This window comes from Muntiacus reevesi, chromosome 18, assembly GCF_963930625.1.
Source record: "Muntiacus reevesi chromosome 18, mMunRee1.1, whole genome shotgun sequence".
NCBI classification, from domain to species: domain Eukaryota; kingdom Metazoa; phylum Chordata; class Mammalia; order Artiodactyla; family Cervidae; genus Muntiacus; species Muntiacus reevesi.
In genome coordinates this window covers 46,850,952-47,117,866 of record NC_089266.1, presented here as the reverse complement: position 1 = coordinate 47,117,866, position 266,915 = coordinate 46,850,952, and the positions used below count along the sequence as shown (strand labels likewise).

The following is a 266,915-nucleotide window of genomic DNA, read 5'->3' as shown; positions in this document are numbered from 1 at the left end:
ATAAAAGCTATCTAAGCGTTAGTGAATTATCTTTCTGACCCTCTGCCTCTTTTTCTGTGTGTCAGAGAGCCGTGCAGTACCAGACTTTACCTGGCCCACCAAAAACATGTAAAGCATTATGTCTATTGGCATCACTATTATCTCCCCTTCCCTTTCTGTTCAATCCCCATCCTTCCTCATCCCTGCTCCCCACCCCACCCACCTTCAGCTCATTGCCTTAGCCCCAAGGAGCAGAGGACATGGTGTCAAGTTATGGCAAACAGGGCTCAGGTAAGAGCCAGGTGTAGCTTCTGGATGTTCGGTATGTATGTGAGAGCTGGGGCTCAGGAAAAGAATAAAATCGTAGAAACTTGGGGAAACGCCTTTGTTGCCTGGCCTGACAGTGGGGTGTTTTGCCAGAGTCAGTGGTATTCAGAGGGGCAGAGGATGCAAACCCAGGTCTGGAGAGCCTCCGTCTGATGTGAGTTGCTGGAGTCAAGGAGATCCCAGTCTGTTAGGGGAACATGACATGGTGCTCCATCCAGGTCTGAAGTGGGGGCATGCGTCTCTTCCTTCAGGCATCTCCCAGTTTAGTGGAGGCAGTTTGGTGGGATGTGGAACAAACAGGGCAGACAAGCCTCCAAGAATCTCGTGGGGGTGACACTGAAGAACTGTAAAGAATCTAAAATTTTAGCCTACGTGCAAGCTAGTAAGTTAGCCTGCTGTGTTTTCCTGGGTGCTGCCAGAACACAGAAGACTCTTGGGTTAGAGATAAAAGACCTCATTACTGATGGCGCAGCAGCATCGGCATACCTGTGCCATCTCCTCTTGGCCCACTGCCCCGTGGGTGCTAGGCAGTACCTGCATATGCAGTGTATGCAATGCATATTGCATTGTAAGAGGAACCCTGAGCTTAGGGAACCCTAATTTTTTTATACCGGGTAGTAACCAAACCTGTTTTTTGCTCCAGAAAAAGACACTGTATCTTCCAGTGTTTTTCACTATATAAACACCCTTGAAATACCTCTGCTTGTAAGACATGCAAAAAATAGAAAAGACCCATGGAGTACGGTCTCCTCCCCAAACCTGGATATCCTTACATTTACTAAAGGAGCTTATAGCCACCTTGGTTCTCTTTTTAAAATTTATTATTTATGGCTGTGCTGGGTCTTCGTGGCTACGCCCAGCCTTTCTTTAGTTGCAGCGAGTGGGGGCCTACTCTTTTTAGCAGTGCAGGAGCTTCTCATTGCAGTGACTTCTCTTGTTGCAGAGCACAGGCTCTAGGAAGCACAGGCTTCGGTGGTTTGAGATGCTGGCTTAGCTGCCCCGCAGCATGGAGGATCTTAGTTCACAAACCAGGGATTGAACTTATGTCCTCTGCATTGGCATTGGCAGAAAGATTCCCAACCACTAGACCGCCAGGGAAGCCCCTAGCCACTTTGGTTCTTGATTGGAAAGTTCAGAAGCTTACACTGTCTAATTTAAAGAGCAGTGAGTACTCACAGAATGGCTGGAAGACTTGACAGGTTCTCTCTTTGGGACTGGGCCCATCTTCCCAAACTTCAAGAAAACTCTACCCATTAATAATACCTAAACAAAAGAGGGTCCTATTAGCAAGAAAGGAAAAGAAACAGCTCCTCTGTCTTGGGGGTAATCAGCCTCTAAAATGGCTCCCAATGACCCTTGTCATCTGGTATTCACACTGATGTAGCCCCATCCCATATGAAATAAGGCCGACCTGGGTCATTGGTAAGATGTTGTGGGAGTTGACAGAGTGTGACTTTAAAGGCTATGTAATGAAAGACCCTGTGGCTTCTGTCTTGCTCTGTGTCTCTGGAGAAAGCCCACTGCCAGGCCATGAGGACACTCAGTCAAGCCCATGGAAAGGTCGATCCATATCCTGAGGAACTCAGGCCTCCTGTCAGCCTCAGTTCTCCTGTTTCCTCATCCATGAAATGGGTACAACAATCATTATCTTGATGCCTTTAGAAGGCAACTGAAAGAAAATTACTTTCCAAAAGGTAAAGCAAAGACCCACCATAGAGACCCCATTTCCCCTCTTCCTCATATTCTACCTGTCGTTGCAATTCCTGGGATATGCCAAGTATCCCCCTGCCTGGAGTTTTTTTGGGTGGTTTGTTTGTCACAGCACAAGGCTTCAGGATCTTAGTTCCCCAGGCAGGGGTTGAACCCTGGGCCCCCGCAGAGAAAGTGTTGAGTTTTAACCACTGGACCACCAGGGAATTCCCCCACCTGGAGCGTTTGCCCTGGCTGTTCCTTCTGCCGGGGTACCCTTCCAGCAGACATCTGCAGGGCTTGCTTCCTCGATTCCCGCAGGTCCCTGCTCAGATATCACCATATCAGTGAAATCTTTCCTAGCCACCTTACAGAAAATCCCCCAGCCCCAGCCCATCTCCCTTAGTCCTTCTGTTTTCTCCCTGGTATTTCTCACCATCCGACTCACTACAGATTCATATGTCTATCTATCATCCATCACCCACCATCATGGAAGCAGCCTCCGTGAAGACAGGTCTTCATTTACGGCTACATGAAAAGTGAAAGTGTGAGTGGCTCAGTCTGACTCTTTGAAAAGACCCCACGGACTATAGCCCACCAGGCTCCTCAGTCCACATAATTCCCCAGACAAGAATACTGGAATACTGGAAGCCATTCCCTTCTCCAGGGGCTCTTCCCGAGCCAGGGACCAAACCCAGGTCTCCTGCATTGCAGGCAGATTCTTTACCGTTTGAGCCACAAGGGAAGCCCCTACAGCTACATCCTCATGAGCTATAATAGCGCATGGCACACAGTAGGTCTGCAGGAAATAGTTGTTGAATGCATGCATCCCTGTGGCCATGGAGGAGAAACTATGACTGACAGCCCGCTCTGGAGGAATCATGTGGGTAGAGTGGGGGATGGAGCGGGTTCTCCAGAGAAGGCGGGGATCATGGCACACAGCCAGAGCTGCTGGGAAAATCAGTGAAGCTGGGATCCCTCAGTCCTGACAGTCGGAGACTTCCCACATCCACGAATCCTCTCTTCCTCACAGCACCCCAGAAAGGGAGATATTATTATTCCCATTTTACAGTTGAGGCAAACGAAGGCACAGAGGAGACAGATAGTATGTGAAGATCACAGGGGGATTCAGGAAAGAGTCCAAGGCCAGACTCGTGGCTCTGGACTCTATGGCTGCGTCTATTTCACCCCTAAATGACAGTGTTCACTGAACTCCGAGGGGCATGGCACCCGCTGGCCCTGCTCCCCTCCTCCCATTTCCTTAAAGCCTCTACCGGTGTTGACCAAGTGAGCGATAAGCCAGCCTCAGCCTCTTCTTGGCTCCTAGGGCCCCAGGGCAGCAGATGCCAGGAAGGGTTAACAAGGAATGTTTGTAGCAGCAGCTGGTCTCCAAGGAGAGGAAAGCAAAGTGGAGAGGCTGACAGACAGCCAGACTCCAGGCCGGCTGGTGGGGGTTGGGAGGCGGCTAGGTGGCCTGTCCAGCCCTGGGGGGAAGAGAGGAGTGTCTTCCCCTCCATCTGTCCGGAGCCGGCCATCTCTGAGCAGACTGGGCAGCTGGGGCGTGAGACCTCTGCAGGGCTAGCAAGTAGGAAAGTTCTGGCAGGGACTGAAGAATGTGGGGGGGGGGGGGGCCCAGCCTGGCTCAGCCCACTGGCCACGGTGGTGGTGGCCAAAGGCAGAGGTGAGTAGCAGAGCCGTCCCAGGCTCTCAGAGGGTGGAAGGGGACCCCTGAGTCGGGGGAACCTGCCAAGACCCCACAGGTGGCAGGAGCGAAGACGCAGCTGCGGCACAGTGGAGGCGCCCGGCCCGGCCATGTCCCAGCCCCGGGCTGGCAGGAGGAGACCTGGGACCCCAGGGCCTCGGGTGCGCAGCATCCAGCCCTTTAAGTCCAGCGAGCAGTACCTAGAAGCCATGAAGGAGGACCTGGCTGAGTGGCTTCAGGAGCTCTACGGACTGGACATCAGCGCAGCCAACTTCCTGCAAGTGCTGGAGACAGGCCTGGTCCTGTGCCAGCATGCCAACGCCATCACCGAGGCCGCCCTGGCCTTCCTGGCTGAGACACCTGCCCAAGCCCAAAGGCTTCACCTGCCCCGGGCCGGGGTCTCCTGTAACGAGGCCGCCCAGCCTCGCACTTTCCAGGCCCGGGATAACATCTCCAACTTCATCCAGTGGTGTCGCAAGGAGATGGGCATCCAAGGTAATCGTCCTGGGTTCCCCCACCTCCCCCGCCAAGACCCTTCTCCTGCCAGACATCCATCTCCTCTCTGAGGCTTAGGCTGCCTCAGGGTCAGGGGTCCTCCTTCCGGATTTGCTTTGGGCCAGCTCATTCCTTTTTATGCTTCAGTTTCCCCATCTCGTAGTAAATCCCCAATAAGTCAATGCGTTGAATGAATGATTCCAGCACCTGTCTCTTTGGGGTCACGCACAGGGCTGGGCAGTGAGTGCTGAGAGGACTGAGAACCAGAGCTAAAAGAAGTTGTGGCCCGAGAGAGACAGCTGAGAAGATGTGTAAATTACAGCCCAACTGAAAGAAACTCAAGTAGAGCTTCTGTGCTGGGGAGATGGGAGGAAGCAGCCACCCGATGAGGCCTAGAAAGTCCCAGTAGAGGACAGAGATTTGAGCTGAGTCTCCGGGAAGTTTGGGGGGCAGGGAGTTCTAGGCAGAGGGGGCCCTGAGAAGGCGTGTGTTTGGGCTGCAGTGGAGTGGGGAGGAGGCAAGTAGAGGAGGTAAGTGGACCCCAGCCAGTCTTGCTGGGGTTTGCGGGACTCAGGCAGTGACATATTAGCCTCCCTCATCACCTTGGCTCTGAACCCAGTGGCAGGGATGAACCTGAACACTCACCAGGCAGTGGGGATGGGGCAGAGGGAGGGGTCAGGCCCCGCCCACCAGCTGGTGGCCATAACAGTATGGAGCAGGCTTGCAGCCTTGATAAAGGCTAGTGTTTTATCGAGCACTTACCACAGGCCAGACATTGCCTGCAGACATATAGCTATCCCCAACACAACCCCATGAAACAGACTGCATTCCCATTTTACAGAAGCGGAGACTGAGGCTGGGACTAGCCCAGGGTCATACAGCCGGTGGGTGGGAGCATCAGGATTCCAAGCTGGCAGCCCGACTCCGGAGGCTGTACTCCACCCTGCCAGGTTATGCATGGGCTGGGGGTTGAGTCTGGGGTGCCTGGTGGTTACCGGAAGTGAGAGGCCTGGGTGCTTCTTCCTGCTGAACCCATCCTGGCATATAGAGCAGAGAAGCGTAGGTAGAACCGGGTTCTTGCTCTTGGCTGCGGCCCCTCTTCCCGCCCCCACCTCTCCTATTAGGCGGCCACCTGCTCTGCACTCAGTACCCGCGCAATTCTGCCCCGACCCCTCCGAGGGGCTGGCCTGACGCCAAGATCCTGAGACGCTAACCCCCATCCCATCCATGCCTGCTTCTCCCACCCGGCCCCCGCCCGGATTCAGAGTGGCCCCAGGGCTCTCCCACGCGCTGCGATCTCTCCAGGGAGGTCGGCAGGGGGCTCAGGCTGCCTACCCTCCTCTCGCCCCGGGCCAGAGGTGCTGATGTTCGAGACGGAGGACCTCGTGTTGCGCAAGAACGTGAAGAACGTGGTGCTGTGCCTGCTGGAGCTGGGCCGCCGGGCCTGGCGCTTCGGCGTCGCGGCGCCCACCCTGGTGCGGCTGGAGGAAGAGATCGAAGAGGAGCTGCGGCTGGAGCGGGCCCTGCCCCCGCCCGACCCCCTGCCACCGGAGACCCCCGCGCGCAGGCCCTGCCACTTCCGCGACCTGGACCAGCTGGTGAGGACTCGGACACGCCCCCGGCCCCGCCTCCCTCTCCCCGCCCCCAGCCCACCCCCCAGCCAGCCACCCCCCAGCCAGCCAGCCACCCCGCAGCCAGCCACCCGCTTCTTGAGCTCCAGGCCCCACCCCGACACTCCCCCACTTCTTGGTTAAGTCGTGTCCACTCTGAGCCACCACCCTCATCGTTTTCATTAGGAATCCAGCACCCTACACCTCTCTCGTGTAAACCCCGTGGGCCGGTGGTTACAAAGGCAGACGCCAGCACCCTCTCTGACAGCTTCAAGTCTTAGTCACTGCTCTGCGGCTGTGTGACCTCTGGGCAGATTATTGGCCCTCTCTGTGGCTCGGTTCCCTTTTCTGAACCGTGGGGATGTACCTTTCCCATGCCTACCTTCCATGACCGCCGTGGGTCTTAGATGAGCCAGGGCACGTGAAGCGCTCGGCCTGTGTGTCCGGCACAGCGGGTCCCGGGGTGGGAGTGAACTGGGAGCGACTACCCAGTTCCACCACCAAGGCCTCCAGCTCCAGGAGGTTTCTTCACCAGCCCAAGGTCTATAGTGCGGGGGAGGCGGTCAGATCCCAAGGTCCGCCTTAAACATCACACCCCACGGCCCCTGTCGGCGGAGGGGGCTCAAGGGCGCTGAGCCCTAAGTCTCCACTGAAGGTCTTGTTCTCGCTGGGTCATTGAACGCCTTCTCTGCTTGCTTGTCAGCCCCCCGTCCTGACTCTGCAGAAGCCTTGGGGTTGGAGTCCAGGGGCAGGCGGGCGGCCCAATGGGCTTGACCCAGAGTGCAAGGGGCGCTTGGTCCCTGGGCAGAGGGGAGGGCTGAACGCAGGGCCCACTGCCCGCAGGTTCAGAGCCTGGTGAGCCGCTGCACGTGCCCGGTTCAGTTCTCCATGGTCAAGGTGTCCGAGGGGAAGTATCGCGTGGGAGATTCCAACACCCTTATCTTCATCCGGGTAAGTTTTGGGAGGTGGGGGTTGGAGGGTGCCCAGGGGGCCAGCAGGATCCAGCGTCCTGCGGTGGGACTTTACCTAGGCCTGAAGGTGAGGAAAGGAGATCACCATCCACCCCTAGTTATCCATCAGATAACTATCCACCAGTTATCCATCCCTCTCTCCCTCTGCGAATTCCAGAAGATTCCTGGCAGAGTTGGCAAGCATGTCCCCCGCTCCCATTAGGGCAGTTAGAAACAGCCCGCACCCCCATCTACCTCTGCCTCAGCCTAGTTCGCGGGGCGTCTTCAGGCAGAAGTGGGGGTGGAGGGTACGCTGACTTTTCCACCCAGAGGCTTGGTCACAGCAAGGGGCCTGAGACTCGCCCCCCAAGTCTGCGCTCCCTGTATGGCCCCGCCACGGGCCACCGCTCACTTGCAGCTTCTGAGCACGGGATTCTGATGCTAGTACGGGTCTCCCCGTACTAGCCCCCCATGCCTGGCCTCCTCACCGGTAAGAGCCTCTGTCCGGGGGCGCGGCCAGCAGCTCAGGGGCGCGGCTAAGACTTCTCCCTGGGCCAGGCCGCCCCTGCGGCAGAGCCAGCTCCCCGGCCCTCGCCCCGCAGCCTGAGCCAAGAGCCCTGTGAAGCAGGTGGGGAAGGACTGCGGTGGCTTGTTTCCTCTGAGGAAGTGGAGGCCTGAAGAGACTACGTGACCAGCAGTGGAGTGAGGCCAGGACTCCCGCGAACTCTTTAAACACACCACAGCGCAAAGCCAGGGCCCCGTTTCTGATACAAACGGGTGCAGGTGTGAACCCCTTCACGGTGAAGACAGAGACGAGAGCCCGGGCCCAGACGACCCAGTGCTCGTGAGGTCCTGTGTCTCTCTGTGGGGCAACCTGCCGTTCGTCAGCTTGGCCTCCACCCCTGACAACAGGTGTGATTCGATGCCAGTCATAGAAGGGTCTCCGGCTGCAACCACACACACACACGTGTGTGTGTACATGGATGCAAGCAAGGGCTGAAGGCCTGCAGGCTGCTCCAGGGAGAGAGGACAAACTCACCCTGCCCTCCACCTCACCCTTGCCCCCTGCAGGTCCTCCGGAACCACGTGATGGTGCGTGTGGGGGGCGGCTGGGACACACTCGGTCACTATCTGGACAAACATGATCCCTGCCGGTGCACGTCCCTCTGTGAGTCCCCTGACAGCCCCTTCCCTGTGATTCTGGGTTGGGAAGCCAGAAGCAGAGGTGGGAGGTAGGTCTGATCTGCAGGGGCAAGAGGTGTGCGAGGCGATGGAGAAAGATACCGTAGAAGCTGCTGGTGTGGGTGGCATCTAGGGGGAAACCCTGGCAGCCATAGTGTAGTACCAGGTTATACCACACGATGGCGCCAAAGCCAAACACGCAGAATCAGCATTTGGTCACTGGTGCATGTCGGCTGGGTGCAGGTTTGGCTCTGATGGGGGCACCAAACATGACTTGGAAGGGTCTTTAGTCTTCTCTTAATCTCCATCAGCACCTCAAGACGTCCCAAATAAGCATGCAATCTAAGTAAAGGACGTGAACTTGCAATACAAATGCAGCTTTAAACAAGTCCCCCAGCTGGGCCTTCCAACCAGATTTCATCCCCTAAACTCCTCCTCTGAGGAAATTCTGGTGTTATCACTGTCCCAGTGGGTCCCAGTGTCTCTAATGTGGGATTCAGGGTGGGAGGCAGCTGGGGGAGGGAACTGTGGACCCCACCCGCAGGAGTTTAACCCTTTCCTCCTCTCCTCTCTCTGGGGGGCTATGTTGGTAGCACACAAGACAGGCAGCTTCCTGCAGCCCCCTGCCCACCCTGTGCAGCATGAAGTGAGGGTGGAGGATGGGCCCTCGCAGCCCCAGCCTACGATGACCATCAGCCGCTCCCAGAGCCCACTGCCCCCCGTGGACTGGAAGACATACACCTCTTCAGGTCGAAAGCTGAGGCCCCCTGCTGCTTCCTCTCCCAGACCCCGCCGTGAAGAGAGAGCTGGGCCAGGGGTCCTCAGAGAGACAGCACCGTTGCTGAGGTACTGGGGAGGGACAGGGCAGGGCCCTTTCCTGATTTGGAGTCCACATCCCCAGAGGCCACCCCAACCCAAGATAAGGGGAGCAGGTCTCCCAGCAGTGCGCCATCCCAGCAGGACCTCAGGTGTTCAGAACCAAAAAAAAGCACCCAGTACCTTTAGGATCATCTAGTTATGTCATACATCATCCCATTTCACACATGAGGAGGCTGAGGCCCATAAAGGGAAGAGACTTACCCAAGGCCTGTCTGTCCATTTCATGGTTCAGCAGAAATGAAGACACTCTCCACCCAAGACTGCTGACCTATAGTCATGGGATCTGAAGTAACCTGGGGCCCAGACCAGGCTGCTTTCTATCTGCTCCACAAGGAATGGGATGGGGGGAACAGGCTTAAACAGCATCTGCTCTAAGGAAGCATCTTTGGCAGTCATGGGGGAAGGAAGTGTCTACTTCATTCAACATGAAGCCTGGCCCCCTGGGAGTTCTGGCAGGGGGAAGGCCATCCCTTCCCAGAGTCAGGGGACTGGATTACATGACCCTGCAGTTAATGATTCATCCTTTCAGGTGCCAGGAGAAGTCGCTCACCCCATCTCAGAGGCAGCTGCCAGCTGGGGACAACCCGCCCAGCCCCCAGTCCTCACCTACTCCCAGGGGCCAAGATCCACCGTGTACCTGCTCGGGGAAGACGGAGGGGAGACATTCCCCTGAACCCCCCTGGGGGAGGACTCCCACATCTTCGGTTCATGAGACGACAGACAGCCGGGGAACGCATGCCAGGACCCCTACCCCCCAGAGACTCCAAGCCCCCGAGGCCACCACCACAGGGACCCCAGCAAGAGGACTGTCTCCCCTGCCGCATTCTCCCAGCCCCGCCAAGCCCGGGGGCCCCAGGCAGCCACCCTGCAGTGAGGCTGACAGTGCTTCCTCGCAACTCAGGGGGCCATCCCCTGTCAAAGGGTCCACCAAGATCCCCGTCTGGCTGCCCCCAGCTCGCCCCCCTACTCCAGGAAGAGGCTTTGCAGGAACTGCAAGTGGAGGTACCAGCACAGAACTGGAGAGAGGCCCCCTTCCACTAAGGGCCATCACTGGAGACCTGTCTGGGTCCAGACATGAGCACTGTTCTGTGGAAGAGAGGCAGGAGGACCTGAAGCTGGGCGTCCAGGTGACAGCAGAGGCTGGAGGGCCCCGGGGCCTGGGCCCACGGCACTGGGAGGGGAGGGGCACCCCCTTGCCATCAGGCGAAACGAAGAAACAAGGCATCCATCATGGCCTTGAGAAGGAGCCTTCAACCAACACGAAGCTGCTAGGAGTGGCGGGTGCCCGCCCCCAGGGCGCTGGGTCTGCAGTCATCCCTCGCAGTGGCGTCTACGTGCCCAGTCTGGGGGGGTGGTGGCCTGACCCTGGCGGCCTTTATGACAAAGTCATCCAAGAGCTGATTCAGGGCCCCCCACCCCTCCTTAAAGTGGACCTGGGAGCCTGGAAGGCAGCCCCTCCAGGCTCCCCTACGCCAGCTGTAACTGCAAGCCCAGGAAGCCTCAAAGGGAAACTGAGAGCCCAAGAGAGTGGGCTGAGGACAGCAGCAAACCCAAGTGCCAAGGGCATCAGGACAGAGGTCCAAGGGGGACAGGCCTGCTCAGCCCCTATGGTGTCTGCCAGCCCGGAGCCCCCCACACCTTCACCCTCTGACCCCGGTTCCGAGAGGGCCCAGGCATGTCCAGGCAAGGGGAAGAGGACACTCCGGAAGCCCCAGAGAATCCCATCCATCTACAAGCTGAAGCTGAGGCCCAGGATCCGGCCCCGGAGAGATCACAGGCCTGAGAAGCGGCCTTCACGGATCCCCAAGCCGGTGACCTACCACAGCCTGGGTCCATTCAGGGCACCCCCCAAGGGCAGGCTGGTGAGAGCAGCACTGGGCAGCAAGGGAGGGGAGGCAACCCTGCTGGATGGAGCCTCGGCTGGGGAGGAGGAGGACGGAGAGGAGAGGAAGGAGCCAGCCGCCCCCCTGGAGAGTGACTTCCCGCCTTTGGAGGGCCAGGGACCCTGGCGGCTCGATCCAGTCCCCCTCTCACCTGAGGAGGAGTCCTGGGTCTGAGAAGATGCTTTCCTCCCTGACCCCGAGGAGGGAAGTGAAAAGATGCCCATGCATTCCCAACTGCAGGAACAGAAGGGAAGGTCCCTCCCCCCAATACAAGGGCCTTGGCCAGGACAGGTTAGAAAACAAATAGAGACTCAAATCTGCTCAGCTGAGCAGAAAGGCAATCCATGAGTCTCAATCCAACTCCAGGATGGTGGGGCTACCCTCTCCCAAAACAGCTCCCCCAATTCCTGCACCCTCTTCTCTGGCCAGGCCTACTTCCACAACTCTTATGTTATTAAACATGAGAGGGTCTGCCCGTGAACCCTCAGCTCTTGAGTCCACTCTATATGACTTGTGGTGATGCAGAAAGGTGTAGCAACATTTTCCCACTTGGGGGGCAGGGGGGGAGGGACAAGGACGAGAGAGCTAGGGGGTCAGAGACGCTTCCCCTTTGGAGGTTCAGTCAACCTTGCCAGACAGCCCTTCTCTCCCAGAAGCAGCTGTTCTGTCAGCACCATGGACAGGGACAGGTTGCCCCATACAGGCTTAGCGCTAGAGGTAAAGAACCCACCAGCCAATGCAGGAGACTGAGCAACCCAGGTTCAATCCCTGGGTTGGGAAGACCCCTTGGAGGAGGGAATGGCAACCCACTCCAGTATCCTTGCCTGGAGAATCCTATGGACAGAAGAACCTGGCAGGCTACGGTCCATAGGGTCAGAGTCCAACATGACAGAAGCAACTTAGCACTTAGCATGTGTGGCTTCAAAACTCTACCCTGGGGGTTGGGAGCGGAGATCATGGAGTCAAGAGCAGTGGCTGAGAGCATTCTTTGACACATCTACATCCCTGGAGTTAGCACCTCAGCCCTGAGTGCGAGGAAGACACAAAACCAGAAGCTGGGCCTGAGTCCACTTAGGAAAGTTTTCCCAAGGTGGCAGAGAGAGATGTTATCCCCTGGATGGTTTTGATCAGTTGGAGGGTTCCGAGGCAGGGTAGATGGAGAGAGATGAGTCCCAAGTCTCCCTTTCCCTTTGTTCTCCTGGTTGACCCGGGCTTTAGGACTGAGGCCCCCTCATCACCTGGAGCTCAGAAGGCAGACTCCGTAGGGAGCCCCTCTGTCCCCACGGCAGGAACTGAGCCGACACCTCAGTACAGAAACGAGGGAAAACACTCCCTGATTTTTAATCTGACTTCCGATCACAGCGCAATGGGCGTCACACACACTTCCAGACCCTGTGGTGGGAAACCCTGGGGAGGGAGGGGGCAGGGAGGAGGACAGAGACTCAGAATGGGAGCAGAAGGAATCAAAATCAAAGATCTGGGGTGTAGTGGCGGGTGGGAGGGTGGGTGAGGGGGGCCGGCCAGGCGGTACATTCCAACGGCTCCAATGGGGGCCAGCCAGAGGCCTGGGTCCCTCACCCTCACTTCAGGTGCCCCAGAGCTGGGAGTAACGGCGACAGGGCAGGTGAGATGCTGCCCTCCCTCACCCATGCCCCTGGTGAGTCAGAGGGCAAGGATGTAGGGGAGAAAGGGGGCAGCCCCTCTTCTTTACCCTCCCGGCCACTCCAAGGTGTGGTGGAGGGGAGCCACCTCCTCTGCTTCAGAGGGAGGCTCAGAGAGGGCGGGTCACTTGCCCAAAGTCACGCAGCACAGCAGGGACTGGAACCCTGATATGGGACCGCCCAGGGCGAGGGCAGTCACGGTGGGGCTGCGTTAACCCAGCGAGCGGAGGGGGCATCACCTGGGGAAGTGGAAGAAAGAATCAACGCTTCCCTCTCACACTGGATCTGGATAGTAAGTTCACCACCCATGACCCCGTTCCCGGACTCCTCTCCATCACCACGCTGGGCTACCTGATCCACAGCTTGGCTAACTCGGGGCTAGCTTGTTCTGTCTCCTAACAAGGGGCCTCGTTATCCTCCCACCAGAGCAGGGCTGACGGCTCAGCCTCAAGACCTTGGCCCAGAGTCAGGGGGGCTCGCACCATTTCTCCCACCCTCCAAGTCCCCCAGTAATCTCCTCAGGCCACTCCTAATGTCTTCATTTCCTTTGTTATTTCTAAGTCGGTACAAAACTGACAGTGATCACCTCTGGTGACGAGAGGTAGAAACTGGCCAGGCAGCTGGAGAAAGTGGGGTGGAGTGGGTCAGGGGATAATGCCACCAGGTGTTGGGACAAGGGGGCATCAGATCCCGAGGGCCTCCATTTGGGGGTAGGGATGCCGGCATTATCACCCCCAAGCATGGGAGCAAGGGGGTGCATAATTCTTTTTGTGGCTCTGCCCCTTCCCAGATTAATCAGGGTAGTCTGAGATTCAAGGCAGGCAGGGTCTGGGGCAGTCAGCTTGGGGTCAGATGGGGAAATAAACAAGAGTCTTCGCTGAAATAACCTGACTGCCCCCCCAACCCCGCCCAACCCCAGCCCCTCCCCCCACACCCCCCATCTGGCAGACCACCCAACCCAGAAGGGAACAGAGGGCTGGAAGCTGGCATCATGGAAATAAATCTATCATTTGGGGCACTCCCTCTCCACATTCTGTCAAGAAGAAAAAAAATAATTTTTAACCCAGGGGGTGAGCTGGCTTTAGGGTCAGGAAGGGGGTGAGGGGCACCCGGCAGGGACGGACCATCGTGTTAAGGCTGGAAGGTAGGTTGTTGTGTCTCTGGGGGGGCTGCTGGGCGGGGAGGTCTCCCTGGAAGGGGGAGAGCTCAGCCTTCTCCCCCTGACGGACCTTGGGACCTCAACCCTCGGACCCCGGTTGTGGTCCGTGGGCCACCCGCATCTCTCTGCCCTGTGCCGGCGATGCTGACGGTCAGAAGGCTGGCCTCACCAAGAAGCTGCCAGGATCCGCGACAAGGGGATGGACGAAACGAGAGCCCTGTGAACGAAGCTGGAAGGTGGAGAGGGTGGGGAACCAACAGACGCGTGGGCAGACGGACAGACAGACACCGGGAAAGAAGAGGCGGAGCGATGACAAGACACACACACACTCTCTGGAGAAGACGGGTGTGTGTGGGGGGTGGGGGGGTCCGGCCAAGGCAGCACCACCCCACCCCACCCTGGGTGTCCCGCGCGTGCACCCCGATCCCGGAGGGCGGGGCGCCCCTGGGGCCGGGCCGGGAACCGCAGGAACTACAGCACTAGAGGCGGCCGTCCTGGGGCGGAGAGGCGCGGGAGTGAGGACCGGGCGGTGGCGGGGACGCCCCCTCTCCCCTCGGGGTAGGTGCGTGGCTGCGGGGGCGTGGCAGACCCCACGCTCCGCCGTCGGAGTTCTCCGCCCGCCCCGTGCCCCCGCAGCGTCACATGACGGCGCAGCGGTTGCGGCGCAGCGCGCCCTGGAAGCGCAGGGCGGCGTGCACGTGCTTGCAGCGCGCGCAGCCCACGCTCTTGAGCAGTTCGCTGAAGAGCAGCAGGATGTGCCAGTTGTACTTGGCCGAGCACTCCACGTAGCCGCACTTCCAGGTCTTGCGCACCAGGTGGGACACATTCCAGCGCGGGATCACGCGTCCGCGCTGCAGGTCCCGCTTGTTGCCCACGATGATGATGGGCGTCTCGGAGGTGCCAATCACCCTGCGGGCCGAGGTGGGAAGTCCGCTCAGCACCCCACCATCTCGCGTCTCACAACCCCCGGACCTAAGGTAGGGTGGGCTGGGCCTGATCCCTGTTACTGCTACCATCCCTCTGTTCCAGGCGCGACGCTATGACTGGCATAAAAGAGGTAGGTTATTAATGTTCTCCCCGGGACTTCCCTGGTGGCCCAGAGGTTAAGACTCCCGCTCCCAATGCAGGGGGCATGGATTCGATCCCTGGTGGGGGAACTTACATCCAGCATGCTGCAGAGCATTCGTAATAATAATGTTCTCCCCATTGTACAGAGGAGGAAACAGGCTGGCTTAGTTATGCAGCCCTGGAAGTCTCCTTCCTGGAGCCTCTGATCTTAACTACTGCACTAGACTAGCCAGCCCGTGGTAAGGGTCCCAAAAGGGGTTAACAGAAACAGGGACAGCAAAATGGCGTGTGTGCGTAACTATATGTGTGGGAACCAGAGGTACTTGACCTGCCCCCCTCCCTGCACCCTTTTCACAGGAAGTGGCCGGCACGGGGGGTGGGGGGGTGGGGGTGGGGGGGGGCATCCACTTAAGTGGCAGTGGAGTGTATCTCAGCCCCTCACCTTGTCTCTAGGATCTGCTGGCGGATGGTCTTGACGTACTCAAAGCTGTCAAAGCAGCAGATGTCGTAGACCAGGATGTAGGCGTGGACACTCCGGAGTCCCCTGCAGCAGGTGTCTGCCCATTCCTGCAACACCCCCAACACCACCAAGGTCAGAGCAGCCACGAGGGCTCCCCGTGCCCCCTGCCACCTCCAGCGATATGCAGCACTCTCAGCGGCCACTGCACCCTAAGCCTCCTGTCTCCAGGAGGCCAGGCCCAGGCAGAATGTAAGTGCCCAGTGCTACACCTTCCCCACCTCCAGGCCAGGATAGGTCAGCTCACACTGTCTGACTTCCAGGGCCACTGTCTGTCCTGTGCACGCCTGAAGCTGAGTTCTGTCTGGTCCCATTTTGTGCCCCAATTGGTCCATCCAGTCCTTTGTTCGATTAAATTTATGAAATGCCTCTAAGAGCCCAGCCTTGAGCTAGCTGTTGGACCTGTTGAAATCCTGTCTCCCCAGGCCTCAGGACAGATGCCTCCTCCTCCTCCAAAAACCTTTCCTGCAAGTAAGGGACTCTTCTTTTCATCTCCTATGTTCTTAGAACAGCTGCATGATACCTTGGTCAGAGCAACAGCTCTGTACCTTCTCCATCCCCAGGTCCCCCATTCTGTTGTGAGCTCCTGAGAGAACCAGAACCCAGCCTTCCTCATTTTTACACACCTCCTCCCCCTTCCCATCGGTGCCTCACACCTGTAGGCTCTTAGCGGGCTCTTGGATGGCACGGCCTAGGCTGGAGAACTCTCCGTGGTCCTGAACCCCACCTGGACCCAATTCCTGCCTGTAACGCTGCCCTTACATTGCTGCCTGGGGTGCCCCTTCTGCTTGCATCTCTCTGCCTTCAAGGTTGAGAAGAAGCAGCCCTGCAGAGAGAAAGGTTGAGACCAGATGCCTACTGGGGGCTGATTTAGACCACGGCCCCAGGGCAGCTCCAGGGAGATGGAACTTCCTGAAACACCAGTGGCAAATTCTCCTGGAAAGGGCTGCAGCTCAAGTTGAACAGGCCCCTGGCAAAGCTGAGTGCACTAAAGGGAAGATTCCTTAAGAGATTAATTAGCCAATTAACCTGCCAGCAGATGAGAACTGCAAGGGCAGCAGAAGGCAGCCAATGTGTGGAAAGGAGGGGGCTCCTGGAAGCTTGGCGAGGCAGAGACCTCCCAGGACACGGAGGATGAGGGTTTTCTCTAGGAACCAGAGCCCAGGAAAAGACTAGAGGGAGGCGCAGGCCCGTCTCAGGCACCAGCTTATGAGCTGAACTGGGGTAGAGACCATACTTGGAGGACTGCAGCAGGCTCTAACACTGCAGAGAAGGATGAAAAGGGGAGAGGCTTGGGCGACAGTGGGGGAGAGTGAAGTCTGACTCCAGACAAGTGCTTCCCAACTCAAAGGCTTAGAAGCTGCTGCAGTGGATTTCTCCAGGGGGATGATGTGGCATCTTTTGTTTGTGCTGAGTTTTAACTTTGGTGCGGGGGGGCGGAGGGAGGGAGATACTGAGGATAAATCCGAAACCACAGGAAACCAGGAACTGGCTTCTCAGGGCAGAGTAGACTGTAGTCCACTGAACATGGGGACCTCTGGGGAGCTTGGGACCCCCGCATGTTCGCCGTTCCTCCCCCATCCCACTGCAAGGAGTAGCGATCAGTAAGAAGTGGGAGGGGTGGGGAAACAGGCAGAGAGGGAACAGCTCTCTGCTGGGGAGAGGGAACAGCTGCCAGCCTTAGAGGGTGACAGTCTCACTGCTCCCCCAACCTGCTCCCTCCTCAAGGGGGCCCTCCAGGCTGCCTCCCACCCATTCCTCTCTGGGGGTCCGAAGAAGCTGAGGAAGAAGGCTCCTGATTGGCTGGGTTGTCCCTTCACCCCTGATTGAAGGGAGCAAGCACGAAAACTCAGCCTGCCTTCCAGCGAGCACCACGTTGTGTTCCAGATGGTAGAGGGCCATCTTGGGGCTGGGTCAAGGCAGAGAAGGAGCTGTGGAAACTGAGTCCAGCTCCAAGGACATGGGAGCTGAGGGAGCCACCTGGGTGCCAGCCATGCATTTCCTGCTCACTCCTTTGGTGGGTGGCACACACCCTCTAACCTCCACTCCCTTCCCTGATAGGAGGAGAGGGACGGCAAAAGCTACAGCTGAGGCTCAGACCCTAGAAACGCTGCCCTCCTAGGCTGGTTCTCTTCTGGCATTGGGGAAGAATGTGTTCTTACTTTCAGACAGTAGCCACTGGGATTTCTACTATTTGTTCCTTGGGGCATGCCGGATCCTGTCTCAGCATTTCTTGGCACCATGTCCCTTTCTCGTATTCCAGGGGTGAAGTCTTGGACATCCTCGGAGAGTCCAAAACTCAGGGTCCACCAGGAAGAAAAAGGCCAATGATCCAACAGAAAGATGGGTGAAGGCATTGACAGTTTTCAGAAAAAGGAAAGCAAAGGCCCTTAAACATATGAAGAGATGCTCAACTTCGCTCATAATCAGAAATGTAAATAAAAAGTACACTGAGACTATCCTAGCTCATTTTTCAGACTATCAAAAACACAAAAATTTGACAATACACTCTGGTGGCTTTAGGGAAACAAGCGCTCATGTAACGTCTCTCAAAGGAGCACAAAATATGCACCTTTATATTAGGTTGGTCAAAAAGTTTGTTTGGGTTTTTCCGCAATACCTTAGGGTTAGGGTTATCTGTTTACTTTAATAAGGGAAAACATGGGCAAACTTTGGCTAACCCAACAGAAGGGGAGGGGAACGTGGCACCTTTCAAACTCCAGCTGCATTTATTATTTGACTGAGCAATGCCATTCCTAGAAATTGATCCTACACACATACCTCCCTATGTACAACATAGGGGTTTCCCTGGTGGCTCAGACGGTAAAGAATCTGCCTGCAATGCAGGAGACCTGGGTTCGATCCTTGGATCAGGAAGATCCCCTGGAGAAGGAAATGGCAACCCACACCAGTATTCTTGCCTGCAGAATTTCATGGACAGAGGGGCCTGGTGGGCTACAGTCTGCATTTGCAAAGAGTCAGATACAACTGAGTGACTAACACATACATGAACAACATGACTATTACAAGCCTATTCACTGTGGCATTGTTTTGAAGTAACAATTTGGAAACAGCCCACCTGTCCAGCAAGAAGGGATTCCACATATATTTCTCCAATGGAATACAGTGTAGCCATGAAAAAAAGAATGAAGAAGAAAAAACCACTACAATATTGTAAAGGAATTAGCCTCCAATTAAAATAAATTAATAAAAAAATAACACACAACATGAAAAAGTACAGCTAAAAACACTATGACAGTGAAAATAAATACTTAAAAAATTTTTTTTAATTAAAAAAGAAAAGAATGAAGAAGAGAGCTCTTAAGTACGGATGTGGAAAGACCTCCAGGTTAATGCAAGATGCGGAGTGGAATAAGAATACATTTTCTTATTTGCATAAAGAAATCCTGGAAGTATGAATTAAAAAACCAGTGAGAATGGCTCTAGAGAGTGGAGCAAGAATCAGGGTGGAGAGGGCGGCAATGGGCTGAGATTTCTGAGTGTGCTTTTTTTTCTTTTTTTCAACATAAAGTTTGGGCTTTTAAATTGGATCTTCTCAATGCCGAAATTGAGATGAAATGAAAACACACAACAAAATGTGAAAAAATAAACCCGGCTCAATGCATAGGACCAGAGCAGAAGCTGAGCTTTCACTCGGGCTACTGTTAGCCTCCTTTGGAGGAGAACGAGAACATCTGACCTTGAAGCCACTGCCCTGACCTCAGTGTTCCCAGGGGTGAGGCGTGGACACCCCTGGACCTGGGAGAGATAGGTGTCCCTGAGGTTGGACCAAAGCCGTCCTGCCTGGAGTTGCTGAGACAATGCCAGGTATGAGCCCCGCCCCATCCCAGCCCCATCCGAGAAATCACCGTATTTGCACAGTGACAACTGGCCAAGCTATAGCCCCTGGCTCCGGGGCCTCCTCTATGTTTGTCTTTCCTGGAGAAACTCTGCATTCTGCTCAGGGGCTTTTTCAGTGAGCCAACCTGACCCCCTCTCAAGCCAGATCAAGAGAGAGGGAAGGAGGACCCGGGTATGCAGGCGGGACCCTGTGAGCCGGGGCCCGGGGGCATCTGAATCCAACCCCAGCAGGAAAGGCTGCCCCGGGGGCCAGTTCTGAGGTCAGGGAACAGAGCATCACTTAAGAGAACAGGCCCTTGAGCAAGAGACCTGGTCGGGGTCTCCAGCCTTTGAGTACACACGTCTCCCAGTCCCAGCCTTTTCTTCTGCCGTTCCTTCTATAGATGATGTGGGTCTGAGGCCATGGGAGGCAGAGCTCAGAATATTAATAGGCGTCTGGTGCTCTATGTCTTTCTCCCCACTGCCCCTCACCTGCCCAGATCCCACCCAGTTGAGACATCACCTCCCGTGACCCCCTCTGACACATGTGGTGGGATGGATGCCCCCATAAGGGTTGTCTTGGTTCCCTGTGTTCCCTCCACTCATGACAGTCATCAATATAATTACCTGTTTGTCTTCTCACCAGACTGAGTTCCTTGAGGGCAAAATGCTCTCTGCTTTGAGCACCATTCCACCCCAGTGCCTACCACAGGGCCGAGCACACATTGAAAGTGAAAGGGCTAGTCGCTCAGTCGTGGCCGACTCTTTGCGACTCCACTGTAGCCGGTCAGGTTCCTCCATCCATGGAACTCTCCGGGCAAGAATAACTGGAGTGGGTTGCCATTCCCTTCTCCAGGGGATCTTCCCGACCCAGGGACAGAACCTGGATCTTCTGCGTTGCCGGCAGATTCTTACCACCTGAGCCACATTCCTCAAATATTTGTTGGATGAACCGGTGCACAAATGAATGGGATCCCGGCAAAGCTCTTAGCAGAGTGGCGGGTGGTGCAGCGGAGCTCTCCAAGCTGGCAGCAGGGTCAGTGCCCAGCCCCGCCTCCACCCCGGCCCCGCACCACGCCCCCCTACCTGCAGCGTGTTGACCGGGAAGGCGCTGATGGGCGGGAAGTCGAGGATCTGGAGGTCGTGCACGTGGCCGTTCATGACGACAGCAGGCAGGTAGAGGCGGCGGGCGGTGGTGGGCACGCAGACCTCGCTGAACTCGTTGTACAGGAACTGGCGCACGATGGCACTCTTGCCCACGCCTCGCGCCCCCAGCACGGCCACCCGGTAGGTGGAGACCATGCCTCCCGCCCGGCTCCGCCACCGCGTCCTCGCCGCTGCCTGGGGCTCCCCCGGGCTGCATATTCCAGGGGCTGGGGGCTCAGCCACCGTCAGGACCCATCACCGCTGCCCCCTGCTTGCCCAGGGCCCTCTGCGGACTCCACCTGGCCTGTGGGGACGAGAGGCAGGCTTTGGTGGGCTGGCTTCTCCTGGGACGGATATCCTGCACTTTTCCACCTTGGGGACTGTGCTGGAGCTGTTCCTGCCACTTGGGACGTCTCATCCTACTTTTTCCAGAGCTCCTATCCCATATATCCAGAACCTCTCCTTCCTCCCTTTTCCATTCTCTCTGCCCTCCATCCCATTACTGGGAATCAGCTTTCTTGACTTGTGTTATGACCTGACTTTTGGGCAGTCTGACTCCCAAACCCAAGGCAAGGCTGCAGAGGGGAGTGGACAGAGCACTAGCCTTGTTTCAAGCCCCAGCTTTCCCGCGGAGCCCAGAAGACGACACCTTGCAGCCTCCTGGTCCTCAGTGGAGGTGCTCCTGGCATTTTCGTGGAGAGAGAATTCTTTACTGAGCAGGATATTTTAGGTGCCTGGCTGCCAGGAGGTACTTGCCAGCAGCAGCCTCTCGGGACTATGATGACCCAAAGTGTGTTCCCCACCACCTGCCATCTTCAACCCCTGCTGAGAACCCCTGGACTAGAGGATGGCTCTGGCTCTGGTGCGTGACACGTGTTGAGCGGTTACTCTAGGTCAGCCCGCCCATGTGGTTATCTTTGCTGTTGTTCAGTGGCTAAGTCATGGCCGACTCTGCAACCCCATGGACTGCAGCACGCCAGGCTTCCCTGTCCTCTACTATCTCCTGGAGTTTACTCAAATTCATGTCCATTGGGTCAGTGATGCTGTCTAACCATCTCATCCTCTGTCACTCCCTTCTCCTTTTGCCTTCAGTCCTTCCCAGCATCCGGGTCTTTTCCAGTGTTATCCATAGTCAATACAACATTCCCAGGTGGTAGTTATTCCCACTTTGGAGAGAAGGCTCAGAGGGAGGAAGAAATGAGCCCAAGGCACACAGCTGGGAAAGGCTTTCTACAATGTACTCCTTTCTACAATGTCGGAGTACTCCCAGTTTCCAAATTTAATGATTCTAGTTGGCGAAGGCCACAGGCCAAGGGCTGGGTCTGATTCCCTGGCAACCTTTGAGCTCAGCGGGCCTGGCACACAGCAGGTGCCCAGGAATGGGCTGCTATGGGGTGGAACCTTGACATGGCTTCATTAGCTCCTTGCTTGCTCAGTTTCCAGTGAGTTCAGTGTGGGAATCAATCCCAGCTCTGATGTTTCCTAGCTGCGGGTCAGGGGGCAGATGGCCTGTCCAATCTGAGCCATGTTCTGCACACATATAAAGTAGGGTCATGAGCCCCTACTTCTGAAATAATTCAAGTAAACCTCTTAGCCAGGTGCCTTCTCGTTCTGTGGAGGATGGTGACCAGGGAAACAGGTACATGTGCCCGAGACTTCCCGTCTGCTAAACGGGTCTGGGACAGATGGGTGTGCGGGGCGCTGATAGGGCCACAGCCTCCAGCACGCGTGCACACTTTCTCTGTCAGTGCGTGCCCTTTCCCATGTGGGCAGCTCACAGCTGAACGTCCCTCAGCCTGGCTTGGCTCAGAGGACCCCATTCATTGGGCATGGATGTGCGCACACAGCCGAGTAAACCACGGGCAGGATTTGGGGTGAGACCCACCAGCTTTGGACCCCTTGCTCTGCCCCTCACCTACAGTGTGATCTTGGGCAAGAAGCTTCACAGGGTGTTACGAGGTTGAGCATGCAGGGTGCCTGCACTGAGGAGGTGGTCAGGAAACAGGGGCGAGGGGCCCTTCATTCATCAAAGGCTTTCCACGATCCCGGGGGGACCTCCTAGCCATCCCTGATGGGTCACTATGCACTGCTGCTCACATATATCTAGTGTGTGTGTGCAATCCTGCCCCATTTTATTGCAGGTGAAAACAAACAAACAAAAATTCAGGAACGTGAAGACCGTGTAGCCCGTTGAGCTGTCAGCTAAGCTTAGGACCCTCATCTCTTTCCTGCCCCATGCATTGCCATTTTCCCAACAAGAGCATCTCTACTTCTGTGCGCTCCCAATGTGGGGAAGTCCCAGCCCCTCCTCCCCCTAAACCCCTCCTGGGCCCTGGGCCCCTCAGGCATCCCTGGACCCTGTCAGCTTGGCAGAGAGCCTCAGCTGGGTTAATTACATAACCAGCACACGCTGGGGAGGGGGGCATCTTAGAAGAGAGGGCAAAGGATGCAGAAGACTTCCGGTCTCCCCCTGGGTGTGGCAACTTAAGAGGTCTCTAGGCTGTACCCTACCTGCAGATTCTCCTGGACAACATACTCCCTTGCCCTGAAATCAACCCTTCCTGGGGGAAGAGCTGGGGAATAAAAGCGGGACCACAGTGCTGGAGCCAAGGAGCAGGGCGCAGCGAGCGGCCCCCGGGTTGGGGACAGCCTCCCGGAGCCCAGCAGGCCCGAGTGTGGTCCCGTCCCTGACTCAGAGGTGACCGTGGCCCCCTCCTGCTTCCCAGGCAGGGGTCCTGGGTCTGGGTGTGTATTAATCCAACATCCCCAGCTGCGGGGGGTGGGGTGGTGGTGGAAGAGGACTGTCCAGAGAAGCAGGGCCCAGGCACCCCTCAGCCTCCCTCCCCAAGGCCTGTGCTCTGCGGTGAGTCTGCAGACGGCGCCCGGGGACAGACACTGGGGCCAAAGCCTGCTTCTGGTTCCCCTGCCGGAGGCCCGGACACCTGAGTCCCAGCCTCAAGCTGAGGGCGTGGGAGGGGGGCGGTTTGCAAGTCCCGTGGACCGAGGCACCACGTCGACCCGCTGTTGGTCCCCGCCACATTCATGTGGGAGTGGGTGGGGGGTGGGTGCGTGGGGGCGTCGGAGGATGCTGGGTTCCCTACGACCTGATTGGTAGGAGTGGAGGGGCGGGGGGAGGCCGGAGCCCTGCCGGCTCTCCGCCTCCAGCACCTTGCAGGCACCCCCCACCCCCCGCACCAGCGCTCACGTGGCCGCCCCGCGCCGCTTCCCTGCCAGCCTGCCGGCCCCCTCCTCCCTCCGCGTCCCTCGCCCCGTCGGCCCGGCCGGCCCCCCTCCACACCCCCACCGACCCAGCCCGGCCCTGGCCCGCCCGCCTCCCGCCGCTTACCCGGGGCCGTCCTAGCTGCCCCCAGCCCGGGCGGGCCGGCCGGCCGGCGGGGCCGCGCTCCCCCCGGGCTCCGGCGCTGCCCCCTGGCTTGCTCCCCGGCCCGGGGGGAGAAAGGTGCTGGCGCCCCCGGATGCCCAGTCCGGGCGGGCGCGGGGCGGGCGCGGGGCGGCGCGGGGCAGGTGCTGGCCGCCGAGGGGGTAGCAAACCTCCTCCGGCCCCGCTCTCCCTCCGGAGCGCGCCGCCCGCTCGCGCCGGGAGGAGGAGGCGGTGGCGGGCGCGGAGCGGGGGGCGGGGGGGCGTGCCCGGCCGGCCTTCCGCTGGGTCCCTGAGCCCGCCGCCTGCACTGGGGCGGCGCGGGACCAATTCTTCCATCCCGAGCCTCGACCTTCACCCCTTCTGACTCTCCCTGCGATGTGTTTAACTCCAACCTGGAGGGGCGGAAGAAAGGGACCGGAGAAGCCCTAAAGACTCTTGCTTCCTCTTGCTTCTCTCCATATCCCACCCCACCCCACCGTCCCACCCCCACCACACACCCCAGGTTTAGGTCTGCTCTGACCCTTCCCCGTTCAGTTCTGGATGGGCGCCCACTGCGTGCTAGAGGGCATCGAGCCTCCTCTCCTCCACCCCGCAGTATGGTCACCGCCAAGGGTGGTCACTTTCACCCTTCACTGCCTCAGTGAGAGAAAAACAGAGAGGCCAGCAAAGCAAAGCTCATCCGCAGCCAATGCATGACCTCCATGCCCTGAAACGACTGCTCCCCTCTCCTCTCCAGACGGGGAGATGCCAGCGCTTGCCCGCGTCCAGGACAGAATCGCCCGTGAGTTTATTCTAAAGAAATCGTGGTCAGGGTCACTGATCATAGGTAGCTGACAATTAAGATCGGGTACTATGTGCCAGGCAGTGGGCTCCCAGCTTTGCCTACGTCTTCGAAGTCAACCCTACCAATACCATGAGGTAGATTCTGTTTCCTCCGTTTTACAGGTGAGATAGTTGAGGCCAAGAGAGGCTGAGTGACTGGTCTTACTGAAGCATAAAATGCAGAATCAAAGGCTGGGAGTCTGTAGCAGGGCAGCTGCTGAGGTGCTTGGCGGATGCTGTTTAACCTGGAGGCCAGAAGCAGACACAAGCGGCTCATGTGTGCCCTGTGTGCAAGGCCAAGGTCCGGAGGGCAGGGCAGAGGGAACCTGCCGAGTATTTAGAAGAGTCAGTGGAGGCTTCAAGGGAGGCGACTTTCAAGGAAAGAGCCTTGAAAGAAGTAGGATTGGGGTGCCAGGGCGGGGAGGGCATGGACGAGGAAGGCTTCAGATCAGAGAAGCTGGGGACCATTTCAGGGCTTTGAGAAGGGAGTACAGGAACCAGACACAGCGGGCTGGAAATACAAGAGGAGGCTGAGAGGCTGGTTGATGTGAAGTCCCAAAGGCCTTGGTTGCCTGGTAAGGAGTTTGGATCTAGACCTGTCTGACTGGCATGCATGGAACGGTTTTGAAGCAGGCCAGCAACCTGGTCAGCGTTGCAGGTGCAGGGAGGAGGAGGAGGAAGCTGGGAGAAATCTCTCAAGTGTTTTTACCCTGGGACCCAACATCCCCCACTGTGTAACTTTCTATACTTTCTGGCATGCACATGGGCCCCAGCTTCCGCAAAGAACTGCCTTCCTCCTCCCTGAGGGCTGAGCGCCCTCCCTGTTGCTGCCTTTCCCCTCCTGTCCGTGCACAGTGGTTACAAGCCTGGGCTTCAGATCAAGCAGATCTGGATTTAGATCCTGGCCCTACCACTTACTCTGTGACTGAAGGCAAATTACTTGACCTCTCCGAACTCTATGCCTTATTTATAAAGTGGAGTTGTCCCCAGTAAGCCTGCGGTGTGCGGAGTCCACAACCCAGTGCCGGACGAGCAGTCTCACTGTGTGACCTTTTGTTTTTCTTTTGTTTTACAGACACAGCCATTCAAAGGGGAGGCTGAACAATCTCCCGGGAAAGCATTTCTATTTATGCTAGGATGGCTCCCAGGTGCTGGGGTAGGGTTTTGAGAGCAGTCAGGGCAGCAGCTAGAAGCAAATTCAGGGGCAAGAAGAGCAGGGACCCCCCCTCCCCCAGTGCCACTTTTTTTCTGGTGACATGGGGTTTACTGGCACTATGGGATTGCAACGGGATCAACCAATAGACTCTTAATTTGATTAAATCGTCCAGGGCACTACCAGTCCCCCCACCATTTCTGAAAATAGTTCATTCTTACCTCTGCCCAAGGATCTCAGAATTTGTCTAAGCCCCCAGGTATATTCCAGTTCTGTTTCAGCCCAAGGAAACCTAGAAACAAAATCATGCAATGCTCACACACACTTTCCAGCCAGGCTTCTCAGAATTCTCAACTTAACTCCACTGGGGGAACACAGAGCCACAGGTTCATTATAGGGCCTCACACTGGCTTGTAGTGATAAGTAATTTAAAACAATATATAGATTGCTTTATATGGAAGCTGGAATCAAGATTTCCAGGAGAAATATCAATAACCTCAGATATGCAGATGACACCACCCTATGGCAGAAAGTGAAGAAAAACTAGAGCCTCTTGATGAAAGTGAAGGAGGGTGAAAAACTTAAAGCTCAACATTCAGAAAAAAAATATCAGGGCATCCGGTCTCATCACTTCATGGCAAATAGATGGAGAAACAGTGGAAACAGTGGCAGACTATTTCTTTGGGCTCCAAAATCACTGCAGATGGTGACTGCAGCCATGAAATTAAAAGAAACTTACTCCTTGGAAGAAAAGTTATGACCAACCTAGACAGCAATATTAAAAACCAGAGACATTACTTTACCAACAAAGGTCCATCTAGTTAAGGCCATGGTTTTTTCAGTAGTCATGTATGGATGTGACAGTTAGACTATAAAGAAAGCTGAGTGCCGAAGAATTGATGCTTTTGAACTGTGGTGTTGGAGAAGACTCTTGAGAGTCCCTTGGACTGCAAGGAGAACAAACCAGTCAATCCTAAAGAAAATTAATCCTGAATATTCATTAGAAGGACTGATGCTGAAGCTGAAGCTCCAAAACTTTGGCCACCTGATGCAAAGAGATAACTCACTGGAAAAGACCCTGATGCTGGGAAAGACTGAAGGCAGGAGTAGAAGGGGACGATAGAGGACGAGATGGTTGGATGGCATTGGCGACTAGATGCACAAGTTTGAGCAAGCTCCGGGAGTTGGTGATGGACAGGGAAGCCTGGCATGCTACAGTCCATGGGGTCACAGAGTCAGACATGACTGAGCAACTAAGCAACATATATATATATATATATATATAGAGAGAGAGAGAGAGAGAGAGAGAGAGAGAGTTTAATTTTTTTTTTTTTACCACACAGCAAGCAAGATCTTAGTTCCCTGTCTAGGAATTGAACGCATGCCCCATGCAGTGTGAGCAAGGAGTCTTAATCTGGATGGCCAGAGAAGTCCCTGAAGCATTATATCTGAAATCCCAACCCATTCAATTAATATAAAACACAAAATGTGCCTGAATTGAAGATTTGGTTGGTTAAGTCATTTTGGTTCGCTGAGTCACTTTGGGCTAAGGATTGTACACTCCTAGGAGCCTGTTCACTCTTCTCTATGGTTAGGATTACCTTGGTGAAAAAAACCCGAGAGGCTCTGTCCATAGTCTGTGGCTCCGGTTCAGCTGAAGACGCCTGAGGTGCAAACTAAAGTCTCCAAGGGATGGGACACGTGAGCCGACCTACAGCATCTGAAGCCCAGAGGACAAAGACCTGAACCTGGAACTCGGCCCTTGCTCCCTCGGAGCCGAGGATGCCACTGGCTCTCAGAGGCTGTCTGGTCAGATCCTGGGGCCTTTAACTATAAGTGGAGAGTGAATGAAACAAGGGAGGGAAAGCCAGAGGCTAGACTTGAACACTCTCCTCTAACACCTACCCCGCGGGAGAAGGTGGGGAGTGGAGTTCTCTCAGCCCCAGAGTGTTGGGGCAGTCCTGTCTCAAGGATACTTCTGGAAATTAAGTCCATCTGGGTCTAAACAATCACTAAATTAGCCTTCCCCTTGTTGGCAGCATCAACAACGGCAGGGCGAAAGCTAAATGAGAAACTGAGATAACAAGTTTGGAGCCAACTCGGAAACTTTTCAAGAAACATCCTTGTTGCTAATAACATGTCTGGGGGCTGGTGGGGATTCTAGGATTAGTGTTCAGGAGATAGAAATGGGTAACAACGGGGGAGGTGTGATCTTTCCTAAGTGCCACACCAGGTATTAAAATAAACAGGCTCTCTTGCCTCCTGGAGCTGGGGGTGGCAGGGAAAAGAAATCTGGGTCCAAGCAAAACCAGAAAAAGCATCAATGCCTGGGGTGGGAGTAGGAAGGCTCCAGCCCAGAGTCCTCAGCTCTTCCTGTGGTCTCAGGAGCAATACACCTGAGGTATCAGTGTTTCCTAATGTCGCATTCGGTGGGAGGAGGATCTCAGGCGATCTCAGGAGGAGGTCTCTGGCCATTGTGCCCTGCTTCTGGAGACTGAACTGCATTGGGATGTAGGGGCTTAGCAAGGCTGGCCCTTGGCCTGGTGGCTCAGAGGAGTGGGATGAAAAGCAGCAATCAAGACAGAGGGTCAGATGATGTGGCTTTACCTCCTCTCACCTGAAAAATGGGGATAATACTCTCAATTCACGGGACAGGCAGGCAGGCATCTTGTGCATGAGTGCTTTGCCATTTTTCAGCTGCCAAAAGAGTGCCGTTACTCCAGGAGAGGCAGTAGGCAAACGGTGTCTTTCTCTGGCAGGAAGTCTCAACCCTGTCCTTTCAGAAACACCTGGGGAATTTTTTGAAATGCAGGTTGTCCCAGGCCCTACCCAACTGGCTAAGAATTGTCAGCCTTTCATGAGAGCTCTAGGATGTGATCAATGTGCACCCAAGAGTTAAGAGCTTCTGCCCTAAGGATTTTCTTGGCCAAAACTGACATTCTTAGTTGGTGAATCCAGTCAGATCTCAGTAAGGCCTATCCCTCTTCATATCTCTGACTCTGAACCTCCACAAAGCCCACCCTGACCCCACTTCCCTGCCAGTTATTCCAGTTAGAACTCGAGCCAACTGTAGCCAGCATGTGGCGACAGCCCAAGAGTTCCTAGCTGCGATAAAGTTTTCATGGTGTTTGAACATCCACGTAAGAGAAGCGGTTACTGTGAGGAGCCCTGTGCATCTTCCCTACACTGGTGACTGAGGGATCCTATCTAGGCACAGGACCCCTCAGCCTCGCTCCCCCATGCCAGGCTGTAGGAGACTTCAGAGTCCAGTCATCAGAACCAGGGCCAGCGCCTCCCGCCTGACCACACCTGGCTCGCGTGTCCCCAGCCACACAAATGCAGGTGATTATATCTGAACACCTTGGGAAGCTTGATTGAAAGCAGCATTAATTCTATCCACTTGGGAACATGCAGGCCCCCAGTGCAGATCAGAGAGGCTTCTTATGAATGGGTCAATGAAATGTCCGGGCTGAGAGGACACTGATGGGAAGCTCTGCTGGGCTCCTCCTGCCCCTGTGCCTGGCTGGCTGCCCGCCCCTGGCCCATCCGCTTGGGCCCTGGAGGGGACCTGCCAGGGAAGATGGACTGGCTCCTCCGAGCACTGCCTGCAGCAAGATGCCTGAGTGGTGACGGTGGTGGTGGTGACGGCAGCGGGGGCTGGGGAGACAGGAGCCTCTGAGGCGTGTGATGCTTCCTCAGGCCCATCTCCACATTTCATCTGGCTAAACCCCCGGGAGGGCCGGGCAGCCAAAAGGCAAGTTCTAATAGCATGGTTATTAATACCCCATCCTTCCCCTGGCCCGCTGTGTTCTGTCCTCTAGTTTCAGTTCTGGGAACAAAGTACGCAGCACAAACTTCATTTTGTGTAAATGAGAGTTTATTGACGAAGACAAAGTCAAGCTTCCCCTGCCCCCCACCCTCCCCCAGAACAGATCCCAACAACAAAAGAATGGTAAGTTTTCTCAGGGCAACACTCACCCCCCTCCCCCTTCTCTCCAGTCCCAAGGTTCGCAACGCAGACACAGGAAACAGGCTCGGGCGAGGGCAGACACTCAGGGAATCTCTGACCAGCAAGAGTCCCGGGTGTGCGCGCGCTTGCCGTGCCCTTTGTGCGGTGCCCGCTGATGTTACAGAGACAGGCTGCAGTGGCGGACAGGGAGCTGCAGGGCAACCTCCGCTCATCCGCTTCGGCCAAGCTCGAAACGGGCCCCGAGGGACACTGCGGTGGAGGGACAGGCTCTGCCTCTTCAGGAGAGGGGTCCTAATCGTGAAGCAGAATCCCTCTCCAGCAGCTCAGGGGCAAACCAGGAGGCAGCCTCTCGAAGGAGCGGAGGGCTGGCAGACCGGCCGGCTCAGCTGAGAAGTCTAGCTGTGGCCCATGACTGCCGGGGAGGCTGAGGAGCCGGGTTTCAGGGGCGGAGGGACACGTCTCGGTACCACACTGGCCCGTCTGCTCACCCTGCCACAAGCTCTGCCGCCTGGGACTGCAGTCTGCTTCGAGGTGAGAACACAGCGTTTGGAGTGGGGACCTTCTTCACTGCTTGCATCGCACTGACTCCACGAGCAATCTCCCAACCACAGAGCTTCACCCACCCCCGCCCAGCATCCTGGGCCACTTCCTGTTCTTCACGTGCCTGCGTGGTTCCTGTCCCTCACCCCAAGAATTCTCCTCGTGGAGAGTGTCAAGGCCTAAGAAACTGTTTTGAGGGACCTGCTCCCGTAGCTCTCCAAGTGGCACGAGTCAGGGTCATTTCACTTGCAACATGGGTGCAGGGTACTTTCTGCTGTTTTCTAGGGTTCTGCCTCTTGGACGCACTTTTAGGTCCAAGTCCCACATGAGGTCTTGGACCCAGGCGCCTCTGATGAGAGCAGGGGCATCTGAGCAGCAGTCTCAGTCATGGACTCTGAATCCCCGGTGCCAGGCAGCAGCAGTGCCCACAGGTGAAACAGAGAAGCCTGCTGGACAGACTGGTGTTCCAGGCACAGAGCATGCTTTGACAGCCACACCCAATGTGTCTAGGGGGGCAGGGGTTCTCACGTTTCCCGATCTTTTGAGAGATGACAAGGATGGCTTGGCCCTCTGAGGTGATCTCAACTGCCTGGGAGCCTAAGCCACACAAGTGCCGAGCGGATCAGAGAGCCAAGGGATGACTGTGGGCACCAGCAGCTCACTTCCTCCCCACATCCATCCTGCTGGCCTCCGGCACCGAGGGGCCTCCATTCTGGCATCAGGGTTTACCTTCAAGTCCCTGGACAGAGACTGCTGCCACCGGATGCCAATGAATGGAGCGCCAGCACCTGCGTGGAGTGTGGGAGCCATGAGGAAGCAGGCACCGGAAAGGTAAGAGAAAGGCATTGAGGAAAGAAAGTCAACGAGAGGGTCCCGTGGTGAGAACAACTCTGATGGGGATTCAGAGACCCAGCCCCCACCTCTGCTACCGAACAGTCAGCAGTCCTCAGGCCATAACATCCTGTTTGTCTTTTATCTTTTTTCTTTTTAGAAAAACAAGGTTGGATGAGTTGTTATTTTAAGTAAGTCTGTTTCAACTCTAAAACCAAGATTTTAGATGTGAACTGGACCTGAGATTAAATTAAATCCAGAGCAGGAGATGGGGGGAGGGCATTTTGATTTTTGAAATTCTTTCATCAGTTTATTCACGGATTCGACCTCGGAAAAGGACTGTAGTAAGTTCTCCTTCTCAGCCTCGGTGCCATCAGGTCCCATTTCCTACACCCTCCAGCACCATTCAAGGAAGACCACTATTTCTGGCTGCAGCGCATCAAACAAGATGAAAATACAGGGCAGGAGGAATCACAGGAAAAGGAGTTTGGAGAGAAAAGAAAGTGATCAGGAACAAGGCTGCCACAGGGTGGCAAGAAACTGCGTCTCTTCCCTCCAGGACTGTGCGGTCGTCTTAACACTTCTCTCAGCTACACACTATTCCCTCTATTTCTCACATGTACAAAAATATAAAACAATAAAGTGCAGTTCACGTTTCAGTGACACTTTTCCTTGCTTTAATATTTTTTTGTTGTCTTTTTCTGCTTTTGAAACGAGCTCTCGATTACAAAATATCAAACTACACTCAAAACTGCAGCCACTGTAAGGAGCATGGAGAAGCCCACAGTAAGGACGGACAGCAGCGGGTGGCACGAGGTGGGGACTGACGGAAGCAGTGGTTACAGACGGTCACAGGAAGCTAACACTATCCAACAGGCGGCGCCCTAACATTAGCACAGGTTAAACTAGTCACTACCTTGGCGGACAGCCTCAGTGTGTTCAGGTTCAGATTCTACATGGCGATAACAGTTTCTTCCAGTTAAAGAGCTCTTGGCCTGCACCGGTCACAGGGTGGCTGGAGGGCACCGGGCCAGTCTATTAGTTTTTCAAGATGCTGTCGTAGACCTGATAGATGTACTGGGAGACCTCGGGAGCTCTACACTTCAGCGACAGCTGTGCGGAGGAAAGGAGAAGGAAGATTATTAGCACGGAGGCTGGCATTCACTCAGAAAGTATCCAAGTATTCAGTTCAAGGAAAGCTCTTTCTGATACAAGGGGAGAAGGGCTCCTATCCTTGAGCAGCCAAATAGAGAGACCCTGCGGATAAGGGGTTCTGCGGGTTTTAGAATTTCAGTTAATCAGTGTCAGGCTGTGCTGTGCTTCCACCTCCATCCTACGTGGGTCTGCAAAGTCAGGAAGTAATTCACAGGGAACACCGTAGGGGACAGATGCCTTCCTGCTTTGCTAGGAGTCACAGGGACTATAACCAAGTGAAAGGGGACGGGCTAAAACCCTGAACTTGGTGGTCATTTCATCTCTCGATTCCAGTTTCTGTCTTCACAAGGATGGTTATTTCAGTCCCAATTCAGGAGGATGGATAACGAAATAAAATAAAAGCAGGAGCTAGATAGCTCCAAGTAACTAGTCTTCACTGTATTATATGGAAAAGAGCATACACTGCTAGGGAATGAAGATAAGAAGCAACATGGGCTTCCCTTGTGGCTCAGATGGTAAAGAATCTGCCTGCAATGCAGGAGACCTGGGTTGGATTCCTGGGTTGGGAAGATCCCCTGGAGAAGGAAATGGACAACCCACTCCAGTATACTTTGCCTGGAAATCCCATGGACAGAGGAGTCTGGTGGGCTGCAGTCCATGGGGTTGCAAAGAGTCAGGTACGACTGAGCAACTAACACTAACTAACACTAAAGAGACATTTACCGAGTGTAACTGTACCGTTTATGACAACAGTGTTATCTTTATATATATATAAAGATATATATATATAATAAGAGCTTCTGCCTCTTATTCAGGCTGGTTAGATACTTCTCATACCACTCTACTTGTTTATTACCACCTCTTTGTCTCATCTAACAATTACCAAATTAAAATATTAAAAATATTTCAATGCTGAACACTGAGATTTTCACTCTGTGGGTCAACAAGTGCAAAATTTAAACCTAGATTTGGACTCCTGAATTGTACCAGATTAGGCAAATTCACCAGCTTCACAATAACATTAACAAAAGAAGCATATAAATTGCATTTAGAACCAGAAATTTTAATCCCTGTTTTTTGTATTACTGACATCATTGCTTGTTTATTAAAGGATGAACAAAAGTTGTCTTTAATGATGTATCACCATAAGATTTTACATTATCTTACCTCTTTATTGTCTTATAAGAGACTAACGATTTAACCAAGTTCAAAGAGGTGAGAATACTTTTGGCAAAAATGTCAGGAAGATGATTGGTCAACCCCAATCTTTCTTCTTGAGAAAACTCACATCCTCAGAACTGACTGAGATTTTAAAAATGCAAAACCAAGCCAAACAAAAAGAACATCAAAAGAGGCTCTATTTAAAATTTATAGCTTTAATATGCATTCTCTAAGGCATTTCCAGAACTGCTGCTTGACATCCATCAGGAAAGACAATTCTGATACACGTAAAACAAAATGTATAACTAATTTTAGAATATAAATATAAATAGAAAATTGCTCCCTACTTTGGTCCAAGTTGCAGCTCTAGGCCTTTCCCTGACTTTCTGCTCCTCCTCCAGCCTTTCCACTGTCAGCGTTGTAGACAGTTCTCGTGGGAAAGTACGTGGGTTCAGAAGAGGAGGAGGAGAGGAAGCTAAAAAGAGTAAGAACAGCCTAAGGGAATTAACTCCCAGACTAAAGAGGGGGTAGTTCCTCCTCCCCCAAATACAGTTCTGTATTTTTTCACATCTTTGTAGCAGTATTGGAACTTCCAACCAGTTGGAGATCCACTTTTGGTTCACTAGTGATAAGAGAATGTTGTCTTCCTCAATAAAAGCCCAAATGGGCACTGGCAGGAGTCTAGAAGCAGACAGTGTGAGCTGCTCTTTGGAGGTGGGAGGAGAGGGAGGGGAGGAGAGTGGGAGAGGGAGGATAAGAAGAGGAGGAAGAATCTCTTTCTCTGGACTGTTCTATCACCTCCCTCCCCCAGACACCCCAGCCTTTAACAATGGGTTAAGTTTAGGGTTAAATCCATTCCCTGCTTTTCAACAAGTACAGTTAAGACAAGCTGAATACATTAAAAAAAAAAAAAAAAAAGACAAGCTGCAACACATTAAAAAAAATTTTTTTTTTTTTGCTAATTCCTAAAGAAAGCAAGAAGGAAATGTACATAAAAAAAGAAGCTAAAAAAAAATCTGATTTAGGATTCTGGTCTCATTTTATATGGGAAAAGACATCTTTCCAGGATTTTAACTTTCGAAGCACTAACCTACTTATGTGTCACATCTTTCACACCAACCACTGAGGAAGGCCACCCACCTAGATTCACCTCCCCTGCCTAGGTAATAAGCCAGGGACTTAAACATCTACTTCAGGTTTATGGCCTGGAACACATACTTCTTCACCTGGGACAAGTAATCTTTCCAGGTGAGACAGAGCTACTTAGAGATCAAGAGGGCTCTGCCCCCTGGGATAAACAAACCTTCTTAATGACATACAGTAAGGGGGTGAAGGAAGTGATTTATCATGTAGTGTACTACTACTCAGAGAAGGCACTGGCACCCCACTCCAGTCCTCTTGCCTGGAGAATCCCATGGACGGAGGAGCCTGGCAGGCTGCAGTCCATGGGGTCGCTAGGAGTCGGACACAACCGAGTGACTTCGCTTTCACTTTTCACTTTCATGCATTGGAGAAGGAAATGGCAACCCACTCCAGCGTTCTTGCCTGGAGAATACCAGGGACGGGGAAGCCTGGTGAGCTGCCGTCTGTGGGGTCGCACAGAGTTGGACACGACTGAAGTGACTTAGCAGCAGCAGCAGCAGTACTACTCAGTCATCAAAAACAAACACACACCAAATTATTAATACATGCAATGACTTAAGACAGATGTCAAGGACATTATGCTAAGTGGGAAAAAAGTCTGAAAGGATAGGAACTGAACTTACAGAACCCTCTCAAAATGACAAAATTATAGTAATGGGAAACAAACATATCAGTGATTCCCAAGGGTTAGGCGTGGGGTGAGTCTGTAACTATAAAGAGATAGCAAGAAGGGAGTTTTTTCGTGGTGACGGAACAGTTCTGTTCCTGATCGTGGTGATTATCACAAATGTGATAAGATTTCATAGTACTGTACACTCCTTAACCAAATAAAATAAAATAAAAATAATTATGTAAAAACTGGTGAATTTGGGTGTAAGATGTTCTCAATGAGGAACACTCAGTGGAAGATATATGGGAACTCTATGTATCATTTTTTAAATTTTATGTGAGTCTTAATTAAATTAGTTCCAAATAAGAAGCTTTTAAACATTTTAAATCAACTATGCAACTACTAAGAGGTCTTTCTCAAAATTCTCACAATCCTTAATGAATACAAAGAATACAGTTAGGAAGTGTTTAGATATATGAATTCTTAGCACAACTTACCTACCAACAACTTCTGTGATCTTGAACAAGTTATTAATCATTCTGAACCATGGTTTCCTTATCTGGAATCTAGGGGTAATCATGCTACTCTATTTTTTTTTTCCATTTATTTTTATTAGTTGGAGGCTACCTACTTTACAATTCATGCTACTCTAATCTAGCTGAGATGGAATACTGCAGACAATAAAATAATGAATAATAAAAAAACAAAACACACACACACAAATACACATACTTTGAGAAAATTTCTAGGGAAGTAAATGGAGCTATTTTATAAGACCTGATTTTACAGTAAAAACCTGTCCCTCCAGAAGAGCAGACAGGACTTTCCCTTTCTTGGGGAACTCAAGGAAAATGACAGGATGGTTTCTTACAAAAAAAGACAAAAGACTGGCAGCGGAGGAGGTGGGTGGGAGGAGTGTACAGTTTATGGGAGAAGTCTCAAGTTTCTCAGCTGACAAACGCTTGGGCAAAAAAATATAGTTAGATGGGATGTAGTATCACTCATACACACACACTTGTCCAGCTTACTTCAACGGAAACCAAGAATTTTCAGTTCAGGGTGGTACTACTTCCTTGATGTATGCTAACGAACACATGCTTGCCTTAAAATTAAGGAATGGAGTCAGTCTTTTTTCGGCTAAATGGCTAAAAAGCTCACTTAATCTACTGAATATAAAGCTTTATCAGTTAATCAATTTTTGAACGTTTTCTCATCACTTTCCTTTCCCCTCATTCAAAACAGTGTAAAAAAGCCTTGAACATGAAGCCAGAAGAATATATTTCCCCTATCCCAAGGGTTTTCTTATACTTTACAAAGTGCAGATGACAAGCAGCATCTTACTCGGAGACAGTATTTTACAACAGTAAACAAATGGCCAGTGCCTAGGGTATTATGGCTGTGCTGATTAACAAAGCAGCTGGCTCCGCCCCTGAAAATAAGGCCAGGGTTTCAATTTTAGTCCAGCATGGCAGTGAGGAAGTTTCCTAAAGTTCCCTTTCAGGCTATAAAAAGTGTGTCCCATTTTGCCTTAATTTTTCAACCAGCATTTAGGACATACAATATCACTAAAGAGGCTCATATGTTCAGGGATTTTGACATCCTTACGTCCAAAAGCACGAATGGGCTTGAAATGAGCTACGAAAACAATCCTCTTAGCAGCCTGTTACAGTACCACATGCACGGATACGCTAAATGAGCATTAACCAGTACTGATGAAGCTGCAGGTTCTGTGAGCAGCTCTGTGTATACCTGGAGGAGTCAGGTACTCCGGCTGCCAGAGGCCCCTTCCTGGTGAACGGGGGCAGAACAAGGTCTTCTAAGAATGCAACTGGGGACTTTTCTGACTGCTTGTTTTGGATATCTGGGGAGTGAAGGAACTCCACCAGGTCTTTCCTGGCAAATTAAAAAATGCTAAGAAAAAAATGAAGGGCTCTTACCTCCCTCCGTGAACCCATCTCACCCATTCTGAAAAAGGCCTTACCGTGTAATTGGGGTTTCCTGGTTGGATACGTAGCTCGGCCAAAATCCAAATGCCGTTAGTGAGCTTCAGGGATTGGTACAGCATGTCCTGCCCTTCCACATTCCTCTTGGCAATAGTATAAACATTGTTGTTTTGCAACTTGCTGGAAACAGTGTCTAGAAACACAGATTCAAAATGCAACACCTTCAGCTAAAATATCCAACAAGGATGTTGTGAGCCATGCGTGCTCAATTAGCCCCTGATAAGCACCGTCACATGCATATGTGCACATTTCAGAAAGCCCTTCTCCCACAAGAGCAAAATGTGAGGAAGCTCTTCAAGTGCCTATGCACCACATTCCAGGCCAGAAAATGGAATAAGGTGTGACTAAACATCAGTGTTTAAGAACTACCTGTGGAGATTATGGTGGGTCTAAGCCATTGGTACCCTCAAACTACTACTAGGAGCTAGACTGGTAATGCACTGAAGTGGACAGAGACAGAAATGGGTGAATGGGTGACTGCCATGTTGGGATTCACTTCTGGAACATTGGTCCCAGATCCATAGGGATGCAAAGACTGACAACTGAATCTCCAAGAATACTTCCCAAGTCACTACTACTCCACCATGAGTCACATGGCCTTACGTGCCAGATCAGAAAAGCACCCAGTTGCAGAAATCCTGCAAATCAAATTTGTTAACCTTGACGTTAAGGTGTTTGTTTTCCGTTTGTTTGTTTTTTTAAAGCAGGCAAATGATTTCTTAAACCTCTGGGGAATATCATACCCCAAATTAAAATTGAAACAAACTGCCTCAACAAAAGTTCTTTAGAAAGACTGAAGTTGTACAAAGATGATTATTCCAAGGCCTGTAACCTCGACTGCCATTTCTGGTTAGAACAAAGGCCTTTGTAGTCATCAATGCAGGGTAAGAACAAGTTGGTGTTTGGGGTCTTCCTTGTGACTACATATAGCACCAAAGACATGACATTCTAGAATTAAAGGTCATTTCTCTCTCCTTGTTCTCTGACTGCTAACATGAGATGCTGCAGCACCAGAGAAACTTTAAGAACAGAGATGATAAACACCATTTCTTTGTTGATAGTTTATTACATTTGCTTCTAATAAGAATTAAATTACTCAGGAACTAAATTCTCCCCACATAAAAACCAATCATACTCTATGGGAGAAGGCTGCTGTGATGGACAGTCTTTCTATTCTCCTAGACGGTAAACTCTCTGAGCACAGGGATCCTAGGGTTTTTCATCACTGTGCTTCTCACAGTATCTGGGACACAATGAGTACCTGCCATCAATACCTGTGAATAAGCCTCTGACTCAGGTGTTGGAGATGCAGATATGTGCATAATGCCATAGGCATTAAAAAACATTATTTAAGACATTTCCCCAAAGAAATACAAATGGCCGACAGACATATGAAAAGATGCTCAACATCCCTAACAGATAGTGATAATAGATAAATGCAAACCAAAACTAGAATGAGGCACCACCTCACACTAGCCAGAATGGCCATTATTTAAAACTCTACAAATAACAAATGCTGGAGAGGATGTGGAGAAAAGAAAACTCTCCTACGCTGTTGGTGGGAATGTAAATTGGTGTAGCCACTATGGAAAACAACATGGAAGTTCCTCAAAAAACGAAAAACAGAATTACCATATGATCCAGCAATCCCACTTCTGGACAAATATCCAGACAAAATTATAATTAAAGAAGACACATGCATTCCTATGCCCACAACAGCACCATCCACAATAGCCGAGATGGGCCAACAACCTAAATGTCCATCTGTAGGTGAATGGACGAAGCAGATGTGGTACACATCTACAAGGGAATCTACTCAGCCATGAAAAAGAGCAAAACAATGCTATCTGCCACAACACAGATGGAGCTAGAGATCATCATACTATGTGAAGTCAGTCAAAAAGATAAATGCCATATTATATCATATGTGACATATCTGTGGAATCTAAAATATAACACAAATGGACTTATCTATGAAACAGAAACAGATTCACAGACATAGAGAAAAGACCTGTGGTTGCCATGGGCGAGGTAGGCAGGGGAAGGAATGGAATGGGAGGTTTGGGTTAGCAGATGGCAAACTACTGAATACAGAATGGGTGAACAACAAGGGCCTACTGTATAGTACAGGGAGCTATATTCAATATCCTGTGATAAACCATGGTGGAAAAAAATGCAAAAACATGTGTGTGTGTGTGTGTATGTATATACATACACAACTGAATCACTTTGCTATGTAGCAGAAATACACACAATATTTATATCAATTACACTTCAATTAAAACAAACAAACAAACAAAGCCAACTTTCTCTGGGGAGTTCTTGGGTGGTCTAGTGGTTAGGATTTGGAGATTTCACTGCTGTGGCCCAGGTTCAATCCCTGGTCAGGAAACTGAGATCCCATAAGCTGTCAGGCTGCCAAAAAAAAAAAAAAAATCTGCCAGAAAAACTTCACATCTTTTGTTTAGTTATTTGAAGTACAGCTGATTTACAAAACTGTGTTTCAGGTGTTCAGCAAAATGATTCAGACACATACAAATATGTATGTGTGTGTGTGTGTGTGTGTGTGTGTGTGTGTGTGTGTACATATATATATACACTTTTTCTAATATTCTTTTCCATGATAGGTTATTATAAGATATTGAATACATTAAATCCTTTTTATCTGTTTTATATATAGTAGTACATATCACATGTATGGATGTGAGAGTTGGACTATAAAGAAAGCTGAGCACCAAAGCATTGATGCTTTTGAACTGTGGTGTTGGAGAAGACTCTTGAGAGTCCCTTGGACTGCAAGGAGATCCAACCAGTCCATCCTAAAGGAAATCAGTCCTGAATATTCACTGGAAGAGCTGAAGCTGAAGTTGAAACTCCAATACTGTGGCCACCTAATTGAAAGAGTTGACTCATTTGAAAACACCCTGATGCTGGCAAAGATTGAAGGCAGGAGGAAAAAGACGACGACAGAGGATGAGAAGGTTGGATGGCATCACTGACTCGATGGACATGAGTTTGAGCAAGCTCCGGGAGTTGGTGATGGACAGGAAGCCTGGCGTGCTGCAGTCCATGGGGTCACAAAGAGTCGGATACGACTGAGTGACTGAACTGAATTGAACTGATGTATCTGTTAGTCCCATATTCCTAATTTATCTCTCCTCCTTCCCCCTTTTCCCCTTTGGTAACCATAATTTTGCTTTCTATGTTTACGAATGTAAAAACCATCTATTTAGATGTGGTCTAATTTTGCAGGTAATTCTTGCCCTGATGTCTTTCTTCCACATTCAACCCAGCGAGCGCTCAGGGCAGGAGGTGCTGAAGCCCATTCATTAAACAACTGCATCACACTTAGTTATGGCTTAATTTCCCTCCTTTTAGTTCCAGTTTCCACTAACACCAAGCAGAGTAGTTATAACTCAAGAATGGGTTCTCTTTGTTTATCTCAAGGTCGTTATGCACAAGACTGAGGGAGGAGGGAGCCTCAATATACTTTTTCATCACCTTCTGGGGGGTCAGGCAGTTCTGGCTGTATCTTGGTTCCTACTATGAAGGGCTCTTGCAGCTCAGATTGAGTTGCTAGGCAACATCACCAGCTGGAGTTTGGCTTACACCTTTTGACAGGACCGTCTTTAACATGAGGAGGATTGCTTTAAGTTGTAAAAGCCATTCCCAAGTTTCAAGGCTCTTGCCCATTTCCAAGGAAACAGAAAATACACACAACAGGATCTTCTGTTGAAGTTCTACCATGTTGCACAGGCACATGTTCTAGACAACATATAGAGCAAGGTCCAGATGCCTACAGATATGTCATGGTTTTAAGTAAGAGGTGACAGGCTAAGTAAGTGGTGATAGGCTAAAAAAGAGATGATAGGCTAAGAAATGGAAGCACCCAAACACACATACACACTCACCCACTCCAGAATTAAAAAACGTGGCCAAAAGCCAGACAGAATAAGCCAGTTGAATGGATGTAACTTTAATGTGTTTGGAAGCATTCTGGTTAGGAACCTGGGTCTGCTCCTACTGAATGGCTGTAATTGTGATTTCTATCAGAATACTGCATGGAGGGAAGAGGGGTCTATAACATAAGTATGTGTGAGTCAATTCTTCTGGTTGCACCACAGAGCCTGTGAGATCTTAGTTCCCTGATCAGCGATTGAACCCATACCCCTGCACTGGAAGCGTGGAGTCTTAACCACTGGATGGCCAGAGAAGTCTCTGTGAGTCAATTTTTATAAACCTTAGACTGTAAGTTTGAGCTAGAGGGCTTGAAGGTGGTAGGATGACCAGACTCTGCTAAGTGAACTTATTAAGAACGGCAATGGGACTTCCCTGGTGGCAGAGTGGATAGGAATCTGCTTGCCAACGCAGGGAACATGGGTTCGATCTCTGGTCTGGAAGGATTCTACCAAGACCATGCTCTAGAACCTGTGAGCCACAACTACGGAGCCCAGGAGCAACAACTACTGAAGCCCATGCACGCCCTAGAGTCTGTGCTCCACAAGAGAAGCCACCGCAAGCAGCAGCCCATGCGATGCAATGAAGAGTATTTCCTGCTTGCCACAATCAGAGAAACCCTACACAAAGCAATGAAGATGCCGCGCAGCCAACTTAGAAAAAAAACAAAACAAAAAGAATGGCAATGGGAGCCAATGTAAAGAAGCTTCCCAGCCAGACTGGGATACACTTCTTGACAAAATGTCACAGTTCTTTGTGTTTGTTTGTTTCTTAAACACATCCAAACTCCTGGGGAAATATGACGGAATCTTATAGCTGTGACTTGGAGAATGAGAATGTAATGTAAAGACACTGAGATCTGCCCTACAGGACAAGAGCTTTTATTAAAAGACAGTCAAATACGGTTACACATGCATTAAGATGTAATTTCTTTGGGTTCATTTGTCTCCTACCTCGTATCTGACTTTGGGTCTGAGGCCTAAAATCTTAGAAGATGGCAATGTGATCTTCCCTCCTTCATCTTCCTACCTTAGCTAAGGTCGCACCTCTTCCAGCAGCCGTAAGAGTGAAGAAGGTACTCGGAGGGTGGGAAGAGGGACCTGCACATGGGACCCAGCTGTGGGACACCGTCATTAGCAAGCTGCAAACCACTGTGCCTGCTGAAAAGAACACCTCTCTTTTTTCATTCGTTTGAACGACCAAATTGCATTTAAGTGCTGACTGGCAATATGCACCTATAGTTATGAAATGGGGAGAACCGTGACCAAACAAAGAAACAGAACTCACCCTCACCTAGTCCCTGTGCCTGAGGAAGTTTATCTGTCCCTTATTAGAGAGCCTAACTAGAAAATACAGATGCAACATGTCTCTGAGTTTCTCAAAGCAAAACAAGCACTTAATTTAAAAAACAGATTTGTAGACCACTTGCCCGAAAGATTCTTTTCTGGATATGGCTGGAGATGCAGCTATTTCTTATGTAAGATAGTGGTCCCAGATATGACCAGTGCTAGGAAGCAAGGAGACCCATACAACTGGGTGCCTTTTCTGAACCAATATTTTCCAGTATTTACACCACTAGTGACACATCATAAGCACACTATCATATACACTTTTCTATTAAGAACTGATAAATTATTAAGGCTTAGTAAGAGGGTTTCTTTTCTTCTTTCTTCTCTAGAAGAAATGGAAGAGCAGAAGTAAAAGCTCAATGCTAGGCTGGTCAGTACTTTAAGCCTGAGACTTCCTGTAGCCCTCAGAGTGTTAGCTCCATCTGTCAAATGTCTACTCTGGCACAGAAAAGCTATTTAAAGGGTTGGTGCTATTGTGATTAGGAGAGATCAGCTGGAAAGAAGGTATTTTTAGCTCTCAACCCAGGGTGTTGAATCAGAAGGCACTAAACCTGAAAACATTCACGTTAATTGAGCCCTCAGACTGGAAGGAAAAGTAAAGGTTGGGGTAGGTACTCCAGACCTTGGGGAGGAGGGAGAGGAAAAGCTAGAAAGGATTAGCTGCAGAAGTGGTCTTGTAAGACACGAGCAGGGATTCAGTGTGGGAAATGCTGGACGGCCTCAGGCTCCCAGAGAAGAGGAAGCGGCTGGGAACATTCCCTGGGCTCCATGTGCTATACCACCGCAGAGCAGGGTGTCACTGGAGAACTGATTCGCTGGTATCTGGAGCACACAAGGCAGGCAGGAACTGGCACGGGGCCACGGCCGAACTGTTCAAAAAACCTGAATTTGTTCTGGGAAACTGTTTTTTTTTTTTTTTTTTTAATTTATTTAACTTTTTTAACTGCACAGGGTCTTAGTTGCGGCACATGAAATCTTTTAGCTGTGGCATGTGGGATCTTATTCCCTGACCAGGGATCGAACCTGGGCCTCCTGCATTGAGAGCTCATAGTCTTAACCACTGGACCAGCAGGGAAGTCCCTGGGAAACTGTTTTTGTTTACATCAGAAGACATAGCTCCACTGGGAGAAAGGCCAGACACCTTTTCTTTGGCAAGATCACAAATGTATACCAAGGTTCGGAGCCCCCATCTGGAAGCAGGGGGATTTTATTAATCTGACAGGCCAGACTAAAACCCTTAATCATCCAAACTTCTATTTTCTTTTTTGAAAAATCATGTCCCCTTTACATCAGACCTCTGAGACCAAATCTGCTTTCCCAGGACTCTGGCCTTTCTTTGCTCTCTGTAGGCCAGAGTTTTCCTGATCATGTATGTTGAAGGAACACTGGTTCTCCGTAAGACGTTAGTAATAAGCATTTTGTGATTTTAAATCCCATAGGGAAAACATTCAGTTGATACTGAGTTAGTGGTTTCCTCAGTGCAGGAGGCCTCAGCTTCTAGTGCGCTCACATGCAATGGCAACTCCTAAGACGGGCACATCATATGCTGTACTTCCCAATCTTATGACCACAGAACGCTTTTCTAAGGGACAAGTGTTCTCAGGAGTATAATATATGAAATGACCTGGGACTGACCACACAAGGGTGACTATAATCCTAGCCATTAGCCACTGTGGGTTCTGCAGCTGAAGTTTCCTGAAAAAGAGGTTAAAAAAATGGAAAACTGTCCAACCTCCCAACTCATCAAATGAGGCTTGTGGTAACTAACCAGTGAGCCTGGGAGAGACAGCAAACACTGTCACCTACCTAGAACATGGCATAAAAAGCAGCTCAATTTAAATATGAATAAAAAAACCCACAACTCGGCAAAAATCTGGTTTTGTCTAATAGCTACATAACCAGTCAGGCTGAGAAACCTAGAGGGCATGTGGTATTTGTGAAGAGAATCAACAAACTGTCGTGACAGTGGACATTACAGAAGACTGTCTTCCTCAAACACCTCTCCAAGGGCTAGGAGAAGCCCTGTAAGAAAAAAATCTGTCTGGAACACAGAGGATGGACATGTCACAGAGCATACCCACTCCCTGCAAACAAGTTTTAAAGAACAAGTCGAAATGTTTAGCCAGTGAGTAGTTGTTTTTCTTTCTGCCTGCCTCTTTCTCCCAGGGCAACACTCTAGCCACAGTGGGAGGGCAGCATGCCGGAAGGAGGAAGTGACGGGGAATGAAGAGAGGCGGCACTGACCAGCATCAGGGGCCACCCTCATTCAAACTCATCAAGTCTTATACTAACCTCAAGGAGAGACCGGGACAAAGGCAAGACCCTGAACCGCTTAGGGCTCCCTCCAGGCCTGAGGACGCCTCAGCGAAACAAGGCCCAGGCACTGCCAGCGCGTATTGTTTTTCCTCCCCGGTTCCCAGTCTGAAGTTCTAGTGTAATAATACAACTACTAAGGGGGCTGTAACTTTTTAATGGTGATTAAGGAGGTCGTATCTTCATATGACAGTTGACACAAGGAAAGAAAGAAAAAGGCCACCAATTAGGCTTTAATCAACTATGACGTAGTCTTATTTAATAATAAACAGAGGATTCCAAAGAAGGATCTCAGACAGAGTCACTACTGAAGGCTGATGTAAGAGGACAAACAGTCCTTTTAATTCTTGGGACAGCACATATCTTCAAGTGCCACTCAGTTACCTGATGCTTAGAATGTGCAAGTAACATGACTGATCCATGTTCAACTACTAGACAATCAGGCATGTGGATCCATTCTAGTTCTTAAATCTCAGCTTGTAGCTAATCTAGTGCCTACATCAAATCATCCCAAGTTTTTAATGAGAAGTCTGCAAAGTAATATACCCTTTACTCACTAGAAATAGGCAGCTGTGAAAAAAAGAGATAGGTAAAGAGAAGACAGAATTTTCAACCATCTAACTGAATATACTAAGATGAAAATGAAATTTAGAGTTATCACTCACCAGCATTTAAATGACATTCCTTAATCTGAAACTGAAGTTCATTTTCATTGGGAATATCCTTCCATGTTGCAAGGAAGACCTGGCGCTCTGTTTGGGGGAAGCAGAGATAAGGCTGGATGTGCACAGTCTGGCAAAAGTTTGACATTTAAGCCTTTGCACCGTTTCTCCTGTGGACTGCTGGCCCCAGCAGGACACCCAGCGGCAGCCTGCGACTGGAGCCAACGCTCAGCTCTGCACAAGTGCCGCCTTCCAGGCCAGTTAATCCCTCCTGAGTACTGAGATACACTGGGAAAGACTTTACATCTAGGGTTGTTTTGGCTCCATAGTTTTCCTATTTAGGTGACTTTGCGTAAGTCTTGTGAACTTTCTGATCCTTAATTTCATCATATATTATACCTGCCACACTACCCAAAGACTTATTGTAAGAATCAAACCAATAAAATGCCAATACAACTTAATATATATCAATATAAGCTAGTTTTATTAGCTGGTGGTTTCCTAAATAATGGAAAAGAGAAATATCAACCACCACATGGGGAGTACTAACAATTTATTATAAATTACTGATTTCGTATCTTGAGACAGCAAGAATTCAGGACAGGGCTAAGTGCTAAAACCTGCACGTATTATCTCAAGTCATTACAAAAAAAATATTTCTGCTTTGTAAACATGGAAACTGAAACTCAAAAAAATTAAGCATCTCGCTACAGTCACAAAGCTAACAAACAGCCAAGCTGAGATTCCAATCCATATCTACTTGTCACCAAGCCACTTACTCTCTGCTGTGGTGACTGGCTTATTCAGACAGTGGGCATTGTGATTTAAAGACCAACAGCACAGCAAGATCAACTGTGACTCAGGCGAATACATAATTAGCAGTTATCAGAGCTTTAGAATAGCCATCCCCCATTTTTTTAAACCTCAAAATAAATTGAACTTCTGGGGATATGCTCTACCTGATGTTCAGAGGAAGGGCAAAGGTATATTGGGCAGGACAGGAGGACATACTTACCCATTTTGCCATCTTCTACAAAAAGCACGTTGAGTGGGATGAGGCAGCTGAAGTAGAAGACATCAATATTGTTTTTCACAGCCACCTGCCAGGAAAGTAGGAAGGGAAAATTAGGACATCATAAGAAGGCAGGTAGGAGGGAAAGAACGGTTACTGTCTAGAAATATACTATCCAATTTCCTTATCAAGACACACCACCCCATATACTACAAAGCATGTCCCTACTTATTCCACTGTCAGAGCACCATCAACAACCTGCAACTCTGCCTCACTCCAGGAGGGATGAATTCAAGGCATAAATTCTATGTCTGTAATAATCTACTCGGTTATTTTAGTAGTAGCTGCTGCTATCACTTACTAAGTACCTGTACTAACAGGTATTTCTAGTCTTCATTATAACTCATTATATCCTCATTATAACTATCCCAAACAAAGTAATAACTGGTACTCCCCTCTCATTTTCCTGATGAAGAACTGAAAGATTAAGTAACATTCAGGGCCACATTGTAAGCACACAGAAAAACAGGATTCAAATGCAAATTTGACTCTACACTTTGACTTTTCTCTCTCCACAATAACTGGTGTCATAACGCCCTTACCTTTTTTCTGACGTGAGTTTTAAAGTGTTTTCTTTTATACACTCTTACTTCCTAAGTCATATGGCTAGAAAAGTTTGGGTCAAACACTTGTAAATCTGATGACTATAAGAAGGAAAAGCCTTTGAGTGAATGGAGAAATGAGTTTCATTCTCACAACACAAACTTCTGGATGTGCACAGGCTGTGATTCTACCGTGGCCTGCTCAATCCAGAGGAAGCAGTTTATATATTTTTTAAAAAGCTACAATAAGTATAATACTTGTGTTTAGGGGCAATTATTGTTGGTGTCTCCATTCAGAAACAGACTATGCTGAGGCAGATTATAAGAAGCAAATATGTATGAGGGGAGACATAGGAGAAAAACTGCTTGAAACCACGCTACCCACTGGTTTCTGTCACTTGTGACTTTCCTATCTATGCTCTTGGTGCCACAGAAAAATATTTCTCTGGGTGAGTTTTACAATCAGTAACCATGACTATTTCTCTTTTTAAAAATAAAGGTAAAAAGTGCTTATCTAGCCCCACCATTCTCCTCCCACCTTCTTGGGGGCAAATGTCTACACTTATCAACTCATCTTCCCCACCTTAAACAGTAACTTTATTTCATCCTCCATAATTTGGTTTGGGTGTATCTACTTGATATCTTTCTACTCCTTCCCAGAAGAATTTATAAAGTTACTTTCCTTGACACTTGGGCATTGAAGCTTTCAGTTACCAACCCCCAGGAGTTTCTAATGTCTATCACATAATCTGATGCCCAAAATGCTGAGACAGCAGGAGTCCCCCAAAGCTTGAGTCCAGTGAATGCAAGCAGAGTAACTAACCTCAGGAAAGAGGGACCTTAGACATTCTTTAAGATGTACTACAGCATCACTTCAAAAGATCATACCAGCTGCAGGTCTCCAGGAAGGAGGTATTTTCTAATTCATCTGGCACTCAGCAGTTAAGAGAAGGGGAACTCTTTATTTCAAATAAGGGCACCAAGAAGACCTTGAGGGAGTGCCTGGCTCTGAAAAGGGCATTCAGAAGTACAAACTGGAGGAGGTGCAAGTGGGCTCATGTGGGTTATATGTCCTCCAGGAGATAATAGTAATGGCTCTTAACCAAAGACTTATATTAGAATCATCTAGAGAGATTTTTCAAAACAGAATCTGACTCCATCCTGTATTTAAAAAACAAACAAATAAACCAACGCCTAAATCTGGGACCTGGCACACCTATTTTTTGAAAAAGTTTCTAAGAAGATCAACTAGACAAGTAATTAATTTAGAACAATGTTACCTAGGAAGTACGCTTGGGCTTATAAATAGCCTGTGCTTCTCACGGAATTCGTAAACCAACTGGAGCCCTTTAACCATGGAAAAGATGTGAAAAGCTCTTCTAGGTCAGCAGTGCTAAACCATGCTGCCCTGAGGACTCTTTTGACAAACACATGAAAGTCAGGGACCTTCTTTTTGCAAACTGTACATGCAATGTTCCCACCAAAACTTCAGGGGTTTCAGGAGACCCTAAAACCTATTCCTGGGTTTCTGCTTTAGATAAGTTCTCTGAGAAGCTGGCACACCCAAATTGGCAGCAGCAGACACAGTGGTTCTGAACATGGACTCAGGGACCAGACCAGACCACCTGACCAACAGAGTCAAACTCGGACTCTGTTCCTTACTAGCTGTGTGACGTGAGGCAGGAGTAATCAGCTCAGTCTCTTGCCTAAAGAATGGAGATAACCACAACACTAAACGCATGGGGTTGTAATGAGGCAAGTTAATATTTGCAAAGCACTTAGAATGGTGACTGACTTCAGTTAAGTACTGTTAACAAAGGTTTCCTAAAGAAAAGTTCCCTCTTCTTTCACCATTTTCTGCTGTACACTTATTCAAGAATTTTTCATAATTAAGGATAACCATATTAGACGTATCTGAAATCTTACAGATGCTCAAATGTAGTATTACAACTATGCTGGTGAGAGACATCAGGAGAGATTTTTTAAGAAAGGCTTACTGGGAAACTGTTAGTTTAATGATTCCTCCTGCGACTGTGCTCCTGGTCAAACATCATCTCCTTATAGGATCAACTGCACACAGCACTCCTTGGAAGAAGTGGTTCACCTCTATTACATTAGCTCTTCAAAATCTGCATTTTGCTGCTCTCAAACTTTTACTCTTTTGTAGAGTAAAACGTAGCCTGTAAAATGCAGGCTAGAACTGCATTTATTTCAAATGTATATGGTTCCCTTGGACGTGGTCCCTGTCTATCTCTCTAGTCCATTTCCTTAACATCAAGCCTATCAAAGCAGATTCCTGCTCTCCAAACATTAATGTTGTTCTTTCTGCATAGTATGTTCTTTTCCTAAAGCTTCATCTGTCTGGAAAATATCTATGTAATCTGAAGATTTAGTTCAAACTTGACAAGGATTTCTCAGGAAGGTTCTAACTCCTCTCCATTGCACCCACACCATGCACTTCCACCATAGCATAAACAGGCATTTATCTCTGCCTCCCCCACAACACAACGGTCTCTCGCCCATGCAGGGGCTCTCATCTTCACTCACATCCCAGTGACTCAATAAGAAAGGGAAGAAGCTGAGCAAATGGAATGAAACATTGGTTTCTCAACCTTTTTTTTCTCCCTAAACCTCCCTATCACTCATAGGCAAAACATAATTTCACCACTAACACAGCTCATTAGGCATATGGATACATGACAGGGCAGGGATGGGGCAACAGGATGACATGTGGGTTCACCTGGTTTCAAATCACTGAGCTAGATGTGGAGGAAGAATAAAATAGGTAGTAGATCACAACCCAAAGAATACGAGAATCTCTAAGAATATGCCAATAACTCTTCGGGAGTCCAGGCCAAAAAAAGAATCAAGGAAAACACAGTATGAAGCCAGTTCAATTTTAGCCAGGCGGCTACTCTGAAATAGAACTGAGTAAACCTTATAGTATGATATTGATTGCTTCAGATGGAGAAAGGGGAGTTCTTTGTTTTCTTATTTTGAAATTCACTATCCTAAGAGGTACAGAGCAGAAAGACATAACCCACACCAGTTGGAGAAGCACCTTCTAAGAGCTTTCACAGTGGTATTTAGCCTGCCTGTAGCAAATCAATTACCACATACATATCCAACTGCCTACTTAGTATCTTCACCTGGAATAACAAATGGATACCTCAAAACGAACATGTCCAAAACCAAATTCTTGATCTCCTCCTCTCCCCATCCCTAAATGGAACCTCCTGCTGACTTTCCAAACCCAGTAAACGAAATACTGCAAAGCTCTCTATGGTGTCTCTGCTTCTGCACTCGTCTTTTCCACCTCTAACACCTAACTTCTCAGCCTCCTGTCAACATAGCATCAGAGTGATCTTAAAATGTATCAGTTCATAGATATCTCCGTGCTTGAGCCTCCAATGATTTCCCAAAGTTATAACTGACTCCGGTCAGATGCCTGTTAGCTCTCTGCTGTCATATGCTGGAGCCAGCTGCTGTGCCTTGCACACACCAGGCGTGCCCCTGTCTCATAACCTTTTGCTGTTTCCTCTGTCCAAAATCCTCTTCCACCAGAAATCTGCAAGGTTTATTCTGGCCTCCGTTAGGTCTTTGCTTTAATCAAGCATTATCTTCTCATGTAGGTCTTCCATGACCAACGTATTTATGAAATCATACCGCCCAATCTCTATCTCCAGGACTCCCGAGCTCGGGCTCTGCTTTTTCTCCCATTGCTCTTATCTGACACACATTTTCCTGATTGGTTGGTGCACTGCCTGAACCTGTGCCACATAATGCACCTCCAGGAAAAGGCAAGCTCCACACGGTCGGGGATTTTTGTCTGTTGTTTACTACTCGATCCTCAGTTTCTGAAACAGTGACTGGCACAGAGTAGGCTCAGTAAGAATAATGACTGTAAAATATATGACTCTAAGTTCCTGACAGCCACTGGGCTTAGATAAGACATGAACTTGGAATAAGTTTCCAAAAGGACAGTACTTCTCAAGGTTTTCCCAGTGTACTTCCTTTAACAGAGGAAGAAAGAATGGACATATACACTGGGGTGGAGGTAGGGGTAAGGATCAGGATTAGGGGTAAAGTATGAAGTAGCCCATAAGAACAAAATTTCTTTGAACTTCTGTGCTATTCCATAATGAACCCAAGTGTTTTAATATGAAATGTGTTTTTTCATTTACCTTTAAACAAAACTGATGCTCCAGGAGAATATACCATGTGTATTCTTCAGCCTCAAGTACTTCCTAACAAGGTGGTTTTATTTTATTTTTACAAGGTGGTTTTAAATACTGTGGGTCACGGCCAATTGGTGGTTCTTAAAATTTGTTTAATGGGATGTAACTGGCATAAAATAATATAATAGAAGGGACTTCCCTTGAGGTCCAGTGGTTAAGACTCATGCTTCCACTTCAGAGGACACGAGTTCGATTCCTGGTCAAGGAAATTCCGCACAGTGTGGCCAAATAAGTAATAGAATAGAAAATGTCATAGTGTATCTCACTACGAATAAGTAATGGTTCCTGAAACTGTTTCAGTTTTATGTACTGTATGTGTGAATACACTATGCAAAATATACCTCCTTATGTAAGCTGCAGCCAAAAACTATAAAAGCCCTAAATACTCACTTACCAAATTATAAAGCAAGTAGTGAGGAACTGGGCTCAGTGAGCTTAGGAACAGGGTGCGCACCTCAGTTTCTGCTCTGAGGAAGCCTAAAGCAGATCCCAGATGGTACCAAGAACCAAATTACCTAATCCTGTGTTCCTCCGGTCTGCCACGAGCAACATGGGGACACAGTAATATTAACTTGCTTCTCGGGGACATCAATAGGGAGAGCAAAAAGAAATGATTATGAGGCACTTGGAAAACACAAAAGCGGGCTAGAAATGCTTAATAATAATAATGAGTTTTACAAGTTACTTTCAGTGGCTGCTGGGGAAAGAGCAGCTTGTCAGCTTCAGCCTGTAACCAGCAATTAGTTTCTCTCCATAGTACAGAAAGCCTGCTGCAGGCGCTGCAGCCCCTTTCTGGCAGCACAGCTGGAGACGAGCAGGCTGAATTAACATTCCAACCTTGTTCCAGTGCGCTCAAAAGTACTATAAAAAGGTACAAGGTGAACTCGGTCTGAACTCTGGCAAATGTGGTCTCTCTCTACACCTCTCCCCACAGATCACCACGGGAGGCACTGCCACAAGAAAATTCAAGGCAAGCGGTACACAGCTCACCTTTGAGAGCATTACCATCTACTCTTCCGTGACGTCACTTGTGACCTTTCCCAGTCTTTGAGCAGCTTTTCCCCCCTGTTTTCCTCCTCTCTATTTAGCTTTGGGAAAGATTATTTGCAGGCTGGTCCAACCGAGGACCAGGCAGTGACGCCAACCATCACCAGTTGTCTGAGGAATGATGATTCAGATGTGTTTTAAGCACCACACTATATAGTCAACAGAACCTAGAGGAATGGCTCTGAGTGACAGGTTTTTAATGATACTGCCTCCAACTGTGTGATATGTCATCTGAGACTCAAGCAGAAGAGGCTCTCTGCTAGCTGCTGGAGTTAAACCCACCTGCAGTGCTGCATTCCCAGTCAATGTGAAAAAATATCTACCATTTTTAGTTTAAATATGGTTTTCTACTTCAAACCCTATTGACCAATAAACTACCTGAGACCTCTCAGAGACATCCTGACAAAACAGGTCTTATCTATAATATTTGACAGTGTCTGAACAGAGTTAAAAATATAGCAGGAATAGGCATGCAACTCACCATGCATGTGTGCTAAGTCACTTCACTTGTGATCAACTCTTTGTGACCTTATGGACTGTGGCCCTCCTGGTTCCTCTGCCTGAGGGGATTCTCCAGGCAAGAATACTGGAGTGGGTTGCCATACCCTTCTCCAGGGGCTCTTCCCAACCCAGGGACTGAACCCGCCATCTTGTATGTCCCCTGCACTGCAGGTGGATTCTTTACCACTAGTGCCACCATCCACCATAGAAAATATCAATTTACTTTCTTCCAATGCTAATTACATTTTAACCTGAAGAAGCATCTTTGGTTTACTTCCAAGGCTAAGATTCAATCAAAAACCCTCTATTTTTTTTCCTAGTGCACCCAATAGACCAGAGGGATTGTATGGCAGTTGAACAGCCCTCAAAGAGTCCCTGTCTGCTGTTTATGATAGATAAAAGCCATACTTGTTTACTTTCACTGTTAAGAGTATGTGGCCAGTAAAGTCCTTTACAGGGAAGATTTGACAGGTTCCACTCGTCCCAATAAAAGCAGTAGCTTCAAATCCCTAATTTCTTGGGCAGCAACTTGCACTTCAGCATTTGATATTTCCAAGGTCAATTAATGTCTATCTGTACTTTACAGAATAGAGGCTTTTCAGAATAGAAAGGAAAGCTCCAAAGAGACCCCTAGATGATCTCTTAAACTATAAATTTTCTAGTGGTACTTGTAAGTATTGGGTTTTAGAATGGCAATGAGAACCTAAGAAACAAGCTCTCTTAATGAGTCTTGTTTTTGAAAGGTGCTGCAGCTGTTGCTGCTAAGTCATTTCAGTCATGTCCGACTCTGTGTGACCCCACAGACGGCAGCCCACCAGGCTCCTCCGTCCCTGGGATTCTCCAGGCAAGAATACTGGAGTGGGTTGCCATTTCCTTCTCCAATGCATGCATGATAAGTCGCTTCAGTAATGCCCGACTCTGTGCGACCCCATGGAGAGCAGCCCACCAGGCTCCTCTGTCCACGGGACTCTCCAGGCAAGAATACTGGAGTGCGCTGCCATTTTCTTCTCCTTTTGAAAGGGAGGAGAAACCAAAATCTATTAAAGTTGATGTAGCTCTGACTCCTCCTGGAGTCCCCATTCTGTCATGCGATCTGCTTAATCTCAGTCTCAGAAACCTCCCACATAGTTTACACCATGAACTGGGATGTAGGCAGATTAAATCACCAGAACACCAAAGAGAAGATGAAGATGTAAAGAGATATAGACAGACATAGTTTAGAAGACTCTCGGATTAAACCGTTAAAAAACTGGGCTTCCCTGGTGGTTCAGTGGTAAAGAATCGACCTGCCAATGCAGGAGACATGGGTTCCCCTGGTTCAGAAAGATCCCACATGCTATGGAGCAAGTAAGCCACATCTATTGAGTCCAAGCTCTAGAGCCTGGGAACTGCAACGGCTGAGCCCACATGCTGCAGCTAGTGAAGCCGGTGTGCCCTGGAGTCCGTGCTCCACAAGACACCGCAATGAGAAGCCCGTGCATGGCAACAAAGAGTAGCCCCTGCTTGCCACAAGCCTGTGCAAAGCAATGAAGACCCAGTACAGCTGAAAATAAATAAATAAACAACATATATTTAAAAAAGCAAACAAAAAGCTGTTAAAAGCCTCTGATTTAGACAGGAGTAAATCAGAATGATGGTCTCCAAAAGCTGTATACACTAGAAGAACCCCAAAGCACAGTAGGGTTGGAACTACTGGAATCAAATCTTACAATTCTCTGCAACTTAAGTTAAGACTCTCAAGTACTGCTTAAAAAAAAAAAAAAAAAAAAGCATTCCTGTCTCCTTCAAAGCCATTTGGAAAAAAGTAGAAAGGTCACAATTTTCATGAAAGACTGCCTCTGTGGAGGGACTCTTTCACGAAGCTTTGGAATGTGGAGGGACTCTTTCAAGAAGCTTCTTTTCAAACTCCACCCAAAGCTACCAGCTGAACCAGAGTCAGGTTGAACTCAAACCCTTCAACTCTCAGGACAACTTCCAGTGCCAGCATGTGACACCTCATCCATCCCAAAGTGAATTTCAGTTTAGATTTCCAATCTTTATACTGCTTACCTCTGGACTGGAAAACAACCACACCCATTCCCCAAAAAGCAAATTCTTCTGATACCACATGCAGAAAAATCTGGAATTGGGAAGTGCCAGACCATTACCTTTAAAATTTTTTTCCCTTTTAAAGGCCAAAGTTAGACTGCTTTGAATGTTATTTGAAAATAACTATTTTCTGAAAGCAAAGAATGAGCGATGAGATTCATCCACGGGCCAATGACATCCCTCTTTGCCCTTCCTTTCAAAGTGTGCCTCCTTATCACTTTACTTCCATCCAAATTAGGAAACAGATAGGCTTCTTTCTGGTCTCCCAGAAAAAAAGGTTTGCTCAGCTCCATTTCCTGTCAGATATCTGAACGATTCTGCTTTTCCCTGGGGCTCTGAGACACTTACAGAGCATCCTTGAGTTTCCAAAGTTATTCTGAGAATATTACACAAATAATTTGATGGTATTAGGACAATGGTTTAATAGTTGTGTGGTGACAGTTTGTTTTTATTTTGAAGTGGCACAAAAACATAGGTTAGTAACAGAAAAAGTTCCCTAAACATTACAACAGTCACATGTTATATTATCCTGATTATCACCAGTCTTGGAAATAAGGTCCATTAATGTGCTGTGATCTTGCCTTTAGAAATATCAATGAACAGAGTAAAGAAAGCAGTAGCTTCTAATGTTTCTCTGCCCACTTGAGAGAAAAATGAATTCGCGACTGTAGCCTTCAGATTAAGCCAGGACCTGACCCATCCAGATGAAAGGGTATTAAAGGGGCAGTGGGCAGACTGCAAGGCCACTGAGAAACAAGAGGCAGAGTGTGTCTAGGGATACCGTTTGCTATGATGAGGAGATGGCCTTGCTAAGTCTGGTTCAAGAACTGGAGGCACCAGATACTTGTAAACACTTTCTTAAATGAAAGCAAAAAGATTCATTCAACAACAAATATTTATTAAATACTCATTGTGTGCCAGGCATTGTTCCAGGCACTGGGGGGATAAGTCAGTGAAGGGGGGAAAAAAAAAAAACTAAGACAAAAATGGTTGCCCTTTTGAAGTCTGTGTTCCAATCGGGAGGTGGTGGGTGGGGGTGGGTGGGAGGGGGAGAGGCGAAAATGAATTAAGTACAATAAATAGTACTTAAAATGGATAAGTGCTCTGGGGGTGGGGAGAGAACAAGGGTAAAGGGGATCAAGAATACTGGGAGTAGAGTGAGGTGGCCTTATCAGAAAGGCCCTATTTTACCAAAGGCCTGAAGGAAGCAATGAGTCATGCAGATATGGCAACTAGAAGAAGGAACATCCCACACGTGGGAAACAGCCAATTCCAAGGCCTCCAGGTGGCAGCATACCAGTCAGTCTGAGGATCCAGGAGGAAGCCAGTGTGGCTAAGTGGAGCGAGGGGAGGAGTAGCAGATGAAGTCAATGAGGTAGAGGGGAGGTGGAAGACGTGGCTGGATAAGACAGGGACTTGGAGACCACTGTTAGGACTTGGAATTTTCTGCTTGGAAAGAATACCAATGCAAGCTCATCTACACTAGTGATGTAAACATGTGTCTAACAGGGCGCTGGTACAGCAAGAATTAAGCAACCGTTACAACTGTGCTGGGACCTGTGGAGACGGTCACTGGCAGCTGCGTGCCTCATAGGGACCACGGGGTCAAGGGAAAAGGATGCTAAGATATACGGCATCTGTTCCTGCTCCAGGCATTATTAGTTTTACATGTTAAGCAAAATAAATCAGAAAACTCACAGCAAAGGTAATTTGATGTCTTTTCTGTCAATATAGAACCCACTTGCCATGCTATACTAATCAATTTGGTTACCACCCAGAAACCTTTATCACACGCTCCAGGTGTCCTCCTCCTCCAGCAGCCTTCAAAAGAATTACTCTCTACAGTTTCAGCTGCCAGAAACAGCCAAAAATATTTTCAGAGGCCTTTCAGTCTTTCTAACAGGTAAGTTCCCCAAACCCAAGGTCTTACCTTAAACAGGTTCTGCCCAGCCCACACAGACCCTAACCCTAAAAGCATGATCTCTTTTAGCCTTTATGAACAGCCCTGTGTACCTTGCTGTGACGGGCTGACGTGCCCATGACTGCAGCTGTGCCCATGACTACAGCTGTTGCACTGCTGAACACTATTTACCATTAAGCACCATGATCTGTTTGCTATGCAGGGCTTACTGTTAAAACTTTAAAATACATTTTGTACATACTGTACTGAACCACAAAATGGTGAAGAAAGGACTAATAAACTATCAGTTAAAAGTTATTAGATATTCCACACCCCAGTTGGTATGTTGCGGGACTGAAGACACAAAGAAAACTCTCAATCCTTTAGTAATGAGAGTGGATGAACATTATTTTATTTATTTTTAAATAAAAAGTTTTATTGGAGAAAAATAGAACCACCACGTACACAGGGAAAAGAGCACAAAAATTCAACTGATAAAGAACTGAAAGTCACAACTACCCAATGTTGTTTGTGATTACTTTTCAATTTCTTAAATGGCTTCCCTCAATTTTTTAAACAGTCTTGCCAATTTTTTTCAGCTGAAATAGCATCAAGTTTTCAAAAAATTAAGAGCCTCAGTGAAGGGACCAGCTTTTAAGATAACAAAGGTGACACCAAGAGTCTCCTAATAGGACCAATTCTACCCCAAAATTCCTGAAGCACATAACTACTGAGTCTGGTAGAAGAGTAGCTCAGAGACCATCAGGGATTGGTTAGAACACTGACTCAGACGGTCCAGTATGCAGAGAGGGCAAACAAAAAAGCTGCATTTCCCTGTCAGATGAGTTCACGTAAGAAAACCAAGGAGGTGCTAAGAAAATACAGGCAATGGCTGCTCAAAATAATTAAGAAGGCATTCTAAATACCACATATTATTAGACAACAGTGTGTAAAGTGATGCAATTAGAAAACTGGCAACTTAAAAAAAAATACGGTCACAGGTCTTTGAGAACTCAAGAAATCAATAACAAACACAAGAGCTGAAAGTCTTCTCAGCTGAGGGTTGAAAATGAAAGTGAAGTCGCTCAGCCATATCCAACTCTTTGCGACCCCGTGGACTGTAGCCCACCAGGCTCCTCCGTCCATGGGATTCTTCAGGCAAGAGTACTGGAGTGGGTTGTCATTTCCTTCTCCATGAACATTATTTAAAAATTCTGAGATGCAACTGATCTAGAATCTAATCTAGGTTCTAGCAAGTTAGACATCAAGAGGGTGCACAGGTGTGCCTATGTACTGCCTGCCCTATTATTTAACCTCAGCACAGACAAAAAGCAGGCACAGGGGGCTGTCAGATGACGGGGCACACGGGTAGGCCACTGTGCAGGCAGTCAGGTCACATACGGAAGGGGCAGAAACCACGGTCGGAAACACAGCATGAGCTTGAGCTATGGATGTGAGAAGTTCTGTGCTTTCATATTTGGAGTCTCTGCCTTCTAACTCCTTCAGTGGAATGTTGCCACTAAGCCCAAGACCAAATTCACACACTTTTCAAAACAATTAAATGATGTTTTCCTTTGTCTCCAGTGTAACTGAGTCTAAGCACATTTACTAGTGTCTCCACATTTTTTTTTCCATTAAAATTAGAATAATAAAACTGACATTTATTTGCAGAACACAAAAGTCCTTCCACAAACTCTGGCTCTCCTGAAGGAGAATAGAAGGGAAAATGAATTCAGACTGGGTATATTTTCATTATAGGTCCACCTGACTGATTTTCAGGCCTTGTGAGCCTTGATTCAGAGAGAAACTTATTGTATAAAACCTGATCTCAATACCATGAAATCTATGTATAACCTCACACCACAAAATTGTGAATAAAAGAAACTCTTTTCCAATCTCACTGAACATGAGGCCACAGCAAAGTATTAAGAGAGCTAAACATGAATGAGGGCAAGACATGGCTCTCAAGTGGGCTTCAATCCAGTTTAGGAAAAGCCCAGGGTGTCTCCTTTTAATTCAAACCTATAATGTCCCCTAAGGCTTTGTGTAAAAATTACGAGCCACAATGAGAACCTAAGGATTAGAAAGAGGTACCTACTTTTTATTCAGAATTTGAAGTCCTCTACTGCATAAATATCTATTTTCCAATCTTTTATCTGACTAGAAATACAAAACTAATTCAATTTTTATCAACTCTTGACTTACTAACATCATATAAAGATGGCTGAAATTTTAACAGACGAACACCCACAAATCACTTCTATTACTCTGCAGAACTATGTGAAATTTAGTATCATCTGGCCAAGCACGGGCTTCTATTACTTGGGTAATCATCTCATTGGCTCTTTTTAATGACAACTAGTTCTCAAGCTCGGGTGTTTTAAGAACTGAATTCTGGGTTTTAGGAACAACTGTCTCCTACCATTGAAGTCAGATTTATAATTTGCTAGACCATGTCAGCCTATCAGGATACAGGATTTTTATCTACTGCTTATGTGTGATTATTCAAGCAAGGCAGTTGCTACTGACAAACATATTCGTAGAAGAGGGTACCAGAAGCCAATAGTTGAGTTCCAGTTATAGGAAGACAAAAGGTGTTGTCTAGCAGAATCTTGATTATCTTGACAAAAAGGATAAGGAGGTTCTCTATAAGGACAACTGAGTGAAAAAGGAACATCTAGTATATAAGATACTCTACTCCTCAGATGAGATTAAAGGACACATTTATAGTACTGATGTGACATGAAAAATAAATCAAAATTGAAACAGCAATCATGAAAAGCAATTTTCTCTTTTCTCTTCTTTGGTGGTGAAATATTTTTATCTTTCATAACCATTTCCTACAGGTTGTTAATGGAATATTTCAGATTCTGTCCTGTCTACAGGGGTTATTTTCAGCACTGGATCTATCTGTGACCTGGGAATCTCTTATAGTTTTCCTAAGATCCACCACTTCAAGGACTCGTCTAGTCAAGCAGCATGTGGTCCCATAAAAGCAACCACAGTGTGCAGTCCTCAGCTGTGGATGCTGGAAGACCAAAGGAGGCTTTAATACTGAACTTGTTTGGCTTGCACAACAGTCAAGAAAAGTCAGTAAATGCCAAGCTGGTTTGCTTCCTTTGATGGAAGCTGCTTAAAAGGTCTTCCGTTTGGAAGCATTTACCAGTTTTTCTGGTACAATAGCTACAGCTGTGGGCCTTCTGAGTGTGAATGGACATATGTAAGACATGAAATATCAGGGACAGGCACCATCTGCAACGGATTGTCTCATAGGCTGGGACTGCAATGTGGGAGTAGCAAGGGACAGAATTTTCTCAGGGCCATACACTGCCAAAAAAAAATAAAACAAAACACCGCCCCCCCCCCAAAATCCTTTTGGTTAACAAAGATCTTAAAGACATGAATAAATGGGGTTGTAAGAGTGTGTCCTTTGCAGCTAGCATCCTTAGCACTTCCTGCCCTAATCATTCAAAGGTTAAATGAAGAGAGTTGATGACTCTTGCCTTGTTTTAGAAGGGACATTCAAATAAAAAACTGAGACATTATTTCTTTTCTGTAAATAATATCCATCCTCTTATTAAACAACACGTAAGTGGGGTTTAAAGAGGATACAGAGATAGATAATAAAAAACCATATACCTTTAGTGTATATACCTAAAGGATCAATTATTTATCTACAGGTTAACCTCTAACCACAAAGAAGTACAGAAGGAACGAAAGAAGGATTTTTATGAAGGTATCATGAGACTTTCAGGTAAAGACAGTAGATTTAAAATCACATTTAAATTTTCTTTCTCCTGGAAGAATTCGGCCATAATTAAAAGGAAAAAAGAATTAAGGATATAAGTTTACAAAGATGGGAAAGAAAAACACACAGTGGCAACAAAATCTTGGTAACTGTAAAACAAATGGTGTTAGCAATAACACTGCACAATTCTCAGTCTTGGGACTGGTAGCACCTCTGGAAGAGTATGAAGGGGAAATGATGGAGGGGACGTTAAAATAAAGAGGATGAAGAAACCGAGTCTGAGATCCCCACACTACCCTGCACTACCCCAGCCCTTCAATAAAACTAAAAGACTGATTCTTTCAGAGGAGACAAGATAGTACTTTGAAGGGAATGCTAGACATGGCTGAGGGGTGGTGGAGTAAGGGAACTTATGCATACTGAGTACTGAGACCCTCCAGTCCTCTTTCCCAGTTTAGCTCCCAGGAGGCTGGTAGAAAGCCTTTAAATTCTAAACGGGAGAGTCAAGGGTAATTTTTGGAAGAATTAAGCCAGCTCCCAAAAGAAAGACATGAAAGTACTGACACAGAAGATTCCAGATGAGTTCAGTGATGGGTGGGTGGAGGTCCTACCCTGTGTTTTACGGTTTAGAGGGCCACACTCTGACCTTTCTCTGGCCTCTTCAGAACCCTTCTACAGAAGAATCCATATGGCCAAAGAGACATGCCCAGGTAGGAAACATACAATTTCCTAACTAAAAAGCCCTAACACTGTTTCCAGGTCCTGTCTGAGATACTTCTACTGGTCACTTTTTCTGAGGGTCAGTAAACATATCCTCAGGCCCAAGAGATGGCCGAAGGGTGGAAGTGGAATAGAAGAAGAGAAGGCTGTGAAACACGGTTCTCCAGTTGTACTCCTGAGTGAATAGAGGTGGAATTTTAGCAAAGCACCAAATGGAAATCCTAGAATCAAAAAGTACAGTATCTGAAATGAAAGCTATACTGGACAGATAAACCAGAATGTTGTAGCCTATAAAAGAAAAGAGTCTGTACACTTGAAGACAGATCAATAGGAATTACCCATTCTGAAGAACAAAAGAAAACAAGAACAACTGAAAACCAGCCTTAGGGGCTGAGGGGACAATCCAGCAGTCACACGTGACAGTGGCGTGTGTACGCTCAGTCGTGTCTGACGCTTTGCAACCCCATGGATTGCAGCCTGTCAAACTCCTCGGTCCATGCAATTTTTCAGGCAAGAAATACTGCAGTGGGTTGCCATTTTCCTTCTCCAGGGGATTCGCCGACCCAGGGATCAAACCCACATCTCTACTGCTCCTGCACAGGCAGGTAGATTCTTTACCACTTGGGCCACCTTAGAAGTGGAATTCTGAAGGAAGGGGAGTGAGATACTGGGACTGAAAAAAAATTGAAGAAATAATTAAAAAAAAAACACAAAAATGACTTTCCTAAATTTGGGAGAAGCTATCAATTTACAGATCCAAGTTCAGTGAAGCTGAAGCCAAATAAATGTAATGAAAACACCAAGGTACATAACAGTCTTAAGCTGCTGAAAACCAAACCTAAAAATGAAGGAGCCCATAGATGAGCACTGCCCAACAGAACTTCCCATAATGACAGAAATGTTCTACTTCTGCACTGACCAATTCAGTAACCACCAGCCATGTGAACATTCGAATGTGGCTAATGCAACAGAGGAAATCAACTTTTTACTTTACTTGATTTTAATTAATTTCCATTTAGATAGCTGCATGTGGCTAAGGGTTATTTTATTGAACAGGGTAGTTAAGGAGCCTTATGAGGTATCAACCCACCATTAATATATGCACTTTACTGACTCAAACAAACAATAATAAATAAATAAAAATAAAATTTAAGACATGGTGATAATCAGAAACTTGAGCACTGACCGGATATCTGATGTTGAGGAATTCTTGTTAATTTTTTAATGAGCACAATAGTTACTGTGGTTATGTTTTTAAAAAGAAACCATCTGTTTTAAATATATACATTGAAATATTTACAGAGGAAATGATATCTCTAAGACTTGCTTCAAAATAATATAGGGCAGGGCTATGCACAGAGAGCACAGATGAAATGCTACTAACTCTGGATTGATTAATTATTGAAGCTGAGGGATGAGCACACGGGACTCATCACGTAATTGCTTACTTTTGTACAGTTAAAATTTTTTCATAAAAAGTTTTTAGAAAATAGAGCAAAAAGGACTTCCCTGGTGGTCCAGTGGTTAAGACTCTGCACATCCACTGCAGGGGGTACAGGTTCAATCCCTGGTCAGGGAACTAAGAGCCTGCATGTCACGTGGTTATGGCAAAAAAAAAAAAAGCAGAGCAGAAGGAGATGGAAAATAAGACAAAAAGCAGAAGACTGATCCAGGAAAGTCAGCACTCAAAGAGCAAGACTTCCAATAAGAGAGACAAAGAAAATGAAAGGAGATCTATAAAAAAGAAAAATTCCCAGAATTGAAGAAGTTTCTACATTGAAAGAGCACAATAAGGACCTATGCAATGGGTGAAAAGAGACACAAACCAAGGCATATCACTGTGAAGTTTCAGAAGAGGGAAAAACAAGGATTGTACAAGCTTTCATTCAGAGAGAACATGGCACAGAAAAGGATCAAGAATCAGAATGACTTCAGACTAGGAGGAAAACTATTTCTAATCTAGAAAAATATACAGAAACCAACATGTAAGTGTGAAGAAAAAAAAGTTCTAAAACATGTAAAGTCACTACCTGTTTAAAACTTTACCCTACACACCTATCTAATACTTTGGCCACCTGATTTGAAGAACTGACTTGTTGAAAAGACCCAGATGCTGGGAGACTGAAGGCGGGAGGACAAGCGGACAACAGAGGATGAGATGGCTGGATGGCATCACCAATGCAATGGACATGACTCTGAGTAAACTCTGGGAGTTGGTGATGGACAGGAAGGCCTGGCGTGTTGCAGTCCATGGGGTCGCAAAGAGTCAGACACGACTGCGCGGCTGAACTGAACTGAACACCTATTTTTAGGAAGCTACTGGAGTATGTTCATCAAAATGAAGGAGTAAATCAAGGAAAGAAAAATACAAGAGGAGACCCAACATACAAAACAGATGAAGAGAATGAATCCTCAAGGCTATGATGAAGGGAGTTCATAGAATGACAGTTTCAGGTGTGGAACAAAATCATTCCAGATTAAAGCAGTCAAACGGCTCCCAAAGAAGACTTTAAGAGTGAAATCGGTAGGACTATTTTGAAGAGTTTGATCTCACTGGAATTTGGGAATGAATGGCAGTTAACACAAAAAATTAAGCAAATAAAGAGACAAGTCTTAATGGGTAAATATCTAATTACTTATAAAAAGTTCTATGGAAAAAAAGAAATAACTTTTATGGAGAAAAATAATCACACTATATAGTTCAGCTCTGAGGAGTATATATAATCATAGTAACATGAAGAATGAATACTAATTAAAGCAAATCCTAAGACAGCCCTATCAGAAAAATATGAGGATTAGGAATATATACACAGATAATGGCTGGAAGTGGGAAGAGAAGGCTGGGGACTGGGTTTTTCTTAGCTAACTCTAGAACTAGCTAATTCTAAACTGTATATTCACAGACCTGATAAAATTAAAACTTCAAAGAAAGGAGTATCAACGTTCTCACAAAAAGTTCACAGCTTGGTGAAAAAGGAGGCCAAGCAAATGTGAGAACTCCATAGCATCCATACAAAGACTGGGATGAACATGTTATGTCATGATTCTATTGCACTTTTGAAAACAATGACGTGAAGAAGCAGTCACCTGCCAGGTGTCAAGTTTGAAGGAGTGTACTGGGAGAATGTTTCTAAGCAACTAACACAGATGAAATAGATGAAGTGAAAAAAAATATAAAAAAACAGATGAAGTGAAAAGGATATCAAAGTCAGAGAAAGCTCTTTTAGACAAAATTCATTTAGACATTTGTTAAGGTTTTTGTTTTATTTAAATAGAGAAAATAAATTCTCTTTTTTTAAAGGAATATAATATGTTAAACTCAAGAGAAGCTCCCGGGCGGGCAAGCTAAACTTTGCTTTGTGTAATATTTATAAGTTGGATTCACAAAGGCTTTTGATAACCAACATTATTAGTACAGCAGATTTTCTAGGTTCAAATTTCTACTAGGTATTTAATGCTCTAAGGTATAATCTATTTTACATTTTAAGAGAGAACAGTGTCTTTTTTCCAATAGTGGTTCAAAAAGACCATACGTCAATAAGTAGTTTGACAATGTTTTTATTATTTATTTTATTTTTTTCCTTTATTTTTATTAGTTGGAGGCTAATTACTTCACAACATTGCAGTGGGTTTTGTCATACATTGACATGAATCAGCCATGGAGTTAATAGTTTGACAATGTTTTTAATGAAAAGTTTTTGTAGTAAATGCTACATTACAGTTCTGGAGGTTAGTTTGGTTTGTCTGTCCTGTATATAGATACCAAATTAGCTGAAACAGCTAAAACTCACATTGCTTCCCAAATTTCATTTCCTATAAAACTCTTTCTTTTCTGATTTTATGGTCTGCAGTACTAGAAAAGTACTAATTTTTCCTGCATGAGCTCTTGAATTTAAACATATATATTCATAATGTTTAAATGCCAATCAATATTTACCTGGCTTTATCTGGATCTTTATGGTCAAAGCCTGTTTCAATAGGCTTAAGATCTGCGTTAAGATCTGACTCTTTTTATTCATACTGGGACAAGAGCAGAATAGAAGCTGAAAACTAAGGTAACCCAACATCTTCAGTTAATCATTAGTTTCACCTTCCACTAGCAGACATTAAATAGAACTGCTCTCAGGGGGGAAAAACTTCATCTCTTTCCAAGTTTTTGCTTATCTTCTCCATTGGGCAAAGCCAGTTAAATAAGAAAATAGCCATAATTATGACATCCTTGAAAGGAAAGAATCCATGGGAAAGCATGTAGAATCAGTAGTTGACTATAGATGGAAAATTTGTTTTCTCTAGAGAAGTTGAACTGCTTTATTACATTCTGCTTAGATGGAAAAATGTGAAGTTTTTTTACTGTCAGGTTTGTGAAAATGAAAACTTGCTAGTCCTAATGCGAGAGAAGGACCTGGACTGAGAGTCACCTCTTTCATGAGGGCTCCCGGGGCTTCCCTTGTGGTCCAGTCATTAAGACTCTGGGCTTCCAATGCAAGAGACACCAGTTCAGTCCTTGGTTGGGGAACCAAGATCCCACATGCCATGCGCCAGACAGACAAAAAGATCAACTCATGTGAGGGTTCCCATCTGGAATGTTCATTTTACTGAATGTGAAATGGAAATGCAAATAGGGAAGTAAACTGACATTTATTCACTGTTCCCTTTTGGTTTTAAGAGGAGGAAATTTGCCCTGATTTCTCTGACCCAAATTCCTTTTCTTACTTCTAAAGTAAAGCATTCTCGCACCCATGCTGACTGACCTCAAATATTTGGCTTGAGGCTCTGTAAGCCAACAGGAGGTTAGATTTCCATGAAAAGAGAGCAGATGTAAATTTGGGTTAGTTACTTACTTTAGGATTCTATGTTGGAAAAGCCCCTCAACACATTAGTCTCATCATAGCAGCAAAGCCAATTCCTTCTGCACAGTAATCCTTGTTCTGCTCTCCTAGACTGAGCCAAGTTATATTGTGACTCACTCATTGTCACTCTGTATCATCAAACCTTTTGCTGAAAAAGAAGCAGTCAACTACTGAGGCAGCAAGGTAATCAGTCAACTGGCAAGCAGGCCTGGTGTGCTGGTATTTAAACTATTTTGGAGAACATTAGTTTCAACTCTAAGTAATTTTATTGTTGATGTCTCACCATGAGTACTAGGATCCCACACTGGTATTTCCAAGACGCTGAGCAATGGGATCCTACCTGTCTTGACCACAAAGTGGAAGGTTGCTATTTTTTGTTCATCATTTAAAGCATACTTTACAGTCTCATTCAGACTGTTCTCTCAAGGTCTTGGTAGAAGGGGATGCCCAATCCTCTTTGTTGAGTCTTATGTCAGTCATAGTACATCGTTCCCTTTCTCTTTTTTTGTTAAATTGTGAGCTCCCTTTCAGTAGAGATTTTCTTTTCAGATGGGAGTCCTGATGGCCTTAAAGTTCAAAATTGTTGCAAAAGGGCCATTATTGCATTTGCTTCTGCCAGGTATCCTACGCTCTATCAGTTCTGGTCCAATTTTACACTAATTTACTGGTTTGGAGAATTCTGTACCTACACAGTATAAATTCAGGCCCTGGATTTTCCACAAGAGGCCACCCAGAACCCTGGTCAGAGAGAACTTTCTCCCATCACTTGCCTCTATGGATATCTGTTTCTAGCTCCCCTTTCACTGAGGGATTTGCCCTTCCAGGGGTCAGCTTTATGCAAAGCTCAGTTACAGTTCCCCATCTCAGGTCAGCCCAAGGTGGTCTCTTCTGTCCTTGTGAGCATTAAAACCCTCAACTTCCGGGCTTCTATCTGTATTTTATCTCTTCAGGTTGCTGTGGCTTCAATTTACATGCTTACTACTCTGTCTTCATGTTGCTTAAACCCCAGAAGGCTTATTTCAAAGAGAAATTCAAAGTGATGCAAATGAAATGAAACTCTAAGCTAGGACTTAAGCATTCTAAAAATTCAGTATTTTCAAGATGGAAAGGCTCTTGTAGACATGATAAAGTTCTGAGCTCCTCTAAGGTGATGTTACACTTAACCACATGCATATCATACAGATAACCCAACTATTTACAGCAGTGTGTTCAAAGATGTCCGCCACATAGCTTTCCTGAAATCTATTCTTACAACGGGCAAATTCCCTTTTATGACAGTATTAAGAAAAAAGTTTGTAAATAACACCTTGAAAAGTTTTTGTTTGTTGAGTTAAAAAAAATAAATAACTTTCTCTGTCAATGTATGACTTTTCTGTGTGCATGTTTTAACGAAAAAATAAGTCTTCTCCTCAGAGTTATTTCAAAATCTATTCCATGACTAAATCTGATATGAGAGGACTTGCTTTACATATAAATAAAATAAAACTGGCAAGATATCAACCTGTACACCCAGAGTTAAGTAAATGTCTAACCTGCAGGTTGTTCAGAGGCTCCATCTTCATGACGGGGCCCAAGGTGTTGAGGGGCAGGGAGACATCGATGCTCTGGTTTGGCATTAGCGGTGTATGGATGGCCAGAGGAGTGCTGGGAATGACACCAAAGCTAGGAGAGAAGGTGAAGAAATCCTAGAGGTTAATTAGGAGGCAGGATTTAGACCCATCTTTAGGCTTCAATGGCTTTTTACAAGGAAACATAATTTTTAACAAAATTAAATGGAAGGAACAGCAGGAGCTGAGGTGCCCAATTCTAATTTGCTGTAACACTGGTTACCACATAACCTCTGTTTTCCATGAAACAGATTAGAGGAAGGAGAAACATTCAGCAGCAGAGAACTGGTTAGGTAATGGCCTGATGCTAAAGTTTTCTTATGCTTATCATGCCACTAGAGGGGCAGGTTTGATAAACATCTTTTTTTATACATCTGTCTTTAGATAATCCTTGGGAGAATACCTGCCCTGCAAAGTACACTACTACTATTTCACTAGCCTGATAACCTGCCCAATCAGCCCAGAGGATGATTTATGGTAACTCACTTTCTTTTTTGTTCATTTACTTACATAGGATACAATCATTGGGAAAAAGCCACTCTAAGTAAAGCAGAATTGACTGGCTTAAATATTCAAAACAACACCCCAAAGGACAAAAGACAGGCTGTAGACTCAAATCTGGCCACTTTCTTAGCCTAAGGCAAGCAGTGAGTATCCACCACAGTTAGACATCTCACAGAAGCCTGCATGATAATAATATAAGAATAGTAAAGAGCTAGGAAAAGTCTGAGTTTGAAGTCACATAAAAACAAAAATGTATGAAGGAAGACTGAAAGGGAAAAGTTGGGCCACAGGTAAAACAAATGAACAACTTAATGATACAAATTTACATTGAATTTATGCTCTAATTAGCTTCAGGAAGAAAGATGAGACTATAATATAAAATAACTAGAGTTTTTTAGGCAGTATCAATTTCAAGAGTCACAGAACAGCAGGAGAAACATTTTCCTTTTCCTAGATAAACTATACTTTAGAGTCCCAAATGTAATAAATGATTTTGAGTAGACACATCAAATCATTTTGGTATTAACATCTATGGGTCAAAAACCATTCTGCCCTTTTGATCTTGTTCTCATGATTCATCTATGTGAAACACCATAGGGAATCTTAAAAAAAGGCTACCAGAACTAGTAAGTAAGTTTATCAAAGTTGCAAGATACAAGTTCAATATACAAAAATCAAATGTATTTCTATATACTAGCAACCGAAAGTTAAAACATGCTACTTACTGTAACATCAAAACTATGAAACACTTAAATGCAACAAAAGATGCATAAGATCTGTACATGAAAAATTATAAAATACTGTAGAGGGAAGTTAAAGATGTCCTACATAAATGGAGATATGCTATGCTGATGGATTAGAAGACTCAGTATTGTTTGTTGTCAGTTCTTCCCTAAACTGATCTATATATTCCCTATACTTTCCATCAAAATCCAAGCAGAAAAAAGACCTAGGCTTGCACAAAACAATTTCTGAAAAAGAACATAGTTGGAGGGTTTACACTATATGACTTCAAGATTTACTACAGAAAAAGATTTGACTTTGACTCTTACTTTACACCATCCTAGGCTTCCCAGGTGGCGCTAATGGTAAAAAATCCACCTGCCAATTCAAGAGATGAGGATTTCTGGGTCGGGAAGATCCCTTGGAGGAGTGCATGGCAACCTACTCCAGCACTCTTGCCTGGAAAATTCCACAGACAGAGAAGCCTGGTGGGCTACAATCCATGGGGCCGTGAAGAGTCGGACACAATTGGATATTGCACATTACACCATATTATCTCACCAAAATTATCTCAAAATGAATTATAAAGGTAAACATAAGAGCTTTATTGATTGCCATATCTATTACATTTTTTAAAATTGTATTAATAACTGTGGGTCAGGCAAAGATTTGATAAACAGAAAACAAAAAGCAAAAGACTTATAAAGGAAAAAATTGTAAAATAAACTGTGTTTAAATAAAAAATCTGTTCCTTGAAAAACACTAAGAAAGTAAAAGTAAGCTACAGACTGGGAGAAAATATTTGCAAGGCATATCTGAAAAGTACTTATAGCCAGAAAATATAAAAAACTTTACTACTTGATAACAGGACAAACAATTTTTTTAAAAAAGAAAAAGGAATGATCTGAGCAGATACTTCATCAAAGATATAAGATTAGTCAACAAGATTATGAAAAAAATGCTCAGTATCTGAGCAGATACTTCATCAAAGATATAAGATTAGTCAACAAGATTATGAAAAAAATGCTCAGTTAGTAGAGAGATATTACTATACATCTACAAGAATGGCTAGCATTGGTGAGAACATGGAACAGCGGGAACATCCATACTTATCATATGACCCAGCAATACCACTGATAGGTATTTACCCAGAAAAAATGAAAACACAGTTCTACACAAAGACTTATACATGAATATTCATAGGCGCTTTAGCCATGAAAGAAAAAACTGGAAACAACCCCCACTTCTACCAACTGGTGAAACTGTTAACAAATTGTGCTACAAGCATTACTGGGATAATACTCAACAATAAACAGACTGCTGAAACACCTCTAAGCCTTATGCTAAGTGAAAGAAATCTAATGCAAAAGACTCTATACTATGTAATTTCATTTACAAAACATTATAGAGAAGGTATGATTATACTGGCAGAGACAGAGCTACAAAAAACAAGAGAAGAGACAACATAGTAAAAACAGTTAAGAGACACAGAGAATAAAATAAGAAAAAGCAAATAAAATAAAACAGAAATGAAGAAAAAGATCACCACTACTCTTGAAGCACTCCAGTCAGAGGACCAAGTCTAAATCTAATTAAGCGTATAGACCAATTTACAGATATAATCAGCAAAATCGAGACTGTGGGAAATTCTACAGATAAAAGATCTAATTTCTTCTACAAATAAATTTCAAGGAAGAGAGAGGAGGAAAAGTCTATAGGTTAAAAGAGACTTAAGACACTTATCAATTAATTGGTATATATGGGGACCAATGGGATCCTGTTCAGATAAAACAAGTTGTACAACACTAGGGAATTGCAATAATCTGCTAATGATGTTAAAGAACTTAATAATATTAATGATATTAAATAATTTAATAATATTAAAGAATTTCTGAGTTTAATAATGGTGCTGTGGTTAATGGATTAAAAAAAAGTCATGAGATACATATTCCAATATTTATAGATAAGAAAATATTAGAGAGAAAAATAGTACATATAACAGACAAAGTCAATAAATACATAATTCTCCAAAGAAGAAAATCTAAACAATGGAACAGTACAAAAGGTTAAACACATAAACCCTGAAAACCTCCCAGAGATACAGGACTTCAAGGCACACACTGAAAGGGCACACCTCATTCCAGGAAACACTGACTAACACTGGTCAACACAGGGAGTATCCGAGAAAAATTACTGGACTTCAAAACTTTGGACAGCCAAACAGAATGATCAAATTACTTATAGATACAGGGAAAAACCATGCTGGCAAAGAACTTCTCCTCAGGAATATTAAATGAGAAACAACTCTGAAGTAAAACGAAGAGCTTGAGTCAAGAATTTTCAAGCATATAAGTCATGATTTTGAGCATGTAAGAATTCAAGGATTGTCGAGGCCTTGTTGAGGAACCTACTAGAAGACATACAAGAAATGACCATGGAAATGTAAGTAAAAGGACTGGCAGCAAGCACAAACTCAAGACGAAACAAAGATGAGGATAAAAGTGAAAGAATAAAATATAGAAATGACAACTGACAAAAATGAGAGGAAAAGGAGACAAGAAGGTGGAAAGTAGAAAAAGCTCTCATCTGTCATAACTCTCTTCCCTATTATGGCAGAGAATTCACTGCTAAAAGCAAACTGTCTGCCTGTATATGATTATTCAGTTAACAGGCAGACTGTCTTCCATATTTTTTACAGCAGCCAAAGTTCATTCATTTTTCTCATCAAAATGTGGGCTCTAGACACACACTGAAAGGGCACACCTTATTCCAGGAAAAAGTAACATTGGTCAACACTGGGAATATCCTAGAAAATCACTGGACTTGGACAGTCAAACAAAAGTTTATACAGTCCACAGAATTCTCCAGGCCAGAATACTGGAGTGGGTAGCCTTTCGCTTCTCCAGGGGATCTTCCCATCCCAGGGATTGAACCCAGGTTTCCCACATGGCAGGAGGATTATTTACCAGCTGAGCCACCAGGGAAGTCCAAGCTACAAACACTAGACACACATTTGAGACACGTATTTGTTTCATCACTCTAGCTTTAGTACTCAGAAATGTTTGGCACTCAGATGCAGAACTATTATTATTAACTGTATAAATGGGTTTCAACTAAAAGTGTTTTTTTGGTAAACTGTGTTAATAAAGACATACAAGTTCTAGAATCCTTTATGGCAGTAAGTCAGTCCTGGTTTCCTTATTCCATATGGACAACCTCCTCAGCAGAATTCCCTAGGGCCTCCAGAGTTAAAGCTGACCACTGAAGAGATATACAAGAGCCTTCGCTCAGTCTACACTGGGCATCCGCCAACACAAGAGTTTCTACCCACTGCTGAACGGAACACTCACTTGTTAGACATAAAGTACGCGGCCGTCTCAGGATTGAGCTGGGGAACTCAGATTTCTTACCTATTCTTGTTAAACTGAATTGCAAAGTCCGTCATGTGCTGCAGAGCTTTGTTGGTGAAGTTCATTTCCATATAGATGTGCCCTTGGCGGTGAGTAAATGTGCCTGAAATCTCCAGGCCTTTGGCCTTTACTGCAGGCAGCCAGACCTAAAACACAGCATAAAGCCCAATGAAATCAGACAGGCTTCATCTCACTGCTGTTTTTGAGTAAATAAAGATGAAATTAAGATTTCACTTTGTTAGGCAATTAAGGTGCTAAAATAAGCTTCATTTACAGGAGTTTCCCCTTCTTCTTCTGAATTTCCTTTTGAGCATGATATCAAGCAAGGCTGAGACTAGAAAGAAATTAACGACACTAACCTAAATCAGAACTCTAAAAGGGTGCGCTACGATGCCTGAAAACCAAGTCTGAGCAATGGCACTCTAGAATCCACATGCAATACCAACGGAAAAGGAGAGCAGAAGGAAAGTGAAGTAAAATGTTACGTCTTTTCCCCTCTGCTGTGAACTGATATACAGTTCAAATCACTAGATTGATCACTAGATTGATTTCAGTGCTGACAAGCAAGGCAATATTTCTAAACTAGAGAACAAAACCTAAACACTTAATATTTCCAATTGTAAGTCTAATTATAAAAATGGTTAATAAGGGTGCTATGGCACTTCATATTGCTAGGATTGAGGCCACCATTCATCTTCCTTGTAAATTCTCTAGAATAAGGGCCCCAACCTTGGACTTATTATTAGTGGGAGTAATGCAAATGTTAAACGTTAAATAATTCAGGTCCTGTCCACGAAGAAAGTGTTGTGTTACTTACAGCCTTAGGAGCCACATATCCACCAGGTGCCATGCCTATCCCCGTGGAGAGTTCAAACAGGTCATTCAGACCACTGCTGACCACAGCAGGAGTAGGGGAGGGAGCAAAGGTTGCAGGCACTGATGACGGGATGAAGGACTGTCCCACCTGCAGGGAATCAAAGGGAAGGGGAGCAGGGAGATCAGGAAGAACAGATTAACAGTCCTTAAAATGCTGCTATCTATTTTAATAGTTGCTGGTAAATCAGTAAGAACACACCATAATTACAATATTCTTAGGAGTCTAATTCATATATTCTTTGTCCTTTAAATCATCATGGTTATTTTTTCATCATTGAAAAGATACACACACTCTTTAGAAGTTCTATCAAGAGAGAGTAATCAGCAGGATCAGGAACACAGTAACCCAAGGTTTTTTCTATTTGTTTCCAATTTTAGCTTCCATGATTCTGTGCAAAAGGCCTTACAGTACCCCCAGGAAACTCTCCTGGGGGAGACAGATACTCACACTCCCCAATTCTTTTACGAGGGGAGTCTCACTTGGAGTCCAGCTGACTCTCAAGCTCTTTCTAGATGACAGAAGAGAATAAGGGTATTCTCTCGTCAAGATGGGAGGTTCCATTTCCTTTGGCTCTTTACCATCAGGAAGACAAAGAACTCTGTAGACACCAGAGCGCCAATCCCTAAAGACACCCCTACGGCACATGTGGTGTATGGCCCCAAAGATTCTAAGTAACCCTACACTACGGTCTACTCTTCTTATCACTGCTACAGAGGTTCTGGTGTGCAGGGCTAGACAGCAGCGGTGGCTGGTCTGAGAAGGTGCGCATAGCAAAGGCATCAAACAGGGGGCAGCGCATCCCATGGTGAGAAAAACCGAGGGCACTTACTGCCGGACTTCCTCCAATGCCCCCGCCAAGGTCACTGCCAAGCTGAAAGAGAGAAAGGAGAGAGAGGAGAGAAAGGTAGAGTTCATTTAGCTAAGTACTAGATGCCCATACAGAATGTGCAAATTGCTCTACCAAGTTTGCGGGGAACACATGCTATTCAACTTGACTCCCAAAGGCTAAAGAAATTCTAGATTGCAAAGAAATACATCCTAGGGGAACTAAGTAGGGGACATGATGATGGGTGGGAGTTTTCAGAAAACCTGGAAAGAAGATGGAGCTGGGACACCTCAGGGATGTTTCAGATCCAATCTTTCCACTGGGGTACACAGACACAAACCCAAACAGCATTTAAAGAATTTACATATTCCAAGAAGCTCTATCTCCAGGTAGTAATGTTTCGGATACATCTTATTTTTTAAAAGGAAATTGGAAGGGGGAAAAAGAAAATAAAAATGAAAATGTGCTATGAACTACAAAACTTGCTGCCTCACTGAGAAAGTAGGGGCCAAACCAGTAGTGAACTGAGATTTCAAGCTCCAAAAATTACAGCTGGAACAAGAGGGATTTTCAGTTTAGAACTTTGCTAAGAAAGCAACAGCTGGGTTAGGAAGATATCCTACCTGGGGAGGAAGTGGGAAGGCTTGCCATTTTTCAACTCTCTCTCACAGCCAGTACAATTAAGGAGAAGTGCTGTGATTTCTCTGAAGTAGATTATTTAAAAGGATGTTAGCTACTACAGAATTAGATTAACGTAATTAGCTTGGTGACAGGAAAATAATTCCACATGGTCTTAGCTCTGCCTCCCCCACCCCCAGGGCTCTGATATAATTCACCCTGAATTTCAGGACAAAAGTATTTAAAAGAACTGAAGCTGAAAACAGCTACCATGAAGAAACATAAAACACACATACATGCAACTAATGGTGCTGTTGAAAAGGCAAACGCCACTTTTTTTGTGTTACAATTTCACACTGCTGCTTCCCTAGTTCGCACTGTGTATCTAAAATTCATCTCTGAATTACCAAATGCCTTGTCTGCTTTACAAAACAGTTTCCTTTATTGTCATTTGGTGATAGAAACTTGGAGAGCTCGATGCTACGGATGTGTTTAAAAAAAACTGTACTATCTTCAGGATTTGAGAGAGAGGATTTATTATCTTCTCAGTGAAGAGATACATAAAACTGAGTTGTCAAATCTCAAAAATAATATATATATTGAAAAATAATGGGACTTATGACAACATTCTGTTTCCAGCATGGCAGGAAAAACAAAAAACACCCACCCAGGCAGGTGCTGCCTAACTGGCACAAATAAGCTTGCTCTGCACTAAGCTACAGAGCACTCCAAACCTCAGAGTCAACACTTCCAAAATCTGGTTTCTGAAGACTATATCATGGTTGGACCTGGGAGGAGAAATCACAGGATCAGACAGATGCAAAGGGCACCACAACCAAGACTCTGAGTAACTGGAAACATAACAGTAAACAGAAAGGACATGATACACAATCTGCCTTCTCCCTGTTTCCAGAACAGCACACATCCGGAGCATGAGAGTCCTTTCATTCAAACACACACTTACATAACGTTTGTTGGAGGAAAGGTACAATGGGGAATGTAAAGATGCCAGGTGATGAGGGGAATACATAGACGAACCTGATCCAGGCTTTGCAAACTAGCAGAAAAATAAAACACGAATGCAAAACCATACAGAACATGCTAACACAAAAAAAGCAAAGTTCTAGAGAGAAGAGCCTCCTTTTGGCTGAAGGATAATGAAAAGATGCTTGTGAAATTACAGAAAACAAAAATGGGAGAGGTTATTTATTTCTCAGAATGAACAAAGGTTAAAAAGTAGGAATAAAAGCATGATCAAGAAGAATGAGCAGTCTAATTAGATTTGAGCACAGGGTACATAGGTGTAAAAAAAAGAAAGAAGCCACAGAAAACAAATATGCAAAAGCAAGCTGCTTATGGAGGTCTTTAGTTTTCAATTTCTCCTTATGAAATCTGGAGGCTTCTTAGATTAAGAGTCAAACTTTCTAAGAGTATTAATAACGATCTCAATTTCGTTCTAATAATGATGGCTTTCAACCTTAAAGACAAAGTGGAATCAACCACCTTTGTATGTACAGTGTGGGGAGTTGTTCAGTTGCTAAGTCATGTCTGATTCTTTGTGATCCCATGGATTGTGGCACATCAGGGGAAGGGGACTTTTAAAACCACTAATGCCCAAGTCTCAGTTCTAGTCATAGTGATTTAATTGTTCTGAGGTGTAGCCTGGGCATCAGAATTTTAAAAAGTTGCCCTACTGATTCCAATGTACAGACAAGGTTGAAAACCACTGCCTTAGAGAATTAACTATTATCTGGAGTCAGACAAGAGTTATCAGTTTAGAAATTACTTTGGAGCTATCTCCTAAATTGAAAAGGAAGCTAGAACTTGAGCAGAAAGAAAAGCCCTTTCTAAGGAAGGCAATGATGCAGAATGTCTCATTTGTCCCAGTGCTGGTTTTGATCTGGTTTTATGACTTTCTGATGGGCTTACACATTCTCCCCACAGCCATTATCTTCCCTTCTGGGCTATCTCACAACTCAAGTTTGAAGGAGATGGAATTCTTTATGGACCTAGTTGGGACTTGATGGCAAGAAAGAAAAAACACACTGGAAGAGAAACAGCAATATTATCAAAGATGCTAAATTCAATAAAAGGTACTGAGAAAAGGCACTCAGTGGTGTTATTTCCAAAGGAAAAAAAGCCCATTTATAGCCCTTATTTTCCTAGATTTCATTCTTATTATATTTGAGCATTATATGAGTATTATCTTAGCTGGACAGGATCTAAAGGTACGCCCCTCCCCACCCCCCCTCACCGACCATGCTGCTTGTCAATTTTATTCAAAACCATATAAGAGAAACTGAAAAGCAATTCTGACACTCCTCCATTTATGTTCAGCTGATCAGATACACCTGAGCTGCAACTCAGATCTCTGGTCTTACAGAGACAGAATGCAAGGGGTATTAGAGACACATGGCCAGAAATAAAAAGGTTCACCTAACTGGGCTATGTCCACAGAGCACGAGTGAAGGACAATTTCAATATGCTTTCTAACTGGCAAAACTACAGCTTATTCAGACTTTGTTTGGCAGCCTTCCTGACTGAAAAGTTTCTGAGAGAGGCTGTCATCATCCTCTGAAAATATGACACAGGTGACAGAAGAGTGGCAGACAAGAGTAATAGGGAGCTGTCATCAAGGAGAGGAGCCAATTCCCCAATGAGGGCCTCTCCTATCTACAGTGACAAGCAGGTTGAGGCAGATATTAATTGGGGGGTAGGTAGGGGTGGGGCAGGGAGGCTAGAAAGCCAAAGTAAACAAAGCAAAGCAGTTGTCATGTTAGCCTGAACCAGCCCACTAATGTTTCAGTTCCGTTGCTGGTATTACCCTGAGTCAGACAAGATTCATCTGTTTGGTAATACTTTCTAATCAGGTCAGGTACAAAATCAATCAAACTGCACTTGTAAAAATTCAGTGACATCTGTTATCCAGTGAGCTAGGGGAGGTGAGTGAAAAGTAAGGTACAACTTTAATCTCAAATGCTGTACATGTTTTAAGTGGTCTTTTGGAGCTATTTCCCATTATTCCCAGGATTGCCTCAATGAGGCTGCTATTTTCTCCATGAAGGAAGTAATGTCAACTTGCTTCCCTGGTGGTTCAGGCAGTAAATAATTTGCCTGCAGTGAAGGAGGCCCAGTTTTATCCCTGGTTTGGAAATATCCCCCGGAGAAGGGAGTAACTACCCGCTCCAGTGTTCCTGCCTGGAGGATTCCATGGACAGGGGAGCCTGGTGAGCTACAGTCCACAGGGTCTCACAGAATCAAACATGTGAGCAACGAACACTTTTTTATAGACCAACTAAATCAGTATATAGGAAGATGAAGAAAGGAGAGGTACCAATTTCAAGAAAAGAATATTTTAAATGCTGCAAATTAAACAGAATTTCCCTAAAGGTCTGTAGTTGATACCCATGTCTAAAATTTCTGCTAGTGGTAAAGCTTCCCCAGGCTCTAATCTAAATCACATTAAATGGCACATTAACAGTAACACTAATACTGGCTACTGCCAAAGAGTGGGGTGCTTCAGCATGTCTGAATTAGTGCTGCAACAGCTCAGTTTATGTTGAACTACATAATAATGTATTGCTTCTCTGTTCATTCAGTAATTGGATGCAAAGCAGTGATTTCATGGTGACTTATTTTAAATTATGGGCTAAAGAGATATCAGCATGGATACAAGAGTTCTGCTCCAGAACCTGGTTGAGTCAAAAGTTTGAGAGCTGAGTTCGCATACCAAAAGGAAATTCCTTCATCCACTGGCAACATGCTTTAATAGCAGAAGTACAAAAAAAGAACTCAAGACTGAGGTTCTGTAAGGCAACAAGTCTGTCAGACTCTAAGAAAAGGAGAAGTCTTGACGTGGCCACCAGGTAGACTGAAAATAAAACAAAACAGAAAACCCCATAAATGTTCACAAAGACTGATCTGGGTTAGTCCCCTTGACAAGGTCCATCTGACCAGTCTAAAGTATGCTGTCTGCTTCTGAAACTATGGAGCTTTCTGAGAATCTGAAGACATTCTCTTAATAAGAGGTAGAGATCTTAAGCTCACACATTTCTTTGCTCCTTTCTGGAATTATTACCTCTTATTTGACACTTTCCAGAACTGATTTAATTGAAGAGAGTCTAAGAAATGTTTCAGGGCATACAGTTTACCGATAGCTCTGCTAGGCAGGAATCAAAATAAAATGATGTAAAAATAGTACATAATGATTCCCATCACAAACAAAACTTATACCAAAATCTTATTGGCATAAAAAATGGCAATCTGTGTTTTTCCTATTAGTTTCAGATTTTAGTAGGCACATACTATTTCCGAGGTAAAGTATGCAACTGTTAGGCTGCAAATTTTAATTTGATTTTTCACAAAGCTATTTAGAAAAGCACCATAAAATATAACTAATTGAACCAGTGAAAAGAATCTGGAACTGTGCCAAAGCTATTAGACAAACTCATGATGAGAACAGAACAGACGATGTAGAACAGCATAAAGGAGTTGAGACTATACAAAATCATCAGAAGACTCCTTAGCTTGAAGGGAAAAAAAAGTCTTGTATCAACAGAGAAAGAGGGTGACATAATAGATTATTTTCTGAGACGGGACAGGGGACAGATGTGACAAGAAGTTCCTAGAACGGCCACGTTCAACGTAGTAAAAGTCCACAGGAGCAGCTCTGCATCTGGCCTCATCTCCCTGTGCAGTAATTACTACCTGACTATGTACCTGTTCACAACTACATTCCCAATGCACAGAATAGAGCCCGACACAGAACAAGCACTCAAATACTCACTGAGTGACTGAGTGTTTCACTAGCCATGTAAGCAGCACTACTATTCCTCGGGAAGATAATTTTGAGATGAATCACTTCCCTGGTGAAAATGATCACAAAACAGATAGAGGGCTGACAAAATTGTTTCACTAGCTGCTGAGAGCACCGTTATCTCCATCAACACTGCCAAAACATATGAATAGAACCAATTAAGGGAAAAAAATGACCCCATCCCTTCTATTCCCAACCAAAGCCAAAGCTTTTTCTAGAATCTGAATGTATTGCCTGAGCGGTTTTGACTGTGAGTTTTCATCACAAGAATGCCCCATGCATCATTTTATTGCCTTCAAAGTACTTGCTTTATATCACAGCTCACCACCAAATAGCTGGGAACACAGGATTTTGTGGCTCTACTTGAAAGAGGGTAAGATTAAGCAATCTTAGTCCTTTTGCTGGGAGACAGATGTATAAACTTAGCTAATCCTTCTTCGCATTAATGAATATTTTTATTGTCTTTCTCAAACTTTCAAGTGCCCCCTAGTGGTAAACTAGCTCAAAGTCACATAGAGGGCACCTAGGAGGATATCACCGAAAGGCCAAGGGCAAGCAAGTCTTGTGTTTTATCTTAAAACATTCGCACAACTTTACATTCTAAGCCTTACTATGCTGTGTTTATGCTGCCTGCCGCAGAGGAAAACTTAACACTACAAGACGAGGAGCCAGGTTCATCCGCAGCTTTAGATCACCCTCTGCTCTGCTGTGTACTCCAGATTGGGAACTCCAGTTTGAGAAGGATCAAAGTGAAGTGAGACTGGACTCTATTATGGACGATGACAGTAACAAACTGCAGGAACCACAGGACACTGAAGGTGTGTATAAACTTTAAAGTTCTGAAAAAGTCCTGGGTTCAAAATCCTGACTGAGACTTGTTAGCTGTGTGTCCCTTCAGTTATCTGTCAAATGAGACCCAATGCCAATGACCCTGCACACTTATTTTGAGGATTAGAAATTATATAAAAGTTCTAGCACTCTAGAGATCAGCACTCGGTGTTTGGTAATTATTCCCCAAACTGCCGGAGGCCAGCCTTCACGAAATCTATGCACTGATAAGAGAGACAGTGGTTACAAAAAGCCACTTAAGAATTTACCAGGAAAAAGAAAAAAAAGAATTTACCAGGCAAAACTAGGTTACAATTTACAAAGCTCTCTCCACAACACTTCCAACTCTAAAACTTAAGTTCTGAAATCACAGCAAATCTTTTCCAGAGGAAGAGAGATGAAGATGTAGCATGGATTTCCCATGGGCTAAAGAAACCTCAAAATCATTATTATAATTGTGCATGAGTTAAAGTATCTGAAAGGTAACAACCTGTAAGAAACAGGATGTTCTGGAAAAACATACACTGGAGTCTGGAAAAGGCAGTTTCTCCTCTCTCCTACTCTGTTCTAGCTGGGCACATTGCGAGCACATTTCTCTGGCAGGAAACCCTCTGTCAGCATTAGAGAAAGGGCACTCTGGATGATGTTTCTTTTCCATTCTTGATATACAATAGCACCATTTTTCTAAACAGAGTAACACACAGCATCTTGGATGAAAAGAAGGCCATAATTTAGCCAAGGTCTCTGCTGACAGTCTGAAAATAATGGAAACAAATAATCAAGATTCAATTATCACCTCAGTGCTAGAGATATCACACTCACCAGCACATGCTGTATCTGTGTAACGTGTATGCTAGGTTTACACACATGGGTGCCGGGTCACCTCCCATACTACACCAAACCAAAAGGGTCTGCACTGTCAGAAAAGCCACACTACCCAGGATGAGCAGTTTCTCACATTCAGTAGCTGGGGCATCAAAAGACACCCACACAGCTTCTCAAACAAAGAAGCCAAACCCCCAATAACATTGAAATAGTATACTACACTGCTCTACACACAGAACAGATCAACCTCGTAAGTTTCATTAACTGAAATTCATTCCACATCAAGCAGACAGTTAAGTTTATACCAACAGAAGGAAACTATGTTTTAAGCAAAAGAGAATATGCTAAAGGACAAGAAAAACCTAAGGAGGAAAGAGAAGAGTATATCAGAAATCCATTTTTATTTAAGTCCAGTGATACAGAAACATTTCAAAAAATCTGAAGCTCTATCTACATCAATGATTTTCAAAGGTAAAGTGAAGTGAAAGTCGCTCAGCTGTGTCCGACTCTATGCAACCCCACGGACTATACAGTTCATGGAATTCTCCAGACCAGAATACTGGAATGGGTAGCCTTTCCCTTCTCCAGGGGAATCTTCCCAACCCAGGGAATGAACCCAGGTCTCCTGCATTCCAGGTGGATTCCATACCAGTTGAGCTACCAGGGAAACTCAACGGTTTTCAAAGACCTACCTCTAAAAAAAAAAAGAAAAAACAAACAAACAAAAAACACCCAAGAAAACAAGCCAAACAACAACAACAAAATACCATGTTAAGAATCACTTGGGAGGAATGATGTGCACGTGTGTGTTTTTTTTTATGTCACAGCTACATACCTACCTCACTCTGATTTAAGAATAGCAGCTGTTATATGAGTCACTACTATTGATGGACTGGAGGGGAAGGCTGGAGCCTTCAGATAGGTTGTAATAAATAATAAGTGTGATGATGAAAGAGGGCAAATAAAATCTAATGGGAGGTTCACCAAGATATGAAAATGGAAGAATAATACTATCCTTTAGTGAATTTCAAGTTTTAAGACGAAGGAACAGAAAATGGATAGATAATCTAAAATACAAGACAATTTTCAGTCTCTAATTATGGACCATGAGCAAGGGTAAAAGAAACCTGGGAATGAGCAACTAAATCTAAATTGGTCAAATTCAACCTTTGGCCAATTTCTGATAGGCTGGATCACCTAACAGCAAATCACAGCAAGAAAATGCCCCGGAGTTGGGGGTAAGGGGTGAGGTGGGGAGGAACAGAACAAAGGTAAATTCAGAGAGGACTGTTCTATAGGAGCTACCAAGACTCACCAGAATATAACTCTGTGGAAACCACTGTCTTGCTTAAAGACCAATTTTTTAACTCTCTACCTTACTTCATCTGGAAATTCACCTGGCTCAATATTCTCAGTCCTGGCTGCAAAATTAAAATAGCCTGGATATTAAAAAAAAAAAAAAAAAAACCAACCAATATCGAAGAGAAGTGGACAACAGAGGACGAGATTGTTGGATGGTATCACTGACTCAATGGACATGAGTTTGAGCAAGTTCCGGGAGACGGTCAAGGACAGGGAAGCCTGGCGTGCTGCAGTCCATGGGGTCGCAAAGAGTCAGACACAACTGAGCGACTGAACAACAGGGTCCTATCTCTCAGAAATCCTGTTTAATTGTTCTAGAGCTAGGTACAAACACTGCCAGTATATGTATTTTTTAAATACCAATTATGCAGCTAGAGTTGAGAACACAAAGCTTGGAATAAAAGCTAAGTAGCTGCCACGCTTCCTTAGCAGCACACCACCGACCTCTATGGTAAGGTTCTGTTAGAAACCAATGATAAAAGCAAGCAGAAACCTTGCCGAGAGCCTTTCTGAGATGAACACTGACGACGCAGCCTGAGCGCTGCTTGCCAGACAGCCACATATTAATAACTCTGATCCAGGCTACATTTTAAATGGGGACCTGGGTCAAATTCTACCACACCCAGCAACATTCTTCTTCCTGGAGAAGAAAAGACAGACTTTTAACAAAATAACTTCCAGAGTCTCATGCCCTCCCTCAACCTGAGGCAGAGTGCAGCCATCTTTCCAGGACTGTGTTTACTACTCAAGTCAGGAGGAAAGGCACGGAGGTTTATCAGTAGCTATGCCAACACCAAAATGAGTGCTTCACAGTGATTACAGATATTCCATGTCTTTGTGATGCAAAATGTTGTCTGCAGACTTTGGTGTTTGTTAGAAAAGGAGACTCCTAGGTCATACCCCAGACCAACAACAACTGTCTTGTTCAAGATCTCCATTTGATGTATGTACACGTTAATTTCAGGAGCACTGTTAAAAGGTAACATTCATTCAAAAACAGCACTATCTGTATAGATTAAGTAAAAACCCTGAGAACTATTTTCGTCTTTAAATTAGATAATTTACGCAAGAACAATAAAAGCTTTTTAAAAATGGCACAAACTACTGCTGCCACAGAAACTCATTCTTTCACACAGCCAGATTTAGGTCTCTTCCTTGTGATGTTCTCTTAAAAGTAATCTTGGTTCTTTGAGTGAATATATATTTAACTGCAGACAGATTCAAAGCAAAAAGAAGGGCTTTTCCTCCTCATTCTGATTTCTGGGATATATTTGTATCACAGAATAAGCTGAAGAAACCTGCATGTAAACACTTTCTGGGGCTATAACACCAAGCATGCCATTTTAAATCTCAAAGTCAGAATAAGCTAAAATTTAGAGTTACAGGAACATTACTGGGCTTCCACAGCAACCCCCATATAATATTTAGACATCCAATTATAAAAAGTTTATTCTCTGCCCCAAAGAGAATATCCTTTGCAAAACAAAACAAGAAAAAGCCCACATGTGATTTAGTCTACTACAATCTAAGAAAATTCTAATCAATTTTCTTTCTGATGTAAACTTTCCAGAATTCTAACAGATGACTGGATTGGCTGCATAAAATACAAGGAAAAAACTCACTGGTGTTAAGGACCAGCAAGAGCTAAGATAAAAAGAGTTAAGATACCAAGCCAAATGGAAATAATATTCCCTTTCTTTCCATGCTAAAGTGGGTCAAGAAACAAGAGGACAGAATCCTGGGCCAGCGGGCTTCATCGAAATACAGAGCCTCTTTATCCCCTCCATCCTTCAAATTTAATTTGTCTTCTTAGGTTCAACGAGTCCACCATGATGTAAACTTCTAGAGAAATAAGCAGGGCTGTTAAGGCATAAACATGAGGAGGATTTAATATTTAACTTGCAGTTCATACGTCAACAGAATGTTTCAATGTTTAGAAGGGATTTCTGGGAGTCTGCATGAATATTTCAATATTCATTTGTCAGTCTCCTGAGTTTAGAAAGGAGGCTACACAGCAATGCAGGATATCACATGAGGAAGCCATTCAGTCAACTCTGTTCATTAAAGAGATCTGAATATGAAAAGCAATGCTTATATTCCCAAGAAAGACAAAAGGAATGCTCAATCTGTGTCACCATTAGCTACAGTCCAGAGCTTGGTCAGTATATAGACCCTGGAAGCAGTGATTTCCATTAGTAAAATGTATCATCCACAGAGATATGATGGTAACCCTATCTCCTCAGACTCTCTGTCAGCCAAAAGTAAATGCACATGTACTGGCTGGTATAAATCCCAAACATAATAACACTGTTCATAAAGTAGAAGAGAAAATGCCAGTGTATGAAGCAGAAAGGAAGGTTGTTTTGTTCATGTAATCTCTGAGGACATCATATTTTTGTATCTAAGGCACTGCCTTTCAATTTCTAATGCTGGGAAATAAATCAGTTTGTTGGGCATATAAATAGTCATCAGGTTGACAAACATCTTATTTGCAAGTGTCCTGCTAAAAAAGCTTCTCCAGTTCCACCACAATTATAAACATCTAATTTGCGGGGAGCCAAGTGATAAGCCCTCTTATTTCCCTGGCCTCTCTACCCAGATGGAAGGTCACCCTTATGTTTCTCATGTACCCTGCACAGCAACAGTAACTAACTGGCACATGTTCACAGACACTTTGGACTTTGGAGCCTTTTAGTATTAGAATCCTGGAAGCTAATTAAATTGGAAGTATGACAGTGTGGAGTCGGAGATGTGGATGGAGAAGAAGAAAAAAGAACCAATCAAGAAGTACTTTCCAACTGTAAGAAAGATACATTAAAAAAAAAACACCACAAATGGCTCAAATGTCTGCCTCAGAATCTTTCAGAATTAGATAAGGTATAAGCCAATAAAATATTGAAATAAAAAAAGGCAAAAGCTTGAATGCCTCAAAATAGGATGATCCCTATGAGATCATTTAAATGATGTTCAGGTCAAAAGGGGAATTACAGCAGCTATCCAGAGTTAAGCAGCAGGAGCAAAAATAAGCTCTGGAAAGGCAACTAGGTTGGTTAAACACCAAAAGTTCTATTCAAAGGCAGGCAGGACAACCAAATGACCCTGTACACAGGCAAACACTCCCCACACCAATGGTAACAGTATCATTTAATTCTCTAGAGACACCACACAATCCTGTCCTTATCAAAGGACACTGCTCTGTTTGTCATCTAGTTCCAAAAAGGTGAAAGGTTTAACGTTCTTCAGCATATCAAGAATTAAAAATAACTCCCAAAATTTAAAAACAAAAAGAATTTAAAAGAACCGAAAGAAAGAAGAAAGATGCTTACCAGACTATCTAGTCCTCCTCCCAAGAGATCCACTGCTCCCATCTGCATGGAAGATACCTGTGGCACATTGACTGGGGGACCAAGGTCAAGGTTTAAAAGATCCCCCAGAAGGTCACCTTGGGAGGGAATAACCTGAGGCTGCTCCAGGTTGGTGGCAGTGGTGGTGCCAACAGGGCTGTCACCCGCATCCGTGCTGCAAGTACAACAGGAAGGGGGAACAGAGAAAACTCAGTTTTAGCAGGGACTTGGTAACAAGGCAACAAGTCAATGTCATATGTTCTTACACAATATAATCATTTCAATTTTATATTATACTATATATACAACAACCTCATCAATCAATTTTAATTCAGCACCTACTCTATAAGGGAACACTGTAATGAGAACTCTGGTGAAATATCTAAAAAAAATAAAGAGAGAAATATATTTCCTGTCTTCAAATAACTTACACTTGAACAAACCAACCCTAAAACCAGTATTGACAAAACAAGTGAAAAGCACATTCACTGTGTAACAGCAGAAATGAGTATTGTATGTCTGGCACAATGACAAGACTACAGACGAGAAGCAGGTGGGGCTTCTCAGAACCAGGAGGGGCTGATTCCCAAAAGCTTCTGAGGATGGTTTTAGGGCTAGATTTTTAATAGTATAGTTATAAGGAACTACCAGGGAGAGACCTTCCAAAAATGAAGGGGTAGTTTGTGCAAAGGCATAGAAATAAATAGCCTGACTTTTAGGGCCAGTGAAAAAATTATATTGGCAGGAGCAGACACTGTAATTACAAGATTTAGGGGAAATGAAGATGAGAAAAATACAACTCTGAAAACAGGTCTGGAGAGTTAATTTTTATATGATAGGCAATGCAGAATCACTTTTATTCACTGAACAAAACTAAAAATAACATTTAGAGGAACATCATTCTAGCAGCTGTGTGTACAGTGGACTGAAGTTGGGAGAATGGACATGAAGATGAGCTAAGAGTAATTGTTTAAAAAGGGAACACTGAGTTTTAAGAAAGGACTAATTCTTTTAACATTTCTTAGAACTCACTATTCTCTTTTTTTACAGTGTGGTGGCAGTAGCAGTTAAATTGATCACTCTTAGCTCATCTTCATGTCCACTCTCCCAACTTCAGTTCACTATACACACACCCGCTAGAGTAATGTTCTAGACCTGTTTTCAGAGTTGTATATTCTTCGTCTTCACTTCCCCTAAATCCTACCAAGTGAAAAAAAAAGAAAAAAAAATCTCAAAAGAAAATTTCCAGCTCAGTTGGCTTCACTGTGAAGTATTCCAAACATTTATGCAAAAAGTAAAACCAATTTTAGATAAACTTTAATAAAACAGAATAGAGAATGGCAATTGAAAAAATCTGAAAGAAGTTCAGTTTTGACTATTAAGGAATTATTCCTAACTTCAGCTTGATGATATATTATGATCCTTTAAAAAACTGCTTGTTTTTTAGAGATACCAATTAAAGTACTATGAATGAAGTGATATGAGGTCTGAAATTTAAAATACTTCAGTTCCCTAAAAAAGAAAAATTGTGGGGGTGATAAATGACATAAGATTGGCAAAATACTGATGACTGTTGAAGCTGAGTGATGTTTATGTTTTAACCATCTATCTTGCATGTTTTCTAAGACATAAGATAAATTTTTAAAAACAAACAAAAAAGATTCTGTAAAAATCCCATTAATAAACGAATGCTTTCTCTAAAAACCCTAGGTAGCTTTTTTAATTCTTTTTTATTGGCGTAAAGTTGCTTTACAATGTTGTGTTAGTTTCTGCTGTAGAGGCAAAATGAATCAGCTGTATGTTTACATATATCCCCTCTTCCTAGTTATGTTTCGACAATGCTTGAACAAGGAAGAATGAAGAATCAAACTCAGAAAAAAAACAAACAAAAGCAAAGAAGCAAAAGACTAGTTATGCTCCTAATAAGAGGAATCTGGAGGGATAACAGGGAAAATTATATGTTGCTTTCAATTCTGTTCAAGTTTCAAGGAAGAAAAACAAATAGGGAACTTCAATAGATAGCTAAGGCCAAGGAACTGGCAGTCAGTTACAGAAGTAAACCTGGGAAGAAATTCATGCACACACTTCCAGTGAAATAAGCAGAGTAACACTGGGGGTGTTGTGGTAAGAACGGGGCGATTAGAGTAAGGTGACCAGGACCAAGCTTTGGCTCCACTAATAACTAGTTGCATGCACTGTCTTGGGCAAGTGACCACCTCTCTGAGACAAAGCTTCCTCACCAATAAAATGATAACAAAACAAAGCACTCTATTTTAGGAAAGATCAAATGAAGTGAGTGAAAGTCGCTTAGTCCTGTCCAACTCTTTGCTACCCCATGGACTATATAGTCCATGTATTTCTCCAGGCCAGAATACTGGAGTGGATAGTGGGATCTTCTCAACCCAGGGGTCGAACCCAGGTCTCTTACATTGCAGGTGGATTCTTTACTAGCTGAACCACCAGGGAAACCCAAGAATACTGGAGTGGGTAGCCTATCCCTTCTCCAGGAGATCTTCCTGACCCGGGAATAGAACCAGGGTTTCTTGCACTGCCGGTGGTTTCACCACCAGCTGAACTACCAGGGGAGCTCCAAATGAAAACATGGTATAAACTGTAAAGTCCTGTAATGTATCAGTGGTAACCCAGTTGACCTATTTAAAATCCTAAAAGATGATGCTATTAAAGAACTGCACTCAATATGTCAGTAAATTTGGAAAACTCAGCCGTGGCCACAGGACTGGAAAAGGTTAGTTTTCATTCCAATCTCAAAGAAGGGCAGTGCCAAAGAACGTTCAAACTATGGCACAATTGCGCTCATTTTGCATGCTAGTAAGGTTATGCTCAAAATCCTTCAAGCTAGCCTTTAGCAGTATGTGAAGCAAGAACTTCCAGATGAACAAGCTGAATTTAGAAAAGGCAGAGGAACCAGAGATCAAATTGCCAATATTCACTGGATCATAGAGAAAGCAAGGGAATTCTAGAAAAATATTACTTCTGCTTCACTGACTACACGTAAGTCTTTGACTATGTGGAACACATTAAACTGTGGAAGAGTCTTAAGAGAGATGAGAATACCAGACCACCTTACCAGCCTCCTGAAAAACCTGTATGTGGATCAAGAAGCAACAGTTAGAAATGGACATGAAACAACACACTGGTTCCAGATTGGGAAAGGAGTACATCAAGGCTTTTTTATTGTCACCCTGCTTATTTCATTTATATGCAGAGAACATCATGTGATATGCCAGGCTGGATGAAGCATAAGCTGGAATCAAGATTGCCAGGAGAAACATCAACAACCTCAGATATGCAGATGACATCACTTTAACGGCAGAAAGTGAAAAGGAACTAAAGAGTCTTTTGATGAAACTGAAAGAGCTGGCTTAAAGCTCAACATTCAGAAAACTAAGATCATGGCATCTGGTTCCATCACTTCATGGCAAATAGATGGGAAATAAATGCAAACAGTGGCAGATTTTATCTTCTTGGGCTCCAAAATCACTGTGGACTGTGACTGTAGCCATAAAATTAAAAGATGCTTGCTCCTTGGAAGGAAAGCTACAACAAACCGAGACAGCGTATTAAAAAGTAAAGACATCACTTTGACAACAAAGGTCCATATAGTCAAAACTATGGCTTTTCCAGTAGTCATGCGCGGATGAGCGAGTTGGACCATAAAGCAGGCTGATTGCTGAAGAATTGATGCTTTTGAACTATGGTGCTGGTGAAAACTCTTGAGAGTCCCTTGGACTGCAAGGAGATCAAACCAGTCAATCCTAAAGGAAACCAATCCTGAATATTCACTGGAAGGACTGTTGCTGAAGCTGAAGTTCCAGTACTTTGGCCACCTGACACAAAAAGTCAACTCACTGGAAAAGACCCTGATGGTGGGGAAGACTGAGGGCAGGAAGAGAAGGGAATGACAGAGGATAAGATGACTGGATGGCACCACTGACTCAATGGACATGAGTTTGAGCAAACTCCAGGAGTCAGTGAAGGACAGGGAAACCCAGTGTGCTGCAGTCCACAGGGTCGCAAAGAGTCTGACACGACTTAGTGACTGAACAACAAAAGACTTTTTTAAGACGTCATACTATTGCACATTTAATAGACTACACTATAGAGCAGATGTAACTTTTGTATGCACTCAGAAATAACAACAAAAAAATTTGTGACCTGCTTTATTGTGGTGTTCTGGATCCAAAGTCCACAATCTCTATGGTATGCCTGCATGTTTTTTTTTTAACCAAGTTTTCAAATATGGGAAAATTTCTAGCTGCATCTTTTAGAGTCTTAAGCAACTTTCAAACTTTATCTGTTCAGAAAGTTTTTACCACAATTTTCTAAAGGCATAATCTTAACAACGCTGAGATGAGAACTCTAAAAGATCTTTTATCCATTACATGTGTGTAGTCACTAGAATTCAGATGAAGCCCCCAAGGCAGCAGAATAGGTTTGCCAAATGCATGGCAAAGCTTAAGACCGACCAACTCCATCTATACAAAGAATCACTTCTCAATCAAACCAAGTTTACCTGCTTACCTCCCATGATGTATTGGCAAGTGTTTGCGATGGATTCCATGACTTCCTTCCACAAAAGCATTGGGCGGCTTATGGTACACTGAGGCCAAAGAACCAATGTGGCAGATTAGCTCATCCAATAGAGTTGGCTCAATAAGATCTGTCTCCTCAGAAATCAGTGGCTTTTCAGACAAGACTACTTCTTTAGCTGTGACAGGATCAGTTGAGAGAAGGCGCCAATAAATATAACCCCGGTCTCGAAGGTCAGGATTATCAGAATCCTAATGAAAAGGCAAACACAAGAAGGTTTAAATGTAACTCTTTTCCATATAGAAACTCAAACAGCTGATTTAATATCAAGGTAATGCTGTAGCAATTTATGCAGGGTTGGCTGTTAGAAGATATTTAGACTCAATGTTGTTAATATACTCATAATTCTGAAATCTCTAATGTTTCAAAGAATTTAAATATAAATTGAGGTTAGTTCTAAGACTCAAATTCAGAAAGGAAGTTGGGAAGAAGAAAATAAAGTTTAACCCAAGAAAAATCAATTGCTTCAAATGGCCTTGGGACATAAAAATGTTTTTAACTGCTACAAATATTAGCAGAAGTATTCATGAAACACATCTGACATATATTTCTCCCATACCCTCTTTCTTTATTCAAATATCAAGCATCTCCCATGGAGACACTGGCTAGGCCCTGGCAATACAGACAACACATGGGGCCTGACTTCAAAGAGCTCAAAGAACACTAACTATTTATTAAATATGAGAGGCGCTATTATCTAAATAATAAAAAAAAACTGTTTAAGAGAGCCTATAAAAAACTAAGTGCTTCTAAAAAGGGTGACGAACTTAGTGACCTCGTTTCTTTGTGTGGTGGTTAAAATAACTTTATACATGATTGTGGCTAAGGAAAATTTATTATCAATGCTACATCACAATTTAGAAATGAATAATATAAAAATAAGTCTCCCCCGATCACCCAACCCTTCCCCATTCTCCAAGTATCCATCCACATGAACAATGCACTATGAGCTCACACACACACATATATTCATTTCACACAAAACCAGTTTCATCCTATACTGCTCCTCACGCCTCTTTCCATAGTGGCACACATGGCTGTCGTTTTCCCACTATATACACAGCACTGCATCAGTTTACTAGTGTCCTACTGATGAACATTTAGATTGCTGCCTCTTTCTCCCTCCTTTATACTATTCAGTTCTGTGGTCATTACAAAGTGGCAGTAAATATCCTGGTATCTACCTCCAAGAGTCTGTCTATATGGTGACATTCATCTACCCATGAATTGTTTCAGTGGTATTATGTTATTAAAGGCAACAATCAGTCCCATTTCAATTTCTGTATCTAAAACACACATACAAAAGTATTTCTTTAAAGTAGGCCAGGGTTTTCCCATGAGTCTATACATAAGCAGATGAACTGGTTCATAATTTAGCCACTTAGGGCACTAATGCTCAATACCAGAAGTGACCCAGACTGCTTTACATATATTTTCTTAATCATATGTTGTTTTATTGGCACTCAAAAATGGACTGTTGGTTAAAAACAAAAAAGTATAAAGAAAAAAAATTTTTTTTAAGTATAAAGAAAACTGAGATACAAGCAAATACAGCATAAAAATGGTAAATTTTATCTCAAGATAATCTTTATCATATTCACAGGTTGCATTATTCTAAAAGAACTGCACATACACATGCATTACTTTTATCAAACTATTTGTAGTATTTGAAATGCCATTAAAAAAAAAAAAAGAAACTGGTAATATCCAAATTAGATGCATTTGCTTTGCTGCATGTTGAAACCAGAAGTTTGCTCCTGAGAAAGTGCTTATAAATAGTTGACTGAAACCTCCTTAGATTTTCATTTGGAAACAAAACTTAAATATTATAAAACATAAGTTGATTTTTTTTTTAAAGAGTAGAATACAAGCATCTCATCAGGAAAGCAATCCCCATCCCAGCTTTTATTGATATTTAAACTAAAAGTTTTAATCTGTACACTCAGTCCCCAAAGCGTGTCATTTAAAATCTGTAGACTAGTTATGTTTTTTATTACACAATGAAAATGAATACTACACATCACTTAACTGGGAAAATATTAATTTGTCTAGTAAGTTGTTAAACATATTAAAATAAACTATACAACACAGCTTACTAATACAAAGTAAATTTTTTTTACTTCAAATTATTCTTCTCATATATCAGCTACATATTTAACCAAATAGCAAAAAAAAAAAAAAATTCCTGTGGAGATTCACAAAATACATACTTCTATGAAAAAAGCTTGAGTACCCCGACAAATCTGAAACACTACAATAGGATAAATTTTTAGAGATAGAATCAATGGATTAAAGGGGGTACACGGACTTAAAAATTTAGTCCTATGAGAAATGAGAAAATGAGTGCAAGTTTTTCATGACCAGAAGTCAAGAGTGGACAAGGACCTCCACTGTCCAAACTCAGTTATCCTGAGGGCTGATCTGATAGGCCTACTATCGGCCGGCCTTCACTGCCTCACTATTCACATGGAAGTCACGATAAATCAGGCCCAGTCAAGGCTAATGACAAAAAAACAGAACCTTTTATGATTTTACAGTGTGCCATTATGTGTTTGGCAACTCAGAAAATTTTGCTGGGGATCCACTGTACTGCTAGTCTGACAGGCCCTCGTAAGGATCTTGAGAAAATAATGTATTGCCCAAAATTTGAGAGCTTCCAAAACAATTCTTAACCAGGTAAGCTCTAAAACAGTAATTCCTAAAACTATAACATATGTCAACATTTTAACACACCAAGAAAGCCATCTAAAGTGCAGATTCCAGGACTAAACCAGAGTTTCTGATTCATTATGTCAGAAGGGGAGCCCAGGAATTCTTATTTTCAACAGGCAGCACAGGTGATTTTGATGATGGTAGTCTCTAGTTCACAGATGGAAATACCAAGGTGAAGACTTCTTTCCATGTACTAAAGAAGGTAATTACTAAAGTTTGGACACTTTTCTGTGTATTCTTTACTATTTCCTTTAAAACCACCAAAGTGAGAAAGACATCTTATTAAAGGCATGGATTCAAGGGTTGTTCTTTTTTTGTAACCAATAGTATTTCTAATTATACCACCATTTTACTTAAAATTAGAAGCACAAAGATTTCACACATACTTTCCTGAATCCTCAGCATAGATAAAGAACAGGATTAAGTCTACTATGAAGATAGAGGCACAGTGGTAAAGAAACCATCTGCCAATGCAGGAGACACAAGAGACACAGGTTTGATCCCTAGGTCAGGAAGATCCCCTGGAGAAGGAAATGACAACCTGCTCCAGTATTCTTACTTAGAGAATCCCATGGACAGAGGTTTCAAACATCTGATATGAAAAAGAAATCAAGTCAGATAAGTCATTCAGAGGGGCAGTTAACTACATACTTACGCATAAGGGAACCCAAAACTGGTTAGGAATTTTTTACATGGTCTCCGAGAAGAAAATATATGATTAAGTAAATAACTACTTTGATAACAAACCCAAACAGGACAGTATGTACAACCTTTACTACAGGATGATGATACCAATGCTGCTAAGTCGCTTCAGTCGTGTCTGACTCTGTGCGACCCCATAGACGGCAGCCCACCAGGCTCCTCTGTCCCTGGGATTCTCCAGGCAAGAACACTGGAGTGGGTTGCCATTTCCTTCTCCAACACATGAAAGTGAAAAGTGAAAGTGAAGTCACTCAGTCATGTCCAACTCTTCACGACTCCATGCACTGCTGCCTACCAGGCTCCTCCATCCATGGGAGATTTCAGGCAAAAGTACTGGAGTGCGGTGCTATTGCCTTCTCCGAAAAACAATTCTAACAAGGGTCAAATCCTTATTAGATCGTCAGCTCTCTACTAATTTGGCTTGATTCAGTGGTACATTCCAACATCTGTAAGAACACAGGGAATTCTCCCTAACACTTTATCTCAGGTAAATAATAAGAGTGAGTCTGAACTCTGACAAGAATCTAAAATACAGCTCTCCCAAGCTGCCTGTTAAAATACAAATACAGAGGATTTAAGAGAAAATGGAGATGAAGACAGAGTTCAGAACTTGTGAACACAAAGGAATCTACCAAAGATACTCGCTTGATTGTGAGACTAGCCTTATCTATTCAGAGGTGGCTGAAAAAGACCAAGGCCAAAAGTCTTTAGAAAACTGTTCTGACTCCATCTTAACAGAGACACAAATGGGTGGTCATGGGTCTAAACTAGGAAATCTAGAATGCTCAATATAGATAATATCAATAACCACTGTCTTGATGATAATGGAAATTATTCTGCTTCAGGCAAAGGAAGATGCATAAAAGTTAAAAACCCTCTGAAGAGCTCTTACGAATAAATTGCAAAAGATGTCTCTATTTCCAATGGGTATGAACGTCAAGTGGAGTCTCAGCAGTTAAGATGATTCTGACTATCCCACACATAGCTAAACACAGTCATCTTTAATTTGGCTGAGGAATGAATCTGTCACACAATGTGAGCTGAGACAGTCCCCTACCTTCTGAGTAAATCTAGGTGCTGAGTGACCCAACACTCTCATCTCTACCTTTTCTCTTTCTTTCTTTTCTACTTATTGTGGTAACTTTCACAAGGGGCCAAATACTGCTGATGCTTTGAAATATAGCCCTCAAGGGAGAGTTAAAACTTGAATACAAGTAAACATTGTAATAAATAAAAATCCTATGATTCTTGCAGAAAATGTTATTTCCAAGAAAGCTAAGAGACTGTATAAATGTGAATTTATCTGTGTTTAGGAGGTTTTCTGAAGTATTACACAGGCATTGTTAATGTCACGTTTACTATTTTACCATCTAGAATAAACACCAGACATCTTTGGATTTCGTTAATTTATATAAAGCTCTTTCTTTTATATAAAGCAGAGAGGCTCCAAAGCCTGTAACAAAAGGCAGAAATGAGCTTCAAGGCCCTAAGACGAAGTCAAACACATCACTAATTTAATGGCAGTCACCCTGCAGTGTCTGTAATAAGCCCTACATGATTAAGAAGTGGCAACTTCTATTCAAAATGGCCCCCTGTAGATGACCTATTATACATTAATGGGAAAATGACTTCCTGTGTCCAACCTAACTGCTTTGATTCAAAAGATGACCAATTTCTGCCCTTAGTACCAAGACATGCCTAATCAGTGATGGACAACCTCCCATCCATTTTTCATGGACAGATGGTGAGCCATGGCCTGCCCTTGGCTCCACATGATCAAATGAATGCTTCTTCAGACTAACTGCAATGGGGTCAAGTGAAAGCTTAGAGACTTCGGAAAACAGCATGCTGATTATCTGTTGGAGAGACGAAGAAAACTGAGGTACAAGGGGTGGGACAAGACACCTCTGTTTTCTACGAAATGAATTTTACAATATCCTTTAACTCAATTCCTGTTGGTCAACTGCTCCACTAAAAGATAATCAAGCAGATAATTCTCAATGTTTATATGAATCAATAATCAGATAAGAAAATTATCTTAATTTTTAGCTTCAGGCCTTCTTCATGTTTGAGTTCACCGACTGTGAAACATCTGTATTTGAACGAAGTGTCAGAAAGTAGCCTCTGACTCTAGCTGTTTTCTTGGCTGCATCTTTTTCAAAGTTATGTAGTATATTCTAAAAACAACTTATTTGGTAATGCTGTCTGATTTACAGTATTCCATTAAGTATTCAAAAGCCTTATCTATCCATGGAACTTCTTGTCCTTAAAACGGATTCCTGGCATTTCTAAAATTACATACTGTCAGAGGAAAGAAGAACTTTGCATTTAATATGCAGTAAATTATGTGCTTTGATCACTTAACAGATAATGTACTGGCAACTACTGTAGGTTCACATTTGTGGTCTCAACTGAGAACTGGGATTCAAGCAGTGTACAAGGTATATACCTCACTGTACTAATTACAATATTTACCATATCTAATCCTCCCAATTGTGCTTGTTTTTGATATGAAGTAAGGCTCACCAGAACAAAGAGTAAAAAATAAAAATATAAAGAAAGATGACACCTCAGAACTAGGCAAAGTACTATAAAAGAGTTTCAAATTTTGAAATATACAACTGTAAAGAGATGAAAGAGGAAATGGTAAATTGAATATCTGAACAGTCTGCTAAAGTCAGCCTGTTCTCAGATCCAATTAAGAACATCACTGGATCATGATGGATTGATTATCATTGTACTAGTCACATCAGAAAAAGTAATTACTTCAATTTCTGGGCTTGGGGCTACATTCCTGAAATGAGAACCCTCCCTACGAAGACCAAAAATATTAAATAATTAAGGAAGTAGCTTTAGCACTTTAAAATTACTTTCAGAGAAAGCAACCCATCTAGAAGGCAGAACAGCACACATTAGATCTTTGTCAAAGCATCTACCCTCTCTACAGGGTACTTCCATCTGAAAGCTGAAATTAAGTCCCTCAGAAGGAGGTACAGTGAGACTCATGTCACTTTCAGAGAGGCATGTCCTTCATTCACACTAAAGAGTCTATTCTAAGTTCAATTTTCATGAATTACCATTAAAACAAAAGTCAGTCAACTCATTTAAAAGCCATACGACCAGTTCTAATTCAGCAGAATATGTAAAAGGAGCACTGTTTCTAATTTTTTAACAGAATCTAAAGACTGTACTCTTTACATTCAAAACCTCCCCAAATGAACCTTCTTAAAAGAAGTTTTACAATTTCCAAGAATTTAAAACAAGACAAATCAACTCCATGCTTTTTCCAGATTTCTTACCTGTGTTGCCAAACTCAAGACCTGCTGTACCAGCTCCTGTGTTTCTGATGGTTTCTTGAGAAACAGCTTCACTATGGCAGTGAGCAGAGTGAGCTGCACCTAAACAAATTTAATAGATAAAGTGAAAGGCATTTTGCATTATTCCACACCATCAATTCCAAAGTGGTGTTTCCCCAAACATGACTGACTTACTAAGAGGCCTTTCTGATTTTGATTAAGAGACAAAGGTTGAAAAGTCCACCAATATCAACAATAGCAGTCAAAGGTTTTCATCAACTGAAAACTCACTAGACTCCCATCTCCAAATTGCATTTTTGGCATCAAAAACTGCCTGCTTGTTTCTGACCCAGAAAATCATCTGTATTTCTTAAAGTATATGTTAACATGCCGATGGCAATAAAATTGGTTCCTGACCAAATTCCTTATTATTTACTTACACCGAAAGCTACAACTTCTGGGGAATTGAAGAATCATTTATCATTCTGAGGCAAGAGTCAAGACCATAGAATTAAGCCAGCTCACAGTCAATTAAGAGTGGCTTGCTGAACCATGGAATTACTGGCTTGTATGTGTTCCCTGTCAGGGCCTATTAAAATTACTATGATAGAATACATATATGAACTTCAATTTGCAGTCAGTATGAACACCAGGGGGAAAAGGTTTAATAATTTATTTGCTTCTCTGGGCCTTTGACTCAAAGGTCTCTCAAGGTCTCTCAATTTTGGTAGAAGACAGATAGAACGTGGGAAGGAAGATTCTTTTCAAAATGCACATGTCAGCCTTCACCCCGACAAAAAATCCAGCTGTAACCAAGCCACAGCCATTGCTAACAGTAATGGGGAATCATCTTTAGGTGACAGAAAATTATAATTAACTATCGCTCTAGACAGTAGCTGTCAAAGCATGGTTCTGGAACAGCAGCAGCAGCAGAAGCATCACCACCCTGAACCTTGTAAAAATGAACCATCTCAGGCCTACTGAGTCAGAAACTCTAGTGTGGGTTCCAGCAACCTGTAGCTTTAACAGAGGTTAAATACCAGTGCTTAGGTGCTTAACAGCTCATTAAAGTTTGAGAACCACCAGTGTAAGCTAAACAAACTTGTTCCAACAGACGTCAGCACAACTGAAAAAGCTCACTCACCCCCTTGGGGAGAAAAATGAACATATACACACATAGATACACACCACACATATACACACTATATATATAATACATACTATATACATACACATATATTTAAGTTCAGATACACAAAACTGCCTAACCTTAACCTTTCCTGAAATCCTCCCCCAAATATCTATTTCATAAGGTATAGAAGAGAACTTACTTGGGTGCTTTCATCATGGAAACCCTCCAGAAAGCTCTCTAGTAACTCATCAGCATTGTCAATTCTTTCAGCATATTCTCCCACAATCCAAATCATAGCTGCTCGAGCGTCTGGCTCATCCAGTGAATCTAAGTTCTCACACAGTGTGGCAATGATACTTTCGTATCTGATGTAACAAAATGGATTATGGTTACTGAGGGCAGAACTGAGAACTGTATTTAACAATGAAGGCTAAAAGTGAAACCATGGACAAGGTATCCATACTTATTCAAGAAACTTAGAGACACAACCCCTCTTTCCTGAGAGAGAGGTTAAAAGCATATCCTTTTTCCAAAAATACCATTTCTAGAATTAAAAAATATATATATAAAACACTTAATAAACCACTACCTTGTTAAAATATTTCTATTAATTTTGAGTCCACCATTAAACTAACTTAATTGTAAGTCACTTCATTTCACATGATCTTTAAAGATTAGTCAGAAGCCTCAGCACTACCTATCTCTATGATTATAAGGTAAAATGACATTTAGGATATGCTTACATGATCTGCTCTTTTTTTTTAATTGGAGGATAACTGCATTACAGTGTTGTGATTTCTGCCATACAACAATGCAAATCAGTCTTAAATTATACATATAGCCCCTCCCCCTTGAACCTGCTTATTTCACTCTTTCAGATTCTTTAATTGCTTGCCTTCAAAAGCAAATTTGAAAAAGTATGTGTTTCACAAACTAAGAGAACTCAACATAAAAATTTTCTGTGGAGTGAAAATGTAGATTTTGCATATCTTAATGGAAGCAGCTATCATACTTGAGAAAGGGTCTAAAACTCCGATAATTTATCGTTACATGTTCTGTAATTTTCTAAAAGTACTATGTAACATACAAAGTGAATAGTGAAGCTGTCACCTTCCTGGATTTTACAATAGGGTGGCCATATTATTCAAACTGAGACGTTTCTGAGAGTGAAAGGGGGCACATTTATTAATTACACTTGATAAGGAGCATAAAATGGATTATGCCCAGACAACCTGGAATATATGAATATCCTATTTAACAATAACTTCATCACCAAAGAACCTGGTTAACTTTAAAAATACGCCGATCGACAATGCATATTTAGACAGAGCTTCAATTCTTCTAAAAGTGATGAAACAATAAAAATCAGATTTTAATCCTTGTGCTCACCAACTTACATGTTTGATTTTTAATAAAGCATTTAATTATGACAAAATAATTCTTACCTAGTCAATCTCAAAGTGCCTTACTTAAACATTTCCTAAATGATCTGAGGAAGAGGGGCAGAAGTATTTGGACATACTTGTTGGGGTATTTGCGGAAGATGTCCCTGATGACAACAATCGCCTCTTGGACCACATAATTTACTTTGGTTTGGATGAGATCAAGCAACGTGCTCACACAGCGCTCTGCAGATTGCTACAATGAAGAACATAATGAGAAGTCAGATATATCTACTCAATAACACAACCTCAACAAAAAAAAATGGGGGAGAGGGGAGAGAACATCCAGGTACATCAACTAAACTAGATTAAAAGATGAGGCACTTAATTTGATCATAACTGTATTAGACACAGGGTAATCTGATGGAGATGCACAGAAGTTCAAGATAACACCCCAAATTTTACTCATTACAAAAGAGTCAGTTCAAGTGAACAAAATCATCTTGGATAGCTAGGATGACAGAAATGAGAAGAAAGCACAAGTCAAGGTATGAGGAAAGAGTAAGAATGACAAAATACACCAAAGTAAGAGGTCTTTATCTGCAGTTCATGAATGAGCAAGACAGAGGGCATTTTTAAGCCTCTTGAAATGAAACTGTCAAATTTCATTTGTGCAGACAAGAATATTTTCCAGGAAGAGGGTCCACAAATTTCACTGTATTTTCAAAGTTATCTGTGACTCAAATTACTCTAAGGAAAATTTGCCATCTTTTGGGCTATATAACTGAAAGTTTATGGACTTAGATAAATTGCAATTTTCCATAGCCTATGGTTCAGCTATAAAACAGAATTTAATCTATATTAGTCTTTTATTAATGAAAGGAATATGGAAGAATACAAGTGACAAAACTACTGTATTGAAACAATAAATCATAGTTTTTAAAAGAAGAAAGGTAGCAGAAAAGAGATCCTAAAATCCAAGGACTGATTTTCCATATATTATATACTATGATGGATAATTCCATTTATGTCTCCTGATAAGATGCAACAGGAAGTACACAGCATGACCTAAGAGGAACTCTTACCAAAAACAATGAACACGAACATTACCAAACCTCTAGATTTAACTGTCTAAAGGGGATGAAGGGATGCAACCAGTCAAATCTAGACTCTGGAAAATTCTACAAGCCTATCGATCTAGTTCCTTCAATAAATGGCACCCAAATAAATAAGCAAAGACTTAAAAGACATATTAACCAAATGCAATGTGTAGTTCTTCTAAGATTTTGATTTGAACAAGGCAACTGTATTTAGACACAATTATGGAAAACTGAACATGGACTGAGTATTCAATGAGATTAAGAATTAGTTGTTGAGTACCATAGGACTTTTTAGAGGACTTATTAAATATATACACTGGACTACTCTAGTAAGACCATATCTGAGATATGCATTAAAATACAACAGTAGCCCACTTCCTTGAAAGAGAAGGGAGAGGAAGTAGACCAACTGGAAACAGCAATGTATTGATATTTATTAAAGACAGATGGTGGGTACATGAGAGCTCATAAATCAGTTTTCCTTTAGTGCATGCCTAAAAATCTGTAATAAAATCTTTTAAGGATATTATAATTTAAAACATTCCAAGTAATATAATGAGAACAAAACTGCATCTTGAAGTTATGTATATAAGGTCATATATATGATGATTCTGTATTCTTCTATGTAGTTTTTCCATTTTTTAATTACATTTTAATTCATTTTCAACTAGTAATTCCTGTGCTATTATTACAAGAGCAAAACAGTTGGGAAATGTGAAAGAAAGAAAGAAAAGAAAAAAAATTAGAAGTGGTAAACACAACAGAATCGAAGACCAAGAAGTAGGAAATTTTAAATATATAAGTCATGATGAATTATAAAGCACATAAGGGCTAAATTATCAAGTTAAATAGTACAAATAAACTGCTCAGCATAGGACTTGATAAAAAGCGAACATTTACTAAGATTTTAATTTTAATATTATAATAAAGATAAAGGCTATCTCCCATGATGCATCAACATTCAAAAATATTTAAATCTAGGATAGTAATTTTCAAGCAAATTGTCATCTCACTCATGTTGCTTTTGATAAATTTTTTAAAACTACCATTAAAGCAGTATGGCAGGTATTTCCCTGGTGGTCCAGTGGTTGAAGAACCTGCTTTCCAACGCAGGGATGCAGGTTCAATCCCTGGTACGGGAACTAAGATCGCACATGCCAAAGGGCAACTAAGCCTGCGTGCCACAACTACTGAGCTTTCATGTCACCACTAAGATCTGATATAGCCAAAAAAAAAAAAAAAAAGGCAGTATGGCAGAGGAAAAAAGTAAATATCCACTCGCTGTAAATAAAAAATAAGTCCAGAAACAAAGGAATTCAGACATATACACATTGGTATGTGATTTTTTAAAAAAAGGCAACATTCATAGCTGTAAGGAAAGGATCAAATGTTCTGGTGTTTGATCCCCATACTCTTTATCTTTAACCAAACCATTTCCATTAAAGCAGAAAATAATGGTGAATTTTATATAACTTTTGAGGTGAACCAAAAATTTCTGGGTGTGCCATTGAAGATATTATTGAGAGAAAATGGACAGAACTCACAAGGAAGTGCGAACTTCCATGCATCAAGCTGAGGAAAGAAGTGAAGCCAAAGGCAAGGGAAAGAGGAAAAGATATAAGCAACTGAGAGCAGAACTCCAGGGAATAGTGAGGGGAGAGAAGTAGGCCTTAAAAGAACAATGCAAACAGAGGAAAACAAAAGAATGGCTAAGGCTAGCGATCTCTTCAAGAAAATTGGAGATTCAGGGGAACTTAAAATTATGTCCACGTCACCTCTGGGAGGGAAGAATAGGCATAGGAGAAAGCAGTGTTCTACTTTTAACTTCTATTATTTGATGATTTGATGGAGTAAACACATGCTTTTTGTTTATATAAGACATAAGTTAGTACCTTATCCTGACCTACACAAATCAGAAATGATTCACACACCCTAGAGCTTGTACTCCACAACAAAAGAAGCCACTGCAACGAGAAGCCCAAGTACTGTGAATACAGAGTGGCCATTACTCGCTGCAACTAGAGAAAGCCTACACACAGCAACAAAGACCCACTGCAGCTAAAAGTAAAGACAAGGAAGCGAGAAACACCTTAATCTTAACTTAGCGAATTCACATCAGTTCAGTTGCTCAGTCGTGTCCAACTCTTTGCGACCCCATGGACTGCAGCATGCCAGGCTTCCCTGTCCATCAACAACTCCTGGAGCTTGCTCAAACTCATGTCCATGGAGTAGGTGATGCCATCCAACCATCTCATCTTCTGTCATCCCCTTTTCCTCCTGCCCTCAATCTTTCCCAACATCAGGGTCTTTTCCAAGGAGTCAGTTCTTCGCATCAGGTGGCCAAAGTATTGGAGCTTCAACTTCAGCATAAATCCTTCCAATGAATATTCAGGACTGATGTCCTTTAGAATGGACTGGCTGGATCTCCCTGCAGTCCCAGGGACTCTCAAGAGTCCAACACCACAGTTCAAAAGCATCAGTTCTTTAGCACTCAGCTTTCTTTATAGTCCAACTCTCATCCCTGGTGGCTCAGATGGTAAAGCGTCTGCCTACAATGCAGGAGACCCGGGTTCAATCCCTGGGTTGGGAAGATCTCCTGGAGAAGGAAATGGCAACCCACTCTAGTATCTTGCCTGGAAAATCCCATGGACGGAGGAGTCTGGAAGGCTACAGTCCATGGGGTCGCAAAGAGTCGGACACAACTGAGTGACTTCACTCACTTTCTCATTTCCATACAGGACTCCTGGAAAAACCATACTTGTGACTCGACGGACCTTAGTTGGCAAAGTAATTTCTCTGCTTTCTAATATGCTGTCTAAGTTGGTCACAGCTTTTCTTCCAAGGAGCAAGCGTCTTTTAATTTCATGGCTGCAGTCACCATTTGCAGTGATTTTGGAGCCCAGAAAATAAAGTCTGTCACTGTTTCCATTGCTTCCCCATCTATTTGCCATGAAGTAATGGGACCAGATGCCATGATCTTAGTTTTCTGAATGTTGAGTTTTAAGCCAATTTTTTCACTCTCCTCTTTCACTTTCAAGAGGCTCTTTCAGTTCAGTTTAGTCACTCAATCGTGTCCCACTCTTTGTGACCCCATGAATCGCAGCACGCCAGGCCTCCCTGTCCATCACCAACTCCCGGAGTTTACTCAAACACACGTGCATCTAGTCAGTGATGCCATCCAGCCATCTGATCCTCTGCCGTCCCCTTCTCCTCCTGCCCCCAGTCCCTCCCAGCATCAGGGTCTTTTCCAATGAGTCAACTCTTCGCATGAGGTGGCCAAAGTACTGGAGTTTCAGCTTCAGCATCAGTCCTTCCAATGAACACCCTGGACTGATCTCCTCTAGGATGGACCGGTTGGATCTCCTTGCAGTTTAAGGGACTCTCAAGAGTCTTCGCCAACATCACAGTTCAAAAGCATCAATTTTTCAGCGCTCAGCTTTCCTCACTGTCCAACTCTCACATCCATACATGACCACTAGAAAAATCACAGCTTTGACTAGATGGACCTTTGTTGGCAAAGTAATGTCTGTGCTCTTTAATATGCTATCTAGGTTGGTCATAACTTTCCTTCCAAGAAGTAAGCATCTTTTAATTTCATGGCTGCAATCACCATCTGTGGTGATTTTGGCCCCCCAAAATAAAGTCTGACATTGTTTCTACTGTTTCCCCACCTATTTGCCATGAAGTGATGGTACCAGATGCCATGATCTTAGTTTTCTGAATGTTGAGCTTTAAGCCAACTTTTTCACTCTCCTCTTTCACTTTTATCAAGAGGCTCTTTAGTTCCTCTTCCCTTTCTGCCATCAGGGTGGTGTCATCTGCATATCTGAGGTTATTGATATTTCTCCTGGCAATCTTGATTCCAGCTTGTGCTTCTTCCAGCCCAGCGTTTTTCATGATGTACTCTGCATATAAGTTAAATAAGCAGGGTGACAATATACAGCCTTGACGTACTCCTTTTCCTATTTGGAACCAGTCTGTTGTTCCATGTTCAGTTCTAACTGTCGCTTCCTGACCTGCATACAGGTTTCTCAAGAGGCAGGTCAGGTGGTCTGGTATTCCCATCTCCTTCAAAATTTTCCACAGTTTATTGTGACCCACACAGTCAAAGGCTTTGGCAGAGTCAATAAAGCAGAAATAGACGTTTTTCTGGAACTCTTGCTTTTTTGATGATCCAGTGGATGTTGGCAATTTGAGCTCTGGTTCCCCTGCCTTTTCTAAAACCAGCTTGAACATCTGGAAGTTCACGGTTCACATATTGCTGAAGCCTGGATTAGAGAATTTTGAGTATTACTTTACTAGCGTGTGAGATGAGTGCAATTGTGCGGTAGTCTGAACATTACCTGGCACTGCCTTTCTTTGGGACTGGAATGAAAACTGACCTTTTCCAGTCCTGTGGCCACTGCTGAGTTTTCCAAGTTTGCTGGCATATTGAGTGCAGCACTTTCACAGCATCATCTTTCAGGATTTGAAATAGCTCAACGGGAATTCCATCACCTCCACTAGTTTTGTTCATAGTGATGTTTTCTAAGGCCCACTTGACTTCACATTCCAGGATGTCTGGCTCTAGGTGAGTGATCACACCATCGTGATTATCTCGGTCGTGAAGATCTTTTTTGTACAGTTCTTCCGTGTATTCTTGTCACCTTTTCTTAATATCTTCTGCTTCTGTTGGGTCCATACCATTTTTGTCCTTTATTGAACCTATCTTGCATGAAATGTTCCCTTGGTATCTCTAATTTTCTTGAAAACGCTCTTTAGTACTTCGCTTTCTGCCATAACGGTGGCGTCTTAATGACTTAATCTCTCAAAACCAAAATCAAACAAATAAATAAATCTCTCTCAAACAAAATTATTTTATTTGTAAAAGAAAAGGAGGGCCAGTGTTTATTTCCTCCTTAAAGAAACAAGTGCATATTGTAAATATATACAGCTATGATTTGTCAACCATACCTCAATAAAACTGGGAGAAGGGTGGCGTATGGAGTAAAATCTATTAAAAAGGCAATTAAACAAAAAAAGTATAGACAAAAAGCATTAAAAAAAAAACCAGTACTATGAGATTTATTTTTCAGTGCTATTTACTGACTCAACAACTTATGCTTAACCTTTAACCTAAACAACTTAATATGACAAAATTAGTTTTTTCACCTCAGGCTACTTAAAGCAACAGAGAGACATCTGTACCTAAAGTGATGATTGAAAAAAAAAACAAAACACTGCAACCCTTAACAATACCCAAAGTTTACAATAGACCCTGTTCTCTTAGCTAAGCACCGAACCAAAATTCTTTTTTTCTCATCTGTCATACCCTTGAAACCAGCTACACGTTAAAAATGGTCAGGTGCCCTGAGGAAGCAGCAGCTCAGTCTGTAAGCTACAGAGGAAGTCTATTACAACTGGGTCACTGGTTCTTGCCCTTGTCCCAGATAGGCCAGTTAAAAACAAGCAGTCATGACCTCTCCTGCCCCAGTAACTGTGTCTGGACTAGGCAACTCTTTCCAACTAATAACTTTCATGATTGAAACAGTTCTAGGAAAAGTTCTCAAGCAAATCCAAGTAACTTGAGATAAGGGAACATTAGCAAAAAGGCAGGATTCTTTAAGGCTGATCTTAAGCTTCCAGAGGAAATTCATTCCTCACACACTCTCTTATTCCCACCAGGGCATCTTGAGTCAAAGGAAGAAGTAAGAGCCAGCAGAAGCTCATCTCTTTCAGAAAATGATGGATGACTTTCCTGTTAGTCACAGTAAACAGTACTAACAGCCTCTAAGAATCTAGAGGCTTTAAGAACACCTTCCAGTAATTCCAGGGATTAAAAAAAAAAAAATCTCTTTTAACTTTGGAATGAGACTTTTTAGAGAGCACTGTCAGAGAGGTTAATAAGGCAATGACATTCAGGAAGTGAAAAGCACAAAATGACTCTTCTGCCACCAGAAAAGTTCTGAAAATTGTCTACATTAGTACCATAAGTAGGTGGCTACTGCTCAGTGAGAAAAGAAAAAGACAAAAGTTGAGTATGTGAAGTGTGGTGGTAAAAACAAAAAAGACGGAACACACCAAGATCCAATAAACAGACTTTTCCATTTCTCAAATGGAGCAACAGAAGCACGTATATTAAATATCTGAAGACTCTGAACTAGCAGAACCAGTAGAAACCAGGATGAATTAACTTCTTGTTATAACAATTAGTCTACTAAATGACTTATCAGTGGTAACCATATGAAACAGCACTGACAAAAATAAAAATAAGGAAGGCCAATTAGGAACTTGGCTTTCAGAGACACTTTTCTCTGACACAGCATCTGTTTCCTTCTGATCCTATGAAGCACTGGTCGTACTGTACAAATTATTTTCAAACTATCCTTGTGAAATCATATGATCCAATCTGACTCAAAGCACTGCATACAGTCCAGTAATAAGAACAAATATGGAACTGTGAATTTACAATATCACTGTCAATAGAAGTCATCATTAATTTCAACAAATTTCTGAGTGAGGAAAAGTAAATGGAGGACTGATGAAGCAGTGTAATTTAAGTTGCAATCCTTAACATCTACTGGAACATTTCGATCAAGCTAGAAAAAAATCTGCCCCCTAAGACCACAGAGACACTCTTCCAGAGGACTTAACAAGTAACAATTAACTCCCTGTCCTAAAGCAGAAACTTGCTAGTCAACAGCCCTACCTACATGCACAGAAATCCTGACAACTTTCCTGTTATTTCGTTCTTAATATAAGTGGGCACCCGTTTACTATATACATGGTATGTGTGTGCTAAGTCACTTCAGTTATGTCTAACTCTGTGCAACTCTATGGACTGTAGCCCACCAGGCTCCTCTGTCCATGGGATTCTCAAGGCAAGACTACTGGAGTTGGTCGCCATGCCCTCCTCCAGGGGATTTTCCCAACTCAGGGATCAAACCTGCGTCTCTTACATCTCTTGCATTGGTAGGCTGGTTCTTTACTACTAGCACCACCTTATACATCTTACTTAAAAAAACCATATATAGACATGCAACCATCACTGTAAAATATTCGAGATAATTCAAACTGTAGAAATAAAACCAAAACTATAATTCACATCCCCAGAGACTTAAGAAACTATTGCAACCACAAAAAAAGGATGCTATGAAAAAGTACTGACAACAAGAAAGAGCAATGAAGGGAGGCTGTATAGAAAAATGGTTGTGCAGAAAATAAGAAAGCAGACAGACTGGAACAAGCACTTGAAAGACAGAGGACTGGAAGACAGAAGGGCCTAGAACAAAGGAAAAGTTTTATAAATTTGATATTATGCTTGAAAAGCTGGAAGAAGATAGGAATGCAATGAAGATATAATGAAATTGAAAAGAAAAAAAAAGGCCATTATAAACTTCAGGAAAAAAAACCAAGTCTCTATAAGAAAGAAAATACAATCATTTGTATTGTGTAGTTTCTACTTATCTATAGGCATAATATGCATAGTAAGTTTTGCAAGACTCTAGTTGATAGAACAAGAAATAACTTACAAAGTTATTTGTATCATCTTACAAAGATAATACAGGAATATAAACCTCATATTAACTACACAGGAGAACAGAAGGGGAGAAATAGGAGTATGTGAATTAATTTATCTCATAGCAGAAAGTTAACAGACAATGTCTACAAATGGCAAATCAATAAATAAAAGTAGAGATACGGAAGTAATTAAAGTAACTATAAGTAGGAACAGAGTTAAAAATGATTCCCTCAGGAAAGAGATCAGGGATAGCTGCTTTTCATTAAAAATTCTTTAATATTCTAACAAAGTACTTTATTATTCTGATAAACTTAAAAATGTATTTTAAGGAAAGAGAATACCCAGAATCCCATGCTACCAAGGAACACTCACCTCCACCTTGATGGCACACCGCCCAATGGCTCGCACGGCTTTGCGCACGAAGTCAACATCCACCTCTGTGGCGTACTCTTTCAGTTCAGCCAGAACCTGTTAAACATCCATGAAGTGAACAACCATTAAGGATTCTGCAACAACAATTTTCAGGTCTAGGCTTTTCTGAAGATCAGCTCTTAAGATCGAAGTTACTAGATCTTAACTTGAATCTACTTTAAGTCTGACCTGAGCAATGTTGGCTTGAGATGCCAAACGAATCATGATGTCCAATTTCTCTAGTTTCACATAGATGGGATCATTGTACTTCACAAAGAAAACTTTGATTTCCTGCTTCAAGATTTCAGGCCTGTGATGTATAGAAATACAAGGCAAGGAAGGTGAGGTATATATTGATATATCTTTCTGAGTCTGCATTAATACCCAACCTGTGCTTCTATCCTCTCCATCCACACACCCCACTGAGGAAAAAGAAAACTCAGAATCTTCCTCTACACCCCTCTAACCAGATCCGTTTAGCAGACTATTTTTATGCTTTTTAAGGGGGCAATGTATATACTGCCAAGAAGAATCAGTGGAAGAACAACAACCTGATCTAAACCATGGCCTGAACCATATTAAACAGACACTAGCTAGCATACTAACAGGTCCTTCAGAAAAGAAACTAAATTATAAAGCAACACCAGGCAGTCACTGTGTTCATTCACCACAGGAACACTCTAAAAATCAACTGTCAGCCTCCTGACCCTGGGCAAGTTGCTCTACCATACAATATTTTAATTTCTACATATTAAACAAAGCTTCCCACAGTCCTTTTTAATACTGACATCATTAAGCTTAATTCAAAATTACAAACACTTTAACCACCAATTCATTTTTCCCCACCTTTTCTGGACAATCAGGTTGATGTTCCTCAGGGCGACGTACTGCACCTCTGGCTCCCCAGACAGCAGAGTGACGAGTGGCGGGGCCAGCTTCTTCAGCAGCATGCTGTAGTAGTCGGAGTCCTTGGGCAGCAACTCTAAGAATTTCATCAGGACTTTGACCGCTGAGAGCACCACCGCCGAGTTGGCGTGAGACAGCCGGGGGGTCACCCGCTCACAGATGCTGAGGGCGGAAGACGAACATTAGTGTCTCAGACGACCTTTTCTCTGCCCAGTCCAGCCTGTAAGGTGATGCTGTCAGAGGCCCCATGGCCCAAGACCAAGAAATCAGAGAACCAGTTAGGAAAGTCAAAACGCCATGCGTAGGTAAATTTGGGATTCAACACTGCAGACGCCTCATTCCCAACAAACTACAGGCAGAGCAGGGATACAAGACTTTAGGAAACCAGCAATAAGGGACGTTCAAAATGGAGGGAGAATAGCCAATACCCCAAACACTTGAAGCTCACACCATTTACCTTCCTGTTTTATAGCTCTCTGTCTCCCCATATTATGTAGGGGCTCCCTGACTCACGGCCCATTTCTCCTCAACCTACAGGAAGTCAAATTAAGCATTCTGAGAGTTATTTCATAACAAAAGATATCAACCAACTGTGGCTGAAGTTTCATTATAAGATGCAGGAGGAGATGGACTGACAGGGAAAACTACCCAACCTGTTGTCTTCAGGATAATAAGGGAATCTTGAAGAGGGTTTTTGGCTGTTAACAATAACCATTCCTCTCGGAGAGGGTTTTTGATTGTTTAACAATACCAAAAAAAAAAAAAAAAAATACCACTGCAATATTTATCCAACGTCATTCCCTTCTCCTCGTCTCAGTCACGATATACTTAAATGTCTCATAAAATATAGGATATTTAATTATCTGTTGAGGGTTCTCCAGAAATTAACCTAATTTTGATAGCTCTTAGGCAACATGGTTGGCTAGCTGACTCAGTTAAGGATACGAGATTAAGTTAACCTGTGTTTTTTCCCCTTCTTCCTATATCTACTCAGCAGATTTCCTGCCCTTCTTTAGGTCTTTATACAAATGCCACCTTCTTAGGGAGGTCTTACCTAATCACCCAATATTTCTTAGCTCTCTGCCTTACTTTATTTTTCTTGTTAGCACTTATCATCATCTGAACTATTATATGTTGGATTATATACACATATTATATATATTTCTGCTCTATGCCTCAGAATAGATTTTCCGTAAGAGCTATGATTTTAGTCTGTCCAGTGCTGTACTCTCAGAGACTAGAACAATGCCTGGCACACAGCATGGGCTCAAAAAAAACATTTGCTGAGTGAGTAAGTGTGAGATGTCAATGACCAAGAGAAAATAAAACTGTATGTAAAGTTCTTTCCAGGAGACATTTGTACTTTCAGTGATGGAAAGAAACTATAAGCGTGAGTTTTGATAAAATCCAGAGGGAACAATTTCCCAGACAAGTGAAGAACATTTATATTATAGCAGCTCGAGCTTCAGCCAGGCAAGGAAGGTTACTTACTACATACCATGGTTAAAATGAGCCAACAATTCTTCAGAATTACTTTGCCAGAATTACAGTGCCTATATGCACAAAATGCTCAATAAAAATTGATGTAACTCCAATTCTGTACACCAGAATGTATGTATGTGTACATGAAATTTAGCAGTCAGTATCTGAAAGCCAAAAAAAACTTCGAACACTAAAGTGGTAGAGAGCTAAGCAGAACAATTCAGGTGTGCCTTTCAAATCTTCTCCAAATATATAATTTCCATACCTAATGGAAGACTTCATACTTACTGAAAGCTCCCATCCACTTTCTCTAGTACTAAATTACAGGTATAAGGCACCTCACTAACTAGTATCAAGCCACATACCAAGTATCTTAAAGGATGAGAATGGTCACTAAAATGAAAGACACTCACAAACCTTTGCCAAGTGGCTAAGAACTGCTGTATGGGAGATGTGAGAAGGTGATAAGGGCGATTTTTGCAGACTGTTTTAAGTGTATTGCTCAGAAAAGAAATGGCAGATACACATCTCCTATTTTTGCATGGCTTATTCTGCTACCTAAAATGTTCCTAATTACAAAGAGAAAATACCACAGGGATAGCAATATCTACCCCATAAGTCACTGTTTTCCTTATTCCTAACATAACAGACCCTTATTCTAATACAGACACACTAGAACTTACTGAACCAGGCGAGACTCCTACATGCTACCCAGAGAAACAGACTGACCTCTGAGCCTCCCGGTCATCTTTAGGATTGTAATTAGATAAGCAGTCCAGGATGAAAATCTGGCCCCACTCGGTGCACTCATTCAAGGCTGTCAGTAGTTTATTAATGTTCTGTGGATTCAGATCGAGTAAGTTGCTGTTGGGGTGAGATTCACTGATTTCAGACAGTGCTGCTACAGCATTAGCCACCACCTGGAAAAAGAAGCAGATATGACCTTGATTCATCAATAACAGTACAACTATTTCTCTGAATCACTTCAAAGATCTTAATCCATAACTGTTCCTGAACATTTTACCTAGTCATATACAAAAAGATAATCTGTTTTCAAAATAAGTATTATAACACTAATGATGGCTTATATAGCTTCCTTGTGGTCAGGCAACCCAGAATTAAAACAATTCACATATTAACAGAGAGTCACTGATGGTTTACTACTAAAACATTAATTTTAATAGTACTCAAACCATCAATAAAACTAAGACAAATGAACAGCTATAAAAGCAGTCAAGTTTAGGGACTTCCCTGGCAGTCCAATGGTTAGAACTCTGCGCTTCCAGTGCAAGGGGCATGGGTTTAATCCCTGTTGGGGAACTAAGATTCTGCATGCCTCGTGGCCAAAAAAAAAAAAAAGGCAGTGAATTTTAATTTTGAAACATACATTAGGCAACAGAAAGAAGAATCTAGGCCAAATAATTTTATGGGTGTATGGCAGATAGGGAGGTGATCCATTCAGTTCAGTTCAGACTCTGAGTAGTGTCCATCTCTTTGTGACCCCATGGACTGCAGCACACCAGGCTTCCCTGTCCATCACCAACTCCCAGAGCTTGCTCAAACTCATGTCCATTGAGTTGGTGATGCCATCCAACCATCTCTTCCTCTGTCATCCCCTGATCCTCCCGCCTTCAACCTTTCTCAGCATCAGGGTCTTTTCCAAGGAGTCAGTTCTTCGCATCAGGTGGCCAAAGTACTGGAGTTTCAGTTTCAGCATCAGTTCTTCCAATGAATATTCTGGACTGATTTCCTTTAGGATTCATTGGTTTGATCTCCTTGCAGTCCAAGAGACTCTCAAGAGTCTTCTCCAACACCACAGTTCAAAAGCATTAATTCTTTGGCACTCAGCTTTCTTTATAGTCCAACTCCCTTTAAGTGTCAGAATAAGAAACTGTGACCTTAAAACACTAGTTCACTGTAACATGATGTTGGGAGAGCACATACACTCTGTATAAGTTCCATTTCCTCAACTAAAAACTAGAGATAATTTAATCCACCTCAGAGACGAGCTTCAGTTTGAGGATAAAACAGATAACATGTAAGTGCTTTCTAAAAGCTTTAAGCAAAGTTAGGTGGTAACAGCATGTGGGATCTTAAGTTTCCCAGCCAGGGATTGAACCCACGCCCCTTGCATTGGAAGCGAGGAGTTAACCACTGTACCACCAGTGAAGTCCCAAGCTACTGATTTTAACATCTACATCACTTGAGTTGTCTGCAGATTATCCCACCTTTTTACCTAGAAGATTAAGTTCTAGAGAATATGATTTTTTAAATGAAATAATATACTTCTGACAGTACCCATTATTATGTAAAAGATACTGATGCCACAAACAGAAATCACTTCAGCTATAATCTAGTGATTAGGTAAAAAAATTCCAAGATGAAAAAAACCAATGGTTCACTTGGAGTATGGTTATGGATATAATATTTTCTTGTTATTAAGACAAACCATGAAGGATTATCTAGTTCACCTATCTATCACATGGCAGCATGCATGAGGTTCTTTTCTGACAATTTTTGTTTACCAACCACACCATTAAGCAAAGGCTTTCATGAAAATTAAAAAGCATGAAGAGTGAAATAATAATCTCCATCATCTCAGGGCTTTACATCCAAGGAAAAGACATATTTTCCCTGTATAATAAGCCTGATATATTGGATGACAGGATAAAGGATCAAAATGTCACACTGGAAGACCAAATACCTATTTTCCTTTCTTGCTGTCAACACATCCCCACTCTTGACCAGTTGGTCCAAAACAAATGTCCTGTCACTGACTTTCTGCCAGTTTCTTTTTCTTGTTAAAAAATTTAAATATAAGGTCTGTTAACAGGAAACGTAAAACAAAAGGGGAGAATTGGGGGAATTACAAAAAGCAATGGAGGAAAGAGAACAGAAGGATACTGAACAGGATGAACCATTTATAATTCCTCTACTATCATCATACATAATTGGAAATTAAACCAAGTATATAATGCAGCTAATGAAGTGTATGGTCTGGTGGTAAAATAGGCAACTTTCACTTATCCCATTAAAATAAGAAAAAAACAGGGAAAACTAAACCTGATTAAAAGATCCAGAGATCAGATTACAGGATTATGTTCAGAAAAGTCTGCACTGGGCAAAGAAGTCACTGCCAAATGGTCACGGAGCCAATGGCTGACCAGAAGATATGCACCCCAATAACAAAACTCTGCCGCTGGGAAAAGACTGAGGGCAGGAGGAGAAGAGGACGAGAGAAGAGGACAACAGAGGATGAGATGGCTGGATGGCATCACCGACTCAGTGGACATGAGTTTGGGTAAACTCCGGAAGTCGATGATGGACAGGGAGGCCTGGCGTGCTGCGGTTCATGGGGTCACAAAGAGTCAGACACGACTGAGCGACTGAACTGAACAAAACCGTACCGCTATTCCTCTAAAATCCCTTCTATTCTATTCTTTCCATTTTCATCTCCTAATCTTCACATTCAGACTGCTAGATTTTTAGAAACATACTGAGGTGGATCCATAAAGGGTTGCTTAGAGTTCTCTTGGTCAGGAAGCCATGCTTCTTACACTAACGGAAACTTAAAATGAGCTAGCACACTGAATCTCAAGGAGGCAAACATTAACTTCAGGACAGTATAGCTAGATTATATAGGACAACTCACTTGTCCTTGCATCTATGCTACAAAGGAATACATCCCATAACATCAAAAAAAAAAAAAAACCAACAAACTGTTTTTAGTTCATCTTACCTCCCAATTACAGTCAATTCTGTTCTTCGGGAGACTGCAACTAAACATTTCTCCTCCTATCTCACCTCCACCCCTGTAGACCTAATGTAATATGTATCCTTTATAGACACTAAACACAAATATATACATACATGCAAAAGCATGCACACATATGTATGTGTATAAATAAAATCACACTCAATACTAAAAAAATCTTTCTCTGCCATAACTACACAGCTCCAAGTGGACCCTTGAAGTCTGCTGAATTTTTTTTAACATAAGCAACTTGTGTTTTGACTTACACTATACCTAAAAGAATTGGACAAAGAAACAAAAGACAGCAATAGCTAAAATTTATTGAACACTTACTATGCCATTTACCCTCATGCAACTCTAATGTAGCGGCTATCAAAATCTACCTATTACAGATAAGGAAACAGGTTTTAAAAATGAATTTATAAATAGAGTTAGAGGAACTCAGTGACTTGCTTAATCAACACAGCCCAAAAAGAGAAAATGCTTGAATACGAACACATGGCCTGTATCTGATTCTAGTGTCTGAGTACTAATCACTCCTGTATTTATAGAAGTCCCAAGAGCTGCAAAAGAAAAATCAAAGTTGGGCAGGATGATATAATCAAAACATTACTTCCTGGCAGATTTATACAAGGAGAAAAAGGTATTCTCTTACTCTATATATTTCAGAGATAATCACATCCTAGCAGCACTTAACAGGGCAAGATTTACTATCTGGCTATAAAGCCTGATTTATAAGCTACCCCTACCGTATACACAGAAATTCTGAGGGCATAAATTTGACCTCACTGTTTCTTTTTTTAAAAAAGCAGCAAGCTGGAGTAGTGGATATGAATAAAATAAAAATTATCCTGTAAAAAAAGAACGCTAGAAGGAAATCTAGATACTCATTGGGAGTGGAGTATCACAGATAAAGGTTTTTTAGGAGGACTCTCTCACACATTTCCTGTCCCCTTGAATGATTTCCCTAATTTCACTCACTTTCCTAGTTCCAGAACCCAAGAACTTGGGTTCAGTGACTTCCTCATGTTAACTAAATTACTATTAAGAAGACTTTCATTCCTAGCAATGACCTTCAAGGTCACACTCTCTGAAAAAAACACTTCAATTCTCATATTCAATTTACAATCTTTTTGGCTGCTGCCCCTTGAAGACTTGAATTGAAAGCAGTAGAATAGCTAACCAAATCTATTATAATGAAACATACAGGTGATTTGTATATTTTTATCCTCCTGAAAATCACCAACAGTTCAAAACCTCACTTTCTTCTTTATGGAGTTGCCTGAAATAACATGTTAAAGCACAGGGCATTTATCCTAAACAGGTTTCAGACATTATCATCTCCAAGGATATGACTATATGGTACCAGTTAATTTTACAGCTCATGCTTAATCCAAAGACACTGTCCAGACTGTCAACTAATAATACACTGATTATATGACATTTTAATGTTCTGTTTTCCCATCTTCTCCAGAATAACAAAGTTGAATGAATACATCTACCTAGTAGAGTCAACACATCCCATTACAGCAAGAAAGTCTGAATACATAGTAACAAGAAAGATTAAAAAATTAGACTCAATGAAACTCATTAATTACTTGAGTGGCTTAAGATGTGTTCTAATGAAATGTAAATAAGCACAAAGCCAAAACACTACAAATAAATGTCTACATACATACAAGAGGCACTCCTAAGAGTTAAAAGGCAGAGAGTTACTTAGTCCACAGGACCTAAAATCACACAAATCACACAAAAGAATGCTACAACATGAACAAAACAAAAAGTTTATTATCACACCATTTATCTTCTCCTCTTTTTGAGAATAAGTAATCCTCTGCCAAATTAGAGCCTTGAGATCATTTTAAAAGGGACACTAAGAAATGAACAAGCTGGGATCTTTTGGTACACAACTGAATTACAATATACAACAGATCCAGTTTTCTGGAAGTTGCCAACAAAAACTGCTCTAGTTATATCTTTGAACAATTCTTTTAAGAGTAATTCTGCAGTGGTGTGTTAATTAATATTGTAGATAGACTTAAGCTTCCATCTGTAAATATGCTGCCCTCAAAAACCCCTCAAAAATAAGGTCTGGCTTTAAATATTGTATACAAAAAAAAATTTTTTTTAAATAAAATTGCCACTGAAATATTAACCTTTCTAAAATCATTAAAAACCAGCACCACGATTGCTATAAAGTAAGGAAAAGTTTGTTATATTAAGGGCTTACTCTATATCAGATTCACAGTGAAGTGCTTTGCAAGCCCTCTGTCCTTTATCTTTTACAATGGTCCTATGATAGAAACACTGTTTATAATCTCCATTTTATAGATGAGGCTACTGAGATGTTCAGGAAGACCATCAAGCTAAGAAAGGCAGACCAGGATACAAACCCAAGTCTGAATGATTCCAGAGCCTGAGTTTCAACCCCCACACTATTAATACTGGGAAAGAAAAAAATCATTTCACAGTTACAAAGCACTTTTCTGTTTTGAGAATCCTTGGTAAACAGTGAGTCAACTCTTATCCAAAGTAAGTGGGGAGCGCTTCTAAAGGTACTAGTCTCTGAGAACTCTAAGGACTCAAAGGAGCCACTTGCAGGAAAGGCAGGAGCTTTGGGACATCTGTGAAATGGCTGTCTCATTTTCATGTCATTTCAAATGCCATCTTTAGCAATACAAAACATTTTTCATCACTGTTCTAAGCCCTTTACATGTTCTAATTCAATTAATTCTCACAAGTCTGTGAAGTAAATTCTATTATCATCCTCCTACAAGGGCTGAATTTGTATCTGCCCAAAATTCACATTTGAAGATTTGAAGTCCTAACCTCCAAAAACCTCATGTGACTGTGTTTGGAGATAGGGTCTTTAAAGAGGAAATTAAGTTAAAATGAGGTCATTACAGTGGACCTTAATCCAATATAACTGGTGTCCTTATCAGAAGACTAAATTTGGATAGACAGCTGAGGAGGGAGGATCATATGAAGAGAAGGGAGACGCCCACCCACAGGCCAAGAAGAGAGGCCTCAGAGGGAGAAACCAAGCCTACTGACGCCCTGGACTTGGGCTTCCAGCCTTCAGAGCTGGGAGGAAATAAACATGCTGTGTAAGCCCCAAAAAAGGTGAGTCAACTCTTTATAAGAGGAAGTGGCTGAATGCAATTTGGTATGATGAATTGAATGCTGCAATAGCAAAAGGACATCTGTTTTGAAACAGGTGAAATAAAGTCTGTACTTCAGTTTATAATAATGTACCAAAGTTAATTTCTTAGTTTTGACAAAGGTACCATAATTATATAGTAATATTTTATTATTGAGTAAACCTGTGTGAAGACAAGCATATGAGAAGTTTCTGTATGGTCTTTGAAACTTTAAGTCTAAAAATCTACTCCCCAAAATGAGATTAAAAAAAAATATCCTAAGTTAGAAATAATTTCTAAAATAAAACCTGATTATGATTAAAATTTCTAAGGTGAGAATGCACATAGGAAGATCTTCACAAAGTTTACCATAAAGATAAACAAAAATCGTTTCCTTACTCTGTAAATAAAGACAGAAAAGCACTAAGATCAATTAGTGTGCAGGTGCGCTTCCAACTAGGCAGCTGCCAATGATTCCACTTACTCAACCAAATACAACATTACTTACTAGGGGCATCCAGACAGACTGAACATGTTACCTGCTACATCACTCTTACCCACTGCCTACCAACATACTAATACTCTCCCACATGCCTAAAATTTGACCAGCTCTGAAACTCCTTCATGGACACGGGGCATGAACAGCATTATGCATTTCTAATTTCACTTCTGTGTAATATTCTAAGTTTACAACTCTGTTTATTAATATATGTCTAGGGATAAAAGAAATAATGTAATTAAAGTACTAAACTGAGGTTATTAATAAACAATTTTACACAGCCCACAAGCACAACAAATATATTCTGACAAAAATCCTTCTCAAATTTACAAAGTGATCTAGAGACTTGAGTTTTTCATTATTTACCATCTCAGACTGACAGCAAACCACCACACACTAAGTGAAACTGAAATCGCTCAGTCATGTCTGACTCTTTGCGACCCCGTGCACTGTAGCCCACCAGGCTCCTCCGTCCACAGGATTCTCCAGGCAAGAATACTGGAGTGGGTTGCCAGTTCCTTCTCCAGGGGATCTTCCCAACCCAGGGATCGAACCCAGGTCTCCTGCATTGCAGGCAGACGCTTTAACCTCTGAGCCACCAGGAAGTCACACACTAAAGGCCTAAATAAAAATTACAATAATTAGAAAGCATGTCATGTTAGGTCTATTGCTCAAGAATAGCTGCTGTTCATAAGAAGGAATGAACTTGTGTCAGTTCTAGTGAGGTGGATCAACCTAGACCCTTATACAGTGGGAAGTAAGTCAGAAAGAGAAAAAATAAATATCATATATTAATGCATATATATGAAATCTAGAAAAATGGTACTGACGAACCCCTTTGCAGGGTGGGAATAGAGACTCAGACATAGAGATCAGACTCATGGACAGAGCAGGGGAGAAAGAGGGTGGGACAAATTGAGAGAATAGCACTGAAATATATACATTACCCAAAGAAGGCAATGGCAACCCACTCCAGTACTCTTGCCGGGAAAATCCCATGGACAGAGCAGCCTGGTAGGCTGCAGTCCATGGGGTCGCTAAGAGTCAGACACGACTGAGCATCTTCACTTTCCTGCATTGGAGAAGGAAATGGCAACCCACTCCAGTGTTCTTGCCTGGAGAATCCCAGGGATGGGGGAGCCTCGTGGGCTGCCGTCTATGGGGCCGCAGAGTCGGACACGACTGAAGCGACTTAGCAGCAGCAGCATATACATTACCATATGTAAAACAGATAGCTAACAGGAAGCTGCTGTGTATCACAAGTGCTCAGCTTGGTGCTCTGTGACAACCTAAGAGGGGTGGGATTGGCTGGGAGGTGGGAAGGAGGTTCAAGAGGGAGGAGACATGTGTATATCTATGATTGATTGATGTTGATGTTTGGCAGAAACCAACACAACATTGTAAAGCAATTATCTTCCAATTAAAAATAAATTTTAAAAAATTTCCCCAAAAGAATAGCTACTGTTTATTAAGCATTTACTCTGTTAGGCATTACTTAAATTTTTAAATAAATTATTCCTTCATGTTCAAAATAATCCAGTAAAACAGGCATTATTACCTGCTTTTATTTTTATTTTTCCAGATGAGGCCACTGAAGCTCATTTTAAATAACAGTCTCAAGGCCATGCTTCTAGTAAGCAGCCAAGCCAGGACGCCAAACAGCAACCACTCTGGGCCCTAAATGCTGTGTGCTATTTCCATAACCCAAATTTTCACAACCGTAGCACTAGTGACGTTTCGGGATGGATAACCCTTGGGTGCAGAAGACTCCCTGTGCGCTGCAAGATGTTTAACGTATCCTTGAACCCTACTTACCAGAGGTCAGTAGCAATCTTCCCATCAGCTTTGACAACCAAAGGTGTTTCCCGACACGGCCGCGTACCCCTGGGGAGAATACCGCTACCAGTTGGGAACCGCTGTCACAATCTCACGCGTCTTCTAACTGCTGGCTAGCACATGGTTAAAACACATACTTTTTCTAAGAGGAAAAGTGCTACTTTTCATATGAGAGCTTTCCAGAATAAGTTCAAGTTAAAAGAAGCTGAGGGGAAAAAATAAAGGAGCTGGCAGTTTAACTAGAGCCTTTGCTGAAGGCCATACTGGGCCAAGTTCTGATAGCATGCTGCTTGTGCAGAAAAACCCTCAACAAATGAAAAACATGACTCTGGGGGTATTGTTGTTGTTGTAACTAATCCAGTAGTTTGTACTCTGGCTGAGAGAACAGAGCAATGGAAAAGGGACATTCCCGGGGCAGTTCTCAAGAGTGATGACAGAACTGAGGTGGCTTCCAAGACAAGATCAAAGGGGCTAAGGCATGGAGCCAAAGGATTCAGGAGATCTGAATTCGTAAACAAAAAGCAAAGCACATGTGGTGAGGCTGTCCAGGGAGTCTCAGGGAGCAGATTCCAGTGTAAACATTAACAGAAATTGGAATATCTCAAATGCCTCTGAGAGAGAAAAGAAAAATTGTAGTAAGGAGGGAAAATCCTAATGTGTGGACAAAAAGCTAGAGAAAAGTCACTGTCACCCAAAAGTGTATCTTTCTTGCAAATATCAATTTACAGAGACCAGGACTTTCAAAATTCTGCTATGTGAAGAAATCATGGGAGTTATCTTCCTCTCACCGCAAAGTGCTTCCTCATTCTAAATACATTACTTTCAACAAAATGGACTAATAAAATTGGCCTCTAAAGATAAGTTTAGCTCTAATTCCTCAGAAAAGGTTTTACCATATGAATCTGCAGAGATATCAAAGAGATCAGTACCTTGTAAACTAATATTGTAGTGGAAATTCCCTGGAGGTCTAGTGGTTTGGACTCCATGCTCTCACTGCCAAGGGCCAGTGTTCAATCCCTGGTTAGGGAACCAAGTACGTGGTGATGGTACAGTGATGCACAGCTGCCTTCCTGGTCAGGGAACTAAGATCCACAAGCAAGGCTCCATCCACCAAAAAGTCATCAGATTTTAACTGACATTTTACCCTCTGATTTCAAAGTCATTTCTCCAGAGGTACGGGTGCTTTCACATCTAGGATGCCCTTCTAAAGTGAGCTGTAAGAAAACTACTCAGGTAGAACCAGGAAGCATCAATTCCTTCTGCAAGTGGTTCTGAGAGTTGCCGGTGCAGTGCTGCCACCATGTGGGGCAACTTCTGAAAAAGTGGAACAAAATTCTCCCTCAAGAGCAGTAAAACTGGACTCATACCTATCATGGGAATAAGAGGGTTCAGAAGATTTCCTTATTAAAACAGTCGTCAGATAATTAACGCCTTTATTTGTTCAAAATTTTAACCATTTTCGGAAAATCAAAGTCCTAAATATGTACGTGCATATATGTATTTAAATTATATCATGCCTATACACACCCATGGAGGCAGTAACCACTGATGGGTATTGGGGCTCAGAACCAGGTTAGAATTCTGGCCACAGTACCACTAGCTGAGTGACGCTGCGATTATTCTTTAGCTTCTCCAAGTGAGAGTCCCTTGGTGGAAGGAGATCCAACCAGTTCATCCTAAAAGAGATCAGTCCTGGGCGTTCATTGGTAGGACTGATGTTGAAGCTGAAACTCCAATACTCTGGCCACCTGATATGAAGAGCTGACTCATTTGAAAAGATCCTGATGCTGGGAAAGATTGAGGGCAGGAAGAGAAGGGTTTGACAGAGGATGAGATGGTTGGATGGCATCACCGACTCAATGGACATGGGTTTGGGTAGACCCTGGGAGTTGGTCATGGACAGGGAGGCCTGGCGTGCTGCAGTTCATGGGGTCGCAAAGAGTCGGGACACGACTGAGTGACAAGTATACACTACCTGATCTCTATCACAGAAAAACCTCTAATTCAGAATAACTTCTAATTCAGAAGACAGAACTACTAAAAAAAAAAAACACTTTAAGTAAAAGCACCTATCACTACACCTGACACAGAATGCACTTTCCTTTTATTTTTTTAAATTACTCATTTACTGGCTGCGCTGGGTCTTCTGTTGCTGTGCACAAGGGCTTTCTTCAGCTGCTGTGAGTGCAGTGGGGGCTTCTCTGATTGCAGAGCACGGGCTCTAGGCATGAGGGCTCAGCTGTGGCGCAAGGGCTCAGTTGCTCCACGGCAAACGGGATTTTCTCAGATCAGACATCGAACCCCTGCACTGCTAGGCAGATTCCCAACCGGTGGACCATCCGAGAAGCCTCTCTTTTTCTTAATGGTATTAGGAAGGTCATCATTAGCCTTAGGACCTTCTCAGATGTTTGAGTTACTATACCTTCTACCACTAGACACGGGAATTTACTTCACATTCTTACACTCATTCATTTCTTATCAGCAGCATTTGACCCAACTGATAAAAGGGACAACCAGCAGTCTAAAAACAGCAGTAATACTTCTGGCAAAAAAAACAGGACATACAGTTGAAATGAAAAGTATGGGTTCAAGAACAAAAGTAGGCATGGGGATATATATGTGTTTATCTTAGTCCAAGCTTTTCAGTTCTTCACTAAAATAACAGGAATGAAGAGCTCAAACAAATGATTTAATGTTTGTAAAATAAGGTCAAGGAGTTCCAACCAGTCCACCGTAAAGGAAATCAGTCCAGAATATTCACTGGAAGGACTGACGCTGAAGCTCCAACACTGTGGCCACCTGATGCGAAGAACTGACTCATCTGAAAAGACCCTGATACTGGGAAAGATTGAAGGCAGGAAGAGAAGGGGATGAGAGAGGATGAGAGTTGGATGGCATCATCGAATCAATGGACATGAGTCTGAGTAAACTCTGGGAGTTGGTGATGGACAGGGAGGCCTGGCGTGCTGCAGTTCATGGCATTACAAAGAGTCAGACATGACTGAGCGACTCAACTGGACTGAGAATAAGGCGGGGAGAGAGGTATTCCACCCTCAAGCCTGCACAGGTAGAGTGGGCACCTGAGAATGCAGAATGCCTCCTTAAATTCTGCCTCCTGGGCACCTTCTTAACAAGATGTCAAACAAAGGAAATAAGAAAAATTTCCTATTTAGAGGGCAGCAGGGTCCAACAATTTAACCCTAATGCTAACACCTGTTCTAGGAAAATCTTCAAGAAAGATACAATAAAACATAAGGCATTCCTGAAACAGTTTCTCACAATTCTACTAAGTAACCTTAAATTTTCTCTAAAAGTTTTCTCAAAGATCCTTGTGAAAATCTCCTCAAATCATCTCAATTTGTTGTATAAAAACAGGTTAAGATTATTAAAGGTTAATAATACACATTAAATTCAGACACCCATTCATGTGTGACATTTTAAAGTTACCCATAGGTAAGTAGGGGGTAGGAGAAGAAAACAGGTAAAATAAACTAGCATGTATTAATAATTACTGAACCTGGTGATGGTAACTGAGCTCATTTTTTATTTACTCATTTAGTAACTCTAATTTTGAAGATGTTTGAAAATTCCTATAATGAAAAGTATAAATAAATAAATGACATACATATACTATTTATATATTAGGACTTGGTTTTTAGCTCAGTAGGGTATGAGACAGACAATCTTTGGGTCCCATGAAAGTCATGCTTCACATAGCTAACCTATGGCTCAATGTCCCAAAGATTTATTTTAAACATGCTTTTTAAAGAGACCCATTTTAAATACTGCTCTCTCATAAGAAAATGGAAATACATTACCATTGGATTTGAATCTGCTATGAGATCCCGCAGAGAATCCAGAAATCCCTGATCTTCCACCATCTGGGCATTGATGTCATGGAGTTTTGCCACACAGACTGCTGCTGTCTTCCGGACATAGGGATCTTCATCCTTTAAGCACTTGCGGAGGGGCTCACAAAGATACTCTGTAATCTTGTCCACCCGGATGCACCCCATGGTTCTGACTGCCAAAGCTCGAATCAGAGGATTGGGATCTTCACAGTCCTACAGACAACAATCATTGACAACTACTGGTATACATGGGGTCTAAAATAGAACAGTCTGACTTCTATAAGCCACAAAAGAATATTTAACTAATGTAGGTTTCCAGTTATATTCTACATCTACATTTTCCAAGTACAAAATTTAGTTGCCTATTCAAAGAGTTTAGGCTAGGAAATCATTTAACTGTTTCATATATACAATGAAGACATGCCCTGTAGGATTCATTCCAGAGCTGGGCAGAAATTTAGATAGCTGGTGTTACTATCCTCATGGCCATTAGTGGACCTGCTCTAAAAAGAGAAAAGGGCTTTGGGCTTGTATTCTGGTACAGGAAAAAAATCAGAAACTGGAAAGATGGGTCCCACTCCACAAATATCAACCAAGGAGAAAAGAGGGCTGGATATATCTGGGGCCTACAGCCAAGAAAACAAAGGAGATTCCAGAAGCTCATCTGGGTCCCCCAGAAGTTCCTTAAGTGAAGAGAAGTAGCAGAAAGATCTGCTGAAATTCTGATTAACATACATTCTCCTTTCCTAGCAAGTGCCTCCAATATTGTACATATATTAATAGAACGCTTACCATGAAGGAATACCCCTTAAATTGCCCTGTATTTAAAAATTTCTTTAAACTTTATAAACCTATGCACAAGCTAACTTTCAAAAAATGTACACTAAATTACTTCCAATGATATCATCCATCTATGAATCACCAAACAGAATGAAATGTTATTTTGATTCTGTACATTTTTTAGTTAAACACAGAAAAAAAAAATTCCATGAGAAGAAAGCATGTTTATTTTTTCAAAACAATTTAATAGCAGCTAATTTTAGAAATGCCATCTGATTTTTGCTTCTAACGTACACAGAATTCCAGACAGAGGAAAAAACAGTAAGTAAACAAAACAAAAAAATTCCAATCTCTAATAGAGACAACTTTATTATTATGTTCATCATATCTAATCATATGAGAATTTTAACTGGATATACAATAGCATTAAGGACTTTCTTTGATGCTCAGTTGCTTAAATGATTTTTCATCCTTAGAATGTTTGGAATTTACTTTAAAATTATCCAGTAGGAGAGGACATGGGGGTCAGGAAAGCATGTATGGAGAATATAAGTTAAACAAGACTGGTCATAGGTTGGTAACTATTGAAACTATAAGGTAGGTATTTAGGAACTTACTACACTATTTCCTTTACTTGAGTATGTTTGAAAATTTCCATAACAACAACAAAAAAAGTTAATCATACTTATTAAAACAAAATTAAAAGGCAGCTTCTATAGTTTCCACTACTTCTGAAACACAAGCATAATTTCTACAAAGATAAATAGGTAAGGCCCCAGGTCACTGACACTACAATGGTATGCCCAACCTCTGTCTGCCACAGAAGGTTAAGAGTGACATTTCACCTGGCTTTCTTCTCCCATCTGGCAAGGATGTAACGAGCCCAGCTTACAGAAGGCTCACCATATGGTCTAAACTGGATGACAAATGCCAGCACACAGGATGCTTAAATCATGGACATTCCTACTCGTTGCCAATACTTCTCTAGAAGCCCTCTTTTGGAACAGAGGTTGCTTATTTGCAATGCAGACGCTAAGAATATCAAGAGACACTTCTTAAAAGGCTTTCTGAGACAGAAGAAACTGTTTTTGAGTCCCTGAGAAAAAGTTACCTTCACAAAGCTGTTGACAGCCATGATGGCCATGTCTGGCTGACTCTTGGCATAGTTCATCAAGTAGAGATACACAAGCTTCTTCAGTTCCAGATTGTCCGTCTGCATACAGTTCACTACATCTGGAAAGAGAGAGCTAAGAAGAGAGAAAGGGAAAGTGAACTGATGTTGGTGCCAAGATGTCGGATAGAACACAAAGAAAAAGCCTTAATTTAAAAAGTAATCTGATGAGAGGATGAATGCAGTGATAATAATCACAGAAATGAATTACTAAAGAAACTACAGTAATGGTCTCAAGAAGATACTGAAAACTAGATTTTTAAAAAACCTTTCACTTTGAAAATTTTCAAAGTGGAGACAGCAGTTTAATGCACCTGATGCATCCATCACCCAGCTGTAAATATTGATACATACCTGATCTTGTTTCATATACAACCTCAACCCACTTTCCCTCCCCCAGTCCCTACCCCATCTAATTGCTCTAAACCATTTCTAAACAAATCCTAGACATACACCTTAGTGTATCTCTTTACAAATTTTTTTAAAAATCACTATGTCACCAAAAACAGTTAACAGTATTCTTCATACCAATTCTTTGCAGTTTCAAAGCACTACAGTTGCTATGCTTTTCAATGTGCATATTCTTCCATCTCTAACCAGTGGGAACTTATGTGGCTGGTGTCCTTATAAATAACAGTTCCCAGATAAGGCCTTTGTTCAAAATTTTAACCTTTTCAGAAAACAAAACAGTCCTGAGCATGTGTGTGTATGCATGTTCAGTCTTTCAGTCATGTCCAACTCTTTGTGACTCTATGACTACAGCCCACCAGGCTCCTCCGTTCATGGGATTCTGCAGACAAAAATACTGGCGTGGGTAGCCATTTCCTTCTCCAGGGGATCTTCCCAACCCAGGGATTGAACCTGAATCTTTTGCATCTCCTGCATCAACAGGTGGATTCTTTACCAGATGAGCCAGAAGGGAAGCCCATGTGTATGCATATACAGATTTAAACTCTATTATATACATACACCCATGAAAGCAGAAACCAGTAATGGGTACTGGGACCCAAAACTAGGTTAGAATCCTGGCTACATTACCACTAGCTGTATGAGTTTGGGATTATTCTTTAGTCCTCTGAGCATACCTTTCTTGATCTCTAACATGGAATAACTTATAATTCAGAATAACCTTTAGTTCAGAGGATATAAGAACTATTAAAGAAAAAACAACTGTTAACTAAAATCATCTATCACCATGCCTGACACAATACACTTAAATTTGATTCTCCCTTTTCTTAATGACATCAGAAGGTCATCATTAGCCTTAGAACCTTCTCAGATGTTTGTGTTAAAACAACATTCCACCACTAGATGCTGGAATTTACTTGACATTCTTGCACTCATCCACTTCTTATCAGCAGCATTTGACTCAACTGATAAAAAGAAAATAAATGTGCTTCATATTAACATAAATATTTTATAAAGTAAAACTCTATTTCACTTTTTTAAAAAAATTAAGATGACAATGTTTTAATTTCTGCAAATCTCTTTAATGTCTAGTTTACGCAAAAACTGAGTCCCAATCTCAGGGTCATGGGTTCAAGCCCCATGTTGGGCGTGGCTTTGGGCTTCCCTGGTGACTCAGACAGTAAAAATCTGCCTGTAATACAGGAGATCCCTGGGTCGGGAAGATGCCTTAAAGAAGGCAATGACAACCTACTCCAGTATTCTTGCCTAGGAAATCCTATGGACAGAGAGCTGCAGTCCATGGGGTTGCAGAGAGTCAAACACAACTGAGTGACTAACACTTTCACTCACTTTTCACTTTCACTTAAGCAAAAATAGCTGGATTCTCACATCTGCTCCTGCATTCAACCCGCTGTAGAAAATGTTGTTTTAACTGAAGTATTAAGAAGAAAACACATCTTCATACACATACATAAATTGCAAAATGGAGTATTTTAATAGCTTTTTCACATAACTGGGTGTTCTTCTTTGACACATTAAAGCCAGACAAACGATCGTTTTTCTTTTGTCTTTTTTTAGTCCACAAATCATAGTTTCTTAAAAGTGCAACCTGGAATCTGAAACCATACTGATAAACTTTCTGTACTCAATTGAATTAAAATCCATTCATTTAGCATTTATTTTGACTGGATCTTTTACCCATGCATAATTTTATGATATATGCACTGGTTATTTGGAAAACACTGGTTCAATGAGTTATGCAGGTCATCTCTAGGTTGTCATATTTCATTATATAGCACCAAATAATCACATTCATTAATTTCACCACCAATCTCATCAGAAAAATCTCTAAGTATCGGAAACTATCAAGCTCATGATGGGAGCCACAAGTTTTCCAACACTCTAATTTTTAAAGTCGAAGTGTATCTACCATCAAATTTTTTCCCTTGAAGTGACAGGTTCACTTTGTTCATTTTTTTATAAAATGTCTCCCAAATATTAAAATTGATTAACTATAATTTTGTCTGTCAATCATAATTTCACATAGAATGGTATTCCCAAGTCAAACAACTGTGCAAGGGCTTTTTTTCAAATCAACCAACACACTCTGCTATGCAGAAGTACTTTATGCAAATTCCTGTTTCATCACACAGAATATCAAAAAGACCTGAACTCAGATTCAAGTTTTACTGAAATAAATTTGTAGTGCTTCATGAAGGACAGTCCTAAGTGAAACTGTCCTTTTTTCCTCCAAGCACATGGTGGTGAAGGAAACAGTGACTACTGTTATGGTCTGGCACACTGCCTTAATTCAGAATACGGCACTAGCCGTGCAAATATCAACACATTGAAAGGGGCAAATAAGACCTAAGTATTATTACAAGAATAGCTTTGACCTCATGGAATTAATGGAAAGGATCTCAGGAATTCTCAGGGGCCTACAGACTATCTTTACTTATTTCCAAATGGTCCTGCTAAACTACAGGGGAAAAAGAGGGAGGAAAAAAAAATAGACCATTTGGACTTTATTACCATTGATTTTCATTTTGAATTCAGCAACTCAATGCAGAGTTGTACAGTTGAGGCACTGGCATGAGCCAATTAAACTATACATGGGCTTCTGCTCCTCTGTATATTTTTATCATCTTCTAAAACTACCTTAGCAACAGATTTGTAATTGTGCCAGCTCTCAGGAGGTTTTATGCTCGATCTATATGCAAATGAAATCAAACTGGCTTCCCTCTTTTAAAAACACCACACTTGGTCACAGAGTTAATATAAAATCAACTACACTTCCTAATGTTTTCAGTGGGACAAACTAGTTCATATACACTCTTATCATAATAGCCTTAAATGAAAAGCAGTAAAAGCCTCTAGAGTAAGAGTCTAAAGTGAGCAAGGCAGAAAAGGTCACCCTTACCTAACATCCTTCCCCACAGTCATAGCAGCAATCACTTTCTTCACAGCCTCCTTCCTCTTTTCTTTCTTTTCATTGTTGAGTTCAGCCTTTAATTCAAAGATTTCTCCTAGAAGAGAACAAACAGATGAGGTCCCAGGGTCAGAAAATTAGAGCATAACACTGCACTATGTAAAATAACACCACAACAGCTAACTAGAGGCAAGGCTGCAACTGAAACAAGATTTTTAAAAAAGCAAAGATGTGAAATCTTTCTACAAAGGGGACAGAATGGCATCTGAGGGATGATCTCGCATCAGAATTTCCAAGTCCTGAGGAAAAAATAAATGTAGGCAGGAAACAAGTTCACAAACCCATGTTTTCAAACCAGAAGATACTTTTCATTCACTACTCTCAACTCCACAAAGTGAGGACCCAAGGTCACAGGGCTAGCGAGTAACAGAACTGGCCTGAGAACTATTTCTCCCAACTTTTTTAACTTAAGAATTTTCCAACATTGTCTACACATTCTTACCTGGGAAGGATCTAAAAATATCAATGCTCAGGCTCCCTTCTGAATCAAGTAAATCAGACTTTCAGACAGTAAAACTCCTACATTCATATTTTTTAGTTTCCCCAAGTGATTCTAACGTACAGGGTTGAAAGTCACTGTTCTAATCAGTACTTTAAGATATCAATGGGATTTAAAGCCGTATCCTGTTCAATCAAGCTAACAACAGAAATAATCATCCTGAAGCTTCAAGAATGGTACAAACCAGTCATTTCTAAATGTACAATCTTCAGCGACTGCTCAAGCTCTGCACTGTGAAATGCCAGGGCTGTCACTACTATTTTAAGGCCTAGGCTCACCTACCTTAAGAAAGCTGGAGCTGAAACAAGAAGGTAACAACTCTCAACTGGTTTTAAAAGAAAGAAAATATACTACAACATTACAAAAAAGAAGCTGACTATTGCCACTTCCACTTCCCACCTAGCGTACTGCCTCATTTTCTTCCACTGTTCTTGACATTCATTTCAGCCTCTCTCACCAGTATAATAATACTGGGGGCAGCAAACGATGTGATCTGCTGAAGCCTCTAAATGAGAAGGATGAAACCAGTAAGCAGCACAGAAGATAAGCACTAAAAAAACTTGTTATATCAAGATATATTGCCAACAAAGCAAATAAATTTTGACAAAAATTGCCCCTTTCCTTGACAGCTGCTATAGAAATAGCACAGACAGAAAAGCCGGGCCCTTGAAAGAGTCATTCTCCTCTCCTCCAAGTCCTCTGCTGCCGAATCCAGCTCTCAGGGTTCCTCCCATCACTCACTTCTGGGGAAAGTAAAGAACAAGCAGCAGGGTTTCAGAAAATCTGAATGTGAATAGCAGCAGGAGTCGAAGAATCAAAACAGGATGTAACAGAAATTATTCCAACTCCAACAGCATAAATTTAAAGAGTATGTTCCATGGCAGTTCTGGTGGGTGTTACAGGAAGTAAAAGGAACACAATCTATCCATTTTTTAAAATGTGGTATTTACTCAGTCGTGATTCATCTTAAGTCTCAAACTTGTACAAAAATCCCTGAAATTAAAAAAAGGTTATCAGGACCCATCATAAGAGAAGGTTTGAAGGATTAGGTGAGTTTTTAAATTATATCTTTTTGCATCATTATACACAACATCTGGGTTTCCCTTGTGGCTCAGCTGGTAAAGAACCTGACCGCATTGTGGGAGACCTGGGTTCGATCCCTGGGTTAGGAAGATCCCCTGGAGAAGGGAAAGGCTACCCACTCCAGTATTCTGGCCTGGAGAATTCCATGCACTGAGGGGTCGCAAGGAGTCAACATGAGTGAGCGACTTTCACTTTGACTTCACACAATATCTAGGTCATCAAAGCACACAAAATGTTAACAGAAAAAATAAATACATTTCAGAATGGTAAGAGAATCAGAAATAAAGCTGAAAATGAATGACCGGGGCTAAAGGATTTTCTAAGGTGTAAGCAATATAAACAGGAAGAAGCTGGGTGGAGCCGAGGGGCACTGAGTGAGGCAAGGTATCTCATACATACTACCGCTTTATTAAATTCTTCTCTTTCCCCCTTCCTTCCCCCCTTCATCAACTCTACCAAGCAGCTAGCAATAGCTCTCAATCTCAGCTAAACACTGGAAAAATCTGGGGAGCTTTTAAAAATCCCATCAAAGTCATATCCCAGACCAAAGAAATCAGGACATGTGCAGGGGAGGACTGGACACCACCTCCTCTCTCTCACTGGGCAATTCCAATGTGTCGGCAAGGTTGAAAGCCATGGACTATAGCAGCTGATGTAATAAGTAGTGTTCTATGGTGTTTTCTGTAGTATAGTGGAAGAGCCTGTTTAGCCTTAATTAACTCCAAATGACATAACAAATGACGAATATGCTTGGGCTTTCTAGACAACTTTCTGGTGCTCCAGGCACTAAACCTGCCCTCCCATTTTTTCTTTTGAAATCATTTTAATCATACAGAAAATCTGTAAAACTCCCCAGTTCCTAATGTTACCCCACATTTGCTTTATCATACACTTCTTTATATATTTATACATTTTTTTCTGATTCATTCAACAAACTGTAGACATCACGTCTCTTTAGTCCTAAATTATATCAGTGTGTAATTTCTAAGAACAAGGAATTACGTTGCATAACCGTAATACAATGATGAAAATCGGGAAATGTAACACTAATACACTATCTAATCTATATAGACTTAATGATCTTGATAATGTCCTCTGCAGTAATTTTACCCCATCCCCCTCGGGCCAGAACCCAATTCAGGATCATGCGTTACACTTACTGTCACGTCTCAGCACCCTTTAAACTGAAACAGCTGGTCAGCCTTTGTCTTTCATTATAAAGACATTTTTAAAAAGCACAGGACAGTCATTTTAAAGAACACCCTCAGTTGTCATGGGTATTTTCTCATAATTACACTGAGGTTATGCATTTTGGCAGCTGTAATTAATAAATAAAGGTATGTGCCTCTCTGTGCATCACATCATTTTTCTCTTTAACAAAAAAGAGGTCATGCAAAACAATGCATGAGTGCAAGGATAAGAAAATATCAAGTTTCCATGCAGTGTTTTGTATCATCTCTTTTTTGTGGTTAAAATTTTTTTCAATCATATGTACTAATATATGCACAGAAAAGATTAAGGATACACATCAACTTCCCATCAGAAACAGGAATATAAAGAGAACTTTTATTTTTACTTTTTATTGCTATATTGCTTTTATAAAACTCATTATAAAATATTTATTTCCAAGGATAAAATAAAAGAATCTGGTGCAGCCACTATGAAAAACAGTATGCAAGTTCCTTAAAAAACTGTAATCACCATATGATCCAACAATCCCACTCCTAGGCATATATCCAGAGAAAATTCTAATTTGAAAAGATACATGCACGCCAATGTTCACAGCAGCACTGTTTACAATAGCCAAGACATGGCAGCAGCCTAGATGTCCATCAACAGATGAAAGGATAAAGAAAATGCGACTTATACATACTATGGAATATTACTCAGCCATAAAAAAGAATGAAATATTGCCATTTGCAGCAACATGGATAGACCTAGAGATTACCATAGTAAGTGAAATTAAATCACACAGAGAAAGACAAATATATGATATCACTTATATGTGGAATCTAAAAAAAAAAAAGATACAAATGGACTTATTTACAAAACAAACTTATGGTTATCAAAGCAGAGGGGAAGAGTGGGGGGGAGATAAATTAGGACCTTGGGATTAGGAGATACACACTACTATATATTAAATAGACAAACAACAAGGTCCTATTGAGCAGCACAGGGAACTCTATTCAATATCTTATAATAACCTATAATAGGAAAAAATCTGAAAAAGAATACACACACACAAACACACAACTGAATTACTCTTGCTGTACACCAGAAACGAACACAACATTGTAAGCCAACTACACTTCCATTTTTTTAAAAAAGAAAATAAATGCTCTTCTTTCTCTTTTACCTTCCTCAGACCTATCAATTTTCAGTGGATCAATCTTGGATCTCTTCCTTTCACTAAAACCTTTAAGTCAGTATTACAGTTATATCTTTAAAAACCTATACTCTAAAAATCTGTTCAATACACCTTTCTGTAGAAGCAGCAGATTCCCTACGAGATGGTCCAAGACATGCATCTCTGAAGAGATCAGCAGCGTTCTATCTGAAGCAATCTTACACCATCACTTTTGAAGAATCTTCAAAAAAGGCTTTAATCGAGTTCTCATGCTTACCCTTTTTATTGGTTGTGAAGTACTTGGAGTCAGTCATGGTTTTGGATCTTTAATGTGCACCTAGAGCAAGAGAAAATACCTTTATCTGAGTTATTTAGGTCCAGCAAAGGCTTCAACCACTTTTAAGAACATTTATATACGAGAATATCTAAATTCCACAACGAGTCTCTTCATCCTTACCACCATCATGGGTGATCCAAAGGGATGCAAGGATAGTTAAGAATGAAATTCTTGTGTCAAAAAGCTAATTGGAGCAAACTCCAAAGGCCTAATGGAAGAGAGTGAAAATCTGAACCTATCATGGCTTTATGATTTTATCCACAATTATCTCCTCAGAGCCTCCACGACCTAAAGCTAGATCTTTCTGTAATACTTAAGACAAAGTTTGTTTTGAAAGATCTCCCTATTACTTTCTATTAAGGCAAATCTGACTTACTCCCAGTCTCTTAGAAGCACAGAAAAACTGAAAGAGAAAATAATTCCATCAATCTATTCACCATCACATGTATCAGTAAAAGGAGTCTCTTTCAGAAAAAAAAAAAAGGTCTAAATTAGTAGAGTAATATTCTTTCATGACAAACATCTAGAGAGACCTTAAAAAACATATTTCCAACAACTATAATTACCCCCAAAAGTATTCCGCAAAAGAAATTATATCAGTTTACACTTAAAAACAATGCAAAGAACTGAGATATCTGTTTAGCTACATTGAGTACAAAAAAGAATCAGAACTGATATTAAAACTTAAAAGAACATGGGTGCCAGCTTTAACTTTACCTTTTCCCTTCCAATTTCCAGAACTGATTCAGCTGACATAAGGCTCCACTGGTAAAACAACACCAGCACAGACTAATCACATTTCTCCCCAAATAATGAAACACTGTTTTCTGATTTGAGAAATTCTAAAGACTTTGTCCAATGTACTTGACTTCTTCAAATACATTAAATCTCCCTTTTAATAATATTCCTTCTGCACTTAAAAAAAGGTATCTTTTTTACCACCATTATTAGCACTACTTATCACCAAATTTAGGACAGATGCCCCAGTACCTGCTCATTACTTTTAGGTCAAAACATCAGTGATAACACATTTGGCAAATTTGAGTGACCACATCTTTACAAACAATGGTACTTATGTATCTGAGAGAAAAGACCTAAGCACTAAACAAATCAATGTAATTAAGGAAAAAAGAGCCACAAAATCATGTAGCGACAAGAGTTTGGCTCAACTTTGTTCTCTAAAATGTACTACTTGGGTAATTTAAGAGAAATTAGACTCATCTGCTATCTTTCCAAGCAGCTACTTAAAATTTATAATCCGGATCCTTCTATACAATAGTGCTTTAGGTTGTACCAGAATTTCACTGAATTTACTGAATTAAAAGAAGTGAGCTAGAACTCACATAAATCATAGAAAACAGAAATTTCTGCTTTCAGCATATTTGTTACAATTTAAAGTGAATCTGTAACAAAGACTTGCCTTATGTAATATTTTCATAATGCCTTTCTAGCAAAAATTCAAAGAATGTTATAATCATTTAATCCATTCACAATGTAAACTAAATGTGAAGTGGGCAAACTGAAGAAAGGAGTCCTTCACATAGAAGACTTGGAACAAATCTGAAGCTACTATCTAAGAATTTACACATGGCATTGCACTGTGTGCTCAGTGTCTGACTCTTTGAAATCCCATGGACTGTAGCTCTTCCGGCTCCTTTGTCCATGGGATTTTCCCTGCAAGAACACTCGAGTGGGCTGCTATTTCCTCCTCCAGGGGATCTTGCTGACACAGGGACTGAACCTGTGTCTCCCACAACTGCAGGTGGATTCCTTACCACTGAGCCGCCTGGAAAGCCCAAGAACCTACATACACAAAGAGAAAAACCAGTACACAGAAATGGCTGCTAGAGCCTGACAGGAGGGCCATAGCTCAAGGCCATTATGGTCTCTCCAGGATGTGATTAAGCCACTCTAAATCCTATGGGGTCACCAAAGCTTAAAACTTGCTCAAGATTTAAAAACAAAAGCTGCTTGGAATGTTTCATTGTTTCTTTGAAAAAGGGCCCCCAAATTGTTTTGTTTCCTAAAGCATTGACACATTCACGCATATTAAATTCCTAACAAATTTTCAGCACAATCTATTACACATTAAATTAACCTAGCCTCAAATCCTACCTTTAATAGTGACTTACACAATTTCATTACCTCCCCTAACAATCTTTATCACTGAGGAAGAGATTTCTGTCCTATCCATTGTGAGCACCAAGTGTTCTTAACTAGGGAATAATGTACCCAACCACTTCAGGGAAGAGGAGAAAGTCAAGTACATAATCTTAGAAACTAAATTAAAATCCCTGCTTTTAAAGAGAAGGGAAAAACTTACCACTCTCTTCCTTCACTCTGTCCTACACAATAGTAATGTAATATCCCTTACAGCTACCAGCAGAGAAACATTTTATCATGTTAGCTCTTGCCTTCAGAGAAGGCAATGGCACCCCACTCCAGTACTCTTGCCTGGAAAATCCCATGGACGGAGGAGCCTGGTAGGCTGCAGTCCATGGGGTCACTAAGAGTAGGACAGGACTGAGAGTCTTCACTTTCACTTTTCACTTTCATGCACTGGAGAAGGAAATGGCAACCCACTCCAGTGTTCTTGCCTGGAAAATCCCAGGGATGGGGGGAGTCTCGTGGGCTGCCGTCTATGGGGTCGCACAGAGTCGGACACGACTGAAGTGACTTAGCAGCAGCAGCTCTTGCCTTAAGCCAAAGAAACTCAAAAAAAAAAAAAAAAAACTAAAACTCAACAAAAATAAAAAGGCGGACTTGCACAATACTGTGAATGTACTAAATGCCACCAAACGGTTCACTTAAAAATGGTTAATTTTTTTAAAAATGGTTAATTTTATGTGAATTTCACCTCAAGAGATGCATATGCATATATTTTTAAATGAGACACTTAATCACATGCCAGAGATGAACACAGATTCTCTAAAACATAGGATGGTGAAAACTGCTGACTGTTTTAGAACCCACCCCCCGCCCCCTCCAAAAAGGCAGCCAAGATAAAGATAGAACTCAAAGAATAAAGCAAGTATTTGCTGAAAAGTCTCAAAAATCTAGCCTGGATGGGAGCGGAGTTTGGGGGAGAATGGATACATGCATGTGTATGGCTGAGTGGCTCTGCTGACTGAAACTAATATTGTTAATTGGCTACACTCTAATTTAAAAAAAAAAAAATCAAGTTCTTCTGGGGAGTGGGAGAGAAGTTATTCCTCAGGAGAGTTCCAGGGAAAAGCAAAGCCAACATGGAATTGGAACTCACACTACCTTTTTACCAGATCAAACAAGACAAGTCATCCATCTGCTGCTCTACAGGCTTGAGGTATGGCCTCAGGACATTGTTTTAAAAAATAAATAAGGCTGATAGAGTCAAAAGCACAATTTCTCTAACTTTCCTAGCCCAGAGTGTGATGTCACTGCATTTCAGAAAAGGCCTCTCTGTACAGGATTACACATCTAGATTTAACATAACCTAGTTTCTACTAAATACAGGCTGTGACAGTTTTCCCTTCTCAACTATTCCTCCTTCCTTCTGGTGCCCCTAAAGAGAATAAGGCCAGAAAAAAATTAATAGGGGGTCTTAATTTCAAACGGCTCTCTGGAAAATAAAAGCTAATTTAGAGTTGGTGAGGCCACTAAATCCACTCTCTTCACATAAGTTGGACTTTACACAGCTGGTGCCCATAGGGAAAAAGGGAACAGAGTTAACCAAATTATAAAGTGGACAGGTCATTCTAGTCATCTCTCACTACAAGCATAAGGATGAGAAGTGCTAACTAGATATTTCAATAACGCATCTTCATGTATCATTTACTGCATACGAAATTACAACAGATAACTCATTACAACAGACACACCTATCATTTCCATTTAAAAATGACTACAAGGTACTCTAATATCATACAGTAAGAAAAAAGGTCAAAAGTTTTACATCCAATTCTTAATTGAAATAAACTATGGAAAACTTACGCCTGGAAGGAGAGAAAGAAGGAAGAAAGGAAAATGTGTCCTACCTAATTTGTTCCTTGTTTAGCTTGATTCAGAACTGGGCCTAAAATGTAATATTTTAAAATACAGGTAGAAAGCTGAGAGCCGAAGAATTGATGCTTTTGAATTGTGGTGTTGGAGAAGACTCTTGACAGTCCCTTGGACTGCAGGGAGACCCAACCAGTCCATCCTAAAGGAAATCAGTCCTGAATATTCATTGGAAGGACTGATGTTGAAGCTGAAACTCCTATACTCTGGCCACCTGATGCGAAGAGCTGACTCATTTGAAAAGACCTTGATGCTGGGAAAGACTGAGGGCAGGAGGAGAAGGGGACAACAGAGGAAGAGATGGTTGGATGGCATCACCGATTCAATGGACATGAGTTTGAGTCAACTCTGGGAGTTGGTGATGGACAGGGAGGCCTGGTGTGCTGCAGTCCATGGGGTGGCAAAGAGTCACACAAGACTGAGCAACTGAACTGACCGACTGAAAATACAGGTATGTTTACAGAAGGAAAAAAAAAAAGGAAGAACCGGGGTTTCCTGAGTCTCTTAAGTCACAGAATGTTGCTGTTTAGTGGTTAAGTCGCATCCTACTGTTTTGCCACTCCATGGACTGTAGGTCGCCAGGCTCCTCTGCCCATGGGATTTCCCAGGAAGGCATACTGGAGTGGACTACCATTTCCTTCTGCAGGGGATCTTCCCAAGCCAGGGATCAAACCCACACCTACTGCATTGGCAGATGGATTCCTTACCAATGAGCCACCAGGGAAGCCCTCACAGAATGTTAGCTTTATACTAATTTTACCACCCAACTTTCAGTGACGCTATCTGCAGAACACATTCTACCTTCTGCTTCTTTGGGAGTTTAAACGGTCAAATACCTGTAAACAGTTCTCACCTTCCCACCAGGCTTAGTCACCACTGGCAATGTGTTACATGCTTTCTTGTACAGCCTCATCTCCTTCATCTGCTGCTTTCTATTATTACTTTGTAAGTGTACCCTGAGGCTAAGTAACAGAATTTACCAGGAAGGTGATTAATAATTTAAATTGTTCCTCACAGAGACCACTTTCTTGGTCATTCTGTCTTTTCTAAACTTACCTCGCTTTTTTTTTACTTTCTCTTTTAAACCGCAATGATTGTTAACAGTGTTTGGCATTTTTAAAACCTTTAAAAGTCAAAAGTTTAATGAAGCAGCCACACTTTATTCACACCGCTTCAGAATGGAGTTAAAACAAAAAAAAAGTCTGCCCCCAAATAGAAGAGTGCTGTAAAAACTAACAGCATGGATAAATTCTTTGGATTCAAAAAAATATGGAATTAACAGGAAGTTCCAGTTTCTTTACCTCTGTCTTAATCTACAGCCTTTCTCAAACCAGACCGTTCCTTCTAAGACCCCGAAGAAAAAATTCCGGGCTAAGATTTACTCCCACGACCTTCCCCCTCTCTCATATCGGGTCAATTCTCTGGGTTTTCTACCCTTTCTCCGGTGTCAGGAATTCCTCTTCTTTCCCGAGATGGTTAAAATTCTACGGCTATGTTCCTCCATTACAAAGCGGAGAGGCGTCTCTTAACCTCAAATGACGGACGACGGCGAGGTTTGCCCATCTAGGAGCAAAGCTCTGGGGAACTCCTTTTCCCTTTCCTCAGCTGAGCATATCCTAGCCTCTCAGAGAACGACGCCAAACCGGGAAAAAGCGAGGTTCTCTCCCCGGCCTCCGGTCTCCGCCAGCCACACCCCTGGCCTCTGACCGTCCTAACCCCCCGACTTCGAACATATCTTTTCCCCAGTGTCCCCCAATTCCCAATTGCCACCCCGAGGATTCCCTCGCCCCGCCCCAACGGTGGAGTCCTTTTCTCCAACCCTCTTCCTCACAACGGTCACACCCGACGGCTCACTCCACCTTCAACGGTCACGGTCCTCGGATTTCCTCTCCTCCGTCTGTCTCCAACCAAGCCTGGGGATCCCCCATCCCCATCAAAAAGGGACACACCCCAAAGTTAGCCGCCTACAACTCACCGTAGGCAAGGGCGGGGGTGGCAGCAGCGGCCAGAGAGCACGGCCCGAGCGATGTTGTAATGGTTTCCTGCACGTCACGACTCCTTCTCCAGGTCTAAGCCACTGCGCAAAACCCACTTTGCCAGGGACAAAGATGGTGGACAGGAAACTCTTACGTCAGAAAGCCTCGCCATGTGACGTCATCCAGACGCGCGAGAGAACGAGAAAGGAGGGACTCTGTCGCCTTGGAGACGGAAAAATTTTGCTCGGTGGGGAAGAGATCGGAGATCTGGGCTTCCGAGGAAGTTCATCCGAAAGAGTCTAGTAAACAAGCTGACATTCTCTGGATTTGTTTCCTCATACAAGACCTCTCTAAAAACTTACACAGAGTCAGTGAAATGCCTGTTGTTTTATTTAAAAACAAACAACAAAACCCAGCTAATTGCTTGGGCAGTTAAAATACACGGACAGTGGTGATCCAGCCCAGGATTATACAAGGGCAGTGGGACTGGAGGAGACTGGTGCAAGGAAAAGAGGTTGACACGGCCTCAAATCTATGTGTGAATCCATCTGAGTCCGAATCCCGGTTCTGAAGGTGACTAGGAAAGTTACTTGTCTCTTCGACTTTAGTCTTCTTACTTGTGAAGTAAAGACGATGATAATAAATCTTCCCAGTTTATGAAGCTTAAACTGGATTAGGTAGGTAAGAAGCCTAGCATGTAATAGGTATGCTTTGTTAATTGTTTTAGTTGCTAAGTCACAGACAACTCTTGTGACCTCATGGACTGTAGCCCACCAGGCTCCTTCATCCATGTGATTTCCTAGGCAAAAATACTAGGGTGGGTTGCCATTTCTTTCTCCAAGGGATCATTCCCCACCCAGTGGTTGAACCCGTGTCTACTACATTGGCAGGTAAGTTCCTTACCGATCAACCACCAAGGAAGCCTTGTAGTTTGCTTACACAAAAGAAGTCCCTTTCAGAAACCAAAACCTAGAAATCTCTGTATCTTCCCCTCAAAACTAAAACTGCTCTAAGTAAAAAAAAATAATAAAGTCATTAATCAAGAAAGAAGAATGTGAAGAGAGCCTAAGGCAGAAGCTGGGAAACCAAAATGCAAAGGGGACTGAGAAGCAGTCAGAGAGGTAGAAGGAAAAGAAGGCAGTCCTAATGATTTAGGATGTTTTTAGAGGTCTATGAAAGTACAGGAACTGAATATCAATACTGTACTATACCTCTGAGGCCTAGCCCCGCCTCCCCCGGATTTGAATGACTAAATGTATGAGTGAGTGGTCAACAATAACAGTTGCTATAGAGAAAAGAAGGGGCCAAAAAGTGTCCAAGAACTTAGCAACACAAAGGTCTTTATGTCATTGCCGAGACCATCCGTAGAGACATTGAAGGCAAGAGTCATGCTGCAGAAGTTGGAAGATAAATGATAGGAAAGGAATGAAAACAGGTAACTCCATAAAAAGTATGACTAAAAAGAAAAGAGATATAAGATGGTGTTTGAGGGAGAGAGTAGCAAGGATTTATGTTCTATACTCATACCTTTTCTTTACACTATCCCTTTAGCAATATCATGGGTTCAACTATTTTCCCTACTCATATGACTCCTAAAACCTATCTCTAGCCCTGACCTACTCCCCAAACTTCATCACCAAATTGCTAACAGCACTTTTAAGTAATTCTATATATATGCCAAGTCATAAGAGTAGGGGGTAGGGTGGGGAGTTAAAAAAAAAAAAAAAAACCTGGTTTCAGGTACAATTCACAGAAAGCAGAGTTGTATTTTGTAAAGAAGATGCCACCAGAAAAATCTTTGATTCCTACCTCTTCCCCGGTTCAAAACCTTCCAACAGTTTCTCATTTTCCTAATTTGTATAGAACCTGTCCTTCTCCAGTAGTCATGTGTGGATGTGACACTTGAACTATAAAGAAAGCTGAGCACCGAAGAATAGTTGCTTTTTTTTTTTTTTTTTTTTTTTTGAATAGTTGCTTTTGAATTGTGGTGTTGGAGAAGACTCTTGACAGTCCCTTGGACTGCAGGGAGATCCAACCAGTCCATCCTAAAGGAAATCAGTCCTGAACATGAAGGACTGATGCTGAAGCTGAAACTCCAATACTTTGGCCACCTGATGCAAAGAACTGACTCCTTGGAAAAGACCTTGATGCTGGGAAAGATTGAAGGAGGAGGAGAAGGGGACAGAGGATGAGATGGTTGGATGGCATCACCGACTCGATGGACATGAGTTTGAGCAAGCTCTGGGAGTTGGTGATGGACAGAGAAGCCTGGCGTGCTGCAGTCCATGGAGTCACAAATAGTCGGACATAACCGAGAGACTGAACAGAACTGTCCTTCTCCCAGTTTTCCCCATTTCTTTGTTCTTTAGTTTTCTCATCTATACAATGGAAGAAATAGTAATATCCAACCATAATATTATTATAAGGATGAAATGAATTAGGCTACCTAAGTCACTTAACTATGCCTGTGCATAGCATATATATGAGGAATATGAGGCAATATATGGCTGTGTTGTTGACTAGGACTTGTTCTGAGTAGTTCGTGCTGTGCTTGAGCTCAGTTGTTTTAGTCGTCTCTGACTCTTCTCAACCCCATGGACTGTACCCCCCAGACTCCTCTGTCCTTGGGCTTCTCCAGGCAAGAATACTGGAGTGGGTTGCCATGCCCTTCTCCAGGAGATCTTCCCGACTCAGGGATCAAACTGGGGTCTCTGGCATTGCAGGCAGATTCTTTACCCACTGAGCTACCTGGGAAGTCTTTGGAGTGTAAATATTTTCTAAGATTGCAATTATCTCAATGAATTACACTGACAGAAATTACTAGCCAGAAACCTGGGGGTCGTTCTTGATTTCTCTCTTTCCCTTAACTGCCACATTCATTCCATCTCCAAGTTGTCAATTCTAACTACATAACCATTACAGGGTCATCTTAAAAATATAAACCTGGTCATGACTCTTCAAAAGCTTCCCATTACACTTTGACTAAAATCCAGTCTCCTTCTCATGACTTGTGAGTGGTTTGGTTCCTGTCTGCCTCTCTAACATCATTTTTTTTTTTTTCGTCACTCAGTTCCTCTTCATTTCACTTCTTGCTACGTTTTGCAGCTTTCAAATACTCCAAGCTGTTTCCCATCCTAGGGTCTTCATAACCACCACTCCTCCTACCTATTATTCGTCTTCCCTAACCCTATACGCCCACTCCAGTGTTCTTGCCTGGAGAATCCCAGGGATGGTGGAGCCTGGTGGGCTGCCGTCTATGGGGTCACACAGAGTCGGACACTAAAGCTACTTAGCAGCAGCAACTCTGTACAGGGTTGAGTTATGACTGGCTTATAATTTAGGTCTTAACTGTAATCTCATAAAAGCACTCCCTGATTACCTAATCTAAAAGGTTCTTCTCTCCCAGCCCCCACTGCCATCCCCTTCCTAGCCCTCTTATTCCATTTTGTAGTAAGTGAAGTCACTCAATCTGACTGTTTGCGATCCCATGGCCATAGCCCGCCAGGCTCCTCTGTCCATGGAATTTTCCAGGCAAGAATACTGGAGTGGGTTGTCGTTTCCTTCTCCAGGGGCTTCCTGACCCAGGGATCAAAACCGGGTCTCCCGCACTGCGGGCAGATGCACCATGACTATGACTTTTCCCAAATGTACTCAACCTTCTGAGGTCCACCTAATTTCTCAGCGGACTTCTGGTCCTGACATGAGATACAAGGAGATACCAGGTTACATCACTCTAGTAGAAAGCAACTGGCAGAGAGAAGCTGAGATAAAACGTGAGGTTAGAAACAATCTTCCCTTTGGTTACAAAGGCCAATACAGGGCTTCGGTTGGAGCTAGTTTGAACAGCCTCATTTCTCCCAGCTGTTATCACCATATGAATCTCACCATATTAACCTATCCGATGGCTCTTAATACTTTTTAACATAAGCACAATCAATTTTTGTGTGTCCTGTCTCATTATACTGTAAACCTGAGTGGGGTTTGTGATGAGCTGTTTATTATTTATTGGCTGTATTAACTGACATTGTTATTTCTGACTGCCTTTTTTTTTTTCTCATGTAGTAATGTCAGTTTACTTTTGAAATATTCTCAAAGAACTATTAATTGACTAAGAGTGAAACAGGGTGTGGAGAGATAATCTTAACCTAAGGTCAATCAATAGGAATCTGAATCATGAGTACAATGACAGAAATGTGTTGAAGCTCATTTATTGCAACATCAATGCCTGGGTGAGACTTTGCTAATTCTTACTAGAAACATCCAGTATAACTGTTTAATTCCTGTTTTGTTAGCTACTCTACATTCTAATTTTTTTTTTTTTTTAGTTTAAATTAGCCTGTTTTGTTTCTTGTAACCAAAGACCCCTAACTGATACAAATGTTTAACTCAGCTTTGTCCTTTTGCTGTTCACTTAAGAAAAGCCTGCCTGTAATAGCTACCACTGATCAAGCACCTAAAACCAGGTACTCTATATAGATACATTATCTCTGTTTCTTAAAATTCTGTAAGGTAAAATCTTTCATCAATGTAACTTTCTCCAACAGGTATCCTAGCAGAGTGTGAAACTTTTTTTTTCTTGGCCCCATGGCATGGGAGCTCTTCCCCCAACCAGGGATGGAAACCGTGCCCCGTGCATGAGTGCTAACCAGTGGACCAGCAGGGAATTCCCTAAAACACTTTTTGGAACTATAAAGTTAACTTGCAATATTTTACTTTTCCTGTTGAAACAACTAAAAGAAAACCTTGTTTTCGAGCGTTCTCATTATGTTAACCAATTAACTACCTTTGTACCATAAGATCCTCTAGGGCAAATAATAATACCTTCTATTTCTAGCTATTTCTATTTCCAGCTTTCCCCCAGGGACTGGGGGAAGGTTTTGAAGAAGGAGATGAACTTGAACTATCAATATTATCCAAATTCAGTAAACCTGCAGCAGGAACTCAAAGCAATTGCAAACGATGTAAAATCACTTTGCAAATCGTCACGTTAATTACATTAATTTTGGTATGCGATTAATGGAAAGCACCTTCTCTTAGGTTAGAATTCGTCAGCATCCTTTCGTCTTAGCACCGTATTTACATGGCCAATGTAACACATCCTACGGTGTTCGAGGACACGAACCATTTTCATTTAATGGGGCAAGTACCTAGAGTTATGACTGAACGGTAGACAATTAAGACCTAACCTAGAAGACAATTAAGATACAGGGCCGAAGGAAAAAGAATCGTCCCAAATTATAAGCAACGGCAGGAAACTTTTAATAATTGGTGGCCATAAAGCTAAGGCTTCTATCTCTGCCTATGTCGCTTTAAATCCTTCCCGAAGGCGGCAGATAATAGTGAACCACGACCCCCGCCGCAAGCAAAGCGAGGCTTCCCTCTCCACATTCCCTTGGGTCCCTCGCCCCTATCTGTATCGCCCCAGGAAACAAACGCCTCAGCTGCGGGCCGAGCTCAGGCTCCAGACGTCGATGCAGTGCCCCCAACACCTTGCCAAAAAGACTCCGCAGAGAGAGATCAAAGATGTGGCTTTCTAACAAGACAGCGACGCAAACCCTACCGCCTCTAGCACCTCCTTTATTTTCAGCGGGGGCGGAAGCGGAAGTCCCGATGAGGTCATAGAGTTCTCTAGTTCCGGTCTCCAGGGCCGCATTCCGGGCTAGAACGCCTCTCCTCCGCCGGCCTTCTTCAAGCTCCAGCAGCTTCTATTTCCGGCTGCGGATTCTGTCGTAAAGCGGAGACCTCCTTTCAACCGCGGTGTCGCGGATCCCTCCCGCCTCGCCTAGGGTCAGCGCGCAAGGACGGTCACGGGTTGGGGGGACTGCTCAGCCCACAGCTGAGCCAGGCCGCGGGGGGCTGGCCGTACTGGTGCACGCCCGATCCCTGCGCCTCCTGGCTTTTGAACCCTCCTGAGTGAGAGTCCCTGACTGGCAGCCTCCGGGACTGCCGCTCGACAGGCCAGCGCCGAGCTGTCTCTCCCATAGTCAACGTTTTGTCCCGTGAAGCGCAGCGTTAGTCAAGTCACCCCTCCTACACAATATTTAACCACGTGTGTGTTCACTTCGTTCTTCACCTCCCTTCACTCGAACACCCGCCCACCGCCCCCTAGCTTGCCTCCGGAAGAGGTCTTTTTTTTTTTTGCCCAGTTCCAGTAAAATTGAGGGGCTATCTTTTGAGATAGAAGTTATCGTTGAGACTGAGCACCCATCTGGCGCCCCCCCAAAAGTTCATGCTTACTAAAGAGCTTGTGGACAAAGAAAAACCCAGCGCACACACGAAACTATGGCTGAGCACGGGGCTCACATCACGACTGCCTCTGTTGTGGATGACCAGCCATCCATCTTTGAGGTGGTAGCACAGGACAGTTTAATGTCAGCAGTGAGACCTGCTCTTCAGCATGTGGTCAAGGTAAGGATTTAATTCTCTGGAAAGTTTTAGAGACGTCTGGGGTAAAAACAAACAAACAAACAATAATTTGAATTTGTTGGCCTCGGTTTTGAAATGATCAATTAGCATATAATTCATATCCTATGACTTAACAGTTATGGAGTCTCTCTTCTGTGTAGAGTGTTCTATGCACTACATACCCAGCCCTTCAGGGAGGTTAAGATGTAGAAAGAAAAGTGTAGAATTTAGAGGGGAAAAAAGGAAATATAAATAACAAGGCATAATAGCTGTTGTAATGGAATGAATTTCATTTATTTATTTTGCTGTAGGTTCTTGCAGAATCAAATCCTGCCAACTTTGGCTTCTTTTGGAGGTGGTTTGATGAAATCTTTACCCTGCTAGATCTTCTGCTCCAGCAGCATTATCTGTCAAAAACCAGCGCCTCCTTTTCTGAAAACTTTTATGGCTTAAAGAGGATTGTAATGGGAGACCAACACAGGCTTCAGAGATTGGCCAGTGCTGGTCTCCCAAAGAAGCAGCTTATGAAATCAATCATGTTCCTGGTTCTTCTTCCCTATCTGAAAGTGAAACTGGAGAAGCTGGTTTCTAGCCTGAGAGAAGAAGACGAATATTCCATCCATCCCCCTTCTTCCCGCTGGAAACGATTTTACAGAGCCTTCCTGGCAGCCTACCCATTTGTTAACATGGCCTGGGAAGGCTGGTTTCTGGTACAGCAGCTTCGATACATCCTAGGAAAGGTTCAACATCACTCACCACTGCTGAGGCTGGCTGGAGTTCGGCTAGGTCGGCTTACAGTTCAGGATATACAAGCTCTGGAGCACAAATCAGCTAAGGCCAGCATGATGCAGCTACCAGCTGGGAGGTAAGACCTTAACATTTCCCCAAAGTCTTTGATTAATAAATCCTAAAATCTGATCCCAATTTTATAATTCACCTCCTTCAGTCCACTCTGAGGTTATTCCATAAAATCATTGAAAAATTCATGTGTCCATAAAACAAGGACTGCTATCCTGGTAATTTTCCTCCTCATACTGCCTACATTTTGGGGCACCCTTGCTATGTACCAGGCCCTGTGCTGGTACACAGATGTTTATGTATATCACCTGAATCCTTATCACAACTCAATGAAATAATGCAGAAGCACCATTTAACAGTTGAAGAAACTAAGTTCTAATAGTTAAGTATCTTATCAAGGCCACACAGCTAGAAGGTGGCAGAGCTGAGATTCCAGCCAGATCAATACAATTCTAAAGACTGCTCTTACCATGGTGCTCTCCCACTTCCATTTGGTGCTAGTGGTAAAGAATCTGCCTGCCAGTGCAGGAGATACCAGAGACTAGGGTTCAATCCCTAGGTCGGGAAGATCCTCTGGAGTAGGAAACAGCAACCCACTCCAGTATTCTTGCCTGGAAAATCCCATGGACAGAGGAGACAGGCGGGCTACAGTCCATGGGATCGCCAAGAGTTGGACACGACTGAACATGCACACATCCCACTTCTAGTTAGTGTTTGTGTTCTCCTACAAGTTCAAATATATTCCTCAATACTGCTGAGTTGTTTTTTTTCCCTGGATATTACTACCCTTCACCCCCTGCCCGGAAAGGTCTGTATAATCAATATACAAGTTGATTATACAGTCTATGTAATCTCACTAATTTCTTTCTCAAAACACAAGCTCTAGTCGTTAAAAACAAATCTTAGCTCCTATACTCCTAAAATACTATAAGTCAGAAAGAGGGAATGGTATAGAAGGGACCATTAAGGACACAATTTTCATCCCCCAGCTGAATCAATGATTCCAATGAAAAATGCAAGAACTACGTTTCTATTAGTCATTCTGTGATTATAACTAAACAGTTTCTCCTTTGCTTCCTTATTCTATTCTCCGAACAGCATTGGTGAGAAGATAAAGTCAGCTCTGAAGAAAGCCGTGGGGGGTGTTGCCTTATCCCTCTCTACTGGCCTTTCGGTGGGTGTATTCTTCCTGCAGTTCCTTGAGTGGTGGTATTCATCGGAAAACCAAGAAACCATCAAGACCCTGACTGCTCTGCCTACCCCACCACCACCTGTACACCTAGACTACAATTCTGATTCTCCCCTGTTACCCAAAATGAAGACTGTGTGCCCACTCTGTCGTAAAAACCGGGTGAATGACACGGTTCTCGCCACCTCTGGCTACGTGTTTTGTTATCGCTGTGTGTTTAATTACGTGAGGAGTCACCAGGCTTGTCCGATCACAGGTTATCCAACAGAGGTACAGCATCTGATCAAACTGTACTCCCCTGAGAATTGAGAGGGATTAGCACCTTATCTCACAACAAAATGATTGCACTGTAAGGCCACAGGGCTTGATACTTCTCATTCCCAATTAGAAGAAGGCAATGGCACCCCACTCCAGTACTCTTGCCTGGAAAACCCATGGACAGAGGAGCCTGGCAGGCTGCAGTCCATGGGGTTGCTAACAGTCGGACACAACTGAGCGACTTCACTTTCATGCAGTGAAGGAATTGGCAACCCACTCCAGTGTTCTCGCCTGGAGAATCCCAGGGATGGGGTCGCACAGTTGGACACGACTGAAGCGACTTAGCAGCAGCAGCATTCTCAATTAATAATTGTGTGAACTTCAGACAACCACATAGAATATAAAAGGATTTACTCGTTGATCTTAACCTTTTAGCTTGCTCCCTAGACACCCCTACTTAGAGTTGACCAAGCTGGTTAGAGTGAGAGAATCAGGACTGGCAAAGGATGTGAGGGTCAGCAAAGGGGAAGGGATAAAAGAGAATACTTGACACAGAAGATCTTCTCTCCCCTTCATTAAAGGACAAGAGGTATAGAAGCTCTCAGGGAAAACCCACGTTAGACCTCATTATATGGGTGGTGAATCGGAAACAGGCCTTTTTGGAAAAGAAAGCAGTAACCAACCTCTGTCATGCTTATGTGCTCAGTGGCTCAGTCATGTCCGAGTCTTTGAAATCCCATAGACTGTAGCCCAAAAGGCTCCTGTCCATGGGACTATCCTGGCAAAAATATTGGAATGGGTTGCCATTTCCTCCTCTAGGATAGGTTCCCAACCTAGGGATCAAACCTGTATCTCTTGTAGCTCCTGCATTGGCAGGCAGATTCTTTACCACTGAGCCACCTGGGAAACCTGCCTCTGAGGAATAGGTTTTATTGGCTTGCAAACAGAATGAAATATGGACTTGCTCTTTATAGACATACTTAGAAACACTTTAGGAAAACAACAGCTCCTTCAGTCCGCTGTGATCCACTTGTTAAATAACACCTGCTATAGTTTATCAACTTTTAAAGTTCCCTTTGTGAACCACACATGTCTTCCTTGGGAAACCGGTTAAAGGAAAATAAGAGGTTGAATGTATATACAGAATAGTCTGAAGATTTCAATGTGAAAGCAAAGTTATTAATGAAGAGATGGAGTAAAATACTGACCTAACTGTGATGGTGTACATAAAGCACCTTTCAATAAGCTCTCTCTGCTTGTTGTTAAGAGTTTGCTAAACTGGCATGAATCATTCTGGTTATTACTAAAGTTTCTATGAAACTCTTAAATAAATTTTAAGAATAAATGTTTTTGGCAAAGAGCTGTTCCATGTCATGATTATGTGGAAACTGAAAGATTAGATGAGGTATTTATTTATTTTTGGCCACACCTCAAGGCTTGTGGGATCTTAGTTCCCTGACCAGGGACTGAACCCAGGCCTTCGGCAGTGAAAGCCTAACCACTGGAGTCCTAAGCACTGGACCACCAGGGAATTTCCTAGTGTAGGTACTTAGAGTAAATTTTCATTTAGACCACTTTGGACTTTTTAAGGCATTTTATATTAACATTTTGCTTTTTTTGCTAATTGAATACTTGGAGAGAAATCCTCTACTCCAACAGCAAGAAATTAGTCTTGCATGAAATACCTTATTCTACAGAAACACTTAAGTTACCCGTGTAGAAAAATGCAAGCCACTGGATTGGCAGGTTGGTGAAAATATACGTTGTTTTTTTAAATCATTACTAGAAGAAGACGAATGAAAATGATTTTTAAGTGCCTCTGCTAAGACAGGTGTTTTCTAATACAATTCATTTTAGCAATTCAAAGCACATTTTCTGACACCACGAAGGTAATAGAAATATTGAAATAGAATATCCTATAGATTTTAAAATATTTAAATTTTTTAATTTGTTTCAAAGTTAAACCCAAGACATACTGACTTAATAGGAAATCCAATGAGCAACATTTTTCTAGGCTGAACACCTGTTTTCCCTTAGTCTGTCCCAAGAGAGCATGTACATGTTAATCTATTTTACAATCTGCTAAACAAGCATTTTAACACACTAATAAGTCAATAAGGGAACTGAACCAGATTCATGGATGAAATAATGCAGTCTTCCATGAAGATATCAAAGCCGTATTTTTCACCTCAACCTACAAAGAAAACATGAAAGAATCAGTAATACAAAGGCATATTAAAGAAACATTCTAACACATAATAAAGTCAGTATTCAAATAGGCTAGAACATACCAGTGTAGAAAAACCACAATCAGAATCAGCTCAGAGAGAAGATTAAGGGGTCATACCCTGGTCAAAGCCAACACTGAAGCAATGGCAATACCAGGTCAGACTATGCTTCACTCATCATCGCATCATTGCTTTTCACCTCCTTGTATTTCATAAGAGCAGCCCCAAACCCTATTTTCACATCAGAGAAAACTTAGGTTTACTCATGAAAAAAAAAAAAAAAAAAAAAGGCTTCTTTTCAGATAAATTTCAAGCATGGGCTTTCAATACTGCATCTTGCACTATGCACCAGTATGTACAACTCTGCTGAACAAAATGTAAACATGAACAAGTTTTGTTTTGGGGTATGTGGTTTTTTTGGCTGTTTGCTTTTAACATACAGAGTAGAGAAGCATTTACAGTTCAAAATAATTTCTGGTTTTAGTGAGTCCAAACACCATACATGATAAAATCTTAGGGATTGTCTGTGAAGGGATTTATAGTCTAGCTCTAAAGGAAAACCTTCATTAAAGATTTTCTACTAAAAAGCGTTTATAAACTCCAATTCATTTAACATATAATTTGATTTACAATTCTACTGCCAATAAAGATGAAAAGTATTAGCCATAAAAATTTTATACAATTCTTCTAAAGAGTCCAAAATCCAAGGATATGATTTGACAAAGGTCCATAGCAAATTAACAACAGAGTTGGAAGAGAAACAGGTCTGGTCACCAGATTTATATTTTTCCACTACCAACTAAATAAAGGTTTAATTTCATTTTTCTCCAGAGGATGGGCAAGATAAAGGAAACAATGCAGAGCCTGAGTAATTCACAACCTGGAAAATCAATTTCTGAATGAGAAAGTTGACTATATTTTATTTATTCTAAATGATACCTTCTGGTGATTTGCAAACAATGTCAACTCTCCAGCTTTTCAGCAGAGTACTGTCAATATGTAAGTAACAATTCTGGACACACAACACGCTTCAGTTGGCCACTTATAAAACTGACAATAGACTGATACTCCGTAGTTAAAACTGGACAGCTACATATGGCCTCCATTCAGCATATACATATGTTCTCCATTCAGCAACTAAACTCCACAAAGAGAGGGAAACTATTAAAAACAAAATGCCTTTTTAGAGGCTTGAGCCTTGATCCCACCAACCTCTGCAGAAGTACCTGTTACAAAAAAACAAAGGAGCTAACAGAACTTAATTTAAATAACTGTCTCAAAGCAGGAAACTTGTGAGCAGAGCTCCAAGTGTGCTCCAGTCACAGTGGGCACACTTTCCTAGTTCTCTTCTTCTGTAAACTTTTCCCTGTCTGGAGTGCCTTCCCTACCCCTTTCGATTTGGAGAAAGCCTAATTATAGTTCTAAAGACTTGTTCAAATGTCACCTCTGTTAAGTGAAAGCCGCTCAGTCGTGCCGACTCTTTGCGACCTCATGGCCTATACAGTCCATGGAATTCTCCAGGAGGGTGTAGTCCTTCCCTTCTTCAGTGGATCTTCCTGACCCAAGACTCGAACCGGGGTCTCCCGCATTGCGGGCGGATTCTTTACCAGTTGAGCTATCAGGGAAGCCCCATTCTCGGTTGAGTGGTCCCTAACTCCCTCAGTTACCCCCTCCTCTGACTCTCACAGCACTTTTTCCGACCATAGTAGGCGTCACACGCCAAATATTCACCCATTCCCATCTCCTTGTCTCACCCACCAGTCCCAACACACAGACAGAGGTCCTAAAGAACCAGGACTGGGTCCCACTGGCCTTTGCAACCATTACACTCAGCAGGGTACCTCGGACAATAGAAGGCAGCTCAATAAAACGAGTGTTTAGTCAACGAATAACCCTCCCTACTAAACCCTAAGCTCCTACATTATAAAAGCATCAGCACAATTTATAAAGCTGACTTACCTCCAACATTTCATGCTGGTTTAAGGACACTCCTCAAACATCTATAAGTCCTCCTTCCTCCAGCTTCTAACTCACGGCTTTCTGCATGGCGCCCTGCGCAGGACCACCAATGCTTACACGCAGTGGACTCTCAAAATGATAATGATAGTAAGAAAAAGAACAATATTACTAATACGTCCAAACCTCACCAACTTCAGGAAAGACAGGGGGAAGCCATTCTTGTGGGGGAAACACAAGTAAGGCCGGAGCCAGGGCGCAGACCAAAGCTGCAGGCAGGGGCTCTGCAGTCCGCTTTGCGAACCTCCCAAAACGCTTACGTCCTATATTCTCACGAGGCCTGCCCGGGCGTGCTGAGGCTGACGGCAGCCCACCCTGTGCTGTCTGGTGCGGGAGGAAGCCACTTGCTGCTTCCCAGACTTCTGCTCCTCGCGGCGGGGCCGGCGGCTGGGCGAGAGAAACAGCCAATCACGCGGTGGCCAGTGGATCACGTGGCGCCCAGCTTTGAGGCGGGGCTGGTGCGGAGAGCAGCCAATCGGAGCGCGAGGCGAACTTTGGAGACGGAGCCGGCTAGAGGGCGCAGGCGCGTTTGCAGTCTCTGCGGTCTCTGTGGCTTGGCGGGCTCTGAAGCCTGAGTTAAAAGTTAGTCGCTGAGTAGTTTCCGCTGGTCCTTCAATTCCTTAATCTCTGACGTTGGAGAGGCTGTTATCTGGAGCGTCTTGTTTCACTAGGGAAAGGCCTCTGAGGCAGGGTTGTAGAGTGTGTGTGCCCTGGACTTTTGGGAATGTCAGCTAAAAAAGATGTACAGTTTAAGAGTTATGAGTTAAGTTTTATTTGGGGCAAAATGAGGACTGCAGCCTGGGAGGCAGCATCTCGAATATCTCTGAGAGACTGCTCCAACATGGCAGTGGGGGGAAAACAATATATAAGATTTTGGTGAAGGGGGAGTTCAATACCATGAAGGACTCATTTTGCAAAAGGCTTTTTGTTAGTCATGAGAATCTGATGTCACCATGAAGGGATTTAGTGCTTCTCTAGATATGAGGAGATGGAAGGCTTGAGATCATAAAATCTGTTTCTAAAAACATGCAACTATCCAAAGACCTTCTCTAGATATGAGGAGATGGAAGGCCTTGAGATCATAAAAACTGTTCCAAAAACATGCAACTATCCAAAAACATGCAACTATCCAAATATTGGAGTGGGTTGCCATTTCCTTCCAAATTTAGGTAAGGTTGAAATGGTGTAGTGTTTCTCAAAATTCAGTGAGTTAGAACCACCAGGAGGAAAGTTAACACAGACGTCCTAAAGCATCAAAAACAAAGGACAAAACTGCACAATTCAGTTTTCTCGAATAAATAAGGTTGAATCTGGAGATGGAGCCCCCAAGCGTGTATATTTTTAATAAGTATGTTAAGGGAGAGGGCTTCCCAGGTGGCTCAGTGGGTAAAGAATCCGCCTGCAATGCAGGCAAACGCAAGTTCGATCCCCAGGAGCCCCAGGTCGGGAAGATCCTCTGGAGGAGGGCATGGCAACCCACTCCAGTATTCTTGCCTGGGGAATCCCATGGACAGAGGAGCCTGGTGGGCTACAGTCCATGGGGTCACAAAGCGTTGGACACGACTGAAGCGACCGAGCAGACACACATGCATGGCAGGGGAGATTCTGATTCACACCAAAGTTGAGGACCAGTGTTAGCCGCGATGAAAGGGGGTGGCACAAAGTGAAAGATGGGGCAAGGTGGTGGCTTGCTGCCTGTGTGGTTTAGACTATTCTGGAGAAAGTGGGCAGTGTGAAAGGCTTGAGAGTCTGAGGAGATAAGTGATTAAATATGAAAACCCATTAGGCAATTATGTTTTTAAATAGATGGAAGGAAGGCAGAGTGAAAAAAGGGGAAGCTATTTCAAGTGATGGCAAGTGTCCAGTGATAGCTAGTAAGAAATGGAAAGGTGGCATGTGAAGGGCGGCAGGAGGTTAGGGATGGGGAGAAAGACGTGAAGAAATAAAAGGAAAGTGTGGAGAAAAATGGAATGCCTTCTTTAGAGACCTATTAAGGATCCTCATTGTACTTTAGGGGCTTCCCTGATGCCTCAGTTGGTAAAGAATCCACCTGCAATGCAGGAGACCCTGGTTAGATTCCTGACTCAGGAAGATCTGCTGGAGAAGGGACAAGCTACCAGTCCAGTATTCTTGGATTTCTCTTGTGGCTCAGCTGGTAAAGAATCCGCCTGCAATGTGGGAGACCTGGGTTCAATCCCTGGGTTGGGAAGATCCCCTGGAGAAGGGAAAGGCTTACCCATTCCAGTATTCTGGCCTAGAGAATTCCATGGACTGCATAGTCCACGGGGTCACAAGGAGTTGGACATGACTGAGCAACTTTCACTTTCATCACTCGCATCGTACTTTAAAAATAGGAGAGTTTAGACAGTGAAGAGAATGGGCTTTTGCAACTGCTGTTTCCTTTTCCTGGTTTTCCCCTTCCCTCCCCATCACCCTTTCTCAATCTGGTGCACTCTTCCTTGCAGGATTAAGCTGCTATACCATCTCATCTAAGAAATCTTACCTTGTTCTTACAAGCTTAGTCGTTTTCACTCATTAGAACACCCCAAGCACACTGTTCATGAGTCTAGCTTGCCAGAATGGCACTAGAGTGTAGTGGTCATTCATATGGACTATAGCATTTGCAAGCATCAGAAACTCTGTTCCTCAGTTTCTCTATCTGTAAAAGTGGGAATAATGACAGTACCTTCCTCATTGAGAACAATGCATAGTATATGAAGTTCTCACCTGGTGTTACCACATATGTTGTATTGCCATGAGTTCTTTAATACATGTTTTCCCCCACTAGATTGTGAACAGGACATGTGTCTTATTCTTGCTAACAGTAAAGGCTGCACGGCAGAATGGTAATAAGTGAGTTTTGAAATCAACTGGACCCCAGGAGTTCAGATCTCAGCTCTGCTACCTACTAGGTGTGTAGCCTTGAGCTGTACTTCTCTTAACTCAGTTTCTTCATTTATAAGATGGTGAAAATAATGCATGTCTTACAAGTTATTATGAGGACAATTTGAGATCATCAAAGTTGCAGATCTGGCCCAAAGAAGGCAGTCACTAAATGGTGCAAATGACCAGTAGCCCCAGAGCACAGTACTATGTTTGGAACACAGTAAGTGCTTGATAATTGATTATTAAATGAAAAGCTGACATTCTCAGCCAGGCACCATACTAAACTCTTTATATACATCATCTCACTTCATCAAGAACGATATGAAGAAGGCACTATTATTACCTCCAACTTACACAGAAGGAACCTGAGGCTTGGATTATCTTAACCATAGCTTCAGAGCTAAAAAGTGCTAGAATTGCTATGTGCTTGGGGCTCAAAGGAAAAAAAAAAGTGGTTGATTGAGTGAGAGAATGAATGAAAGACTTACTCAGAGTCAGATGGTGGTGTGGTAAAAACAGCACGGTTGCTGTCGGTCACTATGTTATCAAGTCTGCTATGCTAGTCAAGTCATACTGACAAATGAATTTAGAGTGAGACGAAGCCTGGTATTCAGCTGTTTGTGTCTTTTGAGCTTGAAGGCTGTGCTGTAATTATCTCTGAGGATAAACTGAAATGCATAGTGAATAAACACATCTTAAATAAATTGGGGGCTCTAGTTCTTAGATAACTGTCAACAGCATGGCCAGATTACTGTCCCAAGATCTAGAGAGAATCACTGTCCAAGCTACTGATTTCAAGTTGCTTCATATCACGGACATTTGCTTCTAGGTATCAGAGCCAAAATGAGAACTCCTCCCTGTTCTGATAACCTACTATTCATAGCCAGGGGACTTGACTAAGGAACTTTGAAGAAGAGAAACTCTCCTTACTCATCTTTCACATTATCCTTTCTTATCCTGATTTGGTTCTCAATAGTTCATTAAAGAATAAGAAGAACTTCCCTGCTCATCTAGTGGTTAAGAATCTGTCTTCCAAAGCGTGGGACATGGGTTTGATCTCTGGTCCAGGAAGATTCCACATGCCACGGGGCAACTAAGCCACTGCCTCGCAAATACTGAGTCTGAGCTCTAGAGCCTGAGATCTTCGCAAGGCAAGAAGCCCTCATGCCACAGTTAGAGAAAGCCTGCCTGCAACAACGAAGACCCAGCACAACAACAACAACAAAAAGAATAAGAAGGAGAAAACAATCCAATTCCTAGTTCTCCTGCCCCATAAAATGTCTTTCCTGTTGACTGGGAAGAAAAAAAGGAAATACTTAAGTAAATTTCTGATTTTGAAGACTCCAAAGCAATCCAGAATCCTAAATTTGAGAGGCAGTGGAAGGAGTAGGAGCATTTGTATTAAACAGACCTGACCACATGCCGGCTCTTCCACTTCAAAAGTGAGAGTGAAGTCACTCAGTCGTGTCTGACTCTTTGAGACTCCATGGACTGTAGCCCGCCAGGTTCCTCCAGTCCTGGACTTTTCCAGGCAAGAGTACTAGAGTGGGTTGCCATTTCCTTCCTTCTCCAGGGGATCTTCCCGACCCAGGGATGGAACTCGGGTGTCCCCCATTACAGGCAGACTCTACCATCTGAGCCACCAGGGAAACCTGGCCAAGTAATCTCGGTTTCCATGTGGTGTGCCACACTCCCAGCTGGGTCCCTTGTGCCCAAAGGCACATGTCCAGTAAATGACAGTCTTTTCTATCTTTCTAAAAGTAAGTAATATCAGAAGAATTTCAGTGAAGCTGAGAATTAAGGTAGATGGTAGAACTAAAAGTGAGACTTCGGGACTTCCCTGGAAGTCCAGTGGTTAACACTCTGCACTTCCAATGAAGGGGACACGGGTTCGATTCCTGGTCAGGCAACTAAGATCCCATGTGCTGCACAGTGAGGCCTAAAGGGAAAAAAAAGTCAGACTGAGGATGTCCCTGGTGGTCCAGTGGTTCCCTGGTTAGGGAATTAGGATCAGCACTCAGTGTGGCCAAGAAATTAAAAAATAAGATAAATGAGACTGGATTTGAAAATGAAGAGTGAAAAGGGTTAAAGTTGAAGCTGAGAGCCGACCTTTGCACTTTATTAGTTTGTTGGTGATGGACAGGGAGGCCTGGCGTGCTGCAGTTCATGGGGTCGCAAAGAGTCAGACAAGATTGAGCAACTGAACTGAACTGAACTGATTATTCATCGTAGCATCCATTCTGGCTCCTGTCCTGGAAACTCTTTTCAGTACAACAGGTACATAGGGTCTGCCAGCAAAGCAGAACTTCATAGGAACAGTAACCTTAGTTAATGAAAAGAAATACGAGGGGTATTCAGAAACCTATTTAATAATGTCATTTCAACATAAACAAGTTGAAGTAGATGGTAGATGTTTGATGGTTTGACTTAGGGGGAAAGAACTGTGTTAGTTTTCTGTGGCTGCTGTAACAAATTACCCCCATTTTGGTTGTTTAAAACAACAAAAGTTTATTCTCTCACTGCCAGGAGTTTGACAAAAGTGGGCAGAAATCAGGGTATCAGCAGGGGCTGTGCTCCCCTCCCTCAGAAGCTCTAGGGGGCAGTCTATTTGGCTGTTTCCTATGCCTGCTGACACCCCCTCACATGTGGTCTCTGCCTCTGCAGTCTTTTGCCTTCTCTTTTGCACATATCAAATCTCTTTCTGCTGCTGCTCTTATGAGAACACTTCTGATTTGGATTTAGGGCCCATATGGATAATCTCCTCATCTCAACATCAGTACTTAATCACATCTGTAAAGATCCTTTTTCCTTGTTAGTGAAAGTGAAAGTTGCTCAGTTGTGTCTGACTCTTTGCCACCCCGTGGACTATATAGTCCATGGAATTCTTTAGGCCAGAATACTGGAATGGATAACCTTTTCCTTCTCCAGGGGATCGTCCCAATCCAGGATTAAACCCAGGTCTCCCACATTGTGGGCAGATTCTTTACCCACTGAGCTGTCAGGGAAGCCCTTTTAAGTTAACATTTATAGGTTCACCCCATCATCACCATCAATTATTGGTGGCCATCAGTCAGCCCTCTATAAGAAACTTGATTCAGTTTAACCAGCATCCCCAAATGAGATAACGGTCTCTTGTCTGGTTTTTTTTTTTCATTTGTTTTGTAAATTATGCAAATGATTGACATTTATTGTAGACCATTTAGAAAATACAGAAAAGTTAAAGAAAAAGAAAAAAGGAAAGGAAAAGAAATTTGATGAGAGGTCATCTGTAATTCTCTCATCCAGGATAGCCAAACCTTCATCAATGAGCATTTTTCTAGAAAGAGTCTTGTGTTTAACAAAGAGAAAGAATAGGAAAAATAGAATAAAAGTAAGAAGAACAGAACAAGCAATTTGGAAGGTGATAAAATAGGTTAATATTGTTCATAATGGATATGTACAGGGCAGCTTAATTTAAAATAAATATAGAGCTTTGAAATGAAATTAGCTATGACAGAAGCTGCTTGTAGGATGTATGAAAAAAGACATTCAGCCTTTCAGAGGTGGGGAGTTTTAGCTTTGGCCCTGCACTTGAACACCCCTGAATTTTCCCATTACTCCTTCATTTACTCCCAGAGGTCTGACTGTGGCCCGCCAATCTGCCCTGTCATGAACTTTTCTTGACTCCTTATCAGCCTTTCTCAGTGGGTCAGTGTTACGAAGTCTTGGGGAGTCTGGCAGAGTTCCTGCTCCTCCCAGGCTGATATCAGAAGGCAACAGGGACTGTGAGAGAAGGCAAACATTCAGACCAAACCCAGATGTGGAACTGAAACAGCAAGAGGAAAAGCAAGAGCATCAGGTAAAAAAAAAAAACACATTTTTTAAAATCTCATCCATCTCATCTCAGCTTATGTCTGAAGGTATAAAGAACTTAATAAAATTATAGCTCAGGAGAATCTTGTAAAGGAAAACGAGTGAGAAATCTGGGGACAAGTGGAGCAGACAGATGTTCATCTGGAGCTAGACTCTCAGACCACTTTGTATCTATCAGGGTTGTTATCAGCATTCAAGTAACATCAGTGAGAGTATAGTTCTTCTAGCTTAAAAGCAATTAGATTTGTTTTAGTCCCAGCATGTGGAAGTTATAGGAAGACAGATTATAGCTAAAAATAAGCAAGCTATATATAACAGAGCTGTCAGAAAATAGAAGGGGACTAATCTGAGAGACAATGAGTTGTGTTATTGGAGGTGTTCAAACAATTACTGGAAAGCAATTTGTTGGGAGTTGTGAATATTATAGAGTATTTAAGAACCAGATTGATGGTTAAAATGATCTTTAAAGTCCCTTCCAACACTTCTGTGATTCTATGATATGAATAGAATCTTATGGATATTTCTCTAAGAGCCAGACATTTACACTTGTGTATAGGAGATGCTCACCTATGAAAAAAACAATTCATCGGGTTGATTCTGGTTTGCTTGGAGGAAGTGAGAAAGCAACCAAGAGTAAACTAATGGCAGAGGAGGGGACCAAGCCTGTTGGATACCTGCTTTCTTTCCCTCTTGGTGGATATAAACACCACCCACATGGCCTCTGCTTAGCAGAGATCACACAGGGGGGAAAAAACTGGGCTTTCTTCTAGAGGAAGAATTTTGGTTTGGGTTAGTAAATCTTTTATTTTGCAATTAACAAAAACAAAGGAGGGGACATTTCTGTAACATCTGCTTTTGGGGTGCTAGCTTCAACTTAGGTTGAAGCTGTTTTCTGGTCTGGGAAGCAAAAGGAGGTTGACCACGATTTGGTAACTATGTCTCAAAGGCTCATGTCCATGCCCAGGTCTCAGAGGTTCCCACAGGCAGAACTATTATGAAGCAAGGAAAACTGTTCCTACATCACACTGTATAAGAAATGTACTTTTAGAAGAATGTCTGAAGAACTTGAAAGATTTCTGCATTTGGTGTCAGTCGGCATTCTTTCAGGAGTAGAATAAAGCTTTTTGAAATGTATAAAATAGCACATAGAGAATACCAAGTTTTATGTTTGTTTTTATAACTAGATCTTGTACATCACATATACTTCAAAGCTATACTCTCTTGGTTCTCTATTGTCTTCTTTCCCCTTTGGATTGTAAATAGGAGCATTTTCTGATGGCAACCACTTCTGTAAAATTCGTTTGGCTCCTGTAACAATCCATACCCTTTTTATCTGGGCTCACAATTGACGCTTCCTTATTTTAAATGAAAAATAACTAAAATTTTCAGCAATATGATTTTTTCCTTTATGGTTGAATAGTAAGCATTTAGTTTATGCCCATTCATGCTGGGAAGCCTAAGGTCTTGACAAAGTTGAGATAAAACAGTGAAATCTGACCTAGAAGGGTGGGATGGGGGGATGGGAAGGAGGCTCAAGAGGGAGGGAATACATGTATACATGTAGCTGATCCACGTGGTTGTATAGCAGAAAATAAACATTGTAAAGCAATTATACTCCAATTAAAAAAAAACAGTGTTATCAAAGGTGATTTCCAATACTAAAATCTATCTCCAATAATTTACAGCTTTGAAGAAAATTTTATAATCTCCGGAATTCATGTTAATATTGAAACAACACTTCTGTCCTAATTATCTATTGGAACCTCTTTCTGTCATTGCTTGTGGCGCAGAAGGGCTGCTGAGATGGAAAGCCTCAAGATGGAGAAGGAAATGCTTTATCCCGAGATAACTGTAGAAGTGGGCAGAGTCACTTTCGGAGAGGAAAACAGGAAGAGGATGGCCAATAGCTATTTGAAAAGAACTGAGAATTCTAGAATCATCCAAGCGACGTGTGCACTGTTAAATTCCGGAGGGGGTGTGATCAAAGCAGAGATTGAGGATAAGACTTACAGTTACCGATGCCACGGCCTGGGACATGATCTGGAAACTTCTTTTCAGAAGCTCCTCCCTTCAGGCTCACAGAAATACCTTGACTACGTGCAGCAGGGACACAATCTTATGATTTTTGTGAAGTCATGGAACCCTGATGTTTTCAACCTAAGGATCTGCAGCTTGCGCTCCAATTTATATCAGAGAGCTGTGACTTCCACCATCAACTTGAGTGCCCACAGCGCCCTGGAGCTCCTCCGAGAAAAACAGTCTAGAACCCAGAGAGGAAGATCAAAGATGCAGGAGCTACATTCTCAGAAAGCTCTGGATAGTTACATGCAGGAAGAGGAAGACATGAGGATGAGCGCCTCAGAATTTGTTAAAAAGGATAAGCTCGTGTATAAGGAGAAACTCAACTTCACTGAGTCCACACACGTCGAGTTTAAAAGGTTCACCACGAAAAAGATCATTCCTCGGACTAAAGAAATGCTGCCTCATTATGTCTCTGCATTTGCCAACACCCACGGGGGATACCTAATTATCGGGGTGGATGATAAGAGCAAAGAAGTGTTCGGCTGTCAGGGAGAAAAAGTGAACCCTGACTTACTAAAAAAAGAAATAGAAAACTGCATAGAAAAATTGCCTACATTCCACTTCTGCTGTGAGAAGCCAAAGGTGAACTTCACTACCAAAATCTTAAATGTATACCAAAGAGATGTCCTGTACGGTCATGTCTGTGTGGTTCGCGTGGAGCCCTTCTGCTGTGTGGTATTCACAGAAGCCCCGGATTCCTGGATCATCAGGGACAATTCTGTCACGAGGTTGTCTGCTGAGCAGTGGGTAACCATGATGCTGGATATTCCACCAGGTAAAGCAAGAGAAGCCATTGTTCTTTCAGGAGGCAGAAACTTCTGTCTTCATTTGGTTATTTGGCCAGGTAAAGAATGGGGCTTCCCTGGTGGATCAGCCATAAAGAATCCTCCTGCCAATTCAGGAGACGCAGGTTCGATCCCTGGGTTGGGAAGATCCCCTGGAGAAGGAGATGGCAACCCACTCTGGTATTCTTGCCTGGGAATCCCATGGACAGAGGAGCCTGGTGGGCTACCATCCATGCCATGGGGTCGCAGAAGAGTTGGAAATAACTTAGCGACTAAACGACGAGAAAAAAATAACATAAACCTGCTTTTGCTTATAAATCTTCTCCTATTAAAGGGTGATTTTCTACATTTTTAGTTCCAAAGATTCAGAATATGATCTGTGTAAAGTCAAGAAAAGCCTGTTGGCCATCAGCCATGAATTTGTGAAAGTTCCTTTTTTATTTTTCCTTTAAGCTTTTTAAAATAACATTCATTTCTTAAAAGTTAACATGTGCGTAATAGGAAACCAAAAAATACAAGAAGCAAAAACCAAAGTCATTCATAATCACAAGCAGTTTACCAATTGATGTGTCCTTCTAGGTCTCATTCTTATATACTGTAAAGATATGAACCTCTTGAACCTCCCTCCCACTTCTTACCCCATCCCACCCCTCTAGCTTGTCACAGAGCACTGGGTTTGAGCTCTCTGCGTCCCTCAAATTTGCTGAAACAAATTTGCAGGCTGATATTCCTACTCTAAAATATTCATCTATAGTCTCTCTCAAGGTGATATTTTAGAGAAACACTGTTTAAGAATGGCTCTCCACTAATTCTTTCAAGGGAAACTTGTTGACAAATTTGAATTGCTTCAGTAACATTAGGAGCCCATACTCCAGCCACTCTCAGGGCTGGGGGCACCACCAGGGGGAGAAAAACTAAAAACTTATGCAAAAGGAGGTCCTGGGGAGGGGTTGGGGGTGTGGGAGGAGGACTCCGTGTGTTTTCACTTCCTTTCAGTTTTGCTAAGCATCAGCCCTGGTGATTTCAGATCAGCCCATGAAAGACTTACAGGCTGAATGAAGTTTATTGGTTTGCCTCCAGGGTCAGTAAATTCCAGATTTGGTAAAAAGAAGCTTGGATCAAGACTTGAGTGATTTCATTGGATTATGCTTTCTCTTATCTTAAATTAGAGTTTACATCACACACACATACCAAACTAGAGATTCTACCACTTCTTATTCTTCATCTAAACTTGGTGGGGGGTGGGAGAGACCTTTAACAACTATCACAATATAAAAAAAATTACGGTGCTTACTTTAAAAATTTTTTTAGGCATGCTGGACCTTAGTTCCCATATTGGACCTTAGTTCCCCAGCCAGGGATCGAACCCATATCCCCAGCATTGGAGGCACAGAGTCCTAATCACTGGACCAGCAAGGAAATCCTGTGCTTACTTTTTCTGTCATCCCACCATCACCACTACTAGAAGACTTTTCTCTTTAGGGGTGACCTGGAACCAGAATATTAGAATTGGAAGGAACCGCAGGGACCACCCTTGCAGGAAGAGGAGAACTGACTTGCCTGAGATGAATCACAGGTGCCTTAGAAGACTCATGGCCCTGCAGGAGTCCCAGGCCTCCTTCCTAACATGCATGAACTGTTGGCAGCGTAGAAAGAGTGAGGGCAGCCCGGGCATGACACATGTCATACATCAACCGTAGGAAGAGCAATAGAGAAGTTCTTTATCATCTAAAATGATGCTTTGTGGGTCTGTTTTTTTTTTTTTAGCTCCTTCCAATTTGGAGGCTGACCACAGCCTTCACCTGATTTCATCAGCTTCATCTACCCTAAGAAGCCTGTCATATCCCATCAAAGTCTTAGAATTTAAGAAGGCTCTCCAACAGCACCTGTTTCCAGGTATTCCTTCTTGATTTCAGCTGAGGGGACTATTTATTTCCTATAATTAAATCGCTGGTGGGGGGTGGTTGGTAGCAATTCATCCCAGACTTCCTTCTTGGAGAAGGTCAGGTGTAGGGCTCAGCAGACATAATGGTCCTGAATTAATACACATAGTGGACTCTTGTTTGCAGTCATTAAATCCACCCTATACTTCTGTGTACCTTTGGGCTTCCAGTCACATAGCTTTTTTTTTTTTTTTTTCCCCTCCGAATATGAGAGAATAAATTTAAGAGAACTGCCCCTCCCTGGCTTTCCAAGGCAGAAGGAAGTGAGCCATGGGGTCACCTGGACTCTTCCAGGCGAAAGTCCAGGCAGAGTCTAAGGCAGAGTTTCTCAATCTCGACCCTGTGGACATTTGGATTCAATAACTCTTTTTTAAATTAATATTTTAATTGGAGGGTAATTGCTTTACAATATTGTGTTGGTTTCTGCCATACATGAACATGAATCAGCCATACGTATACACATGTCCCCTCCCTCTTGAACCTCCCTCCCACTTCTTACCCCATCCCACCCCTCTAGCTTGTCACAGAGCACTGGGTTTGAGCTCTCTGCGTCCCTCAGCAAATTCCCGCTGGCTCTCTATTTTACATATGGTTTGAGGGAGGCTGCCCTGAGAATTCCGAGAAGGCAATGGCACCCCACTCCAGTCCTCTTGTCTGGAAAATCCCATGGATAGAGGAGCCTGGTAGGCTGCAGTCCATGGGGTTGCGAAGAGTCGGACAACGACTGAGCGACTTCACTTTCACTTTTCACTTTCATGCATTGGAGAAGGAAATGGCAACCCACTCCAGTGTTCTTGCCTGGAGCATCCCAGGGACCGCGGAGCCTGGTGGCCTGCCGTCTGTGGGGTCGCACAGAGTCGGACCCGACAAACGTGACTTACCAGCAGCAGCCGCAGCCCTGAGAATTGCAGGAAGTTTAGGAGCATTCCTGGCCTCTAGCCACTAGATGGCGGTAGCACCTCTCCAGCTCCAAAAAGTCAGACCATTTCCAGACAGTCCCAAATAACCCCGCTGGGGGCAAACTTGCCACAGGTTAAGAATCACTGTTGAAAAAGCAAAGCTCTTAGTTTCCCCAAAGCAGCAGTTTTTTGTTCTCTCTTTCTCTCTCACACCCTTAACAGAAGTACCTTCCTAGAGTTACTGGGTCACTAAGGGATGTGGACAGAGTGTTAGAAGGCTGTTCTGTGAAGACCCCTCCCTGATTGCCCTTCCCTGCTGCTGCTGCTGCTGCTGAGTCGCTTCAGTCGTGTCCGACCCTGTGCGACCCCATAGACGGCAGCCCACCAGGCTCCGCCGTCCTTGGGATTCTCCAGGCAAGAACACTGGAGTGGGTTGCCATTTCCTTCTCCAATGCATGCATACATGCTAAGTCGCTTCAGTCGTGTCTGACTCTGTTCCCTGCATGAGAGCTGTCAGAAACAGGGACTTCACAACCCTGGCCTGTGAAGAGGAGGTGTTTTATTTGCCGATAAGGAAACTTATCCTAGCCACATTTCCGTGGCTTTATTTCATTATGAGATCGCGGGAATACTTAAATATCCTTTTATAAATCTTAGTAACCTCTCTTCCTTGAATTTTCAGTGACACGGGAAAAGATTCAATTTAAACCAGAATCCCTCTGTAAGAAGCTCTTCTCAGATCATAAAGGACTGGAGGAATTAATGAAGACACAGATATATCCTTGTTCTCAGGGGTTTGTGATAGTTTCCAGAAGCTGGGCCAGTGATGTCGGCTTAAGGAAGGAGCAGTATGTCCTCTGTGATGCTCTCTTAATAGCAGTGAATAGCCCCCCGGTACTCTATACAGTCTTAACAGACCCTACGTGGACTGGGGGGCTTGTGTATGCCCAGAACACTGCTCGTCAGTTAAAGCAGAGACTGGGAACTGTTGGTGGTTACACGGGGAAAGTGTGTGTCATTCCGAGGCTGGTGTACCTGCCCGGCACACAGCGCAAACCCAGCGAAATCGCCTTGTGCTATCCCCGACCCTACAGGCTTGCCGATGAGGACGAAATGGAAAAATTGTTGCAGGCGCTTATCGTGGTCTCTCTCTGCTCTCGATCCCTTCTGAGTGACCAACTGGGCTGTGAATTTTCCAATTTGCTCGTAGTGGAGCAGTGCGAGTTGCTTTCACAGAGCCTTCAGGAGACACGAGAACTGTTCGTCCACTGCTTTCCAGGAACCAGAAAGACAGTGCTGGCCATAAAGATCATGGAGAAAATTAAGGACTTGTTCCACTGCAAGCCCAAGGAGATCCTCTATGTTTGCGAAAGTGACGTCTTAAAGGATTTTGTGACGTAAGAGTTTCACTAATTAAACACCATAAATGTATTTAATCCGTCTTTCAACAGCATTGCACCAGTAATCTGTGTCTTTGCTGTAAGATTGTGCAATGCCTTTGATGCATACAGGCAAGAGCCCAAACTATGTATACATTTGCAAGTGATCAAGCAGCTGAGCTAGAAAAGAGCACTTTGCAGTGTTCACACTTAAACATTTCATTATCAATTAGCCACATAGGCATAACTTTTAATTTATAGAACTAGAAACATTTTCCCCCACAGTTTATGGCTTTAAACTTAAGAAAGGCTGAAACGAATCCATCTTGTTTCACATATGGCTTTTGCTTGATATTTAATGTTTTAATAGGGTATTTACATGCTTTCATAGGGTATTTCAGTCAATTAGACAGTCTACCTAACACAAACTTGATTTTAAATACTGTTTGATTTCATTTATAAAATATTTTTATGTGTTTGACTTTTTCTGATTCAACCATTTTAGAACTTGTTTCTAAACAAGTTCTTCTTGTTTAGAAGAACACACATTTGCTTCTGATTTAAATCTTTAGCTTTCTGATTTAAATCTTTTTGCACATTTGCTTCTGATTTAAATCTTTAGCTTTCAGTTTAGTAAAAGAAATGGGCTGTTATTCAATCCAGTGAATGAGGGCTTTTAGTTTTTGGTTTGCTTGACTTATTTATCAAGCTAATCTTTTTTGAGCACCATTTATATGCTAGATATAGGGTACATTTAGTGTTAAAGGAGGAAAACATGTTGAAGACCTTGCTATAAAGCCATGTAAGAGAGACAAAGAGAAAAATAAGCAATGGGAATGTTGCATAATTAGTATGATAGTAAAGATGTGCTTAAACTTAACAGGCTGTAGTTTGGTCAGCAAATACTCTCCAATGAAGGACATGCTCACTTCTTTCTTAAGAAGTCAGTAGAAGAAGTGCATTAAATAGGGGCTCTTTACAGCAAGTTGGAGAAGGCAATGGCACCCCACTCCAGTTCTCTTGCCTGGAAAATCCCATGGACGGAGGAGCCTGGTGGGCTGCAGTCCACGGTGTCGCAAAGAGTCACACACGACTGAGTGACTTCACTTTCACTTTTCACTTTCATGCATTGGAGAAGGAAATGGCAACCCACTCCAGTGTTCTTGCCTGGAGAATCCCAGGGATGGCGGAGCCTGGTGGGCTGCCATCTATGGGGTCGCACAGAGTCGAACACAACTGAAGCGACTTAGCAACAGCAGCAGCAACTTTACAGCAAGTAGAAAGGCATGGAGATGAATCAGAATGGTAGGTCTGCCTGGAGCAGTGAGGAGCTGTGGGTATGTGACAAATGATGAAGTTGGAAAGGAAGCAGACGCCAGATAATGAAGGATCTTGTAAACTGTGCTGAAGCTATGTTCTTTCTTATGCTTTATAGATGAGTTTTAAGAGAACCCCAGTCAAAAGCCAAGTTAAAGTCAACAAATAGCTATGAGCACAATGTGAGGGGGATACAGAGATGGCTAAGAATCAACGCTTTTCTTCAAGAAGTCTACACTAGCCAAACTGGAAGAAAAGAACTTGAATGGTTGTGACTCGGGGTTTGTGATTCTGGACAAAGGGATTAAAGCCCCAGGGACTGCATATGCAAATCAGGAAATTTGTAGGGATGGGTGATATGACTTGAATCTAAATTAGAGGAGGCAATAAACAACTAAAAAATGTTAAGTATATGTATGCATGTATATCTATTTATATGCTAAAATATATTATAAATGAAAATTGAGCTAAGTAAGTAGGATGGCATAGCCATAGAGGCATAGCCCTGTAGACTTGGTACCCTACCTGACATCCTGACATGTCATGGAACTCAGCAACCTCTAGATGCTTTCCTAACCAAAATCTAGAGAGGCTTCTGGTTTTGTACTAAAAATAAGTGGGGAATAAGGATTTTCTTTAGAGGAACTTATAGGAGCCCATATTTCTTTTTCATATGAAAATTATGATATGCCTCTAGGTGACTGCTTACCAGCTTTAGAAAAGAAAGCAAAGAAATAGTAGTAACAAGGGTAAATTCACTTTGAGATTTCCCTTAGATATAAGGAATTTATCTTTAAGGATTGTTAAGCAGTAGAAATGGACCATAGTAGAAAAAACAAAATCCTCTACCTGAGTTCATTTTAAAAGTCTCACATGCTGATTTAACTTGCTAACTCCAAAGATTAGGGCTTGCAATTATGTATTCTGTCAGGAGGAATTCCTAGGTGGCTCAGTGGTAAGAATTGGTCTGCCAAGCAGGAGACACAAGTTTGACTCCTGGGTCAAGAAGATCCCCTGAAAAAGGAAATAGCAACCCACTCCAGTATTCTTGCCTGGAAGTCCCATGGACAGAGGAGCCCAGCAGGCTATAGTCCATGGGGTCGCAAAAGAGTTGGACCTGACTTAGTGACTGTGCCTGCATGCTAAGTCACTTCAGTCACGTCCAACTCCAGGAGACCCTGTGGACTATAGCCCACCAGGCTCCTCTGTCCAAAAGATTCTCCAGGCAAGAATACTGGAGGGGATTGCCATGCCCTCCTCCAGGGGATCTTTCCCCACCCAGGGATGGAATCCCCATCTCTTACATCTCCTGTATTGGCAGGCAGGTTCTTTACCACTAGCGCCACCCGAGAAGCCTGACTTAGACAACAAATGATGTCAGGAACCTTGTAAGAAGAGCATTTTTGTAGTACTCAGGACACTACTGAATCAGTGAATCAGCCTCCAGATGAGAACCAGTCTCTAATGCCAATCCAGAGAGTCACAAACGCATGGTGTTCCTTTTATTTGTTTGCCTGAAGCCCTATTCTCTCCTTCATCCTTACAGCCAGCGAACGACCTGCCGAGCTGTGACCCGGAAAACCTTTATGGGAGGGGAGTTCCCAAAGATCAAGCACATAGTGATGGATGAAACTGAGCATTTCTGCAGTAAATATGGTGACTGGTACATGAAGGCCAAGAGCATCACCCACCCAAAGGTGAGGGCTGCTGGAATTGAAAACCCACACCACGGGATTCTCTGGCTTTTTCTGGACCCTTTCCAAGTCCAGTATGGAGATGGCAACGGCCTCCCCCCTCCATCTGCTCAGTTTCCTCGGAAAACAATCACCTGCGGGATCCACTGTGCCCTGGAAATAGCGATGCTCATGAAAGAAGAAATGAAGAGGATCAAGGAAAATCCTCACCCCAGCGTGTCTCCAGACACACTGGCGTCATTCAGGGAAGCTTCATATGAGGAAGCAATCCGTGCCCAGGCTCTGCCTGGGGTGTGTGAGACAGAGACCAACCTGACCACAGAAGAAATCGCGAGACACGTGGCAGAAAGATGTCACCAGCTGTTCCAGTGTGGCTATCTGCCCAGAGACATAGCAATTCTGTGCAGGAGAGCGGAGGACCGAGGCCGCTATGAGCTTGCACTGCTAAGAGCAATGGAATTATTTGAGACCTGCGGAGCCACAAAGGTTGTGTTCAGCCAGGCCTCTGGTGTTCTGGACGGTCACATTGTTTTAGACAGCATTCAGCAGTTTTCAGGCCTGGAGAGCAATATTGTGTTTGGGCTCAGTCCGGAGTATGCCCTGTCAGAGGAAGTTCATAAGCTCTGTTTTGCCTCGAAAGCCATCAAACACCTCTACCTGTTTTATGAAAAGAGGGCAACCTTCTGAAAATTATTTCAAACAGTATAGGAAGGGACAGAGAGCAGAGTCTCCCTGCCCCCCGGCAGGTGGCAGCTTCGCCCTTTCATGTGTCACAAGCGAGGACGTCAAGGCTCAGTCAGAATTGCGTGGAGCCACAGAACTGTCTCCTGGCACTGGGCCTCCCAGTCTATTTGTGGTGTCACTGGTCTTTCCCACTCCTCTCCACCTCTTCCCTGGGACTTATGGTGGGTCCCTTGCCTCTGGGTTTTCTAATCCAATCCAGCCTTCATCTTGTCCAGCCACAGAGGTGCTCCTCAGATACAGAACTGATTTTGTGACATCCCTGCTAATGCATCTCCAGGGAGTCCCTGAAGTCTTCAAGTCAAACTAATTTTCAGGGCTTCCCAGGATAACACTCTAACTTACTTTTCCAATGCATCCTTTGTTATAAGTCCATCTCCCCGTGTTTCTAACATATGCCCGCCTCACTGGCTTCTTTTGGAGGTGGAGTAGGGTGCCCTCCAAGCATAAGTCCTCCAGGAGAAAGTGTGGATCCATGCTTTTGGCCATCATTTAAAATAAAGCCCATCAGCCTTCCAAGAGGTGGGAGAGCAGGTGGGTGGGGCTTAGAAAAGTGCTCTTAGCTGCCTCTCTGAACTGGTTGGGTCACCAAGGCAGCCAGTCTGAACCTGACTTCAGCTGTCCTTTTCCTGGATTGAACAGAAGAACCTTCCTCTGCCTCCTGTTGCTCCAACTATCTACTTCTGTTTGCCTTTCCTTGGGGGCTTCAGGGTACTTTTAGGTGGGAAAAAAAATTCCACAATTAATTAGTTTCCTGTTTTTGTTTTTTGGGTTTATTTTTGACTGCATCAGTTCTTAGTTGCGTCATGCGGAATCCTTCATTGCAGCGCCCTGGACTCTCTAGTTGGCCCACGGGCTCAGTAGTTGTGGGGCGAAGGTTTAATTGCTCTGAAGGATGTGGGATCTTAGTTCCCAGACCAGGGATCGAACCCACGTTTCCTGAAAGGCAGGTTCTTAACTACTGAACCACCAGGGAAGTCCCAGTAAATTAGTTTTTGATGAAGCAAGAGATACCAGTGTGTTAACATTTGAAGAATTGAAGATGTGTGAATTCTCTACAAGTAATTTAAAGAGTCAAAAATGGAGGAAGAATTGGGGGATGGAGAGAACAGGGGATTGCTGAATTTTAGTCACAAGCCTTAGGGCCATTTGCCTTTTTTGACTTTAAACTATTTGCATACATTGTATAATTTTTGATAAAATTATTTTTTAAAAAGAATTAATTGCCTTAAGGATTGCATTTGAGAGTCTTTGTCAGTATTATGCAGAGAGTTCAGTCAAACTTAAAGTAGAAGGCCTAATCCAGGGGTTCTCAACCTTGGCTGTTCTTTACAACCCTCTGAGGAGTTTTAAAAAATACCAGGTACTTCCCTGGTGGCCCAGCGGATAAGACTCAAGTGCTCCCAATGCAGGGAGCCCAGGTTCGATCATCCCTGGTCAGGGAACTAGATCCTACACGAACTAAGAGTTCATATGCTGCAGCTAAAGGCACTGCATGCCACAAGTGAGACAAGGTGCAGTCAAATAAATAAGAAAATAAAAATAAATAAATGTTAAAAATTAACCAAAACAGTCATGAAGTCAGACATCAGACCAATTAAATCAGCATCTCCAGGCATGGTCTTGAGCACTTATTAAAAGTTGTCCAGATGATTCCACCAGGCCACCAGGGTTGAGAACTCATGAACTCTTTCTTCTTCTGTCTGTTCTTTCTGTCCCCAAATGTATGTGTACACTTTTCTCTTCCCATTAGATTGTGAGACCCCTGAGAGTAAGGATGGCACTTATACATCTTTAGTTCCCCAAAAGTAACTAGTAGGGTGCCTTGAACATGACAGGTGCTCCGTTATTATTTATTGAATGAACTTGCTCCTTTCAGAAAATCAGAATCTACCAGAACAATGCTTCTAGTCAATGGAATGAATATCTGATTTTGGAGACTTCAAAGAGGTCAGTGCAGAGAATAATTAACACTGTCATAACAAGGAATAAGAGAATAAAGGAATTTAAACTGTTTTTAGGCAAAGATCCATGTTGATGGAAGTTTGTTAGATTTGAGTTTGAGATTAGCAACTGGTGGGGATGAAGAACAAATGGCTAACTTGAATGCACTTAGAAGTCTACATTTTTCTACAGACCCTTAATATAATAGATAAAACAGTTCATTTGGTGAAATAACATGCCTGCTGTGAGAAGCTTCTAAAACTTACTTTAATAAAGAAAAGTAACTAACACACATTGCAAATCAAGTATACTCCAATTAAAAAAAAAGGTAAGATAATTCTATTGGGTAGGTTTGAGAACTGGAGAAATGCAAAATAAAAAGTTCTTATCAATTTGTTATCCGGGCAAAATTTTTTTTCAATTTTGCTTATCTATTTCTATTCTTTGTTGACTTGCAAAAAATATTTTTATATAGTTACTATGAAGTTGGACAATCAACTTCATATCATGTGCGTGTGTGTTTTCCATGTAGCCTTTTTGTGAGGTGCTATTGTAGCCCGTATTCTTCTTCTCAAGACTTCCTCAGTCCCTAGATCTACGCCACTTGTAGTTCCTGACATTAGAGGTAGAGTGTATTTTCCACCCCCCTGATGTGGACTTGTCCATAGGACTTTATTCGGCCAAAGAAATGTTAGTAGTTGTGATGTGTACAGAGGCTTTACCCACTTCAGCATTAGGTCTGCTCTCCTGAGCTTCTGCTACCATCTTGTAAAGACGATGTCTTGAGCAGCCCACCAGTCACGAAGGACTGAGCGATGTCAACTCAACTGATCAGCCAAGTTCCACCGATCTGGCCTGGATCAGCCAAAATCCAGCTGACCTGCAAATGCAGAAGTAAAGATTTCTTGTATGACTGAGGTTCTAAGTTTGTTTGCTTGGCAGCAGGAGAAGGCAATGGCACCCCACTCCAGTACTCTTGCCTGGAAAATCCCATGGACGGAGGAGCCTGGTGGGCTGCAGTCCATGGGGTCGGGAAGAGTCGGACACGACTGAGCGACTTCACTTTCACTTTTCACTTTCATGCACTGGAGAAGGAAATGGCAACCCCCTCCAGTGTTCCTGCCTGGAGAATCCCAGCGACGGTGGAGCCTGGTGGGCTGCCGTCTGTAGGGTGTCACAGAATCGGACACGACTGAAGTGGCTTAGCAGCAGATGCAGCAGCAGTAGCTGAGTAATGCTGGCATTTCCCTATATTGTAGCACCATCTTCAAAATGATCATTTTCAATGGTTGTATGATATCTCAGATTATACAATAATCATCCTCCTAATGATTTGGGTGACTAGCAGTTTTACACTTTAAAATCAAACCAGGGATATTTTCTACTCAGACATATGACCTTTTTCTTTCCTTGGTATATGTGTGGGTCCCCAGATATGAGATGACTGGATCAAAAAGACCTCAATAAAAGATTCGCTGTATTCATACTGGTTCTGATGGACAGTGCGTAAGTCAAAGTGAAGTGAAAGTGTTATAGTTGCTCAGTCATGTCCAACTCTTTGTGGCCCCATGGACTATAGCCTACCAGGTTCCTTTGTCCATGGAACTCTCCAGGCAAGAATGCTGGAACAGGTTGCCATTACCGTCTTTAGGGAGTCTTCCCAACCCAGGGATCGAACCCAGGTCTCCTGCATTGCAGACTGTTTCTTTACTGTCTGAGCCACTGGGGAAGCTGGTGACTGCTTAGAAAATCCCCAGATCATTGTATGTAAACACATACAGATCTGTTGCCTTAAATAAGAGAACAAAATGCTGACATCAGGTTTTGATGACAAAAGAGGCGTTGGCATCTCAGAAACGGGTGACTCAGATTATGCTGAGTGTATGCAGAGTAAAACCAGGATCCACCACTCTAACTCAGAACCTCAGAGGAAGAATCTAACTTGGAGAATTACAGATAGGAATATGAATTATGCAATCTTAACATTAATATATAAATTAAAAAATTCTGGTCACTTGAAATTGATGTTGGGTACTATCCCAGAGAAAAGAAAAGACAGGATACCTCTAAACATCAATAGGATTCTTTAAAAAAATTTTTTTTGGCCATGCTGTGTGCCTTGTGGGATCTTAGTTCCCTAATCAGGGATCACACTCATATCACCTACAATGGAATCCTAACCACTGGACTGCCAGGGAATTCCAGATAGGAATTGTTTTGTTTTTTTTTTTAAGAGAGACTCAGGAGAAACTCATGTAAGGAAAGACGAAGGGTAGAGCAATAAACTAGATTTCCTATGAGGCTGAGCTGCCCCAGCTTTGCTCAAGGTTTTGGAGAGGTTGAACGTCAAATTATCTTCAAGAGACTTCAATCTGAAATAAGCATAAGATTTACAATAACCGCTTGTTACTATTTACTGAGATGTTGTTATTGATACAGCCAGCTACTATTTGCTAAGGCTTGGCATACATTCTGACAATTCTATGAAGTATTTCATATACACATTATTCCAGTTTCATAGATGGTACAACTGAGGCACAGAGAATTTAATTTTCTTAAAGGCACACGTCAAGGTATCCAAACTAGATAAATAAAGCATTTAAAGAGAGTCCTTGAGTTAGTCATCTCAACTCTGAGAGCATAGAAATACTCTGAAGATACTCCCCAGAGGTGAGAATACTCAAGTTTGCTCTCAGGATCCTCTGTCAAGCTGTCATCTCTAGAAAGCATTGGCTTCCACTGAAAGTGGAAACAGCTGAGTAGTCTCTACTGTTCCCTATACTGAATATCTGTCAGTTCTCCCAGAGCCTCCTGATCATTCTGGAGAAATCTGAATTTCTTTTTCTGCAAAGCTCAGGATCAGACTCAGGTCATATTCCTGATCTGTCCAAGATCAGGGACTCCTAACATGAACTGGCAAATCCCCTCTAAGACTGTTGCATCTTGACTTTTCATACTGCAAACTTGGAGGAACTTCCTGGTGATTTTATGTAAAATTCCAGTCCTTCTTCTTTCAAAGTCCCTTGATAGGGGGGAGGGGGAAGGAATATATATATATATAATTATATATAAGGAATTATATAAGGAATATATAAGGAATTATATATATAATATATGATGTGTATATATATAATGTATATATATATATAATGTGTATATATATATATCCAGATGATGTGCTCAGTCATGTCCGGCTCTTTGTGACTCCAGGGACTGTATCCTGCAAGGCTCCTCTGTCCATAGAAATTTTAAGGCAAGAATACTGGCATGAGTTGCCATTTCCTCCTCCAGGGGATCTTCCCAACCCAGGGACTGAAGCCGTGTCTCCTGTGTCTCCTGCGTTGGCAGGCGATCCTTTTACCACTGCACCGCCTGGGAAGCCCCATATATATCCTGCATGCATGTGTGCGTGCGTGCTAAGCCTCTTCGATCATGTCTGACTCTGTATGACCCTATGGGCTGTAGCTGCCAGGCTCCTCTGTCCAGGGATTGAACCCACCTGTTTTTTGTCTCCTGCATTGGCAGGCAGGTTCTTTACCTTTAATGCCATCTGGGAAGCCCTCTCTAATGACATTACAGAAAGATTGAAAAGCAGAGAATAACAAAAGGAAACTCATCTCTGTTCCAACCACTGTATCACACAGTTGCTTTCATTTTTGCTTATTCATTTCCAGTGTTAATCCATTGGCAGATATATTTCAGCAGAGTTGTAATCATAGTATACACTGCACTTTGCATCCCGTTGGGGCTGGTTGTTCTGGAGGCCTCTTTCTACTCTGCAGTCTCCCACTGAAACCTTGTCCACATTTACAGCCTAGGGAGGAGCAACTCTTGGTGTCACAGAGCCTCTGATGTTCCAGTTGATTCCTTGGCCAAACCTGCCTGAATTTACTGCTACAGAGGAAGAAGATGATGTAAAAAATACAGGAACTCCTCACCAGGACTTCCCTGGATAAGGATCCACCTACCAGTGCAGGGGACATGGATCCAGTCTTGGCCCAGGAAGATTTCTCAGGCCTCAGAGCAACGAAGCCCATGCATCAGAACTACTGAAGCCTGTGCTAGAGCCTGTGCTCCACAAGAAGAGAAGACACAGCAACGAGAAGCCTGCACACCGCAAGGAAGAGTAGCCCCTACTCACCGCAGCTGGAGAAAGCCCAGAGCAGATATATAAATAAATGTCTATTTTTTATTTATAAATAAATGAAAACACCTTATCAAGTAAAGCAAAATGACGACAACAAAAAGAAGCTCTTTCCCAAACTCCATAAAATATGGAGGTGGGGGTGGAGGGTAGACATTTTAGGGAACTGGGAACAGAGGAACACGATCAGGACAGAAGCATTCTTCTTCCCTCATTTCCTCCCAGGTCACTGTGAGAAGCTGGCACTTGGGCTTGTGCCTTTCCCGAAGGGTGGCTGTTGGCAGGCACACGACTCAAGAGGTCTGTGAAACAAGCCTTTGTTGATCCAAAGATACCTAAACAGTGTTGTCCAAATTTTCCCATGAGGAATCACCTGGTGTGGTTGTTAAAATTCCAGACTCTAGGCCCAGCTCAGCTCTAGGGAATTTGGAAATCATTCAGGAAACATGTTGAATGTTGAAATGGGTGGAGACTGTGATTGGATTACAGGAAGAACACTCTCCCATTTCTTAAAGTGCTGCCCAGGAATGACCATTACGTCCATCAGACTGAGCTTTGAGGAGGTGCCCGTGTATTTGTGTGGGTTTCAGAGCCAAATTCGACAAGGCTCAGGCTTCCCTCATAGCTCAGTTGGTAAAGAACTTGCCTGCAATGCAGGAGACTTGGGTTCAATTCCTGGGTCAGGAAGATTCCCTGGAGAAGGAAATGGTAACCCACTCCAATATTCTTGCCTGGAGAATCCCATGGACAGAGGAGCCTGGCGGGCTACAGTCTTTGGGGTCGCAAGAGTCGGACACAACTGAGTGACTTTCACTACGACTACAGGTACTCACATGTGATTTGGGTGGTTTAACTGCTCTTTCCTATATAAAATGGAAATAACCATCATTATATCCATCTCTCAATGGTTGTTGTAATGATTAGACGCTGTGTTCCATGTGTTTGGTACACAATCTAAGTGTCAACAAGCAGTAGCTATTAAACCACTAGTAAATTCTCAGTGCCTGGCATATGATCAAGCACTGTTACTTAATCTTTCCGAAGCTTAGTTTCCTCCAAGGGACGGGAAGTTGGGGAGTGGGAAATATCCCCCTGCTACCTGTCTTGAGTTATTTTAGCTGTAGATTAACACAAGACAAGTTAACAAGACAGGGACTCCCTTGGTGGTCCAGTGGCTAAGACTCTACCCTCCCAAGGCAGGGGCCCCATGTTCAAGGCCAGGTCAAGGAACTAGATCCCTCATGTGGCAACTAAGAGTTCAAATGCTGTGACTAGAGATCCTGTGTGCCGGGACTTCTTTGGTGGCTCAGTGGTAAAGAATCCACCTGTCAATGCAGGGGACAAGAGTTTGAGCCCTGATCCAGGAAGATCCCACATGCCATGGAACAACCATGCCCGCGTGCTCCAACTATTGAGCCTGTGCTCCGCAACGAGAAGCCGCTGCAATGAGAGGCCTGTACACCGTGATGAGAGTAGCCCCCGCTCACCACAACTAGAGGAAACCCCAGGAAGCAATGAAGACCCAGCACAGCTGTTAAAAAAATAAAAGATCCTGCATGCCCAGCTAACACACTGCACAGTTAGATAAATAAATAAATATTTTTAAATGAAAAAAAGCAGGAAAAAATTAATTCATATACACAGAGGTCACAGAAATTCTACCCCTATGCCCTAACCCCACCCAGACCAAGTGACCAAAGCAGTCTTTTCATTTAACATTCTTAGATACAGAATTATTTATGAAGATTTAAGAAAGGGGTTTGTGCTTGGGGTAGTAGACTCATGAGGGAAGAGAGCCTGTTTATTTGGCTTTCTTAGCCTTGAATTCCTTATCTGGTGATAAGAATACTCTCTATACTCCTAGTATAGGGGGATTCTTTCACATGGGTGATTTATTTTCCACTTTTTGGGGGAGTGACGGGGAGGTCAGAGTGTTATTGTTTTAATATCAATCTTTCCCTCACCAGGTCTTTCTCCAGTAACTTTAACTCAAAACAATCAATATACTATTCTGGTATGTCATGGGGCAGCCTGCTCCAAGCCTCAACACAGAGGTACTATGAAATGCGGGCACAATGCTAAATCCTCTGTGAAAAGTGTTAGTCGCTTAGTTGTGTCCAACTCTTTGTGATCCCATGGACTGTAGCCCACCAGACTACTCTGTTCATGGAATTCTCCAGGCAAGAATACTGGAGTGGGTAGCCATTTCCTCCTCCAGGGGATCTTCCCAACCCAGGGATGGAACCCGTGTCTCCTGCATTGCAGGTGGATTCTTTATCGTCTGAGCCACCAAGCAAGCTCCTATGGCAGCTATTAAGACATTTCCTGGATTTTGATGAGTTTTTCTCACTGGATGCTTCTTAAGTACATATTTTAATATTTTAATGATGTTTGCTGTTTCTGGGGTACTTGGTAGGTTGCATTGGTTTTTTACAATCAGATCATTACCTCCTCTGCAATGTAGGCAATGTCATGAAGTGATAATGCTCACCCAATTCAACCAGATTTAGTACCAACTGGCTTTGTGTGGCAGTCTATAACACTAGGAATTTCTAGGACAATAACCATTCATAGTGAGTCAAGAGATTGTGACAAGAGACAGGAAATATGGGAGTCCAGTAGTTCCTGAAACTTGCAGACCATAGAATTACCCAGGGATCTTAAAATTGTAGATTTACTATTAGATTCTCCATGAATCTGCTTTATTTTTTTGTTTTTTATTTCCCCCTCTTTCTTTTTAAAATTAAAAAAAATATTTTATTTGTAAATTGTTGGAATCTGCATTTTTTAAAAAAATGTGCTGAAAGATTCTGATGAGCAGCCAAGTTTGGGAACTAATTTTGTTGTAGTGTAGAACCTGAGAGCTGAAATTTTCTTTTTCTTTCCTTACTTCAAGGATGACTATCTTGAATAAACACATTGCCAGTCAGGTTCTTCTGTTTTTGAGATCTTTGTTGATTTCATTTCTGACAGTTTTGGTTGCAAGGCTTTTTTTGTCTTTGGGGGCTATGCCCGAGCAGCTTGTGGGATTTTAGTTTCCACACCAGGGACTGAGCTAGGGTCCTCATCAGGAAAAGTGCTACCACTGGACTGCCAGGGAACTCCCCCTGGGTTTCCGGTTTTGTTTTCGTTTTTTTTTTACTCCGGCCCTACTCCCCCGAACTTTAAATTCCGCCCCCATGTTTCAAGTTCACCAATAGGGAACCTGCCAAACCCTAAACCCTCATCTTCCACCCCAAGGCTGAGCCGATCACCAGGCCAGTGTGCTCATTCCTACTTCTGATCTCGCTGTGCGGCCCAGTCTGTTGTGTAACTTCCAGAGCCTGTGAGTAATCACTTTTAATTTTTTTTTTCAAAGGTTCCTGATGATTATTGCTGAAGAACTACATTGGTTATTGATAGACTGAGGTGGTCACAGAACACTGGCTTATCACATCGTAAACTCAATTCCCTCTAGTGCACAACACTTTTCCTGAATATTAGGAATGATCACTAAATTCATACTGTAACAATTTTTACAATCTATAAGGATGGCCACCCAAAAGAAACCAAAAAAAGAATCCCAGGGGACTCTGATTTCCATAAGCTATGGGAGAGGTTGTAGATCAATGTGGCAAGTAGGAGAAACTTACTCAATGCAAAACTAACAGTGTTAGTCAAATCAGGAACAGGAAATCTAGCAACAATTTCAACTGGTTTCAACGGCAACTGTTGAGCTTATAGAAGCTACTAGAAAAATTGAGTGAGAAAGTCAATGAGGTGTACTGCTTAATTCTCTGTCTGGCTCTAGCACTGTTTTCTTTTCTATTGCATTAAACATTTCTCAAATAATACAGGCATAGTGTACAAAATAACATTTCCTCCGTCTCTCTCCCTCTTCCTTTCCAATTCCATTCCTTAGGGTGAAATCTTTAATAATAGTTTGATGTGTATCCAAACAGATTTCTCTGTAGCATTGCTCTCCAAAATGTTTTAAGTTTCAAGCCAGAAGTGACGCACTTTTCACTTACTTATTAAAAAGACAATTTCCTATTGACTGACAGCCAACAGTCAGTGCTTTATTTTCTCTCTTTCTTGAGGTTGGGAAGGCAGCCATAAAGAGTCAAATGCCATCTAATTAGTTCCTTGAGAAATCGAAACCTAAAAGATGGGAACACATTTAACTTGGTTTCAGGAAATTGAAACTTTAAAAGGGTGGGAACATTAAAATGTTGTGAACAGCAAAATAGTGGGAACTTTAAAATGATGGGAACATTGTAGTTTCCCTTTTCAAGAAAATAAAAACTGGGCATTTCTCCTGGGCTTGCTTTTGTGAAGCCGAGGATACCTGAACAGGTCAGAACTCAGGCGTTTTTCTCTTCAGCATCCCAACCCTGAGACTATCTGGAGAGACTGGATCCATGCCTGTTCAACAGAAAAGATGGGCTGGAAAAAAGACCAAAGAATGCTAAGGAAAAAATCCACCCTGTGGAACCCAAAGTCAGTGCTCTGTGATAACACAGAGGGGTGGACGGGGGAGGGCTGTGGGAAGAGGGTGTAAGAAGGAGGGGACATATGTATACCTATGTCTGGTTCATGTTGATGGATGGCTAAAACCATCACAGTATTGTAAAGTAATTGTCCTACAATTAAAAAAATATAAACATTTATAAATTAATTCACCCTGTGGCTAGAGACCCTTTCAGATATATCTACCTTAGACAAGAGAGATTGTGGTGGACATGTTATGCCCGCATTTTTCTTAAGTGAAAGAGACAGTGAAGAGAACTGGTCCTTGTGATGGGACTTACCTTCTAGCTCAGGCCAGGGATATGGGATGCAGGATTCCAGCCAGACACTCTGAGGTCTGAGACGGTGGTGGAGAGGGTTGTGGGGTGGACAGATCACCAACTATCTGGAGGCAAACTCTCAGGTAGATCAGGGAGGAGCTAGAGCTTTGGCGGGAAGGGGTGACTGTCAGGATATTCTGTCAGGTACCCAATTGGTTGGTCTCTATGAAAAGGGTTTTGCTTTTTATGATATATACACACTTTTGTTTTCAGGAAAAACTTAAATATATTAACCCAGAAGCTCAGACCTCATTGGAAATTTCAGGTTATTTTTTGCAAGTGTGCCAAAAGTTTGATTATTTCGTTTATCAACATTTATCAAAAGCCCTGGAAATTAACTTACCCAACTTTAACAAATTGCTTTTTCTAATCTTTTTGGAGATGGGGAACAAAGGAATGTAGGATTATGAATAATTCAGCAAGTGGATGTTTGAAAAATATTTGCCAATCTGTAATAGGAAAAAACCTCATCTGCAGTAGTAGGTATTTATTTTACTAGACATAGGCAACATCTACAGATGTTCTATTTCCTAGAAATCAGTTGCCACACTCCTGTTTACAACATAAATATGCTTTTATCACTGCAGTCGTAGGTGATCTCTTAGAATTTATTGACTTAATATTTGGCTGTGCTGTGAGGGCTTTCTCTAGTTGCAGCGAGTGGGTGCGACTCTTCCTTGCAGGGCATAGGCTTCTCTGTGGTGGTGGCCTCTCTTTGGTCAGGGCATGGACTCTAGGGCACGCAGGCTTCAGGAGTTGTGAAACTCATCAGTGAAATATTTTAGGGGGCACTGAAGAGCTCCCGTACCACACTCTTTTAGGTGTCAGTGCAGAGAAGAGGTCAGGGAGAGCAAAGTGGTACATAAGAGGTGATTTATTAGGATAGGCGCTTTGGAGGCTGAGAAGAGGGCGAGCAAATGCCGCATCCTGAGAACTTACTGGGCTACAGTTTTTTTTTTGTTTTTTTTTTTTTTTACAGTTTTATAATCGAAGGAAAAGTGGGGAAGGAGAGAAGACCTTCTCTGTCTTCCTTGAGTAGACGTCATATTTTTATCATTAGTTCCTTCTCCATGTTGAGCAGGGGAGTTTTCTTGCCCCTGTGTGGTCAAGCTGGGTCTACAAATTACTGGTTTATTCATATGCGCAGAGAGAACGTCCTAGGGACCATTAATGTCCTGAACTCATTGGGCAGGATGTGGGGCTCCTCCACCACTGTTTTATTGTTCGGAGGCATGTCCCCTGCTTCTCATGCATGAGTTTGTTGTTAAGCAAGCCTGCTTAATTTTATGGTTAAGTTCACCTGCTTTCTTGAGTAATCATTAACTTATGAGTCTCCCATATTCTTTTTTTTTTTTTTTGAGTCTCCCATATTCTTTTATTTACAGTCCCCTAGTGGGATTGACTGTTTAGTCACCTGTATTGTCCCCTCATTCTGTCCCTCTCTGCTGCAGTGTGTCGGCTCGGTAGTTGCACCTCCTGGCTTCTAGAACACAGGCTCATTAGTTTTGGCACATGGGTTTAGCTGCTCTGTGGCACGTGTGAGCTTTCTGGATCAGGGATTTAACCTGTGTCTTCTGCACTGGCAGGCAGATTCTTTACCACTGAGCCATGAGGGAAGCCCTAAAATGATTTTTTTAGACCCAAATTAAATAAGGACGAATTACCAGAGACTAGGCCTACAGTACTGACATGATGAAAAGAAAGAAGTCAGAGCAGGTAACTGAATCATGAACAGGATGTGGGCTTTATGGTTCTCTGGTTTGAGTCTTGCCCTGTGAAATACAAGATATCACAATGCCTGGGCAGTCATGTCTGAGGCTGTGGGTCTCCTCTCTAGGGTCTGTTCTGCTTTGTGGGTTGCAATTTTCTCAGCCCCGGGTGCTCATAACCTTCCCCATTCCATTCTTCCCCTTGGGCCCGCATGCAGAGGCTCTACTTCCCTTCCAAGACTATCATTTCCAAATCTACACACACATACACACACACACACGTGTGTGTGCGCACTTTAAGGACACGTAGAGTGATGAGGAGGGGAGGGTGGAAGAGCTGAAACGAAAGTGCTGGCTGGATGGGGTGCAGGTGCAGAGCCAGTGGGTGGGGTGGGAGACCCGGACTTGGGGTGTGTGTGTGTGTGTGTGTGTGTGTGTGTGTACTTTGTTAAGACGCTAAGTGAGTGTGTGTGTTGTTCATTAAGACTAAGATTAAAATGTGTGTGTGGGTCTGTGTGTGTTTAATGATAGCAATAACAAACTTATGGCTCAGCCATAAAGAATCTGCCTGCAACACAGGAGACATAGGAGACAAGGGTTCGATCCCTGGGTTGGGAAGATTCCCTGGAGGAAGAAATGGCAACCCACTCCAGTGTTCTTGCCTGGGAAATCCCATGGACAGAGCAGCCTGGCGGGCTACAGTCCACGGGGTCACTAAGAGTTGGACACGACTGAGCACAGCAACATGTAATAAACTTAAAGTGTGAAAGTGCTGGTCACTCAGTCATGTCTTTGCGACCCCAGGGCTTTAGCCCGCCAGGCTCCTCTGTTCATGGGACTTTCCAGGCAAGAATACTGGAGTCGGTTGTCACTCCCTTCTCCAGGGGATCTTCCTGACCTGATCAAACCCAGGTCTCCTGCATTGCAGGCAGATTCCTTACCCTCTGAGCTCCTAGGGAACTTAAAGAACAAATATAAAAAACTGTTCTGCTATCCCCAATTTTTGTTACCCCATTACCTCAAATAGACAACTGTTGGTGTCTTTCCATAGTTACTTCAAGCTTTTAAAAAATCGAGTAACTAAAATATTGTAGATAAATTTGAAATTCTCTTTGCCTTCTCTCTCCTCTCTTCATTTTTCTCTTATCTCAGAAGCAACCAACATTCTGAGTTTACTGTATATCTTTTTTAATATTTTTAATACAGTTTTACACAAGCACACACATCCAGGAATAATATGTAGCACTGTGATGTGTGCATTTTTAGCTTATTTAAATGGTATAATTTTATGTGTATATTTCTGCAACTTGATTTTTTAAACTCTGTATTTTATTTCTCATATCTATGTCATTGTGTGTGTTTTAGTTTATTCTCTTAAAGTGGTTCACAGCATTCCTTTTAGTAAATATTACCATTATTTCCTTATTCTATTATTGATAGGCTATTTCCAAAACTTGGTGTTACAAATAGTGCTTAAAAAAAAAAAAAGACTGTTCTTGTTTCCTTACATACATGGTTTATCCATTCATCAGTTGAAAAACATCTTGGTTGCTTCCAAATTTTTGTAATCATGAGCCAAGCTACTATGAACATTCATGTGCAGGTTTTTGAGGACAGGTATTCAACTCTTTTAGGTATTGGAAGCATGGAGTCTTCACCACCACTGAACTTCCATGGAAATCCATGGCTCACAGCAAAATAGAGAGGAAAGTACAGAGATTTCCCATATATCCCTTGCCCCTCCATTGGCATTACCCTCCTATCATCCACACCCACCCCCCACCATACCCACCCGGAAACATAGTGGTACAGTTGTTACAATTAATGAACTTACATTGAAAGATCATGATCACTCAAAGTCCATAGCTTACTTTATGGTTCACTCTTGGTGTACATTCTACGGTTTGGACAAATGTATAATGACATGACATGCATCCACAACTACACTGTTACACAGAGTATTCCCACTGCCTCAAAATCCTCTGTTCTCTACCTATTTATCCTTCCCTTCCCACGACTCCTGACAACCACTGATCTTTTCACTGTCTCCACAGTTTTGCCTTTTCCAGAATGTCATGTAATTAAAATCATACAGTATGTCCTTTCACATGGTCTTCTGTCACTTTGTAATATGCATTTAAATTTCTTTTTTGTCTTTCCTGACTTGATGGCTCATTTCCTTTTAGCATAAATAATATACCACTGTCTGGGTGTACCACAGTTTATTTATTCACTCACATGCTGAAGGATATTGACTGCTTCCAAGTTTGGGAAGTTATGAATAAATCTGCTAAAAACATTCGTGTACAGGTTTTTGCATGTTGCTCCCTGTTTTAATCTAGATTGAGAAGCAATTTGTCATAAACTCTCAGTGAGTGGCTAGTTTCGGTTTCTATCTATTGGGTTAGGGAGGAAGAAAAACAGTTCAAATAATGGACTTGAGTTTCCATCAAATACCAGGTCCTTCAATTTATTTCTAAATATCTCTCAACTGTTTGTTTCTCTTCATATCCACAGTCACTAGTACACACTACCATCTTTTCTCATTGGACTGTTGAAATAGCATCCCCAAAGTTCTCTTCCACAACTACTCTAGTCTCTTCCAATACATTCTCCACACTGAAGCTAGAAGGAACTTTGTAAAAAAAAAAATTTATACACACACACACACACACACACACACACAGTACATCTGATGCTATGCCTTCCTGCTTAGAATCCTCCAATGGCTTCCCATTACCAACAGGATAAAATCCGAGTCCTTAAAGGGGCCTGCCAGCCAATGCACAGGTGACTCTTGATCCCCTTTCCAGCCTCATTTCCGCCCTCTCCGTCCCTCCATCTCACTGTTTCAGACAGTCTGTCCTTTGAACCTGACATTTTCCTTCCTACTTCCTTCTGGAAAGTTTTTTCCACCCTTTTTCACCTAATTAACTCTTTACCTCATTTACATTCTTCAGATCTTAATTCAGAATATTACTTTTTCTAGAAAGCCTTCTCTGAACCCATCCCCCTACCAACTGCCATATAAGGACAGTTTCCATTCTAAGCATCCCTGGCATTCTGAACTATTGTTTATTTAACAGTGAGCTTCGGTAAGCAATGAGCATCTTGAGAGCAGGGACCGTGTTTGTTTTGTTCACCAATGTCTACTCTGGATTTAGCACAGTGATTGGCAAATAATAGATGTCCACTAAACAGCTGTTAAGTAAATGACGTATTGCTTATTATTAAGAATTGGGAGCAAGAGAAATGTTAACGATCGAGAAATGTCCAGTTCATTAATATTGTATGTACTTCATGAAAAGTTTTATTGTCTTTAAGACATATAATTAGAAATATAATGACTTCAAAGGTTTACAGAAGTGTTAATGATACAAGCAGAATGCAAAACTCTTCATCTGATGCTTACATCTGTTTAAAAAAATCTATAATATTATTAAGATCATAAGAGATAAAGGAAAAACAGGTGAAAGAATTATTGAGTGTCATAATGTTCATGAAATATATGACAATACTGAATTTTGTAGCAGGCCATAGTTTTTCATATGTCAAACACTTTATATCTAATAAAGTAGAAGTTATATGATTTTGAAGTTTAAAAAAGCTCTCCAGTAAATACAATGGAGTCAGGCACTTAAAAGTTTTCCTTGTTATAACTGCCCTGATACTTTTATTCTGTTATTGATTCATCTGAGCTCTCAATTTTTAAAACCAAAAGCAAAACCAATTTTGCTTTTTGCCTATTGAAAAAGAAATCTACCAGACATTTCCCTTTATTGGTTTTCTTTTAGGTCTTAAAGGGAGAAGAAAATATTATGAGTTCTGAAGCTTTCTCTGCCATATAAAATGATCCAGGCTTACTAGATAACAGAAGGCAGTTGCTGACATGATATCAGTCACTGATATCAGTTGCTGATAATAGTATGCTTCTCAGGTGAATCAGTGCTGACGGATCCACCTGTCAATGCAGGAGTCGCGGGTTCAATCCCCGGGCTTGGAAGACCCCCTGGAGTAGGACATGGCAACCCACTCCAGTGTTCTTGCCTGGAAAATTCCATGGACAGAGGAGCGTGGCTGCAGTCCATGGGGTCACAGAGAGTTGGACATGACAAGCACAGATGCAAACACAATACTTGAGAGCAAATATCCATATGAATAAACATCAAAACTTAGAAGTCCAAATGTCTCCAGTGGCATTTTGTATAAATAACCTGACAAGAACACCTTAAAGGTTATAAAATACAGAATAAGATATTTGTAAATATAAAATACATCACAAGGAACATATCAGATAAATGAGTAAGATTGTGAATGACATGGCCTTCTAATAATTTACTGCTCAGAATTCTGTTTCCTTGCCACACCTGTATCAACAACCCTTCTATTTGTTCAGAGCTCTTTTTAAATAATAAAGATGCTAGGAGCTTGGGATTAACATACACACACTACTATACATAAAGTAGATAATTGACAAGGACCTGCTGTTTAGCACAGGGAGTTCTACTCAATGTTCTGTAATACCCTATGTGGGAAAAGAATCTGGGAAAGAATGATATCTGTATATGTATAATCGAGTCCCTCTGCTCTACACCTGAAACTTACACCTTGTAAGTCAACTATACTTCAATAAAATTCAAAGTAAATAAGATGCTAGTGACTTATCTAAAAAAAAAAAAACAAGCAAAAAGCAAAACAAATGAAAAAAAAAACTTTCAATCTTGTTAATTAATCAAATAATTGCTTTTTAATTTACCAACTTTCTTCTGCCCATCCATCTACTGTTATTCCTGTTCTTTTGTGACCTGTTTTTTTTTCTCCTAAATTCTTTAAATGTTGATGCAAATCATTTTATTTAAATTCTCTCTCTTACCATGACAGACATTTAGGGCTATGAATTTTTCTCCACATACCATTTAAACCACATCATGGTAATCTGATGGACCCTAAACCATAAGTCTCCAATAGTCTTATTCTTTGTGTCTTTCACAGCAGGTAGTGTGCCCTTGGTGAGTGCCCATTAGATGTTTACTGTGCTAAAAAATTAATAAATGAAATATTTCAATGTATGCTTCAGTATATAATCAAGCAAAAGAATAAAAAAAAAAAATGACTGTCTAGGTTGCAACACAACCCTGAGTCTTAAGCTCTCTCTCCTCACTATGGTACTGTTGAGTTTTGTTGATTTGCTCAATCACTCCCAAATACAAGTTTTTTGGCATCATAAAGTCTTAGAATCCATTATCCTTCTTTTTCCCCATTTCTCAGATCCACCCTCTGCCCTGGCCATCTTTGTTTTGTTAGAATGTGTAGTCCAAAAGTTCAACCACTTTGTTACTCCAAATTTATATGCCCTACTCTCCTTTAAAAATTTTCAGAGGTAAAAGTTTTCTTTTTTATGTCATGAGTAATTTCAAATTTACAGGAAAAAAATAGAGAACAATATAATGAACACCAGTTTGTCCACCACCCAGTTAATAGATGAAATCAATTTTAAAACGTATTTAGACACTTTTCAAATATACAAAGAGGTAGAGAGAAGGCAAGGAGAGTGAATCTTCATTTGTCAATCACCCACCTTCAATAATCATTGAATTTTTTTTGCCAATAAGTGGTACTGCTAACCACTCAATTGCCCAAGCCAAAAATCCAGTTACTAAATTTTAATCCTTTCTCCTGATCTCTAGCTGGTCAGTACAGAGCCGTGTTAATTTTTCTCAATATTTTCTAAATGTCTCTCGGAAACATTCACACTTCTTCATTCCCACGGCCCCTACCTACTGTGGCGCAGGCTACCATCATCTGTCACTCAGGTTACTGCAAAACCGTCCCTGCTGGTTTACTCCTCTCTAATTAGTTCTCCCTCTGTAAATAATGTGCCCTCTGCTCTTAAAAATTAATCATGCAATAAAATTCACTTTTGGGGTGTGCAGTTCTATGACTTCTAGCACATGGATTCGTATACTTACAACCTCAATCAGGAGACAGAACAGCTTCGTCACCCCAACAAACTCCACTGTGTCATCCCTTGTTGTTGCCCCTTCCTCCCCACAACGCTTGGCAACTATGGGTCTGTTCATCAGTAATGTGTCTTTTACAGTGTCCGTGTGCTCATGTCACTCCCTTCCTTAAAATGCCTCTTCAGCTTTCTACTGTTGTAAGCCCTTTTCCAACTCTCAGGTCTCCTCTCACCACTTCTCATCTCCCATTCTCTGTCACCTTTTGTTTTTCAGCTCAGTGTAAACTTTAAAAAAGTTTTATTTTATTGAAGTATAGATGCGTCGCAAAGTGATGCCGTTATACACACTTTAAAATAAATTAATAAATGCATTTTTGTGTACTATGCAATCTACCTCTTCACCAACATGAGATATGTGTTTTAATGGTTTCAGTTGCAGAATAAACATGGAGAAACATTATTCATGTTTGGCGATAAAATCGTCTTACTCAGACATGGTCATCAATGTAGGAAAAGTAACTCTTGGTGAAAGTAACAGAAAAAAGCTGCAGAAAGTTCAGAGAGAGAAAGAGAAGGTGAAAGTGATCCAGGCTGCATGTGCTTTATTAAACTCAGGAGGAGGAGTGATTCAACTGGAAATGGCAAACAGCGATGAAAATCTCGTGGAGATGGGTCTGGATTTAGAAGAAGCTTTGAGAACACTTATTCTGTTTTCAAATCTGCAAGCTTTCTTCAAGACAAAGCAACAAGGGAAGTGTTACTACATTTTTGTGAAGTCTTGGAGCACCGACGCTTTCCTTGAAGACATTTCTGTTAAGCCCCGCATTTGTAGCGTGAGTTCTTCATTATACTGTAGATCTGGCACTTCTGTGTTTCTCATGGATTCAGAAAAGGCATTCCGTTTCCTGAAAACCAAGAAAACAAATGCAAAAAGCTCAGGGAAAGAACCTTTCGGTGAAATTTCCAAGGTTATACATCCAGACCTCCATGACGTGGATCCTACTTACTGTGTTTTTCAAAAAGACCATTTTGAACGTGGTGAAGTCATGCCTTTTCCCGAGTCTCAATTCATAGAGTTTAAACAGTTTGCTACAAAACACATTGAACAATATACGAAAGACACGATTCTAGAGTATATCCCTGCATTTGCAAACACCGAAGGAGGCTATCTTGTTATTGGTGTGGATGATAAAAGTAGGAAAGTTCTGGGATGTGCTAAAGAAAATGTTGACCGTGACTCTTTGAAAAAGAAAATAGAAGAAGCAGTACAAAAATTATCTTGTGTCCATTTTTGCCAATGTCAATGCCAGATAGATTTCACAGTCAAAATCTTGGATGTGTTAGCCAAGGGAGAGTTATATGGCTATGCTTGTGTGATCGGAGTGAAGCAATTCTGTGGTGCAGTGTTCTCAGGTGTTCCCAGTTCCTGGATGGTGAAGGATAAGGATGTTTGCAGCCTGACAACTGAGGAATGGCTAAGCATGATGATGGATACAGATCCAGGTAAGATGGAAAAAAACTCCCTTCCTGTCTTTTCTGCCTCTTCAGAAACTCCAATTAAACATATTTGCCATGACTTTGAACTTCTCACATCCATTAAACTCTGTGTTTTTTGAACCTTCAAGTATCCTACTTTCCAAACATGAGAAAATTTGGCTGGGTGATGACAAACCTGAGTCCAGTGTCTTCTAATGGGCAATTTCCCACATCAGATGAAAAGAAAATTGTTTGGGGATGATTGCCTTGCAGTGGTGTGTTGGAACTGACTCTTGCTGTTTATTGAGATTTATTAAATTTTCAGGATTGTTGTGAGCCAGTTGTTAAACAGTCATTATTAAAAATCAAGTTATACAAACAAAAATCAAGTTATACAGTTCTATAAATTATATTTAAAACCAATGCAGTAAATAAAAAACCCAATCATTTATAATACTACATTTTAAGATGATGTGTGTGAGGTTATTTACATCTACTGTATCTGCATGAAGAATTACTCTAAAATGATGTGTTATGATGCATGTCTCCCCGACTCTGCATTTAGTGACATCATATTGGTAGCTTAAAATTGCCCATGGTGGGAATATTTACACTATAGATACATGCATAGATAAGTGTACTAAAAGAATGTTCTATGTACCATAGAAGAAATAAAAACAAAATGCTATTCAGATACAGAGAGTGGAGACTTATATTGAATGGAAACACATTCAAACTTCCAAATAACATCTCTCTTAAGATGGTTTTGGCAACTTTCATATGCAATAAAGGCACTTGTTCATACAGGGTGAATGGGGTGTTTTCTTGCTATTATGTCTCAAATCATGCCTCGACAGCCATACAATATACCCACTCATAACGTCTTTTTCAGTGGTGAAGAGATGAACTAACATGTCAGAATAACATGAATTTCCTTTCTTTGTTAAGATCTTAGGCAGCTGTGCAAAGACTTTGAATCTCAGCTGAGCCTGTCTAACAGCCCTCCTCAGAGCAGACCAGTGTACTCCAAGAAAGGTCTGGAACATAAGAAGGATCTCCAGCAACTCTTATTTCCAGGTAGCAACAATGGTTTGCCTACTTCACACCAGCCAGTTTCTGTGTTAGTAGAAGGGGAGCTAAACTGTTATGTTTGTTATTTAAAGTCCTGAAAGTACACTCTGCAAAACCTATGTGTTCAAGGTAATGGTGCTACACACATATTGATGATAAGTAGTTTAGAAATGAACCCTCACTGACCTCATTCACTGAGGCAGTATCACGTATAGAATCCAGGAACATTATTGCCCTTAAAGACCTTTTGGTTTTGTTCTTAAATAGGACTGATCATCAGTATTTCTGGTTATTTTTAGAAGTACAGATACCTGGCTCCACACTCCAGACTTCATAAATTAAAATATCTGAAGATAGAACCTTATAATGTTCATTTTTTCAAGCTACTCACAGTATTCTGACCCTCATCCATTTTGGGAACTTTTGATCTAGTTGAATTAGAAGTAAACATTGAACTAAGGGCAAATTACCAAACTAAGGGCAAATTACCGAATTTACCAGAGGAGTGCCAGTTATGAATATGAAGATGTAAGATTTATATCAAGATGGAACACAAAACAAATACAATGAAGATCAATTACAACATGCATAAGCATGTTTGGGTTTTAAAGTGAAAGTTAAGTCGCTCAGTCGTGTCCGACTCTTTGCGAGTCGGACTGTAGCCCACCAGGCTCCTCCGTCCATGGGATTCTCCAGGCAAGAATACTAGAGTGGATTGCCATTTCCGTCTCCAGGGGATCTTCCTGACCCAGGGATCGAACCCTTTGGGGGGGGGGGGTTCTCCTGCATTGCGGGCAGATGCTTTAACCTCTGAGCTAGGTTTAGGACAGCACAAAATCATGTTTCAGGACCAAGGATAGCATCTGTTCTCATTCCTCGCCCCCAACATGTTAGGTTTTACCTACGAGTTCGTTGCTGTCCTCTTTCTATACTTCTAGAGAGGAAAAAACCACTTGATCAGCTATATGCAGTAAGTTAATGGCCTATCTGGCACTAGAATCTGATACATAAATGTCCTTTTGTTGTTATTTAGTCGCTAAGTCGTGTCCAACTCTTTTGCCACCCCATGGACTGTAGCCTGCCAGGCTCCTCTGTCCATGGGATTCTCCAGGCAAGAATACTAGAGTGGGTTGTCATTTGCTCTTCCAGGGAATCTTCCTGACCCAGGGATAGAACCCGAGCCTCTTGCATTGGCTGGCAGATTCTTTACCACTGAGACACCAGGGAGCCTCCTATGTATGTGGAAATGTCTATCGAGGACCTTTAAGTTAATAGATAATGATGTTCCAATTAAGATTTCTTTTTCACCTTACCTAATTGAGCTTTCTGCATTCATTTCCATATCAATTTATATTTTAATAATTGTCCACTATAAACAGTACTAAATCTAAGAATAAACATAAGCATTGATAATTATTTTTAAATTCAATAAATTCTATTTTAGTAGAACTTATTAACGTTGACTAAACTATATCTAAAAACAAAACACTGGGCTTTATGCTCATCGGGTGATAACCTATTATTCTGGTATAAAAGAATCAATTTTCCAGGAATCATACCAAACATTTGAAGGACAGACAGTTTCAACACTATTCAAATTATTCCAGAGTCATATAAAAAGGGAAGATTCCCAGGTTATTTTAAATGGGAGTAACAGTAATTGTAAAACTTGACAGAGATAGTATATAAAAGGAAAACTCAGAGGAATCTTCCTTATGAATGAAAATGCAAACACAGAATTCCAGAAATGAAAGGATGGATCAACATTAAGAGAGAAATTATTATAACCCATAATTTCTAATTATAATCCACCATTTCTTCATGCAGAAAATTTTATGATTGTCCTCTTATATACTGAAAAAGCATTTGAAAAGCATGAATATATATTTTAATTTTTAGAAGACAATAAAATACGAGCCCATAGATACATCTTTAACATTGTATTTATATCTATGTATTGATGTCTATATCTATCAATATCCACCAAAGACCATTATGCTAATAGGGAGATATGAGAAGCATTCTATTAAATTTGGGGACAAAACCATTATGTGCACTACTACAACTTTTGTGCAGTATTAATTAGCCAATGCCATTAGGTAAGAGAAAGAAATTCGAGGGACAAAAACTGAAGAACATAGGACCATATTCAAGAGAATCCAATGAAAACCTATTATAAACAATAGAAGAATTGGGATTGAATACCAATAGTTGTATTAATAGCATTGTATGAAGTCAGAATTCATATCACAAAAATGCAGTTTCCTAATGTAACAAACAATCAAAGAGAACACCCAATTTTCAATAGCAACAAAAAGTTAAAATATCTAAGATAAGCCAATCTGAGAAAAAATTTTAAATAATATTGAAGGACACAGAAGAGAAATAAAATGGAAACACATGTTATATTTTTGAAGGGAAGAAAGCTGTCAATATTCTCTAAGTTATTTTATAAACTTAGTGAGGTATCGATTTTAAAAAACCCAAGAGATTAACTTAATCTGGAGATTAACTTAACTTCATTGGAACTTAAAGTTCCAGTGAGAAAATAAGTAAGAAGAGCCAGGAAATAAAAATCTGAAAAAGAAGAGCAACAAGAAGGGCACTCCAGATATGAAATCATTATAAAGCCTCAAGTAAAAACAGAGTTATACTGACATATAATTAGATCGAGGGTACAGAATAGAAGATCTGAAAGTAGATGCAAACACATATCAGAATTTAGTTCGTGATGGAACTGGTCTCTCAACTAAGGGAGAAGAATGGGGATGTTTCAATAAAGAGACATTGGGATAACTGGGTGATAATTTATTTTTAAAAAGATTCACGATTTATACTATATACCAACATAAGCTCTAAATCAATCAAGAATTAAAAAAAAATCAAAGCCATAAGTGTTCTAGGCGAATACATTCATAAATGGCTTTATGCTTTTGGCATGAGGATTAGAACAATCAAGATTCAAAATCCAGAAGCCACAGTATACTGACATATATGATTACATTAAACAATAAGCAGTGTGCATGGCTAAAACAACTAAGTACAAAGTCAAAGGGCCATTGACCAACTAGGAAAATTGTTTGCAAGTGATATTACAGAGGGCCAATGTCTCTAATATATAAAGAACTTCCAAAAGTTGATAAGGATAAAGAACAACTTAACAGAAAAATCAGCAAACATAGTTCAGAGCAAATAAAATTCAAATGGCTTTCAAACATTTGGAAAGATTCCTAATAGTAATCAATATAAGAGATGTAAATTTAAACAAGCTATCATTTGTATCTACTGGATTGTAAAAAAAAAAATCTGATATTATCATATGTATGCTATACTGCTATTTCTCAGCATTTGTATGTGATGCTGTGCAAGTCTTCCCATTCATTACTGGCAGGGATACATATTGGTACAACTATGGAGGACAATTTGACAATATCTATCAGAAGGACAGATGCATTTACCCTTTTACCCAGTAATCCCACTGCTGGGACTTTTAAAATTATTATTATTTTGGCCATACCACATGGCTTGTGGGATCTTAGTTCCCTGACTAGGGATCCAAACCAGGCCCTCGGCGGTGAAAGTGCTGAGTCTTAATCACTGGACTTCCAGAGAGTTCCTGGGAGTTATACTTTATATATACCTGTGTGCACACTAAATGTCCAAGACTGTGTACAAGGTTCCTCATTGTAATGGGCTTCCCAGGTGGCTCAGGGGTAAAGAATCTGCCGGCCAATGCAGAAGATGTGGTTTGATCCCTGTGTAGGGAAGATCCCCTGTAGGAGGAAATGGCCACACACTCCAGCATTCTTGCCTGGGAAATCCCATAGACAGAGGAGCCCGGCAGACTACAGTCCATAGGGTCGCAGAGAGTCAGACTCGACTGAGGACCGAGTGAATGAGTGTGCACGCACTGTAATATTCTTGTAATGGCAACAAGTTGAGGCAGGGACTTCCTTAGTGGTCCAGTGGTTGAGAGCCTGCCTTGTAGCACTGGGGTTGCAAGTTCCATCTCTGGTCGGGGAACCGGGATTTCACATGCCATGGAGCAACTGGAGAATCCATGGTTTGCAATGAAAGGTCCCACATGCTGCATCTAGGACCCTACACAGCTAGGTAAATAAATATTTATTTTAAAAAAGTTGGAGCAAATACATAAGAACCCATCAACAGGGACTTATGTCACAGCCATAACATGGCATGTTAGACAACTGTGGAAAAAAATTAAGGAAGTTCTTGGCACTTGGATAGAAAGATCTCCCACACATATTGCTAGACAAAAAGATGTGAGGACTGAACAAAAGGGGGAAATATTTGCTTGTATTTGCATGAAGAAATTTTGGAAAAATAGGTGAGGAACTGGCAAAAAAAAGAAAAAAACAGGTCTGTGTTAGGGGAATAGGATGGAGTTGAAGACGGAGGAAAAGAGCAAACAGGAGTAGAAGTGCTTTGGCATTTGGACTGTGGGGATGTATTACCTAGTTAGAACTATTTTTTAAAGCAAATTTTCATTTTTCAGAGTCTGCTATTATTAGATTCTGAACTCTCAACGTGGTAAATAATCAGTTCAGTTTTGGTTTCGCAGTGGGAGTCCAGATTCTGTGGATAGGGAAATCCACTATTGATCGACAATAGTTTAGCTTCAGATTAAACACTATAAATGTTTCTTGAAAGAAATGTAATGACTCTCTGGATTTTTGTCTGTGCCTGGCTTGATGAGCATTAGAGAAAGTCAGGGGTGAGAGTACTGGATCCGATTCAGCCAGCCCCGAACGACCTCCATCCTGGTGTCCTAAACCGTTAGGTGCCTCACCTGATTTCCTGTAGTTGAAAAGAGCGTCAGTCCAGATACTTCAGGGCTCCGTGTTTAACGATTTCCCTAGCTCATCTACTGTATAGCACAGGGAAGTCTGCTTAATATTGTGTAACAGCCTAAATGGGAGAAGGTTCTGAAAAAGGATAGACACTAGACACGTGTATATTTGTGTAAAAGAATCACTTTGCCGTGCACCCAAAACTAACACATTGCTAATCAACTATACTCTAAAATACTCTTAAAATATTTACTCATTGGACTTCCCTGGTGGTACAGTGGTTAAGAATCCACCTGCCGACAAAGAGGACTTAGGTTCGATCCCTTGTCTGGGAAGCTTCCACATGCCACGGAGCAACTGACCCCATCCGCCACGACTGCTGAAGCCTGTATGCCTAGAGCTTGTGCTCTGCAACTAGAGATGCCGTCACAATAAGAAGCTGGCGTACCACAGCTAGAGAGTAGCCTCTGCAACTAGAGAAAAACCTGTGCGCAGCAATGAAGACCCAATGCAACCAAAAATAAATTCATACAGTTTTAAAACATTTTATTTATTTAGGCTGCACTGGGTTGCAGCATGTGGACTTTTAGTTGTAGTAAGCTTGCAGGGTCTAGTTCCCCAACCAGGGATTGAACCCGGGCCTCCTGCATTGGGAGTGCCCAGGCTTACCCACGGGGCCACCAGGGATTCCCTAACATAAATGAAAAAAAACCACATTCACACACATACACAAACACAAAAGCTTTCCCTAGATCCACGGTGAGATTAATGCTTAGTATGGATATGAAGTTCTGTGAGAACCCTGAGGAGAGAACAAACATGGGGCTTCTGGAAGGAATGGAAGAACTGAGATGTCAAAAGTAGAGGGTTTTTGGAATTCTCTTGCTTTTTCTAAGTTCCAGCCAGGTCTTAGGTGTGGCACACAGAATCTTCCACCTCTGTTGTACCAGGTGGGATCTAGCACCCCAACCAAGGAATCCGCCTGCAACATGGGAGACCTGGGTTCGATCCCTGGGTTGGGAAGAAACCTTGGAGAAGGGAACAGCTACCCACCCCAGTATTCTGGCCTGGAGAATTCCATGGACACTACAGTCCATGGGGTCGCAAAGAGTTGGACACGACTGAGCCACTCTAACTTTCAAAAGTAGCGGAGGGCATTCCAGTCTCAGGGCACACCTACACAAATGCAAAGAGACCCCAAGTCACATGGAGAGCGGTAACTCCTCTGGTGCACATGAAGTGGTTGGCATTTTATTGACACCTAGTCTGGCCCCTATCATTGATTAAGTGCCAAGTGGAATATCAAAGAAATGAAAGGGACACATTGTCTCCACGTAATTTCCTTGGGAAGCCTATCCCATTATGTAACTAAAAATAAGAGCTATATGGTGATGAGGAGGTGCTATGAACATCAACTGCTTTAGTGACATGCTCCACTTAGCAGCAGGGGTAGTCTGTGTGGCTTGCAGGGCTGTGCAGTAGAGAGCGCGAGAGGGTCTGGTGTCTGAGACAGCACCGGGTCCAGGCCTCGGACCTGCCACTCCCCAGTGCTGTGACCATGGGCCAGGCACTTGGCCTGTTTGAGTTCCCATTTACTCATACGAAAAAGACAACAGTCAGTATATCTGCCTTGCAAAATTGTGAGACCCATAGATGCATGTCAACTCCCGGGTATGATCAACAAATGGTGTGTTTTCTTATTTTATACTTATACAACTTATTTTATACTTCCTGTTTGGTTTCTAAAGCTGCATGTTTAAACATATCCTTCTATCTTCTGTCCATCCAAAGATGCATGTTTCCCCCCATCTTTTAAATATTTATTTATTTACTTTTGGCTGTGATGGGTCTTGCTGCTGCTCAGGCTTTTCTCTAGTTGCGGCGAGTGAGGGCCACTCTCTTGCGGCAGTGCGTGGGCTTCTCATCGTGGGCGCTTCTTTTGTCCTGGAGCACAGGCTCTAGGTGCTCAGGCTTCCGTGGTTGTGGCGCGTGGGTTCAGGAGCTGTGGCTCCCAGCCTCTAGAGCACAGGCTCAGCGGTCATGATGCATGGGCTTAGCTGCTCCGCAGCATATGGGATCTTCCTGGATCAGGGATTGAACCCGTGTCTTCTGCATTGGCAGGAGGGCTCTTTACCACTGGGAGTCACCAGGGAAGCCCTCCTCCCACCTCTTAACATCTCCAAAATCCGGATGTGTCTCATCACAGATTCCATCTCCTACTTAGCACCACCCGGCTTACAGGCAAAACCAAGTTAAGCAAACATCTGGTACCCGTGAGAAAGCACCACGACAAGGAACAATAGACAGCCACCAGTGAAATATGGGTAATTTCACTGGAAATCAACCCTACAGATCCAGATTCTAGCATGTGATCTGGTGCCACCACCACAGAACGACAGCAGTCTCTTCATTCCTCCCCCCACCTCTTGGGAACAAATGATCGTTGACATAAGTTTAAAACCCTACAGGGCAAAGTTTATTCTCATGTCACAACACTGCTCCCTGCTCCCTCATGTCAAAGGGAAGACTCTTTGTTATGGATGCAGTCTTACATAGATCCGTAAGGGACTGATGCTTCAGGAGAGTTATCTCAGAGTCTAATCTCAGCATCTCCCAGTGCAGGGCTGCATGGAGTTTCCTTCTAGTAAAGTTCTCATAGCTCCATGTTCTCCACTGATATTTAATGACCACCTTCTTCTTGGAAGGGTTCTTCCTACTTCCATCAGTGGGGACTGTTCAGGGGCATTTTGAGATTCAGGTGCTTTAAGAGTAGCAAGGGAAAGAATAACTTCTCAACCAGCTACAATGAGCACATACTTTATGCCATTTCATTTATTCCTCACCATAAGAGATGTGCTAGTTTTGTAAACATGGATTTCTCTTCATTTTACAGATGAGGGAACAGTCTTAGGTTAAGAAATTTACCAGGGTCATAAACATAATAAGCACATAGGCTTAGCTGAAGTGTGCCAGACTATCAAGGCTTCTTTTTCCTCACTGTAATATAATAATATTGGCAAAAGAATGTATATAAAATATGTAATTGATAATAATAAGATTACAATTTAAGTATGAGTATTTGGCAAGTTTGATTAATTACAATTAATCATAAAAATGTGACCTTTGCCACTAAATGTAATATCTTTTCCATATCTAGTGACACCAGGATGTCTGAAATACACCCCTGAATCTCTCCAGAAGGAACTGTTCTTGCAGAATGAAGGTCTGGAGGAATTAATAAATAGGCAAATAGACCCATTCTCCCAGGGAATTTTAATCCTGTCTACAAGCTGGGCTGTGAACCTGAACTTGGAAGAGAAGCCAGGAGTCATCTGTGACGCTCTGCTGATAGCGCAGAACAGGCCGCCCGTTCTCTACACCGTCCTCAGGGAGCAAGACGCAGAGGGGCAGTCCTATTGCACTCGTGTCGCGTTCACGCTGAAGCAGAAGTTGGTGAACATGGGAGGCTACACCGGAAATCTGTGTATCACGACCAAGGTCCTCCACCTGAGTCCCGAGAGCAGTGCAGAGTCCTCGGCGGCTTCAGGCTCTGTGATTGATTACCCCAGCTCCTATCACCTAGCAGACACTCAGCAAATGGAAGCTTTGCTGCAGTCGCTTGTGATCGTCTTGCTTGGCTTCCGGTCTCTCTTGAGTGACCAGCTCGGCTGTGAGGTTTTAAATCTTCTCACAGCCAAGCAGTATAAGATCTTCTCAAAAAACCTGCGCAAGAGCAAAGAGTTGTTTATCCATGGCTTACCTGGCTCAGGGAAGACGATCATGGCCATAAAGATCATGGAGAAGATCAGGAACACATTTCACTGTAAGACAAATGAAATTCTCTACATTTGTGAGAACGAGCCTTTGAAGAATTTTATCAGGTAAGCAGTTGGATCTTTTTTTTTTTTGGCCGTACCAGACAGCTTAATGGGATTGAACCCAGGCCCACTGCACCAAAAGGGCTGAATTCTAATCATTGGATGGCCAGGGAAGTCCCAGCAGCTGGATCTTATTGTCAGCAAATGAGGTTCTGTCTAAATTCACTCCACATCCCCGACAACCTGAATCACCTTGTTTCTTGAGAGTAAGATGGTAAAATGATCTGTGGCAAGAATACCATGTTTGTAGCTGCTGCTAACATGAGGAGAAGGCAATGGCACCCCACTCCAGTACTCTTGCCTGGAAAATCCCATGGATGGAGGAGCCTGGTCGGCTGCAGTCCATGGGGTCGCTAGGAGTCGGACACGACTGAGCGACTTCACTTTCACTTTTCACTTTCATGCACTGGAGAAGGAAATGGCAACCCACTCCAGGGTTCTTGCTGGACGGGGGAGCCTGGTGGGCTGCTGTCTCCCTGGGATTCTCCAGGCAGGATCCCTGGAGTGGGTTGTTATTTCCTTCTCCACGTTTGTAGGAGTATGATCATTTTCCTCCTTTACTCACTTAAGAGTAAACCGGATGTATCTTTTTAATTTTCACAGGGACAAGAATATCTGCCACGCAGTGACCCGGAAAAGCTTCATGAAATATGACTTTACACGCATTCAACACATCATCATCGATGAAGCTCAGAATTTCCGCTTTGAAGATGGGGATTGGTATAGAAAGGCGAAAACCATCACTCAGAGAGACAAGGATTGCCCAAGAATTCTCTGGATCTTTGTGGACTACTTTCAGACCAGCCACGTGGAGTACATCGGCCTCCCTGCTCTCTCAGCCCAGTATCCAAGGGAAGAGCTCACCAGAGTGGTACGCAATGCAGATCAAATAGCCAGATACCTACAACGTGTATTGAAGAGGGTCAGGAAAAATCCTCCGCATAACATCCCCCATGAGGCCCTGAAGATGTGTCTTGAAGCTAAATGGGCTCGGGATGTTCAGGGAACCTTAAATATTAAGAAGGACTTAACTCTGAATGCAATAGTGACGCATGTGGCAGACACGTGCAAGCTTCTCTTTGAAAGGGGCTATTCTCCCAAGGATGTTGCTGTGCTTGTCAGCACCACAAGAGATGTGGAGAAATACCGGCAGGAGCTCTTGAAAGCAATGAGGAAGAAAAGGATAGTGGGTCTCACCAATGCGAGTGACATGGGGGGTGATCACATTGTGTTGGACAGTGTCCGAAGATTCTCAGGTCTGGAGAGGAACATTGTGTTTGGGATCCATCCAAACACCATGGAGCCAGCTATCTTAAACAACATTCTTGTCTGTCTGGCATCCAGAGCGAATCAACAGCTACATATTCTGTGGCAGCGTGACATTTAAGAAGAATTCCAATCCAAAACAGGATGAGGCGATTTGCTCTGTCAGTATCCATGGGTGGCAATCTGACTGGTATTGGAAGAAACTCGTCTTTTCCATTCATGGGTCAGCTAGAGATTTGGGGAGAGTTGACATACAGAATCTGGAACTTCCTTCTCTGGCTCTCTCCTTTTAGGGATTCCTCCCCAAACCCCTTCTGACAGCTATTGTCCCAAATTCTGCCCCTGATTCTTCCGACCAGAATGAGAGTGATTCTCTAAAGGAGCTTTAATCACTCTGCACAGCCCAGACTGTGTCTTGCCCTTTGGCTAAAAGTCATAAAAACAACACATTCGACCTGTGGCCATTGTTTCTTCTAAGTCTGGACCCTCATAGTCTATTTTTTTAAAAATTTGTCCAGGATCTATAGTTAATCTGCAGAAGGGTGGTCTGGTAGGGACTACTTGGCCAAATTAGAAGCAGAACTCTTGTTTCCAGAGTTCTTGACATTTCTCTGTGTTGCATTGATCCAGGATTTGGGAGATTCCCAAGATAGTTCAGACAGCAACTGAGTGGGTCTTAATAATTTTCGGCAGAACATAGAGCACTATACAATTATTTAATCCTTTAAAATTGTAAGTTCCATTTTTTTGTCCTCAGAATATCCCAAATCAAGCTTTAATCATGATAGTAAGCATTGATTGTCACTTTACAAGGAAATTATAATCCAATATAAAACAAAACTAGAGCCATTTTCTCTTTCAGTGAGAGCGTTAGAGACCAAAATCTGCTTCTAAAGGTGCACACGGGTCATTAAGTAAATAGAACTAGGAAAAATACAGTCTTTACAGATCAACTTCTCAACTCTGCTCTACTTAATGTTCGATAAGATATCAACTTATATTTTGAGTCAAGTATATTCTCGAACTATAATTTCCCCCTTTACTTTTATATTTTGGTGGACCAGTCTTATGGACTGAATGTTCGTGTCCTTCTAAAATTCATAGGTTGAAACCCTTAATGTTTCGTGTGGATATATTTGTAGATTTAAATGAGGTCATAGGATGGGGTCTTGATCTCCTAAGATTGGAGACCTTATAAGAGACACCCAAGAGCTCTTTCTGTCTCTTTCTCTGTCCACACACAAACACAAGGTCATGTGAACACAGAGAGAGATGGTGGCCACTTCCAAGTCAAGAGAAGAGGCTCCAAGATGAAACAACTCCTACTGACACCACGATCTTAGATTCCCAGCATCTAGAACTTTGTGAAATAAATTTCTGTCCTTTAAGCCACCCAGTCTGGGGCACTTTGCTCTTACAGCCTGAGCAGACTAACATAACCACAGAATTATTCTTCTAACTAAAACACATACTTATAGTGTTAGTGTTAGTTGCTCAGTCATGTCTGACTCTTTGCGACCCCATGGACTACAGCTCACCAGGCTCCTCTAACCATGGAATTCTCCAAACCAGAATACTGGAGCAGGTAGCTATTCCCTTCTCCAGGGGATCTTTCTGACCCAGGGATCGAACCCAGTCCTCCCACATTGCAGGCAGATTCTTCACCATCTAAGCCACCAGGGCAGCCCTGCTACTTAATAACGCTAATGCATTTCTTATTTTTCTGTCCATAAAAAACATCTGAAAAATGTTTCTAGTCTAAAAAATAACCACAAAACATTTGTACAACTAATGGAAATTTAAAACATTACATGACAAATATTCCACTTATTACTAGTCCTATTCTACTCCCCTTCTCCCATATTACAAGTTGTGACTTTCTCTTTCTCCTGTCTCTGCTTGCACATGGAATTTCATCCTCTTGACTTGAAACTGTAGGCTCTTCTAACTTCAGCAAAATAAGGAAAACGTGTTCTTTCTTTCTGACTGCATTAAATCAGCTACAACACTGCACCAAATAGTTATCCTTGTAAATGCTGTTTCTAATAAAATTGGTTTTGTAAGGTCCCTGGACTTGAGTTGCAATGTCTGCGAAAGTAATTCTTTAAAAATCGAATTCTGGAGCAAATCCTGCCACCATGTCCTGCCCACTGTCCACTGCGCACAGTGGGGTATCTCTCCAGGAACTTGCTTCAGGCCTGTAAACTCCCTCATCCATTAAACCACTGGTTCTCTCTTGCTGACTCCAGCCTGTTTCTTCAGTCTTGAAGCTGGGCAAACATGGGCCTAGTAGGCCTGAGGGTGCAATCCAGTAAATGGTGGAGCCAACCAAGGAACCAAAGAAACTCCCACTAGTGCCAAGATGTTGGAAAACACAGGATGGGGAATGGAAAGCTGCAGGGACTGTCCATGAGCCTGTGGGGCCTGGAAGTTGCAGGGGTAATCCTGGGGTGTCTGTCCTTGCTGAAGGGGGGCCACCAAGAGATCTGGAGAGCAACGGCCTCTAATGGCTCTGCTATTGTATCAGAGTGAGCCTGTTGTCATTGGCAAACCTATCTTTCAGGAAGGGTTTGGTATTTCTCTTGTGCCTCTGAGATGTAAATATTCTATCTGGGTTCTCTGGAACTTTAATCTTACATGACCTCTAAGGGTAAAGAAGGGAAAAGAAGCTTTTAGGTAAAGTCTGTAGAAATAATTATATTTTGGGAATATCTACCTAAAATAGTCTCCCTAGATTTTGGTGACTTTGAAAATGAAGTTGAAAGAAGAGAATTCGTGAGTCGTTTCAAACAGGATAAAATATTGAAGTATTAATTACTGAGCAAGTCTAAGTTTACCTACCTTTGTTTGCTTAGGAGAGGAAGACTAAACATTAAGTTTTCCAATCAGGAAGTGCATGATTACTTGCTTCTTGTTTTTTGTTTTTCTTTCTTTTTTTTTTTTTTTTGCCAGAGATTAAGATTCTCAAGGGCTAAGATTATAATCAGTCATAATTCTTGTAACCAAGTTTATCCATCACATTGTGATCGTTTGTGCCTTTTTTTAAAAGACTTTAGACATTTGTTATTGCTGTACTCTGATGTTTTAGCAAAAAATGCTTCATCTTCAAGAAGATTCGTAGGAAGGGCCTCTTGACCATAACAGGTCTGATAAATTTCATCTTATACTGCTGAACTGATAGCTCAGTTGGTAAAGAATCTGCCTGCAATACAGGAGACCCTGGTTCGATTCCTGGCTCGGGAAGATCCGCTGGAGTAGTGATAGGCTGCTCACTCCAGTATTCTTGGGCTTCCCTGTGGCTCAGCTGGCAAAGAATCCACCTGCAGAGCAGGAGACCTGGGTTTGATCCCTGGAGACGGGAAAGGCTACCCACTCCAGTATTCTGGCCTGGACAATTCCATGGACTATAGTCCATGGGGTTGCAAAGAGTCGCACACAACTGGGTGACTTTCACGGGATACTGTTGAACTGGGTAAGCACTTGAAGAATCCTAATAGAAGACCTGATGACTTCATAAAAAGTTAACAGAAAGACTGGTTACTGAATGACCTGGTAAATATAGTTATAGCATTTATGGGTTTTGTCCAGAATGTTACTGTTTTTGATCTGTGTTTTTCAGATATGAAGAAGCCCTTTCACTCAAGTTGGGTATGATTTATAGCCATTTGGTAAACTACACCTGTGGGTAGAATTAAAACATTTTTCATCTCTACCTGTCCCTGCAGAAGTTAGAGATCCTTAGGTTCTGAGCAGCCTTCTCAGGTGGTGACAGAGACTATCTCCGGGCATGTACAGGAATCTTAATATTTTGGGGACTGAGAAATCCATCATGTATAGCCTGAGAGCAGGCCTTTGGCATGGCTTTGCTGGCTTCCAGGGGCCTTTTGGGAATTCTGTCTGAGACTCCCAAGGAGTTCTCCCTCAGTCAGTTTGGAGGAGTCTCATTGCATGGTGAGACTCTGAGTGTGGTCAATTGACCAGGCTTATTTTGCAAACAAATTACTTTTGATGGGCTGTGTTTGGTGGAATGAGGGTAATTTTAGAAAGAACAATATTCCAGTTCTGTTAATTGAGCTCTGTATTTATGAAAGTTATTGTGCTAGCCATACTTTTGCCCTGATGTTCTGGATGGAAAGAAAAAATTATCTGTGAAATTGTCACAGCGTAAAACTACTCATGAAGTGCGACACTGTTTGCTTTAAATCTATGACTAAAAGCACATGTAGGGGGGCTTCCCTGTGGGTCCAGTGATTAAGAATCTGTAGGGGACACAGGTTCAACTCCCGGTTTGGAAGATCCCACATGGTGTGCGGAAAGCTAATCGCGAGTGCCACAGCTACTGAGCCCCACGTGCCCTAGAGCCCATGCTTCGCAACAAGAGAAGCCACTGCAGTGAGAAGCCCACACACTGCAATAGAGAGTAGCCCCTGCTCGCCACAACCAGAGAAAGCTGCACACAACAACCAAGACCCAGCGCAGTCAAAAAACTTTTTTTCTTTTTTAAACAGCTGTAAAGAAGCACACACATAAAATAAGTAAATTTTAAAAAGAAAAAAGCTCACTTAGGGGCTTTCTTGATGGTGTGTGTGTCAGTTGCTTGATTGTGTCCAGTTCTTTGCAACGCTATGGACTGTAGCCCGCCAAGCTTCTCTATCCACTGGGATTCTCCAGGCCAGAATACTGGAGTGGATTGCCATGCTGTCCTCCAGGTTATCTTCCCGACCCAGGGATGGAACTTGCATCTCTTATGTCTCCTGCAATGGTGGGTGGGTTCTTAACCCACTGAGCCACCTGGGAATTCCCTGATGGTCCAGTGGTTAAAACTCTCTACTTCTACTACAGGGGGGCTTGAGTCTGATTCCTGATCAGGGAAGTTCCACATACTGCATGGTGTGGTCTCCCAAAAAAGAAAAATTTAAAAAGCATATGTATAATGTTTGTGTAACAGTTGGATAAAATATATGACCTCTAAAGTGTTTCCTCATTAACATAACCTCTGAGCCTGTTCACGAGATCTGATTAGTTTTCCCTCAATATGAATGATTAGGCGAATATAAAGGAGGCCTAGGGACACAATCTGAACCTAGACTAGGAGCCAACACCCCATCGAGGGTTGGATATTTTAATCATCAGTGCTTTCTTTTGAAAAATTTGCAATTAAAAAGAGAAATGATGGGAGAATCTGTACATATTGAGGAAGTTAGAAGATTTATATATGGCTGAACTTAAATTTAACTGACCAGAGCAGCCCGCCTTGTGGTCCTTCAGACATGCACTGTACATCTGCTTTGGCCATTGAGGAAGGGGTTGCATTCAAAAGTCAAACGGGAGTAGCTGTGGTTCAGACAACCAAATTAAAACTAAGTGGCCTCTGTACACGTAATTTTGGACATGCTCTTATATTACTGAAAACTTGAGTTTTTAAAAAATTTATTTATTTTAATAGGAAGCTAATTACTTTATAATATTGTAGTGGTTTCTGCCATACATTGACATGAATCAGCCATGGGTGTACATGTGTTCCCCATCCTGAACCCCCTCCCACCTCCCTCACCATCCTATCTCTCAGGGTCATCCCAGTATGAGCACCCTGTATCATGCATTGAACCTGGCCTGGGGATCTGTTTCACATAGGATAATATACATAATTCAATGCTATTCTCTCAAATCATCCCCCCCTCGCCTTCTCCCACAGAGTCCAAAAGTCTGTTCTTTACGTCTGTGTCTCTTTTGCTGTCTCACATATAGGGTGATAGTTACCATCTTTCTAAATCCATATATATGTGTTAATATACTGTATTGGTGTTTTTCTTTCTGACTTACTTCACTCTGTATAATAGGTTCCAGTTTCATCCACCTTATTAGAACTGATTCAAATGTATTCTTTTAACGGCTGAGTAATATTCCATTGTGTGTATGTACCACAGCTTTCTTATCCATTCATCTAGGTTGCTTCCATGTCCTGGCTATTATAAACAGTGCTGTGATGAACACTGGGGTACACATGTCTCTTTCCATTCTGGTTTCCTCGGTGTATATGCCCAGCAGTGGGATTGCTGGGTCTTATGGCAGTTCTATTTCCAGTTTTTTAAGGAATCTCCACACTGTTCTCTATAGTGGCTGTACTGTTTGCATTCCCTCCAACAGTGTAAGAGGGTTCCCTTTTCTCTGCAGCCTCTCCAGCATTTATTGTTTGTAGACTTTTGGATAGCAGCCATTCTGACCGGCATGAAATGATACCTCATTGTGGTTTTGATTTGCATTTCTCTGATAATGAGTGATGTTGAACATCTTTTCATGTGTTTGTTAGCCATCTGTATGTCTTCTTTGGAGAAATGTCTGTTTAGTTCTTCGGCCCATTTTTTGATTGGGTCATTTATTTTTCTGCAATTGAGCTGCAGGAGCTGCTTGTATATTTTTGAGATTAATTCTTTGTCAGTTGCTTCATTTGCTATAATTTTTTCCCATTCTGAAGGCTGTCTTTTCACCTCGCTTATAGTTTCTTTCGTTGTGCAAAAGCTTTTAAGTTTAATTAGGTCCCATTTGTTTATTTTTGGTCTTATTTCCATTACTCTGGGAGGTGGGTCATAGAGGATCCCGTTGTGATTTATATCAGAGTGTTTTGCCTATGTTTTCTTCTAGGAGTTTTATAGTTTCTGGTCTTACATTTAGATCTTTAATCCATTTTGAGTTTATTTTTGTGTATGGTGTTAGAAAGTGTTCTAGTTTCATTCTTTTACAAGTGGTTGACCAGTTTTCCCAGCACCACTTGTTAAAGAGATTGTCTTTTCTCCATTGTATATTCTTGCCTCCTTTGTCAAAGATAAGGTGTCCACAGGTGTGTGGATTTATCTATGGGCTTTCTATTTTGTTCCATTAATCTATTTTTCTGTCTTTGTGCCAGTACCATACTGTCTTGATGACTGTAGCTTTGTAGTATAGTTTGAAGTCAGGCAGGTTGATTCCTCCAGTTCCATTCTTCTTTCTCAAGATTTCTTTGGCTATTCAAGGTTTTTTTGTATTTCCATACAAATTGTGAAGTTATTTGTTCTAGTTCTCTGAAAAATACCATTGGTAGCTGGATAGGGAGTGCATCGAATCTATACATTGCTTTGGATATTATACTCATTTTCACTGTATTGATTCTTCTGATCCATGAACATGGTATATTTCTCCATCTATTTGTGTCATCTTTGATTTATTTCATCAGTGTTTTATAGTTTTCTATATATGGGTCTTTCATTTCTTTAGGTAGATTTATTCCTAAGTATTTTATTCTTTCTGTTGCAGTGGTAAAATGAATTGTTTCCTTAATTTCTTTTTCTGTTCTCTCATTGTTAGTGTATAGGAATGCAAGGGATTTCTGTGTGTTAATTTTATATCCTGCAACTTTACTATATTCATTGATTAGCTCTAAAACTTGAGTTTTCTGAACTGTATTGCAGACTGGGACAAAAACCACAGACAGGTGTGGTATTATGTCTGAAGGCAGTTATTGCTTGTGTTTTGCTTAATTGTTGTGATCTCCTCTGCATTGTGGTGATGTCTCAGATTGGGGGTTTTCTAGCAGCCTGATTCCCATGTGAGAAGAATATGGAGCAGAGCGAAGGTGAATCCCCTACAGACTTACAGTGTAAGTGAGAAAATGTTTGTTGTAAGCCACTGAGGTTTGGAAATGAGTTTTTCCCTGCACCATGACCTGGGCTATATTGATGAGTATGTGAAGCATGTCAAGTGAGGCAGAGCAACAAAATGGAAGGGGTCTTGGACTTTGATGACTTCTCAGAGAAATAGTGGGTTTCCCTGGTGGCTCAGTGGTAAAGAATCTGCCTGCCAATGCAAAAGACACAGGCTTGTTCCCCAGATTGGGATGATCCCCTGAAGAAGGAAATGGCAACCCACTCCAGTATTCTTGCCTGGAGAATCCCATGGACAGAGGAAGCTGGTGGGCTACAGTCCATGGGGTGGCAAAAGAGCCAGACACGACTTAGCAACTGAACAATAGCAAACAACAGAGGAATAACACATCATTTCTTACATCTCTATAAGAAATAGGAGGCAGTATAGCAAAATTGGTAAGAGGGAGGGCTCAGGGGCCAGCTGCGTGGGTTCAAATCCCAGCTCTGCCTCCTTCTTGTTGGGCTTCCCTGGTGGCTCAGGTGGTAAAGAATCTGCCTGAAATGTGGGAGACCCAGGTTCGATCCCTGGGTCGGGAAGATCCCCTGAAGGAGGAAATGTCAACCCACTCCAGTATCCTTGCCTGGAGAATCCCATTCTCAGAAAAGCCCGGTGGGCTACAGCCTGTGAGGTCACAAAGAAGGTCTGACATGACTGAGTGACTAACACCTTCACTTTCATGAGAAATAAATTTCCTAATTCTTTAAACCACCATTAATTTGAAGTTTCTGTAAAAGTATCAGAACCAACCGCAGAACCCAAACACACGCCAACCTTACTCTCATCTCCTTGTCCCTCCTACTCATCCTAGGTAGTGAAGTGTCTTTATTCACATGTCAACTCACATCTGCTGCACCATGTGGCAGACTCTGCTGTATCCTCTCACACTCCCTTGCAGGTTGAAGTTCTCTGGAAGCAGATGCTGAGCTGCTCTATCAGGTGCAAGATGTTTACAACAGAGCAACCCCCTGAAAAGAACAGGAGGAAGAAGACTCGGGTAGAGAAAGACGTTGAATGAGATGTAGCCCTCCACGAACCTCAGCCATTCTGGCAGGATGCAGTACAGTGAATTGTGCCCAAGGGAGCTGTCCTGCGTTGAGCTGAATGACTGAGGTTTGATATTGTCCATAACATTTTTCCAGTTGTCAGTTTTGAGCTGTGAGTCTGGGAGTGGTCTGTGACTCCAGGCAAGGCAGCTCACTGCGGTTGAGGTGGGCCCTGAAGGAGCTGACGTTTAGAGGCTGGTCTGCCATTTGCCTTCTTCCAAGTCTGGGCAGGAAGCCTCCTTTGACGGGGCCATGGGTGGTGCATCCCTGCATCCACAATACTCCACCTTCCTACAACTTCCTTCTATTCTCTTATGCTCAAGACTGTAATGATCTCATTCCCCAAATATAGTTATTTTATTTTAATTTTTTAACATCCAATACATTTTGTGTTGGAGTATAGTTGATTAGCAATGTTGTGATAGTTTCAGGTGAACAGTGGAGGGACTCAGCCACACATATACATGTATCCATTCTCCCCCAAAACCACACTCCCGTTCAATTACATTGAGCAGAGTTCCATGTGTTATACAACAGGTCTTTGTTGGTTATCCATTTTAAATATAGCAGTGTGTACATGTCCTTCCCAAAGTCCTTAACTGTCCCTTTCCCTCGGCAACCATGAGTTCGTTTTCTAAGTCTGGGAGTCTCTGTTCTGTAAGTAAGTTCATTTGTATCATTGTTTTTCAGAGTCCACATATTAGGGGTGTCATATGATATTTCTCTTTCTCTGTCTGGTTTACTTCACTCAGTATGACACTCTCTAGATTGATCCATGTTGCTGCAAATGGCCTTACCCAAATATACTTCTGATCTATTCTGGGGTTCATGGCAGCAACCACATTTACAATGTATTTCACATAGTTTTAAAGACCAGGATGCCATTGCCTTTCTACACTGGAGAATCTATATAACCAAAAATTCTACAGCACCTGTTTTTATGCTTTTCTTTCCTCTACAATCAACACAAAGGGAATGGAGGGAGGCTCAAAATGTTTTGTTCAGTTTCTTTTCTTTCTAGCAGGAAAAACGCCACCCATGTGCAATCTGAATGACCGTAAGTTCTCTAGTTATCAGTACATTGAGATTTTTAACACCCATTTGATATTGTCTGGGCTCTCATTATGTGTAAATACAGAAAATTTGGTCTTTTCTCTAGTTTCCTTGCATTAAGATTTCTGAGAGTGCCAGAAATGCTTCCATGCTCCGCAGTCCTCTTCTTCCATGCTCTTCTAGTCCTCTCCTCTCACTTTTTGCTCTGAACTGCTATGTCAAGACCTCTGCTGGTTACCTCCTTGTTGACCCGGCAACTCTTGCAAGCTCTGCCCCTGCCATGCTGCTCTGTCTCCCAAGAAGAAAAAGATCTCTTCCTCTGTTTGCCAAGTTACATGAAATATCAGACCCTGATTTTAGAAAAACAGCAAAGACTTGACTAGAGTGAGAGGGAAATATTTTAAATTAGATATTAGATAGCACTGTGCCCAGAGTCCTTTGACCACAGGTTATCCTGATGGCTATTTTCTCCTTATCCTCCTTCTACTGCCATTTTTCTCCCCCTGAAATATTTGAGAGTGAGTTGCAGGCATAATACTCCTTCCCTCGCGGCTCAAACGGTAAAGAATCCACCTCAAAAGCAGGAGACCTGAGTTCGATCACTGGGTCTGGAAGATCCCTTGGAGAAGGGAATGGCAGCCCACTCCAGTATTCTTGCCTGGAGAATTCCGTGGTCAGAGGAGCCTGGCGGGCTACAGTCCATGGGGTCACAAAGTCAGACACTGAGTGACTACCACTTTCATATTTCACTAGTACTTTGGTGGGTATTTCTTAAGAATAAGGACATTCACAGTGCAATAATCAAAACCAGTAAATTAAAACTGATACACTACTATGACCTAATCTACAGACTTTATTTGAATTTTATGGCAAAAGAAAAAAATCTAGTCTGGGATTCAATCTAGGAACACATATAATATTTTTGTTTCTTAATCTCCTTTAATCTGGAATGGTTCTCTAGTTCCCCAGTTCATGGGGTCACAAAGAGTTAGACACAACTGAAGCAACTTAGCACACACAGGTGCATACATTGGAAAAATCTAGAAAAGTTTAGTAACTCTATCACAGCAACTTTTTTCTAAAATACAAGTTTAAAGAAGAGAGAGTTTCAGTATTACACAAACTACCCACAAGAACAGAAGAGGAAACACTGCCTAAATAACTTTATGATGCTAGCATACTCTTGTTTTTAAATCCCTTTATTTTGCATATTTCTTCTAGCAATTTCCTGGATTTACATTTTTCTTGTTTTAATTGAAGTATAGTTGGTTTACAATGTTGTACTAGTTTCTTCTGCAGAGCAAATTGATTCAGTTATATATGTATATTCATGCTGTCCTGTGCTTCGTCGCTCGGTCGTGTTGTTTATCTATTTTATATATAGGAATGTGAAACTAATCCCTAACTCCTAAGTTATCCTTCTCTTACACATTTCCTTTTTGGACTCTTTGTGACCCCATGGACTGTAGCTGTCCAGGCTCCTCTGTCCATTGGGATTCTCCAGGCAAGAATACTGAAGATGTATATATATACATATCCTTTTTCATATTCTTTTCTATTATATATATTGAATATAGTTTCTTGTGCTTATACAGTAGGTCCAGGTTGTGTATCTATTTTAGATATAGAAAGTGAAAGTGAAAGTCACTCACTCGTGTCCCACTCTCTGCGGCCCCATGGACTATACAGTCCATGGAATTCTCTAGGCCAGAATCCTGGAGTGGGTAGCCTATCCCTTCTCCAGCAGATCTTGCCAACCCAAGAATCGAACAGGGGTCTCCTGCATTGCAGGCGGATTCTTTACCAACTGAGCTATCAGGGAAGCCCCTTTATATATAGAAGTGTGTAATTAATCTCCAACTCCTAATTTATCCCTCTCCTACCCTTTTCCTCTTTGGAAACTGTAACATTGCTTTCTATGTCTATGAGCCTGTTTCTGTCTTGTAGACAAGTTTACATTTATTAACTTTTTAAATTCCAGATATAAGTGATATCATGTATTTGTATTTCTCTGTCTGACTTACTTCACTTAATATGATAATCTCTAGGTCCATCCATGTTGCTGCAAATGGTATTATTTCATCCTTTTTGAAAAATGGGTGAGTAGTATTCATATATATACTTATATATGCCACATTTTCTTTATCCGTCCGTTGATGGATACTTAGGTTGCTTCTACCTCTTGGGTATTGTACATATTGCTGTTATGAACACTGGCTAGCATAATCTTGATAATCAATTGGACAAGTAAAATATGAGAGGAAAATTGCAGATCATCACTCAATGTCTAGATGAAAAAAATTCTAAATAAAATTTTAGCAAACCAAATCCAACAATATCTAAAAATGATAACACCTCATGGCCAAGTTGATTTGAATCAGCAATTCGTTTATTTTTTTCTTCTAGTTTTACTGATATATAATGACACACAACAATGTATCTAAATGAGGAATTTAATGTTCATTTTAGCACTAGAAAATCAATCAGTTTGTAACTTGACAGATTAGAAGATCAAATGAGAAAAATCATATGATCAGCTGAATAGATGAGAAGGCTTCTAATAAATTTGGATAGTCATTCGTGATAAAGCCTCTTAGCAAATTAGAACTATGACCAACCTTTTGGGAAGTGATAAAAGGAGTTTATGAGAAAACACACAGCATATAGTTTTCATGCTGAGAAACTACTGAGATATCCCCTTAAGACAGTGAACACAGGAAGAGTGCCTACTCTCAACCCTTATTCACTGCCTCCCAAGAGGGTCTAGCTAATCCAAATGAGCAGGAAAAATAGAAAATGGGTACTGAAAAGAAGGTGATATGACTGACTATTGTTTTCTGGGTTCTTTTGGTGTTTTAGCCAAGTTGCTTGGCTTGCAACTTAGTTTCCGAACTAGGGTCTTAGTTTCCGAACTAGGGATTGAACCTGGGCCTTTACAATAAATGAAACTACTGAGTCCTTACCACTGGATCTCCAGGGAATTCCCTGATCGACTATGTTTTATTTAGTTATTTTTGGCTGTACTGGGTCTTTATGGCTGCATGGACTTTTCTCTAGTTGCGGTGAGCAGGGGTTACTCTCTCATTGCAGTGCTGAGGGCTTCTCGTTGCGGTGGCTTCTCTTGTTGTGGAACAGGGGCTCCACAATCCATGGGCTTCAGTAGTTGCAGCTCGGGGGCTCTGGAATACAGGCTCAGTAGTTGTGGTGTGTGGGCTTAGCTGCTTCGAGGCACGTGGGATCTTCCCAGACCAGGGATTGAACCTGTGTCCATTGCATTGCAAGGTGGATTCTTTACCACTTAGCCATCAGGGAAGTCTATGTTTTTAAAAAAGTGCAGAAAAATCATTCGAATAATAAGGAGTGTGTCCATTTTCTGGTTGCAGAAATCTATGTGTGCAAAGTAATTGTACTGACATTATCAAATGGAAAAAATTTTCAATTTATTTTTGACAGTGCTGGGTCTTTGTTGTTGCACACAGGTTTTTCTGTAGTTGAGGTACGTAGGAGGTTACTCTTTGTTGGATGCACAGTCTTCTCATTGCGGTGGCTCCTCTAGTTGCAGAGCACCAGGCTCCAGGCAAGCCGGCTCAGTAGTTGCAACTCCCTGACTACAGCGCAGCCTCCGCAGTTGTGGCCCAAAGGCGTAGTTGCTCTGTGGCATGTGGGATCTTCCCGGACCAAGGATTGTCCCCTGCACTGGCAGGCAGATTCTTAGCCACAGTGCCACCAGGGATGTCCCCCAGAATTATTTTTTGAAGATACTATCTAAAACTGCCTCAAAAATTAGGGACATAAGACTCTCTGACAACAGGTGCGAGATCCTTTGGGAAAATTGTACATAACTTTATTGTGAGACATTGAAGAAAATGTAATTAAGTATAGGATATATCATGTATCAGTTCAGGGCTGGACATCTTCCCCTGCTTGGACTGGGAAGTGCCTTAAAGAGTGTAGATAGAGAAAGTTGGGGATTATAGATTACAGATTACAGAAGCTGTAATCTCATAGAGATGTCATTGTCTCCAAACTGATCTACAGCACAAATGAAAAAAGAAAAAAAAAAAAAAGTCTGAAAATAGCAAACGTTGGAAAAACTTAGAAAACTAGGAAAAGAAGCCTGAGAAGAACACACATACTATTGTTCGTTACTAAGGTGCATAACAAATTATCCCAAAACTCAGCTGCATAAAATAACCAAACTCACAGATCCTGAGAGCCTGGAATCCGGACAGGGGATATGTTGTTCCATTCATTTTCAACTGACTTGAAGGTTGGGGTTGGAATCCTCCGAAGGTTCAGTCTGCGGCTGATGGTAGGAGACGCCACTAACTCGGGGGTTCCTTAGGCATTCCGACCTCCCTCCCTTCTTCCCTCCCTCTCCTCCTTCATCTCTCTCTCTCCCGGTTTTAAAACGCGGCTTCTGAGAGTTTCAAAGTCTGAGGGTTCCGATCACAAGTCTTAGACCGGCAGAGCTGAAGAAACATCTATTACCATAATTACCATAAAAAAGCGGGCCTAAGAAAAGTATCAAGAAAATCGAACCCCTTTGAGAGAAACCAAATGGAGCCGGCTCCGGACCGATCATCCCAAATGGCCCTGAGGTGTTCCTCGGGGAATGTGTCCGAATCTGCCTCCGGATCTTCGCGCCATCCTCGTTTAGGTGCACACACGGCTCTTACCGGGTCCCCAGCGGCGACTGGGCTTTAAGTCCAGGGGACAGCGGTGCGGCTGGAACGAGGCGCGTAGAGCTGGAGAGAGTCCCGAGTAGAAAACCTGATACCCCTTCGGCTGTGATGATCCAAATAAGGGACAGTCGAGCAAACGCTCAGGGTGGCTCCCGGCGCGTGGGGGACACTCCTGACAAGCTGATTGGCTGCCGCGCTAACAGGCGGGAACGGCCGCTGGCGGATGGGGACCCCGAGCCCGGAAGAACCGCGACCGGGACCAGAAAGCGGACCTCGCCAGTTTCGTTTTCTTTGTTTTAAGTAAGCTTCGTTCTTTTAGCCCTATCGTGCATAGTATCTTCGAAAGTACAGATAAGCAGGCACAGAAGGAGAAATCTCCCGCCACCACTCAGACACTCACGTGTTTAAAGCCCGGGCGCTTTGCTCGCAGCAAATTTTCGAGGGGGCGGCGGCGGCGGCGTCACCATTGGCTGGATGTGCTAGCTCGCCCAGCTTTTACCAGCTCGCCTTTCAAACAACAAGGATCCTGCAAACTTCTGAGCAGCGCACCTGGGTAAGCTTGTCCCCTCCACCGCCCTGCCCCCGCAGTTGCCAAACGGGCTTCCCTGGTGGCTCAGTTGGTAAAGAATCCGCCTGCAATGCAGGAGACCCCGGTTCCATGCCTGGGTTGGGAAAATCCGCTGGAGCAGGGATAGGCTACCTACTCCAGTATTCTTGGGCTTCCCTTGTGGAGACCTGGGTTCGATTCCTGGGTTGGGAAGATCCCCTGGAGAAGGGATAGGCTACCCACTCCAGTATTCTGGTCTAGAAAACCCCATGGACTGTGTTGTCCATGGGGTGGCAAAGAGACGGAGATGACTGAGCGACTTTCACTACTGCCACATATTTGGACCTCAGCTTCTTATCCTAAGTCTAATCCAGCAACCCCCAACCCTTTTTGGCACCTTTCTTTAGAGAGACAATTTTACCACTACCGTGGTGGGGATGGGAGTGGGGTGAGGGGGTGTGATTTTGGCAGTAATTCGAGTGATGGGGAGCAGCAGGTGAAACTTATCTCGCTGGCCAGCAGCTCACTTCCTGCTGTCCCCGGGCAGACCCCCGCCCGCTGTTCCCTCGTGTCTGAGTCTTGGTTCCGTGACTCCTGTCTCGGTAGCTGCTGAGGCTGCTAAGTCACTTCAGTCGTGTCCGACTCTGTGCGACCCCGTAGAGGGCAGCCCACTAGGCTCCCCCGTCCCTGGGTTTCTCCAGGCAAGAACACTGGAGTGGGTTGCCATTTCCTTCTCCAATGCATGAAAATGGAAAGTGAAAGTGAAGTCACTCAGCCCTGCCTGACTCTTCATGACCCTGTGGACTGCAGCCTACCAGGCTCCTCCGACCACGATCTTGCCTGGGATTTTCCAGGCAAGAGTACTGGAGTGGGGTGCCATTGCCTTCTCCGTCTCTGTAGCAACATCTACCAAAAACCTACAGACTGTTAGGGACTTGGGATTGGGACAACTGGGAGCTTGAGGTCAGGGCTGGCTGTTTTCCCCTGCATGGACCTAGGGAGAGAGAGTTGGGGTCTTAGCAGCAGCATGTCACAGGGAGGGAGGAAGGGCAAGGGACAGGTCAGGCATAAGGGGAGTTAGGGTTCTGTGGGTAGAAATGTGTCTGGCAGTCACTGGTGAACTGTCTTCTAAATCTGGAAAGAGAAACCAAGCCCTTAGTGCTTTGCCAGAGTTTATAATCTAAAAGGGAGTGGGAAGAACCACACCCTTTTAAACTAAATGCAAAGTGCTAAGGGAGAAGGCCAAAGAATGCAACATACGCTTGTGGTCTGTGGGTGTGTGTGTGTGTGTGTGTGTGTGTGTGTGTGTGCATGCGCATTTGGCATCTTGGTTTTTTTTTCTCAGGAGTTAGTTCCTGTCACTTCTGGCCCACCTTTCTGTGCAGTTACCACCAACCTTCATTCTGGCATAACTAAGGAGATGTGAATGCCATCCCATTGCCCATTAAAAATAGCTAACAACTCAGGATAAATCCCCAGTCCAGGTCAGATAGAATTTTCCCCAAAGTCTGAAGTGTGGAAGATTTCAAAAACGACTTACCTGTAAAACTAGATCCAAGGTTCCAGGTGAGGTCAATGATTTTTAGGCTCTTACGGATTTGGTAGGCTTCAGTTCCCAGCATATTTAAGGACTGTGTTCCACCACCTAAAGGCAGTTGTTTTGAACTGTAGAAAGTTCTCCATAATTACAGAGTTGGACTGGCACGGCCAGGATGTCATGCTCACCCAAAGCTCTGGGTGAGTCCTTTCTCTATATGGTGTCTCAGTTCCAGCTTCCGTGGGTTCCAGGTTGCCCAGAAGGATGAGAAGGCATCCTCCTTAAGCACTTTGGGGGTGAGACAGTACATATGGTGAGTGAACCAGAAGGGTTCCCCAGTGGTAGGGCCTGATGCAGAGAGTGTTAAGGTTGGGAGGAAAGGCGAGAGGACTCTAGATGCAGAAGCTACAAGAAGGCTGAGATGCAGGGACTTCTTGGAAGGGCTTGTATTACAGAAGACACTGGGACTGTGTTCTTAGGCATGAGTAGAACTGATTCTCCCTTTGGGACAGAGATGCAGAATCTTTTCTGTCAGGTCAGCAGGAAATGTGGACCTGTGTTTGAGGCAGCCCTCATGTCTAAGAAATACAAAGAAACTGGGTCTAAAGAATACTAGTTGTACTGCAATATTATGGAGAAAGCATAGGATGGCAGGCATACTTATCTCTCTCTGCTCTTTTCTTTTTTTTATTAATTTATTTTAATGATTTTATTTTTAAATTTTTGTTCTACATTTGAGTATAATTGATTGACAACATTGTGTTAGTTTCAGGTGTATAGCAAAGTGACTCCCTTATACATGTATCTATTCTTTTTCAAATTCTTTTCCCATTTAGGTTATTACAGAATATTGAGCAGAGTTCCCTGTACGTACAAATACAGTAGGTCTTTGCTGGGTATCTGTTTATGCAACATTAAGACTTTTATTAAGGGTTATAATTAAATGACTTTGTTTAGCTGTCTTTATCATTGTTTATCTACCAGGAGAGGATACTTCCTCTGTTAGTGTCTCTTTTGGGGGAAATGTTCCTTCCTTCAGGGCTTCCCCAGTAGCTCAGCTGGTGAAGAATCCACCTGCAATGCGGGAGACCTGGGTTCGATCCCTGGGTTGGGAAGATCTCCTGGAGAAGGGAAGGGCTACCCACTCCAGTGTTCTGGCCTGGAGAATTCCATGGACTGTATAGTCCATGGGGTGGCACAGAGTCAGACATGACCGAGTGACTTTCACTTTCACTCACTCCTTCCTTCAGGGTCATGTTCAGAAGCTTTTCTTCTAGGGACCTGGGCCAAGGAGTCCTATTTGAATGGATTACTAGGTCCTCATCTCTTAGAAGGGCATCTTCCATCTGGTTCAGCACTGTGTTTTGGGGCAACCCTGAGGAAATGGTTCTGCCTTCTAGTAGACTTGGAACCACAGCCTTCTCCCTCCAAAAGGTTCAGGGCAGAGCCCAGTAATCCTCCCAAAGATGAAGTTGCTAAAGAAAAATCTGGACAACTCTGTCTCTGAGTCTGTCTGTGTGTGCCTATTCCCATGTGCTCTTTTGCCCCCTAATACATGCTTAACTTGTTTCACTACTTCCCATTTCATTTGGAAATCCATTTATTCACAGCTGACGGGCCAGGGCCTTGTCACTAGCCACTGGTCCTTGGTGGTCTAGTGCCTGGGTTTCAGAGCTCTCGTTGCCATGGTATGACTTCAGTCTCTGGCTGGGAACTGAAATTCTGCTTAAAACTGCTGTAGTCCGACGCCACCCGAGATCATATTTGGTGCAGAAACCCAGGAATTCAAGGTAAACCGCAGCCTTTGCCCAGCTGCGGCTTGAGGCCCCTGACTTTTGCTCTTGTCCTTTTTCTCTTGCTTTCTGCTTTGCTTTCTATTCAAGACATGCAGAGCATAAACTCAGTCTGCTCACTGCCTTATGGGTCCACTCAAATTGAGTGACAAGGACCACCCTCAAATTAAGGATACCCCAGGTCATACAGGTTCAAATAATGCTTGAGTGACAGCTAACGCTGTCCACTGGGACCTAGTGGAAACACGATTTCTGACGGGGAAGGAGCCCAAAGGGTCTTTCAATCTCTCTGTCCCATGTAGAACCCTCCACTATGCTTTCCTTTCGCACCTTATTCACACAAAAAGATCTCCATATAAATGATTCAGACTACCATGAGGGTGTGACTCTATCTGAGTCCGTCTGCCCATGTGTGTGCCTGTTTATTTTCCTCCTAATAAACACTATATTTTTTCACTAAAAAAAAATCTTATACCATTCTTTAGGAAACCATTTGACAATATATATTTAGATCTTTAAATATTTCATCACTCGATCTACTGATTCAACTTTTAGAAATCTCTGTCTGTATATACTTCATCTACTTACAGAGTTTTATAATTTTCACTTATTTATGTACCTAAGACCAAGTGTAACCTCATGTTTTAGAGCCAACCTTTATTTCCACAGATCTAGACACTTTCTTCACTTAACATGATTTTTCCCCTAGGGAAAAATCCTCCATTTCTAGAACAGAAGAGAAATTGCTGATTTTCTGTTCTGGTCTCCATTCCCCATCCTAAAAAGTCTTTACATATGTTTGAATCATATTTGTATACTGAATTGAAGTACTTTGTCAGGAGACTCTTAGACTCACTGCAAAGTAGAAGATGTAATTAGCCTATCCAAGCCTCAGTATAACTGATCTATGATCCTAGTATAATTTATTGAACAATTAAAAGCAACCTCAGGGTACTTCCTTAGTGGTCCAGTGGTTAAGACTTTGCCTTTCAATGCAGGGAGTGCAGGTTCAATTCCTGGTTGGAGGGCTAAGATACAACATGCCTCTTGGCCAAAAAAAGCAAAACATAAAACAGAAGCAATATTGTAACAAATTCAGTAAAGACTTTAAAAAGTGTTTCACATTTGCCCCCCCAAAAAATCTTAAAAAAAGCAATTTCATTTCCCAGCTGTAGAAAAATAAATAATACTATGCTATTAATATATATGAAGCTATGAAGCAGTTAGTAAGGTTTTTAAAAATAGCTAATCATTCTTTTACAAAATGATTATATATAACATATTATTACACTGGAAAAACAAGATTCAAAACTGTTTGTCAAGTTTAGTATGGACCAGACCATATAAACTCTTCCATTGGAAAAAGCTCATCATGTTGGGTAAAGTGTTAAAAGAGCAGAAAAACAGCTTACATATCTAATTTATATTATGTAGCTACTATAACTATACAAAAAAGATCTTAATGACCCAGAAGACCACAATGGTATGATCACTACCTAGAGCCAGACGTCCTGGAATACAGAGTCAAGTGGGCCTCTAGGAAGCATCCCTACGAACAAAGTTATTGGAGGTGATGAAATTCCAGCTGAGCTATTTCAAATACTGAAAGATGATGCTGTTAAAGTACTGCATGCAATATGTCAGCAAATTTGGAAGACTCAGTGGTCACAGGACTGGAAAAGGTCAGTTTTGATTCTAATCCCTAAGAAAGGTAATGGCAAAGAATGATCAAACTACCACACAATTGCACTCATCTCACACACTAGCAACATGATGCTCAAAATTCTCCAAGCAAGGCTTCAACAGTATGTGAACCAAGAACTTCCAGATGTTCAAGCTGGATTTAGAAAAGGCAGAGGAACCAGAGAAATTGCCAACATCCGTTGGATCATAGAAAAAGCAAGAGAATTCCAGAAAAACATCTACTTCTGCTTTATTGACTATGCCAAAGCCTTTGACCATGTGGATCACAACAAACTGTGGAAAATTCTTCAAGAGTTGGGAAAATCAGGCCATCACACCTGCCTCTTGAGAAATCTGTATGCAGGTCAAGAAGCAACAGTTGGGACCAGACATGAAACAATGGACTGATTCCAAATTGGGAAAGGAGTATGTCGAGGCTGTATATTGTCACCCTGCTTATTTAACTTATATGCAGAGTACATCATGAGAAATGCTGGGCTGGAGGAAACACAAGCTGGAATCAAGATTGCTGGGAGAAATATCAACAACCTCAGATATGCAGATGACACCACCCTTGTGGCAGAAAGTGAAGAATTAAAGAGCCTCTTGATGAAAGTGAAAGAGGAGAGTGAAAAAGCTGGCTTAAAACTCAACATTCAAAAAACCAAGATCATGGCATCCGGTCCCATCACTTTATGGCAAATAGATGGGGAAACAATGCAAACAGTGACAGACTTTATTTTCTTGGGCTCCAAAATCACTGCAAATGGTGACTGCAGCCATGAAATTAAAAGATGCTTGTTTGTTGGAAGAAAAGCTATGACAAACCCAGACAGCATATTAAAAAGCAGAGGCATTATTTTATTGACAATGGTCCATATAGTCAAAACTATTATTTTTCCACTAGTCATGTATGGATGTTACACTTGGACCGTAAACAAAGTTGAACACCAAAGAATTGATGTTTATGAACTGTGGTGTTGGGGATGCCTCTTGAGAGTCCCTTGAACTGCAAGGAGATCAAATCAGACAATCCTAAAGGAAATCAGTCCTGAATATTCATTGGGAGGATGGATGCTGAAGTTGAAACTCTAATACTTTGGCCACCTGATGCGAATAACTGACTCATTGGAAAATACCCTACTCATTGAAAAAGATCCTGATGCTGGGAAAGATAGAAGGCAGGAGGAGAAGGGAACAGAGGATGAGGTGGTTGGATGGCATCACTGACTCAATGGTCATGAGTTTGAGCAAGCTCCAGGAGTTGGTGATGGACAGGGAAGCCTAGCGTGCTGGAGTCCATGGGGTCACAAAGAGTCGGACATGACTGAGCAACTTAACTGAACTGAACTATAACCTTGACACCAACATCTGTCAACAATAATATGAGAAAGGGCAATTTTTTTACAATCTCATCCATGATCATAAATACAAATCTTATACAAAACACTACAAGTCAGATTCAATATTAAGAAATGATAGCAGGAGGAAGGACTTCCCTGATTGGTGTTCCCAATGCAGGGGGCCCAGGTTTGATCCTTGGTCAGGGAACTAAAATCTCACATGCTACAACTAAGAGTTTGCATGCCACAATTGAAAGATCCCACATGCCACAAGGAAGATGCCACATGCTGCAACTAAGATATGGCATGGCCAAATAAATAGACCAAGTAAATATTTTTTTAAAAAAGAGATGATTACAGGAGTGATGTCAGCAAAAATGTGGATAAGGAAGCTTCGACTCCCCATGAAAATATAGGAAAAAATAAAAAAAAACAAGAAACCAGATGGCTCAATAGTCTGGGCTCCAAAATCACTGCAGATGGTGATTTCAGTCATGAAATTAAAAGACACTTACTCCTTGGAAGGAAAGTTATGACCAACCTAGACAGCATATTAAAAAGCAGAGACATTACTTTGCCAACAAAGGTCCGTCTAGTCAAGGCTATGGTTTTTCCAGTGGTCATGTATGGATGTGAGAGTTGGACTGTGAAGAAAGCTGAGCGCCAAAGAATTGATGCTTTTGAACTGTGGTGTTTGAGAAGACTCTGGAGAGTCCCTTGGATTTCAAGAAGATTCAACCAGTCCATCCTAAAGGAGATCAGTCCTGGGTGTTCATTGGAAGGACTGATGTTGAAGCCGAAACTCCAATACTTCGGCCACCTGATGCGAAGAGCTGACTCATTGGAAGAGACCCTGATGCTGAGAAAGACTGAGGGCAGGAGGAGAAGGGGACGACAGAGGATGAGATGGTTGGATGGCATCACCGACTCAATGGACATGGGTTTGGGTGGACTCCAGGAGTTGGTGATGGACAGGGAGGCCTGGCGTGCTGTGATTCATGGGGTCGCAAAGAGTTGGACTTGACTGAGCGGCTGAACTGAACTGAACAATAGTAAGTGGTTAAATGCAGTCAAGTGAATATATCAAGAAGACACAGCATCCAAAACTGTAGGAAATTGCATGACAATTTTGCTTGCCCTTGGTTCAAACTCTCCCTGGCTTGGCAAGATCTTGGTCTGGATGAGATAGCAACTCAGTTCCCACTTCTCTCCTTGACATGGAGGTGCCAGGACAGGCCTTACTTGTGATATTCTAACCTGTCTTAAAGACTGCCTGAGGGATGGTGTCCATATCACCTCATTCAGACTCCAGGTGGGAAAAAGTGGCAGCCACTCTTTGTGAAATCTTCAAGGAGATTATAAACATACAGATGTTTAGGACAAAGGACTACAGTTGAAGACATACAATAACCATCTAAAGCCTGGAGAAGGAGCTGGGGTGAGATTTTGGGGAAATGAAGGTATTGCAAAGCAATTATGTATATGGAGAAATTGAATAAAGCTCAGGTAGGAGTTGTGATCAGTAAAAGACCTGAGAATTTCTTAACCTCTCATGTGAGGCAGACTCACTATGCTCAGACCATGCTCAGCTAATCAGTGAAAGACTGCCCTGGCACAGAGGCAGTCTGTAAAAACTGGGAGAGGGGGCTGTTTTTTCAGATATCTGATTTTCAGCAAAAACTTGTAAGGCATAGAGAGAAACAGGAAAACATGGCCCATGCAAAATAAGAAGGTAGAATGGCAGAACTTTTCCCTGAGGAAATTCTGATATCAGACATACTAGATGAAGATCTTAAAACAACTAGATTAAGTATGCTCAAAGAGCCAAGGAAAAAATGGACAAAGAACTGAATAAACCAGGCAAACAGTATATTTACAAAGTAGAAATATCAACAAAAATAATAGAGATAATAAAAGGAAGACAAATCCGGAGCTGAAAAATACAATAACTGAATTGAAAAAAAGTAGAGAAATTCAACAGTAGACTTGAGAAGGCATAAGAAAAAGAAATCAATGAATTTTGAGACAAGACAATTGAGATGATCCAAGTCGAAGAGCAGAAAGAAAAGAATGAAGAGAAGCAAACAAAGCTTTGGGGATTTGTGGGATATTATCACACAGAGCAATACACATTATGGGAATCCGGAAGGAGAAGAGAGATTACTTGAAGAAATAATGACTGGAAACTTGCTAAATTTGGTGAAATATGTGAATCTACAAAAGAAACTCAATGAATTCCCAAGTAGGATAAACCAAAAGAGATTCACACCAACACTTCTTATGATCAAGCTATCAAAGCCAAAGGCAAAGTGAATCTTGAAAGTAGCAAGAGAGAAGCAACTTGTCATATCACAAGGGATCTTCAGTAAGATTAATAACCAGTTTCTCAGCAGAAAACCTTGGAGGCTAGAAGGCAGTGGGATGATATATATTTAAAATATTAAAAAAAAAAAACCTGTCAACTGAAAATTCTATCTCTGGCAAAACTGCCTTTTAAAAATAAAGAAGAAATTAAGATAGTCCCAAACAAAAGCTAGAGGAATTTATTTCCACTACGCTGGCCATAAAGGGAATGCTGAAGGGAATTCTTCAAGTTAAAGTGAAAGGATGTCAGGTAGTAATTCTAATAACAGTTATTGGTAAAAGAAAATATGTAGACAAATACTACAAAAGTATTATTATAATTTTGGCTTGTAACTATTTTTATTTTCTACCGGATTTAAAAGAAAAATGGATAAGTAGTATAAATCTAAGCTACCGGTACATAGTATATAAAGATACAGTTTGTGACATCAGTAACATAAAGTGAGGGAGGGATGAGTTATAAAGAGGTAGAGTTTTTCTATGTGACTGAAGTTAAATTGGAATGAATTTAAGGCAGATTGTTATCATTTTAAAATGTTATATGTAAGGTTTCCCTGGTGGCTCCCAGTGGTGAAGAATTGGCCTGCCAATACAAGCGACGTGGGTTCGATCCCTGATCTGGGAAGATCCCACATGCTGCAGAGCAGCTAAGCCCATGCACCACAACTACTGAGCCTGTGCTCTAGAAACTGGGAGCTGCAACTACTGAAGCCTGAGTGCCCTAGGACCCATGCTCTGCAACAAGAGAAGCTGTTGTAGTGAGAAGCACGCACACTGCAAGTAAAGAGTAGCTCCTGCTCGCCGCAACTAGACAAATGCCCACACAGCAATGAAGTCCCAGTACAGCCAAAAATAAGTAACATTATTAAAAAATAAACTCTTCATCAAATCCTCTGGGTTTGAGACACATAGTTAAAAAAAAGTCCCAACACCCATTTATGATTAAAAAACTCTCTGCAAACTAGGAATAGAGGGGCACTTCCTCAAATTGGTAAAGAAGACCTGCAAAAAAAACCTACAGCTAACATCCTACTTAATGGTTAGAAATTTGAAATTTTCCCACCAAAATTAAGTTGAGGTAGAGAAATCCCCTCTCACTACTTTTTTTCAGCATTATATTGGATGTCCTTATTAAAACAATAATCATAATAAAAGAAAGAATAAAGGTATACAGATTGGGAAGAAGAAATAAAATTGTATTTGTTCACAGATGACATAATCATTTATGCAAAAAATTGAAAGAATAATAAAACAAAAACTACTGAAACCATAAACAGTTATAGCAAGTTTTCAGGATACAAGGTTAATATACAAACGTCAGTCATTTTCCTATATACTTGCAATGAGCAGTGGAATTTGAAATTAAAAACACAATATCACCTACATTAGCACCACCCAAAATGAAACACTTAGGTATAAATCTTTGAGAATATGTAAAAGATATGTACAGGGAAAACCACACAACAGTGATGAAAGAAATCAAAGTAGAGCTAAATAGGGATTCCGTATCTGTGAATAGGTTTCATATTGTCACAATCTTAGTTCTTCCCAACTTGATCTATAAGATTCAATGCAATCCCAATCAAAATCCCAGCAAGTTACTTTGTGGATACCAAAAAACTGATTCTATAGTTTACATGGAGAGAAAAACAGAACCTCAGATAACCAATACAATATTAAAGGAGAAGAACAAAGTTGGAGAACTCCCCAACTTCAGAAAGTACTTTAACTTCAATAAAGCTACACTGGTTAAGGCAGCATGGTACTGATGAAAGAATAGAAGAGATCAGTGAAACAGAATGGAGAACTCAGAAATAGACCTGCATCAATATGGCCAGCTGATCTTTGACAAAAGAGCAAAGACAATACGATGGAGTAAAGATAGTCTTTTCAACAAGTGGTGATAGAACTACTGAACATTCACATAGAAATTTAAAAAGAAAAAAAAGCATGTAGACACAGTACCCTTATACACTTCACAAACATTAACTCAAAGTGGATCATGGGATGTATTAACAAATGTAGAATTCAAAATGATAAAACGCCTAGAAAATAATCTAGGAGAAAACCTCAGTGACCTTGGCTGACAATGACTTTTTAGATACAACACCAAGGACATGGTCCATAAAGTAAAGAATTGATAAATTGGATTTCATTAACATTAAAAAACTTCTGCTCTGAAAAGAAAATGTCAAGAGAATAAGACAAGGCACAGACTAAGAAAAAAATACTTCCAAGAGACATAGTTATTGTATTGTTATCCAAAATATGCAAAGAACTCTTAAAATTCAACAATAAGGAAATAACTCTTTTTAAAAAATGAGCTAAAAAATCTTAACAATCATTCACCAAAGAAGATATACAGATGGCAGATAAGCATATGAAAAGATGATCCACACTATATGTTATCAGGGAAATGCAACTTAAAACAAGATTCTACCACTTATCTATTAGAATGACTAAAATCTGGAACACAGAGAACACCAAATGTTGGCAAGGATGTGAAATACCAGGAACTCATACTCATTGCCGATGGGAATATAAAATGGCACAGCTACTTTGGAAGACAGCTTGGCAATTTCTTACAAAACTAAACATAGTCTTACTATATAATCCAGCAATTTTGATCCTAGGTATTTTTTCAAAGGAAATGAAATTTTTTGTCTCCACAAAAACCTGCATATAGATGATTTAGCAGCCGTATTCATAACTGCCCAAACTGGGAAGCAATTAAGATACCCTTCAGTGCTCAGTCGCTTCAGTTGTGTCTGACTCTTTGTGACCCCATGGACTATAACCCACCATGCCCCTCTGTCCATGGGATTCTCCAGGCAAGAATACTGGAGTGGGTTGCCACTCCCCTCTCCAGGAGATGCTCCCGACCAAGGGATCAAACCCATGTCTTCTCATGTCTCCTGGTTTGGCAGGCAGGTTCTTTACCACTAGCACCACCTGGAAAGCATCCTTCAGTAGGTGAATGGATAAATAAACTGTGGTGTATTCAGGCAATGGAATATTATTCAGAGTTAAAAATAAGTAAGCCTGGATGGGAGGGGAGTTTAGGGGAGAACAGATACATGTATGTGTATGGCTGAGTCCCTTTGTTGTTCACCTGAAGCTATCACAACATTGTTAATTGGCCACACCCCAACACAAAATTAAAAGTTTTTTAAAAAATCAGTGAGTTATCAAGCCATGAAAAGACACAGAAGAACCTTAAATGCATATTATCACGTGAATGAAGTCAATTGAAAAGACTGTATACTGTATGACTGCAATTATACGACATTATGGGAATGGCAAAACTAAGACAGTAAAACGATCGGTAGTTGTCAGGGACTGAGGGTTGCAGAGAGAACAGGTGGAGCACAGAAGATTTTGGGGGTCAGTGAAAACGCTCTGTATGATAGTGCAATCATGGATACATGTTATTATACATTGGCCCAAACCCATAGAAAATTCAACACCAAGAGTGAACCCTAAGGTAAACTATGGGGAAAAATAAACACAAAGGAAGGCATTAAAATAGGAAATGAGGAAAACATAGGCAGAACATCTTCAACATAAGTCGCAGCAACATGTTTTTGGATCTGTCTCTTCGGGTTATGGATATAAAAGGAAAAATAAACAAATGGACCTAACTAAACTTAAAATACTTTGCACAGCAAAGGAAACCATAAACAAAATGAAAAGACAACCCACAGAATGGGAGAAAATATTTGCAAACAATGTGACTGACAAGGGTTTAATTCCCAAAGTATACAAACAGGTTATATAACCCAAATGTCAAAAAAACAACCCAATCGAAAAGTAGTCAGGAGACCTAAATAGACATCTATCCAAGATAGATAGCCAACAGGTACATGAAAAGATGCTCGACGTTGTTAATTATAAGAGTAAAATGCAAATCAAAACTAAAATGAGGTATCACCTCACACTGGTCAGATCTGACCATCATCAAAAAGTCTACAAACAATAAATGCTGGGGAGGGTATGGAGAAAAAAGAACCCTCATACACTGATGGTGGGAATGTAAATTAATGCAGCAGCTATGGAGAACAGTATCCATATGATCCAGCAATCCCACTCCCAGGCAGTTTTCTAGGGAAAACTAATTCAAAAAGATACATGCACCTCAGTGTTCATAGCAACTCTCCTTACAGTAGCCGAGGCATGGAAGCAACCTAAATGTCCACTGACAGGTGAATGGATAAAGATGTATCGTATAAATATATACACATACACACAAAACGGGATATTACTCAGCCATAAAAAGGAATGAAATAGTGCCATTTGCAGAAACATGGATGGACTTAGAAATTATCATACTAAGTGAAGTAAGTCAGACAGAGAAAGATTAATATCATTTATGTATGGAATCTTAAAAAAATGATTCATATGAACTTATTTACAAAACAGAAATAGACTCACAGACATAGAGAGCAGACTTATGGTTACCAAAGGGAAAAGGCAGGGGGAGGGATAAATTAGGATAAACATATACACACTATTATATATAAAATAGATAGCCAACAAGGGCTTACTGTATAGCACAGGAAACTATATTCAATATCTGTTAATATCCCACAATGAAAAAGAATCTGAAAAAGACTAGATTACACACACACACACACACACACACACACACACGTATAACTGAATTAGTTTGCTATACACTATCACATTGTAAATCAACTATACTTCAATTAAAAAAGAAAGGAATCGGGTGGAGAGGGAGGTGGGAGGGAGGATCGGGATGGGAAATTCTTGTAAATCCATGGCTGATTCTTGTCAGTGTATGACAAAAACCACTACAATATTGTAAAGTAATTAGCTTCCAACTAATAAAAATAAAATGAAAAAAACAATAAGATCTGTACCCTTAATCACATCTGTAGAGGCTGTTGGTATAATATAAGGTAACATATTTGCAGGATCTGGGGTTTAGAGCATGGATTATTATTTTGCCTGCCATAAAACATGATGATATCACTATTGTTTTATTATCAAACTAAAATTTTCTAATGTCATAAAGTAAATAAAAGAGAGAGGAAATAAATAAATAAGAAAGGAAGGAAGGAAGTAGAAAAAAAAGCAAAAGGATAACTGGATGAATGAAAGTTAAAGGATCTCATTCAACGCTTCAACCAAATAATCAATAAAGACATAATATATTCCTAAAAAAATAAGAAATGAGGGTCAGAAGAAGATGAAATGAAGATGGCTTCACTGGTGAATTCTACCTGGCTATGAAGATGGCTTCACTGGTGAATTCTGCCTGGCTAAATTTTTTTGTGTGTGTGGGATTCTTGCCAATAAAAATAATTTTTTCAACTAAAATCAGAACATTAGCACCATTCTGGCTGTCCAGTCGCAGTCCTGTGCAAGAAATACTAAGGTGATCCACTTGTCAGATATCTTAATTTGTTCATGCTGCTATCACAGAATGTCATAGACTGTGTGGCTTATAAACGATAGAAGTTTATTTCTTACAGTTATGGAAGTTGGTGCAGCAAATTTGGTGTCTGATGAGAGTGGCTTCTTGGTTCTTAAATGACTGTCCTTTCTCTGTCCTTACATGGTGTAAGGGGTCAGGCAGCTCTCTGGGGAACCTTTTGTAAGGACACTAATCTTAATTAGGAAGGCACCACCCTTATGACTTAATCACACCACACCCCAAACTTCATCACACTGGGGGTTAGGTTTCAACATGTGAATTTTAGGGGCACACAAACATTCAATTTATAGTACCAGGCTATTCTCTGGAACCAGGATCCAGTCATGAGGTCCCAGGACAACATGTTGGCATGAGTCCCAGGGCTCCTTGGGTAGAGGCCGTTGAGAACTCCAAAGAGAGGAATGTTGGACCTGAAACCTTACAGTGTTGTCCAGGCTTGGGCAACCTTCCAGGATGACACTGCTGGCCCTGGCTGGTCCCAGGCACTGGAAGGGCTCAGAAAATTTCATGGACGACATTCCAGAGCATGAAGAGTGCTCTGTACCCCGGAGGTTCAGAGTCCATGGCAGGAACCAGCCCCAGATCTTTCCTGTTTGTGTTCTGATTAGAAACCCCCACCTGATTTCCTGTAGTTTGAAAACAACCACTCTAAACTTCCTGGTGGTTTCCCTGATGACGCAAACAGTAAAGAATTTGCCTGCAATGCAAGAGACCTGGGTTCTGTCCCTGGGTTGGGAAGATCCTCCCTGGAGGAAGGCATGGCAACCCGCTCCAGTATTCTTGCCTGGAGAATCCCCATGGACAGCGGTTGGGGTCCATGGGGTCGCAAAGAGTTGGACACAACTGAGCGACTCAGCACACAGCACAGTTATTTTCGATGTCTCAGCTCTGGCTGCTATAATAAAACTATCCTAGACTGGGTGACTTATAAACAAAAGAAATTTATTTCTCACAGTTCTGGAGGCTGGGAAGTCCAAGATCAAGGTGCCAGTGTGGTCAGGTTCTAGTCTGGTTGAAAAGAGGGTCCTTTTCTGGTTGCGGACTTCTGGTTACTGACTTTTCATGACGTGGTAGAGAGAAGAGAAGAGAAGCAAGCTGTCTTGAGATTCTTATAAAGGCATTAATCTTGTTCATGAGTGCTCAAACCTTATGATCTCATCTGATCCTAATGACCCCCCAGAGGCCCAACTTTCTAATACCTTCAGCATGTAGGGCAGGGGTTCAGCGTACGAATTTTGGAGGGAAACAAATATTCAATCCATACAGTTATTTACATATGATCAAAAGTTTATGTAGACTGAGGTGGTATCAAGAACCTACAGCTGAGCCTCCTCAGGACACTGGTCCAGCAAAGGATAGAAATATTTGGACCCTTTATATCCTTTCCCAGTGTAGTGATTCCTATCTGTGATAAACTTTACACTCAGTGGTCTCTAGGCCATATAGCAAAACCGTAATCCCAATAGATCTTAAAGGGACAGAGCTAATGGATTATGTATATAGTTATACTAAAGCAGATGTTTTTGTATATAAGAATTTTACCTCATTGAAAATATGTGGCTATGTGATATCTGATAGAAAATGGATAGAAAATAGAAAATCTTGGCCCACCTTGCTTAAGATCAATGGCCAAAATTTGTGAATCTGATTGATCCTTGCAGGAAGGAAAAATTACTAAAATGGCATGTTGCACCAACCCAACATTGTAAAGTAATGTTGCTTTACAACTAAAAAAAGAAGAAAATGGTATATTGCTAGATGTCTTTATACTCAACAATGATAATTTCACCAAAGGATTCCTCAATAAGATAATTAAGATAAAGTTGAAATTATTTTAAAAATAAAAATATATGTAATATATAAAACTAAAACTTGGTTCACTGAGATCAGAAATATAGATAGGCTTTCCTCAGGGCCTTATTTAAGAAGAGAGAAATAAGTTATATATATATATGGAATTAGAAAGGATATAATATAAACAGATAAATATGAGATTCAAACAATTAGAAGAGGGTCATATAAAACTATGGTGAAATATTGAAAAATTTTAGAGCAGTACAAATTATCACCTTAATTCAAAATATGTTCAAAAAAACATACTTTGTATCCTTACCGTGCTATTCAGTGGGATAAAGGGTAAAGCAAATGAAAGAATGTTGCTGGGTTTGCCTCACAATACAGAATTTGCTATCTCTTCTGTTCAGGTACTATTTTAAATGGCTGTCTGTTTTACAGGAAAGAATTTCTGCTTGGAAATTGAATGGCTTCTGAGAAAATGACCATCTGTGTTGTTTCGGACTCTAACTACGCTGAGCTGGTTCTAGATGTGGGAAAAGTCACTTTGGGGGAGAAGAAGAGAAAAATGAGAGATTCTCAAGTGAGAAAAAAGCAGAATGAAAGCCTCTCAAAATGTGTGATTGCTTTGCTGAATTCTGGAGGGGGGATGAGCAAGATTGAAATTGAGAATGAAGATTATAGTTATGAAAAAGATGGAATAGGATTAGATTTGGAACATTCTTTAGCCGATATGGTTCCAATTGTTCATAAATACTTTGACTTTATGAAACAAGGTAAATATTTTCTGATTTTTGTCAAATCGTGGAGCTCCAAAATCCCTGGGATGAAGATTGCCACCTTGAGTTCCAATTTGTACAAAAGAGATATAACCTCTGTAAATGTCATGAATGCTACCGTGGCACTGGAATTCCTCAAAGACAGGGTAGAAACTAGAGAGAGATTTTCTTTAATTTCGAAATCATCTTCAAAGAGGTGCCGAGAAGAAACAGAAGAGTGTAGCACAAAGGACTTGGCTTCTGACTTTTTTAATAAGACGCAACTCGAGTACAGAGAAAAACTCACCTTTACTGAATCCACATATGTGGAAATTAAAGACTTCTCAACACAAAAGCTGTTACAACGCATTAAAGAGATTCTCCCTCAAAACGTTTCTGCCTTTGCAAATACTCGTGGGGGATATTTGTTTATTGGTTTAAGTGAAAAAAAACAAGAAGTTATTGGCTTTAAAGCAGAGAAGAGTGACCTTGACAAGTTAGAAAGAGAAATAGAAAAATGCATCAGCAAGTTGCCTGTCTATCACTTCTGTATGGAGAAGAAGAAGATAAATTATTCATGCAAATTCCTTGAGGTATACGACAAAGAAAATCTTTGTGGATATGTCTGTATGCTCAAAATAGAGCCATTCTGTTGTGCAGTGTTTGCCAAAAAGCCGGATTCCTGGCATGTGAAAGACAATCAAGTGATGCAGCTGTCCGTGGAGGAGTGGGTGCAATTAATGATGGATCCTGAGCCAGGTGAGGAAGGGGGATTAGAAATAATGGTGCATTTGGCTGCGGCTGCAAGGTTTTTTGTTCTCTGAGATTGGGGGCAAGATCAATAGTCCTCAGATTTCAACACCTATTTTACTAATCTTTGGTAGATACAAGCAATAGTTTGCTATCTCTACCTGTTTAGAAGGTAGTGATTCCATACACAGAAGTACATTATCTTCTCTCCACAGCCCTACCTGGTGTAATTTTTCTTCCCTATCACCTCTACTCACTTTCAAGGAAAGCCTGTGAATTCCTTCTCCCTTTTCCTTCAGAACTCAGTTTCAGTAACTGACCATTTCTTTCTCTCAGGAACACTTGCCTCTTTTTATGTACTTGCTCTTTCATCTTTCTTTATACCTTTCTCTTAAAACCTCTTCCCTCTTCCTCTCCTGTTTCTTCCATTTGTGGACCAACATATAACCCTAAATTGGACAGATAAGAAAAGGATAATGTTGGTATTTTATCTGATTTTTGGAAAAGGAAAGCCTCCAGTGAAATTGGACCAGCACTAGCAACTTAAAAATCTCTGAAATTGCAAGCCTTATTCTTAGAATCTGCATGAAATTAGACTCTCCTTCACTAGCCATCATGTTTTCTGATTTTAATTGCTTTTTAAATGAGCTCAGTTATATGGTAATGTGTTCAATTACTATTTATGCACTTTCCTATTAATATTCAACATAGTATGCTTCAGCAGCTTCAAGGAATAAATTTATAACTTTTGTCTGACCTGGGACTCTATCCACGATATTTAACAATATTTCTATTGGGAAAACGGGGTCATTTCTAACCAGACTTTGGATATACAAAGCATTTAGTTGATATACTAAGCATTTAGTTGTGACAAATTAAGAAAGTGGTTTTTGTTTTTTAAGATTCTTCCAGGTTGTTTGAAGAGATGAACCTTCAACGAAGTATGTTATCACCAATTCCCCATGATTGGTCTGTTGATAAAGGTAAGAATTTAGAAAGTCATCAGCAGAGATATCACTTTAGAGGTAATTTAATTAGGGTTTCTTTGGACTTGTTTGTGTTTTCAAATCTCCTCTTCAAATCAGCTCTGTCTTGAAACTTATCATCAAAGCATATTCTGGCATTCAGGGGAATGCTTTTGGTGTTTTTAGCATGGACTATATCAAAATGTAATATTTCAGATTTTGAGTAGACTTTTTCTTGGTGTAATAGGAGCTCCTTTCATTGGAAGTAAGAGAAACCCAAGTCAACTTAGTTTAAACAAAAAGGAAATCCATCATGTCAGTAGGAACTCTATATTGAGACCCAGCTTCATACACGGCTATATTACATTATTGAAGAAAGACCAACAATACTCAGAATCTCTGATTTACCTGTTTTTGTTGTTATTGTTTACGAGCAACATGTTTGTTGTTTTCTGCTGTTTAAACAGTGTTATCTTGAATATTTTTCTTCAGCCTTCTGTCGCATATTTGTGAAAGTTTTTCTAGGGTGCACACCTAGGAGTAGAATTGCTAGGTCAGGAAGTATATGAATATCCAAGCAATAAGATAATGCCAGATTGTTTTCCAAAGTAGATGAGTCACTTTACTCCCACCAACATGTTAGAAATGGTACATCTTCTCCAGTTGTCAGCTTCTCTTCATCTTTCTTTTCATCCTCCTTTTCCCCACTCAGATAGGTGTAAAGTAGTATCTGTTTACATCTGCATTTCCCTGGTTATTAGTTTGGTTGAGCATCTCTTTGTGTACTTACTGTCGGTATGTATTTTATTGCCTATGAAATGCCTATTCTGTTGGTTGCCCATCTTGCTATTAGGCTTTAGTCTTTTTCCTGTTGATATGTAGGAGATTCTAGAATCCAGATCCTCTTCTGATCATAGGTATTACAGATTACAGAAATCTTCTCCAAGTTTGTAGCTTTTGTTTTCTCTTTTCTTGAGGCTCCTGCTGCTGCTAAGTTGCTTCAGTCGTGTCTGACTCCTTCAGGCATATGATGATTATCAGCAGCTTGATATTTTTGCTGATTATAACTTAAATTTAAAATAGTCCAAGTTACCAATATTTAAATTTTCTGTTTCACTGCTCTTTCTGCTTTGTGTATGAGATCCTCTCTAACCAGAAATTTAGAACCATATTTCCTTTCATTTTCTTCTAAAAGTTTTAGGGTTTTGCACTTTATGTTTAACATTTAAAGCCTCAATCTATCTCAGTGGTGATGTAAGGGTGGTATTTCATTCTATTCCATGTGGATAACCACATTGTTGTTTTTTATTCACTAAGTCGTGTCTGACTCTTTGTGACCTCCCTGGACTGTAGCCCACCAGGCTGCTCCATCCATGGGATTTCCTAGGCAAGAATACTGGAGTGGGTTGCCATTTCCTTCTCCAGGGGGATCTTCCCAACCCAGGGATCAAACCTGTGTTCTCCTGGCTTGGTAGGCAGATTCTTTACCACTGAGCCCCCAGGGAAGCCTGTGGTTACTGACCACATTACCCAGCTCCAGTTACTGAACAATTCCCATTTTCACCCACCAATTTGCCATGCCATCTCCAGCAATATTACTAGGTATATGTATAACTATGTTTCTAGAATCCCTATTATGTTCATTTGGTCAATTTGTCTGTCCTTATACACACTATACTGTCTTAATATTGTAATATTGTTCTAAGTACTTAGCAGGGCAGGCCTGCTTACTATTACTCTTTTTCTTTGAGAGTGTCTTGGCAATTTAAATCATTTAATCTTGGAGAAGGAAATGGCAACCCACTCCAGTACTCTTGCCTGGAAAATTCCATGGACCGAGGAGCCTAGTAGGCTACAGTCCATGGGGTCGCAAAGAGTCGGATGTGACTGAGCAACTTCATTTCACTTCATGGCAAAATGTCTTGTGTGAAACATGTTTATCTTAATTTCCATGAAACAACACTCTGCAGTCTAATAAAACTTTTATCTACTGTACTTAGAAAAAATATCATTTAATCTATGAAACAAATTTTAGAACTGTTTAAGTGCCACAAAAAGCCCTTTAAAGATGTTGATCGCAGTTACACTGAATATATGGATTTCAGAAGTGGCATAGTGACATAATTTATATCAATTGGCCTTTGTACAACTGAGCATAGGTTTTTAAAATGCTTTGTTGTTGTAACTGATGTTACCTTTTTGTTTGGCTGCACTGCTTAGCTTGCGGGATCTTAGTTCTCTTACTCAGAACCGAATTTGTGTGCTCAGGAATGAATGAGGTAGGAAGTCCTAACCACTGTACCACCAGGGAATTCTCAACATTTTACTTTAAAAGTTACATTTCTTTCTTATTTGTTGCTAGGGTGTAGAAATGTAACTGATTTTATATATTGATTTCACACCACCTTGTTAAAATTAAATATTTTAAATAACATTGCTTTCCGGACCTAAGAAAATATCATTAAGATATTGTGTTGCAGAAACCAACACAACATTGCAAAGCAATTATCCTCCAATTAAAATAAAAGAAAAAAACTACAGAGGCTTTGGAAGATGCTCCATTCCTCCAAAGGAGATTCTATTTCTTTCTGCAGGTAGATAGAGTACCGTAATAACCTTGATTTTTTGTTTTAAGGTTTGTTTTATACTTTTCTAGCAATAATATCTTTAAATTTTGCCCTTACCATTATTAGGTCATGATTCTTCTTGAGTCTCAGCTCAAATTCTGAGGTATTAATCACGGGCCTTCCGCTTTTCAGGGACTTGAATTCCAGTCTAAGTCACCCCACCACCGTGAGGTTGATGAAACTCAGGTTCAGCTCTTTTTAACCTCCCAGTTGACATTTTCTTCTGGGTTGTCTGCATCTCACCCTGTATCTGCCAGTGAGTTGAAGGAAATGTGTATGTAGAGTTTGGCTGCTTTTCTGCAGTTTTATCTTAGATTTTCCTTCTCGAATTATAGTTCCTCTGGTAGCCCTGAATGCCAGTCTCTTTTTCCTCAGCCTAGTAAAACTGAAGATTTATGCTTGCGCTGTATTTACCCATGACATGATATGGAAAATATCCTCAGGCAAAAAGCTGGGATGAATGTGGTGCTGCTTCCTGTGCTTCCATCAAATATTGTGACCCTTTAAGTCCTGCTTGTGTTGGTTGCTCTCTAGTTCTTTAAATTTCTATTTTTACATGTTATGCAACTTTTATAGTTGTGTTTGGTGGGAGGGATTGGTCTGGTACAAGCTACTTTGTCATGGTTGGAATTGGAAGCTTCCAATGTTTAAACATTTATTATGATTATTTTCATATCTAGTGCCATCAGAAAAGGTGACGTATATTCCAGAAATCCTCTGCAAGAGACTGTTCTCACAACATGAAGGACTTGCACAGTTAATACGTAAAGAAATGGGCTCTGTTCATCATGGTACATTGATCTTTTCTAAGAGTTGGTCTTCGGATCTGGACTTGCAAGAGAACCAGAGCGTCATCTGTGATGCACTTCTAATTTCCCAGGACCGTCCACCAGTATTATACACCTTCCTCAGGGAACTGAATGAGGAACTAAAAGGTTATTCTATACAAACTGCCTTAACTTTAAAGAAGAAACTGGTAAAAATTGGTGGCTACACTGGTAAAGTGTGTGTCATGACAAAGATCTACTGGAGTGAAGAATCTTCTATATCAACTGAAGGCGGTGCAAGACTTCTTCATGATTCAAGCTTATCTGCAATTTATCCTAAATCCTACACCCTTATAACCAGTCAAACAATGAACGACTTAAAGAAGGCCCTTTTTATAGTCTTGAAGAGACTTGGAACTTTGAGTGATAAATTTGATGCTGAGAGTTTTCAACATCTCTTGAGCAATCAGCATGGATTACTTTCTGAGGAATGACAAAAGGTTGTTTAAATATCGTCCAGTTCAGTTTAGTCGCTCAGTTGTGTCCGACTCTTTGCAACCCCACAGACTGCAGCACGCTGGCTTCCCTGTTCTTTGCCATCTCTCGGAGTTTGCTCAAACTCATGTCTATCAAGTCGGTGATGCCGTTCAATCATCTCATCCTCTGTCGTGCCCTTCTCGTCCTGCCTTCAATCTTTCCCAGCAGCAGGTTCTTTTCTCATGAGTCAGCTCTTTGCATCAGGCAGCCAAAGTATTCAGCTTCAGCACCAATCCTTCCAATAAATATTCAGGACTGTTTTCCTTTAGAATTGACTGATTGGATCTCCTTGCAGTCCAAGGGACTCTCAAGAATCTTCTCCAACAGCACAGTTCAAAAGCATCAATTCTTCGGCGCTCAGCTTTCTTTATGGTCCAATTCTCACATCCATACATGACTACTGGAAAAACCATAGCTTTGACTAGATGGACCTTTGTTGGCAAAGCTTTTTAATGTGCTGTCTTGGTTTGTCATAGCTTTTCTTCCGAGGAGCAAGTGTCTTTTTATCTCGTGGCTGCAGTCACCATCTGCAGTGATTTTGGAGCCCAAGAAAATCTTGTGCAAGGCTCATCTGAATCATGAAAAGTGGACCAGGCTACAAAGATGGTTTTCATTATATCGTCAATGTTGTTCTCAAATAATGTGAAAATATACCTCTGAAAAACTTTGCAAGGAAAACAACTTGATAGGATCTTGGAAAGTCTAATTTAATTTTCAATTTGTTTCTTTCTAAATGGTTTTCATAGGTGTTACTCAAGACTTTTTGTTGTTATTTAGTCTCTAAATTGTACCCGACACTTTTGCAACCTCATGGACTGTAACCCACCAGGCTCCTCTGTCGGTGGGATTTCCCAGGCAGGAATACTGGAGTGGGTTGCCATTTCCTTCTCCGGGGGATCTTTCCAACCCAGGGATCAACCTTGCATCTCCTGCTTGGCAGGCAGATTCTTTACCACCGAGCCCTCTGGGAAGCCCCTTTAAAAGTTATTAGGAAAATTAATTTGTCAATTACTCTGTGCATAGTTCATGGATAAGTTTTCTTTCACTTTTAAGTTGCAAAAATTTTCAATACTTTTATTTTTAACAACAGCAATGGAAATTTCCAAGACGTACCCAGAAAACCTTTATAACTTAGAAAAGATTATAATTATGACGTTTACAATCTTTATAAGGAAAAGAAGAAGAATCCAAAGTTTGTTTCCCCTCCCCGCAAAATTCTCTGAATCTTCTTGGACTACCTTTACACTGTTCTCTAGGAGAAGTTATGACGTTTCTAATTACTCAGCTGGCATCCTTAAGAACTCAGCAGAATAGTCAGTTTAACATGCGGAATTGAAGATGATATAGTCTTCCAGACAAACAAAAGCTAAAGAAGTTCATCACCACTAGAGTGGTGGTGCAAGAAATGTGACAGGGACTTAAGCTGAAATGAAAGGGTGCTAATTAGCACAGATGGTCTCTGTCTTAGAATGGTTCGACTTAGGATTTCTTGACTTTACGATGGTACAGAAGCGCGTCACGTTCTGTAAAAACTATACTTCGAATTTTGAATTTTGATCTTTCCCTGAGCTAGTTGTATGTGATACAATATTTTCGTATGATGCCGGACACCGGCAGTGAGCCACAACTCCCAGTCAGCCATGCGATCATGAGGGTAAACAATCAACGCTCTATAGTGTACTGTGTTGCTTCCTGCTTCTGATGTGAAGAAGAGGAAAGCAATTACTCTTGAGATGAAACTCAAGATAATTTCCCTGCGTGAAAGTGGCAAGTCAGTAATGGCCATCGCATGTGAATTAGGACTTTCACAATTGATGATCTCGACCGTCTTAAAGGATAAGCGAATCGGTGATGCAGTGAAATTGTCAGCATTGGTTAAATCCACTGTCTTTGCGAAGAAATTACCTGGGCTAATCGAAGATATGGGAAAATTTCTCGACACTAGAATGGAAGACCAGATACAGAGGCACACTCCACGTAGTCTACTGAGGCAAGTTTTTTACGTACACTTAAAGAGTATGCTGATGATCTTACACATACGCGAACGTTTATAGTGAGTAAATGTCCAGTGTTTCAAGAGGCATTGTTATTTTCATAATGTGAAGATCGATGGTGGGGCAGCAGGTTGCTGATACCAAAGGGTTTGAGGAAGTGCCAAAGCATTTAAGGAAGAGCTGCGTGGAATAATTGTCGATGAGAACACATATGTAATGTTGATGAAATCAGCTTGTTCTGAAAACATATGCCAGAGCATACGTACATTCATCAGAAGTCCAAGACAATGCCAGGATTCAAGGCTTTCAAAGACTATATAATGCTCAAGAGCTCACAAGCAGATACAGGGTGCTCTTATTTGCTGTAGGGAAATTCATGATGAAAGAAGAAACGAACTATACAATCAAAGCTTGAAACCTTCCTAAAGAATACCGTGCCTAATTAGCCATCAGCAAGTGTAGATGCCCCAGTGCTTCCTACCAGCTATTCTCAAGCCTCATCAAGAGAGAACGGATGACCTTGTCACTGTAACATCAACATCATCCAGCAATTGATTTTAGTTCAATGTTTCAAACATTCTTCGGGCCTGCTGCGCTTTCAGCTGTCTGCTTTGATGGTGAGTATCCATACAACCATTTCGTTTTTCACTTTCAGTACAGTGATTAATAAATTAAACAATATATTCAACATTTTAATTTTAAAATAAGCTTTGTGTTAGATGAGTTTGCCCAACTGTAGGCTAATGTATCTGTTCTGAGCTGATTTAAGGTAGGCTGGACTGAGCTATGATGTTCAGTAGGTTAGTTGTATTACATGCAGTTTTGACTTAAAATATTTTTCAACTTATGATGGGTTTATTGGGACATAAAACCATCACAAGTCAAGGGAGATCTGTAATAGGAAAACATATGAAAGTATGATTGATAGTCACTCAGTCGTGTCCAACTCTTTGCGACCCCGTGGATTGTAGCCGGCCAGGCTCCCCTGTCCTTAGAATTCTCCAGGCAAGGATACTGGAGTGGGTTTCCGTTTCCACTCCAAAAGATAAAAGGATAAGAATCTAAGCATTCTACTACAGAAAGTCATCAAATCACAAAGCAAGTGAGTGAGAGAAGAAAAAAGAGACGAGTTACAAAACAGCAGGAAATGGTAAAATGGTACTAAATACAACCCTGTCAATAATTACTTTCTTTTTTTTAAATGTTTATGTATTTATGTAAATAGTTGATTTACAATATTATATAAGTTTTACTATACAACACAGTGATTCACGGTGTTTTGTTTTGGTTTGGTTTTTGGCTGTACCACATGGCATATAGGGTCTTCATTCCAGAACCAAGGATTGAACTTGTGCCCCTGCAGCGGAAGCACAGATTCTTAAACGCTGAACCACTGGGAAATTCCCAGATGTTTGTTTTTCAAAACCTACAAAGACCAGGGCGAAGCATGAATACAGCTCCTCCCTACGGCAAATTATGCAGCCGAGTTCCCCACATTTGGGGAAATTGCAGGAGTGCAACACCTGGAGTGCAATGGATGAGCCTTGCCCTGGGAAAACCACCTTCGTGATCACATTATCTCCCCTGCTGGGTAAGTATATGATTCACAATTTTTAAAGGTTATCCCTCGTTTATAGTTTTTGTAAAATATTGGCTATATTCCTTGTGTTGTACAATATATCCCTGGAGCCTATTTATTTTATACATAGTAGTTTGTACCTCTTAATCCCTACTCTATTTTTCCCTTCCCCCACTTCCTTCTCCCCACTGTATCTGTGGGTCTGTTCCTTTTTTGTTACTAGTTTGTTACTAGTTTTAACTAGTTTGCTTTATATTTTAGATTCTACATATGAGTGATATCATACAGTATTTGTCTTTCTGTCTGACTTATTTTATCCATGTTGTCAAAAAAAGGCAAGGTTTCATTTTTATGGCTGAGTAACATTCCATTGTACATATATAGCACATCTTCTTTATCCATTCATTGTTGATAAACACTTAGGTTGCTTCAGTTATAAATAATGCTGCTATGAACATTGGGATTCATATGTCTTTTCAAATTAGTTTTTCATTTTTTGGGTATATACCCAGGAGTAGATTTGCTGGGTGATGTGGTAGTCCTCTTTTTAGTCTTTCGAGAAAGCTCCTTACTGTTTCCGACATTTTTTATTTGTGTTCTTTTTAATGGTATCCACTCTGGTAGTATAAGGCGATGTCTCATTGTGGTTTTAAGTTGAGCTTCTCTGATGATTAACAGTGTTGTGTCTCTTTCCATGTTCCTGCTGGCCATCTGTTTGTTTTCTTTGGAAAATTGTCTATTCAGGTCTTCTGCACATTTAAAAATCATGTTGCTAGCTTTTTGATGTTAAGTTGTATGAGCTATTTTAATATTTTGGATAGTAGCCCCTTATCAGTCATATGATTTGGAAATATTTTCTCCTATTTAGTAGATTGTCTTTTCATTTTGTCAATGATTTTCTTTACTGTGCAAAAGCTTTTAAGTTTCACTAGGTTCCATTTATTTACTTTTGCTTTTATTTTCTTTGCTTTCAGAGACAGATCCAAAAATATATATATTTCTACAATTTATGTCAAAGAGTATTCTGCCGTGTTTTCTTCTAGGAGTTTTATGGTTTCTAGTCTTATATTTAAGTCTTTAATCCATTTTGATATTATTTTTGTAAATGGTAATGGAGAATGTTCTGATTTCATTCTTTTATTATTAAATGGAGCTGTCCAGTTTTCCCAGCACCACTTATTGAAGAAATTGTCTTTTCTCCACTGTATATTCTTACCTCCTTTGTCATGGATTAACTGACAGGTGCTTGGGTTTATTTCTTGGATTTCTATCCTGTTCCATTAATCCATATCTTACATACAAAATTAACTCAAAATGGATTAAAAGTTTTAATGTTAGATCTGAAATCATAAAACTCCTAGAAGAAAACATAGGTGGTAAGCTGCTTAGCATCTGTCTTGGTGATTTTGTGTTTTTGAATTGACACCAAAAGCACAGATAACAAAAGCAAAATTAAACAAGCAGTTCAGTTCAGTTTAGTTCAGTAGCTCAGTCGTGTCCAGCTCTTTGCAACCCCATGAACCACAGCACGCCAGGCCTCCCTGTCCATCAAACTTAAAACCTTGTGTAAAACAAATTAAATCATCAATAAAATTAAAAGACAACATACCAAATAGGAGAATATGTTTGCACATCATGTGTCTGATGAGGGGTTAACATCCAAAGTATATAAAGAATTCATTCAACTCAATAACTACAAAATAAAACAATCTAATATTAAAATGGGCACAGAATCTGAATAGACATTTTTCTAAAGAAGACATACAGATAATAAAAGGTACATGAAAAAGTGCTTTAACATCACTAATCATTAGGGAAATGAAAATCAAAAACACAATGAGATAGCACCACACACCTGTTAGAATGGCTATCATCAAAAAGACAAGAAATGACAAGTTTTAGTGAGGATTGAAAGAAAAGGAACACTTGTGCACTGTTGGTGGGAATATAAATTTGTGCAACCACTATGGAAAGTAGTATGGAAGTTCCTAAAAAAATTTAAAGTAGAACGACCATATGATCCCACAGGTTCACTTCTGGGTGTTTATTCAAAGGAAGAAAAAAGTACTAACTGAAAGATACATGACCCCTATGTTTATTGCAGCACTATTTACAATAGCCAAGATATGGAAGAAACTTATGTTCCTATATTCTGTATAGCCATTAAACACACACAATGAAACATTATTCAATCATAGAAAAAGAAGGAGATATTGCCATTTTTGACAATATGGGTGGATTTTTAGGGCATAATGTTAAGTGAAATAAGACAGAGTAAAACAAATATTATGTGATCTCACTTATATGTGGAATATGAAGACAAAAACCAACCAATCAAAAAAGCTCCCAGCTCATGAATACCAAGATTAGGGGTGGGATGGGGTTGCAAAATGGATAAAGTAAGTTAAAAAGCACAAAATTCCAACTGTAAAATGAATAAGTCATGGGATGTTATATACAGCATGGTGACTATGGTAATGAAAGTGAAAGTGAAATTTGCTGAGTCACGTCCAACTCTTTGTGACCCCATGGACTATGCAGTTCATGGAATTCTCCAGGTCAGAATACTGGAGTAGGTAGCTGTTCCCTTCTCCAGGGGATCTTCCCAACCCAGGGATTGAACCCAGGTCTCCCACACTGCAGGTGGATTCTTTACCGGTTGAGTGACCAGGGAAGCCCAAGAAAACTGAAGTGGATAGCCTATCCCTTCTCCTTCAAATTCCTGGATCTTCCCGACTCAGAAGTCGAGCCAGGGTCTCCTGCGTTGCAGGTGGATTCTTTACCAGCAGAGCTACCAGAGAAGCCCAACTATGGTAATACTCTATTGTATATTTGAAGGTTGTTAAGAGAATAAATCTTAAAAGTTTTCACAAGGAAAAAAATGTTGTAATAATGTATGGTGATGGATGTCAACTAGACTTACTGTCCGGTGGTGATCACTTTGCAATATATAGAAATATCTAATCACTGTGTTGTATACCAGTCGCAAATATAATGTTATATGCCAATTATATTTAAATTGTAAAAAGTCAATAGAATAAAAAGAAGATACATGTATAACTGAATCATTTTGCTGTACTCCTGAAACTAACACAACATTGTTAATCAACTATGGTCCAACATAAAATGAAAACTTTAAACAGTCAACAGAATATTTTCTGTTACTACCGTGAAAGTAATGTGCACTTTTTTCTTCATTTTAAGATTTTTTTTCTTTGTCTTTGATGTTTAACAGTTTGATATGCTGTGCCTATGTATATGTTTGTTTCTATTCATCCTGCTTGGGATTCACAGAATGTCAATTCACAGCTTTTTCTGTCTTGTCAGCTTTGGAATTTTTCAAAAGTTATCTCTTAAAGAAAATATTACTCATTCTTTCTCACATCTCTCCATGTTGTGTATACATTTGACGTTTTTGTTGTGTGCCATGTGGCTATTTTTTAAACTGAATTTTCACTCTTCTTTTTCTCTGAAAGTGGAAGTAAAAGTGAAGTCACTCAGTCGTGTCCAACATTTTGCGACCCCGTGGACTGTAGCCAACCAGACTCCACCATCCATGGGATTCTCCAGGGAAGAATACTCGAGTGGGTTGCCATATATATGCTTAAATCTAAATATTGATTTTATCAGCCTTCTACTTCACTAATTTTCTCTTTTGCTGTCTAATTTCCTGTTAAACCTATCTGGTAATGTCTAATTTCAATTCAATTCTAGAATTCCTACTGGAGTCTGTCAATTCTTTGATGATTTTTTTCTCCCTCTTTTCCTCTTTTTCTTATGCACAGAAATAATAGCTTGTCTGATAATTCCATTATTTGGATTAACTTTGGTCTGTTTCTGTTGTATGGTTTTTTCCTTCTTGGTCTTCACCATACAGTCCTGTATTTTGGCATACCAGGTGATTTTCAGTTAAATCCTAGACACTGTATGAAAAAAGGTGTAGAGGATCTAGATGATACTGTCTTCCTCTCAAGAAGATTCATGCTCTTCTTTGCAAGGCCAACAGAGTAACATATGATTATCTTAATCCAGTTAGAGACTTAGCTACTCGAGGAGAGTTTTGACAGTTTTGTTTATCTCTGATTTGTATTTGCAAATCTCTAATTTGTCTAAAGCAAAGCAAAGCTGGTTGCCTCAGCTTTAAATTGCCTTCAGACAGATGTTTTATGTATGATAATGGCCTTTTCTAACTGTTCTCAGTGGAAATGTTGGTTTGCCACATGCTACTCATTACTGCATACCAGTTTTGTGCACTAGTAGCAGTATTTCAGAATAAAATTTAAAATTTCAGTAGATAACCAATACACTCATTTGATTACATTTTAATGGGAAAAAGCTGTAATTTTTATCTGAACTCAAAATATTTTTATTGTGTCCAATTGCTTGTTGTACAGCTTGATACGTCATAGGTACCTAAAAAGTATCCAGATGAACTCTATGCTTTTCTCTGTTTCTTCCAGGTTTAAGGAGACCAAAGAGATGTAAACATTAATTTCAGGGCAGAAGACCTGAGTAGACATTTTCCCAAAGAAGACGTAGAAATGCTATTAGGCACGTGAACAGATACTCATCATCACTAATCACTGTATGTGGGCTCAGTCACTTCAGCTTGTCTGACTCTCTGCGACCCCATGGACTGTAGCCCGCCAGGCCCCTCTGTCCATGGGATTCTCCAGGCAAGAATACTGGAGTGGGTTACCATGCCTTCCTCCAGAGGATCTTCCTAACCCAGGGATCGAACCTGTATCTTTTACGTCTCGTGCATTGGCAGTCGGGTTCTTTACCACTCGTGCTACCTTGGAAGTCCCACTAATCATTATGGAATCATTATAGAAATGCAAATTAAAACCACAATGTGATATCACCTCACACCTGTCAGAATAGCTATCATCAAAGTAAGTAAATACAGTTGCTCAGTCGTGTCCGACTCTTTGCGACTCCATGGACTGTAGCCCACCAGGCTTCTCAGTCCATGGAATTTTCCAGGCAAGAGTACTGGAGTGGGTTGCCATTTCCTTCTCCAGGGGATCTTTCCAACCCAGGGGTTGAGCCCGAGTCTCCCGCATTCCAGGTAGACGCTTTACCATCTGAGCCACCAGGGAAGCTATCATCAAAAGTATAGTACAAATAACAAATTTTGACGAGGATGTGGAGAAAAGGGAACCCTTGTGCATTATTGGTGGGAATGTAAACTAGTGCAGCCGTTATGGAAAACAGTATGGTAGCGTCTCAAAAAACTGTATGTATGTATTGTTGTATGACTCAGCAGTTCCACTCCTGGGTTTATATCCAAAGAAAACAAAAACACTAATTCGAAAAGATACATGCATCCCAATGTTCATAGCAGCATTATTTGTAACAGCCAAGATATGGAAACAACCTACGTGTCCATCAATAGATGAATGAATAAAGAAGATGTGGTACATATATACACAATGGAATACTCCTCAGCCATAAAAGAAGAATGAAATTCTGCCATTTGCACCAACATGAATGGACCGCAGCACACCAGGTTTCCCTGTCCTTCACAATCTTCTGGAGTTTGCTCAAACTCATGACCATTGAGTCGGTGATGCCATCCAACCATCTCATCTTCTGTCGTCCCCTTCTCCTCCTGCCTTCAGTCTTTCCCAGCATCGGGGTCTTCCCCAGCGAGTTGGCTCTTCACATCAGGTGGCCAAAGTATTGGAGCTTCAGCTACAGCATCAGTCCTTCCAATGAATATTCAGGGTTGATTTCCTTTAGGATTGACTGGTTTGATCTCCTTGCCATCCAAGATATTCATCAAATACATGTAGAATCTAAGAAATAAACCAAACAAGTGTATAACAAAATAGAAACAGATACAGGGAACAAACTAGTGGTTACTAGTGGGGAGAGGGGAAGGGGCATGGGATTAAGAGGTGCAAACTACTCTGTATGACATAAATAAGCAACAAGTATATATTATACAACACAGAGAAATATAGGCATTATTTTGTAATATCAAATGGAACATAATTTGTAAAAAATTGAATTACTATGTTGAACACATGTAACTAAGAAAATATTGTAAATAAACTATACTTTGATTTTTAAAGAATTTTTAAAAATCATCTGCTTTCTTTATTTCATTAGGAAGACCTGCATTTGTATCTTTTTTTTTTTAAACCATTGAGGCATTTTATTTGCATGCACGTAGTACATCCCTAGAAAAAGAATCCAAGGATTTTCCCTCCTGTGTGTTTTCGTCTTGTTTCTTCATGGTCCATGATGTCAGCTGAGATTGTCAGAACAATGAAATCAAACTGACAGGATGGGAGAAGGTTATTCTGTCATTTTTCTAGCTCTTTGAGTTGCTCATCAAATCTCGGGCTGACCACTTGCCACTTATTCAGCCTGCCTGTGAGGTCCACAGTTTTACCAGCCTTGTGATTATCAATGATTTCAAATTCGCCAATGTAACTACGCTTCATCATCATAATTAGAAACCTGATGATGACTTTGGAGCATGGCCTGATTGGAACCTGTCATTTACCTCTTTCCTTTTGCCATTGTTGGTATTCCAGAGCATCAACCAGGACATTCGTGCAGCATTATGGCAGCACTGAAAGATGGCAGGAAGAGCTCTTCTTGCATTTTTAATAGCATGTTCCGCCTGCCAATGCAGGAGAGGCAAGACATGGGGTTCGATCCCTGGGTGGGGAAGATCCCCTGGAGAAGGAGATGGCAACCTGCTCAGTATTCTTGCTTGTGAAATTCCACAAAAAGAGGAGTCTAGCAGTCTACAGTCCATGGGGCTGCAGAGAGTTGGACATGGTTGAATGACTAAGCACACACATGAAACATCTGCCAGGCAATAACTCAGAAAGCCATGAAAAAGTAGATTTGAAAAGATGCAACATGTCATGACTGATGAAACTAAGAATTCCCACAATGACAACAGAGACTAATATGAGAAGAAAAAAAAAAATCACTGAAAGGACAAAAATTGCCCAGGAATTTTTTCTGGATTTTGTTGGTCCACTTTCTGACTTGCTGCTTGGATTGCAGGGGCCTCCCCACTCCCTACCCTTGCATTCAGGAATAGAGTGTTTTGATGATGATATTTAATAGAGTGGTTTGTGATGATATCCAAAAGCAAAGAGCAGTGCAGGAGGTCAGAGAAAATTCCCCATCTAACATCCCTTGTGACTCTCTGGGGGCTTTCTGGACTTAGGGTGTGGATGGCACTTTAGAGGTTAGAGTGCACTGTATCTGGAACATGAGGAGACCCATGTGGCAGAGCTATGCCAGGTCTTTTTAAAAAAAGGATTACTCCCGCAAGGGGTTGACCTTTTAATAAACACAGCAGACAAAGCTCCTGAAACAAGTGAGGAAGCAAAGGGTGCGGTCCAGAGCAACAAGATATCTGAGGAGCTGGATGAACACATCAGGTTGGACGGTGATGTCTGCTCCAAACTTGGGAAGGGAGGTCACTTTTGAGATCACTCTAAGAAAAGTCAAGTTTGAGATCACTCCAAGGGAGGTCATGTTTGAGATCAGTCCAAGGGAGGTCACATTTGAGATCACTCCAAGGGAGGTCACGTTTGAGATTACTCTAAGGGTGGCTGGGACAAGTATTGCACAGACTCTTATACTCTCTCCAGCCTCCAGGATGGAAACATGTCTGATTATTCAGAAGGATGATAACTGAAAGGAAGACCTCCCATCTAAGAAGAAACTATGCCTGTGTGTGAAACTAGCTGTTCTAGGTGCTGGGAATCCTGTGGCAGAGGCGAACTCGAATACATGAACAAAGGACTATAAAAAATGGCAGAGCAAAATATGGTTGTAAAATGGGCAATTAAAAAAAAAAAAGCCTTGCTTTACTCTCCTCCTTCCTGCTAATTTTCAGTCACTGTCTCCATGGACGAAATCAACCAGAATTCAGGTGATGATATCATCCAGGCAGCCTCTTGGGTCCAGAACAGGATGGAGAATGGATCCCAGAGGGAAGATGTTCACAACACATCTTCTCACCCTCCTAAGCATCTGTTCTTATCCTTCCTGTGGGTGAAGGGTTAATGTCCCCAACATAGTAAATGAAGATATCATACCGTGGTGTCAATTCAGTCAAATGTTCATCTGAAACCAAAAATGTCATCAATCCCTAATCTTCTCATCAGAAGGAGTGGGGGAGAAAGAAACATCAATTAGCACAAATCCTGGCTGCTCCTGCCCCACTTCTGGAGCTGACCTTAGGCCTCAGGTGGTAATTATAGCAGCCTTCTTCTCCCATCAACTCCTCCAAGTTCTGCCCGTCTCAGTGGGGTGGGAGTCTTTACCTCGTGGGGCTAACCTTTTATTCCTGTAGGGTCTTAGTCCTTGAAGATCTCTCATTCCACCCCAGTGATTGTTTGCTGACCTAGAGAAGTTCCCTTTGGCATTATCTTTCAGGGTAACCCGAGTGGGGCAGAGGGAAGCAGCCATCCGTTCTGGTTGAAGGTAGTGCTGTGAGTGGAGGGAAAGCCAGTGAGAGAGTGGATGGAGATGCTATGGGAGTCCGAGTTGCCTGCTTTTGTAACTTGTTTTGGTCTTGCAGACCCGCTTGTCTCCAGTCTCATAGAAATGAGTTCCATTTTATGATGGAATTCTACTCTGTACCTTCACTGTGTGATTCAGTGGATCAGATGACCCCTAGGATGTGACGGGATGCCAGTGCACACAGTTACCTGGTGCCCCGTGGTCTGAGATTCAGTCTCAGTAGGACTCTGTGGGAAGCCAGAGACTGAATGCACATGGACAGCACTCGCTGGCAGGAGTGAGTGTGGTCTTCCTCCAAAACCACAGGGACTGTTATTGGGGCTTGTTAGAGGCTTTCTTCAGAACTCTGTCTTCTAAAGAGCCTTCCATTCCCACTGGGTCTGCTGGGTCATCGTGTGAAAATGGCCAGGCATCTTGGCTTTGGTCTTGCTACAGAGTCCTGCTCTCTGGACAGCCTTACTGGTCACCAGAATGTAGATTAGAGCTGCAAGTCCACAATTAAGAGAAACAAACCAACCACGAAGCTTTCCTCTTTGTTCATTTCAGTTCAGTTTCTCAATCGTGTCCAACTCTTTGTGACACCATGGACTACAGCACACAAGGCCTCCCTGTCCAACACCAACTCCCAGAGCTTGCTCAAACTCATGTCCATCGAGTCGGTGATGCCATCCAACCATCTCATCTTCTGTCATCACCTTCTCCTGCTTTCAATATTTCCCCAGTCCTTACGATGAATGTTCAGGACTGATTTCCTTTAGGATTGACTGGTTGGATCTCCTTGCAGTCCAAGGGACTCTCAAGAGTCTTCAAAAGCACAGTTCAGAAGCATCAATTCTTCTGCGCTCAGCTTTCTTTATAATCCAACTCTCACATCCATATATGACTACTGGAAAAACCATAGCTTAGACTAGATGGACCTTTGTTGGCAAAGTAATGTCTCTGCTTTTTAATATGCTGTCTAGATTAGTCAAAGCTTTTCTCCCAAGGAGCAAGCATCTTTTAATCTCATGGCTGCAGTTACCAAAAAAAATCTTTTGCAGCCCCCCAAAATAAAGTCTGTCACTGTTTCTGTTGTTTCCCCATCTATTTGCCATGAAGCGATGGGACCAGGTGCCATGATCTTGTTTTTTTGAATGTTGAGTTTTTAAGCCAACTTTTTCACTCTCCTCTTTCACTTTCATCAAGAGGCTCTTTAGTTCTTCTTCGATTTCTGCCATGAGGGTGGTGTCACCTGCGTATCTGAGGTTATTGATATTTCTCCTGGCAATCTTGATGCCAGCTTGTGCTTCATCCAGCTTGGCATTTCTCATGATGTACTCTGCATATAAGTTAAATAAGCAGGGTAACAATATACAGTCTTGACGTACCCTTTCCTATTTGGAAGCAGTCTGTTGTTCCATGTTCAGTTCTAACTGTTGCTTCTTGACCTGTACACAGGTTTCTCATGAGGCAGGTAAGGTGGTCTGGTATTCCCATTTCTTTAAGAATTTTCCAGTTTGTTGTGATCCACACAGTCAAAGGCTTTGGCGTAGTCAGTAAAGCAGAAGTAGATACTTTTCTGGAACTCTCTTGCTTTTTCAAGTGCCCTCTTTGTAGTGGGCACTGAAAAGTGCTGCAGCTCACTTCTTGGTTTTTACCCAAAGAGGTTCAAGACACGGGGACTTCCCGTGGTGGTCCTGTTCACTTGGCCTGGAGGGTCCGTCCAAAGCAAAGCTCAAAGTTGACTTTCAGGTTGAAATACTAGGACCCAGAGGCCGCGGTGCAGAGCTGCGGAGGAGACACTTATGGGTCTTCTGTGCCTGCCGGTCATCCGTGTCCAGACCCACCTCCCATTTCAGAAAGCCGGGGCTCAGGAGGTGGCCTTGAGATCCACCCCTGGGTCTAGGCCTCCATGTGGCAGCTACCTGGACCTCACACCTTCTGCCCATTTGAGGAGCCGGAGGGCCCATGAGTTGGAGGAGAGGCCTGTGGTGGTCAACCTTTATATTTTCTGGAGCAGAAGTTCAATAGGCAGCAAGAGCACATAAATATGTTTGGAAAAGGCCCATTGAAACCTTTGAGAGTGAATTTTTAAGTTTAAGATTTAAAAAATCTTTACATTATCTGAATTTGGGGAATTGCTAATTTTTCTTATTCCTTAAGACATGATTTTTATAAGACAAGACTTAGTCTAATGCAATATATAATGTGTATTTAAAACTACAACCACAGTTTAAAAATCCTGCAGTCTCTCCTTAAATGTCAACATTGACTGTTATCTTTGGCATAGATTAAGGGATTGAGTCTTTGTCTTTTCTCACAGAAGATCAAAGGAGTGTTTTATAAACTGCCTTAAAATCATTACTGTTTTCAAACCATTTAGTTCCTAACATTGTATATTTTATTTAGTGGTTTGGATCTGTGTCTAAAAGAGTTCTGAGCAGGCTCTGAAGCCACACTCCTTGTCAAATAGGACTGGAACCCAGCGGCACTTCAGATTAGAATTTGAACCCAAGATCCCTAGTTCAGAAGGGGATTCAAGCCCACTGTTTTTCAATTAAAACAGCTCATCTGGTGTCAGACTTATTGAAGCTCAGGTTTTGTCTCCTAACAGAAAGAAGTCAACGTGAGGCAAAGCAGTTGGCAGAGTGAGTTTATTAGCATAGGATGCTTATGAGACATACTAGTGGGCAGGCCAGGGAGTGCAACCCCAAGAACAAAGAGGGCTACATTTTTGTAATCAAAGAAAGAGTGAGGAGGGGAGAAGACTATCATTTTCTCTTTCTTGAGTAGACATCAAGTCTTGTTACCAAACATTAGGTCTGTGTGCCTGACATACAGTGAGGCCAAACAATAGCAAAACATTAGTTTGGAGCAGAGAGAGGTTTATTGCAGGGCCATGCAAGGAGATGGGTGGCTCATGCCTTAAAAACCCTGAACTCCCAGAAAGTTTTCAGCAAAGCCCTTTTATAGGAAATGTGAGGAGAGGGGTGTGGTTAGTTATTGCAGACTTCTCAGTATCAGGTCATGGTCAGATCACAATGTCCCTGTAAACCTCCACTAAAGCAAATGTTGTTCTCTGTTCTGACAAGAAAGGGCAAGGTCCCAAGACTCAACTTTCATTTTCCCAGGCCCAGGCCCTGGCTAAGAGAAGGGTCTCCCTGTGCAGGCCAGTTACTCTGCCTGGGAGCATTCATCCAGTACTTGGTCTGGGTTCTCTCACCAGGGCCCAGGCCTGGCTAGTGGGCGGCCCTGGTGAGGGCTCTGGAGCTCTGCAAGGTACAGCTCTCAGCCTGTCCCTGGGAACCCCAACTCACCTGCCAGTCCTGAGGCTGGAGGACCAGGAGGACCCTGGGGAGAAGGCCATGATCCACCTTTCACCACACTCTCTGCTGCCAGGACCACTGCAAGGCTGACTGCTAGTGGAGTGGGACCTCTGGCTAAGGGTCGAGCGCTAACAACTGCATGCCTACGCTGCCCTTGTTGCAGGCTTATATAGTTAATTTCTCCTCCATCCCTGTATGATATAACCAGGACTGTTAGGGTGCTATTCAGATCATATATATTAGCAAAAGGGTGGTAACATATTCTAGAATATGGTAATTCATCTCAGGTTTCAGTATAAAGTCCCCTTTTACCTGGTTTCTTTCTCCTTTCATCTATATTCCTGTCTTAGCTAAATGCAGAAATGCTGCTCTTCACCATTTCTGACTTCATGGAACAAGATTCAGAACCCATGTCTGTTGTCTTGTGTTTTAACTGTAAGGTCTTGTGGCTTGAGTGTGTCTAGTGCTTAAATGCACCTGGTCTCACTTCAAGGTAGAGTAGATTGTTGCTAACTTACTGGATTATTTTCTTGAGTGGTCATTACCTTAGAACAGTCTCCCAGGCCCCCTTAAAATTCCCTCTCTTTCTTTAACCCTTTAGTGGTATTTTGAAACAATTTAATTATCCTTCTCTAGACCTATTTCATTTTCATTGCTGAATAATATTCCATCATGCGAGTATACTATATTTATCCATTGTTGTATCCATAGATAATTTTGTTGTTTTCTGTTTGGGACAATTGAGGACAGTTAATCTATGTGTACATGTTGGCATATCTCTAAATCATTTAAAAAATTATGACTAGAAGAAGTGAAGGTAAATGAATATAGATGTCTAAGAAGACCCTGAAATGGACTTTGCTTTTCTGGACTTTTAAAGAAGTTACCATTGATTTTCTTTTGTCTGATTTTATCTCAGAATTTCCTTTTCCAAGGTGCATGCATATCACCTTTTTGGCCTCTAGTCATGGTTAACATCAAAAGTCATGACTTTTGAAAGGAAAAGTGAAGAAAGAGAGGTTTGATTGTATATTGGTTCAAAAATGGAAGTGGGGTTGTGAGAAAGATTTGATCATGGAACCATTATAAGAATGGGGAGGCAGGGGAAAGTGGCAGTAAATTAGAGAGGACACATATGCACCTGTGAAAAAGGAATTTCCTGAATAAGTAAGTGTGAATTCATAATCAGAAAGAAGGGAAGCAAGACACTTGAATGTGAACACAAGAAAGGGTGTGAAGATAACAAATTGTTAAATCAAACAGCTTTATGCACCAGCTTCTAGTAGGTCTGCTAAGCCAGGGCATCTATTTGTGGAATGAAGGATATTCAAGATAGGCAGAGGGAAAGAGGGGCAATGACCCACTCACTGTGTCTATAGGAATTAATAAATCAGGCATCTGCAAATCAGAAGGTACCTTTCTTTCCCTAGATACTAAAATAACCTCCCCTTCCTCCTTCCCCACCTCCTCCCACCTCAGCAAACATGAAAACCACTGTTGATTTTGTTCCCTGACCTCAGTCTTCTTACACCATCCATGCTGCCTGTTCTTTGTGGCCAGCTGTCTCACACACTTGTCCTTCACCTGCCTGGAATTAGGCAGAAACGCTACACAGCAGAATCATTCCACTTCGACCGCACAGACATATCTATCCATGGAGGGCCTCCTGAATGTTCACTTCAAGGAATTTGATGGCATATTTTATCTCACACCTCTGAGTTCAGAAGTGATGGACTGGTAACTTCCTAATACAGTGATCAACAGAAGCACTCATGGCGGTAAGATCTAGTTTCTCTTTTCACTTCCAGGGACAGTGACTCGATGGGTCTTATCTTGCACACCAAAAAATAGGTACCCTCCCTCAGTGTTTATAAATGCAGAAACACCTGAGGAGATACTCAGTAAAGCACTGTGACTCCTTTGTTGAGAACATTTTAAATTCAACCTGTGTGGACTTGAAGTAAGGTTGAGTTTTTCCAGGCACGGAAGGCGGTGAGCACCATCAAATAAAGCAGCAGCTGAAGCCTCTGTGTTACCTTTATTTTGTACATGAACCTGAGCTTTCTATGGATTTAACAAATTAGAACATTTCTAAGAGTCTGAATCCTGCCTTTGAGGATGGCCAGTGCTTCCTGAGAATTCATGACAACAGTAGATATTCGCTGTCTGTGGTTCAAAGAGGAGCAGAGGTAGCAAGTCCTATAACAGAGGCCTCTGATGGTCCATGATTTCACAGAAATCAGAAAGACATCTCCCTGGTGCAACTCATCTGAACAGCCTTTTGAAAGCTGAAGGCAGATACAGTCATACTCCACGGCTTTCATAATTGTAGACTTTGTTCTCAGTCTGAGCCTTGGTCACTCCCCCTCCAGAATTCAGCAGGCGGATGTTGCATGCATGATACTTTCTGTTTTCTTCTGCAGTTGAGAGTTCATTCCTCTCCTGTGCTCATTCCTAGGGGTGACTTTTCCTGCATTTAAAACATACACAGCAAAACTCATTTTCAAATCAGTCTTGAGACTCATACTCTCAGCAATTGTCCTGTTCTTTCCCTGAAATGTTCTCCTAAAATACAGGAAGATACACCATTAGAATACGACAAGCACAGGGAAGGCAAGCAAATTACTGTTTTGAGGTTACTCTTCTGAAGTTGGTTCACTTCATTTATTCCCACAGAGTTTGAGCCCAGATTCATACATGGATTAAGTGTGGAAGACAGGTGGAGAAGCCAAGTCTGACATGAGCCCATGGCCACCAGAAAAATGGTCAAGAGGTGATTTTTCTGCTCTGATTTTGGTAACAGTTTCTGCAACATTTTCCTTAGACCTGGAAAGCTTTCAGGGTCAGGGTGTTTCTAGGGTGCACTGATGTGTATGGCTTTTCTGGGTGCTTTGTCTTTCCTCTCTCACTTAGACCTGGGCAATCTCAGATTATTTTATAGCCCAAGTTTTGAAAGGAGCAAATCTGATTGAGTTGGTCATTTATCTTTGTTGAAATGGAACACATTCCTTAGCTTTCTCTGGTCCGAGCAGTTCCCATCTTTGTGAGGGAAAAAAGTATATTATATATTTAATGTATTATATTTTATGTAATAAAAATATATCATATACACACACACATTTAGTTTGTTTGGAACTAACAAATTATTGACTATTTGTTGGGAACAACCAGGCTGACAGATTGAGGTGTGTTTCATCATTTACAAAATGCAATCCGGTTGTCCCAACAAATAGGACTGGAACCATTGGATAGCTACATACCAAAGAAAGGAACTTTAATTCGTAGTCTTTACACCATTTACAGAAGTGTACATAAATGTGTCATAGACCTAAATGTAAAGCCTAAAATCATGTGGAAATAAATGAAGACTGCCCAAATGATAACAAGTAGACTTCTGTTTACTCAGAGTTCAGTACATCAAGAGAACCAGACACCATCCTTTGTTTGTGATAGCAGAAACTCAGAAGATTTATAGTGAAAACAGAGAGAGAGGGCTCAGGGATGACCTGGTTTGAGGTTGTTCTAAGGAAGCTGCCTTGTGGCTCAGCTGGTAACAAATCTGCCTGCAATGTGGGAGACCTGGGTTTGATCCCTGGGTTGGGAAGACCCCCTGGAGGAGGGAAAGGCCACCTACTCCAGTATTCTAGCCTGGAGAATTCCATAGTACGGTCCATGGGGTCACAAAGAGTCAGACGTGACTGAGTGACTTTCACTTAAGGAAGCTGGAAGTGGGCTTCCTGGAAGTGAGTTATCTCATGTCACTGGTTTGGAGACCTTATCTGGCTTTGTTTGGTTGTGCAAGAGTTGGAAATGGGAGAAGCAATTTAGCAGCTGTTGATCAAGTCCTGACCAGTTTTGACCAGTTGATGCAGGGGTTGTGGTTAGGTTGGGAAGTCAAAGTTGTGAATCAGGTTTGAGTCACAACTGAACGCTGTGATCAGAGGTCTGTTTTGATCTATGGTTTGGCCAGTATCCATTTGTATATTTAATCTCTCAACTTCCAAACTTCTGGAGGAAAACAGAGAATTTTTACCTTGGGTTCAGCAAACAATTCTTAGAGCTGACACTAAATGCACAAAACATAAAAGAAAAAAAATTGATTTATTGGACTTTAAAAATGCTTCCTTAAAAAAAGAAGGCCTCCTTAACAGTGAAAGACACTCTTAAGAGAATTAAAATATGAGCCCTTGACCAGAAGAAACTATGTGTAATTGATTATATGATAAAGAACTTGTATCTCAATTATATATAGAACTCTTGAAAGGCAAAAATAGGAAAACAATTTAAAAATGGATAAAAGAGGGAATTCTCTGGCAGTCCAGTGGTTAGGGCTCCACACCATCACTGCAGGGGGCATAGGTTGATCCCTGGTCAGGGAACTAAAGATCCCACAAGCTGTGAGGTACAGTAAAAAATTAATTAATTAAATAAATATCTTTTTAAAAACTATAATGAGATAACATTATTTAGTCATTAGGAAATACCAATTAAAACTACATACCCATTGGAATGGTGAAAGTGAAACCATACCAGGCGTTTGCAAGGTTATGGAGGAAAGGGAACTCTCATATTGTTTTAGCCACGTGTTCCGGAAAACAAACTCACTCAGAAGGACAATGCAGATAGTGGAGTGCAGTTTATTACCCCGGTGGGCCCAAGACAGAGTCTCCTCTTAGCCAAAGACCCCGACCAGTTTTTGTGAAAACCTTATAAACCCTAAGTGTACGTGCTCAAACCCACATCCCCAAATTCCTTGAAACTAGTCTGGACAAGTTAAAAGAGAGATAAGATCAAAGTTAACCCATGATTCATGTGCCATAAGCCTAGATAGTTAACAGTGGACATTTATCAATAGGCCTGTGGTCATACCCCGATAAGCATAAAGGGATTTATTACTTTGTTCTGGTACAGAGATAATTAGCATATTTTTTTAGGCCACAGAGAGTCTAGGTACAAGTCCTGAGACTCCTTGGGGGTGGGGTGGGGGCGGGGTCTGGTTTTCCAGTTGGTATGTCATTTCCATAGACACTGGGCATAGAGCTCAAAGTCCACAGTTCAGCCCAAGATGGAGTCCTGCTTTCAAGATGCAACCTGTTCTGTTTCCTCCTTCAATATACTTCTGGTAGGAACTTTAAGTACAACCATTTTTGGAAACAGTTTGATATTTTCATACATTTACTGTTAAGACCCAGTCTTTCCACTCCTAAGTGTTTACCCAAGAGAAATGATAGCATATATTCAAACATAGACTTGTACACGAATGTTCATAACACTTTTATTTGTAAAAGTCATAAACTGGAAAATCCAAATGCCCATCAACAGAAACAAGTTTTAGTTATCCATATGATGAATTATTGCTCCCTATAAAAAAGGAAAGAAGTAATGGTACCCACAACATGAATGATTCTCAGAACAATTATTCTGAGTGAAAGAAGTCAGATGAAAAAGGAGTGCATATTTGATTCCATTTGTATAAAAGTCTAAAAAGCAAACTCTTCTGTAGTGACAGGTAGCAAATCAATTATTTCTTGCAGATGTTAGCAGAGTATGGAAAAGTGGGAGAGAGAGATTGCAAAAAGGATGGTATGTATGTTCAATTATCTTGATTGCAGTAATGGTTTCATATGTCAAAATTTGTATAATTTTACACGTTAAATATGTGCAGGGGACTTCCCTGGTGGTCTAGTGACTAAGACTCTGAGCTCCCAAAGCAGGCACCAGGCTTAATCCCTGGTCAGGGAGATAGATCCCACATACTGCAAATAAGAGTTTCCATGCCACAAGTGTAGATCCCACATGCCGCTACTAAGACCCAGCACAGCCAGATAAATAAATAAACAAATATTTAAATATGTGCAGTTTGTTGTTTGTCAAAAATACCCAAATAATGCTATTAAAAACTACATACATGAATGATTTTGAGAAAATGAGCAAAAATATTTTATCAAACAGTAAGTCCCCTGCATATGAAAGATTTCCGTTTCTTAAGTCCAATTTGTAAGTCCAACAAAGTTAGCCTAGTTACCCAACTAACAATCAGCTATATGGTAGTGTGCTGAAATAGGTGTAAATACTTTTCACACAAATAAAAAGCAACCCAACACGAAGAATAAAACATTTTTAATCTTACAGTACCAGCTCCATCACACTGCTTTTACACTCATTTCCTGACATCCTGGGCTTGAAATGAAGATACTCTACTACCGTCCTCTGTACAGTACTGTGCAGTTAGGTACACCAAAGCACAACCACTTGGAGAGGATGCTCACTGTTGACCAAAAAAAGGATATACAACTTGAGAGTTGTGAGTTAAGTTTTATTTGGGACAAAATGAGGTCTGCAGCCCGGGAGGCAGCATCTCAGATAGCTCTGAGAGACTGCTCCAAAGCAGCAGTGGGGGAAAGTCAAGATATAAGGTTTTGGTGAAAGAAGAGTTCAATACCATGAAGCACTCAATTTACAAAAGGTTTTTTGTTAGTCATGAGGGTCTGATGTCACCATGAAGGGATTTAATGCTTCTCTAGATATGAGGAGATGCAAGGATTGAGATCATAGAGTCTGCTCCCAAAAACATGCAACTATCTATAGACCTGTCCCACCAGATTCCTGGAGCACAGAGTGCCTCACTCCATCCTGAACTCCCTCAGGGGTTGTTGAAAGTCACCAGCCATAGCAGCATGGGGTTCAATCTCTGTAGAGGCAGATGGCAAATGCCTTGTCATTGGCCATGCTCTTCAGTTCAGTTCAGTTCAGTTCAGTCGCTCAGTCATATCTGACTCTTTGTGACCCCATGAATCGCAGCATGCCAGGCCTCCCTGTCCATCACCAACTCCCGGAGTTTACTCAAACGTATGTCCTTCAAGTTGGCGGTGCCGTCCAACCATCTCATCTTCTGTTGTTCCCTTCTCCTCCTGCCCCCAATCCCTCCCAGCATCAGGGTCTTTTCCAAACAGTCAACTCCCCGCATGAGTTGGCCAAAGTACTGGAGCTTTAGCTTCAGTATCAGTCCTTTCAATGAACATCCAGGACTGATCTCCTTTAGGATGGACTGGTTGGATCTCCTTGCAGTTCAAGGGACTCTCAGGAGTCTTCTCCAACACTACAGTTCAAAAGCATAAATTCTTCAGTGCTCAGCTTTCTTCACAGTCTGACTCTCACACCCATATATGACCACTGGAAAAACCATAGCGTTGACTAGACAGACCTTTGTTGGCAAAGTAATGTCTCTGATTTTTAATAGGCTGTCTAGGTTGGTCATAAATTTTCTTCCAAGGAGCAAGTGTGTTTTAATTTCATGGCTGCAATCACCATCTGCAGTGATTTTGGAGCCCAAAAAATAAAGTCAGCCACTGTTTCCACTGTCTCCCCATCTATTTCCCATGAGGTGATGGGACCAGATGCCATTGTTAGGTAGGTAGAATAGGGAAAAGGAGTCTAAAATGGCAGTGGATGAAAGACCTGAAAGGGGAAAGCCCGAGAAAATAGAACAAAGGAAGATCAGAGGACCGGAGTGAGAACCTCAGGTAAAACAAACAATGCTCCTGCCTAGGCCCAATTCACATAACACAGGCCCAGGGACAGAGAAACATATAAAAAGAGGAGCCAAAGCCCTCTTCGCTCTCTCTCTCTCTCTCTCTCCCTCTGTTTCCCCTGCGATGGGGTGATCTTCTCTTCGCGTCTTTGGATCGACGTGCCCTCATGCCTCGAAGACGGATTTTCCTGCTATTATCTAAATAAATAGAACTGTAACACTGATTTAATTAAGAGCCATAACACGGTCTGTCCTCCAAGAGCTGTGACCCGCCAAGGGGGCTTCAATGTCCGTCACTCCAAATTTTTGTTATGACGAGAAAAAGAACCGAGGAGCATACACTCGCGTGACAGCATGATCTTATTTTTCTGAATGTTGAGCTTTAAACCAACTTTTTCACTCTCCTCTTTCACTTTCATCAAGAGACTCTTTAGTTCTTCTTCACTTTCTGCCATAAGCGTGGTGTCATCTGCACATCTGAGGTTACTGATATTTCTCCCAGCAATCTTGATTCCAGCTTGTGCTTCCTCCAGCCCAGCGTTTCTCATGATGCACTCTGCATACAAGTTAAATAAGCAGGGTGACAATATACAGCCTTGACGTACTCCTTTTCCTATTTGGAACCAGTCTGTTGTTCCATGTCCAGTTCTAACTGTTGCTTCCTGACCAGCATACAAATTTCTCAAGAGGCAGGTCAGGTGGTCTGGCATTCCCATCTCTTTCAGAATTTTCCACAGTTTATTATGATCCACACAGTCAAAGGCTTTGGCATAGTCAATAAAGCAGAAATAGATGTTTTTCTGGAACTCTATTGCTTTTTCGATGATCGAGCGGATGTTGGCAATTTGATCTCTGGTTCTTCTGCCTTTTCTGAAACCAGCTTGAACATCTGGAAGTTCATGGTTCACATATTGCTGAAGCCTGGCTTGGAGAATTTTGAGCATTACTTTACTAGCGTGTGAGATGAGTGCAATTGTGCGGTAGTTTGAGCATTCTTTGGGATTGCCTTTCTTTGGGATTGGAATGAAAACTGATTGGCAATGCTCTTGTTAAGTGCCAGTTTGTAGTTGACAACACATATGACAAACATATGTCAGACACGTGAACTAACTTTGTGAAATGTGAAACCCAAACGACTCCATTTTAAGCTAGCACCGCCATTTTGAGTAAAACCCCCTCCTGAGGAGAGAAAGAAACTCAACGAGCCAATCAGGGGAGGACAGGAAAGTCCCTCACCCCCTTACTCTAACCCACCAATCAGTAGCTAACAAGACATCCTTAGTTGAAGAATTAACCAATCCCCTTAAGCTTCCCTTCCCGCTTCCCCTGCTAAACAGTATAAAAAAGATTCACTGCTTTCACTCGGGGCTCCTTCGCCTTTGTGTGAAGAGGGTCCCTGCTCGAGCTTGTAATAAAGTTCCTCACTGTTTTTGCATCGATCCGCGGCTCCTGTGGTGTTTGGTGGGATTCCACGATCCGGGTACAACAACTTAAACTTGTGAATGCACATTTACATCTCTGAAAGTTTGAAACTTGAAGATTTGTAAATAGGGGCCTTTGTTGTTCAGTCACCCAGTCATGTCCGACTCTGCGACCCCATGGACTGTAGCACCCAGGCCTCCCTGTCCCTCACCACCTCCTGAAGTTTGCCCAAGTTCATGTCCATTGCATCGGTGATGCCATCCCAACGGATCCAACCAGAAAGTAGAGGCCTTACTGTAATATAATTAGTTCACAAATCAGTAGGCTATTTATGTGCCTGCAATTGATAAGTTTTTTCCCATAGGAACTATATCTCTGAAAGAATTAGTGGTATAGAGTTGAAATTCTGCATACTCCAGATGGAGGTCTTTGCACCCATATTCATTTGATAACAGTCACTGAAGGAGTCTTTTGGACCTAGAAAAGAAAACAACAGTCTCAAAGGCCCTTGCTGAGTCATCTAACTTCGGAGAAAACAAAACAGAACTGTAATTCCGCCCTGATGCTCCAGGCCGGTTGCATTTATCTGGGACTTATCACCCCCTGTCCAGAAACCTTCCACCCCCTACACCTGCCCAGAAGACTTATCATCCCCTGCCCAACTACAAATGTCATCTCAACTAAAGAATACTCAAAATATCCCACCTGATTAACGTTTTCCTTATCGTTTCCACAAATCTCCCTATAAATATGGAGCCTCCCTGATCCCTCTTTTCGCTCAGCCTGGTCGTTAGGCCGACTGTCGCCCCTCCTTGCCTGAATAAAGGTAACCTACTTCTGTTGAGGTCATCTTTCCTTCTCTGCCTCGACCGGAACTATACCTTAAAATCACCACCCCACCCTATCCTTTGTTTTGTATATTGTAAGGTTACACTTCTCACACCTGCCAAGCCCTTTCTCAGTGGAAATCAAGTGTTTGGTGTAAAAAACAGCAGGCCCGTCTAACTACTACTGAAAATTACCTCAACAAAATAGCAGAAAATGCTCTTTCCTCCCTTACAGGTGCATTAAAACAAAAAGTGTTCCATTTCATAAAACTGCCCTTACAGATTTCTTTTGCTAGCAAAGGAATCCTTCAAGACACCTGGTCTTCAGAGGCTGTTACCCTGACCTGTGAACTGTGTATTAACCTTGAGAGATACTATGAATCATTGTTTACTTAATGTCCTGTTACCAAGAAAAGAATACTGAGACCGATTTCTGTTTTCTGATAGACATACACACCTTGAGATTTCATAATCAGGGCACAAGTGGATCATTTTATTTCACTCTTTGTCCACTTGTAAGAATGGCCTAAAATTTGTAATTGCTCATTTTCCTATTTAAACAAAAGACTTGAAGAGTTGTGACATTGAAATGAACACTTTTGACACAGGAAACTGTCAGGCACTTAGTGGCTTGTCTTTCCTGCTTCTCTGGCCACAAGAACTCTCATCTTTGCCCCTCACAGACTGAAATGGAATCAGTTTCTATTTCCCAACCAAGGTAGGCGTAGCTTCCCCACATTCCAACACAGGAAGGTCAGGAAAATGTTAACCACAGCCCCATGTCCTTCTAGCAGCTCCACCCTCTGGAGACCCACTATGGGTCTGGGAACTGGGAGGAGCTACCACAAAAATGCCACTGTCAAGCATCTCCTCCCTACTGTACTAGTCCTCAAGAATTTCCTTCCTGACAGCAGAAGGAAATGGAATCACCAAAGCCTAGCCTCTGCAGACAGAAAACACCAGAGCTCTAGGTAGCTATTTGATGGTGGGAGGCGGGCACCGGGCTTTCCAGGCTATGTGTAATTAACTGAACACTACAAGGCTTGGTTTGGTGAGATTTAGGTCATGGTGCTGGGCATCACATCCAGAGTGAAGGAACACTTGACCATCCATGGCTAGTTTTGAAGACAGAAGGGATCACAAGCTAGGGTGAAGGAGGAAACAGAACAGGCTCTATCTTTTGCCTGACCTTCCTGTATTGGAAGGTGGCGAAGCTATGCCTCCCTTGGTTGGGGAAATAGAAACTGATTCCATTTCAGTCTGCGAGGGGCAAAGTCTGTGGACTTTGAGCTATATGCCCAATATCTATGGGAACGACATATCAACTGGAAAACCAGGCCCCCAAAAGGAAGAGTCCCAGGGCTCTCCATCACCTTAAAGAACACTCTAATTATCTGTGTAACTGAATAGAATCATACACTCTATTATGCTTATTGGGGTATGACCACAGGCCTATTGATAATTGTCCACTGTTAACTACCTAGGCTTAAGGCATTTGATCCTTTCTTTGTTCAGACTAGTTTCAGGGAAACTTACACACTTAGGGTATAAAAGGTTTTCACAAAAACTGGTCCAGGTCCTTGGCTAAGAGGAGACTCTGCCTTGGGCTCGCCGATGTAATAGACTGCCCTCCACTATCTGCATTGTCTTTCTAAGTGAGTTTGTTTCCCAGAACCTGTGGCTACAATGAGAGAATACTGGCAACCTAGAAGCTGGAAGAGCTAGAAGTGTAATCTTCCCTAAAGCCTCCAGAAAGGAAGGCAGTCCTACGGACATCTTGATTTTAGCCAGTGAGACCCATTTTGGACTCCTCATCCCCAGAACTGTATGGTAATAAATTTGCATTGCTTTAAGCCGCTAAATTTGTGGTAATTTGATACAGAAGCCATTGGAAACTAAAATTGTGATTCAGACTACGGTACCATTGTCATTAATTGACATGTCCTCTGGTTCAGCAAAGGATCACAATGATTCCACAAATATCCACAATAGGACGTTTAAAAACAGTTCTCATGATGTGGTCTCAGGAACCAAGACCTTTTCAGAGGAGCCATTAGGTCAAACTAATTTTGTTTTAATACCAAGACATTATTTACCTTGTCACTCTCATTTTTTCACAAATACACAATGAAGTTTTCCAGGGGTTTCATGATACCTGATATTTAACAAACAATACAGAAGCAGATACAAAAATCTAGCTATCTTCCCTTAAACCAGATATCAGAGCTTTGCAGAATTATGAAAGAATGTCACTCGTCTCACTAAAATTTTTGTTGAAAATATGTTTCCATTAAAACATGGCATTAATGTCATTTTTGATAGTATTTTAGAAAGATACTGTCTTTCCCCCCACCTCCCAGTCCCTGGTAACCGCTATTCTTGTCTCTGTTTTATGAGTTTAGCTTTTTAGAGTCCATGTATCAGTAATATCTTGCAGTATTTGTCTACCTCTGTCTGACTCACTTCACGGACCATAATGCCCTGAAGTTTCATCCATATTGTCACAAATAGTAGGATGTCTCCAGGGCATATTTTAATGAAATGATGGATCTAGGACAATCACCAGTGGATGCTGAAACTACAAGGATAGTGGATCTACACCTTGACTGCCCAGGAAAACTGTTAAAAAGTCTCAATGTGGGGACTTCCCTGGGGGTTCAGTGGCTAAGACTCCACATTCCCAATGCAAGGGACCTGGGTTTCAATCCCTGATCAGAGAACTAGATCCCCCAAGCACCAGCAAAGATCCTGAGTGCCGCAGCTAAAACCCAGCGCAGCCAAATAAATACTAAAAAAAAAAGTCTCAGAGTGTAGGCTGCACTCCAGATTAAGTAAATAAGAACCTCTGAGTTGACTGTAAAGGTCCCCGGGTGATTTCAAATATGCAATCAAGGCTGAGGATTAAGAGAGACTTAAGTCCCTTATCAACTAAATGCAATGTGTGGACCTTATTTGGATTCTGATTTTTTGGAAAAAAAAAAACGTAACAAAGCAAAACTTGTGACAGTCTTATCTGATGAAGATATTTGCTGTCATGTATATAAGTAAAATGATATACTGTCTAGATTTGCTTTAAAACCTAGAAAATGGGGCTTCCCTGGTAGCTCAACTGGTAGAAAATTTGCCTGAAATGCAGGAGACCTGGGTTCGATCCCTGGTTGGGAAGATCCCCTGAAGGAGGACGTGGCCACCCTCGAAGGGTGAGGAATTCTTAGGTGAACAAAGAGAGCACAGCGTCAGAGGCACCAAGGACACTTTTTATAGGCTCAGAGATCCCAAACTACA

At 42.3% G+C, this 266,915-nt stretch overlaps 7 protein-coding genes, 1 long non-coding RNA gene, 4 other non-coding genes and 1 pseudogene across 17 annotated transcripts; 7 read left to right on the top strand and 6 right to left on the bottom strand.

The window, feature by feature from the left end:
• The first annotated feature begins 3,807 nt into the window (after nt 1-3,807).
• GAS2L2 (growth arrest specific 2 like 2) lies at nt 3,808-10,909 on the top strand. The gene is made up of 6 exons (XM_065911025.1): nt 3,808-4,192; nt 5,549-5,790; nt 6,646-6,753; nt 7,824-7,920; nt 8,528-8,780; nt 9,343-10,909. Exons 1-6 carry the CDS (start codon nt 3,808-3,810, stop codon nt 10,868-10,870), a joined length of 2,613 nt encoding a protein of 870 aa, XP_065767097.1. The 3' UTR covers nt 10,871-10,909.
• A 1,178-nt stretch (nt 10,910-12,087) lies between these two features.
• On the bottom strand, nt 12,088-23,668 carry RASL10B (RAS like family 10 member B). The gene is made up of 4 exons (XM_065909623.1): nt 23,434-23,668; nt 20,028-20,391; nt 15,027-15,151; nt 12,088-14,425 (listed from the first exon to the last, which is right to left on the bottom strand). Exons 2-4 carry the CDS (start codon nt 20,241-20,243, stop codon nt 14,155-14,157), a joined length of 612 nt encoding a protein of 203 aa, XP_065765695.1. The 5' UTR covers nt 20,244-20,391; nt 23,434-23,668; the 3' UTR covers nt 12,088-14,154.
• A 5,692-nt stretch (nt 23,669-29,360) lies between these two features.
• AP2B1 (adaptor related protein complex 2 subunit beta 1) lies at nt 29,361-139,659 on the bottom strand. Of its 3 annotated transcripts, none has more exons than XM_065908707.1 (22): nt 139,524-139,659; nt 133,454-133,513; nt 129,179-129,284; nt 125,791-125,926; nt 123,867-124,112; nt 111,549-111,739; nt 109,278-109,499; nt 108,621-108,741; nt 108,393-108,488; nt 99,560-99,675; nt 98,237-98,402; nt 96,909-97,007; nt 90,127-90,386; nt 85,567-85,759; nt 73,795-73,836; nt 72,906-73,052; nt 72,089-72,234; nt 67,377-67,506; nt 46,154-46,238; nt 45,142-45,228; nt 36,836-36,990; nt 29,361-31,898 (listed from the first exon to the last, which is right to left on the bottom strand). In XM_065908707.1, exons 2-22 carry the CDS (start codon nt 133,488-133,490, stop codon nt 31,824-31,826), a joined length of 2,856 nt encoding a protein of 951 aa, XP_065764779.1. In that variant the 5' UTR covers nt 133,491-133,513; nt 139,524-139,659; the 3' UTR covers nt 29,361-31,823. The 3 variants fall into 3 exon arrangements, with proteins under 3 accessions (XP_065764779.1, XP_065764780.1, XP_065764781.1); XM_065908708.1 differs by having other exon boundaries at nt 139,408-139,540; XM_065908709.1 differs by lacking the exon at nt 73,795-73,836.
• TRNAG-UCC (transfer RNA glycine (anticodon UCC)) lies at nt 62,501-62,573 on the top strand. Its single transcript has one exon. It is a non-coding gene; the product is annotated as a tRNA-Gly (tRNA).
• Nucleotides 103,038-103,109, top strand: TRNAC-ACA (transfer RNA cysteine (anticodon ACA)). Its single transcript has one exon. It is a non-coding gene; the product is annotated as a tRNA-Cys (tRNA).
• Nucleotides 139,660-145,192: 5,533 nt separating the features above from the next.
• PEX12 (peroxisomal biogenesis factor 12) lies at nt 145,193-149,720 on the top strand. The gene is made up of 3 exons (XM_065910666.1): nt 145,193-145,932; nt 146,241-146,794; nt 147,826-149,720. Exons 1-3 carry the CDS (start codon nt 145,807-145,809, stop codon nt 148,223-148,225), a joined length of 1,080 nt encoding a protein of 359 aa, XP_065766738.1. The 5' UTR covers nt 145,193-145,806; the 3' UTR covers nt 148,226-149,720.
• A 373-nt stretch (nt 149,721-150,093) lies between these two features.
• LOC136149596 (uncharacterized) lies at nt 150,094-152,798 on the bottom strand. Its single transcript, XR_010659684.1, has 2 exons — nt 152,362-152,798; nt 150,094-150,368 (listed from the first exon to the last, which is right to left on the bottom strand). It is a non-coding gene; the product is annotated as an uncharacterized lncRNA (long non-coding RNA).
• Nucleotides 150,492-150,588, bottom strand: LOC136150430 (Z30 small nucleolar RNA). Its single transcript, XR_010659855.1, has one exon. It is a non-coding gene; the product is annotated as a Z30 small nucleolar RNA (small nucleolar RNA).
• A 6,294-nt stretch (nt 152,799-159,092) lies between the features above and the next one.
• Nucleotides 159,093-169,942, top strand: SLFN14 (schlafen family member 14). Its single transcript, XM_065908497.1, has 5 exons — nt 159,093-159,142; nt 160,947-162,013; nt 163,791-163,919; nt 165,548-166,262; nt 169,108-169,942. Exons 2-5 carry the CDS (start codon nt 160,960-160,962, stop codon nt 169,940-169,942), a joined length of 2,733 nt encoding a protein of 910 aa, XP_065764569.1. The 5' UTR covers nt 159,093-159,142; nt 160,947-160,959.
• Nucleotides 169,943-179,358: 9,416 nt separating this feature from the next.
• SLFN11 (schlafen family member 11) lies at nt 179,359-203,278 on the top strand. 2 transcript variants are annotated; one of them, XM_065910038.1, is made up of 5 exons: nt 179,359-179,409; nt 189,015-190,084; nt 191,006-191,134; nt 199,097-199,820; nt 200,421-203,278. In XM_065910038.1, exons 2-5 carry the CDS (start codon nt 189,028-189,030, stop codon nt 201,202-201,204), a joined length of 2,694 nt encoding a protein of 897 aa, XP_065766110.1. In that variant the 5' UTR covers nt 179,359-179,409; nt 189,015-189,027; the 3' UTR covers nt 201,205-203,278. The 2 variants fall into 2 exon arrangements, with proteins under 2 accessions (XP_065766110.1, XP_065766109.1); XM_065910037.1 differs by lacking the exon at nt 179,359-179,409 and adding an exon at nt 180,453-180,563.
• Nucleotides 203,279-215,811: 12,533 nt separating this feature from the next.
• LOC136149621 (ribonuclease SLFN12-like) lies at nt 215,812-247,999 on the top strand. Of its 3 annotated transcripts, none has more exons than XM_065910039.1 (8): nt 215,812-216,097; nt 232,505-233,580; nt 234,474-234,554; nt 237,844-241,078; nt 241,782-242,052; nt 244,684-244,853; nt 245,517-245,624; nt 246,501-247,999. In XM_065910039.1, the coding sequence occupies exons 2-4, from the start codon at nt 232,530-232,532 to the stop codon at nt 238,422-238,424; spliced, it is 1,713 nt and encodes a 570-aa protein (XP_065766111.1). In that variant the 5' UTR covers nt 215,812-216,097; nt 232,505-232,529; the 3' UTR covers nt 238,425-241,078; nt 241,782-242,052; nt 244,684-244,853; nt 245,517-245,624; nt 246,501-247,999. The 3 variants fall into 3 exon arrangements, with proteins under 3 accessions (XP_065766111.1, XP_065766113.1, XP_065766112.1); XM_065910040.1 differs by lacking the exon at nt 215,812-216,097 and adding an exon at nt 219,369-219,418; XM_065910041.1 differs by lacking the exon at nt 245,517-245,624.
• On the bottom strand, nt 241,898-242,060 carry LOC136150474 (U1 spliceosomal RNA). The gene has a single exon (XR_010659893.1). It is a non-coding gene; the product is annotated as a U1 spliceosomal RNA (small nuclear RNA).
• Nucleotides 248,000-252,225: 4,226 nt separating the features above from the next.
• On the bottom strand, nt 252,226-256,375 carry LOC136150184 (schlafen family member 5-like; annotated as a pseudogene).
• Between the last annotated feature and the right edge of the window lie 10,540 nt (nt 256,376-266,915).

Coding starts and splice junctions, on each gene's coding strand:
- RASL10B (XM_065909623.1), bottom strand. CDS start 20,243: ATGGTCTCCACCTACCGGGTGGCCGTGCTGGGGGCGCGAGGCGTGGGC. Junction 15,152..20,027: donor TCCCGGTCAACACGCTGCAG/GTAGGGGGGCGT, acceptor GGGGTGTTGCAG/GAATGGGCAGACACCTGCTG. Junction 14,426..15,026: donor CAGCAGATCCTAGAGACAAG/GTGAGGGGCTGA, acceptor CTCGGCCCGCAG/GGTGATTGGCACCTCCGAGA.
- AP2B1 (XM_065908707.1), bottom strand. CDS start 133,490: ATGACTGACTCCAAGTACTTCACAACCAATAAAAAGG. Junction 90,387..96,908: donor TCTTGAGTTTGGCAACACAG/GTAAGAAATCTG, acceptor CCTTTTCATTAG/GATTCTGATAATCCTGACCT. Junction 45,229..46,153: donor TGTAGAAGATGGCAAAATGG/GTAAGTATGTCC, acceptor TCCCCCAAACAG/AGCGCCAGGTCTTCCTTGCA.
- PEX12 (XM_065910666.1), top strand. CDS start 145,807: ATGGCTGAGCACGGGGCTCACATCACGACTGCCTCTGTTGTGGATGAC. Junction 145,933..146,240: donor CTCTTCAGCATGTGGTCAAG/GTAAGGATTTAA, acceptor ATTTTGCTGTAG/GTTCTTGCAGAATCAAATCC. Junction 146,795..147,825: donor ATGCAGCTACCAGCTGGGAG/GTAAGACCTTAA, acceptor TTCTCCGAACAG/CATTGGTGAGAAGATAAAGT.
- LOC136149621 (XM_065910041.1), top strand. CDS start 232,530: ATGGCTTCTGAGAAAATGACCATCTGTGTTGTTTCGGACTCTAACTAC. Junction 233,581..234,473: donor AATGATGGATCCTGAGCCAG/GTGAGGAAGGGG, acceptor TTGTTTTTTAAG/ATTCTTCCAGGTTGTTTGAA. Junction 234,555..237,843: donor TGATTGGTCTGTTGATAAAG/GTAAGAATTTAG, acceptor TTTCATATCTAG/TGCCATCAGAAAAGGTGACG.
- SLFN14 (XM_065908497.1), top strand. CDS start 160,960: ATGGAAAGCCTCAAGATGGAGAAGGAAATGCTTTATCCCGAGATAACT. Junction 162,014..163,790: donor GATGCTGGATATTCCACCAG/GTAAAGCAAGAG, acceptor TTTTTTTTTTAG/CTCCTTCCAATTTGGAGGCT. Junction 163,920..165,547: donor CCAACAGCACCTGTTTCCAG/GTATTCCTTCTT, acceptor TTGAATTTTCAG/TGACACGGGAAAAGATTCAA.
- SLFN11 (XM_065910037.1), top strand. CDS start 180,505: ATGGGCTGGAAAAAAGACCAAAGAATGCTAAGGAAAAAATCCACCCTG. Junction 191,135..199,096: donor CCAGCAACTCTTATTTCCAG/GTAGCAACAATG, acceptor TTCCATATCTAG/TGACACCAGGATGTCTGAAA. Junction 199,821..200,420: donor CCTTTGAAGAATTTTATCAG/GTAAGCAGTTGG, acceptor TAATTTTCACAG/GGACAAGAATATCTGCCACG.
- GAS2L2 (XM_065911025.1), top strand. CDS start 3,808: ATGTCCCAGCCCCGGGCTGGCAGGAGGAGACCTGGGACCCCAGGGCCT. Junction 6,754..7,823: donor ACACCCTTATCTTCATCCGG/GTAAGTTTTGGG, acceptor TGCCCCCTGCAG/GTCCTCCGGAACCACGTGAT. Junction 7,921..8,527: donor CTGCCGGTGCACGTCCCTCT/GTGAGTCCCCTG, acceptor CTATGTTGGTAG/CACACAAGACAGGCAGCTTC.